The sequence below is a fragment of the Pongo pygmaeus genome, chromosome 7 (genome assembly GCF_028885625.2).
Source record: "Pongo pygmaeus isolate AG05252 chromosome 7, NHGRI_mPonPyg2-v2.0_pri, whole genome shotgun sequence".
Classification (NCBI taxonomy): Eukaryota; Metazoa; Chordata; class Mammalia; order Primates; family Hominidae; genus Pongo; species Pongo pygmaeus.
Window position 1 is genome coordinate 43191251 of NC_072380.2, and position 263311 is coordinate 43454561.

At 41.2% G+C, this 263311-nt stretch overlaps 4 protein-coding genes and 1 long non-coding RNA gene across 17 annotated transcripts; 3 read left to right on the forward strand and 2 right to left on the reverse strand.

Moving 5' to 3' along the window:
- Positions 1 to 11829: 11829 nt before the first annotated feature.
- On the reverse strand, positions 11830 to 18538 carry THAP1 (THAP domain containing 1). 2 transcript variants are annotated; one of them, XM_054499781.2, is made up of 3 exons: positions 18124 to 18538; positions 14352 to 14547; positions 11830 to 13497 (listed from the first exon to the last, which is right to left on the reverse strand). In XM_054499781.2, the coding sequence occupies exons 1-3, from the start codon at positions 18192 to 18194 to the stop codon at positions 13123 to 13125; spliced, it is 642 nt and encodes a 213-aa protein (XP_054355756.1). In that variant the 5' UTR covers positions 18195 to 18538; the 3' UTR covers positions 11830 to 13122. The 2 variants fall into 2 exon arrangements, with proteins under 2 accessions (XP_054355756.1, XP_054355757.1); XM_054499782.2 differs by lacking the exon at positions 14352 to 14547 and having other exon boundaries at positions 18124 to 18428.
- Positions 18421 to 51556, forward strand: LOC134740002 (uncharacterized). Its single transcript, XR_010127183.1, has 3 exons — positions 18421 to 18483; positions 18866 to 18967; positions 51431 to 51556. It is a non-coding gene; the product is annotated as an uncharacterized LOC134740002 (long non-coding RNA).
- RNF170 (ring finger protein 170) lies at positions 28320 to 73238 on the reverse strand. Of its 4 annotated transcripts, none has more exons than XM_063668730.1 (7): positions 73177 to 73238; positions 63682 to 63825; positions 48873 to 48948; positions 44946 to 45054; positions 40419 to 40492; positions 36734 to 36844; positions 28320 to 31448 (listed from the first exon to the last, which is right to left on the reverse strand). In XM_063668730.1, exons 2-7 carry the CDS (start codon positions 63816 to 63818, stop codon positions 31179 to 31181), a joined length of 777 nt encoding a protein of 258 aa, XP_063524800.1. In that variant the 5' UTR covers positions 63819 to 63825; positions 73177 to 73238; the 3' UTR covers positions 28320 to 31178. The 4 variants fall into 4 exon arrangements, with proteins under 4 accessions (XP_063524800.1, XP_054355770.2, XP_063524801.1 ...); XM_054499795.2 differs by lacking the exon at positions 73177 to 73238 and adding an exon at positions 72438 to 72795; XM_063668731.1 differs by lacking the exon at positions 73177 to 73238 and adding an exon at positions 71998 to 72129.
- On the forward strand, positions 72822 to 203531 carry HOOK3 (hook microtubule tethering protein 3). Of its 4 annotated transcripts, none has more exons than XM_054499783.2 (22): positions 72822 to 73125; positions 82062 to 82147; positions 99821 to 99893; positions 104386 to 104436; positions 115702 to 115834; positions 122811 to 122878; positions 129486 to 129548; positions 131639 to 131722; positions 136742 to 136905; positions 138916 to 139056; positions 140460 to 140661; positions 145752 to 145862; positions 146574 to 146661; positions 155059 to 155128; positions 159076 to 159216; positions 169924 to 170011; positions 174503 to 174537; positions 180251 to 180333; positions 182379 to 182479; positions 185119 to 185223; positions 185394 to 185465; positions 191368 to 203531. In XM_054499783.2, the coding sequence occupies exons 1-22, from the start codon at positions 73069 to 73071 to the stop codon at positions 191506 to 191508; spliced, it is 2157 nt and encodes a 718-aa protein (XP_054355758.1). In that variant the 5' UTR covers positions 72822 to 73068; the 3' UTR covers positions 191509 to 203531. The 4 variants fall into 4 exon arrangements, with proteins under 4 accessions (XP_054355758.1, XP_054355759.1, XP_054355761.1 ...); XM_063668729.1 differs by lacking the exon at positions 72822 to 73125 and adding an exon at positions 73263 to 74377; XM_054499784.2 differs by lacking the exons at positions 169924 to 170011; positions 174503 to 174537 and having other exon boundaries at positions 72826 to 73125.
- Positions 203532 to 226552: 23021 nt separating this feature from the next.
- On the forward strand, positions 226553 to 255983 carry FNTA (farnesyltransferase, CAAX box, alpha). Of its 6 annotated transcripts, XM_063668733.1 has the most exons (10): positions 226574 to 226816; positions 229359 to 229444; positions 234382 to 234496; positions 239849 to 239953; positions 242391 to 242517; positions 246604 to 246693; positions 247439 to 247584; positions 253317 to 253379; positions 254911 to 255082; positions 255354 to 255983. In XM_063668733.1, the coding sequence occupies exons 1-10, from the start codon at positions 226617 to 226619 to the stop codon at positions 255474 to 255476; spliced, it is 1227 nt and encodes a 408-aa protein (XP_063524803.1). In that variant the 5' UTR covers positions 226574 to 226616; the 3' UTR covers positions 255477 to 255983. The 6 variants fall into 6 exon arrangements, with proteins under 6 accessions (XP_054355762.1, XP_063524804.1, XP_063524805.1 ...); XM_054499787.2 differs by lacking the exon at positions 246604 to 246693 and having other exon boundaries at positions 226553 to 226816; XM_063668734.1 differs by lacking the exon at positions 239849 to 239953 and having other exon boundaries at positions 226571 to 226816.
- The last annotated feature ends 7328 nt before the right edge of the window (positions 255984 to 263311 follow it).

Genomic DNA, 263311 nt, shown 5'->3' on the forward strand with positions numbered 1-263311 from the left:
TGACCCAGTATGTGGTCTATCCTGGAGAATGCTCCATGTGACTTGAAAAATATATATATTCTCTATGGTTGGGTGCAATGTTCTGTAGAAGTTGGCTAGATCTATTTTGTTTATAGCACAGTTAAAGTTTTCTCTATCGTTATTGATCTCCTGCTTAGTTGTTATATCTAATATTGAAGGTGGAGTACTGATGTCTTCAACTGTTGTTCAATTTTTGTTGAATTCTCTCTTCATTTCTGTCAGCTTTTGCTTCATGTATTTCAGGGCTCTATTGTTAGTTGCATACGTGCTTATAATTCTTGTATCTTCCTGATAGATTGACTCTGGTAACATTACAAAATTCCCTTTATATCGAATAACATTTATTTATTTATTTTATTTGGTTTTGTTTTGAGGCGGAGTCTCAAAATTTAGAACTACCTGTATGAGAAAATGTGCTCTTCCACGTTTCTTGCTTGTTTACTTTTTTTTTTTTGGAGACAAAATCTTACTCTGTTGCCCAGGCTGGAGTGCAGTGGCATGATCTCGTCTCACTGCAACCTCTGCCTCCCTGGTTCAAGCATTTCTTCTGCCTCAGCCTCCCAAGTAGCTGGAACTACAGGCACGCACCATCATGCCCAGCTAATTTTTGTATTTTTAGTAGAGACAGGGTTTCACCATGTTGGCCAGGCTGGCCTTGAACTCCTGACCTCAAGTGATCCGCCCACCTTGGCCTCCTAAAGTGCTGGGATTACAGGCGTGAGCCACTGTGCTTGGCCTCTAATAACATTTTTAAAAGCCTATTTTGCCTGATATTGCCATACCCACTTCACATCTGTTTTAGTTGTTGTTTGCATAGTATCTCATTTCCATCCTTTAGCTTTCAACCTATTTTTATCATAAGGCTAAAGTGTGTCTCCTGCAGACAGCATATAATTGGAGCTTGTTTTTCATATCCAGTCTGACAATCTCTGCCCTTTGATTAGATCAGTTCACATTAGATGCTATTATTGGTATAGCTGGATTTACATCTGCCATTTTGCCTTTTAGTCTCATGTCTTATTTCTCTAGTCTTCCTTCACTGCTTTCTTTTACATTAAGTAAACATTTCTAGTTTAAGATTTTAATTATTTTAATGATTTTCTTCACTACACTTTGGACTTATTTTCTGAGTGGTTGCTATAGGGCTTACCATATATATCTTATTATAATTTACTTCAACTTACCAGTGAGCTATTTTGCTGTGTATAGTTCTATTACCTCTTCTCCCATTTTGTACTATTATTAATATACATGTTACAGCTACATGTTACAAACCAATAATGCATTTTTATAATTATTGTAATAATTTAATGTCTTCTGAGGAAGCTCAAAAAAGGGTGAGCAAGTATGTATGTATTTATTTCTTAATTTTTTTTTTTGAGACAGAGTCTAGTTCTGTCACCCAGGCTGGAGTGCAGTGACGCAATCTTGGCTCACTGCAACCTCCGCCTCCTGGGTTCAAGTGATTCCCCTGCCTCAGCCTCCAGATTAGCTGGGACTACAGGCGCCCACCACCACACTTGGCTGACTTTTTGTATTTTAGTAGAGACGGGGTTACACCATGTTGGCCAGGCTGGTCTCAAAACTCCTGACCTTGTGATCCACCCGCCTCAGCCTCCCAAAGTGCTGGGATTACAGGCGTGAGCCACCACACCTGGCCGCAAGTATGTATTTATAGTTTAATTAATTTTTGATTTATTATTTGTTTCTCCACATTTCTTCCTATAGATTTAAGTTCTCATCTGGTGTTATTTCTTTATTTCAGTACAGCTTGCTTCTCATCTGCTTCTTACTATCAAACATACTACATTTCTCTATGTTACAGGCCTAACACTAAAATTATATATATAGTTTTTGCAGTTGCTTTTAAATAAGAAAAAAGATGCAGCTATGTGTCTTTCATAATTATTTACATAATTATCTTTTTTTTTTTTTTTTTTGAGATAGAGTCTCGCTCTGTCACCCAGGCTGGAGTGCAGTGGTGCAATCTCTGCTCACTGCAAGCTCTGCCTCCCGGGTTCACGCCATTCTCCTGCCTCAGCCTCCCGAGTAGCTGGGACTATAGGCGCCCGCCACCACGCCCGGCTAATTTTTTGTATTTTTAGTAGAGACAGGGTTTCACCGTGTTAGCCAGGATGGTCTCGATCTCCTGACCTCATGATCTGCCCACCTCGGCCTCCCAAAGTGCTGGGATTACAGGCGTGAGCCACCGTGCCCGGCCTACATAATTATCTTTACTGGCAATCTTTGCTTTTTTGAATTACTGTTAGGTGTCACTTGCTTTCAGCCTGAAGAGCTTCCTCTAGTATTTATTTAAGGTGGGTTGGCTAACAACAGATTGTGTTTTTCTTTTTCTGAGAATGTTTCTACTTAATCTTCATTTTTATAGATCAGTCTGTTTCTCCTTTTAATTCTGCCAATTTTTGTATCATATACTTTGGTGGTCTGTTATTAGGTGCAAAAATGTTTACGATTGCTATGTCTTTTGGTGTATTAAACTTTTTAATTAATATATAATACCTGCTTTGTCTCTTGTAACTTTTTTATTTAAAGTCTATTTTTTCTTCTGTTAATACAGCCACCCCAGCTCATTTTGATTACTATTTGCGTGAAATATCTTTTTCCATCCTTTCACTTTTAACCTAATTGTGTCTTTGGACCTAACATGAGTCTCTTACAGGTAGCATGTAGTTGGGTCTTGGGTCTTGTTCTTTTTATTTTTGAGACGGAGTTTTGCTCTTGTTGCCCAGGCTGGAGTGCAATAGCACAATCTTGGCTCACTGCAACTGCCACCTCCCAGGTTCAAGCAATTCTCCTGCCTGAGCCTCCCTAGTAGCTGGGATTACAGGTGACTGCCGCCACGCCCGGCTAATTTTTGTATTTTTAGTAGAGATGGATTTTCACCATGTTGGCCAGGCTAGTCTGAAACTCCTGACCTCAGGTGATCTATCCGCCTCAGCCTCCCAAAGTGCTGGGATTACAGGCGTGAGCCACGGTGCCCAGCCGGTTCTTGTTCTTTTTTTTAAAAAGACCCATTCTTCTAATCTCTGTCTCTTGATTAGAAAGTTTAATCCAATATATTTAAAGTAATTATTGATGAGGAGGGACCTACTTCTGTCATTTTGCTATTTGTTTTATAAATGTCTTATAGCTTTTTTGTCCCTTATTTCCTGCATTAGAATCTTCTTTGGTGTTCAGTTGATTTTTTAATAGTGAAATATTTTAATTCCTTTCTCATTTTCTCTTGTGTATAATTCTATAACTATATTCTTTGTGGTTACCTTGCGGATTACACTTAACATTGTAAGGTTATAACACTCTAATTTGATTTATGTCATCTTTTATGTCAGCTTAACTTTAATACATACAAAAACTCCACTCTGTTACAGTTCCATCCTCACTCAGTTATTGATGTCTCAAAATTACATCTTCATACATTGTGTGTCTAAAAATAAAAACTAATAATTATTTTTAATGCATTAGTCTCATATAGAAAATATGTGAAGTTACAAACCAAAGTTACAATAATACTAGCCTTTAGACTAATAATCATCTTCTTTTAAATGTATTAGTCTCTTCAATAATGTACAAAACAAAAAGTGGCCTTACAAACTATTGTTACAACAATATCAGCTTTTACAACACCAGCTTCTGCCCATGTATTTACCTTTACTGAGATTTTTTTTCTTCATACAACTTCAAGTCAGTGCCTAGGGTACTTTCATTTCAACCTGCAGGGCTCTCTTCAGCATTTCCTGTATGGCAGGTCTAGTAGTAACAAACTCCCTCCTTCAGCTTTTGTTTATCTGGAAATGTCCTGATTTCTCTCTAGAGATTTTGGTTGGCAGTTTTTTCCTTTTATCACTTTGAATATATTGGCTCACTGCCTTCTGGCTTCCAAAGTTTTTGTTAAGAAATCTGCTGATCATTTTATTGAAGATCCTTTACATGTGATGAATTGTTTTTTTCTTGCTCTTTTAAGATGATTTCTTTTAAGATGATTTACAGTTTGATTGTAAAGTCTTAGTGGGGTCTCTTTGAGTTTATTTTACTTGACATTCATTGAGTCTCTTGAATGTTTCTATTCATGTTTTTCACCAAATTTGAGATGTTTTCAGCCATTATTTCTTCAAATAATTTCTCTGCCCCTTTCTCTCTCTCTTCTTCTGGGACTTCCATAAAGTGCACACTGATCCCTTTGGTGGTGTCCCACAGGTCCCTTAGGTTCTGTTCACTTTTCTTCAATCTTTTTTCTTTCTCTTACTCTGACTTGATAATTTCAATTGTCCCATCCTCAAGTTTACTGATTCTTTTGCCTGCCCAAATTGAAATTCTTCTAGTGAATTTTTATATTTTTCAGCACCAGAACTGTTTTGTTTTGTTAAGGTTTTCTATTTCTTCATTGACATTTCCATTTTGTTCATACATCATTTTCTTCACTTTCTTCATGTCTTCCATTAAAGATACTTGGGCACGGTGGCTCACGCCTGTAATCCCAGCACTTTGGGAGGCCGAAGCAGGTGGATCACAAGGTCAGGAGTTTTAAGACCAGCCTGGCCAACATGGTGAAACCCCAACTCTACAAAAAATACAAAAAAATTAGCTGGGCATGGTGGCACGCACCTGTAGTCCCAGCTACTCAGGAGGCTGAGGCAGAAGAATTGCTTGAACCCGGGAGGCAAGGTCATGCCACTGCACTTCAGCCTGGGGACAGAGCAAGAGTCTGTCTAAAAAATAAATAAGTAAATAAAGATGCTTCCTCTAAGTATCTTTAATACCATTATTTTAACATTTTTGTTTAATAGGTATGCCATATGGTCTTTCTAAGTGATAGTTGCTGTTGGTTTATTTTTTCCCTTTGAATGGGCCATACTTGCCTGTTTGTATGCCTTGTGATTTTTGTTGAAAACAGGACATTTGAATTTTATGATGTGGTAAACCATGGAAATCAGGTTCTCTCCCCTCTCCAAGGTTGGTTGCTTTTTATTTTTGTCTTGTTTTGGCTTTTATGGTTTTAAGCTGTCTCTGTGGCAAGCATTAGCCTGAGGTGTAAACTTAACATATTCTCAGGTCTCTTCTGAACCTGCACCCTTCTCTGACTATGCACAGTGACTTTCTAATTCCCCCTCATATGTGCAATTGTTTTTGAATGCCCTAGTCTTTAATGCCTGGCTCTCAAAAGGGTACAAAAAGAAAAACGAAGGGAGTGAGGGGAAGACACCAACCCTTTAACTTCCCTGGAAGTTGCTTTAGCTAAAGGGGAAGGGGCTTGCAACTGTCTGTGGGGTAGATGTAACAATGGCTGTTCACCTGTGTTTGCATGTCCATGATCTAAGCAGCAATCAGTGATCAGACATTAATACTGATATTTGAATTCTAGATATTCCCCACCTTGGCTTCCACAAGTCAAGTCACATGCAAGCCGTTCCTATAGCTTGTGCACTACTTGCCATGGGGCTGTGAATGGGAGATGGGTAATTGCCACCAAGCCAAGAGCTGAAATTGACCAAAATTAATCACAGTTGTAATCCAAGCCTTACCCCTACAAGTTGCAAGCCTTCAATAGACTCCAGAGTTCCAAAATAGTTACATCAAATTTTTCCAGTCCCATTGTAGTGTAGGTAGTGAGACAGATTTCTGGTGCTTCCTACTCTGTCATCTTCCCAGAGTCAGCCCCCTTTACCATCATGTTTGAAAGATAATTTTGCTACATATAAGATTCTGGATTGAGTTTTCCTTTCAGCACCTTGAATATGCCATCCACTGCCTTTTGGCCTCCATTTTTTCTAATGAGAAAGTCAGCTGTTAATGTTGTTGCCCTTGGAACTAGTCATTTTTCTCTTACTGCTTTCAAATTTTTGTCTTTGGTTTTCAGCATTTTTTACTATTATGTCTGGGAGTGGATCTCTTTGCATTTATTCTGCTTGATATTTATTGAGCTTCTTGAGTGTGTGCTTTTTCATCAAACTTGAGAAATTTCTAGTCATTTTTTCTTCAAATGTTTTTTCTGCTCTCCTCCTGCCCCTCTTCTTCTGGTACTCTCATTAAGCATATTTGGTGTGTTTAATGGAGTTCCATATTTCTCTGGGGCTCTGTTTATTTTTCTTTTTTTTTCTGTTTTTCAGATAGCATGATCTCCACCTCAGGTTTACTGATTTTTCTTCTGCCATCTCGAACTACTGTTGAGCTTCTTCTTTTTTTTTTTTTTTTTTTGTAGAGATGGAGTCTTGCTCTGTCGCCCAGGCTGCGGTGCAGTGGTGCGATCTTGGCTCACTGCAACCTCCGCCTCCCAGGTTCAAGCAATTCTCCTGCCTCAGCCTCCTGAGTAGCTGGGACTACAGGCGCACCCCACCACGTCTGGCTAATTTCTTTTGTATTTTAGAAGAGATGGAGTTTCCCTGCATCTGGTCTCAAACTCCTGAGCTCAGGCAATCTGCTCGCCTCTGCCTCCCAAAGTGCTAAGATAACAGGCGTGAGCCACCACACCTGGCTAATTTTTTTTTTTTTTTTTGTAGAGATAGGGTTTTACCATGTTGCCCAGGCTGGTATTAAACTTCTGAGTTAAAGCAATCTGCTCACCTTAGCCTCCCAAAGTGCTGGGATTTCAGGCATGTGTTACTGTGCCTGGCCCTGTCTGCTCCTTTATTTCATTACTTGGCTGCACTAATTAAGTTTATATCTTCTTCAGTGTGAAGTCTCTGATTTCATTCCTTACAAGGTGCAGGCTTAGGTATACACAGTCACCAGGGATAACAGTAGTTTCAGCAGGTCTGTCTTTGACTGCTTATTTTGCTAACTGCTTTTGTTGGTATCACACTCAGCTGTAAGCCTCCAATTTCCAGTTGATTTCTCTATTGTTTTTGACAATGCCCCAAGGCATGAATTGCTCCACAGTGTGATCCTATTAAATTTGGGCCCCTTTGCAGGGGTTATCTGATCTGACCCCAGGAGGGCCCTTCTTCTTTTTTTTTTTTTTTGAGATGAAGTTTTGCTCTTGTTGCCCAGGCTGGAGTGCAATGGTGCGATCTGGGCTCACTGCAACCTCCGCACCCTGGATACAAGCAATTCTCCTGCCTCAGCCTCCTGAGTAGCTGGCATTACAGGCATGCACCACCATGCCCGGCTAATTTTGTGTTCTTAGTAGAGACAGGGTTTCTCCATGTTTATCAGGCTGGTCTCGAACTCCCGACCTCAGGTGATCCGCCTTCCTCGGCTCCCCAAAGTGCTGGGATTACAGGTGTGAGCCACTGTGCTGGCCTCTGATCCCAGGAGGGCCCTTCTTAGCTGTCTCTTCCTCTGTTTCTGGTAAATTACTAGCCTACAATTTAGCTGTTGTTGTGGAGCTACTAACTTCCTCTTAATTGCTTACCACTAAATTCTCCATTGTTTTTGACAGCATCCTTAGGGTTGAACTTTCCCACAGTGTTCCAATTGTCAGTTTGGAAATACCTTTGGAAATAGCTTCAGAACTCTCTATTCTTTCTTTTTTTTAAGACAGAGTCTCGCTCTGTTGCCCAGGCTGGAGTGCAGTGGCACCATCTCGGCTCACTGCAAGCTCCGCCTCCCGGGTTCACACCATTCTCCTGCCTTAGCCTCCTGAGTAGCTGGGACTACAGGAACCTGCCACCATGACTGGCTCATTTTTTGTATTTTTAGTAGAGATGGGGTTTGACCGTGTTAGCCAGGATGGTCTTGATCTCCTGACCTCGTGATCCGCCCGCCTCGGCCTCCCAAAGTGCTGGGATTACAGGCGTGAGCCACCATGCCCGGCCAGAGCTCTCTGTTCTTATAACCTGCCTCTCCCTTGGGAAAATCTGAGTCATTGCTCTTGTTGTACCCAGGCGAGTTAGAGAAAACGCCACACTTTGAGACGAATTAAGAGTCCTTTATTAGCTGGCGACTGAGAGACCTCTAACGCTCAAAATTCTCTTGGCCCCGAGGAAGGGGCGTGATTACCTTTTATATCTTGGTTTAGGAAGGGGAGGGGGGGTCTAGTTAAAACAATTTTACAGAAGTAGTCAAAAAAGTTAAAAGGATAAATGGTTACAGGAAAGTAAACAGTTCCAGGTGCAGGGGCTTTAAGACTATTACAAGGTGATAGACGCGGGGCTTTGGGTGTTATCAATCAGGTGAATTCTTGGGGACTGCAGATATAGCTTGCCACAGTATCTTATCAGTTAATTGCATTCTTGGATGTGCTGGGAGTCAGCTTGCACAAGTTAAGTCCTTGAGGAAGGGGCTGCCAGTGAAAGAGCCAAGATGGAGTTTGTCTGGTTCTCTTAGCTAAGGGAGAAACAAGGCCAGGTGAATAAGGAAAAAACAAGGTTGGGCATTACACTCTGGAGCTAGGAGTGAGGAAAGTGGCCTGCCTCTCTGGGAGTTACATGCCTGCTTTATGGGCTCAGTTGAGACAATAGCCTCTGGTGTTCTTGGCTTACTTCTGGCATGGAAAATCCATCTTGAGTGAGGTATGGAGAGGGTGATCAAGGCCCTGTGTCTTGGCCTGCCATACCTATGGTAGAGCCTCCACCTGGAGTAGAAGTTGGGTGTAGGGAGTCCCTGACCTCTTGGCTGGACCCTCCTAGAATTTAGTCTCTGCAACACAAAGCTAGAGGGACGTGAGAATACTGGCAACCATCCCCTCCCTGAAAGATACCATAGCCCTTGATTGGGAGTTAAGGAGTACGATCTTGACCATATCCAAGAAGATTGAGTGGAGCTTCAGAGTAGAGCTTCTATAGCACTGAGTTGGGACAGGGGTTTGGGTAGGGAGAAATGGGTTGTAGCCTAAATGCCACAGACTCAATGTTCTTATGGAGATTTAGTAAACTTTCCTTATCATTTCTTCATTTGCTATATTCCCGTAGGGCAATTGGCAGAGACTTTAAATGGTTATTTAAAAAAAAAATTTTTCTTGCCAATACACTCTGGAAGTCATTTTTCTATTAAATTATTGTTTGTATTCTACAGTTTTACCAAAAACTAAAACAATGAAGTTTATTTGTATCCCTTAGGATATTTTAAAAATAAAATTTTTATAATCTCAAGACATAAAATGCTATGAATTTAAAGAGAATAAAAATTCAACAGCTTTTTAATTTAAAAAATATTTATCATTCAGAAAAATCTCAGTAGAATAAAGCTATATCCAAGTTTTAAAGACATAGAATTATAAGAGAACATTACCTTGAGCAAATTTTTCTATTACTTTTAAGTATAATAGTTTTGCTTATTTGCAAAGCACTGTTGTTGCTCTTCAATATTTTTCTTTCATGTGAGTGACTGTACTTTAAAACACAAGACTATATAAAATCATAATGCCAAGCAACACCAGTTACCATCAGCTGGAAAAGCTTTTTCTTTAAATACTATTCAGGGTGGACTATCTTTTTAAAATTCTGGAACACAAATGGATTTTAAAATATATTATGTTGTTTACTATCAACTTTCTAAAAGCTATAGTGTTGAATATGTGTACACATGTATACATTTTTTTTTTTTTTTTTTGAGATGGAGTCTCACTCTGTCGCCTAGCCTGTAATGCAGTGGTGTGATCTTGGCTCACTGCAACCTCCGCCTCCCAGGTTCAAGCGATTCTCCTGCCTCAGCCTCCTGAGCACAGCTGGGACTACAGGCGTGCGCCACCATGCCCGTCTAATTTTTGTATTTTTAGTAGAGACGGAGTTTCACAGTATTGGCTAGACTGGTCTCAAACTCCTGACCTCAGGTGATCTGCCCACCTCTGCCTGCCAGAGTGCTGGGATTACAGGTGTGAGCCACCATGCCTGGCCACACATGTATTTTTTTTTAAGCATTAAAAGATGATCAGGGAATATTAATGCAAGCTAAAAAGCCCGTATCATGTGAAACTTTCATTTGCTATCACCACTATTGTTATAATTCTACGAAAGGGATCACATAAATTATAGTTGAAAGAAAAAAAATCCCCTTATGTACTTGGATTTCCAAGTACAAAGTTTTGCAACATAATTATTTTTAGTACACTTGTATACAATTAGTAAACATTTAAATTAGTTTTTAAAAACTTAAAACTTCAATTGGAATGTGCTAATTCAAGCCAAGTAGCAATTTAAGTGACCTTTATATTTGCATTATAAGGCAGAATTAAAAGATTGAGGCCGGCTGGGCGCAGTGGCTCACGCCTGTATTCCCAACACTTTGGGAGGCCGAGGCAGGCGGGTCACCTGAGGTCGGGAGTTCAAGACCAGCCTGGCCAGCATGGAGAAACCCCGTTTCTACTAAAAATACAATATTAGCTGGGCGTGCTGGCGCATGCCTGTAATCGCAGCTACTCGGGAGGCTGAGGCAGAAGAATCCCCTGAATCCAGGAGGCAGACGTTGCAGTGAGCCCAGATCGCGCCATTGCACTCCAGCCTGGGCAACAAGAACAAGACTCCTTCTCCAAAAAAATAAATAAATAAAAATAATAATTGAGTCTTTGTCCCTGTTTATGTCAGACTGTTTACTATGCCTGAACAGAACCTATTCTTACCTAAATGACCTCCTTTTCTTGGCAATGTTATACCTCCTTTTCTTGGCAATGTTATAAACAATAGCCAATTCAGAAATAAGCACCTGCATCTCAAACTTCTGTTTACTATGATAAATTATTTAAATGAAAGCAGTTGGTATACATGCTGCTTGCTCAGTTCTCTCCAAATTGGGATTTATGTCTGTTATGGAAAAAATGTAGCTTGAGGTTAAATAATAATGCTAATATGCTAAGTAATTATGACTTCCATTTTTATAATCTAACCTGGATTCTTCATTCTGGGACACATACATAGAATTTGTCTTTTATGTAGAAGAATACTTAGATTGAAGACATATACTTTTCTTTTTTTTTTTTTTTTTTGAGATGGAGTTTCACTCTTGTTGCCCAGGCTGGAATACAATGGCGCCGCCCTCGCTCACTGCAACCTCTGCCTCCCAGGTACAAGCGACTCTCCTGCCTCCAGCCTCCCAAGTAGCTGGGTCACAGGCATGCGCCACCACACCTGACTAATTTTGTATTTTTAGTAGAGACAGGGTTTCTCCATGTTGGTCAGGCTGGTCTTGAACTCCTGACCTCAGGTGATCCACCCGCCTTGGCCTCCCAAAGTGCTGGGATTACAGGCATGAGCCACTGCGCCCGGCCGAAGGTATATACTTTTCAAAATATTTAGGAATAAATCTAAATATTCCTGAGTACTTCCAGGAATTGCTAGAAAGATGACATATAAAACCAAACTTCTTGAATACTTTATAGCTTCTTTATGAGTTCCATGAATAATCTGTAAAAGCCTTCTGATTGATCAGCATGAGTTCTAAATGATGTTATCAGACTATGTAACTTCAAGTAATCTTTTTTTTTTTTTTTTTTGAGATGGGGTCTCGCTTTATTGCCCAGGCTGGAGTGCAGTGGCGCAATCTCAGCTCACTGCAACCTCCACCTCCCGGGTTCAGGCAAGTCTCCTGCCTCAGCCTCCCAAGTAGCTGGGACTACAGGCACTCGCCACCATGCCCAGCTAGTTTTTGTATTTTTAGTAGAGACGGGGTTTCACCATATCGGCCAGGCTGGTCTTGAACTCCTGACCTTGTGATCCATCCGCCTCGGCCTCCCAAAGTGTTGGGATTACAGGCGTGAGCCATGGCGCCTGGCCCAACTTCAAGTAATCTTCTAATCATTATTTCTATTTTTGAGATACTAGTTCATAAAACATCAAATATCCATGAATCACAGTGCTATCCACTGGCAGCATGGCAGTGAACTACAATGAAAACCAGTTCTACAAAAGACACTTTGAATGCCATTGTTTCACACCTTTAATACTGTCTTAAAGGGTCTATTACTCTTCAACTATCTTAGTGTACTTTGAAATATAAAAGTAATAATTATCATTGGAACAGTTATTCTAAATCTAAAAAGATAACTCCCATAGCAATATTTGTTTACTCAGAACATATCTTCATTTCCAATATATGTAAAATTTCTCACAAAGTCAGAACAGAACTCACAGTTTGAACAGAAACCTCAGTATTTAAATCTCCACATTCAGTAAAATAAACACTACATAGTAGGTTGTCCTGAATATAAATCACGCATTTAAGTAGATGGGATATAATTTCTAACTTGTGTTAAAAGTGAAGAAATAATTTTTTATGTGAAGCCTTGTCCCAACTCAGTCAAGTGCAAGATTATCATACGATACAAATCAAACTCTACTAACACAGCACATTTGTCAGAGACTTGAAGGCAGATACATAACTACAGCTGGGGAACTGGATGTCCTTCAGCTAGGGTGTAATGAAAGAAAAAAGCATATCATAGATCAGGCCCCAGTTTTAATTACTTCATTGATGACAATGCCTTACTTTATTCATTGAAGAATGTTTCTTCCACTGAAAATACACTTTTAATTTTATAATGCTAGACAGTAGGGGAAAAAATAGGAGCCCATGTAAAAAAAAAAACAATCCACTCTTAGAATCTAAAGTTATTGATCAGATATGCAATGACTCTTTTCTGCTGTGAAGACAATCAAATCTTTTTTCTAAAGTACTGACTTGCCAATTTATCTTTGATAACTGATTCAGAAAGATAAATGAACCTTGTGACTTTACATATGAGAATATGTACATATATATATATATATTCTGAGAAGTTACGTCCCATGATCTGACCCATACTTCTGATTTAAAATATAACTAAATTCTCTCAATAAAACAGTACTAATTTTAAGTTTTAAACTGAAATCACCCTTTTACCACACTGTTCTCATTCTCTTTACTTTTTATTTTTACATTATTTCTATAAATACTAAAAAAAAACCCCAAAATCCCCAATCTTGAAACCAACTTACATTAGAGGTCTGAGGTTAGTTTATAACTTTTAAAATATCTTGTTAAAATGTAAAAAACCTGAAATTACAAACAAAAAAATTTATAATTTTACAGTATATATTGAATTTTTTTAAAAAAATATTCTGAACTGTTTTCATATAAGTAATCAAGTGTTATTTTTTTAAATGAAACTCCTTTATAGGCTAGAGGAGGATATGTGGTATTGCCCCATTAGAAATCAATACACACTTCATTTTTTTATGCTGGTACTTCAACTATTTCAAAGTAGTCATTTGGTAGAATCACATAACCTCTTTCTGATACGTCGTCTTTCTCTTTCTGGAAGTGAACAACCTCCTTTAATTTTTCAAGCTGCCGTTCTTGCCTTCTGCATCGCTGCTGTGCGGTCTTGAGCTTCTTTCTGAGTTTTTCAACTTGCTGTTCTAGCTGATGAATCCTTTTCCGCTGGTGCATTGTATCCTCCACAGTATAGTTGTGGTCACAGAAAACAGAGAGATTAACAGGGGTCTGAAGAGGCGGCATTAGTAATCCAATAGCAGCATCAACCTGGGAAACAGGAGGCGGTAAAGGAGGTGGGGGAAGCTGTTCCTGTGGCTCCAGAAGATCTTCTTTCTAAAACAAAAATACAAAGTATGTTTGAATTTAGTAACTAAAAACAGTTTAAAAGAATCTGTGGACTGACCGGGCGCAGTGGCTCATGCCTGTAATCCTAGTACTTTTGTGAGGAAGAGGTGGACGGATCACCTGAGGTCAGGAGTTTGAGACCAGCCTGGCCAACATGGTGAAACCCTGTCTCTACTAAAAATACAAAAATTAGCCGGGTGTGGTGGTGCACGCCTATAATCCCAGCTACTTGGGAGGCTGAGGCAAGAGAATCGCTTGAAACCGGGAGGCGGAGGTTGCAGTGAGCCAAGATCATGTCACTGCACTCCAGCCTGGGCAACAGAGAGAGACTTTGTCTCCAAAAAATAAATAAATAAATAAATAATAAAAGAATCTGTGGAATTTAAGAAATATTGACTTGTTTTGGGAATCAGTGGTATAGAAACATTGCAAAATGAGAAAATAGTTTCAGTTTGAATAAACTTTTCTACCTGATGTAGAGGGACGGTGGAGGAAAGAGACAAAATGAATAATCAGATCTAATTAAATATTAAGCACTGAGAAGAAAAAAAATGCTTTGAAACTAAACTGTCACTGATAAAGAAAACCCAAAACTTATCAATATATAACTGGCAGTACAGAGTGATTTTTAACTAAGTTACAAAGCTGGACTAAGTTTCTTAGTGTGAGGATATTTATCTTTAATAAACTGCATTTTGTGTTTTCAGAAATGTATCACTGTTAACCACAAGGTTCCAGGCACATTTATTCTCTTAACACTAACTCAATTTTCCACATTTTAATCAATGAACACATCAGTTTGATAAACAGAAAGCAACCCAATATTTTAAAACGCATATTACCTTGTCATGTGGCTCGGTACAAAGAAATATTGTGGGCACAGCGTTTTCTTTCAGTAACTTGTTGTTGCACTCTCTCTTAAAGCAGTCTGGAGTAAAGTGCTCTGAACAAATACTGCTATACTTGGTGGGTTTAAAGTTTTTTCTTCTGACAGCTGCCTCCCATTCTTTACAAAGACTGGGTCGAGTAAGAGGAAACCTAAGAAGAAGGCATAATTCAATTATCTGTCCTGATTTTTTTAAATAAAGGCACCTAAACTTTCCAGCTTAGGAAAGATCTTACATTGGTATTAAAGATGTTACAATTGTATTATCCTATTCGATTAAAGATTAGCTCTAGTTATCTATTTATCTCATTTATTAATTTTTTTTAAATTTTTTTGAGACGCCGCCTTGCTCTGTTGTTAGGCTGGAGTGCAGTGGCGCGATCTCGGCTCACTGTGCCTCCGCCTCCCGGGTTCAAGCAATTCTCCTGCCTCAGCCTCCCGAGTAGCTGGGACTCAGGCGTGCGCCACCACGCCCAGCTAAGTTTTGTACTTTTAGTAGAGAAGGGCTTTCACCACGTTGGCCAGGATGGATTCGATTTCTTGACCTCGTGATCCGCCCGCCTTGGCCTCCCAAAGTGCTCGAATTACAGGCGTGAGCCACTGTGCCTGGCCCTCATTCATTAACGTTTAACTTTTTTATACTGAGTTCACCAAAAGATTCAAGTAAAATACATACTATAGAGTAAATGTGCCTGTGGCTCATGCCTGTAATCCCAGCACTTGGGAGGCCACTGTCCGAGGGACTACTTAAGTCCAAGAGTTCGAGACTAGCCTGGGCAACACAGCAAAACCCTGTCTCTACAAAAAACACAAAAATTAGCTGGGCATGGTGGTATGTGCCCAGGTACTCGGGAGGCTGAGGCTGAGGTGGAAGGATTGCTCAAGCCTGGGAGGTCAAGGCTGCAGTGAGCTGAGATCGTTCCACTGCACTCCAGCCTGGGTGACAGATCCATACCCTGTCTCAAAAAGAAAAAAAAACCTGTATTCATATTTTTTACCAGTAATTTTCCGTGTGCTGCACAGAGAGACAAAGATTGCACATTTGTATATATGTACTGGGAAAAAGGGGCTTCTAGTTCTCTTAGCATCAGTCTGACAAATATGAATAGGCTAAATTTGAATTAAAGGCAGATAATAACAGAAGAAAAGTATTTATTTTTTAATCAACTGGGATGTCCATTAGGCCCAGGTAAACGGGGATAGTGAGAGTTTACATTTATTGTGGTAATTTTACTCTTCCAAGTAAGAATTTGGTAAACTGGGGGGATTGGAAAAAAAAACAAAGGGAAGGGAGTTTCGAATTTATGTTTCACAGTTTCTCTTCCATGTACGTATGCTAGAGCCTGACTCTGCTAGTAAGAGATCTTTATGACAGTCCCTTTTCTTTGTACGACATAGCACTCTCCGCTGCCGCTACGTAGAGAGTGGGAGAAGTGGTACTCCTAGAAAATCTAAGCTGGGGCTGGGCGTGGCCTGTAATAAGGCCTGTAATCCCAGGACTTTGGGAGGCTGAGGGCAGATCAGGAGGTCAAAGTATCGAGACCATCCTGGCCAACATGGTGAAACCCCGTCTCTACTAAAAATACAAAAATTAGCTGGGTGTGGTGGTGCACACCTGTAGTCCCAGCTACTCGGGAGGCTGAGGCAGGAGAATCGCTTGAACTCGGAAGGCAGAGGTTGCAGGGAGCTGAGATCGTGCCACTGCACTCTAGCCTGGTGACAGAGCAAAACTCCATCTCAAAAAAAAAAAAAAAAAAAAAAAAGAAGAAAATCTCAGCTGGAATGGCCTCTATAAGTATAAACTAGGGTAGCATTTGCTGGTAAAATTTAGTACCTAGGGCCTCCTGGCTCAAGGATGACAAATTTACAGCTGTTTGTGAGATTCTCTTAAGATCTTTCCCATCTACTCTCCCTAAACCTGCTATTTTAGATAAGGGATAAGATGCAGGTTAGCCCTTCTTTTGATTCAATCCATATCTGCTTAACATCTAGCAGAAACAGTTATATCTTTTTTTTTTTTTTTTTTTGAGATGGAGTCTCACTCTGTTACCCAAGCTGGAGTGCAGGGCAAGCTCTCAGCTCACTGCAACCTCCATATCCCAGGTTCAAGCGATTCCCCTACTTCAGCCTCCCAAGTAGCTAGGATTACAAGCGTACGCCTGTATTTTGTATTTTTAGTAGAGACGGGATTTTGCCATGTTGGCCAGGATGGTCTCGAACTCCTGACGTCAGGTGATCCGCCCACCTCGGCCTCCCCAGGTGCTGGGAATTACAGGCATGAGCCACCGTGCCTCGCCAAAAACAGTTATTTCTGACGTGTGAATACCCTCTTTAAACTAGTTTCCAGTGCCAATGAAACATTTTCCATAATTTTAGATTCCTTCTGCCAAGCCATCAGAAATGTGGGTGGGGAGCTGCGCATGTAATCCTGTTACCATCACCTGACCTTTCCCTACACTTAGAACATGTTTACAGAAATTCCAATTAAATCAAGAGATAATATTAGGATACCCTGAACTGAATTCTCTAAGTGTTCTATCCCCTTCTCCAAGGGGTAACATCATTACTCTGGAGACCTCTCTACGTTCTACACACTCTTATTTCTATAGGGTCCATCTCATATGATATCAAATATATTTAAAAAATGCATGGACACTCCCCTAGTAAACACAGATGGCCCCACAGCAAAAAAATAAATAATTAAAAAGATATTTAACATTTTGCTTTTGTAATTATTTACCTAATTATAAAAGATAATTAACTAATTACCTATGGCTAATCTGTATAGTTTACCCCTGGATCTTATTTCTTACCTATCATCTGCGTAGAGTCGTCAGGAATTCTTGCAAAGAAAACTTAACATAAATGTAATTAAAATTTGTAAACAAATTCAGCTGAATGAAAATGTTATGTCACATTTTACAAGCGTTTATCATAAGTAATTGCAACTCTGCACTTTTTTCCTATTTTCAAGAGAATATTTTTGATCCTATCACTCTTAACTGTGTTACCTACTGGATAAGACGGCTCTGAAAGCTGTGGGGCAGTTTCTTTCGAAACAGCTTCCTCTATGCACAGGTAATGCCATAATAAATAAAGATCCGTGTGAGTCATTTTATTATGATCCATGTTGTAACTGTCCATATTATCATTATTGTGTGCTGAAAAGATAACGATTTATCTTGGCAGTACCTGAAGCTTTCTCCAAAACTCAGGGTCCTTAAAGCTTAGTTCCTAGAGATTGGGGGCAAAAATTCTCCCTGATTTCCCAGCCAAAAAACCCTTAATTGCTACGATGCTGGCCTCCCATCCACGGCAAGGGCGAAAAGTAGTGATTTCTTCGTTTAAAGGCCTTTGTTTCTATTTTAAATTTACCCCTAAGACCATATTAAAACACCTGGCTGCTCTGTGACCCTGGTGGTGGCAAAACCCGCGCCACCCTAGGCATCGCTCGCGGGCTCCGAACGCGTCAACCGAGGCCGCGAGCGAAGCCTGCAACCAACGCCTGTTCCAGGAGCGCCAGAAACGGCTGCCGCGGCGACGCGCACCGAGAACGCGCGATCGGGCGGCCGTTCCCAGCGGGACGCGGTGGGAAACGCCCGGCGCGGCCGGCCCCAGACCCCACCCGCCCCTCGCGCGGACACGCGCCTGGCTCCGCCCCCGGCCCCGCCGGCCGCGCGCCCCCACCCCGGCTGAGACCGGCTCCGCGAGGCGCTCAGGGTCCTCACTTGTGGAAAGAAACGGGCTTGTCCTTGTCGTAGCGGTTCTTGCAGCCGTAGGCGGAGCAGGACTGCACCATCCTTCCGGTCCTCAGGCACTTCACTTCTGCCGCCGCAGAAGGCAGGGGAAGCTGTTCTCAGTGTCACTGCGCTCGGTTGGACACCCTCGCTTCTTTTGTAGCTTTGGCCAACAGTTACAGTGATGGTGGCTTCCCTCGGGGGTGACTAGTGTGCCCGTTTTGTTGTTTGCATTAGCAGAAGGACCACAGCCATCGCCCGTCTCCCATCTCCAAGATGGCGGAGGCAGCTTCAACCTCACCTCTCGCGAGGGGTGCGTCCCACTGTCTCTGATTAGCCCCGAGGTCAGAGGTAACGTTTCCTGGGAAGCTAACTATTGGCTGAGGCCAGGTGTTTCCGGCGGTGGCTTCAGAGTTGCGGAAGTGGGCGGAGCCCTGAGCTTCCGGCAGGCAGGAAGGAACTGCTTGTGGGGGAGGAGGCGCGGCGGGAGGCCGGATTCCTGGGGCATACTCCAGCCCCGGGCTTTTCTCTTGGGTTAATTGATGCGGAGGTTTTCTGGGGCGGCTTACAGTAGGGAACAACTAGGGCCTCTTGGAGAACAGGTGTAAAGCCGAGGTCGATGTCTGATTGCGCCCATTTCTTTAAAAGGGCGGACACAGATGGTGTATGATTAATAAAATTGTGAAACCTTTTCCCAGAATGCTGATCTTTATCCCATTACCTGTGTCTTCAGGTATCACGAGTCTCTGTGAGAGCCAACGTGACAGATTTTTAGCAATGAAAACAGACACACTCGTCAAATCATCTCAATTGCCAACGCAGAAGCATTATATATGTATGTATATATACGTGTGTGTATATATATATGTAATTTTTTTAATAAATAGAGGCGTTGTCTCCCCACGTTGCCCAGGTCAGTCTGGAACTCGAGCTCAAGGGATCCTCCCATCTCGACCTCCCAATGGGTTGGGATTACAGGAGTTGAGCCACCAGGCTCTCCCTCCCCAGAAGCTTTTCTGAAGGGCTCTCCATTGCTGTGATTTCCATGTGCTGTGTTGCAAATAGCGAGCTGCTGCAGCAGTTTTCACATCTGAGAGAGAATATGTCAGAGGGGTTCGAATTAGAGCGACTCTGTGTTGAGTGAGGGCTGGGAAAATGAGGCTGGGACTTGCTGGGCTGCATTCCCGGAAAGTTAGGTATTCCTAGCCTCTAGATGTATATACCATTAAAGCAACAGATTGATAATGTTTACTACACAGACCCAGACTTCGAAGTGTCCAGATATCCCGATATTTTGAGAACAGAAGCATTCCTAATTTTGCTTTAAAGATAATGGTATTGGGCTGGGCACAGTGCCTCACGCCTGTAATCCCAGCACTTTGGAAGGCCGAGGCGGGCGGATCACTTGAAGTCAGGAGTTCAAGACTAGCCTGGCCAACATGGTGAAACCCATCTCTACTAAAAATACAAAAATTAGCCGGGTGTGGTAGCACATGCCTCGAATTTTAGCTACTTTGGAGGCTAAGGCAGGATAATCGCTTGAATCCGGGAGGCGGAGTTTGCAGTGAGCCGTGCTTGCACCACTGCACTCCAGCCTGGGTGACAGAGTAAGACTCTGTCTTATAAATAAATAAAGATAATATTGATTCTTACATAATATAGTAATTAATCCTTTATCACAAACCCTTGTAGAAAAGCACATCTCCTCATGATCTTTTTTTATCCTATATATAAACTAAGTGTTGTACTTAGGGTGGACGCATTCCTCCTCTTACTTTCTGGAATGCCCTACTCTGTCTGTGGAGTAGCTGTACTTTCACTTTACGTTCTTAATAAACTTGCTTTTTACTGTGGACTCGCCCTGAATTCTGTGTTGCGTGAGATTCGAGAACCCTGTCTTGGGGTCTGGATTGGGACCCCTTTCCTGTAACAGTTTTACTTCATTCCCTGCTCCTTTTCTTTATATAGATCTGAGCCAGGCAGACCTGGAGAGCGGACTGTTGAGTAATCCCTTGGCCCTTATTCTTTACCTTTCCTGCCCCTTCAAATGTTGGTGTTTCCCCAGGGTTCCATCCTCTGCCCTCCTCTAATTCCTAAACACCCTGCTCCTTAAAGTGAACCAAATGCCATAATTGTGTCATCTTTTATTTCTTTTGTATATCCGTTCTGCCTTTGGGATTATCATCTGTGAATTATCATCTGTGAATTATCTGTTCAACAATTGTCTAAACCAGAAACCTTGGACTCATCTTGGATTTTTTTTGTCACCTATAAAACCCTTTGATGACCAGGTTAATTTTGTAGACTAAATAAATAAATGCCTCTTAAATCCATCCCTCTTCATGTCTCCTCACTGTTGTTGTTGTTGTTTTTTGTTTTTTGTTTTTTGTGTTTGAGAGGGAGTCTCACTCTGTCTCTCAGTCTGGAGTGCAGTGGCGCAATCTCAGTTCACTGCAACCTCCGCCCCCTGGGTTCAAGCGATTTGCCCACCTCAGCCTCCTGAGTAGCTGGGATTACAGGCATCTGCCACCATGCCCGGCTAATTTTTTGTATTTTTGTAGAGACGGGGTTTCACCATGTTGGCCAGGCTGGACTCGAACTCCTGACCTCAGGTGATACGCCTGCCTCGGCCTCCCAAAGTGTTGGGATCACAGGTGTGAGCCACCGCGCCCAACCCTCACTGTTCTTTAATTATTTTTATTATTATGTTTAATAGAGATGAGGTCTCACTGTGTTGCCCAGGCTGGTCTCAAACTCCTGGGTTTAAGCTGTCTGTCAGCCAGGGCCTCCCAAAGTCTTGGGACTACAGGCGTGAGCCACGGCACCTGGCCTCCTCACTGTTCTTGACCAAGCTCTCATGGTCTTAACCTTGCAGCAACCCCTTAACTATCCTAGTCTCCAGTTTTACCTCTCTCCATTCTATCTTCCATAGAAGGGTGGTGCATGCCTGCCACGCCCTTGCTCATATCCTTCCAAGGCTACCTGCTGTACTGAATAAAATCCAAACTTCTTATAGTGAGTTATAAAGCTCTTTAGGACCAGGTACTTCTGCTCTTCCACCATCATCTCCCTCCACTTGTCTTTACCTCTGTTCCAGCTTTATGTCTTAGAGGGCAGGCTCTTTTGTGGTTTCTTTAAATAGGCTGTTTTCCTTGGCTTGAAATGCCCATCCCTGACCTGTCCACCCTTAAGATGTGGCTTAATGGCCTGGTGCAGTGGCTCACGCCTGTAATCCCAGCACTTTGGGAGGCCGAGGTGGGTGGATCACATGAGCCCAGGTGTTCAAAACCAGCCTGGGCAACATAATGAAACCCTGTCTCTACAAACAAAAAAAAATACAAAAATTAGCCAGGCATGTTGGCACACACCTGTAGTCCCAGATACTTGGGAGGCTGAGTTGAGAGGATCCCTTGAACCCAGAAGGTTGAGGCTGCAGTGAGCTGTGGTCATGCCTTTGTACTCCAGCCTGAGCAACAGAATGAGACCCTGTCTCAAACAAGCAAACCAGCAGTTACCACAAGCTGGGTGTCAGGGTTCAGGAGGCTGAGGCAGGGACTCAAGGCAGCCTGGACAGCATAGTGAGACCCTGTTTCTAAAAAAATTGTTTTTAATTGGTCAGGTATGGTGGTGCATGCCTGTAATTCCAGCTACTTGGGAGGCTGAGGCAAGGAGGATCCCTTGAGTCCAGGAGTCTGAGGCTACAGTGAGCTATGATCATGACAGTGAGATCCCATCTCTAAATTCTATACACATACACACACAGATATGTATTGCTAAAAAAAAAAGCTAATGATCACCTGAGCCTTCAGCAAATGGTGATCTTTTTGCTGATGGAGAGTCTTGCCTTGATGTTGATGGCTGCTGACTGATCATGGTGGCGGTTGCTGAAGGTTGAGGTGGCTGTGGCAAGATCTTAAAATGAGACAACAATGAAGTTTGCTGCATCGATTGACTCTTCCTTTCATTAAATATTTCTCTGTAGCAAATAATGCTGTTTAATAGCATTTTGGTCACAGTAGAACTTCTTTAAGAATTGGAGTTAATCTTCTCAAACCCTGCTACTGCTTTATCAACTAGGTTTATTTAATATTCAAAATATTCTAAATCCCTTGTTGTCATTTCAACAATGTTCACAGCATCTTTACCAGAAGTAGATTCCATCTTCAGAAACTACTTTATTTGCTCATCTATAAGAAGCAACTCCTCATCTGTTCAAGTTTTATCATGAAATTGCAGCAACTCAGTCACATCTTCAGGATCCACTTTTAATTCTAGTTCTCTTGCTGTTTCTATCACACTTGCAGTGACTTCTTCCACCAAAGTCTTGAACAACTCAAAGCCATTCATGAGGGCTGGAATCAATTTCTTCCAAACTCCTGTTAATGTTGATATTTTTCCTCCCATGAATTATTGATGTTCTTCAGGGCATCTAGAATGATGTATCCTTTCCAGAAGGTTTTCTACTGACTTTGCCCAGATCCATCAGAGGAATCACTATCTATGGCAGCTACAGGCTTACAAAATTTATTTCTTAGGTAATAAAACTTGAAAGTCAAAATACTCCTTGATTTATGGGGCTGCAGAATGGATGTTGTGTTACAGGCATGAAAACAACATTCATCTTGTACATCTCCATTAGAGCTCTTGGGTGACCAGGTGCATTGTCAATGAGCAGTATTATTTTGAAAGGAATCTTTTTTCTGAGCAGTAGGTGTAACAGTGGACTTAAAATATTCAGTGAACCATGCTGTAAACAGATGTGCTGCCATCCAGGCTTTATTATTCCATATATTGAGCACAGGCAGAGTAGATTTACCATTGTTCTTAAGACCAATAGGGTTTTTGAAATGTAAGTGAGCATTGGCTTCAACTTAAAGTCATCAGTTGCATCAGCCCCTAACAAGGGAGTCAGCCAGTCCTGTGACACTTTGAAGCCAGGCATTGAATTCTCCTTCCTGACTACTAAAAGTCCTAGATGGCATCGTCTTCCAATGGAAGCCATTCTATCTACATTGAAAATCTGCTGTTAGTGTAGCCACCTTCATTAATTATCTGAGCTGGATCTTCTGGAGAACTGGCTGCAGCTTCTCCATCAGCACTTGCTGCTTCACTTTGCACTTTTATGTTATGGAGATGGCTTCTTGTCTTAAACTCCTGAACTGACCTCTGCTAGCTTCCAACTTTGTTCTGCAGTTTCCTCACCTCTCTCAGCCTTCACAAAATTGAACAGAGTTGGGGGGGATTTGGTTTAACGGAAGACCATTTTCACTTTTTTTTTTTTTTTTTTTTTTTGAGACTGAGTCTCGCTCTGTAGCCCAGGCTGGAGTGCAGTGGCGCAATCTCTGCTCACTGCAACCCCCACCTCCCAGGTTAAAGCGATTCTCCTACCTCAGCCACCCATGTAGCTGGGATTATAGGTGCGCACCACCACACCCAGCTAATTTTTATATTTTTAGTAGAGACTGGGTTTCACCATATTGGCCAGGCTGGTCTCGAACTCCTGACCTCAAGTGATCCTCCCACTTTGGCTTCCCAAAGTGCTGGGATTACAGGTGTGAGCCATGGCACCTGGCCCATTTAAACTTTCTCCATATCAGCATTAAGGCTGCTTAGCTTTTTTATTATTCGTGTGTTCACTGGAATAGCACTTCTAATTTCCCTCAAGAATTTTTCCTTTACGCCAGGCGCGTTTGCTCACACCTGTAATCCCAGCACTTTGGGAGGTTGAGGTGGGCGGATCACGAGGTCAGGAGATCGAGACCATCCTGGCTAACACAGTGAAACCCCATCTCTACTAAAAATACCAAAAAACCCCAAAAAATTAGCTAGGCATGGTGGTGGGCACCTGTAGTCCCAGCTACTCGGGAGGCTGAGGCAGGAGAATGGCATGAACCCGGGAGGCGGAGGTTGCAGTGAGCTGAGATAGCACCACTGCACTCCAGCCTGGGCGACAGAGCAAGACTCTGTCTCAAAAAAAAATTTTTTTTTCCTTTACATTCACAACTTGGCTGTTTGGCACAAGAGGCCTAGCTTTCAGCCTGTCATGCCTTCCAACATGCCTTCCTCACTACGCTTGATCATTTCTACCTTATGATTGAAAGTAAGAATCTTAGCAAGGACTTAGTGGGCATTGGTAGGGTTATTAATTGGCCTAATTTCAATGTTGTTGTGTCTCAGGCAATAGGGAGGCCCAAGGAGAGCGAGAGAGACTAGGGAATGGCCAGTCAGTGGTGAGTGAGAACACATACAACTTGTATCAATTAAGCTCACCATAAGTGGGTGCAGTTTGTAGCACTCCAAAACAAAGATCAGTAGTAACATCAAAGATCACTGATCACGGATCACCATAACAGCTATAATAATAATGAGAAAGTTTGCAATATTGTGAGAATTACCAAAATGTGACAAAGAGACATGACTTGAGTACGTGCTGCTGGAAAAATGGTGCCAATGGACTTGCTCGAAGCAGCGATGCCACAAACATTCAATTTGTGAAAAGTACAATATCTGCAAAAATCAATAAAGCAAATTACAATAAAATGAGCTCTGCCAGTACCAAAATACCAGAATAGTAGTTTATTAGCATTACCATGGATATTGAGACCGCTGGGAATATCTCTGAGGTCCTCTATGTCTGTGTCTGATAAATGTCAGAATGGATAACATTGTGAACTGAAAAAGTGTATTTCAACTTAGAGTTCCCTGAAATTGTTTTCTCATTCATTGATTCAACAAATAGTTACTGACTATGCTGCATGCATAGTTCTGGGGGCTTGGGATACGTTAGTGAAGGAGATTTCTGCCCTCAGGGAGCTAATGTTCTCATAGTCATTAGGGAGGCAGATAGCAAACATGTGACCACAGAGTATGTTAGCTGGTGAGAGGTGCTCTGTGGGCTGAGGGAGTTGCAAGTTTCCTTATGGTGGACAGGACAGACCTAACAGAGGAATTGGCTATTGTGCAAAGATCTGGAGTTGGTGAGAGTTGGCTGTGAGGATGCCCGGCGGAGGAGCCTAGTAGTCAGAGGGACTGGCCAGGGCAGAGCTCCTGAGGCTGGGCATCTTTGGCCTGCTCAAAGGACAGCAAGGAGGGCTGGATGGCTGGAGCAGAGTGAGCTGCGGGGACAAATATGAGATGAGGTTAGAGAGGAAATGAGTGATCAAGGTCACGTGGGGCCTTGCAGGCTGGCATGAGGACTTTACCTTTACTCTGTGGGAAAGGGAGAGCAGGCTTTCCAGCAGAGTCACACTTGAGATGATCATCGGGCTGTGTTGCATGTAGGTAGCCGGGCACTTGGGGCCTGGAAGGTCGCTGTGATCCTTTAGGTGAGAAGTGAGGGTGGCTTAGACCTGGGCGGCAGCCATGATGGAGTAAGAAGTGATCTTTCCTTGTCTTCTGCCCTTTCCTGTCTTTCCCTTGCTTTATTTATTAATCTTTATGTGTTGAGCACTACTGTGGTGGCAGGCGTGATGGTACATCTGTGAATATCTGGGTGGACAAAACTAACATTGTCTCTGTTTTCATAGAGCTTGTATTCTAGTGAGAAGCAGACAGACAATGGAAATGTCAATACGATGATGCTGTGCTGAGATGTCTGAATGCCTCAGAGTGCCCTGGGGTAAGGGGAGGGGAGGGTCACTGCCTACTTTTGCTGGAGTAGTTGGGTAGTCTGAGTGAGGAGGGAACATTTAACCTGAGAACCAAAGGATGGAAACACAGTCTAGTAATGTGAAGCATAAAAGTGGTGAGGCTGAAGGGAGCATTCAGTCATGGGGTATATGCTGAGGCCCTGACCTGCATCCGACTGTACAGGCAGGAGAGTTCTGTGCGTCCAGGCACGCAACAGCCTCTTAATGGGTCTGCTCACTTGCACGGCTGCTCTCCTCTGATGAACCTACACACGGTAGTCAGAATGACCTTTTAAAAATGTTTGTTAGATTATGTCTTCCCACTGCACTTAAATCCAAATCAACAGCCTTCCTGCTTCTTCAACCTCACTTCATGCCCTCCTCCCAGGTCCCTGGGCTCTACCACCACAGCCCCCATTGGGCTCCTGGACACACAGGACTCTTCTTGGACTGTGGTGGCGGCAGAGGGTATAGAGTGATAGGATTCGACATGTCAATGGTAGAAATGCCAAGGCTTGTTGATAGATGGTTATAAGAGTAAGAGAGGAGGCTGGGCGCAGTGGCTCACGCCTGTAATCTCAGCAATTTGGGAGGCCGGGACTGGTGGATTACCTGAGATCAGGAGTTCGAGACCAGCCTGGCCAGGGTTTAGTAGAAACGCTGTCTCTACTAAAAATACAAAAATTAGTTGGGTGTGGTGGTGGGCTCCTGTAGTCCCAGCTACTCGGGAGACTGAGGCAGGAGAATCACTTAAGCCCAGGAAGCGGAGGTTGCAGTGAGCCGAGATTGTGCCATTGCACTCCAGCCTGGGTGACGGAGTGAGACTCCGTCTCAAAAAAAAAAAAGAAAAAGAAAAAGAATAAGAGAGGGATTCAGATATTAACACAGAATTAAGCTTGCACTTCTGGCTTGAGCGTTTTGAGATGGGATCTCCTGTCACCCAGGCTGGACTGCAGTGGTGCAACCCACAAGGCTCACCGCAGCCTTCACTTCTGGGCCCAAGTGATCCTCCCACTTCAGCCTCTGAAGTGGCTAGGACCACAGGCATGCACCACCACGTCTGGCTAATTTTATCTGTAGAGACGGGAGTCTCACTATGTTGCCCAGGCTGGTCTCAAACTCCTGGACTCAAGTGATCCTCCTGCCTCGGCCTCCCAAAGTGCTGGGATGATAGGTGTGAGCCACCACACTGGCCTGGCTTGAGCATTTAAATGGATGGATGGTGGTTCCTTTTACTGAGAGTCAAACGGCCTTTAATAAAAAGAAGGGAGCTATTTCTGCCAGCAAAGTAAAGGCCTTGGCGGGGGAGAAGTGATTTAGGAAAACTAGGTTGTCACCTGGGAGGTGCAGGAATGTCAGAAGAGAATGAATGTTTAAGACAGTTCAGAGAAGCTGGGGGCACAAGCCACTCAAGCAGCACCCAAGGATCGCCTGCCAGCAGGGTGCCCTCTTGGTGTCTGTGATCATTAATCCATCTAGAATGAAACTGGTCAATGTGGTGTCTCTCAGCCAAGTTCTCTTCCTTGTTCCCTTTTCTTGTTTCCTGTCTTCCAGTGATCCATAACTTGGAAATGAAATATATACTTTTGTTACCTGTTGAATATAATCCTTATATTTCCTTATTTCAAAATGGTAAACTTATCATTGGTATGGTGAATTACATATAATTTATTTATTCTTTTTTTTTTAAAATTTTTGAGATGGAGTCTCACTCTGTCACTCAGGTTGGAGTGCAATGGCGTGATCTCAGCTCACTGCAACCTCTGCCTTCCAGGTTCAAGCGATTCTCCTGTCTCAGCCTCCCAAGTAGCTGGGACTACAGGCGCGTGCCACCACACCTGGCTAATTTTTGTATTTTAGTAGAGACAGGGTTTCACTATGTTGGCCAGGCTGGTCTCAAACTCCTGACCTTGTGATCTGCCCGCCCTGGCCTCCCAAAGTGCTGGGATTACAGGTGTGAGCCACTGCGCCCAGCCGAATTACACATAATTTAAAACAAAATTTGTTGCATTGAACTGAATGTTGAATTTTTCTTTGTAAAACATCTCCATCACTAAATTTTCACTGTGGTCTGCAAATTAATTTATTTGCTTAATAGAAAAATAATTTTCAGCGCTGGACATGGTGGTTCACACCTGTAATCCCAGCACTTTGGAAGGCTGAGCCTGGGAGTTTGAGACCAGCCTGGGCAACACAGCCAGACCATGTATCTACAAACTTTTTTTTTTTTTTTTTAATTAGCCAGGTGTGGTGGCACACACCTATAGTCCCAGCTACTTGGGGGACTGAGACAGGAGGATCACTTGAGCCCAGGAATTCGAGGCTGCAGTGAGCTATAATTGTAACACTGCACTCCAGCCTGGGCAACAGAGTGAGACCCTGTCTCTGACCAAAAAACAAACACACAAACAAAATAAAATACCTAATAAAATTAATTAGAAATGTGATGAGATATGGGATGTCCATTAGTGATAATGAAAGCCATTGCAACTGAATGCTCTTTCAGGAGTTCTGAAAGCAAACAAATGTTAAAGAAACAGAAAAATAACACCTTTAAAATGTTTTAGATATGTTGCTTTTATTCAAAAGAATAAAATGCTTGACAAACTCTTTAATCACAAGGTTTGAACCAAACCACCAGTCTTCTACAACAACTCTGTGAGGTAGGTATCTGCATAGCCACAACGGATCCACACAGTCCTTTCTTCCCTTGTACCTCTCAAACGCTGAGAATTGTAGTAGTTGAAACCACTGTTCTAGTGGACAGTTAGAACAGTTGTTTTCCCCATCTTGTTCCCCACAGAGCTGCCCAAGTTATTATCTGCTCCTGGGGTTGGACCATCTGTTTTATGACAGTTATGATATTGTTGTTTAAAAAAATCCAAATTGTTACTTTGATTTATATGATCTAACTCTGAATCACAGAAGTATTACTATGATGTTCAAAACTCTGATTGACTCTACTTGCTTTAAAAACTCTCAGATCCCTTTTGCATTTATCATCAGAGATCGGTAAAGATGACAATAAGCAGGTCGAAAGTTCTGAGATGTTAGCACATACCCTTTTCACAATTTAGGAAGCTTTAAGATCATTTAGTATTTTTTTTATGTTACAAAATTTGGTATAATATACTTCTTTCAGGAAAGTCTTAGTAGTAACTCCAAATATTATAATTATTGTAACCAGAATTGTGACACTTGGAGCAGAACGCATGCACACAAAATAAAATCCTGTCAGAAAATGACATCACCATTCCCCCACACCAAATGTATAATTGGTAGGAAATGCATTTCCAGTCTGGTACATGGCAGTGTGACAAACTCCTACTCACTCGCTTTTCAAGTTGGTGACTACAGCTGAAATCTTTTTCTGTGATGTATGCCACCCTTTTACCTATTTGATTTGGAAGTATAGAATTCGGATTCATGTCATTTCCACAGACCTTTCCTCTTAGGAGTGCCTAAGCTGTCTTACTCTGATGCAGGTATAATGTAGCACGAAACTTCCAAAGAACCAGTTTCTCTCTTGCCGTTCCTCTTAACAACTTTCACATGTATCTAAACATTCTATGCAGGAGTCCTACTAAGAGATTTTGGTTTAATGCCACTTTGATCAGTTATTTGTTGTATGACTTCATTCAAAAACACTTTCATCAATAGCATGGGGATTGTATCTATGAAAGGGAAGTTGGTGTCCTGCGTTCCTCACAAAATTATCCAAAGGATAAAATGAAAAGTATGTGAGAAACCTGCTTTAATTATAATGTGCTATGTTTAAGCATTATTGTCTTTCTCTATGACAAGCAACAGCTCTGTCCTAGGTCCAAATTAGAAAAACACATATTGATATTTCATTCAGAATCTCATTAATTGGTAGCTGATCTGATTAGCTAGAGAGAATGTGACAGATTTTCTCCTTATCTCCCAGTCTGCATATAGTGAAGCTCACTAATAAATTAATGGATGATATTAATAGCAGTGATCCCAGATGACAATGCTAACACTGACTCCTGGGCATCCCCTCTCATCCTGCCATCATACATTCACTAATGAGCAATGCCAGCCGAAGTGAGTAAGATCTCCCAATACCATGTGGTATTGAGTCTTCTCAGATACATTCACTTGTTTGGCTCAAGACATGAATCTGAGCTGTGTGCTGCCATCCTGAGACAGTATTATAAAAATTTCTGACAACAGAAAACTAACCAAATTTGTCCAATCTGTTGCTACAGCTAACCAGTAATTTCTTTTGTCAAATGTAAATACTGTTCCCAGCACCTTCCTATTGGCTTGATGCTCAAAGACACGAAGAGTCACCTTCCTCAGAAATGCATCAGGCTACTCTGTGTTTGCAGCATCGCCCAGTTTCCTAAAACAATCTTCCCTTTACAAATTACTTTTATATCTACTACGAAAGGATGAGCTCTTGTTTAAATGTCTAACTGTGAACATCGAGTGTGCTGACTGGAGATAAATGTTTTTCATCTTTTTTTTTTTTTTTTTTTTGAGAGGGAGTCTCGCTCTGTTGCCCAGGCTGGAGTGCAGTGGCGCGATCCACCTCCCGGGTTCACGCCATTCTTCTGCCTCAGCCTCCCTAGTAGCTGGGACTACAGGCGCCTGCCACCACGCCTGGCTAATTTTTTGTATTTTTAGTAGAGATGGGGTTTCACCATGTTAGCCAGAATGGTCCTGATCTCCTGACCTTGTGATCCACCCACCTCAGCCTCTCAAAGTGCTAGGATTACAGGCATGAGCCACCCCACCCCGCCATGTTTTTCATCTTAATTATTCTATTGATTAAAATGTGTTCTGTAAACTAGAATATGATATCGAAGTATGAAGTTCAAGTTTCTTCTTTCAGTTTCAGCTGATAACAAATAATTAATTATACCAGAATGAAAAAGCAGAACTGCTCCAAATGCACAAAACTTAGCTAGCACTAAAAGAAATACTGAATTTTCCCCAATAGTATATAATATTTTATTGTAACAAAAATATTTAGATGAGTTTCACAGCTATATATTATCATATAGGTACCTGCTGAGAAGGATAAGGTGGATAAACTGACATTTAACAATATTTTACTATACATCTAATTAATCTAAGTAATTCTGGGGGAAAGAAAAATATATAAAAGCATCCCTTTTTATATAATTCCATATTTTTTTCCAGACAACATAGAATCAAGATACAACTGTAGATCATTATAATTCTAAACTTAATATTAGAACTTGAAACGTGAAAATTCCAGTTATACCTAGGTATTTGTCAAATGATAATCAAATGTTTGTCTTATAGTGGTTTTATATTTGTGAGATAATACTCCATTGCTTCATTGCTTTATACTGCCATGGGTTCTTCTGTTTGATGTTCTACATTAGCTCAGATATCCTAGTAAACTCAGTTTTGTTTTCTTTTTCATCTGGTTAGCCTTTGGGTTATCACTTCTCGATACATAATAGAGATGTAGATAAGCAATAAAAAGATGACAAAGAAATCATCTAGAAAGCCTAGAATTCCAAACAAGGCTTCAGGTACAAAATCTAGAGGTGATATAAGATAGAAAAAAGCTCCCATTAAACAAAGTATTATCCTGATGCGAAACATCCAGAAAAGGCCCCCGACTGAAAACATTTCCCTGAATGCGTGCCTCAGTAAAGTAGGTAGATCCATAATTCTCTCCATAATCTGGTAGAGGGAAAAACAAGTATTATGATTTAGCACCTAATGTGTCAGATTTCAAAATAATATAATTTTCTTACTATATGTAAACATTGTTGAGTTAAGATGAATTAAGGAGTTACACATTGATTGAACATCATATTTTCTAATTATGCATTGTGTTTAAAAATAGCTCTTTGAATACTAGTTCTTACAGAATAGATCTTACTGCAGATAATTGAAAGGCAACTAAAGTGTCATCAAGCTTAAAATATGGGATATAGTAATGCAAAACTCAAGTAACATCTGATTTGAGTTAGTAAAATAAACCAAAGAACCTAGTGCACAGGATTAGAGTCTGAGACTTGAGCTTAAGTCTTAGCTTTAAAGTCAGACAGATCTGGGTTTAAATTCAAAATCAATCACTTACTAGCCAGGTGATCTTAGGAACAGTTGCTTAACCTACTAGAGATAATTCAACAACTAACTGTATTTATGTGCAAGGACTGTTAAGAACCAAAAGGTTCCCTGGCAAGTGGACTAAAAATTCAAAAGAAAAAAATAACTAAAAGAGATACTGTGTATGAAAGACCTTTGTAACTTGCCAGACAATATAGAAGTGATTATACATTAAAGACATAGGAACTTTGATGGCTTAGTTTAAGAATAGCAGTGAAACTGATTCCTTCTGGTGAAATCACTTCCTCTGGTCATTCCTCTGCTATGTTTAACAATCTGTATAACAGTCATACACCCAAACTCTAGATAGGCGTTTTATGTAACAAGTGCCAAATAAGTTGAGAGGGAGATGGAGACAAAAACGCAAAGAACCGAGCAAGTGAGGAGAAAATAGTTTTTGAAACCCCCAGACCAAGAGAAAATCATCTTGTGACTCCTTTTGGAACAATGGTCACCAAAGTACAAGAATGGTTGTTTCATAATCACTTCCTATGTTCTGTGGAAGAACTAGTATCTAAAGCAAAACAGCCTTACAGCTTTCACAAAGTTTATAGTAAATGACTTTAGATGCTCTAACAAACAGCCAGCATGTCTTTTGAATACCTTTCTGTCCTTTTTCAGAGCTATTTTGTTCACTTGTAATATAGTATCATCACTTATACAAAATCTTTAATAATTAGACAAGAAATAATGAAATGGTTTAGTAAGAAATGTTTCTGCATAAACTTACTCCAACTTCGAAGGAAGCAGAATATTAAAGAGCTAAATGCCTTCTTTATATTATAATTTCATCACATACCAGGCTTTCTTACTCATTAAATATCTGACACAAAAAATAATAATTGAGTAATAGTATGCTTCACATTTTAAAAATAATGAAGGAAAAATTCTAAAGGCCGGATGCAGTGGCTCACACTGGTAATCCCAGCACTTTGGGAGGCCAAGGTGAGCAGATCGCTTGAAGCCAAGAGTTTTGAGATCAGCCTGGTAAAAAGGGCGAAACCCCGTCTCTACTAAAAATACAAAAATTAGCTGGGCATGGTGGCACACACCTGTAATCCCAGCTAGTCAGGTGGCTGAAATATGAGAATTGTTTGAACCCAGGAGACAGAGGTTGCAGTGAGCCGAGATCGCGCCATTGCATTCTGGCCTGGGCAACAGAGCGAGACTCTGTCTCAAAAAGGAAAGAAATGAAAAGAAAAATGTTAAATGACTTTATTAAAGTTCAGTGGTAGCTCTTAAGTTTGAAACAGTTTGCATTTTTAAAGAACCATCCTATTGATGTCACTGGAGGATATGTTAAAAAAAAAATTGCTGGATCAAAATTGCAGAAGAGGCTCCCAAATAATTATGGAGGACAACATGATTGGATTAAGTTTTTTCCTGCTCAATGAAAAATGGGTAAATCTACCCATTATCATCCATAACAGTTGAAATCTATGCCCTGAAATGTACATGACCTCACAGAACAAGGAACAATGGAGCATGAGCACATGTCTGTTTAACACTGAAGCATCTGAATAGCTTAATATATTTGGCTGGGAGCAGCAGTATCAATTCTTATCTTAACAGTAATTCATTTATTAAATTTGGCAGTGGTAAATAAATAAAAATGGTCCTTACCCTTATGAAGCTTTTAGTTTACTGAGAGAAAGATAACGAACAAGAATTGAGTGCTGTCTATGATAAACGCCATGAAGGAAAGGTACAGAGGGCAGCCAGAGAGCAGGGAAAGCTTCTCCAAGGAGGGTCTACTTAAGAAAGTTGTCATCTAAAGACTGGGAAATCACCATGACAGCAGAAGGACAAGCATTCCATGCAGAGGAAGTGTCAGGTGACAGCCTTAAGGTGGAAGGAGTTTGTGTGTGTGCTGAGAGCATAGAGCAGGGTGGCTGCAGGGTGGTGATTGAGGCGGTTAACAGAAATTTGGAGAGGGAGGGAGGACCAGATCGTGTGGCACCTTGTAAGCCACAGTAAGGAGTTGGAACATTCAAAGACATTGGGCCACAAGTGGTGGCTCATGCCTGTAATCCCACCACTTTGGGAGGCCGAGGTGGGAGGACCACTTGAGCCCAGGAGTTTGAGACCAGCCTGGCCAACATGGCGAAACGCCATCTCTACAAAAAATATAAAAATTAGCCGGGCTGTGGTGGCATGCACCTGTAGTCCCATCTACTTGGGAGGCTGAGGTGGGAGGATGGCTTGAGCCCAGGAGGCAAACGTTGCAGCGAGCCAAGATTGCACCACCGCACTCAAGCCTGTCTCAAAACAAACAAAAACAAAATAGAAGTTTTCAAACACAAGAGCATCATGGTCTCATTTATGTCTGGAAAACATGTATCAGGCTGCTGTGGCAGGGAAAAAAGTAGAAGTGAGGAGGCCACTGTGGCTGCCATGAGCAGAGATGACAGGGCTGGACCAGCACAATGTCTACAGTGATTGAAAGAAGTGGACACAGGCTGGGCACGGTGGCTCACACCTGTAATCCCAGCACTTTGGGAGGCTGAGGGGGTGGATTGCTTGACCCCAGGAGTTCAAGGCCAGCCTGGGCAGCATGGCAAAACCCAGTCTCTACAAAAAATTAGCCAGGTGTGGTGATGCACCCCTGTGGTCCCAGCTACTTGGGAGGCTGAGGCGGCAGGATGGCCTGAGTCTGGAAGGTTGAGGCTGCAGTGAGCTGTGATCACACCACTGCACTCCAGCCTGGGAAAGAGTGAGAATCTGTCTCAAACAACAACAACAACAACAACACAGCCAAGACATTTTTGTTCTTTTTGAGACAGGGTCTCACTCAATCACCCAGGCTGGAGTGCAGTGACGTGATCCTGGCTCATTGCAACCTCTGCTTCCCGGGCTCAAGCAGTCCTCCCACCTCAGCCTCCCAAGTAGCTGAGACTACAGGTGCACACCACCATGCCTGACTAATTTTTGTATTTTTTGGTAGAGACAAGGTCTTGCTAAGTTGCCCAGGCTGGTCTCAAACTCCTGAGCTCAAGTGATCTGCCTGCCTCAGTCTCCCAAAGTGCTGGGATTACAGGCATGAGCCACTGTGCCCAGCCAGCAAGAATATGTTGATGCAGTAAAAATAATAGGACACCCCAAAAATAGAAAGAAAAGATAGGATTACTTATAGACCAGATGAGAGGAATGAAGAAGAGGAGGAAATCAAAACTGAGAAAAGAACAGACTATGTCAAGGAGGGAATCAGCTCAATACTCCACGTGTTAAGTTAGGGATGCCTGTGGAGCACCCACGCTGAAATGGAAGCGAAGCAGTTGGATCTACAGAGTCTGGAGCTCAGAGGAGAGGTCTGGGCTGTCCATATACATTTGCGTTTAGTACATTCTAGTTTTTGAAGTACTTATTCAGTTTTACATTTCTAAGAATGTGTTAGATTTTGATAAAAACAAGAATGAGTCAGTAAAATGTGCTAGTTTTTGATTTATCAAATACTTCTAGGGTAAGGGGAAGAAAGGTTATCTGTACAGTGTTCTGCTTTTAAATAGCTAAGATGACATATAAACATATCCCTCCAAACTTTTTTTTTTTTTTTGAGATGGAGTCTCACTCTGTTGCCCAGGCTGGAGTGCAGTGGCATGATCTCAGCTCACTGCAACCTCTGCCTCCTGGGTTCAAGTGATTCTCCTGCCTCAGCCTCCCAAGTAGCTGGGACTACAGGCACAAACCACCATACCCAGAGCTCATTTTTGTATTTTTAGTAGAGACGGGGTTTCACCATGTTGATCAGGCTGGTCTCAAACTCCTGACCTCAAATGATCTGCCCACCTCAGCCTCCCAAAGTGCTGGGATTACAGGTGTGAGCCACTGTGCCCAGCCTAAACCTGGAATTTTTTGGAGTTTCACTCTCGTCGCCCAGGCTGGAGTGTAGTGGCGTGATATCGGCTCACTGCAACCTCTGCCTGCCGGGTACAAGTGATTCTCCAGCCTCAACCTCCCAAGTAGCTAGGATTACAGGTGCCTTCCACCACACCCAGCTAATTTTTGTATTTTTAGTAGAGACAGGGTTTCACCATGTTGGCCAGGCTGGTCTCGAACTGCTGACCTCAGGTGATCCACCCGCCTCCCAAAAGTGCTGGGATTACAGGCGTGAGCCACCGCCCCCAGCCAACCTGGAATTTTTTAAGGGAACATTTCAAACGGGGCTAGGGCAAATAGAATAAATCACAACTGTGAAACTTAAAGTTTTCAGTTGTAACTTTTCTCAAAAGACAAACGGTGTTTTAGTATCACATAAAAGTAAATAATTTTCTATTTCCCTCTAATTTTTTCTATTGCTTTTCTGCTAGTTTCTCTTTCATAAAAACTTTTATAATGCTGTTTGTTTTTTAAGAAAGAAAATTGTAGTCCTTGGGAAAGCTGTAATGTAGTGATTGGCAGCAATGAAGGTAAAAACTTGACCCAACACATATAATGAGATTTTTTTTTTTCTTTTTCTTTTCTTGTTTTTTGAGGAAGGGTCTCACTGCCACCCAGGTGGGAGTGCAATAGTGCGATCATGGCTCACTATAGCCTCAACCTCCTGGGCTCAGGTGATCCTCCAATTTCAGCCTCCCAAGAAGCAGGGACTACAGGCATGTGCCAACACTCTTGGCCAATTTTTTGGTATTTTTTCTAGAGAGAGGGTTTCATCATGTTTCCCAGGCTGGTCTCAAACTCCTGGGCTCAAGTGATCCACCTGCCTTGGCCTCCCAAAGTGCTAGGATTACAGGCGTTAGCCACTGTGCCTGGCCAAGGTTTCTCATAGTCAAAGAATACTTGTTGGTAAACCTCACTTTACAAAAGAGAAGAAATGTGTCTTCCTCTAACTTTGAACATGCTTTAGCATTACTTACAGATCTGGGTTGCCCTGAGAATCTCCGGTTATAATCATTAATATCCTGATGCAATCTCACAACATCCTGAGACTGATCATCTTCACCAAATACCGTTAGGAGTAAGGTTACCTGTATATTACAGAAAAAAAAATTATTTCAACTTTCTGCATCATTATGTTTTTTGCATTTTGTGTTATTATTCAATAGAATGATAAAGGCTTCTATATGTATATTTCGTTCATTCTTAAATAAAGGCAACCTGGGGGAGGGGAGTAAGTAACTGCTTTGCAATAAAATCCAATGCAGCATAGAATCTGAACTCCTGTAAAATAGACACCATATCTAACTACTGGTCTAATATTTTCCTGTCCACACCAGGGATAAATTCAGTAGTTCTCTATTTGGGCTAACAGATATTTGAAGATAAAAGAAGGATGAGGAAACATTCAGGAGGAAAGTGACATAAAATATATAACTGTCACTTTAAGACAGAAAAATTATGGTTTTCTTTTTCAGTATTAAAATAATGATTGGTTATTCTTACTGGTATTTGAAAGATCTTTGAATGCTACCAACCATAATATAAAGATTATGTTATTGCAGGGACCAGCTCTCAAACACCAATTCCTACTATAATAAAAGAAAGAAATTTTTGATATTGTTATATAACATAATACATTTAACCCTGCTTCCTTCATGGTTGTGATAACAAGGATATACAAATGTCCCAGGACCATACTGGGGTAATCTGACGGTGACAGTACCTTGAAAAATAAATACACTTTAGGACATAGCACCCCTATAGAAAATGGTCACTAATGATTGTATGATGACATAAAAATGGGAAGGAGTGGTGGCCGATTTAGTTTTAAATCATTTAGTTGTTTTATCCTTCCTCAGTTCAGCTGTAAAACCAAGGCTTCCCACTGTTTAGATGCTTTCCAAACAGCTAAAAGAAGGCGTGACTAAGCACAGAAGGTGGTGAGAACAGCAGGTGCAGCCATCACTTCCTTCACAAATTTGTTAATAAAAATGCATTCTTTCAATACACATTAATGGAACACCTATGGTGGGCCAGGCACTCTGCTAAGTGCTAGGTATGCCAAAAAAAATGAAGTCAAAAGCTTGCTCCAGGGTGACTGCAACACCCACAATGAAAAGGGAGGAAGACCTGGCCGACAGCCTTACATGGCCCTGGGGCAGGTGCAAGAATGCTGCTGTGAGAGCGAGGATCTCTTCTGCTTGGGGTGGTCAGAAAGCCTGATACTGAGCCAAACCTGGAAATGGTGGTAGGACTGTGGCTGGTGTGCATGCATTCAAGGGGAGAAGTGGTGAATGTGTTCCAGTCAGAGGTGGCAGCCTGTGTATTGCTATTTCCATGACCATTTACTGAAGGGGCTACTGAAAACAGGAGGTAGAACAAGCATTTGCCATCTGTCTTGCCTCCAGGATGAATTACTCTTAGCTTAGGGAACCAACACCTATTATATTAAGACAACTTCATCCCGACCTTCTGAGCCTCTAGTCAATTTATGGATGGTACACAGGATACCACCGGCTACTGTACACATGCCCTATGAAAAGCCATGGGCAGAACCAAGAAGAGGGAGGGCCTGGAACTATTTTTTTAATGTAAGACCTACTCCCTGGTTTGGATGTTGCTGACTGAGAGCAAAAGATGCCAAGAGGTAGTACTGGCAAATAAGCTTCAATTTTTTTTTTTTTAATTTTTTTTTGAGACAGTCTCGCTCTGTCTGCAGGCTGGAATGCAGTGATACCACCTCGGCTCACTGCAACCTCCACCTCCCAGGTTCAAGTGATTTTTCTGCCTCAGCCTCCCAAGTAGCTGGGACTACAGGTGTGCGCCACCATGCGCAGCTAATTTTTGTATTTTTAGTAGAGACTGGGTTTCACCATGCTGGCCAAGATGGTCTTGATCTCTTGACCTTGTGATCTGCCTGCCTCAGACTCCCAAAGTGCTAGGATTACAGGCGTGAGCCACCATGCCCGGCCATAAGCTTCAATGTTGACTGCCTTGTGTCACGCATCAAATCAGCCAGAGAGGCATATAGAAACATTAGTTTTCCTCCTGACCATGTGGCCACAAGTAAAATATGAAAGAGGCAGAATTTGGGAATGTAGAAGCAAGAATGGTAAGAAAATGACTTGGACCTCCCTCTTTGCACCAAAATAAGAGGGCAGTTGAGGGGAAACAGACAGCTACAAGAAAGGCTGAAGGACAGAGAGAGAGAGAGAGAGTGTGTGTGTGTGTGTGTGTGTGAACATTCCACCCACGGGTAAGTGGAGGAATACTTTTTTGTGTGTGTGTGTGTGTGAACATTCCACCCATGGGTAAGTGGAGGAATACTTTTTTTTTAGTGCAGTCCCATGATCATAGCTCATTGCAGCCTCAACCTCCTGAGCTCAAGCAATCCCCCCACCTCAGCCTCCCAAGTAGCTGGGACTACAGGTATACACCACCACACCTGGCTAATTTCATTTTTTAAATGTTTTTGTAGAGATGGAATTTCATTTTGTTGCCCAAGCTGGTATCAAACTCCTGGCTTCAAGTGATCCTCCTGCCTTGGCCTCCCAAAGTGCTGGGATTATGGGCATAAGCTACTACGCCCACCCTGTATTTTGATTTTAAATGAAAAATAAATATAAAGGAAATTATGAAAAATAGTGTACAACTGACACAATGTCCTATTTTGTCATACTTAAAGACTGAGAATGTTGGTTTCTCAGAATTGTTCAGTATTTCACTTCTCCAGTTTATCAAAGAAATGGAGAGAATTTGGCATGTCTCATCTGCAGTGACATTTCAGTCTCATGTTCATGCTTACTTACTGCCTCCCTCCTCAGGTGGCTTCGATGCTAACTGTCATGGTCTAAGCTGTTCTGGACAATGCAATGTGGCCATGTCTCTAAAAGGAACGAAACATTTAAAAAAAAAATCATTATATACCATTTAAAGCTATCTGGGTCCTCACTGGAAAAAGACAGATTAAATATAAATTGAAAAGGAAAAAAAAATTTTTTTCAAAACAAGTATATGTAGAGGATATATGTTCAAGCCTGATTAAGTAGTTTGGTTATTCCTTTGCTTGTACTGCTACAAAGACTTTATTGGGATTTTTGGGAAGGATTCATTTACCAGTTGTCTTTCACTACAACTGTAGGATTTCAAATAGGATTCCCTTTTGTGGTGGTATCTCAGTTACAGTTTAAAAAAAATAATTGTGGGCCGGGTACAGTTAAAAAAAAAAAATCGTGGGCTGGGCGTGGTATCTCATGCCTGTAATCCCAGCACCTTTGGAGGCTGAAGCAGGAGGATTGCTTGCACTCAGGAGTTTGAGACCAGGCTGGGCAATGCAGGGAGACCTCATCTTTACTAAAAATAAAAAAATTAGCCAGGCATGGTGGTACATGCCTATAATCCCAGCTACTCAGGAAGCTAAGGTGGAAGGATTGCTTGGGCCCAGGAGGTCAAGGCTGCAGAAAGCTACAATCATGCCACTGCACTGCAAGACCTTTTTTCAAATAATAATAATAATAATAATAATACAGTAACATCAAAGAAGATTTGGATAAATGAAGTTCTGCTAAAACGGCAATAATAATTCCAAATGTAGATACAAAAACTATAAAAATGTACAAAATAAACTAGCATAAATGATACTTTCTGCACAGAAAACATTACCGTTTGTCTACAGATTGGACAACTGATTGCCCCAAGCCATGAACCATATCGCCAGTAAGCAATAATGCAGGCACCTAATAGACAAAACAAAACAAACAACCCATTAATATTGATGTTTTAAAGTCCACATATCCTCAGAAAGATTCAACTATTTGAAATATTTTAACAGTACCACCTTATTTAAAAATACTTCTTACTTCATCCAGCCAACCCTTCAGGCAAATTCAAATCTAGTAAGAACTCCTAGCCATTAAAAATTTTTTTACTTAAATTCCAAGTTAAGGCCGGGCACAGTGGCTCACGCCTGTTATCCCAGCACTTTGGGAAGCCAAGCTGGGTGGATCACTTGAGATCAGGCGTTTGAGACCAGGGTGGCCAACATGGTGAAACCCCGTCTCTACTAAAAAATATAAAAATTAGCCGGATGCAGTGGCACACGCCTGTAATCCCAGCTACTTGGGAGGCTGAGGCAGGAGAATCACTTGAACCCGGGAGATGGAGGTTGCAATGAGCTGAGATCATGTCACTGCACTCCAGCCTGGGCAACAAAGCAAGACTCTGTCTCAAAAAAAAAACCTCCAAGTTAAGCTACAGTTGTATACAATCAAAAGCAAGTATATATTAACTGACTTAATACTATGAAGCTTCATACAAAACATTATATTTCCTATGTAATATAAATAAAACAATAATTAAACATCATTGTAAATATAGCAACCAACAAATCAGAGCATAAATTTTCTGTTCTAAATTTGATATGTTACAAAACACAACTTTTAAAAGAGTTTAGAAAACCAAATTATCAATGTATTAACTAATAGTAATTAGGTATTAATAGTACGAGTGGCCAGGCGCGGTGGCTCACACCTGTAATCCCAGCACTATGGGTGGCTGAGGTGGGTGGATCACGAGGTCAGGAGTTCGAGACCAGCCTGGCCAACATAGTAAAACCCCATCTCTACAAAAATACAAAAAAATTAGCCGGGGGTGGTGGTGGGTGCCTGTAAATCCCAGCTACTTGGGAGGCTGAGGCAAGGAGAATCGCTTGAATCTGGGAGGCGGAGGTTGCAGTGAGCTGAGATTATGCCACTGCACTATAGCCGGGTGACAGTGCGAGACTCCGTCTCAGAAAAAAAAAAAATAGTACAAGCAAGGAATCAAAGGACACAAAAAGATTATATGCTCTGCCCTAATGAAGTTTAGAATCCAGTTCAAGAATTGAATCAACTCTTGCACTAGATGGATTGGATTTTTCTGCTTGAAGGTATTCATGAACAGCAAGCCAGCCGAAGATGGGCAACACAGCCTAAAGGAAGAGTCTGGCGACCTCAAGAAGGCACAGGTGTGCCAAGTGTATAAGCACCAAACTTCAGGCCAATAACAGGTGAAGGAATAGTTTTGAATACTGTCTGGGATTTAAGGGGCCAATCCACTTTCTTTTTTGTAGGACACCTGCATCTTCAACTATCCAGGTCCCACTGTGAATCTGAACTAAGTGCTAAGTGCTGAACTAGGTGTCCCTTCTCCCTCCAGGAACCTCTGTGTATTCTTGCTCTTGCCTCAGCAACCTGGCTTAGCCCTCATGTGTTCCTTATTCCTCCAGATCAAATAAGTGTTCAGAATTCAGAACAAGCAATGGCAATCCAATTGAGGAGACCAAGGTGACATACTCAAATCAATGTAGAAGGCAAATCTTCAACTGTGTAATATTAACTTGAAATACAAAAAAGGGCCAGGCACAGTGGCTCACGCCTGTAATCCCAGCACTTTGGGAGGCCGAGGCAGGCAGATCACCTGAGGTTGGGAGTTCAAGACCAGCCTGACCAACATGGAGAAACCCTGTCTCTACTAAAAATACAAAATTAGCCAGGCTTGGTGGTGCATGCCTGTAATCCCAGCTACTTGGGAGGTTGATGCAGGAGAATCGCTTGAACCTGGGAGGTGGAGGTTGCAGTGAGCCAAGATTGCGCCATTGCACTCCAGCCTGGCCAACAAGAGTGAAACTCTGTCTCAAAAAAAAAAAAAAGACCGGACGCGGTGGCTCACACCTGTAATCCCAGCACTTCAGGAGGCCGAGGTGGGTAGATCACGAGGTCAGGAGATCAAGACCATCCTGGCTAACATGGTGAAACCCCGTTTCTCCCAAAAAATTAGCCAGGTGCGGTGGCAGGCGCCTGTAGTCCCAGCTACTCAGGAGGCTGAGGCAGGAGAATGGTGTGAACCCGGGAGGCGGAGCTTGCAGTGAGCTGAGATCGTGCCACTGCACTCCAGCCTGGGCGACAGAGCAAGACTCCATCTCAAAAAAAAAAAAAAAAAAAGAAAAAGAAATACAAAAAAGGAGTGCAGAGAAGTATGCATTAGAAATTAACTTGTAGAGAAGAAAGGATTTGAGCTCAACTTCATAGGACAGATGAGATTTAGATAGGCAGAAAACAGGAGGGAGGACACTTCAGGTTTTAAGAACAGCAAGAGCAAATGTCGGAAAGGAGTGTCACGTGGATTAGGTTCAAGAGGAGAAACGTATCTGCCTTCTCTGATGCCCATTTAATTCTCCTTGCCTAATCTTTCATAACTTTCCTGGTGATGAGCATTTCCAATAGAAAATTAAAAGATAAAAACTGAAATAAGCGTTTTATACTTTGTTAGCTACTTAAGTGAAAACCTTAAAGAAGAGACTGGAATGAGTGGATGAAGCAATGATGAGATTGGATTACTGAAAGAGCACAAGGTACAGAAAACCCTGCCATTACATGGTATGGGTTCCAAATATGCCATCTCCAACTGCACAAATAGCACTGTATCTAATAATTCTATACTGTGAAGTTAGACAAAAGGGCAAACACAATTTATAGGATGATTATATGCTACATGTTAAATTAGTCCCTATATGAAAATTTCCTACATTTTGGGAGCAATAATACCCTATCTCGAACACAACTGTTTAAACAGAAAGAAACAATAAAAAACTAGGTCTAGTGATTGGACAAATCGAAGTGGCTTTGAGTGTTTACTATTGTATGAACCACTAATCATGCAGAACTGAGCACAGGGATTGAAGATAAACCTAGGTTTAAAAATTTGGCTCTGTCTGGGGCTGGGTGTGGTGGCTCACATCTGTAATCCCAGCACTTTGGGAGGCTAAGGCAGGTGGATCACGATGTCAGGAGTTTGAGACCAGTCTGGCTAACATGGTGAAACCCCGTCTCTACAAAAATACAAAAATTAGCTGGGCATGGTGGCAGGCGCCTGTAATCCCAGCTGCTTGGGAGGCTGAGACAGGAGAATTGTTTGAACCTGGGAGGCAGAGGTTGCAGTGAGCAGAGATCACACCATTGCACTCCAGTCGGGGCGACAAGGCGAGACTCCATTTCAAAAAAAAAAAAAAAAAAATTGGCTCTGTCACTTAACAGCTGGGCTACTCTATTTGTAAAATGTATTATTATTTTTTTTGAGACAGGATCTTGCTCTGTTGCCCATGCTGGAGTGCAGTAGCATGATCACAGTCCATTGCAGCCTCAAGCTCCTGGGCTCAAGCGATTCTCCTACCTCAGCCTCCCCCAGTAGCTGGGATTGCATATGTGAGCTATTGCACCTGGCTAATTTCTTATTTTTTTGTGGAGACAGGTTCTCCCTATGTTGCCCAGGCTGGCCTCCAACTCCTGGGCTCAAGCAGTCCTCCTGCCTTAGCCTCCCAAAGTGCTGAGATTACAGGCGTGAGCCCCAGCGCCTGGCCTCTGCAAAATTTCTTCACATCTCTAAAGCCTGTTTCCTCATAGGTGGGGTTAGATGAAGTACATTAATGTCCAATACATAGGCATGTAGTAACTGATACTTTTCCCCTCAATCTTCTATGGCATAAGAAGCCACAGAAGATTTTCCTGAATCTGCAGATTCAGGAAAAATGAGGAATGGTGGAAAGCACCCCTTCCTGATAAGTAAGTGTGAAATTATTCCCTTCTTACCCCAAGGTATGCTCTAGGATTCTCATTCTCCCTCATTAAACCTCAAGAGGTTGAGAGAGAGACAGAGACAGAGACAAACAGACTGAGACTAAGACCTTTAAGACTTTTAGTACAAACTCAGAGTCAAAAGAGGCAGGAGGACTAAGGCAGGGTCTTGGGCAGATTCTTGAGAGAAGAACCTTCCTGCCCTGGGAAGGATGAATAATAAATGAAACTCCCAAAAAGTGATGAACAAAGAGGGACTCAGTGAATCCCTCATGCTATGGATCTACTTGAACTACTGTCCAAAGAAACACATTTCTGTTTATGGGGAAGCTGAATAGTTTCTTTAACCTCTGAACCCATAGCTGCTACATGGACACACTAAATAGAAAATAAATAAGTAAGTATATTATTTAGATGCTAAGTATACTTGGTTGACAAGTAGAGCAGGATATCAGAGGTAATCTACCCTACTCACAAAATACAAAATGTGACAATGAGAAAATTGGGAATCCAGCCTTTGTACACATAGAGGTCTTGGTCTACACAGTCACTTTTCCCAAGTATAGTGTTGTTTGCTTACCACAAAAAAGATGTCCACAGTTGGTCTCCACCGGGAAGGAGGCTTGGTGCAGGCAGATTGGACAGTACATGTCAGTGTAGAACTGCTGTCGAGTGGCAGCAGGTGCATCCTAATAAGAACACAGGTGCACACATTGGAACACAACACATGTAGCCCTCAACAGTATCTCATGTTAAATTATATTTGAGAACAGAGTCAGCAGTGTGTAACCCTCATCAAATTGTAAACGTGCAATAGTTTAAGGTTATAATTTTAAGAATGTTATGAGACTATATTGTTTTTATTTAAGCTGCATGGTTTCCACTTTCCTTCCTAAACACAATTTAAAGACAAAAACTTAGATTAACTCAAGAGTTCATCTTTTACTCTACTGGAATAAGTAAATTATTCTGAGTAGCACAAGGCTGAGCTAGTGCATAAGCTAACAATAATAAATGTCGAGGTCGGGTGCGGTGACTCACGCCTGTAATCCCAGCACTTTGGGAGGCCGAGGCAAGTGGATCACTTGAGCCCAGGAGTTCCAGACGAGCCTGGGCAACATGGCAAAACCCCATCTCTACAAAAAATAGAAAAATTAGCCAGGAGTGGTGGTGGCATGCGCCTGTAGTCCCAGCTACTTGGGAGACTGAGGTGGGAGGTCACCTGAGCCTGGGAGGTTGAAGCTGCAGTGAGCTGTGACTGCACCACTGCACTCCAGCCTAAGTGACAGAGCGAGACCCTGTCTCAGAAAGAAAAAAATATCAAATGTCAAACTGTTTTCTAACTCTTCACTTTTTTTCATTTTCAACATATTTTTCATTTTAAAAGTGTTGCACATATGCAAGAAACATCTAGATATCAAAGACCTCACTAGGATGGATCATGAGGGCAAGGGATTTATCTGTAGGACTCATTATACCTCAGGACCTAGAAAAGTGTCTACATGGCCGGGCACGGTGGCTCACACCTGTAACCCCAGCACTTTGGGTGGCTGAGATGGGTGGATCACTTGAGGTCAGGAGTTCGAGACCAGCCTGGTCAACATGGTGAAACCCTGTCTCTACCACAAAATACAAAAATTAGCTGGGCATGGTGGCGCGCACCTGTAGTCCCAGCTACTCAGGAGAGTGAGGTGGGAGAATCACTTGAACTCAAGAGGTGGAGGCTGCAATGAGCCGAGATCACACCGCTATACTCCTGCCTGGGCAACAGAGACCCTGTCTCAAAAAAAAAGTGTCTACATAACATATATTTTATGTTATGGTATTGTAAAAATACTTATTTATCAAAACTTGTTTTAATGGAACCCAGCACAGATAAAGTTGCTAGCATGAAAAATATCTAATTACAGAAAAAAGTATTAAGTTTACTAAATAGGAACTGTTCTTAAGTGAGTCAGATTTTTGCCACTCAATATTAATAAACAAATTTAATAAATTTAAATAATAATAAATGTAACTAAAATTTCATACTTCCAAAACAGTCCTAAATCACTAAAATATTCTGTGATCCAAGGCTACACCTTGATGTTATAGTCACTTATGTCAGTTCAGTGCTACAAAAAGTGTACAGCACTTTATGTTCCCTTCTCTACTTTTTTTTTTTTTTTTTTGAGACAGAGTCTCGCTCTGTCACCCAGGCTGGAGTGCAGTGGCACAATCTCAGCTCACTGAAACCTGTGCCTCCTGGGTTCAAGTGATTCTCCTGCTTCAGCCTCTGGAGTAACTGGGATTACAAGCGCCCGGCTAAAGTTGTATTTTTAGTAGAGACGGGGTTTCGCCACGTTGCCCAGGGTGGTCTTGAACTCCTGACCTCAGGCGATCTGCCCGCCTCAGCCTCCCAAAGTGCTGGGATTACAGGCATGAGCCACCGCGCCCAGCCTTCTCCTTATTAATTTTTAAAGAAATTGACAAAAACCAATTAACAGTGCTGTCCAATAGAACTTTCTGCAATAATTGAAATCTTTATCAGTGCTACCCAATACAGTAGCCACAAGCCACATGTGGCCATTGTGTACTTGAAATGTGGCCAGTGTGACTAAAAGACTTAATTTCAGATTGTGTTTAATTTTAACTCACTTGAATAGCCACAGGTGGCTGGTAGCTGCCATTCTGGACAGCACAGAAGAGACTACATCGCCAGCCTTATTTTCACTCTGAGAGCTGTGTGCTGGGCCTCAGGAAGAGGTGAGGCAGATGAGTGGACACTGCTGCAAGGAGACCTGGAAGATTCTCCTCAATCTGGGGCCCCTCCATAGCTGAACCCAGTCATGAAATCGCTAGTGTGAGTGTTAGCAAATCTTAGCAGTCTCATATGTTAATGAGAATAATAATAGTTGCCTTACTTATGTCTAAAGATTAAATACAATTGTTGTTTGGGAAATCACTTTGTAAATTATAAAACACTATCTCAACATGAATTATGGGTAACAATTGTTACGGAACACAGTACTACTAATAGGCTTAAACTATTCTGTTTTTTTTAGATGGAGTCTCACTCTCTGTCACCAGGCTGGAGTGCAGTGGCGTAATCTCAGCTCACTACAACCTCCGCCTCCCGGGTTCAAGTGATTCTCCTGCCTCAGCCTCCCAAGTAGCTGGGACAACAGGTGTGTGCCACCACGCCCAGCCAATTTTTGTATTTTTAGTAGAGATGGGGTTTCACCATGTTGGCCAGGATGGTCTTGATCTCTTGACCTCGTGATCCGCTTGCCTTGGCCTCCCAAAGTGCTGGGATTACAGGTGTGAGCCACTGCACCTGGCCCTGCTTAAGTTATTCTTGTATCAATGAATATAAGTTCCATGAGGGTAGGAATTTTTGTCTGTTTAATTCACAATTGAATTCCCAATGCCTAGAAAATGTATGGCATGTGGTAGATGTTCAAAAAATATCTGGTGAATGGATAAATTATAAAACCCTTATTGGGGCCAGGCGTGGTGGGCTCACACTTATAATCCCAGCACTTTGGTTTTAGTGAAGCAAGCACAGCTCACTGTAGCCTCAACCTCCCAGGCTCGAGAGATCCTCCCACCTCAGCCTCCTGAATAGCTGGGACTATAGCTGTGCACCACCATACCCAGCTAGCTTTTGTATTTTTAGTAGAGACAGAGTTTTGTCATGTTGCCCAAACTGGTCTCGAACTCCTAAGCTCAAGTGATTCTCCCGCCTCGGCCTCCCAAAGTGCTGGGATTACAGGTGTGAGCCACCATGCCCAGACTAATCCCAGCATTTTGGGAGGCCGAGGTGAGAGGACTGCTTGAGCTCAAAAGTTGGACAGCAGCTGGGGCAACATAGTGAGACCCTGTCTCTTTTTTATTAAAAAAAAACAAAACGCTTATTGGAACTGAAGTTTGATCAGTAGGAAAGGAATTTTTAATTTTGTTTCTTGATGTTAGATATCTCAGCCTGAAGGTGTACAATATCCTATTTATTCCAGGCTTCATAAAGTATATCTCCAATTCTTAGAGATTCCATCTGGTAAAAAGCAAAGAACAAACAGGAGAAAAGTTAGTTTTTCTCTTTGCCTCACTAGTTTTGTTGTTATAACTTTGACAACTGAAGAAAAAAGGAGAAAAAAAAAACCAAAACAGCCACCTCTTCTAGTTATTTCTTTGTAGATATTAAGGAGTATATGTCAGAAAAAATGGTTTTTCTACTACATTTCATTAACGTCAATTAGACAGCAATTATTTCTACGCTAATAAATAATAGGAAAACTGCTATCTTTTAAAGCAAATTAATAATAAACAAACATGAAGACATCTGAATAGATTAAGGCTAGGCAATTTGCCCATTCTTGCAAATATACAATCTATAAAATAATATAAGGTACTTTGAAGCCGGAAAGAAGCCCATGTTTCCAAAAAGTAATTTACTAATGTTTTATCACAATTTCACATGCAAAGGGAGCTATCACATCTACTCCTCAAATAAATACATATACAATACCTGTTCTGTTTGAAGCTGTTCTCGAAGTACCCTTACTAGCTCCTGGTTTTCTGGGTGAATGTTTTGATGTACATTTCTGTTGAATAGAATATAATAAATTTTGAATAGAAAATATTATCATATGAATCCATTTTCTTCATGGGTCTACTTTCTGACTTATAACTACTGGTAATTAATGTAATTGATGGCATACAAGCACTTCACTTCCAGGAGTGTACGTTTCAGGCTGTCCTGTGGTGAGTTCTTCTGAGATCACTGATCATTAGCCAATTTCAGGTTTAAGCAGCAAATGGTAAAATCCAGAGGCCTAGTACCTTGGAAATCTATTGTAAATGGAAGCTTACAAGTAATGTAAAGAACATTTGTTTCTTTGGTGAAATTTCTTCAAAATAAGCAGCTATCTAATTTTACCTACTATTATGCATTTGAACGCTTTTCCACATCTAATTAGATCCTTCTCCTAATTTTCAGGTATTAGGGGAGGGGAACAGAGCAGAAACTAAATTTAATGTAGAAAAGCCAAAACTTGGCCAGGTGTGGTGGCTCACGCCTGTAATCCCAGCACTTTCGGAGGCCAAGGCGGGTGGATCACCTGAGGTCAGGAGTTTGAGACCAGCCTGGCCAACATGGTGAAACCCTGCCTTTACTAAAAATACAAAAATTAGCCGGGCTTGGTGGCGGGCACCTGTAATCTCAGCTACTCAGGAGGCTGAGGCAGGAGAATTGCTGGAACCCGGGAAGCAGAGGTTGCAGTGAGCTGAGATCGCGCCATTGCACTCCAGCCTGGGCCGACAACAGTGAGACTCCATCTCAAAAAAAAAAAGGAAGAAAAGCCAAAACTTAACATGTCACTAATAGCTTGACATTAACAATTAAAATGGTAAATCAAAGGCAAGCGGTTAGTGGCTAATATAAATGGATGGGATAAAACATTCCATATTGAAAGTCAGATGTTGGCTGGGCATGGTGGCTCATGCCTGTAATCCCAGCACTTTGGGAGGCCGAGGCCGGTGGATCACTTGAGGTTGGGAGTTCGAGACCAGCCGGACCAACATGGAGAAACCCTGTCTCTATTAAAAATATAAAATTAGCCGGGCTTAGTGGCGAATGCCTGTAATCCCAGCTACTCAGAAGTGCTGAGGCAGAAGAATCGCTTGAACCCGGGAGGTGGAGGTTGCGGTGAGCCAAGATCACGCCATTGCACTCCAGCCTGGGTAACAAGAGCAAAACTCCATCTTAAAAAAAAGAAAGATGTGTTGGTCAGGCTGGTAGGTAGGGTGGGGGCGAAGCGTTACATGTTATCACAGCTTAATTTCATTTGACTATTGATGTATCCTCTAAACGTAAATGTCTTGAACAAGAATATTTTAAGTCTACACAGTCCCATGGTTACTCTACAGAGAGCCTTTACTCTCTGGGTAAGCCAATATCCAACAGAGATAAGGACCCTCATATCCGAATGTGATAGGGAAAAGTATAGAAATCCATCCTGTGATTATTCAATTGTTAGCAAAAAAACACAAATTTTAGAAAAATAAGTCAACTAAATATAACTGTTAGTTTAGAGAAGACATAAAAGCAATTTAAAGTCAAATATCTAAACAATGAAACAATTTGAACTCTGTTTAAGCCTGTTAAATCTTATTTTGTTGTTGTTGAGACGGAGTCTCACTCTGTCACCCAGGCTGGAGTGCAGTGGCACAATCTCAACTCACTGTAACCTCTGCCTCCCAGGTTCAAGCAATTCTCTTGCCTCAGCCTCCTGAGTAGCTGGGATTATGGGCATGTGCCACCATGCCTGGCTAATTTTTGTATTTTTAGTAGAGATGGGGTTTCACCATGTTGGCCAGGCTGGTCTCGATCCGGACTTCAGGTGATCTGCCCACCAGAGCCTCCCAAAGTGTGGGGATTACAGGTGTGAGCCACTGCGCCCGGCCTAAACCTGTTAAAGCTTGATGCATTCTTCATTTTAAAATAAGGCACATTCTTATGATTGAACAGATGATCTGTGAAAGAAAGCACTCACTATATGAAAGCACCCTGTCAAGGAGCAATCTAACTAGTAGAGGAAACATTTCATTTAAATACCAGTGAATACCTAGCTAAATGGCATTTCTCCATTCTTTGAGAGTAGAAAACCATTCCCTTTTCATTGGAAAAAAAATCGTGATGACGTTTCAGAGTACAGACATGAACCACGTGACTGGAAAGCCTCTCCTCTGGCTTCTTTCTATAAGAAAGAAGATGTAGGAATTCTTAAATCTGGTGGTAGAGTATTTAATATATATTTTAAAAATATATTTAAATGGAATATATTTTAAAAAATATTCTACCACCAGATTTAAGAATTCCTACATCTTGTTGTGAAGCCAAACAACAAGAACAAATAGCCCAAGCTGCTGAATACTGCCTGTAACTCCCATGATAATGGTATTTGGAGACAAAACCTTTGGGAGGTAATTAGGTCATGAGGGTGGTGCCCTTGTGATAGGATTAGTGCCCTTATAAAAAGAGACATGAGATAACCTGCTCCTTGCTCTACTCTCTTCCATGTAAAGACACAACAAGAAAACCACCATCTACAAACCATGAAGCCGAGTCTCGCTAGACACCAGATCTGACAACACCTTGATCTTAAGACCTCCCAGCCTCTCGAACTGTGAGAAATAAATGTTTATTGTTTAAGCCACCCAGTCTATGGTTATTTGTTTTTTTGTGGGGGTTTTTTTTTTTGTTTTTTTTTGAGACGGAGTCTTGCTCTGTCGCCAAAGCTAGAGTGCCATGGTACAATCTCAGCTCAATGCAACCTCTGCCTCCTGGGTTCTAGTGATTCTCCTGCCTCAGCCTCCCAAGTAGCTGGGACTATAGCTGCACGCCACCACACTCTAATTTTTGTATTTTTACTAGAGATGGGGTTTTACTGTGTTAGCCAGGATGGTCTCGATCTCCTGACCTCGTGATCTGCCTGCCTCGGACTCCCAAAGTGCTGGGATTACAGGCGTGAGCCACTGTGCCCGGACTTTTTTTTTTTTTTTTTAAGACAGAGTCTTGCTCTGTCGCCCAGGCTGGGGTGCAGCGGCGCCATGTCAGCTCACTGTAAGTTCTGTCTCCCGGGTTCATGCCATTCTCCTGCCTCAGCCTCCCGAGTAGCCTGGCTAATTTTCTGTATTTTTAGTAGAGACGGGGTTTCACTGTGTTAGCTAGGATTGTCTCGATCTCCTAACCTCGTGATCCGCCTGCCTCGGCCTCCCAAAGTGCTGGGATTACAGGCGTGAGCCACTGCACCTGGCCTGTTTTTGTTTTTGAGACAGATCTTGCTCTGTTGCCAGGCTGGGGTGCAGTGGCACAATCTTGGCTCTGTGCAACTTCACTCCCGGGTTCAAGTGATTTCCAGCTAATTTTTACATTTTTAGTAGAGTTGGGGTTTCACCATGTTGGCCCATGTTGGCCAGGCTGGTCTTGAACTCCTGACCTCAAGTGATCTGCCTGCCTCGGGCTCCCAAAGTGCTAGGATTACAGGTGTGAGCCACCGCACCCAGCCTATGGTTATTTGCTATAACAAGCCAAACTGATTGAGACAATGGTCAAATACTTTTTGACAAGGGTGCCAAGACCATACTTATTTGTTGAAAGTACCCTCTTTCAACAAATAAGTGCCAGAAAACTGAATATCCATATTAAAAATATAAAAACTCAAAATGCATCAAAGGGCCAAACTTAAGAGTTAAAACTATACAAATTTTAGGAAAAAGCAAGAAAATATTCATGCCATTGGATTCTGGCAATGATTCCTTATATATAAGACAAAAGCACAGGCCAAAAAAAGGAAAAAAACACAAAGATGACTTCTCAAAATCAGAAACTATGTATATCAAAGGGCACCTAAGAGAGTAAGAAGAATATCCACAGAAAGGGACAAAATATTGGCAAATCATATACAGGAAATCCTGATTTTATTTTGTTTCACTTTATTGCACTTAGCAGATATTGCGTTTTTTACAAACTGAAGGTTGTGACAACTTTGTGTTGAGCAAGACTATTGGCATCATTTTTCCAACAGCATGCACTTGCTTCATGTTTCTGTGTCATATTTTGGTTATATTTGCAGTCAATCAATCAATCAACGTTGTGTATGCTGTGACTGCTCTATTGACCAGCCATTCCCCAGTCTCTCTCCCTCTCCTCAGACCTTCCTATTCCCTGAGGCATTGACAATATTGAAATTAGGCCAACTAATAAATAACTCTATAGTGGCCTCTAGGTGTTCAACTGAAAGGAAGACTTGCATGTCTCTCACTTCACATAAAACCTAGAAATGATTAAGCTTTGTGAAAAAGACATGTAAAAAGTCGAGCTAGGGCAAAAGTTGTGCTAGTTGGCCAAGTTGTGAATTAAAAGGAAAAATTCCTGAGGGACATTAAAAGTATTACTCAAGTGAACACATAAATGATAAAAAAGCAAAACAGCTTTATTGCTGACATGGAGAACGTTTGAGTACTCTGGATAGAAGATCAACCCAGCCACAACATTTCCTTAAGCCAAAGCCTAATCCAGAGCAAGTCCCTCCCTCTCTTCAATTCTGTGAAGCTGAGGGAGGAGGGAAGCTACAGAAGAAAAGTTGAAAGCTAGCAGAGGTTGGTTCATGACATTTAAGGAAAGACGAAGTGCAAACTTTTATTTTATGGAATAGCAAGTGCTGATGGAGAAGCTGCAGCAAGTTATCCAGATCTAGCTAAGATAATTGATGAAGGCGGCTACGCTCAACAACACATTTTTATGTAGAAGAAACAGTTTTCCCTTGCAAGAAGATGGCATGTAGGACTTTCACAGCTAGAGAGGAGAAGTCAATGCCTGTCTTCAAAGCTTCAAAGGCCAGGCTGACTCTCTTGTTAGGGGCTAATGCAACTGGTGACTTTAAGTTGCAGCCAATGCTCATTGACCATTCTGAAAATCCTAGGGCCCTTGAAAATTATGCTCATCTACTCTGCCTGTGCTCTATAAATGCAACACCAATGCCGGGATCACAGCACATCAGACTATTTAAACCCACTGTTGAGAGACCTACTGCTCAGAAAAAAGACTTTCTTTGAAAATATTACTGCATACATCTGTGTAGTGTATTAACAAAAAAATTTGTTAAAAAGAAAATATCACTGCTCATTGATAATACACCTAGTCACCCACGAGCTCTAATGGAGATGTACAAGGAGATGAATGTCTTTTTCATGTCTCCTAACACAGCATCCATTCCACAGCCCCATAAATCAAGGATTATTTTGACTTTCAAGTTTTATTACTTAAGAAATACACTTTATGTAGCTGCCATAGATAGTGATTCCTCTGATAGATCTGGGGAATCAATTGAAACCTTCTGGAAAGGATCCCCCATTCTAGATGCCATTAGAACATTCTTTTTTTTGGCCAGGTGTGGTGGCTCATGCCTGTAATCCCAACACTTTGGGAGGCCGAGATGGGCGGATCATGAGGTCAGGAGTTTGAGACCAGCCTGGCTAACACAGTGAAACCCCATCTCTACTAAAAATACAAAAATTAGCCGAGCACGGTGGCACGTGCCTGTAGTCCCAGTTACTTGGGAGGCTGAGGCAGGAAAACAGCATGAACCCGGGAGGCGGTGGTTGCAGTGAGCCAAGATCATGCCATGCTACTGCACTCCAGCCTGGGCAACACAGTGAGACTCCATCTCAAAAACAATAAAGAAAGAATAAAATAACTTTTTTTTTTTTTTTTTTTTTTTTTTTGAGACAGAGTCTCGCCCTGTTGCCCAGGCTGGGAGTACAGTGGTACACTCTTGACTTGCCGAAACCTCTGTCTCCCAGGTTCAAGCAATTCTCGTGCCTCAGCCTCCCAAGTTGCTGGGATTACAGGTTTGTGCCACCGTGCCTGGCTAATGTTTGTATTTTTAGTAGAGACAAGGTTTTGCCATGTTGGCCAGGCTGGTCTCAAACTCCTGGCCTCAAGTGATCTGCCTGCCTTGCCCTCCCAAAGTGCTGGAATTACAGGCATAAGCCACCATGCCCTGCCAAGAACATTAATTCATGGGAGGAGATCAAAATATCAACATTAACAGGAGTTTGGAAGAAGTTGACTCCAGCCCTCATGGATGACTTTGAGAGGTTCAAGACTTCAGAGGAAGAAGTCACTGCAGATATGGTGGAAACAGCAAGGAAACTAGAATTAGAAGTGGAGCCCAAAGATGTAACCAAACTGCTGCATCATGACAATACTTGATCAGATGAGGAGTTGCTTCCTATGGATGAGCAAAAGAAGTGGTTTCTCAAGATGGAATCTAATCCTGGTAATGACATTGTGAGCATTGTTGAGATGACAACAACGGATTTAAAATATTACATAAATGAAGTTGATAGAGCAGAAGCAGGCAGGGTTTGAGAGGACTGACTCCAGTTTTGAAAAGAAAGTCTGTGGATAATATGCAATCAAACTGTATCACATGCTACATACAGAGAAATCTTTTGTGAAAGGAAAAGTCAGTCAATGTGTCAACTTTATTTGTTGTCTCATTTTAAGAAATTGCCAGCCAGGCGCGGTGGCTCATGCCTGTAATCCCAGCACTTTGGGAGGCCGAGGCGGGCGGATCATGAGGTCAGGAGTTCAAGACAAGCCTGACCAACATGGTGAAACCCCATCTCTATTAAAAATACAAAAATTAGCTGGGCATGGTGGTGCACACCTGTAATCCCAGCTACTCAGTAGGCTGAGGGAGGAGAATTGCTTGAACCTGGGAGGTGAAGGTTGCAGTGAGCTGAGATCACGCCACTGCACTCCAGCCTGGGCGACAGAACGATACTCTGTCTCAAAAAAAAAAAAGAAATTGCCACAGCCACCTCAACTGTCGGCAACTACCACCCTGATCAGTCAGCAGCCGTTAACATGGAGTCAAGACCCTCCACCAGCAAAAACATTTCGATTTGCTGAAGGTTCAGATAGATAACTGTTAGCATTTTTTAGCAATAAAGTATTTTATAATTAAAGTATGTACATTGTTTATTAGACATAATGCTGTTGTACACATAGACTATGATATAATGTGAACATAACTTTTATATGCACTAGGGAACCAAAAAATTCATATGACTCACTTTATTCGCTTTATTGTGGTGGTCTGAAACAAAACCTGAAATATCTATGGGGTATGACTGTATCTGATAATAATATCAGAATATATATAGAACCCTTATAACTCAAAAACAAAAAAGTAAACAACCCGATTCAAAAATGGGCAATGGTCTTGAATAGTCAATTCTCCATAGAAGACAGACAAACTGCCAGGTGTGGTGGTGCGCACCTGTAGTCCCAGTTACTCGGGAGGCTGAGGCAGGAGAATTGTTTGAGCCCAGGAGTTCTAAGCTGTAATGCAATATGCCACTTGGGTGTCTGCACTAACTTTGGCATCAATATGATGACGTCCCAGGAGCAGGGGCCCATCAAGTTGCCTAAGGAGGAGTGAATTGGCCCAGGATGAAAACAGAGCAGGTCAAAACTCTGGTGTTGCTATTTACAGGAGCAAAGACATGGAATCAACCTACATGCCCATCAATGGTAGACTAGATAAAGAAAATGTGGTGCATATACACCATAGAATACTATGCACCCATAAAAAGGAAAGAATGCAGCAACATGGATGCAGCTGCAAGTCATTTTCCTAAGTGAATTAATATAGAAACAGAAAACCAAATACCAGGGCCAGAAGCAGTGGCTCATGCCTATAACTTCCGCAGTTTGGGAGGCTGAGGTGGGCAGATCACTTGAGCCCTGGAATTTGAGACCAGCCTGGGCAATATGGCGAAACACCGTTTCTACAAAAAATACAAAAATTAGTTGGGCATGGTGGTGCACACCTATAGTCCCAACTACCCGGGAGGCTGAGGTAGGAGGATCACTTGAGCCTGGGAGATTGAGGCTGCAGTGAACCATAATCACGCCACTGTACTCTAGCCTGGGCAACAGAGTAAGACCCTATCTCAAAAAGAAACCTCAAAAACCAGATAGATGAATGGCCACTAACCATGTGAAGTGATGCTGAACAACATTACTCAGTAGTGAAATACAAATCAAAACCACAGTGAGTTACTACTTCATACCTATAAGGATAGTTATTATTAAAAAAAAACCACACACATAGGGAATAACAGTATTGGCAAGGAAGTAGAGAAATTGCCATGGTGCCTTGCTGGTGGGAATATAAAGCAGGGCAGCTGCTGTGGGAAACAGTCTGGAGGTTCCTTAAAATGTTAAACATAGAAATTACTTTATGACCCAGAAATTCACTTGAAAACACAGACTCAAACAGATACTTGTACACCAGTGTTCCTAGCAGCATTATTCACAACAGCCAAAAAGTGGGAGTAACCCAAATGACCATTGACAGATGAATGGAGAAACTAAATATGGTTTCTCATGTACATACAATGAGAAATTTTAAATTTTAATATTTCTTAGAAACAAGATCTTGCTCTGTTGTCCAGGCTAGTCTCAAACTCCCAGGCCCAAGCAATCTTCCCACCTCAGCCTCCCAAAGTGCTAGGATTACAGGTGTGAGCACCATACCCAATGAAATACTATTTAGTGATAAAAAGGAAGGAAATTATAATACATGTTACAACATAAATGAAATTTGAAAATATTATGCTAAGTGAAACAAGTTAAACACAAAAGAACAAATACTGTATGATTCGACTTTATGAGGTGCATAAAATCGGCTCATTAATGGAGACACAAAGTAGAACACAGGTTACCCAGAGCTGAACCATGGGAGTTGCTACTTAGATGGGCATAAAGTTTCTGTTAGGGAAGATTAAACACCACATGATCAGGCCGGGCACAGTGGCTCACACCTGTAATCCCAGAAATTTGGGAGGATGAGGTAGGCGGATTGCTTGAGCCCAGGAGTTCAAGACCAGCCCGGGCAACATGGCGAAACCTTGTCTCTACCAAAAATACAAAAAAATAGCTGGCCATAGTGGTGTGTGCCTGTGGTCTCAGCTACATGGGAGGCTGAGGTGAGAGGATCATTTGAGCCTGGGGGGCGAAGGTTGCAGTGAGACAAGATGGTGCCACTGCACTCCAGCCTGGGTGCCAAAGAGAGAAACTGTCTCAAGAAAAAAAAAAAGAAAAATCACATGTTCTGACTTATAAGTGGGAGCTAAACATAAAGATGGAAATAATAGACATCAGGAACTTCAGTGGGGAGACTGAAAGGGGGCAAGGGTTGAAATACTACCTATTGAGTACAGCGTTCACTATTTGGGTGATGGGTTCACTAGAAGCCACCATTATTACACAACATACCCATGTAAAAGATCTGCACACACACCCCCAACATCTAAAATTTAAAAATAAAAAAAGTTTGGGACGATGAGGAAGTTCTAGAAGTAGATGGTGATGATGGTTACACAACAATGTGAATGTACTTAATGCCACGGAATTACACACTTTAAAATGGTCTGAATTAGCCAGGCATGGCGGCGCGTGCCTGTAGTCCCAGCTACTCAGGAGGCTGAGGCAGAAGAATCGCTTGAACCCGGGAGGCGGAGCTTGCAGTGAGCCGAGATTGCGCCACTGCACTCCAGCCTGGGTGACAGAGTGAGACTCTGTCTCAAAAAAAAAAAAAAAGATCTGGGAATGATGGTTCACACCTATAATCCCAGCACTTTGGGAGGCCAAGGCAGGAGAATCACTTGAGACCAGGAGTTCAAGACCAGCCTGACCAACATAGTGAGAACCTGTCTCTACTAAAAAATAAAATAAAATATTTTTTAAAAAGTTTAACATGATAAATTTTGTTATGTATATTTTACCACAAAACCAAAACAGAATTAATTATAATGACTAAAAATCATCAAATAAATTACAAAAAAGAGACTTGTCTGAATTTTAAACTACAAATGCCACCCCTTCCCCAACACATCATGATTACCTCAGTAATCACGATTACTTCACTGATGACCTCAGACAATGTCCAAGTAACCGGGAGCACATTATGTAACTTGAAAAGATGTCACTGTAGACTGAGTGAAAATTTAATCATTTATCTCCACCCACTGTCCCAGTGGCCCCAGTTCTGCCCACTGCGCCTGGCAGAATAAATTTAATTCTTTTTTTTTTTTTTTGAGATGGAGTTTCGCTCTTGTCCCCCAGGCTGGAGTACAGTGGCGTGATCTCGGCTCACAGCAACCTCCGCCTCCCAGGTTCAGGAGATTCTTCTGACTCAGCCTCCGAGTAGCTGGGGTTATAGGGGCCCACAACCACACCCAGCTAATTTTTATATTTTTAGTAGAGATGGGGTTTCACAATGTTGGTCAGGCTGGTCTCGAACTCCTTACCTCCAGTGATCCATCCACCTCAGCCTCCCAAAGTGCTGGGATTACAGGCATGAGCCACTGAGCCTGGCTCTAATTCTTTTTTTTTCTATTGCTGCTGCACAAATTAAAATTTTAATTCTTTAACAAGACCAAGCCCTCATCACAAAGACAGTTTTACTGTCCAAGAGTCCCTTCCCTAAACTAGACATCCCTCCTTCCTTCAAGCATTTTATATGATTTGTTTCCACAGCTTTCCCTATTTTGAGTCTCCCCTGAATGTTTTCCAGCTTAAAATGCTAGTCCCAAACTGAACATAATGCAGATTTGACCTTTAGCTATTAATTTTATAAAAGTAGCCTATACAGTTTTCAGCATCTACAATATACAATTGCCTTATTAAATGAATTCTTTTTTTTTTTTTTTTTTTTTTAGATGGAGTTTTGCTTGTTGCCCGGGCTGGAGTGCAGTGGTATGATCTCAGCTCACTGCAACTTCTGCCTCCCGGGTTCAAGCGATTCTCCTGCCTCAGCCTCCTGGGTAGGTGGGATTACAGGCACCCACGACCACACCTGGCTAATTTTTGTATTTTGAGTAGAGACGGAGTTTCATCATGTTGGCCAGGCTGGTCTTGAACTCCTGACCTCAGGGGATCCACCTGCCTCAGCCTCCCAAAGTGTTGGGATTACAGGCGTGAGCCACTGCACCCGGCAATAATGGAAACTTTTTAGTTTGGACTTCACATCATTCTAGTCTGGAGATGTGGAGAAAAAACTTTTATTATACAAATAATAAATATTCATAGTAGAGAAATCAGAAAATAATAGAAAAATATTTAAAATAAAAATAGCCGGGTGCGGTGGCTCAAGCCTGTAATCCCAGCACTTTGGGAGGCCGAGGTGGGCGGATCACGAGGTCAGGAGATCAAGACCATCCTGGCTAACACGGTGAAACCCCCCTCTCTACTAAAAATACAAAAAATTAGCCGGGCGCAATGGCGGGCACCTATAGTCCCAGCTACTTGGGAGGCTGAGGCAGGAGAATGGCGTGAACCCAGGAGGCGGAGCTTGCAGTGAGCCGAGATAGCGCCACTGCAGTCCAGCCTGGGAGAGAGAGACTCCGTCTCAAAAAAAAAAAAAAAAAAAAAAATAGTCTTCGCCGGGCGCGGTGGCTCACGCCTGTAATCCCAACACTTTGGGAGGCTAGGGCAGGTGGATCCCCTGAGGTCAGGCGAAAGAGCGAGACTCCGTCTCAAAAAAAAAAAAAAAAAAAAAAAAAAGAAAAGATGGAGTTTTGTTCTTGTCGCCCAGGCTGGAGTGCAATGGTAAGATCTCGGCTCACGGCAACCTCCACCTGCTGGGTTCAAGCAATTCTCCAGCCTCAGCCTCCCGAGTAGCGGCACTACAGGCATATGCCACCACACCTGGCTAATTTTCATATTTTTAGTAGAGACAGGGTCACCATGTTGGCCAGGCTGGTCTTGAACTCCTGACCTCAGGTTATCCGCCTGCCTCAGCCTCCCAAAGTGCTGGAATTACAGGCACGAGCCACCACACCCTGCCTCTCTTTTTAAAAATGCATCTGTGTAACTGAAACTTTGCGCTGTTTGACTAACATCTTTCCATCGCCTGAGAGCCACCATTCCGCTCTCTGCTTCTGTGAATTCACATATTTTATATTTTACAGTTAAGTGGGATTGTGCAGTATTTGTCTTTCTGTGCCTTATTTCAGTTAATATCATGTCCTCCAGGTGCATCCATGTTGTTGAAAATGGCAGAATTTCCTTCCTTCTTAGGGGCTGAAAAGTATTCCATTGTGTATACAGAGATCTACATACTCACACCACATTTTCTTCATTCATTCACTAGTGAACACCTAACTTGATTCCATATTTCAGCTACTGTAAATACTGCTGCAATGAACATGGGAGCACAGATATCTTTTCAACATACTGATGTAATTTCCTTTTGATATATACTACCCTGAAGTGTGATTGCTGGATCATATGGTAGTCCATTTTTAACTTTTTGAGGAACCTTCATACTGTTTTCCACAGCAACTGTGCCATTTTATACTCCCCAAAAAAGTGCACCACAGTTCCCTTTGCTCCACACCCTCGCCAATGCTTCTTTCACCTTTATTGTTTTCATCTTTTTGATAACAGCCATCCTAAAAGATAAAAGGTTTTTTCTCATTGTGGTTTTAATTTCCATTTCCCTGGTGATTAGTAATGTTGAGCATTTTTTCATAAACCTTTTGGCCATTTGCATGTCTTCTTTTGAAAAATGTCTACATAGGTCCTTTGTGTATTTTTATTTTTTTGTTTTGCTTTTTTTCTGAGACAGGGTCTTATTCTGTTGCCCAGGCTGAAATGCAGTGGTATGATCATAGCTCACTGCAGACTTGACTTCCCAGGCTTAAGTGATCTTGCCATCTCAGCCTAGCAAGTAGCTGAGACTGCAGGATGCACCACCACGCCTGCCTAATTTTAAAATTTTTGGTAGGCCGGGCACAGTGGTTCACACCTGTAACCCCCCCGATTTTGGGAGGCCGAGGTGGGCAAATCAACTGAGGTCAGGAGTTCGAGACCATCCTGGCTAACACGGTGAAACCCCGTCTCTACTAAAAATACAAAAAATTAGCCGGGCGTGGTGGTGGGCACCTGTAGTCCCAGCTACTTGGGAGGCTGAGGCAGGAGAATGGCATGAACCCGGGAAATGGAGCTTGCAGTGAGCCAAGATCGCACCACTGCACTCCAGCCTGGGCGACAGAGTGAGACTCGGTCTCAAAAAAAAAAAAAAAAATAATAATAATAGAAAAGGCCCAAGGACAGAGCCCTGCAGCAATATACGATGTCCTTCTATTTGGTGTATATTAAAACATTAGTCAGGAATCCTAAGAACAACCTGCTTAGTGGAGTTCACTTAACTCTGCTATCATCTAGTCAATATTTCCCCCATGATATCCACAGTGTATCACCAGTATTGATCACTCTGGATTATCACTCTATAAAATACCCTATTGAAATCAAGATAATGTTACCCTAATAAGAGACTACATTGGATCACTGCAACCTCTGCCTCCCAAGTTCAAGTGATTCTCACGCCTCAGCCGCCCAAGTAGCTGGGATTATAGGCACCTGCCACCATGCCCAGCTAATTTTTGTATTTTTAGTAGAGACGAGGGTTTCACCATGTTGGCCAGGCTAGTCTTGAACTCCCAACCTCAGGTGATCTGCCTGACTCAGCCTCCCAAAGTGCTGGGATTACAGGCGTGAACCACCACATCCAGCCTAAATTAATTTTAGAATCAGGTGCAGTGGTGCATACCTGTAGTCCCAGCAACCTGGGAAGCTGGGATGGGAGGACTGCTTGAGTCCAGGAGTTCAAGTCCAACTGGGGCAATGTAGCGAGACCCTGTCTCTAAAATAAATAAATAGGCTGGGCGTAGTGGCTCATGAGTGTAATCCGAGCACTTTGGGAGGCTGAGTCTGGTGGATCACTTGAGATCAGGAGTTTGAGACCAGCCTGGCCAACCTTGTGAAACCCTGTCTCTACAAAAAATACAAAAAATTAGGGCCAGGTGCAGTGGCTCAAGCTTGTAATCCCAGCACTTTGGGAGGCTGAGGCAGGTGGATCACCTCAGGTCAGCAGTTTGAGACCAGCCTGATCAACATGGAGAAACCCCATCTCTACTAAAAATATAAAATAAGCCGGGCATGGTGGCGCATGCCTGTAATCCCAGCTACTCAGGAGGCTGAGGCAGGAGAATCGCTTGAACCCCAGAGGCAGAGGTTGCGGTGAGCTGAGATAGTGCCATTGCACTCTAGCCTGGGCAACAAGAGCGAAACTTTCTCTCTCAAACAAAAAAAAAAATACAAAAAATTAGCCATGTGTGGTGGCATATGCCTATAATCCCAGCTATTTGGGAGGCTGAGGCAGGAGAACCGCTTGAACTCAGGAGGTGGAGGTTGCAGTGAGCTGAGATAGTGCCATGGCACTCCAGCCTGGGTGACACACTGAGACTCTGTCTCAAAAAATAAATAAATAAAAAAGTAAAAAAATTAAATTAATTCTAATATTAGTTCCCTTTTTACTATACAAGTCTTTTTTTGCCTAAATTTTTCCATTTAAAACTGAAAGTATTTTGCACTTATTATCTATATCACCTACAAGTTGATGGATTTAATTATGAAAATTAAAGTTTTTTAAATTGTCATACGCCAATAGAAAATACGAATATTTTATTCAAAATGTGGATGATGAATTTAATTATTATTTGGTAAGACAGCTGATGACAGGAAATATATGTGTTAGCATTCAAAGCCCCATGGAAAATAAAATACCTTAGTAAACATCTACAATCACTGAGATCTGTTACTTGCTTTTCATATTAAATATTATACATTATTAGGGGTCAAAAAGTCAGCAGCCCTTGCAAATGTACTCAATTCTTTTGTCCTTAAATCTCACCTGAAAAGTGCATATACCAGGGTAGCAATCAAAGCGAAACTGACCACAACTGCCACAAGTACTTGGTCGCTTACTCCTTCTATAACTGAATCATCATCCAGTTTCAAACTTTGAACTTCACCTTGATATTTGGCCATTCCAGATCTAAAATAAGAAGAAACAAGATGAGAGTTACAAATGACACAGTAAAAATGAAATATACTAATAAAAGCAATGTAAATATAACTGACTTCTAATATATTTAGTTTCTGATAGGTTGCAATTAAGTACAACTCCAGTGGGGATTCCCCATCATGGAGTTCTTTAAAATTTGCCAGATACATTATTTTGTGGAGAACAAAATTCTATTTCTTTTTTTTTGGATGTAGTCTTGCTCTGTTGCCAGGCTGGAGTGCAGTGGTGCGGATCTCAGCTCACTGCAACGTCCGCCTCCCGGGTTCAAGCAATTCCCCTGCCTCAGCCTCCCAAGTAGCTGGGACTACAGGCACGCACCACTATGCCCGGCTAATTTTTTGTATTTTAGTAGAGACAGGGTTTCACCGTGTTAGCCAGGATGGTCTCGATCTCCTGACCTCGTGATCCGCCTGCCTCGGCCTCCCAAAGTGCTGGGATTACAGGCATGAGCCACTGCACCCAGCCAAATTCTATTTCTTTTAAGGAAAACAATTACTATAATTTATCATTTATTTATGAATTTTTTTAAAATGTTTTTTCCTCTTCAAGCTTAACCCCTTTAAAAAAAAAAGCCATTCTTGGGCTGGATGAGGCTCACGCCTGTAATCTCAGCATTATGGGAGGCTGAGGCAGGCGGATCACCTGAGGTCAGAAGTTCGAGACCACCCTGGCCAACATGGTGAAACCCCGTCTCTACTAAAAATACAAAATGTAGCCGGGTGACGTGTGCCTGTAATGTCAGCTACTCTGGAGGCTAAGGCAGGAGAATTGCTTGAACCTGGGAGGCGGAGGTTGTAGTGAGGCCCAGATAGCACCACTGTACTCCAGCCTGGGAGACAGAGCAAGACCCTGTCCCCCACCCCCCAACCTCCCCACCCCCCACCAAAAACAATAAATAAATAGAAGCCACTCTTATCCAACTGCTCTCTTCTTATTCCTGAATACCAAATAAATTCTCTAAATAGATCAGATCCCTCTTCCCCCTCACAGCATGTGTATATCTTGTGGCATTTCCCATGTATTGATAGGAAAGGAAATATATTATAGTTTTCTGTAAGCATTCTCATATTCTCTAGCATATGCCCTGTATACAATAGGACCTAATAGATATTTGTTTAAATAAAAGTGACTTACCATACTTACAGTGTTAGTAATTTGAAAAGTAAAAGACATTTAGGCTATAGAACATTTATAGCTATACTAAAACTACTTGAAATAATGAAAATTCTGGTGCTTGAAAAACTATTTGCCCACTTGAAACTAAGTTCAGCTTATGGTTCAGAATTCTTTGAACTGCTTGGAATATAGAATCACTCTGATGCTGCATTTCCTTATGAATAGAAAAGGGAGGATAAGAAACTTCCCTTCGTACACTCTAACTAGAGAAAAATGGTAGTACCCAATTCTATAGGTATGAGGGGAGATAGCCCAACCACACTGGAGTCCAAATATCACAGGTAATTCACATTTTTTTCAGACAAAACAGGAAGTGTCAAAGTCTTATAAGACACCTAAAGAGAAATTAAGGAAATATTCAATTAAATATGTATGAATAATTAAAATAAAGTTCTGCATTTATGTAACTTACTGAGCTGAAAAAAGTTTTATTCAATATCACCACTAATCAGGTATTTTGAGTATAGACGTCTTAATACCTTTGAAAATAATCTGAACTGGCTGCAAGAAAATTATCACTCATGGAAGAAACCTGCGCAAACAGATGAACGGCAGCTTTCACCAGCTTTACACGGACTAATCGCCTGACATATGGAACTTTTAATGACTGGTTTCAAATAACCATTACGAAGGTGCACACCAGGAAACTCACAGAAACAGCTCTAATTGCAGTATTTTCATTCAAAAGAACAGTTAAATGAGCTGCCAACTGAACTGAAGAGCCTCAAATAAGCTAGGGGTGGGCCATGGAGTCAATTTAGGTTTTTATTTCATCAGTTTCCTCTCTTAAAATTAGAGATGCTGTAGCTGTTTCAAAAGTCCTGAGGGTACTGAGAACTACTTGCATCTGCTCAAAGATAACCCGAATGTTATCCCCTGCGTCAAGATTTCCAACCTCTAATTACCTCATGGAGCTGTGAAGGTTAAAACAAATTAACAGAGGTGAAAGTGCTTTGTAAGTTAAGTCTATCAACAAACGCATTGTAATTATTCCTACTCACATTTTCCCCTATGCTATACATTTAGGCAGTTTATTATTTTGTACTTAAAAAAATGCATTACATTTGCTTCTATGTCCTTCAAGGTGCAATCAATGGTAATGCGAATAAATTATACTGTACAACATATATATATAATATATATTATATATAAATATTTGACTACTATGCGATTATATTCTTTTTTTTTTTTTGAGACTTTTTTTTTGAGACGGAGTCTCGCTCTGTCGCCCAGGCTGGAGTGCAGTAACAAGATCTTGGCTCACTGCAAGCTCTGCCTCCCGGGTTCTCGTCATTCTCCTGCCTCAGCCTCCCGAGTAGCTGGGACTACAGGCGCCCCCCACCACACCTGGCTAATTTTTCCTGTTTTTAGTAGAGATGGGGTTTCACCGTGTTAGCCAGGACGGTCTCGAGCTCCTGACCTCATGATCCACCCACCTCAGACTCCCAAAGTGCTGGGATTACGGGTGTGAATCACCGCACCTGGCCTGCGATTATACTCTTAAGATATTGCTTCATGTACATTTCCAAGAGCTCAGAGATCCAGGATATTTAAGTATTGCATGGCCATATTATTTTATTTGCATCATTTGACAGCAGATATTCCCAGCGGTGCTGAGAGGAAAAGAGAAGGGCACTGCATTTTCTTGTCCCATGGAAATCCCAACAAAAGCCAGGCTGTCAAATGGAGATCTACTAATGCCATTTGACCTGCTTGTTGGGGGCTTCGATAGCACAACTTCTGCCATAGTTTCTCATAAAATTGGAGTAAAAAAGCAACTGCAGGTGCTAGTGGCTCAAAAATGAGGTATTGTACCATCACTTCAGTTTGGAAAGAGGCTGGTCTGATTTATAACTCCAGAAGATAAACAGGAAACAAAATTTCCTACTTGGGGACTTGACATAATATCTCAGTCCTGAAAATGAATTCCAAAATCAAGGACTTCTGTTCTCCAACTTTTGTTGTTCACAGTCAGTGATTATCCAGACCTAAACAGTGCTGCTGATTCTGTCCAACCATACAGGCTCTAAACTGAAGCCCAAGCAGTTGTTGCTTGGACATGAGGAGCCCTGAATTTTTGTTCCAATTCTGTTACAACAACTGTGTAAAAGTAAATAAAATTTAAACGTTTTTAGAACCTCCAAAACACCTTAAGCCTTGAAAGAGATGTGACTATGATCTGGGTCACGTAACACGTTTACAATTCTGTTTCTTAGATTTTTAGCTTAACTCTTCCTTATTGTTCTTGTTCTATAAACAACTAAAAAAAGACTAAGTCTTTTTTTTAAAAGAGACCAGATCTCCTCCTTCTAATTGCTGATTTTTATTACAGATTAACTGCCTCCTTTATTGTCCTGTACCTAACTCAGACCAGATGGTGCCCCGAACAGGGATCTCATGACAGTTACATTCTTTCTTCCCTAAAAAAGACACCTTGACTAATCAGATCATTGTAACTGTACATGAAGCCTTACATTAAGATATTAAAATTCTGTCAAATGTCCCTAAATTTTGTCTATATAAACAATCCCAAATGTCTATACTTAAGAGCAGTGACTTCCATGCTTTTAAATCTGTCCTTTCCCAGGTGGCCTGTCCTCAACCTTTACACTTAAACTCTCTTTAAACTCGATTTTGACCTTTTAAATTATTTTAGGTTAACAACTGTGACTTTATTTCTTCACTTCCTTCTACTGCTAAATTTCTCTGATTCAGAGTTTCGGAATAGAGAAAAGGCCACATCAAAGCTAACATTAGAGTGGTTATCAGTGAGGAGATGGACTGGCAAAGCCAGACCATCACCCTCCCTAGGACAGTTTCACAGTTTCAATTCTTTCAAGTATGAATTACTTTAACAAGAAAAATAAAACCAATACTTGCCTCCTCTCTTGATATGCAAATTGAGCTTCAATGCCCGGTCAATGCCCATTCTCATCTACCACTCAGTTGCTCAGTTTCCTGACGGTGCCTACTCCGGAGGCACCTACACTGACCTAAGTGGCATGACTGGCATGTCAACTGCTAAACACTCTCACTATACCACGAATTTCCTTCTTGAAAAACAGATATTGCTCAAATTAATGTTTATAAATTAATTTTTAAAATTTATTTTTTGAGACAGGGTCTTGTTCTGTCACCCAGGCTGGAGTGCAGTGGTGCACCCTTGGCTCACTGCAGCCTTGACCTCCCAGGCTCAATCAATCTTCCTGCTGTGACTACAGGCGTGCGCCACTAAGCTCAGCGAAATTTTTTATTTTTTGTAGAGATGGGTTTCACCATCTTGCCCAAGCTGGTCTCGAACTCCTGGGGTCAAGGAATTTACCCACCTAGGCCTCCCAAAGTGCTAGGATTACAGGCGTGAGGTAGCACACCCAGCCAAAAATTAACGTTTATTGGTGCCAAGTATTTACAGAATCCACAAGTGACTACGGTTCAGTTTTAGAATATGTAGATACTGTGCTCAATTGCTTCACCCTCAAAATTTATTATTATTAATCACAGAATGTTAAGCACTTAGTTCCAAGCATATAAAGTAATATCTTACTGGATTTATTTTTTCACGTTACAGGCTCTGTTGCAGGGTTTTTTTTTTAAACCCTAGATTCAGGCCAGTGCTGTGGCTCACACCTGTAATCACAACATTTTGGGATGCCAAGGTGGGTGGATCACTTGAAGCCAGGAGTTTGGGACCAGCCTGGCCAACATGGTGAAACGCCATCTTTACTAAAAATACAAAAATTAGCCAGACGTGGTGCCACACGCCTGTGATCCCAGCTACTCGGGAGGCTGAGGCATGAGAATTGCTTGAACCTGAGGGGCAGAGGTTGCAGTGAGCCAAGATTGCACCACTGCACTCCAGCCCGGGTGACAGAACAAGATTTTGTCTCAAAAAACTGCCCAGATTTGATCATTGCACATTGTACATATTTGTATAAAAATATCACAGGTACCCCATAAATATGTACAACTATTATACATCTATAAAAATTAAAAATACATTTTTAAAGAATGAATTCCTTTCAGTCAGGAATCGTATCTTATTACTGTTAGTAGCATGCAGGGTCTTATATGTTGTAGTGTCCACTAAATGTTGTTTACATTAAACCCCAAAACAAGGTTATTAAATGTATAGAACATGGGATGTAATCTATTTCATGGTATCCTGTAAAATATGAAAAGAAGAATTACTAATACTCGGTTTCGAACTGTTTAAGATTCACAAAAACTGAACCCCATCCATCTTGGAAACTGTGCAGTGTAACTGATAGAAGTTTGCAAAGAAACTGGCTTTGCTATTGCTCAGCTGGCTACATCTTATTGAGCAGTATCTTCAGACAGCAAAGAAGCACAAGTTCCAGAGTCAGACAGCCCTGGACTTACGTAAAGTCTCAGTCTCAGCTTCCTCATATGTAAAAGGCATTAGGTTGAACCATATCAAACTGCCACTCTTTTTTGGGGTGGGCATGGCAGGGGAAGTGCCTTGCCTTGTGAAGTTTATAATGAGACAATGAAGGTAAGGCATTTAGCATACTGCTTGGCACATCCTATAGACTCTCAGTAAATGGAAGCTACAGTGTTTTGGTTAATATTATTAACAACTGCCAAGGAATCAGCAGAACTATGATAAAAACTAGCCATGCCTGCCCCAGAGCTGCTCCACATAGCATCTCAAACTCTCTTTAATCACAGCTCTAAGTATGTGTTCCCTGGAAAGACAGGATGCAATCTGGAGCACTGTCACACAGGACATGCCCTCTTTAATCTGATAAGCAGCTGTGGGTGAGAATTAGCCTCCAACCAACCGGAGTAACCAGACAGCTAAGACAAGTTCAACTCACCTCTCCTCAGGCATTTCCAAAGCATTCAGGGAAGGAAAAACAATAAAACACACAGAGAAAATAAGAGAAAAATAGGAAATTCCAGGACTTCCTGGAACAAAGGAGAGAATCTCAGTGTCTTTTTACCCCAAGGCTCACGTAGAAACTTGGCAGCCACATGGCTTCTGCAATTACTCACATCCAAAAAGTTTTTACTAATTTCTTTCATAAAAGGTAACTGGAATTACAAAATGAAACCTCCAGAACAACGCAACATCATGCACAAAAGCACTGTAGATATGCGGCCAAGACTGAAAAAGGAGACTTTAGGTCCATTGTGTCAAAGCCTTGAAAACTGGGGCCACTGGAGGAAGAGTGCTCAGGACGGCACAACCACAGTCGCTCCAGTAGGGCCAGCATCTTGTCTGCCCATCTAAAGACAAGCTGCATGTGAGTCAGGCGTAAGTCAATGTGACATATACTCACTGACTTCATTCACTTGCCTACAAGATTATAGGTCACTTAAAAGTGCTAGAGATTCGACAAAAATAACCTGATAAGGAATGCAGGAACTCTAGTTTGACAAATATCCAGAGGCACCAACACAGGAACCAAAGACAGGCGAGATACATATGTGTAATTTTTTTTTCTTTTGAGACAGATTCTCATTCTGTCGTCAGGATGGAGTGCAGTGGCGCGATCTCGGCTCACTGCAACCTCAAGCCTCCCGCGTTCAAGCGATTCTCCTGCCTCAGCCTCCCGAGTAGCTGGGACTACAAGAGCCCGCCACCACGCCCGGCTAATTTTTGTATTTTTAGTAGAGATGGGGTTTCACCATGTTGGCCAGGATCTCTTGACCTCGTGATCCGCTCGCCTTGGCCTCCCAAAGTGCTGGGATTACAGGCCCGAGACACCGCGCCCGGCCACATATGTGTAATTTCTAAAGGTTTCTCTGCCCTTGGTGTAGGGAAGAATGTTTGAAAAAAAGACCATTGAGAATACTTCAGGTAATTTTTTTTTTTTTTTTTTTTTTTTTACACTTACAAAATGCTAAATGATCAGGGGTCAACTATCAAGTGGTACTCTGTAAGGCATCCTTAAAAACTCAACGCTGGCCCAGGCTCGGTGGCTCACATTTGTGATCCCAGCACTTTTGGGAGGCCAAGGCGGGCGGATCACTTGACCCAGGAGTTTGAGACCAGCCTGGGCAACATAGCGAGACCCCCCTCTCTACAAAAAATAAGAAAATTAGCTGAGCATCGTGGCCTGCACCTGTGGTCCCAGCTACTTAGGAGGCTGAGGTAGGAGGATCACTTAAGCCCAGGAGGCAGAGGTTGCAGTGAACCAAGACTGCCCCACTGCACTCCAGAACGAGATCCTTTCTCAACAACCAACAACAACCAAAAAACCCCCACTCAGTGCTGTCTTGGCAGTTTTCAGTGCTCAATGAGAAAACCCACTCTTAATGGAAAAAAAGTGGGGGAAAGGGGTTCCAGGAACTACAAAGCAAAGTGAAAGTGTCTCCTGGGAAGTTAGCTTTGTTGCACTCCAAATAAAAATTTGGCATTGGCTGGTAGTTATGCATACTCTACGCATCGACAATTCTCTAAGGACTCCAAGGTGCATGTCCTGGAAATTCCAACACATTTGCACTACGTTCCAGGTACACTAGAATGTTTATAGCCATGTTCTGAGTGGCCTCAGTCTGAACAAAACGCCCATCCAGAGTAGAATGGATTCACTGTTCTATTCACACTGGAATACTAGGCAACAATGAAAATTACCTATACATACACAGTACACCAATTTAATACTAGTAGATTGAAAACCACAAAACAACACACTGTGATCCACCCGCAAAAGTTCAAAAACAGGCAAAGGAAAACGACATCGCATGCACACATAGATGGTAAAGCTGTAAGGAAATGATCACACTAGTAAGGCTAGGAGAGAGTCAGGCTAGGAGAGAATCAGGCTTCGAAAGGAGCACAGGGCATGGGTGAGAAACTCCTGGGGTGCCGGCAATGCCCGTTTCGTTTTTATCTGGGTGTTTTATTAATTCTTCTTTAAACGTGTATGTCGTATGCACTTTTCTGCGTATGCTATATCTGTTTAAAATTCATCGGCAGCCCTGCAGACAGATTCGTGCCTCTAAAGAGGTGGAAGCTCCAGAACGATCCGCCTCGCCATTAAGCGAAGCCAACTCCGAACGCTGGGAAACTCAGGCCCGGGGTCTGCCGGGGTCCTTACAGATTGGCGAACGGGCGCACACCCCTCCTGCATTAAGGAGAGTTCTCAGGGTCACGCTCCGAGCGACCCTAGAGGGAGCGGCGGTGTCCTCGCCGCCGGCCAAGCCCACCTAAACCCGCTCTCCGCGTCGGCCCCTCCACCGTCGCCGGCGACTCCGGACAGCCGCGGGGCGATTCTGGGGCTTCCAGACGAGAGAGGGGCCCGGGGGGAACGAGGCGGCGATTCCCGCAGCCCCGCAGAGCCTCGGCGGCCAGAGCTACCCCAAGAAGGCCAGGCCCCGCGGTCCGCGGCTCCGCGGGCCCCGATAGGGTGGGCGTGGCCGCCGCGCGCCGGACGTACCTCTCCACCGCGAAGGAACTACCTCGCCAGTTCCCGGTGACAGAGGACAGATTATTTCCGGCACCGCTCCCGCCACCCCCCCCGGGCAACCCACTAGACGTCCCCTTTCTAATTCGGAGTGCGGGTGCGGGCGCACGCGCACTGCCGAGCTTCCGCGAGGGCGCGACCGGACGGCGGAGGAGGACCCGCCGCCGCAGCCTCCAGGGCGGAGCGCGTGCTCGTGCGCGTGCGCGCCTCGACACGCAGCGAGCTGGTGGCGGGGGCGCGCGCGGCGGCGGCGGCGGCGCGGGTCGCCCGGGGCGCGAGAGTGCGCAGTGGTTCCTCGGCCGCGGCTCCAGCCAGGGCGGCGGCGCTGGGGAGGAGCGGTGTGGGCGGCCGGGGGCGGGGACGCGGGGCGGCGGGCGTGGCCGGAGTCGCGCGCGGCTGGCGCGCGGTCCCGAGTGAAAGGAGAAGGAGGGGCGCTGGGGGTGACGGTGCGGAGCCGCTGCCAGCGCTGGGCGAGAATCGGCGGCCAGATCCGAGGAGCAGGCGGGCCTGAGGCCGAGTCAGCTGCGCGGGCCCCCGGTTCCCCCGACCGAGCGGCGGCGGTGTCTGGCCAGGCGGTAGGCGCTGCCTGACCGCGGCGGGGAAGATGTTCAGCGTAGAGTCGCTGGAGCGGGCGGAGCTGTGCGAGAGCCTCCTCACTTGGGTACGTGGGGGCCGCGGCCCGGCGGGAAGACCCCCTCCCCCCGCCACCTACCGGGACCCTCCACGCGCCGCCCGGGGGGCGAGCGCTGCGGGCGACGGTGCCGTCACATCCGGGGCCCGGGGCGGGCGGGGCGAGGAGGCTCGGCCCAGGGTCCGAGAGAGACTTGCCGGGCCTGAGGCGTCGCTGCTCCGGGCGGACCCCGGCCCGGGCTGGGCTGGGGAGGCGGCGGGCGACTCCGGGATCCGCGCGGCTGCTCGCAGCTGGGGCTGCGCTGCGCTCCGGGGGTGGCCGAGCCTGACTGCCCCGCGTCCGGGACCCGCCGCGGCTCCTCGCCTTTGTTGCCGCGTTCGCGGAGGACGGGCCCGGCTCCGGCCCGGGAACTGAAAGGACCTGTGAGGGAGCGTGGGGAGAATGCGGGAGGCGCCCGGGGACCCCGTTTCGGATGCTGGCGGTGGGAGTGCGCGAGGGGCGGACGCCTGTCAGAGGAGTCGGGCAGATGTTTAAAGGAGTCTGGAGGTGTCTGGGCGTCAACAATGGAACTCGAAGGCCTTGGGGGACAGAGTCGTGGGATTCTCATTTTGAATTCTTAAACGGTTTTAGATTCCTCACACTTTGAAGTAAATACGTGTTCGCCTCTCACGTCAGCTGCCGCGCCTTCCTGAAGCCGGGTCTTCAGGACGCGGCAGGGGAACCGACGCCCGGGTTCCAGTCGTTCTCGCCGCGGCGCGGCCGGGGAGGGGGAGGGATGCGCAGAGCCCGGGCGGACCCCGCGCTGCCTTCGGGAGCCTCCGTTTCACTCATTGCTGAGAATGTTAATTAAATGTTTACGGATGTGTTTATGGAGGCGACTACAGCATTTGTATTACTTTTAAAGGTAAAACACGAATGTGAGATAAATTCTGTTTAGCGGTGTCTTGGGTTACGAGTCAGGATCCCTGGAGTGTAGACGTCACGATCCTGTGCAAGGCACTTTGCTGGAAAGGCTGGAAAAGTATTGCCTTACGTTGGTTGTTAAAAAATTAATAAAAATAGTCTGAGGTTTTTATAATTTGGCTACGTCACGAATCAATTTCTGTCCTCTGAAACATAGACTTGGTAGAGCTTGAGTAGCCAGTTGCATATCGGACCATTTAGGGGATTTCAGATCGTTAGCAGTAATATGTAGTTAGCGTGCAGCTTACACTTCTGATGAGTTCTGCCTCCAGGCAAGGAGATGGCTTTCACTGCTGTATTTCAGAAGACAGGAAGACTGGTAAGTTGTATAATGTGGCCGAGGTTTGACTAGGCAGGGGAGAAAGAGAGGAAAGAATTACTAAATTCTTTGATATTGTGGAAGCAATAGATTTGGCAGAATCTGTACATCTGTAAACAGAATGCTGAGGAACTTAAGATTTAAGTTTTTGAGACTGTGCAAGTAGCGCTTCCCTTTATGCTAGAAGCAGCAGCAAGAAGGCAAAGATGAAGCTAATTGAATCTAAGTAGGGCTACATTGTTTAAAATCTAGGGAGAGAAAAGACATGGAAATAAAGAGGTATACAGAGGCTCTTTAACTTGCGATGGGGTTACATCCCGGTAAACCCATCATAAGTTGAAAATACCGTAAGTTGAAAATGCATTTCATACGCCTAACCGTCCAAACGGTAGCTTAGCTTGGTCTACCTTAAACGTGCTCAGAACACTTACCTTAGCCTACAGTTGGGCAAAATCATCTACCACAAAACATTTTATAATAAAGTGTTGAATATCTATGTAATTTATTGAACACTGTACTGAAAATGAAAAATATAATGGTTGTATGGGCACTCAGAGTATGGTTTCTACTGAATGCGTATCTTTTGCATCATTGTAAAGTTGAAAAGTCTTAAGTTAAACCGTCCAAAGTTGGGGACCGTCTGTATTTGAAGGGCATCCACAAAATATGGTAGGTAGTAATTGCATTTGTTTAAGTGAGAAATGCTGATGAAAATATAGAGGAGAAATCTTAGAAGTTTGAAGGCCTACTGATAGAACCTGACAACATGAGAGAATCGATTTAGAATCTCCTAAAATGTCAAGAAAACGAGTAATCCACATTATCAGCTGTAGAGAGGTCAGGGAGTATAGTATTGTAGAATAGGCTTTTTGAAATGTCACTGGAAACTCATCAATGAAAATTTCTGGATAAGATTAGAGATTATCAGTGACAAAATTGGAGGGCAGCGTTCATGAAGATGTACAGTTCTAAGATTTGGAAACACTTTAAAAGACATGTTTCAAAATAGAGTTTAAATGCTGGGTTTGTTCTCTTTTAGCTGTCATTATAAAAAGCAGAATAAATGTTTCAATGAGCAATGTTTGATGACATTTAAATGTATAATATCACCCCTCCTATCTGTAAGCCAGATTAATGCTAAGCGCAATTCTAAAACCAAATGCAAGCAAAAATGTACACATACACTCCAAAGAAAAGACTCATTTAGATTAATTTTCTTGATTTTATGTCAGCTTCTAGTCAATTTGGTTGTGTGGGGGGTTTTGCTCTCACAGTAAGCTGGAAGGTGACTGACACTCAGCAAAATGCAGACAACTGTCTGTGACAGATAAGATCTAAGAGCTGAATAATTCCGTCTTTGGGATGACAGCCTTATGTACTTCTAGAGCCTCCATGTTCAAGTTTTGAAGATCATAATTATACTCCTGAGTATCAGATAGAAGTTTGTTTTCACTACATAGCATTTAGTTTGAGATTGGAGAGATGTATATAGTGCATTTTAGAAATTATTCCACTAGAAATGGCTAAAGTAATAAAAGTTCAAGTACTTAAAGGGATGATTCTGTCACCTATACAGAACTCAATGGAACGTCTCATTGCCTCACATGCTGGATAAATTGCCATTTTATCAGACAGCCTACTAGCCCAAGAACCATATGTTCCAAGTTTTTTCGAAAGAGAGAGTTACAAAAAGAGTTAAGTATCATCTTACCAAGGGGAAACATCTTAAGCTTAAATTCCAAATCAATGTTTATGCAAGCAAGTTCAGCAGGACATGCTTGAAAATTTCCACTGTGCCTCCTCTCTCCACCCTCTGAGTCAAAATTTGCCCTGCCTATTACACCTGTCAAGCCTAATTTCTTGAACTGTGTGTGAATCTCGATGAAAAGATAGCACTTTTCCAGGTTTTAGAGACTGAAAAACGAAGTCTACAATCCTACCAAGTTATGACAAAAAAAGTCATCACATAGGCTCAGTACACTTTGGGGTAACCTAGCAACATTAATATATCCTTATTGTTTTCATATTACTTATTTGGCAGCCTATAAAATGCATACTAGTATATAGAATTGGGGGTGGTATAGTTATTATGGTGGTATCTCCCCCATTCCATTCTCCTCTGCCTAACTCGATTCTGCCAACAATTTTTGTCCTCTAATGGAAGAATAAGTCACTGATGTACAAAAGTTAAAGTACTTAAAAAGATAGTATAGCATAAGAGTACATACAGGTTCTGACATTAGGCAGCCTGGGTTCAAATCCTAGTTTTGTTCTATACTAACTGTACGTGACTTTGTAACTTCACCTCTGTGTTTTGATTGCATTGATATTTAACTTTATGTTTGCTAACTTCACCAGAGATTCTCATGCTTTAGTGTTGATCTGCATCATCTGGAGAGCTTGCTAAAACACAGATGCCCAGAGTTGCTAGTTCTGTAGGTCTGGGCTGGGCCTGAGATTTTGTATTTCTAATAGGTTCCCAGGTGATGCCATTGTTGGTGACATAGGGACCAGATTTTGAGAACCATGGCTCTAGAAAATTATTTGACATTTTGCGCTGGACAGTTCTTTGCTGTGGGCACTGCACTATGCGTTATGTTTAATAGTAGCATCCCATTGCCTCAACCAGCTAGATGACAGTAGCACCCAACTCACAGCCAAAAATGTCTCCTCGGGAGCAAAATTATCCATTGCTCTAGAGATAGTAATTCCAGGTGATCTCATGCTTTACTCTTCTCATGCTTTTGTTGGGGAGGGGGAGGTAGAGGTTGCGTTGGGTGGTGGTAATAGAGCTTCTTTGAATTAAAAGAAAGATTATAACCCTTCAGGTAGAGTTTCATGCCTTAATGCAGTTAGGTGCAATTGTCTTTCAGTTTTACTGTACTGCTATCCTGAAACAGATGTTAGCTCAGAGAACTGGTATGTGACAGATTTTTAAAAATTAAGGTACAGTTTGTATACCATAAAATTCATCCTTTTAAAGTGTATAATTTTTTGGTTTTTAGTATGATCACAAGATTGTGCAGTCATCATGACTATCTAGTTCCAAGAACATTTTCATCACCCCAAAAATAAACTAGGGGATAAATTTTCTTTAGGATCTGTTTCACTTTGGTCTTGCAGCAGAGGTGGACATCTCTGACCCTTGTGAGCAACTATGTACCTCAAGGGCTAATACAGAGAAAATAATGGAATAAAGCCATGTTTTAACAACAAAAATGAAAATTTAGCTTCCCTAAATCCCAAGAGAAAAAACAAATCAAGTCGTCTTTTTTTGGAGGTGGAGTCTTGCTCTGTTGCCCAGGCTGGAGTGCAGTGGCACAATCTCGGCTCACTACAACCTCCACCTCCTGGGTTCAAGCAATTCTCCTGCCTCAGCCTCCCTAGTAGCTAGGATTACAGGCACGCACCACCACGCCCGGCTAATTTTTGTATTTTTTAGTTGGTCAGGCTGGTCTTGAACTCCTGACCTCAGAAGACTTCCCAAAGTTCTGGGATTACAGGCGTGAGCCACGGTGCCAGGCCCAGATCAAGTCTTAACAACTAAGTTACTTGCTTTTTTGAATTACCTGCTTTGTTGAGTTGCTTCTTCTGATTGGCCAGAGGCTGTTTTCCAATCTTGCATCCCTTCCCTGTCGTAGTGCTTTAGATCATAGGATTCCAAATGCCAAACCAGTGCCCAGCTGTGTAAGAATTATTTGATGAACTTGTTAAAAATAGATCCCCAGCTTCCTACACACAGATTCTGGTTCAGTAGGGGGAGCCAAGAAATGTGTATTCTCTTTTTTTTTTTTTTTTTTTTTTAAGACAGGGTCTCACTCTATTGCCCAGGCTGGAGTGCAGTGGTGCAGTCACAGCTCACTGCAGTCCCCACCCCCCAGGCTCAAGTGATCCTCCCACCTCAGCCTCCTGAATAGCTGGGACTACAGGCGTGAGCCACCACACCCAGCTAATTTTTGTATTTTTTGTAGAGACAGAATTTTGCCATGTTTTTCAGCATGGTCTCGAATTCCTGGGCTCAAGTGATCCTCCAGCTTTGACCTCCTATAGTGCTGAGGTTACAGGTATAAGCCACCACACCCTGCCAAAATGTGTATTTTCAAACCTCCCAGATGATTCCCCTACACACCAGGTTTGGGACCATTGCTTTAGACTTTGCAAAATACCTCATGGGCATTTATTTTCTCATTCATTTTGAAGCAACACACCCTTCTATAAGCTATTTTTCCCCAATCTTTCTTTATATGGAAAAACTGATATTGAGAGAGATGAAACATCCTGTCCAAATTTACAGGGCAAAACTAGGGATTAGAATTAGCTCCTTTCATTCAAAGTGGTGTTCACTGAGGGCTTGTTCGTATCAGGCATTGTGCTGAGGTCAGTGATAAAGAGAAGAATGAGACATAGTCCTCACTGCTGCCTCTATTTTTCCTTCTAAACAAACCTACAAGATAGATTGGGTTTTCTTTTTTGAAAATGGGCCATTGACTTAGCAACTGTAGAATGAAAGCAAGTGCTTATTTCTTTTAAGTGCTTATTTCTTTTACTAATGAGCAGGCAGCTGGAGATAGTATGGAGTAAAATTCAAAATCAGTTCCCGCAGATGGTGTTTATTTGTTTCATTTATTCATTTATTAATCATTTATTGCACCTCTACCAGGTATTAGGTTTGTGTCAGGGTAGCTTGGAAGGATTCTCTTATCACCTTTCCCAAATAGACACTTAAGTAAAAACTTGCTATGAGTGAGTATCTTTAAGATAATTCCCTGGGCCTCTACCACCATAACTGTCTCTACCTGCAAGACTCTCCTGTATTATATATGAAGAAGCTACTGACTGTACTGTTAATTGTTGTCTTTTTTTTTTTTTTTGAGACGGAGTCTCGCTCTGTCGCCCAGGTTGGAGTGCAGTGGCGCGATCTCGGCTCACTGCAAGCTCCGCCTCCCGGGTTCCCGCCATTCTCCTGCTTCAGCCTCCGGAGTAGCTGGGACTACTGGTGCCCGCGACGGCGCCCGACTAATTTTTTGTATTTTTAGTAGAGACGGGGTTTCACCGTGTTGGCCAGGATGGTCTCATCTCCTGACCTCATGATCCACCCTCTTCGGCCTCCCAAAGTGCTAGGATTACAGACATGAGCCACCGTACCCGGCCAATAGTTGTCTTTTAAAGATTTTGATAAATGAGGTCGGGCGTGGTGGCTCACGCCTGTAATCCCAGCACTTTGGGAGGCCGAGGCGGGCGGATCACGAGGTCAGGAGGTGAGACCATCCCGGCCAACACGGTGAAACCCCGTCTCTACTTAAAATACAAAAAAGTTAGCCGGGCGTGGTAGCGGGCGCCTGTAGTCCCAGCTACTCGGGAAGCTGAGGCAGGAGAATGGCGTGAACCCGGGAGGCGGAGCTTGCAGTGAGCCGATATCGAGCCACTGCACTCCAGCCTGGGCGACAGAGCGAGACTCCGTCTGAAAAATAAAACAAAAAAAAGATTTGATAAATGATACGGTGCGGAGAAGTGGCCACTCACCCACCGTTAGTAAGAGAATAAATTGCTACAGTATGTGTTTAGGGCAGTTTGACAGTTTTATCAAAAACCGTAAAATGTTCATACACTTTCTGACCTAGCAGTTTTACTTCTTTTCTAACCCAATAAATAAAAATATGTGTGAAGACATATGGTCACCTGAGTGTTATTCCCAATATTCTCATTGTCAGTACTGAGTTTAGCTTCATCCGTGTTAGTGTATAAACCTATTCAAATGGGTCTTCCTGTCTCTTTCCCTCCATTCCTTCCTTCATACTGCAGCCGGTATGATCTTTTTTGTTGTTGTTGTTGAGACGGAGTCTCGCGCTGTCGCCCAGGCTGGAGTGCAGTGGCGTGATCTTGGCTCACTGCAACCTCCCCCTCCCGTGTTCAAGCGATTCTCCTGCATCAGCCTCCAGTGTAGCTTGGACTACAGGTGTGTGCCATCACGCCTGGTTAATTTTTTGTATTTTTAGTGAAGAGACAGGATTTCACTGTGTTAGCCAGGATGGTCTTGATCTCCTGACCTCGTGATCCACCCGACTCGGCCTGCCAAAGTGCTGGGATTACAGGCATGAGCCACCGCCCCCGGCCACATCTTATATTAATACAATGCAAACCTCATGGCTCACTCTCCTGGTTCAAATCCTTTGCTTACTTTATTCATAGAATAAGGTCCTAATGTGGCTTCTAAGGTTTTACATGTTAATTCATCAGTTTTTTGCCCTGTCTTTCACCGTTTTAATTGTCCCCTGTTTTGTTTCTTCCTCCAATTCTTACCCCTACCCGATCTGTACCAAGCTGCTCTTCATACCTAGATTGCATCCCACTCTCACTTCTCATCTTTATGCCTGCTGTTGACACTTCTATCATACTGTTTCATTTTTCCTAGTTGTAAGTTCTGTGAGAGGATGGCCTGTGTCTGTCTGTTCTCAGGGATTGATTTCCTTCTAAATCCTGAGTACACTACTGGGTATAATCATTGCTGGCTCAGCTACATTTTCTTACTTTGAGAGATAATTTATGCTGTTAGGGAAAGCACATTTCTTGGCTACATCATGTTGATTAGTACAAAGTTTCAGAATATATTTGAAATCAAAATGAAGTGAATAACTAACCTATCTAAGTGTGACTTCTACATCTGTATAAAGATATTTGGCCTCTGAGTAACAGAAACTGCAGCCTCACCAGATGTAAACAATAAATGAATTCATCTCACATACCGGGAGGCATCAAGATTTTTAAATTCAGTAGTTCAGTTTTTACCTTAAAGACATAGTTCTTTTTTTTTTTTTTTTCCTGTTTTTTTTTTTGGGGGGGGGGGTGCCATGGTGGAGGGGATATAGTTCTTTCTAGCTCTTCTCTCTGCCTTTCACTGCGTTGGCCTAATCTTCAGATGATTGCCTTTGTAGTCATGAGATGACTGCTCACAGTAATGGAGGCAGCATACTTAAATCAACAGGAGATTGGCTTTTTTTTCCCAGAAGCATCTCCTTATCTCTCTTTAGTCCAAATTGTCTTTTCCCTGTGTGTCCCTGAGTCAGTCACTGGTAGAGGGGATGAAGGTGCCGTGATTTTCATAGACTGATCTTGTGTGAGTAGAATGGATGCTGGGAAGCCACTCAGTATCCACCACGATTTCTCTTTTACCAGTGGGGAAAAATTACAGTAATACTTGGCAGGACATTTCCCTTAAAGGCAAAAGTTTCCAATTAGACTTCTTTTTAAAATTTATTCCAATCCCTAAGATGAGATAATCACCAAAAAAAAAAAAAAAGCCTAAGAAATTTTCAGCCAGGTGCAGTGGCTCACAACTGTAATCCCAGCACTTTGGGAGGCCGAGGTGGGCACATCACCTGAGGTCAGGAGTACAAGACCAGCCTGGCCAACATAGTGAAACCCTGTATCTACTAAAGATACAGAAAATTAGCAGAGCATGGTGGTGCGTTCCTGTAATCCCAGCTACTTGGGAGGCTGAGGCAGGAGAATCCCTTGAACCTGGGAGGTGGAGGTTGCAGTGAGCCGAGATGGGGCCATTGCACTCCAGCCTGGGTGACAGGGCTAGACTCCGTCTCAAAAAAAAAAAAAAAAAAAAAAAAAAGCCTAAGAAATTTTCTACATAGGTAACCACAGAATCTCTTTCCCCCCCTTTTTTTCCTTTCAGATCCAGACATTTAATGTGGATGCACCATGCCAGACCGTGGAAGATTTAACGAATGGGGTTGTGATGGCCCAGGTTCTTCAAAAGATGTAAGAATAAATTGCTTATCTTTATGTGTATTCTTATATATGGATATTTGTTAGGTTGAAAACATGGATTAAAAAAGTACTTACGTGAAACGTGTGTAGAGTAAGAGTTGTAGGTGGCAGCAGCACTAGTTTTGATGGAATGTACTTATTAGGTATAGATTGGGTTGCAAGTTTAATAAGGGCTGTGATTGTGTTAGTACTCTAATGGTTTTAGCAGAATTATTTGTTCTTGTATTTTTTGGCATATGCTTGGCAGAAATTTTCTTGTTAGTGCCCAGATTTTTCTGTTACAGGGGTATCTAAGACGCTTACTCCATTTTTCTTTAGGATTTTGCTGAAATACCATCTCATCAGTGGCACCTGCCCTGAGTACCCATATAAAATAGCAACGACAATTCCATTATACTTTCTATCCCCGTTAAGCTTTTGTGTTCTTCTTTCAAGTTTGTAACACCATCTGATATACCATATATTTGGTTGTTCATTCATCTGCCCCAACATCCCCAAACAGATATACACAGAATGTAAACTCCACGTGGAGCCAGGGATTTGTTTTCACTGTTGTATCCAAGCAACAGGCGAATGCCTGGTTTTGTGTTGAACCATATGAAATTGCTCTTCTTTATAGGTCAAAATGATCAAAATCAGCAGTTCCTCCTAGTTTAATACGCATTGTGGGTGTTTATGTTTGTTGAGTGACTAAAGGAAGGAGTATTTGTTTGGGATATATAAAACATACCCAATTCTTCTAAGTACTTTGAAAACATAATAGTTATGAAATTGATATTGTATGACTATCAACTTTTGACCTAGGAATTTTTTAAAATAAAGGATTCTGTGTGAATTTAAGAAGTCATTGGGTTTGTTGTAATTTGCAGATACTTTTATATTTTGAAGCGCTGAACACTTGTCAGCCTGATGATTTTAAAAGATTTACATGTCACTAGCTGGGTTGCCCTGCATTTCTGTTGAAAATCAGTGTCATTATTAAATGAATTATTGGTTTTCTTTGCAATTAGCTACATAGAGTTGCCATAGAGCTCAGATGCCAACATTTCAGATTATCTGTCTCTTTGCCTTTAGAACTGGGGACTTGTGTTTGAACACTACAGCTTGTTTTTACTTTCTTCTATAACTTAAAATGCATGGTACATTTTTCCAGATATATAGGCACACAGGTTTTTTAATGAAGCTCAAGAAGGCTCGTTGGAAACCTGGCCTGCCCTGATTTGAGCACTCTGAGAAGAGTCATCTTGTCATTTTCATGGTACCCTCTGAGTGGTGCCCTAATTTTAGCTTTCCCATTGTCTAGAGAGTTTCACTCTAGAAGTTCTTAATAAAAATTATTTGGGAGTGTGGGCCTAGCTAAGTGAACTTTACAGGTATAGTTCAATACATGATTTTTTTGCTTAAGCTAGTTTGAGTAGGATCTTTATCACTTAGAGAAACCAGAAGAAAGAAAGTATATATACATATAGTTTCATCAAAACAAGATTTCAGGAACCAGACAAGGATGTTGACTCTGCCACTTCTGTTCAACAGTCTTTACCAGAGCCATGAGGCAAAAAAAAAAAAAAAAAGTAAAAGGTGTCTAAATAGGAAAGGAAGATGTGAAATTATCACTGTTTCCTGATAATGTGACGTTACATACAAAAAGCCATAAAAACTCCAGAAAAAAATGATTAGACCTGGTAAATGAATGTAGTAAAGTTGCAGGATACAAAATCAATCTACAAAAATCAGTAGTGTTTCTACGTACTAACAACAAACTATCTGAAAAAGAAATCAAGAAAACAATCTCATTTGTAATAGCTACCAAGTAAAATAAAATACATAGGAATACATTTAACCAACAAGGTGAAAGATCCGTACATTGAAAACTGTAAAACATTGATGAAAGAAGTTGAAGTCTCCAATAAAGGAAAGATACTCTGTGTTCATAGATTAGAAGAATTATTGTTAAAATGTCCATACTACCGAAAGTGATTTGCAGATTCAATGCATTCCCTATAAAAACTCCAATAACCTTTTTCACAGAAATAAGAAACAAACCTAAAATTCATATGAAATGACATAAGACCCCAAATAGCCAAAGCAATCATGAGCAAAAAGAACAAAGCTGGAGAAATCTCACTACCTGATTTTAAACTCTATTGCAAAGCTGTGGTAATTAAAACACAGTGCTGGCATAAAAATAGACACATTGACCATTGGAACAGTATAGAAATTCCCGAAACGAAGCCATACATCTATAGTCAGTTGATTTTCCACAAAGGTGCCACAAACACCCAATGAGAAAAGGACAAGTCTCTTCAGTAAAGGGTGTTGGGAAAAGTGGATATCCACATGCAGAAGAATAAAGTTAGACCCTTGTCTCACCCCACATGCAAAAATCAATTCAGAATGGATTAAAGACTTAAACATACCTCCTGAATTTGAAAAACTACTGGAAGGAAACATAGGGGGAGAACTTCTTGATATTGGTCTGGGGGATGATTTTTTGAATTTGACCCCAAAACAGGCAACAAAAGCAAAAACAGACAAATGGGATTACATCAAACTAAAAACTTTTGCATGACAAAGGAAACAAGCAACAGAGTAAAGAGACAAACTACAGATTGGGAGAAAATATTTGCAAGCTATACATCTAATAAGAGGTTACTATCCAGTGTGTGTAAGAAACTTAAGCACCTGAATATCAAGAGAACAGATAACTGAATTTAAAAAAGCATGAAGGACCTGAATAAACATTTTCAAAAGAAGATATACAGATGGTTAACAGGCATATGAAAAAATGCTCATCACTGATCACCAGGGAAATATAAATTAAAACCACAATGAGGTGTCACCTCACACCTATCAGAATGGCTGTTATCAAAAAGATGAAAGATAAGTGTTGGTGAGGATGTGGAGCAGAGGGAACCCTTGTACACTGTTTTTGGGAATGTAAATTAGTACAGCCATTATGGAAAACTGTACAAAAAGCTAAAAATAGAATTACCATATGATCCAGCAATCCCACTTTTGTGTATATAGCCAAAGGATTTGAAACTGGTATGTTGAAGAGATACCTGCACTTCCACATTTCTTGCAGCATTATTCAAGGTACCCAGTTTGTGGAAGCAGCATAAGTGCCTATTAGCGAATGGATGGATGAGAAAGATGTGGTGTATATGTACACAATGAAATACTGTTCAGCCTTTATTAATTGATTGATCGAGACAGGGTCTCAGTCTGTCACTTAGGCTGGAGTGCAGTGGATTGACCAGGGCTCACTGCAGCCTCAAACTCCCAGGCTCAGACGATCCTCCCACCATAGTCTCCCTAGTAGCTTCTGGGAGCACAGGCACACACACACCCAGCCTTTTTTTTTTTGTAGAGATGGGGTCTCACTGTGTGGCCCAGGCTGGTCTTGAACTCCTGGGCTCAAGCAATCCTCCTGCCTTGGCCTGTCACAGTGCTGAGATTAAAGGCATAAAACAACGTGCTCATGTCCCCAAAGAAGGAAATTCTGTCATTTTCAACAACGTGGACAAACCTGAAGGACATTGTGCTAAGTAAATAAGCCAGGCACAGAAGGACAAATACCATCTCACTTATGTGGAATCTAAAACAATTGAACTCATAGAAGCAGAGAGTAGAATGGTGTTTACCAGAGGCGGGGGGCTGAGGGGAATGGGGAGATGATAGTCAGAGGGCATGAAGTTTCTGTTAGGAGGAATACATTTTTTTGAGATTTATTTCAAAGCATGGTGACCATAGTTAATGTGTATTTTGCAATTCTGAGGGAGCAGATTTCAAATATTCTCACCATAAAACATAAAAATTTGAGGCAATGGATACTAATTAGCTTGATTTAATGTGTCCACATTGTATACATATATCATAACATCAGTTTTGTACCCATAAATACAGTATGTCAATGTAAATTTTGAAAAATTTTTTTCATGAATTGAAGTAAACAAGATCATAATATACATTGTGTTCTGCAAAGTGGTCTTTTCATTTACCAAAGTCTTATGGGCATATTTTTTATCGATACTTAGTTTTCAATCTTTCTTTCTTCCTAGAATGCCTTCCTTTTTTTCCCTTTTGTTGAGATATGTCACACACACAAGAGCATTCTACAAAGAGTGATAATTTTGCATGTATGTTTTGCGTATCTTCTGTAACCTCCACTCAGATTGAGATACAGAACATTTCCAGCTCCTGGCTACTCAATACCGCTATGCCAAAGATAGCCATGATTCTGACTTCAGTGCCATTAATTAGTTTTGCCTGTTCTTGAATGTTTTGTAAGTAGAATCATACAGTATGTACTCTTGTGTTTGTCTTAAATTCAACATAATGTCTGTGAGATTTATCCATATTGTTACACAGTATCTATTTTAAATAGTTGTATGATGTATACAACCTCACCAACATTGATTCTTTCTTTGTCAATTTGGTATTTATTGGATGGCTACTTTGTGTCCAGCATGGCTGATAAAACTACCAGCCACATAGACATGGTGTCCACCCTCAGGAGGTTCGTAAGTGGGGAAAACATTTTAATTAAGAGAACAAAACTGCTGTTGTAACAAGTGGTACAGAGAAGTACACAATGTTATGAAAGTTTACACAAGGTATATTTTTAACTCAGTTTAGGAGGTCATGAACATTTTACCCGACGAAGTAAAGGTAATTTAAATCTAAAAGTCACAGATTTCTTCACGGAGAGAAGAGCTTAATCAAAGGCCCTGCAGGATGGTGGAATATGGTGAGCACTGCTATGGAAAGGAAAGGTGCGAGTGGTTACTGCACAGAGGGTGGGCGTGGTACAGATCAGGATGAAAAGGTAGATGGATCCAGACAATGCAGAGCCGTGTCTTTATTCTAAGAGCTGTAAGAGGCCGGGTGTGGTGGCTCACGCCTGTAATCCCAGCGCTCTGGGAGGCCGAGGCGGGCGGATCACCTGAGGTCAGGAGTTCAAGACCAGCCTGACCAACATGGTGAAACTCCGTCTTTACAAAAGTACAAAAATTAGCCGGGCACGGTGGCGCACGCCTGTAATCCCAGCTACTAGGGAGGCTGAGGCGGGAGAATTGCTTGAACCGGGAAAGTGGAGGTTGCAGTGAGCCGAGATTGTGCCATTGCACTCCAGCCTGGGCGACAGAGCGAGATTCCATCTCAAAAAAAAAGACATAATCTAAGGGCTATAAGAAGCAGTTGAAGGCTTTGGCGGGGGGTGGGGGGATTAACAAATTGGATTTACATTTTGAAAAATATTCTGGCTGCAGGTATAAAATGAATTGGAAGAGGCCAGGGTGATGAGGGATAGTTAGTTAGAAAGAAATTTGTAGTAATTCAGAAGGAAGATAATGGTACTTTAGACTAGGAGGTGCTGAAGAATATGAAGACAAGTGGGTGGACTCAAAATGGTATATAAAATCGGCATATTTTGATGGTTGGTATGTGGGGGAGTTGACTTTTAGGTTTTTAACTTAAGCAAATACACTGAAGAGGGTATAAACCACTGATATTGGAACACTGAAAGAAGATCTGCTGTGGAAGGAAGCTGGATGTGTCATGAGTGTAGTTTGGGGGACATCAAATCCGAGTGGTATTGAAAAATCAAGAGGAAATGTGAAGTTGACAGTCTAGAGTTCAGAAGAGGAGTCTAAACTGGAGATATCTATTTGAATATCTCTTAATTAAAGCTGTAAGTGTGGATTAAATCACTTTAGGGGAGAATATTGGGCAAGAAGGAAAAAATGTGTACCCTGAGCCTTGAAGTTTGGCCTTTAATTGTTGGGTAGAGGAGCAACTGGCAGAGCGGCCAGAGGGGTAGCAGGAAAGCCAGGTGAGTGTGGGTGCCAGAAAGAGGATTTTACTGGAAACATCAGCCCTTTTCATTTTGTCTGAGCTGACAAGTGAGAAGCTACATCATTTTGTAGTTTTAGGAGAAATTTGAAATGTGAATGGATCTAAGTATGCTTTTTGTTAGTATAAGTTTTTTTTATCTGTTTGGTCTTTTAAGTTGTTTTGTTTGTTTTATCTGCTTTACAGCTTTCAAAATTTTATTGCTGTTGACATCTCTCTTATTCTTTTTGTCTATGTAGATTCATGTGCCCTACTTAGGTTTTTAAAAATTGATAGACTTTTTAAGAGCTGTTTTACCTTCAGAGCGAAATTGAGTGGAAAAGAGTTTCAGTATGGGATGGTGAAAAAGTTCTGGAGATGGGTGGTGGTGATGGTTGTGCAACAATGTGAATGTATTTGATACCACTGAACTGTGCGCTTAAAAATGCTTTAAAATGGTAAATTTTGTGTTGTGTACATTTTACAATTTTTAAAAAGTTTTTAAAATATCAGCAAGAAAATACAGTGAGTTTCCACGTCCTCCTTGCTCACCACACACTGCCTTCCCCCACCACAATGGTATATTTGTTACAATAGATAAACCACCACTGGCACATCAATACTGCTCAAAGGCCATCGTTAACATTAGTGTTCACTCTTGGTGTTGTACATCCTATGGGTTTTGACAAATGCATTTTATGTATCTACCATTGTAGTATAACAGAATAGTTTCTCTGCCGTAAGTATCCTCTGTGTTCCGCCTATTTATCCCTCTCTCCAAACCTGGGAAACCCTAATCTTTTTACTTACTATCTGCATAGTTTTGCCTTTTCTGGAATGTCATATAGTTGGAACCATACACCATGTAACCTTTTCAGATTGACTTCTTCAACTTACAGTATGCATTTTAGGTTCCTCCGTGTCTTTTTGTGACTTGATGGCTCATTTCTTTTTAAAGCTTCCCACTCTTTTTTTTCAGCTTTATTGAGATGAAAGTGACATATAATAAATGCACATTTTAAAAAGGATACAATTTGATAAATTTTGACCTGTGTGTATGCCTGTGAAGCTATCCCCACAATCAAGGCAATGAATGCATCCATCACTTCTAAAAGTGTCCTCCTGTCCCTTTGTAACCCCTTCTTTCCTGCTACCCTCTTTCCCATCCCCAAGCAAACAGTGCTCTGCTTTCTGTCATTATAGATTAATTTGCATTTTCTAAATTTTATATAAATGGACTCAGTATGTTTTGAGGGAAGAAATGTGACTCTTCTTTCATGTAGTATAATTTTGTGATTCATTCATGTTGTTATCTGTATACCACGATTTACATATCCATTCATTTGTTGATGAACATGTGGGCTATTTCCAGTGGGGCTGTTACAGATAAAGGTGCTGTGAACATTAGTGTACAATTCTTTGTATGAACATAGGCTTCAATTTCCCTTGGGTGTATTCTGTTCCACCTAGGAGAGGAGTGGCTGGATCATATGGTAGGTCTATGCTTAATATTCAAGAAACTGCCAAACTGTTTCCAAAGCCAGTGTGACATTTACATTTACATCAACAGTGTATGAGGATTCCTGTTGCTTCACAGTCTCACCAACACTTGCTAAGGTCAGTCTTTTCATTTTAGCCATTCTAGTGGCTGTCTAGTGGTTTTAATTTTCATTTCAATAATGAATAATGATGTTTCCTTTGCCAGTCATTAAAAAAAAAAAGAATTTAAATTCATTGTTGATGCTGTAGAACTTGTAGTTAGTTCTTGGTGAACCTACACAGTACATATGCCAGAAAAACAGTAAATGCTTTGCACTGATTCAACTTTGGTTCCCTTTACCTTGATCTGAAAGAAATCTGGTTCTCTCCTAACAGCACTGCTTTGTTAGGCTTCTCAAGTGGTGGCTGTTGTTTCACCCACAGGCTTCATATACCAGGAAACTCATGGTGGTGCTCCTCCATACTGTTTCTAGCCACACCTTCAGTTTTCCTAAAGCCCTATAATTTTGAATCTTGTGACAACATTCTCTGCCCTTCATTGTTACTGTAATTCTCCCTTATTTCCCAACAATTTGAATGGATATAGTACTCTTGTCTAAACTCTTAGTGATTTAAGTATGCATCTAGATGATTTTTCACATTGTTGCCTCTCAGTTTCTTGAGCTCTTCTCCATTCATCTCGTCTTGCACCCAACTTCATCTTCACCTACTCATTCCCATGATTACGCCCTATACCTTATAATTATGAATAATATATAATCCATCCACAATCTGTTTTCTATTTACCACTATTTAATCACTACTTCCTGTCATTCCCTGTAACTCGCTCTGATACCAAGATGCCAAGAATTCTTCAGTTCCCTAGCATTGATGGTACTTCAACATGGCCCTTCACCTGCATGCTGTTCTGTCTCTTTCCACTTAGTCAGCTGAGATTCCATGGCCAATCATATTCACTCCTTGTACACATTTTTAGTTCCTTGGCCCTTCTCATATTTCTTTGTATTTGTTTGACAATACCACAACTCTGGTTAAATCTACTCAAGGTCATCACTTTACCAGTTCTCCCCTCTTTCCTGCATCATCATTTGCCCCTCCTCTACTGGATCATATCCTTAGGCATAGAAGCAAACTGTTATTTCTTTTATCTTTAAAAATATTTCTCCACCGGGCACTGTGGCTCATGCCTGTAATCCCAGCACTTTGGGAGGTGGCGATGGGCGGATCACTTGAGGTCAGGAGTTCAAGATCAGCCTGGCTAACATGGGAACTTGAAACCCCATCACTTGAGTTTCAGTATGGCATTCCAGAGATGTATAGAAATTACTTATAAAAGTTGAAAGAGGCCAAGAGCCAGATGCCGACTTTAGATACTAGGGAAGTTTAATTCCTTCTAATTTTCCCCAGATAAGGAGTTTTGCCTCCTGGTGGCCTATTTGTTAGTCACCGGGTAGACTTTGCTCTCTTCTAAATTCCTTAGATAAGGAGTTTTTGTCTCCAGGAACTGTCCAGTGGTCACCAGGTGATTTTCACTTTCCTCAGTCTCTACAAAAATATAATTAGTTGGGCATGGTGGCGCATACTTGTAGTCCTAACCTCCCATGCCTGGGAGGCTGAGGCAGGAGGATCACTGAGTCTAGAAGTCGGATTGTGTTACTGCACTCCAGGCTGGGCAACAGAGCTGGACTCTGTCTCAAAACAAAACAAGACCCAAAAAACCTGCACTTGTCAGGGCTACTGTGATGTAGATATTGCTTTTTTTTTTATTATTATTATTTTTTAAGACAGAGTCTTGCTCTTGTTGCCCAGGCCGGAGAGCAATAGCACGATTTCGGCTCACTGCAACCTCTGCTTTCTGGGTTCAAGCGATTCTCCTGCCTCAGCCTCCCGGTTAGCTGGGATTACAGGTGCCCACCACCATGCCCAGCTAATTTTTGTATCTTTAGTAGAGACGGGGTTTCACCATGTTGGCCAGGCTGGTCTCGAACTCCTGACCTCAGGAGGTCCGCCTGTCTCGGCTTCTCAAAGTCCTGGGATTACAGGCGTGAGCCACCATGCCTGGCCATATAGTGTTAATTTTAATGGTCCATTCTCAGTTCTTCTCCTAACCTGTCAGCGTCATTTGATAACACTTACCATGTTTATCTCCTTGTAACACTTTTAAAATTTGGCTTCCAGGATACTGAAGTGGTTCTTTAGTAAATCAGATTTGCTCCTGAGAACCCTGCATTTAGTGTCCCATTTCACTCAGGCTAAGAATCAAAGTACTTACAGTAGTACATGAGATCCTAAGTGATGTGGGCCACTTGTCACCACTCTGGCCTCATTCACCCAGCGTTCTTTCCCACGGCGGCTTCGTGGCTCATCCCAGGCCCACCAAATATCTCCTGCCTAAATGCTTTGGCGTGGCAGATCCTCTGTGTCTCCATCAGATGTTCCCTTCCCACTCTCCTCATCACCTTCCAGTGCCCCTGACATTGGTCAGTTTTTCAGTGGAGCCTGCCCTGCCCACCCTTTTTAATATTGCCGCCTCCTCTTATCTTGCTGTATTGTAGGTGTCCAGAAAATATTTGTTGAATAAATGAATATGGAATTACACAATTTAACTGTAAAATTAAAAGGAAGCTAATTTATCTTTTTTTTGGCTTTTTGTTTTCAAGAAGGGTTTACCACTGTTGTTTTCCATCAACATTTTTTCTGACACCAATTAGGTGCCCTGTAATTCCATTGGATTCTGATGCTAACTACCTGAGTTAGCTCAGACCTCACAAGTTAAGGGCATAGTCCTTCAATTCTGACAGGAACTACCCAGAATTACTATTGAGAAAAGAACTTTTATCTGAGGAATGAGTCCTTTTAAATTATAAGACCCAGAGAGACATTAAGATGCGTCAGCAGTCACATCCTGCTCCCACTTTGCGCTGTGTTCACCTCTTGAAAGTGCTTGCTGTTGGCACAAGTAGCTGTACATTAACCTAATAAAGCTGCACCAGACAGTATAATCCACACCTGTAGCTTAAAAGTGTCTGGCCGGTCACTAATCAATGCTATTTCTGTAAATCAGTGAGAATTTCTAACAACTTTGTATCAACCTACTCTCTGTCTCCCCACCCCGCTTTTTTGAAACCTTTAAATACAAACCTTCACATAACAAAGGCCAAGTGGAGCTCATATCCAAGGTTACTTGGGTCTAAGTCTTTTCGGCAGCTATCTTTGCTTTGGCTCAGGTAAACTCTTTAAATCATATTTTGTGCTTCATCCTCTTCCTTTTGGGTTGACAGTACAGACCCCACAAATTAAAGTTAAGGTCCCAGTGCCAAAAGACAGCTAGTTGGAAATAGTCCTCAGTGTACCTGTACTTCTACCCAGCCAACCACAGATTCAAGCGTTTCCATTACCCTGTGCTCCCTTAAGTTGGATAATTTGTTATAATGACTCACAGCACTCCAGAAAGCACTATAATTACAGTCAGTTTTATTATAAAGGATACAGCTTGGTAACAGCCAGTGGAAAAGAAGCATATGGCAAAAAACAAAACTAGGGCCAGTGCAGAGCTTCCCTTCCCTTTCTGGGCATGCCTCTCACCCAGCACGTTGAGGTGATCATCAACCTGGGAGCTCGCCAAACCCTGTTGTTAATGGTTTTTATTTGGGATCTCATTATATAGGCATGATTGAAGTCATTGGTCATGTGATTGAGCTCAGTCTCCAGTACCTCTCCCTTTCCCTTTGGGGCTGAATGTTCCAACCTCTAATAAGTCGGTTGGTTCCTCTGTGATGAGCCCCCATCCTGAAGCAATAAAGGGGCCCACAATGAATACCCTCGTTAGTATAAACTCTGGCATGGTTTAAAGGAGCTCCTTATGAATTACGAAAGACACTCCACTCAGGAAATTCCAAGAATTTAGGAGATCAGTGCCAGGAAATAAGGGACAGAGACCAAATATATTTTTATTATAACACAACCACATGCTGATTGAAAGAGTAAGGTCAGAAGTGCCAAGTTGTGCCTCCAAGTGCCATTGGTTTTTGTTTTCAAAGTTCAAGAAGGGGAAAAAGAAAATAGGATGAAGGTCAAGCTGTGGACCCTGCTGGAATGTCTCATAAATGGATATTTTTTATAGTACACTAAGTTGTCTGTTGGAATCTATCCATTTGTACCTGTATTGTTTATTTTGACTTAGGGGCTTAGTGTAAATTGCCAAATTTTTGTTGTCATTATGGATGTGAAATTTTATTATAGTCAACTCTAACACACATTTAATGGCAGAGGACCAAGATTATTTTAGGTCATTAAAAGATTATTAGGAAATATGCCTAAGAATCAATATATCTGTAAAAAACACTAAAATTTGCTAGTAAAGATGCCATGTTAAGAAATGAAACCAAATACATTTGTTTTGGATCCCATCTTAATTTGCTTTCATTAAGAAAATTACATTGGGCCGAGGCAGGCGAATTACTTGAGGTCAGGAGTTCGAGACCAGCCTGGCCAACATGGTGAAACCCTGTCTCTACTGAAAATACAAAAATTAGCCCGGCCTGGTGGTGGATGCCTGTAGTCCCAGCTACCAGGGAGTCTGAGGTGGGAGGATCACTTGAACCCAGGAGGCAGAGGTTGCAGTGAGCTGAGATCGCACCATTGCACTCCAGCCTGGGCAACAAAGCAAGACATTCTCTCTCTCAAAAAAAAAAAAAATTACATTCCTTAAATAATTCTAGCAGTAGAAATAAAATTTAGGGTTTTTTTTTATTTCTGTGAAGGCATTTGACATAAGACAATATACTTCTGGAATTATTCTAGGAATTAAAATTAGTGGGCTTTTCCTTTAGCTTAAGCTGTGACTGGTACAAAAGTTATAAACAAGTAAATGTGTTACTGGCAAATTAAGGAAATGATTTTGTATATTTTCTCTTAGCAGGAGTTAGGACATAGCGAGCAGCTAATAATAGCTTCTTACTCATGAAGAGCTTCCCCAGTAAGATTACCACTTGTTATTTACATATGTATGCAGAACTGTCATCTCTTACGAGTTTTGAGAAAGTTACCTTTATATTGTTTTATTCTAGCCTGCAACCATTAATTAAGGGGTCTTTAGAAAACATTACTGAAATTGTAAAGTACTTATGGCAATGGAAGCTATGGTTAAATGCTTGCGTATATGGCTTCAAAGTTTACTAGGGAAAGTGATACTGAATATGAGAAGTCTAAAGACTACTATTCTTGGTATTTTGCCTAAGTAGTAGATTGGAAACTTATTAAGTGCTGTCCCTTTAAGCAAATTTACTGAGAAGCTGCTATGTACCAGCCACAGAGGATTGGGAAGGATAGCAGTGAATAAGAGGAAATGCCTGCCCTTCATGAACAAGAAGGTCATGAATGACGCTTGTGACCTAGTTTACAGAGCATGAAGGGGATAATTAGCCACAGGACCTTAGTGTTTTGGTAGAACTGGTTATGTGTTGAACTCTCCTGATCTGTTTTAACAAAAATGATTGTACTGTCAACTCTGACAGTTAACTGTCTGGTTGAGCTTGGGAAAATTACTTAATTTCTGAGTCTGATGTTCCTTAACTATAACATAAGGATAATAATACCTACCTTCCCTGCAGTGCTTTTGTGAATGTGCAGTGCCTGGTTCAATGCCTGGGATGTTGCTGATATAATACAGATGTTACTGGTGTCATACATGGTGTACATGATAGTAGCAGCTGATTTTGTTGTCTTCCCTTCTGAGCTCAGACATGATCCTTAGGTTTTGATTTGGTAATCTTTTAAGGAATAAGCAGGCTGTATCATGATGCCTGATGTGAAACATTGTATTTGAACTTCTCTGAGTTCTTTTATTCATAAGATGTATTACTCTAAATTGCACATGAAGTATTTTATAACCTTGGAGATCTTGGAGTATATAATTTCTTGGACATTTTAAAGATTTTTTTTTTTTTAAAGTAAGGGACTTTCTGGTGAGAGAAACACTAAATCTTTCAGCTGAGTGAACCTGACTTGCCACTTGGGTGGTAGGTTCTGGTAGGTTCATGCCTTTCTTTGGCTTTGGATAGTCATCAGCTGCAGGGCACCAGATTCATGTGTGAGTCTTTTGTAGTTGGAAAGCAATACTTGATTGCTAATGATTGTGCTTTTTAAGTGATAGCTTTTTAGGTTAAGGATCAAAAATAATATTGAATATTTTTTGACTTCTGAATTGATTTTTATAACTCTTTAATGTTTTAGTAGAAATCACTTCAGTTGTTTTTCTTTTGATTATCTATTTTTCTAAGTTTTAAGCAAAGAGAACACTTTTGGGGGGTGTCTGTTTCTTTGAGAAGTCAGCGAACCTGAGAACTCAGTTCTTTCCTGACCAGCGTGGTCCCTAAAGTTCTGTGTGTCCTCCTTGCAGCCCCCATCCTTTTGGCTACCTATAATTGGACCAGGAATGAAAAAGAGACTCTCTGGATCATTGAGGTTTTCCTGGGGATTTAGAATTGGGACCAAATGACAGCTGGTCTTTAAACAAATTGCTTGGACTGAAGTGATACAGGCTTGGAACATACCTGCAGCCATTTTTAGTGTTGTTTATGGAGGAATAGGAAAAGGCTGGTGTATGGAGAGAAAATGGTGTAGATGGATAGAAAGAAACAAAGATGAAAGTCAGAGAGTATTGTCCAGTACTTGGTGAGGCCCAGCTATCTTTAGTACCGTAACATCAGTGATCTTACAGTAAGTTGCCTTTTTTGCAGAAGTTTGCTCAAATTGGTTTCTCTTAATAACACGAAAGAACCTCAACTAAAGTAGCTTAAAACAAAAATAGGTAAGTATGATTATCCACGTGCTAAACAATGAAGTTAGCTCCCTTTCTTACACCATGCAAAAATGGATTATAGACCTAAATGTAAGAGCTAAGTTATATAAAACTTTTAAAAGAAAATATACCAATAAATCTTCATGACTCTTGATTAGGCAGGAGCTTCTTAGATATGACACAGAAAGTTCAAGATAGATAAATTGAACCTCATCAAAATTTAAAACCTTTGACCTGGTATAGTGGCTCATGCCTGTAATCTCAGCACTTTGGGAGGCCAAGGCAGGAGAATCACTTGAGGCCAGGAGTTTGAGACCAGCCTGAGCAACATGGTGAGACTCCATCTCTACCAAAAAAAAAAAAAAGAAAGAAAAAAATTTTATCCAGGCACTGTGATGTGTCTTAGCACTAGCTACTCTGGAGGCTGAGGTGGGAAGATGGCTTGAGCCCAGGAATACAGGTGCAAGGTTATAGTGAACTGTGATCATGCCACTTCACTCCAGCCTGGGCAACAGAGTGGGAACCTGTCTCTTAAAAAAAAAATTAAAAACTTTGTTGCAAAATATGCCATCAAGAAAGTGGAAAAACATGGCTGGGCACAGTGGCTCAAGCCTCTAATCCCAGCACTTTGGGAGGCTGAGGTGGGCGGATCACTTGAGGTCAGGAGTTCAAGACCAGCCTGGCCAACATGGTGAAACCCTGTCTCTACTAAAAAATACAAAAATTAGCTGGGCATGGTGGTGCACGCCTGTAAGCCCAGCTACTTGGGAGGCTGAGGCAGGAGAATTGGTTGCAGTGAGCTGAGACTGTGTCACTGCACTCCAGCCTGGACATCAGAGTGAGACTGTCTCAAAAAAAGAAAGTGGAAAACCAGCCTACAAAATGGGAGAAAATATTCACACATCATATGTCTGTTAAGAGGCTGGTATCCTGAATATTAAAACAAACAAAATACCAAAACTCTTACAATTCAATAAAAAAGACAACACAGTTTTTCAATGTGCAAATAATTTGAATAGGCTTTTTTCCCAGAGAGGATATACAATGGCCAATAAATAAGCACATGTGAAGATGCTCAGCATCATTAGCCATTAGGGAAATGCAGATAAAAACCATGGTGAGACACCACTTCACATCCACTAGGAGGGCTATAACTAAAAAGACAGATAATAACGAGTGTTGGCAAGGCTGTAGAGAACATACATTGCTGGTGAGGATGCAAAATATAGCTGCTTTGGAAGAGTTTGGCCTTGCCTCACATTTTAAACATGGGAACCATCAGTTTCACCCCTAGGCATATACCCAAATGAAACAAATGTCCACACAGAAACTAGTACAGCAGTGTTCAAGGCATCATTATTCATAATGGCCCCAAAGTGGAAGTAGCCCAAGTTACATCGGCTAATAAATGAATAAACAAAATGTGATATATCTATAGATGGAATATTATTTAGCCACAAAAAGGAATGAAGTACTGATACATGCTGCAGTATGGATAAACCTTAAAAAACATGCTAATTGAAAGAAGCCAGACACAAAAGACCACATAGTGTATGATTTTATTTCTATGAAATGTCCAGGATAGACAAATTCATAGAGACAGAAAGTAGATTACTGGTTTTCAGGGGCTGGAGAGAAGAGGAAACAGGAGTGATGGCTAATGGAGATAGGGTTTCTTTTTGGAAAGATGGAAGTGCTCTAAGACTAGATTGTGGTAATAGTTGTACTACTCTGGCTATACTAAAATGCATTGTGTACTGTAAATGGGTAAATTGTGTCATGTGAGTTATTTCGCAATAAAGCTGTTTTTAAAAGTAAATAGATAATGAAGTTAATATGTTATCCAATGATATGATACAGGCTTCAAAAATAATCATAACAGATTTCTATAGAGGTAACTTAGTTGTAACTTTAAAAAAATATACTAATTACCTAAATAAATACATTTTTCTTTTTTCATAATAGGTAAAAATTCTGAATATCATGTTGCTTCATTTTAAGCTAATTTGAGTAAAATTTAATACTGATTGTGTATTTATCAGTATGAGTTACAGTAAAAGTTGAAACATACATTTTTTTCTTAACCTTTCAGTCTCATTGTCATTCTGTTTTTTTTTGAGGTGAATAGAGACAGTTGTGGTGTTATGGAAGGATTTTTGGACTTAGCAATTGCTCAAGCGGGACAAACTTAGGTGTTCTGTGTGTGGCCTTAGATATGTAATTTAATTTTTAGAGGATCAATTTCAAAACCTGTAAAATGAGGCTCATGCTGGGTTTGAAAAGTTTTGTCCTCCCTCCCTTCCTTCCTCCCTTCCTTCCTTCCTTCCTAGTGTTTATTAGAAATATAGGAAATTTTCCCATAGAAAATTTTTCCAGGAAAATATCAAGGATATTCAGATTCTATCCTCATTTCAATATGTTTGTCCACACCAGTGTTTTATCTTAAATTTTAAGTCTTTTGCAAACAGCAGTGGTGTTCAGATGTGTCCAAAGCCTAGTACTACATCTGAGAAAATAGATTCCTGGTATATATTATTTGAAGAAATAAGAATTTAGTGATGTTATTGGTTACCTTTGAAGTATTAGGTGATGGAGTTCATTGAAATATTAACTGAAAAAGTTATTTTAACTTTATATATTTATCAGTTTAAAGACTGTGTCACTGGCCAGGGGTGATGGCTCATGCCTGTAATCCCAGCACTTTGGGAGGCCGAGGTGGACGAATCACCTGAGGTCAGGAGTTCAAGACCAGCCTGGCCAACATGGTGAAACCTCGTCTCTACTAAAAATTCAAAAATTAGCCGGGTGTGGTGGTGTGGGCCTATAATCCTAGCTACTTGGGAGGCTGAGGCGGGAGAATCGCTTAAACCTGGGAGGTAGAGGTTGCAGTGAGCGGAGATCGCACCATTGCACTCCAGCCTGCCTGAGTGACGGAGCGAGACTCTGTCTCAAAAAAAAAAAAAAACAACCCAAAAACTGTGTTATTGATTATGTGTTAACAGTCAAGTTGACTTTTAGAAAATCTGCAATTATGGTAGATTCTTGACTGGTTTTTTGTTGTTGTTGTTAGGTTTTTTTTTTTTTTTTTGAGACAGGGTCTCACTCTGTTGCCCAGGCTGGAGTGCAGTGCTGTAATCTCGGCTCACTGCAACCTCTGCCTCCCGGGTTCAAGGGATTCTCCCACCTCAGCCTCCTCAGTAGCTGGGATTACAGGCATGTCCCACCACACCCGGCTAATTTTTGTATTTCTAGTGGAGACAAGGTTTCACCATGTTGGCCAGGTGTGGTCTTGAACTCCTGACCTCAAGTGATCTGCCCACCTCAGCCTCCCAAAGTGCTGGGATTACAGGGTGAGCCACCATACCTGGCCAACTTGACTGTTACTAACATGTAAAGTTATTTCATGGCTGATATATGTCAAATACATTTTTATGTTGCAGTTAAGTGATGATATGGGATGAGATTCAATTTTCTTTGTTTAGCTTGATAGCTACATGATCTTAATATGTAAGCTTTTTCTTATTTTGCAGAGATCCTGCATATTTTGATGAAAACTGGCTAAACAGAATCAAAACTGAAGTAGGAGATAATTGGAGGCTAAAGGTATTTTATTTTTCCATCTGTTAAATCTTTAAATATTTGTATGTGTATAATATCTGTTGATTTTTTTTGTCTGATGTGTCCAGTGAGCTTTAGAAGCTTAGGTAGCCTGTAATGAAATAATGTAGAATTGAAGATTGAACTCACCTGGAGTTGTGCACCTAGGCATAACATAATATGAGTCAGTAACGCATAGCAACCAAGGGCATGGAGCCAGTGTGTCTGTGTCCACATCATAGCTCTGCCATTTACTGTCTATGGAGAAGTGTTGTGACCTTCCTTTGCCTTGGTTTCCCCATTTGTAAAATGAGGATTAATATAGCTTCTACCTCACAGAAATGAGTTAATATTATGCCAAGTACTTAGAATAGTGCACGTGGTAGTTATAATGAGATAACATTGATCATTATTAACTGTATCGTAAACACTCAGAGAATGAAACATTTTCATTTCCTTCCTAGTAACCTTTAAGTATTTTACAAGTTTAACCAAAACTAAAAATAAGAAAAAAAGTTTACGTTGCAAGTAATTTCCCACCTAAATGTGTGTGTGTATATAGCTGAACAGGTTTTTACCCTTACATTAGGCAGTGATGTTTGCATTTTATTTTTAAAAATGTTTGTGTAATCCACTAAATTATGTTTTTAACTTTATATTTTGTTTTTTGTTTTTTGAGATGGAGTCTTCTCTGTCCCCCAGGCTGGAAAGCAGTGGTGCAATCTTCGCTCACTGCAACCTTTGCCTCCCTGGTTCAAGTGATTCTCCTGCCTCAGCCTCCCAAGGAGCTTAGGATTACAGACATCCGCCACCACACCCAGCTAATTTTTGCATTTTTGTAGAGACGGGGTTTCACCCTGTTGACCAGGCTGGTCTCAAACTCCTGATCTCAGGTGATCTGCCCGCCTTGGCCTCCCAAAGTGCTGGAATTACAAGCATCAGCCACCAAGCCCGGCCTATATTTTGAAATAATTATAGATTCACAAGGAGTTGCAAAAAATGTGTACTAAGAGGTTATGTGTACCTTTTACCTAGTTTCTCCAGTGGTAACATCTTGCGTAACTATAATACAATATCAAAACTAGGGAACTTGCATTGGTACAGTCCATATTTTATTCAGATTTCACCAAGGTTACTTGCACTCTGTGTTAGTGTGTGCAGTTCTGTGTAGCTCTGTCTCATGTGTAGCTTTGTGTAACTACCACCACAGTGAAAGACCCAGAACTATTCCGTCACCACACAGCTTCCTGTGCTGCTTCTATAACCACATCCACACCACCCCTAATCCTGTGCAACCCCTAATTTGTTCTCCATCTCTGTGATTTTGTTAACATTAAATTGATTGTTATGACCCAGTAGTTGTCATTTCTGGCAGTGTGGAGAAACCTGCGACTATTTCTTTTTGATACAGACTGGTGAAGACTCAGACATACAAATGATTTAAGCATGCAAGGCCCCTGAACTTAACACATGTTCAGTTTGAGTTGTCTTTGTATTTTCCCCAAGAAACATGTTTGATAAGAAAAGTATTTATTTGTTGCTTAAGTATGGGGTTTGCCAAAATCTAATTCCTTCTTTTTACTAAGCTAGTGAATGAAAACTGTTTAATGGCACTGTTTTTTTTTTGTTTGTTTTTTTTTTTTTGAGACAGAGTCTCACCTTGTTACCCAGGCTGTAGTGCAGTGGTGCAATCTCGGCTCGCTGCAACCTCCGCCTCCTGAGTTCAAAAGATTCTCCTGCCTCAGTCTCCCGAGTGGCTGGGACTACAGGCGCACACCATGATGCCCGGCTAATTTTTGTATTTTTTAGTAGAGATGGTTTCATCATGTTGGCTAGGCTGGTCTTGAACTCCTAACCTCAGGTGATCTGCCCGCCTTGGCCTCCCAAAGTGCTGGGTTTACAGGCGTGAGCCACTGTGCCCGACCGGTCCTGTTTTAATTTCTAAACAGTCTTTCAAGGACAGGCAATTTATTTAATTTTATTTACTTTCTTTTGAGACAGAGTCTCACTCTGTCACCCAGGATAGAGTATAGTGGCACAGTCTCAGCTCACTGCAACTCCACCTCCTGAGCTCAACCAATCCCCCTACCTCAGCCTTTCAAATAGCTGGGACTACAGGCGCATGCCAACACACCAGGCTAATGTTTTAAATTTTTGTAGGGATGAGGTCATGCTGTATGTTCAGTCCGATCTCGAACTCCTGGGCTCAAGCCATCCTCCTGCCTCAACCTGGCAGGCCAGGCGCGGTGGCTCACGCCTGTAATCCCAGCACTTCGGGAGGTCAAGGCGGGTGGATCACCTGCGGTCAGGAGATCGAGACCAGCCTGGCCAACATGGTGAATCCCCGTTTCTAGTAAAAATACAAAAATTAGGCCCAGCATGGTGGGTCATGCCTGTAATCCCAGCACTTTGGGAGGGCGAGGTGGGTGGATCACAGGTCAAGAGATCGAGACCATCCTGGCCAACATGGTGAAACCCTATTGTACTAAAAATACAAAAATTAGCTGGATATGGTGTTGTGCGCGTATAGTCCCAGCTACTCGGGAGGCTGAGGCAAGAGAATCACTTGAACCTGGGAGGCAGAGGTTGCAGTGAGCCGAGATGGCGCCACTGCACTCCAGCCTGGCGACAGAGCGAGACTCTGTCTCAGAAAAAAAAAAAGAAAAAAAAATTAGTCAGGTGTGGTGGCGGGCGCCTATAATTCCAGCTACCTGTGAGGCTGAGGCATGAGAATTGCTTGAACCCAGGAGGCGGAGGTTGCAGTGAGCCGAGATTGCACCACTGTACTCCAGCCTGGGCGACAGAGCAAGACTCAGTCTCAAAAAAAAAAGATTATTTTTTAATGTTACAGCATGTTTAAAACAATTTATGATGTTTAAAATAATGCTACTAATCATTTTGTGTCTGCTTACTGGCTTGATCAGAGGGAGTTGTATATCTCCTCCCAGCAGGCACACAGATAGATACACATACCCACATATACTGTCTCCAGTGCCGTGAGTAGGGCAGTGGTAGTATATGGAGACGGATAGAAAAGTTTGTCATAGTCTTAATGTTCAGGACTGAACTTCTTATTCTCTATACTTTATTTTATGCTGTACTTCAGTTTTATGATGCCATTGATTAAAGACAAGATATACGACCGGGCACAGTGGCTCATGCCTGTAATCTCAACACTTTGGGAGGCCAAGGTGGGCGAATCACCTGAGGTCAGAAGTTCGAGACCAGCCTGGCCAACATGGTGAAACCCTGTCTCTACTAAAAATACAAAAATTAGCTGGGTGTGGTGGCAGGCGCCTGTAATCCCAGCTACTCAGAAGGCTGAGGCACGAGAATTGCTTGAACCTGGGAGGCAGAGGTTGCAGTGAGCCAAGATCGTGCCATTGCACTCCAGCCTGCCTGGGCAACAGAGGGAGACTCTGTCTCAAAAAAATAAATACATAAATAAAGATAAGATGTAGCTTTTTGTGATGTGATTTAAAAAACTACCATTTTAAATGAATGGTAGTTGATTTTCAAGGCATTCTAATTTCAAATATTAAAAATATGGGAAAATGAACATCCTAGAATGAAATGAAGCATATTATATGCATTTTCCATATCTACAAATTTTTGTAGACGTTTAAGCATGTTAATTTTATGAGACCTGTAAAGATAAATAAGCAAGTTTTCAGTTTATTTTCTTCCTTACAAATAAATATGCCTTTAATTAAGTACTGGATCACATTGCTGTGATTCAGGCTTTTGAAAGCCTCAGTCCCTACTAGCTTCTTTTCTAGGATGTCTCAACTACAGATACCACCCAGGGACAGCTAGATCAATAAAATAATCAATAGAACTATATCACATACCCATTTAACCTAACAAAACTGTATGAGTTGGGTCAAACAAAAAGAAAAAAATTATAGTTTACAATAAATAGGGCAGGTGATTCTGCCCATTCTTCACCTAACATTATGGCTCATAAATACTTACTTTGATGTTCAACTGAAGAAACAATAGTTTTTTTTTCTGGTAGGGGAAGAATTTAAAGACATTATACTTTATGGGTTATTTTAAAGAGATTTTACTATAATTTTTGCTTAATACTCTCTTTAGAACTTAATTTCTGTGTAGATGCAGTTTGACTTTTCTAGGGAGAATAGCTCTGAACTCAAGTCTTCATTAAGGGTGGCATATTTTTACTTTACCCACAGAAAACCTAAATAATTTAATCTTATTGTTAAGTTTCATTCAGTTACCCTCCAGTTGTTTTCAGTGTGGTCATAACATTGAAAATTCTACATAATTGGAGACATAATTTGTTTTATAAATCTCTTGGATTATATAATAGTACTTTTTGATGAAGATGATAATTCAAATATACTTTTGAATTTTATTTGTGAATATTTACTTTATGATTAACTGCAGTGATTGGTTGGCTCAGAAATTTTTTATGTTAAATTATGTTTTGATCTGTCTTGCCTTTTACCCACTTGTTTTCTCTCTCTTTAAACAGATAAGCAATTTAAAGAAAATTTTAAAAGGAATCTTGGATTATAATCATGAGGTAAAGACTTTTTTCTCATTCTGCTTAGAAGTGTTACTATAGGATAGTTTAATTTTATAATAGTTTCAAGTTAAGGAAAAATTGCTTTCAAAATTAATAATCAGTTTGTCCTTCATTTTATAGTTTCTATAATAAGATGATGGTTCAACCAACCATCTGGCAGTCAGTTAATAGATGGATGATCCTTTTCACTGTATTATGGGTAGTTTGCAGATGATTAATTAATGTCAAATTTTACTTTATGTCATCTATTAATTCTGTCTTTTCTTCCTTTACTTGTGAAGATAGTTTTAGAGTTCATGCACCATTGCCTACTTTCATTTTATTCCTTGGCAAACCCCCCACCCCTAGATGAACTCAGTTTGTCCTCTGAGTCTGCATCAGAACAGTCAGACATTGCTGGGGAAGAAATCAGGCAGTGGAAATAACTAGTTTTAGTTTAAATTTTATGATCAAAGATGCAAATGGACACAACACCGTACCCTAGTTATTTCCCTACTGTGTTTTCCTACAAGCTTACCTGCATTTAGTACCCATGTTTATACCCGTAGCACTGATCTTCCCCATCTCAGTAAGTGACCCTACCATTCACCCTATTACTCAAGCCCAGAACCTAGAAAGCCTCCTACAGTCCTTCTTTCTTCTAATATCATCTGTAAGACCCATTAGTCAAACCTTCAAAATAGAGCTTTCTCCATCTGTGCGGCCACCAGCTATGCCAAGCTATCATTCACTCTTACTTAGATTACTAAAGTAGTCTCGCTGGTGACCCTGATTTCACTGTTGCATTATTTTTAAAAATTTAAAGGTGATCACATCAGTCTCCTCCTTAAAGTCCTCTGTGGTTTCCCCTTGCATTGAGAATCACATCCACATTCTTACGATGAACGACTTCCTAACTACTTTTCCCGCACCTAAGGCACTGGAGCCACATCCTCTGCTTCTGTGCCTGAAATCTGCCAAGTCCTTTTCTTCCTTAGCCTTTGCCCACTGCTGTTGCTGTATGCAGCTCCTGGCATTTCTTGCTCTTGCTTATTTGAACGTTCTGTTACCTCCTTACAGAGACTTTCTCTGAGCATGTGCTGTCTCAGCCAGGGCCACATTCACCCCTCAGCCCCATTATTCAGTCACATCACCCTGTTTATTCCCTTTAATCCTGGCCATATCAGCAGTCTCCTTATTTGTTGGTTTATTTGATTGTCTCACCCCATTATATTCTTCTCTTCTCTTTTTTTTTTTTTTTTTTTGAGACGGAGTCTTGCTCTGTCACCCAGTCTGGAGTGCAGTGGTGCAATCTCAGCTCACTGCAAGCTCTGCCTCCTGGGTTCATGCCATTCTCCTGCCTCAGCCTCCCGAGTAGCTGGGACTACAGGTGCCCACCACCACGCCCGGGTAATTTTTTTGTATTTTTAGTAGAGATGGGGTTTCACTGTGTTAGCCAGGATGGTCTCGATCTCCTGACCTCGTGATCCGCCCGCCTCGGCCTCCCAGAGTGCTGGGATTACAGGTGTGAGCCACCGCGCCTTCCCTTTCCTTCCCTCTTCCCTCTTCCCTCTTCACTCTTCCCATCCCGTCCTTTCCTTTTTGACAGATTCTCGCTGTGTCGCCCAGGGTAGAGTGCAGTAGCGTGATCTCGGCTCACTGCAACCTCTGCCTCCTGGGTTCACGCGATTCTCCTGTCTCAGCTTCCCGAGAAGCTGGGACTACAGGCGCGTACCACCACGTCCAGCTAATTTTTGTATTTTTGGTAGAGACAGGGTTTCACCATATTGGCCAGGCTGGTCTCAAACTCCTGACCTTGTGATCCACCAACCTCAGCCTCCCAAAGTGCCTGAGCCACTGTGCCTGGCCACCCCATTATATTCTTAGAGCCATGAAATGAGGTTGGAGCCAGACCTCATGTAGTCATTGGTACATCCCAGCCCTCAGGACAGTGTTATTACACTGCAGGCACTCAGAGTTTCCTAATCATGTCAAATAAATATTAATTTCCAAGAAAAACATGATATTTAAGATACATATAAGTGCGAACATAGGGTTGGTATTAGACACATTGACAAAAAGTGTTTTTTTTTCCTTCGACCAGAAGTACTTATATTTACTAGATCTTTTGGGCTTAGAAGAGGTGATTGGTTTTGTTCTAAGCATCATGCCTATTACATTAAAAAAAAAGGTAGTTGTTAATAAAGTATTACAATAAAAAAGAATAGAAAATGTATGGCATTGAAGATAGTGATGCTGTTTCAAAAGTGTCATCCTGAGCCAGGTCTCTCACTCAGTGGAAGCCACCCAGAGGAAATCTGAGCCATTATCCTCGTCTCATACATGAGAAGCCGAGGCTCATATGCACCTCTTTCTCTTCCCCTCTTGTAATTTTTCTTTTTTTTCTCCCCCTCACCCAGCCCCCTGACATTTTTGGGTCCTAAACCTACTGGTGTTACCTGTAGCCCCACATAGCATCCCCTAGCCTGAGCATGCCTGAGAGGAAGAAGAAATCCAGTCTCTGAAAATGGTGTGGTGTCTTTGGAACTTAAGCCCTTTTAGAAACCTAATTATATTCATTACTACATGATTAGGAGAAAGAGTTGGAGCATGAGTAAAACTAAAATCAGTACATGTAGTTGGAGTTTGCTTAATTTGAGCCTACACTGCCATTTAGTGAGCCCATACCTATATGATTCAGTATCAGTTTCCCCATTTATTCTCATAGCCCAAGGTTCTTTTCCTTCTTACTGCCTACTGTGGTTTATATTATATATTTCTTTGTGCATTTAGTAATTCATTTTATGTGTTCTACTTCATAAACTAGATGAAGGTACTTGCCTATGTATTTAAACGTTTTGCAAATGCATACCTCTTTGACACCATAGTTCTATTTCTAGAAATTGGTCTTTAAGAACTACATTAGGCTATCCACCTCATCATTATTTCATAGTAGGCAAAAATTGAATATAACCCAATGTCTAACAATAGAAAATTATGAAACATGTTGTAGGACAAATGCCATTCAGCCATGAAAATACATATTTATAAATATTCTTTAATAATATAAAAGTGTGAGATTGTATATGCCATATGATACCAGTTTTACATGAATATACATACATAAATGTGTTTATAAAAATGTGTATGTAGGTCCACAATTTCAAATCCCAGTCCTTTAGGCCAGATTCATTTTGGAATTCAGAGTTTTTCAGATTTTAAAAAGGTAACATGATGCATACACTACGTATTGTGTAAATACCCCAGTGGGGCCTGGGGTTACACCATTATTCTATTATATTAACATTTCTGTAGCAAAACGTAAGGTTATTCACTCTAGGATAAACAAGAAGACTAAATTCATGGTTTTGTCATTACCTTTCACCCTCCTTCTGGGAATTCCTTTGTCTTTCTCCTATCTTATTTTGTTTGCTGAATTCTGTGTATTTCTCTTTCTTGGTTTACTTTCGTGTTTTGGTAGAGCCCATTTTCCAGTGGCATCTTCAGAAAAATACATGATAGATACTTATTTTAAGCCCCACAAATCTGAAAATAATCTTAGTTCTCCTTACCCTGTGGTTGAGTTGAATATGGAATTCCAGGTTGGAAGTCATTCCTCTGTATTTTGAAATCATTGCTCCATGCCCTGTGGCTTCCATTGCTGCTGCTGACATCTCTCATGTGGACTCCCACTCCCTGTTGGTAACTTGTTCACTTTCTGGAAGCTTTTAGGTCCTTTTTATCTCCATGTTCATGCTGCTGTGCTTTGGTATGAGAAGGAATTTTTTTGTCGTTGTTTTCTTTTGTTTTATTGCGCTTGGCACTTAGCACACTCTTAAAATCTGAATGCCTACTAGCTGTAGTTTTAGGAAATTTTCTTCTTCTTCTTATTTATTTTATCTCATTTATTTATTTATTTATTTTATTACTTTATTTTTCTTTACTTTATCCTCTTTCTGAACTATTTAGCTATTGAACCCCCTGGGTTAATCCTTTAATTATCTAACCCTTTCTCTCGTTTTTTTCTCTCGTGTTTTTGCTCTACTTACTGAGACGATTATACACCTTCTTCTAGCTTGCCTGTTGAATTTTTCATTTCTGCTATCACATTTTTAATTTGCAAGAGCGCTTTATGTTTTCTGAATGTAACTTTTATATCCTGTTCTTGCTTATGAATATAATAGTTTCTCTTATCTCTATGAGAATATTAATCATAGATTTTTTTTTACTTTCTTTTTTTTTAATTATTACACTTCAAGTTCTGAGATATGTGCAGAACGTGCAGGTGTGTTACATAGCTATACACGTGCCATGGTGGTTTGTTGCACCCATCAACCCATCATCTATATTAGGTATTTCTCCTAATGCTATCCCTCCCCTAGCCCCCCACCCCCACAACAGGCCCTAGTGGGTGATGTTCCCTCCCTGTGTCCGTGTGCTCTCACTGTTCAATTTCCACCCATGAGTGAGAACATGCGGTGTTTGGTTTTCTGTCCTTGTGATAGTTTGCGCAGAATGATGGTTTCTGAGCTTCATCCATGTCCCTGCAAAGGACATGAACTCATCCTTTTTTATGGCTGCATGGTATTCCATGGTGTATGTGTGCCACATTTTCTTTATCCAGTCTATCATTGATGGGCATTTGGATTGGTTCCAAGTCTCTGCTATTGTGAATAGTGCTGCAATAAACATGTGTGCGTGTGTCTTTATAGTAGATTGATTTATAATCCTTTGGGTATGTACCCAGTAATGGGATTGCTGGGTCAAATGGTATTTCTAGTTCTAGATCCTTGAGGAATCGCCACACTGTCTTCCACAATGGTTGAACTAATTTACACTCCGACCAACAGTGTAAAAGCATTCCTATTTCTCCATATCCTCTCCAGCATCTATTGTTTCCTTACTTTTTAATGATTGCCATTCTAACTGGTGTGAGATGGTATCTCATTGTGGTTTTGATTTGCATTTCTCTAATGACCAATGATGGTGAGCTTTTTTTCATGTTTATTGGCCATATAAATGTCTTCTTTTGAGAAGTGTCTGTTCATACCCTTTGCCCACTTTTTGATGGGGTTGTTTGTTTTTTTCTTGTACATTTGTTTAAGTTCCTTGTAGATTCTGGATATTAGCCCTTTGTCAGATGGATAGATTGCAAAACTTTTCTCCCATTCTGTAGGTTGCCTTTTCACTCTGATGATAGTTTCTTTTGCTGTGCAGAGGCTCTTTAGTTTACTTAGATCCCATTTGTCAATTTTGGCTTTTGTTGCAGTTGCTTTTGGTGTTTTAGTCATGAAGTCTTTGCCCATGCCTATGTCCTGAATGGTATTGCCTAGGTTTTCTTCTAGGGTTTTTATGGTTTTAGGTCTTACATTTAAGTCTTTAATCCATCTTGAGTTAATTTTTGTATAAGGTGTAAGGAAGGGGTCCAGTTTCAGTTTTCTGCATATGGCTAGCCAGTTTTCCCTGCACCATTTATTAAATAGGGAATCCTTTTCCCATTGCTTGTTTTTGTCAGGTTTGTCAAAGATCAGATGGTTGTAGATGTGTGGCATTATTTCTGAGGCCTCTGTTCTGTTCCATTGGTCTGTATATCTGCTTTGGTACCAGTACCATGCTGTTTTGGTTACTGTAGCCTTGTAGTATAGTTTGAAGTCAGGTATTGTGATGCCTCCAACTTTGTTCTTTTTGCTTAGGATTGTCTTGGCTATACTGGCTCTTTTTTGGTTCCATATGAAATTTAAAGTAGTTTTTCCTAATTCTTTGAAGAAAGTCAATGGTAGCTGTATGGGGATACCATTGAATCTATAAATTGCTTTGGGCAGGATGGCCATTTTCACGATACTGATTCTTCCTATCCATAAGTATGGAACATTTGTTCATTTGTTTGTGTCCTCTCTTATTTCCTTGAGCAGTGGTTTGTAGTTCTCCTTGAAGAGGTCCTTCACATCCCTTGTAAGTTGTGTATTCCTAGGTATTTTATTCTCTTAGTAGCAATTGCGAATGGGAGTTGACTTATGATTTGGTTATTTGTCTGTTATTGGTGTATAGGAATGCTTGTGATTTTTACACATTGATTTTGTATCTGAGACTTTGCTGAAGTTGCTTGTCAGCTTAAGGAGATTTTGTTCTGAGATGATGGGGTTTTCTAAATATACAATCATGTCATCTGCAAACAGAGACAATTTGGCTTCCTCTCTTTCTATTTGAATATCCTTTATTTCTTTTTCTTGCCTGATTGCCCTGGCCAGAACTTCTAATACTATGTTGAATAGGAGTGGTGAGAGAGGACATCCTTGTCTTGTGCCGGTTTTCAAAGGGAATGCTTCCAGCTTTTGCCCATTCAGTATGATATTGGCTGTGGGTTAGTCATAAATAGTTGTCACTATTTTCAGATACATCCCATCAATACCTAGTTTATTGAGAGTTTTTAGCATGAAGGGGTGTTGAATTTTATCAAAGGCCTTTTCTGCATCTATTGAGATAATTGTACGGTTTTTGTCATTGGTTCTGTTTATGTGATGTATTATGTTTACTGATTTGAGTATGTTGAACCAGCCTTACATCCCAGGGATGAAGCCAACTCGATGGTGGTGGATAAGCTTTTTGATGTGCTTCTGGGTTCGGTTTGTCAGTATTTTATTGAGGATTTTTTCATCGATGTTCATCAGAGATATTGGCCTGAAATTTTCTTTTTTTGTTGTGTCTCTATCAGGTTTTGGTGTCAGGATGATGCTGGCCTCATAAAATGAGTTAGGGAGGAGTACCTCTTTTTCTGTTGTTTGGAATAGTTTCAGAAGGAATGGTACCAGCTCGTCTTTGTACCTCTGGTAGAATTCAGCTGTTAATCCATCTGGTCCTGGGCTTTTTTTGGTTGGTAAGGTATTACTGCCTTAATTTCAGAACTTGTTATTGGTGTATTCAGGGATTTGACTTCTTTCCTGGTTTAGTCTTGGGAGGATGTATGTGTCTAGGAATTTATCCATTTCTTCTAGATTTTCTAGTTTATTTGCATAGAGGTGTTTACAGTATTCTCTGATGGTAGTTTGTATTTCTGTGGGATCAGTGGTGATATCCTGTTTATCATTTTTTATTGTGACTATTTGATTCTTCTCTCTTTTCTTCTTTATTAGTCTGGCTAGTGGTCTATTTTGTTAATCTTTTAAAAAAAAGCAGCTCCTGGATTCATTGATTTTTTTTTTTTTTGAAGGGTTTTTCGTGTCTCTGTCTCCTTCAGTTCTGCTCTGATCTTAGTTATTTCTTGTCTTCTGCTAGCTTTTGAATTTGTTTGCTCTTGCTTCTCTAGTTCTTTTAATTGCGATGTTAGGGTGTCGATTTCAGATCTTTCCTGCTTTCTCCTATGGGCATTTAGTGCTATAAATTTCCCTCTAAACACTGCTTTAGCTGTGTCCCAGAGATTCTGGTACATTGTGTCTTTGTTCTCATTGGTTTCAAAGAACTTACTTATTTCTGCCTTCATTTCGTTATGTACCCAGTAGTCATTCAGGAGCAGGTTGTTCAGTTTCCATGTAGTTGTGCAGTTTTGAATGAGTTTCTTAATCCTCAGTTCTAATCTGATTACACTGTGGTCTGAGAAACTGTTTGTTATGATTTCTGTTCTTTTGCATTTACTGAGGAGTGTTTTACTTCCAATTATGTGGTCAATTTTAGAATAAGTGCAATGTGGTGCTGAGAAGAATGTATATTCTGTTGATATGGAGTGGAGAGTTCTGTAGATGTCTATTAGGTCTGCTTGGTCCAGAGCTGAGTTTTCCTTGTTAATTTTCTGTCTCGTTGGTCTGTCTAATATTGACAGTGGGGTGTTAAAGTCTCCCACTATTGTTGTGTGGGAGTCTAAGTCTCTTTGTAGGTCTCTAAGAACTTGCTTTATGAATCTGGGTGCTCCTGTATTGGGTGCATATATATTTAGGATAGCTAGCTCTTCTTGTTGAATTGATCCCTTTACCATTATGTAATGGCCTTCTTTGTCTCTTTTGATCTTTGTTGGTTTAAAGTCTATCAGAGACACTAGCATTGCAACCCCTGCTTTTTTTTTTTTTTTTTTTTTGCTTTCCCTTTGCTTGGTAAATCTTCCTGCATCCCTTTATTTTGAGCCTATGTGTGTCTTTGCATGTGAGATGAGTTTCCTGAATACAGCACACTGATGGATCTTGACTCTTCATCCAATTTGCTAGTCTGTGCCTTTAAATTGGGGCATTTAGCCCATTTACATTTAAGGTTAATATTATGTGTGAATTTGATCCTGTCATTATGGTGCTAGTGGTTATTTTGCCTATTAGTTGATGCAGTTTCTTCATAGTGTTGATGGTCTTTACAATTTGGTATGTTTTTGCAGTGACTGGTACCAGTTTTTCCTTGCCGTATTTAGTGCTTCCTTCAGGAGCTCTTGTAAGGCAGGCCTGGTGGTGACAAAATCTCTCAACATTTGCTTATCTGTAAAGGATTTTATTTCTCCTTCGCTTATGAAGCTTAGTTTGGCTGGGTATGAAATTCTGGGTTGAAAATGCTTTTCTTTAGAAATGTTGAATATTAGCTCCCACTCTCTTCTGGCTTGTTGGGTTTCTGCAGAGAGATCCACTGTTAGTCTGATGGGCTTCCCTTTGTGGGCAACTTGACTTTTCTCTCTGGATGCCCTTAACATTTTTTTCGTCATTTCAACCTTGGTGAATCTGACGATTATGTGTCTTGGGGTTGCTCTTCTTGAGGAATATCTTTGTGGTGTTCTCTGTATTTCCGGAATTTGAACGTTGGCCTGTCTTGCTAGGTTGGGGAAGTTTTCCTAGATAATATCCTGAAGAGTGTTTTCCAACTTGGTTCCAGTCTCCCTGTCAGTTTCAGGTACACCAATCAAACATAGGTTTGGTCTTTTCATTTTATTTTAATTATTTATTTATTTACTTACTTATTTTTGAGACGGAGTCTCACTCTGTCACCCAGGCCAGAGTGAGTGCAGTGGCATGATCTCGGCTCACTGGCAACCTCTGCCTCCCAGGTTCAAGCAATTCTCCTGTCTTAGCCTCCCAAGTAGCTGGGACCGCAGTCGCCTGCCACCACACCCAGCTAATTTTTGTATTTTTAGTAGAGACGGGATTTTACCATATTGGTCAGGCTGGTCTCGAACTCCTGACCTCAGGTGATCCACCCGCCTCGGCCTCCCGAAGTGCTGGGATTAAAGGCGTGAGCCGGCTGGGCGCAGTGGCTCACACCTGTAATCCCAGCACTTTGGGAGGCCGAGGTGGGCAGATCACGAGGTCAGGAGATCTGGACCATCCTGGCTAACACGGTGAAACCCCGTCTCTACTAAAAATACCAAAAAAAAATTAGGTGGATGTGGTGGTGGGTGCTTGTAGTCCCAGCTACTCGGGAGGCTGAGGCACGAGAATGGTGTGAACGCAGGAGGCAGAGGTTGCAGTGAGCCAAGATCGTGCCACTGCACTCCAGCCTGGGTGACAGAGTGAGACTGTCTCAACAACAACAACAACAAAAAAAGGCATGAGCCACTGTGTCTGGCCAGTATTTTCTTTTATGTCCTTCTAGGAATTGATTTTCCTATTCAAGGAGAAAAATTTAATTTAATCTGGTTGGTGGTATATTTCTATTCATTTAATTCAATTTGTTTTCCTTATTATTTAGAATAAAACTCACATCCTTGACATAACTTATGAGGACCTAAGTGACATGCCTCCCCCATCCTGACCCCTGGACCTTGTCTTCCACTCCATCCCCAGCCACACTGACCCTACTGTTTTTGGAGTTTATCAAGTACACTCCTACCTCATGACTTTGCCCATGGTAACTTCTGTGTTGTATCCCCCCACCTATAACTGTATGGTCTGCCTCTTCATTCCAGGATTCTGCTCAGTTTTTAACTTAGCATAGATGGCTTCTTTGACCATCTATCTAAAATACCAATCTTGGCCAGGTACGGTGGCTCACGCCTGTAATCTCAGCACTTTTGGAGGCCAGGCAGGTGGATTACTTGAAGTCAGGAGTTTGAGACCAGCCTGACCAACATGGTGAAATCCCGTCTCTACTAAAAATACAAAATTAGCTGGGTGTGGTGACACACGCCTGTAATCCCAGCTACTTGGGAGGCTGAGGCAGGAGAATCGCTTGAACTTGGGAGGTTGCAGTGAGCCGAGATCATGCCATTGCACTCCAGCCTGGGCAACAAGAGCGAAACTCCATCTCAAAAAAATAAAGAAATAAAAAGTAAAATACCAGTCCCGCTCCTCCAAAACCCCTATTACTTTTTCATTGTAGGATAAACGTGCATTCAGAAAAGCATACCATATGTATATGTACATTTTAAAGGTAATTGTGAAGTGAACAGCCATGTAACATAGGTCGGTTGAATGTCACCAGCACCTACCAGGGCTTGTGTTTACCTTCTTACAACCTCTTTCCTCACCTCCTGTCCAGGGAAGACCATGATTCCCAGGTTTTTAAATAATTATTTTCTTGTTTGTGTTGATAGTTTTACCACCTGTATGTACATCTAGTTATAGGATGTTTAAAATTTTATTTTCTTTCATTTGCTTCATTATTTGCTTTTTTCTGAGTTTGCTTTCATTGTTTTTGCCTATTTTTAATGTTGGAGACTTCTCAAATGTTTTAATGGTCCTTGGTTGGTTGTTGACATTTAAAAGTAAACCACTATCAAAAGCTGATTGGAATCTGAGTTGGGAGTGCTTTTTGAGTGGTACATTTCACTGTAGGATTGTCAGGCAGAGACCTGCCCATTTGTCTGCATATGAATCATTTCATGTGGGAACAGTCAATTTCTGTATAAAGAAATTCTTCATGCTCCTTGCTGACATAGGTATTTTGCTGCCAGTGTTTTGGGAATCAAATGGAGTGAAGGTGGCTAGTGAGAATCTTACTGTTGGGGACATGAATTTATATTTAATCTCAGCCCTTTCTGGTACCCCCTAGTTCGTAACCATTTTAGTTCTACTTCTTCAAAGAGTATACACCCGTTTCTTCTTGGAGTACTTAGGGCTTTTTTTGTTTTTTTTTTTTTTTTTTTTGCTCGATGTACATGCCACATACCAGAGTAGGGACTAAGTTGCTGTGACTCAAGATAGTTATAATTTAGGTATGGGAGGTAAAAATAGAAATTGGTAGTGAAATGGAACATAATCACTCTGTCTTTGGCAATGAGTTTCCGGTAATAACAAACTAACCTCAATCAAGTTTTTTTGTTTTTTTTTTTTTTGGTCATATAAATGTAAATGCAATTATAATCCTTTTATCTCCATTCAGATTTTAGGACAGCAAATTAATGACTTTACCCTTCCTGATGTGAACCTTATTGGGGAGCATTCTGATGCAGCAGAGCTTGGAAGGATGCTTCAGCTCATCTTAGGCTGTGCTGTGAACTGTGAACAGAAGCAAGGTAATTTGTTTCAAATTAGTGTTTGCATTTAAAATAATGAAGGAAAGTAATGTATATTTTATATTTTATATAAATCACCAGTACCAACAGTAACATCTGTTTAAGGCCACCCCTAAAGAATGCCATTTTCTACAGTTTTACTAGTAATTTGTTTTTAAGCTTAAATGAATTTTGCACGTTAAAATAAATTTGATTGGGGTGATATTTTTTCTTTTGTGCAATACCACATAATTCCTTGAGTAGATAACTACACTGAATGCAGTGAAATTTGCTGTTAATTTGACAACATCTACCTAATCTGGAAAAAATGAGCAGAGACATACAGCAGTTTAATAGATATTCAGGTCTGCCTTCCCAACATATATCTATAACAGATGCCTTCAGCTTTTCCTTTTTCTTTTTTTAGGCATATTGTATTTGGAAAACATTTGCAAGTTTGCCTCCACTGTGGGGAAAAAGAGAGGGAAGAGTATCATTATATGCAATGTTCAAATAATAAAAAGAAATTTTGAATTGGGTTTCCTACCCCAAAATCTGGCAGATACTTTTCCTTAAGAAATCACTCCCTGACTTAAATTTTAGATGGTGCCTTGACTATCTTTTAAAGGAAGGAATAGTATTACATATATCAAAATTGTTTCATTTATTTTTAAATAATTGTAAAACTCTTAGAAATACCACAGGAGGCCAGGTACAGTGGCTCGTGCCTGCAATCCCAGCACTTTGGGAGGCCACGGTGGGCGGATCACTTGAGGCCAGGAGTTGGAGACCAGCCTGACCAATATGATGAAACCCCATCTCTACTAGAAAAAAAAAAAAAATTAGCTGAGTGTGGAGGCACACTCCTGTAATCCCAGCTACTCAGGTGTCTGAGGCATGAGAATCACTTGAACCTGGGAGGCGGAGGTTGCAATGAGTCAAGATCGCATCACTGCACTCCAGCCTGGGCGACAGAGCAAGACCCTGTCTCAGAAAAAGAGAAAAATGCCACAGGATATTTTGTAGTAACATACTCTGGCAAGAAAACATTGAAAAACCTGGAAAACCTTGGGATTAATTTTCACATCGATAAACAGGCTTGTAAAGTTAATGGGGCCAGGCGCAGTGGCTCACGCCTGTAATCCCAGCACTTTGGGAGGCTGAGGCAGGTGGATCACGAAGTCAGGAGTTTGAGACCAGCCTGGCCAAGATGGTGAAACCCCATCTCTACTAAAAATACAAAAATTAGCCGGGTGCGGTGGTGGGCGCCTGTAATCCCAGCTACTTGCGAGGCTGAGGCAGGAGAATCATTTGAACCTGGGAGGCGGAGGTTGCATTGAGCCAAGATTGCGCCACTGCACTTTAGCCTGGGCGATAGATCAAGACTTTTTCTCAGAAAAAAATAATAATAAAATAAATTAATGGTGTCTATCACTGCTAGAAAAATTTCTCGCTAAGCATGTAAATCTGAAAACTGTCTTTTATTTTTTCCCATGTCCTTTGTATTGCAATCTAAAATACCCCATTTTAAGCTCCCAGAGCTGAAATGACCCAGTATATTATATAATTATTATTACATTGAAATATGAGATTAAGAGCATGAGCTGCAGTGTGCATCAACCCGTGAATTTCAACTCGTTTCCACCTCTCGCAGACAATCTCAAGGACATGGGAATAGATCACTTAACCTCTGTATTTTAGTTTTTTAGTAAAATAGAGATTCATTATAGTACCTACCTCCTAAGGTTATTGTGGGAACTAAATGAGATCATGTATATAGAACAGTACAGTGTCTTGCACATAGTAGTGGTTCACAAAACATTAGTTATTACTAGGAAACGTGAAAACATTATAAGTTTTACATATAGTATTTTATTTTATTTTATTCTATTTTATTTTATTTTTTCGAGATGGAGTCTTGCTGTGTTGCCCAGGCTGGAGTGCAGTGGCATGATCTCAGCTCACTGCAGCCTCCACCTCCTGGGTTCAAGTGATTCTCCTGCCTCAGCCTCTTGAGTAGCTGGGATTACAGATGTGCACCACCACGCCTGGCTAATGCTTTGTGTTTTTAGTAGAGACAGGGTTTCATCATGTTGGTCAGGCTGGTCTCAAACTCCTGACCTCAAGTGATCCACCTGCCTCGGCTTCCCAAAGTGTTGGGATTACAGGCATGAGCCACCACCCCAGCCTATATATAGTATTTTAAAACATTTTCGTTCAGTTATTTTATTGTGTGCTTTTGTGAACTTTAAGGTAGCCACAATTTTTTAAATGTCATTAGGTGGTGTTCAATGATTATATTTATTTTATCAATAAATGGAATATAAATTAGTAAAACCACTAACATAGAATTAGAGAAGGCTATTCTCAGTAAGTTAACTTTTAATTTACAGCTTTTGTTAGTTAAGTGTACTTTTATGTGTACAGCAAGTCCAAGTTGACAGATTTGAACTTTGTTGAAGTTACTTGAAGACCAGCTTTGATATATAGATAATAATATAATTAATATCTTTTTTTATAGTTCTTCCAAAGTGCTTATCTAATCTTAAATAGCTTTTTTTCTGTATTGACAACTACTGATTTGCATAGAAATCACTTGTTTTCTAAAAGCTGCAGTTCAAATTTATCACGCAATAAAGCAGATAAATTTTACCTTAAATTCATTTTCTCTTGTATATTCAATTTATTTCGTAAATATTGAACTTATACATTACATTAGGGGCTAGGAACACAGTGTTAGAACAGACAAGTACCTGCCCTCAAGGAACTTGAGTGGAAGGACATTAAATAATGCCACAGATACCTGTATGATGAACGCAGAGGTGAGTGTTCCACAGCTACAGCTTTGAGGGGGACAGCCTGGGTTTGGGGTCAGGGAAGTTATTTAAGCAAAGCTATGGAAGACAGTGGGTTAAGAGTAATGTAAATAGTAGAAGCTGAATGTAGGAAAGACCTAGGTTATCTCTGAGGAATTAAAAAACCCACCACACTATAATTGGAGTATAGTGAGAAAAGGATGAAGGAAAATACAGCAGGAGATAGGGGCTATTATAAGTGATGACAGCACAGTATGTTACTATTACTTATGTTGAAGACGACGGAGTTTTTTTTAAGCCCAAAGGTTTTTTTCTTGTTTCCCCACCGTTTACCCCTTATAGTGCAAAACAGATTTCTATTAATTTGTTGTTTGTACTTTTTTGGTGTTCCATGGTAAGTTTAATAATAGACAGCATTATTTTCTTGAAGTTATGACTAATTTTATTGGTCTCCAATTCAGTATTTTTTAAAACAATATATTTCTTTCTCTCTAGCCCCATTCCTATTTTGTCATACCATTTTCTCTCTTTCTTTTTCTTTTCTTTTTTTTTTTTTTGGGACACATTCTCGCTCTGTCACCCAGGCTGGAGTGCAGTGGTGTGATCTCAGCTCATTGCAACCTCTGCCTCCCAGGTTCAAGCAATTCTCCTGCCTCAGCCTCCTGAGTAGCTGGGATTACAGGTGCACATGCCACCATGCCCGGCTAATTTTTGTATTTTTAGTAGAGACGGGGTTTCACCATGTTGGTCAGGCTGGTCTCGAACTTCTGATCTCATGATCCACCTGCCTCAGCCTCCCAAAGCGCTGGGATTACAGGCATGAGCCACTGCGCCCGGCCACCATTTTCTTATAGGTAAATTTTAGTTTGCTTATTCAGTTTAGCTCAAGAATTAAATATGGAATTTTCTGCCGTTGTGATCTGTGTATATTCCTGGAGTGTCTAACAAGTGTTCTGTCAAAGATTAGGAGATTGGTATACCTAAGATTTGAGACATTAAATCTCTAAGTAGATGCTTTGATTTTAAGGTGGAAAATAGAAATTATTTAATTGAAGTTGATTGATATCAGATAATAACTTCTTATGTATCCTTTTAGGAAATTCATTGACTTCTGGAATTCTCCTTAATATGTAGGGGTCTTTGGAAGTGCATAACTGCTGAGAGTCAGCTAATTGTATTTACTACAGAATAGGACTAGGAAAAGACAAAGATGTTACGTATATGCATATTCCTATGGGAAAGAAGATAGTCAATTATAATATTTATTGAAGTTCGCACTCAGACCGAATGTTCTGTAGAAACACCTAGATTTTCTCCCCAAAATTGTATAAATGATGGAAACTTATTGAACAAAATTTTAACATCTCATTTGTCTAGATTTAGGACATCCTCTGCTCTCAGGAACATAGCAGAAACATAGTAGAGTGCTAAGAATCAAGTACATGAGTGTCTGAGTGGTTAAATATTAGTGGTTAAATATTAGCTGTCACTGCATATTTATGGTATATAACGTAAAACTCACTAAAGCAGTTCTGCTGTTTACTACCTGACTCACTTGGGATGAGATACTTAGCTTGTGTCGTCTGCAAAATAAGGATGTAAAAGCTGGTTGTCATGAGGAGTGAATGAAATTGTGTGTGTGTGTGTGTGTGTGTGTGTGCTTTGTACTCCATAAAGCACTGTACAGATTAAAAGGGGCTTATGTTTAAATGTGTTTCCTAATTAGAAGAAGTGAGGAGCATCTGCTACGGATGTTGACTCAGTGCGCATTTGTCTTGGCTATCTTACTTCTCAAATTGGGGCAAATAAAATGGTGGTAAATTTGAAAAAACAAATTAGTAGTAGAAGACACACTAATAATAATTATTTATTATTTCCCTTCTCTCTGATACCAAAAAATGCTTTTTACAGACTAGGAAGCTGGGACTTGTAAGTGTTATGTGACTTGCCCAATACTTCCTACCTGTGAGAGGCTAGACAAGGACAAAAACTCATGTTTCTTCCACATTTAAACTTAATACTCCCTGTGATAAACTATGCTGTGAATTTTAGACAGTGAAGGCTTCAGGATAAGCTACCTCACATAGCAAACCTCATTCTCCAGCATTGCCTCATAGACACACACCCGGTAATAGCATATCATTTGTATTTTGGACTTTTAAAGATTCATAAATTTTTTTATTTAAAAACTGTACAGTAATTTAGTTCTCATCATCATTTTATCATTTAGCATTTTACGGTGTTCGCGGGGAAGGGCCTTGACGTGGCAACACCGCTTCTTAACTAACGCTTCCCCTCTCACACCTACTAACCCCTCACCCCTCGAGTCCACTGTTATTTCCTTCACTTTCAATAGGCTGTCATTAAATTCTCCTTCCCCATTATCAGTGCCACTGCTTCTTCTCTTCCATGTTCACAGTCTTACTTTTAGAGCTGTTTAGTCATCCTACCTATGCTGGTTTCTCCATAGCCTTTGAATTCTATGTTTGATACTTTTGAACAGAACATCTAAAAGCTCCCTTTCTGTATTCCAACACTCATAGGGTGATTCTCATGAAGAAAACAAAACCAAAAATTGAGCTCAGACTAAAGGAATTCTTTTTTGACTAAATAGTGATTAAGTTATGATATTCCTATTGACCTAAGAACAATGCCTATGATTTAGTTGTGTTATGTATATTTGTACTTATAACCAAACAATTGATTGGGTACAAGTAGCCTTAGGACAATACTTCCTTAAAAACATGTTTCTGATAAACTAAAGCTTTAGCAGTAACCAGAAGTCATAATTTAATAGTATTGTAAAAATACCTCATGTATTTTAAATCCTCTGTTGGGTAGAGGATTACAATTGTCATTTCAAATACATGAATCTCTTGTCAAAAGAGTACTTTGACAGTTTCATGGTAAGACCCCTTCATAGTATATGAATACTACCTCAAGGAGTGAGATTTTTATTGTGCATGTTGTTTGGATGTATGGGGTTGGACAGGTAGGTTGAGCCTAAAATTTCCTAATTACTTTACTCTTTTACATGTTTCTTATTGCAGAGGCAAGAAATTGTTTTCAAGTTTGTCATTACTAATAACAAAGAGATCCTTTTATTTTTTGGCAGTGGTGAGGATGAGATTGATGGAGTTGCTGCTTTAGCTTATTGGAGGTGTGAATCATTTTATTTTTTGTGTTTGACCGGTCAAGTGACTTAGTGAGTAGGGGGAAGTAGTAGAACAAGGAGTTCCATCTCTAACTGTGAACAGTCAATTGTGATAACTCACTACCCTTAGGCCAGTCAGTAATTATTTTAAAGCCTGGGATTATACAATATTTGTTTAACTATGGTATCAATTTGTATCTTAAATTCATCTCAATTCTTTGTCCTAAGCGGCTCTCAGTTTCATTTTTTTTGTTTGCTGTAGAAGAAAATATTAAGCCAGGCTGGGCGTGGTGGCTCACGCCTGTAATCCCAGCACTTTGGGAGGCCGAGGCAGGTGGATCACGAGGTCAAGAGATCGAGACCATCCTGACCAACATGGTGAAACCCGGTCTCTACTAAAATACAAAAATTAGTTGGGCGTGGTGGCGCACACCTATAGCCCCAGCTACTCGGGAGGCTGAGGCAGGAGAATCGTGTGAACCCGGGAGGCGGAGGTTGCAGTGAGCTGAGATGGCGCCACTGCACTCCAGCCTGGCGACAGAGTGAGACTCTGTCTAAAAAAAAAAAAGGATATATTAAGGCAGAATAATGCAGCACGTTGATGTCACATAAAAATAAAGCACAGAGTTCAAAGTTTTTTTTTTTTTAACTGTGTAGCAAAGAGTAATGTGAAATATAATTTTTAGATTTTAGAAAAAAGTAATACAGAGATTTTTCCCTCCTGGTTTCAGGCTTTACCATTTCATCGTTTTACATTGGCACATACTCATGCCAATATTCCATTCTCATGACCTGTAGCTGTAGCCTCAACTTTAGAAGGAATGTTGAAAAGGAAAGAAAAGATCTTAAGGAAAGATAAATAGTGTGATTTTCGGACTTTACCAATACATTTAATGGTGTATGTGGGATTCTTAGGAGGAATCAAAACACAGGGAAACGACTTATAAGAATTTATGAAGTATGAGCCTTGATTCCCTTGACCATCTTTAACTTGAACAGTGACATTCCAGATTGTTCTTGTTTTCAGAGTACATCCAAGCCATTATGATGATGGAGGAATCTGTTCAACATGTTGTCATGACAGCCATTCAAGAGGTATGTTGGAGCTTCATGCTTATAGTTTATGAAAAATTAAAGGAGTAAACATGAGTATGAATAATACAGGTGGAAAATTTTAAAAGAGATTCTCCTGCTCATTTTTAAAGAGTTTTTACTTTGCATTTATGATATATCTTTTCTTGTTTTTATTCTAAAAAATCATACGCATTTAAATTTTCCAATTTTATTTAAATCTTAAACATTTATTTTGCAGGTATAGATATAACTATTCCTAAATTTTTTTTTTTTTTTTGAGATGGAGTCTCACTCTGTCACCCAGGCTAGAGTGCCGTGGTGCGATCTGGGCTCACTGCAACTTCCGCCTCCTGGGTTCAAGTGATTCTCCTGCCTCAGCCTCCTGAGTAGCTGGGACTACAGGTGTGTGCCACCACGCCCAGCTAATTTTTTGTATTTTTAGTAAAGATGAAGTTTCACTTTGTTAGCCAGAATGGTCTCGATCTCCTGACCTCATGATCTGCCCGCCTTGGCCTCCCAAAGTGCTGGGATTACAGGCGTGAGCCACCACACCCGGCCAACTATTCCTAATTTTTTAAAGTGCCCTTAATGAAATGGTAATAGCAGACTAATTCCTAAAGCTAATAATTTATTTATTTGTTTGACCGAGTCTCAGTCTGTCGTCCAGGCTAGAGTGCAATGGTGTGATCTTGGCTCACTGCAACCTCCGCCACCCAGGTTCAAGCAATTCTCCTGTCTCAGCCTCCTGAGTAGCTGGGACTACAAGCACATGCCACCACGCCTGGCTGGTTTTTGTATTTTTAATAGAGATGGGGTTTCACCGTATTGGTCAGGCTGGTCTCGAACTCCTGAACCTCAGGTGATCCGCCCTCCCCAGCCTCCCAAAGTGCTAGGATTACAGGCGTGAGCCACGGCGCCCAGCCAAATAATACCTATCTTAAACCAGCAGTCTTCCTCACACTTAACTGGTGGTTTCCTGTTTGGCAGAAAACGTATCTTCACCTCCAGCCATTCCTAAAGCAATTTCTAGATGAATATTTATGTTTTAAATGTAAAACATAAAACTGTAAAAGTAAAAATAAAACAGAGACTAATAGCTGGTCAAGTTCAGGATGTGAGAATGTTTTTAATCATAAAAGCAGTGGAAGAAACCCTTAAGAGAAATAGAAAAGTGTATGCAGGACATGAATATGCACCTAACATAGAAAAATACAGAAGACAGGCTGGGTGCGGTGGCCTCACACCTGTAATCCCAGCAGTTTGGGAGGCCAAGGTGGGCGGATCAGAAGGTCAAGAGATTGAGACCATCCTGGCCAACATGGTGAAACTTCGTCTGTACTAAAAATACAAAAATTATCTGGGCGTGGTGGCACATGCCTGTAGTCCCAGCTTCTCGGGAGGCTGAGGCAGGAAAATCGCTTGAACCTAGGAGGCAGAGGTTGGAGTGAGCTGAGATCGCACCACTGTACTCCAGCGTGGCGACAACGAGACTGTCTCAAAAAAAAAAAAGAAAAAAAAGAAAGAAAAATACCAAAGAAAAACATGAAAAATATTCAGTTAAATGCAAATTAAGATGAAATTGTGCTTAAAAACTTGCAATGACTTCTGACACCAACTACCCAAAGTTGGGCCAAACTTCACAGATTTAAAGGCATCACTCTCCACAGACTGCCCACAGTTCAGACACCAGCTCCAGGCTCAGGGCCTGTCATCTGACCAACTGCCTACAAATTCAAGGATTCCCACTATCCCTGCACATTCTGTAATTTACTAGAACAACTCACAGAAGTCAGGAATGATAACAGCTTTATTACAGCAAATGGATACAAATAAAATTAAATGCGTTTCTGGATTGTTAAGTTTCTGTTAAACCAAAAAATGCATAGAGTGAGGTCAGGTAAGGTCCCAAATGCAGTTTGTTTTGTCCCCACCCCATGGTAGCAATATGCAGAGTATTGCCAACCAGAGAAGCTTACCTGAGCCTTTATATCCAGATTCTTTGTTGGGGTTTCATTACATGGGTATGTTTGATTGAATCAGTGACCATGATGTCCAAATCAATTTTCAGCCTCCTTTGTTTCCCAGAGGTCAGGCTGATAACAAAGCCCCAACCTTCTAATCACATGATTGGTCTTTCTGGAGTGGCCAGCTGCCATCTGGAGTCATCTCCTTAGCTTAAACTATCTAAGGGCCCACTGTGAATAGCAAAGACAACTCCTATTTCTAGGGAAATTCTTTATTACCCAGCAAAGCTTTTAAAGAGTTGATTGGTTTAGCAGTCAGCACTGATGGCAGGAATGCAAACTGGTGTATCTTTTAAAAGTGTTATCCCCTTTTATATCATATAAGATTAGATTGATCATGTTAAAATACCAAAACTACAGTTACCCAAGCAAGACATGAGTTTAATTTGCTCTCAAGTGGTCCTGGGTTGGTGTGGAGGCTCTATAGTCATCAGGAACCCAGCTTTCTTCCATCTTGCTGCTGTGCCGTTCTTAATACATGATTCCCAGCTAGTGGTTCAGTGCTGTCTTTCACGTTTATATTTCTAGCCAGCAGAAAGGATTGAGGAAAGAGTTATCCACCTCCTGCAAGTAAATTTGCAGGAATTCTCACTCCTGTTAGCCAGATATTACCCACCTAGCCACATGGGGGAGTCTGGGAAATGGGGTCCTTATTCTAGATAGTCATGGACCCAGCCAAAATTCCAGGCTTCTGTTACTAAGCAAGAGCAGGGAAAAGAATAAGAGGACCGCCAACCATTCTGCCTTAGTGTAGTTGATCCTGTAATTCCACTTTTAGGAGTTTATCCTAAAAAAAAAAAAAAAATGTAAAATACGGCCAGGCGCGGTGGCTCACGCCTGTAATCCCAGCACGTTGGGAGGTTAAGGTGGGTAGATCACGAGGTCAGGAGTTCAAGACCAGCCTGACCAACACAGTGAAACCCTGTCTCTGCTCAAAATATAAATATTAGCCAGGCTTGGTGGCACATACCTGTAATCCCAGCTACTTGGGTGGCTGAGTCAGGAGAATGGCTTGAACCTGGGAGGCGGAGGTTGTAGTGAGCCGAGACTGTGCCACTGCACTCCAGCCTGGGTGATAGTGCCAGACTCCATCTCAGAAAAAAAAAAAAAGTAAAATACAAAGATACATAATAGTAGTCATAACAAGCATTTATCTGGCATCTACTATATACTAGATTGGGCTGTGACTAAGCAATTTCCATTTGTTAGCAAATTCCATTTAAATTTCTGTACACTCACAATTAATGCCTCCGAATTTATACTTAAAGTGGTTAAAATGGCAATTTTTGTTACGTATATTTGTCACAGTATAAAGGAAAATTCACTACAATCCTGTGAGGTGTATATTATTGTCTTCATTTTATAAAAAGAAACAGAGAGTTTGAGTAACTTGCTCAGGTTCACTTAGGAAGTAGTGACCGAGATAGCACTCAGGTCTAAGCAGTGCAGAGCCCATACCTACAACCATTGTGCTGTATCCCTTCAATATAGTGTGCTTCAGTATTATTTCCTAGTACTGAAGCATTAGAAATAACTACCCAGCGATGGGTAAATAAATTATGGTATACCAGTATACTGGCATATTACATAGGCATTGAAGCATATCTTTGAAAAATATTTAATGACGTAAGGGAAAGCTCATATTAGGTTTAAAAAGGTAGATAGAAAGCAGATGAACAATATGATCCGATTTCTGTTAAATATAAAAATTAAGATGAGGGAAAACAAGTAAACTTACTTAATGTTAACTCTGCAAATAGCTGAATTTCCTTTACCCTTTTCTATATTTTTAAATTTTTCTATAATAACAGTTGGTATATCTATAACCAGGAATGTTTTTTAAATTAAATCTGTGACCAAGTGACTTTCTATGAACCTATCCCAGGGAATTATTTAAAAACTCAGACCAAGACTGGACACAACAATGTTTATCAGACTATTTTATATTAACAGAAATGTGAAAACAATGTATATCCATTAGTAAGCTAGTGTTTAAATTGTGGTACGTCCATATGATGGAGTATTACATAGTTAATAAAAATGTGTAAAAGGGTATCTTAGGACAGAAGGAAAAAATTTTAAATGTCAAATGACCAGAACAAGATATAAAGTTGTATGTAAAAGAGAATCCAAATTAGATTTTTAATATGTCTGTTATTTGCATATTCATTTAGCAAATACTTATTGAGTACCCAGTATGTACCAAACACTGTAGTCAGCACTAGGGATACAACCATGAAAAAGATAGACATGGTCTCTTGCCTCACAAAGCATAAGTCTCATAGGAGATGCTGGAAGAGATGGAGTTGAAAGCACAGTTGGGGATTAGCCTTGGGTGAGAAGAAGAGCTGTTGCATTGTAACAGAAATGAAGAAAGGAAGGGGTGGGCATGCCTGTCACTAAGTTTGTAAATTAGGGTATGGGAAATTCTTATCTGAAGACAAGATAGTCTGATGATGAGTGTGGGTGAGTTGGTGAGGTTCGAGAAGCAGCAACAGTGTGGAATAATCTCTGATGAAAATGAGGCTGCTGGCTGGGGAAAACAGCTGTGCTTTTTGAGTAGCACTGAAGGCCCAGTTGAGATTGGAAACTTTATTAATAGTGATACCAGTTTTGTGGTTTTTAAATTTCTTTTACCTTCTCGATACAGTTGACCCTTAGACAACACAGGTCTACTTTTATGCAGGTTTGGATTGCACAGGTCTACTTTTGTGCAGTTTTGTTTTTTTGTTTTGTTTTGTTTTTTTTTTTGTACAACCAAACAGATGGAATATACAGTCTTTGCAGGATGTGAAACTCACATGTACAGAGACCAACTTTTCACATAGGGAGGTTCTGCAGGGCCGCCTGTGGGACTTGAGTGTGTGTGCATGTTGGTATATGCCTGAGTCCTAGAACTAGTTCCCCATCTATACCGTGGGATGACTTTAGCAGTCAGGGTATAGGTAGCATATAGGCAGTTGTAGCTGGATTAATCTTGGATTGAGATTTTTGCCAGTAAGAAAAAATGAGGTAAGAGGAGAGTAGAGAATATTGACAAAAGTCATAGACATGAAATCTAGAGAAAATAATTGATTAGACAAATGAACCTAGGAATCGAAAGTAGGGAGGGGACAATGGTAGACAATGTTAGCAGAAGAAACAGGAGTAAACTTTAGGCAGGCAAAATCAACTGCGTTCACTATCAAGTCTGAGCTGAGTGAGGAAGAAAGTGAAATGATGGGCTAAGACTGAAAGACAAGGAGAAAGTACAGAGGGATGGGGCCCAGAAGTCTTCCTGATGTTGAGGAACAGATAAAATTTAATGAGAGGCCTACGATGAGAGATGGTTGTGCTCAGAGTAGGACACCTAGATTTTTATTAAGAGCTGTTGACGGAATCACAAGGTCTCAACAGTACGTCCTTATGCCTCTTTTTCTTTTAAGAGATGTGGTCTTGTTACATCACCCAGGCTAGAGTGCAGTGGGTATTCACAGGTGTGATCACAGTATTCTCCAACTCCTGGGCTCAAGCATTCCATCCACCCCAGCCTCCCGAGTAGCTGGAACTAAAGGACGCGTACCACCACACCCAGTTATACATCCCCACATTTCTGATTGTCACTCTCCCTTTTGTCTTTAAAACAGAATATAAGAAGGAAACAATAGAAGACTGGGGCCATTTGAGTCTCTCCCTGACAGTTGTCATAACCAGAATTCTGTTCCCTTCAGAAGATCTCTGGATCTTCTCTCTTTGCAACATAAGGGTTAGGGTGTCAGTGTGTGTGTGTGTGTGTTATCATTAAACATTAGCCAGTAATTTTCCCTAATACTGATATTATCCACATTTATTCTTTAGAAATAAATAGTATTGCTATTTTTAGTGAGAAGCCGCTATTTTTAAGTATGTAGCCACATTTTAATTTTAATGGTTTGTCATTTTTGTGATAAGAGTAAGTAATACTAGATTCTTATTACTAGGCTTGCGGTGAAAATGAGCATCAGAATTTAGACCTCTAATTCAATTTATTATTTTATTTACTTTTTTTTCTCTTGCCCTGTCTTATGGTGCTGATAGCCCTCTAATTTTATTTATTTATTTATTTGTTTATTTTAATTTAATTTTTTTTTTTTTTGAGAGGAATCTCGCCCTGTCGCCCAGGCTGGGGTGCAATGGCACCATCTTGGCTCACTGCAACCTCCGCCTCCCAGGTTCAAGCGATTCTACTGCCTCAGCCTCCTGAGTAGCTAGGATTACAGGCGGGTGCCACCACGCCCAGCTAATTTTTGTATTTTTAGTAGAGACGGGTTTCTCCATGTTGGTCAGGCTGGTGTTGAACTCCTGACCTCATGATCCGCCCACCTCGGCCTCCCAAAGTGCAGGGATTACAGGCGTGAGATACCACGCCCAGCCAGCCCTCTAATTTTAAATGAAGGCATTATTCTGGAGTGGGGACAAAAAAAGTTCCAGACTCAGAAGCTTTAATGTAAAGTGTTTTACATGCTTGTTTTCATTTTAATTTTTATATTTCTATAGTGGCTGGGTATTCATTTTCTTATGTTAAGTATTTTATGTAGAATGTCTTTTTTGCCTCATAGTTATAATGATTTAAATCTTGATTTCAGCTGATGAGTAAAGAATCTCCTGTCTCTGCTGGAAATGATGCCTATGTTGACCTTGATCGTCAGGTATATAATTTTACATTGTTTTTATTCATGAAAAGGTTGAAAAGGGTACGCTTCAGATGTTAATGAGAAGAATGGGTTAAAATTGCTTTTTATTATACTGGTTTAATTCTTTATATTTTACCTAAAATTTTAAGAACATAAGCTATTTTACTAATGGAATTTACACGTTTATAATTAAGTTTATAATTTGTAATAAAATGCATTTGCAATTAAAATGCTGTTGCATAATCTACTTTGAAATAGGTTAATTTTTTTAGTTTATTGTGACTCCTGTTTTCTAGTCATGAATTTTTATTTTTCTGTTAGTGATATCAGTGTGCCACATTTAACACAATAGATGTTACAGCTTATGATTATATGAATCATAAGAATAAGTTCATGTCATTTTCTTGTAAAATGAAATATACAGTTGTCATTTTCTTGGAAAATGACATGTCAAATTCCTGGAAAATGACATGAATTTATTTTTATGGTTTATATATAATGCAAAAGATACTTACCTTTTATTTCCTTTTGTCAGTTGAAGATGTCTTCTCGATCCCACCTCTCATATCTGTGAAGTAGTGAATAATTAAATGCTCTAAGAACTACTGTATTTTTAAAGGAATCCTGCAATGTATTTTTGTGATTTTAACAGAAAAGTTACTTTGTACTTTTAAATATCGCTTCCTTTTTTTTGTTTTGTTTTGTTTTGTTTTGTTTTTGTTTGTTTGAGACCGAGTCTTGGTCTATCACCCAGGCTGGAGTGCAGTGGCACAATCTTGGCTCACTGCAAGCTTCACCTCCCGGGTTCTCACCATTCTCCTGCCTCAGCCTCCCGAGTAGCTGGGACTACAGTCAACTGCCACTATGCCCAGCTAATTTTTTTTTGTATTTTTAGTAGAGACGGGGTTTCACCATGTTAGCCAGGATGGTCTCGATCTCCTGACCTTGTGATCTGCCAGCCTCGGCCTCCCAAAGTGCTGGAGTTACAGGCTTGAGCCACCGCGCCCGGCCTAAATATTGCTTCTTAAGGAAGTGTTAATTACAATGTCAGGTTCTGTGTTCAAGCTATTTTGTACATCTCATGCAATACATGAATAGAAATCTTTGTATTCTTTGTCTTCTTTCACTTCCTCCCTGTAGTTTCTAAATGTTTTGCAGGAAAATCTTTGGACATGTTGCAATTTTAACCCAAGCTTTAATTTTTTTTTAAATCTACCACACAGAGGTTTGGTCACATGAAATGAAGAGATGATAAAATTTTTTTGATCAATTTTTTTTTTCATACTTTGCTAATTTAGAGTTTATATAGTAAAGAGATACAACTCAGGAATGTTTGGTTTATGTTGAGAGTAAACAAATTTTTTAATGGTGCTATACAAATTAACATAAGGTTTTTTCCTTCAGTAATATTTTTGTTTTCTTAATCTCAGGAGATGCAAAATTTTCATCATATTCTAACTTTTCACAACAGTTTCTGATAGTTTTTTTTTTTTTTTTTTTAAGTTCTGAGATACCTGTGCAGAATGTGCAGGTTTGCTACATAGGTATACATGTGCCATGGTGGTTTGCTGTACCTATCAACCCATCATCTAGGTTTTAAGGCCCGCACTTATTAGATATTTGTCCTAATGCTATCCCTCCCCTTGCCTTACCATAAGGTTTTAATATGACTCTCCTTCCCCCACCTCCCAGCATAAGGTTTTAATATAACTAAAACACTTGTGTTGAAATATTCTAGCTGCATATTTTAACAATTAAAATCCCTATTCCTCTAGCACATACATATTTTATGAAGGTAAAATTTCTCAGTTATTAAAGAATTATCTTTACCAAGAACCAGATAGTCTAGATCAAAAAATATGCATAAGAAAACTTGATATGCGGAATGAGCCAAATTCAAAGGACGGAAAAAATAAGACAGAGTAAAAGAAATTAATTTAAAGTTAAAAGTGCTGTGTTTATACTCTTCCACGGGATTCTTGATTTCCTCTTGCACCCTTCCCTCTTCAGGAAAGACAGGGGAGAAATGTTTTAATTCTGTGTTGAACATATGAATTATTGTTACCACTTCATATTAAAATGTTTATCTCTTTGTTTCTAACCAGCTGAAGAAAACTACAGAGGAACTAAATGAAGCTTTGTCAGCAAAGGAAGAAATTGCTCAAAGATGCCATGAATTGGATATGCAGGTAAGAGATTTGTTCTGTGCACCACCTCTTTGAAACATACCACTGTAAGTACCACCAAATGTGCTGTGTACTGCCATACAGTACATCTTAACTATAACACAACCCTTTTTTAGGGAAAAAATGGCTGGGCGCAGTGGCTCACACCTGTAATCCCAGCACTTCGGGAGGCTGAGGGGAGCTCAAGGGTCTCACTTGAGCTCAAGAATTCGAGACCAGCCTGGCCAACATGGTGAAACCCCATCTCTACTAAAATACAAAAAATTAGCCAGGTGTGATGGCGGACGCCTGTAATCCCAGCTACTTGGGAGGCTGAGGCAGGAGAATTGCTTGAACCTGGGAGGCAGAGGTTGCAGTGAGCCGAGATTGCGCCACTGCACTCCAGTCTGGATGACAGAGCAAGACTACATCTCAAAAAAAAAAAAAAATTCAAGAGCACAATTAAAGGTAAAGTTGAGAATACCTTTCACAAATAACAGACAAAAATAAGATTATTTGTCTGGAATTTACTTTGACTAAAGAGGGGGACATACATGGGAGACATAGTTGGCCATGTTTTGATACTTGTTAAAACTGGGTTATGCATATGTAGAGTTCATAATACTTTGTAATAGAAGAGGCATTTTGCTTTGAAAGGCATATGAGTTGGTCATTGCATTGGATGCATATTGAAGAAAGTAATCACATCACACTTGTTGGGTTATCTAGGAAATAATATTTACAAAGTCGTAATGTAAGTGCTGTTAATTGCATTTCAGATTTTAGAATTTATATACAAATGCTAAGAGTTATACTAATAAGATTTCATTATTTTTATAAGCAGAATATAAGTATCTTTAGTAATATAAAATTAAATTTATATACTGGGATTGGCAAACTGTGGCTTGCTTTCTGTTTTTACAAATACAATTTTATCATGGCTCGTTTATGTATTGTCTGTGGCTGCTTTCAGGCTTCAATGACAGAGTGGAGTACTTGCCTAAAACATTTACAATATGGTCCTTTACACCAGAACAGTTTGCCAATCCCAGGTATGGACAGATTGCAAAATGAATGATAGTGTTGCAGAGAGGTTATGAGAAGAGAAGAGGAGGTAGCCCTACAGCATGTTTTGCTGTGGAGAAAACAGCAACACAGTCATAATGTAATCATAATGTAATGTAATATGTAATGTAAACCTTATTGGTTTTCAACATTTAGAATTGTCCTATGGAGAAACATTATTGTAAAAGTTAAGATGCCAATGATAGAGTTTGAGAAGTAAAACAGGAGTGATGAACGAAAGGGAGAGCCAGAAATGATGGCTTTCATCTTAACTAAGTAGGGCATCTAGAACCACTTCTACAGGGAGACAATCATTGCATGGCTGGCTGCTCCTTGTCATCCAACCTTAGCTCAAAAATCACCTGATTTATTTGTCACAAAATGTCAGGCACTGGAATGCATCAGGCACTGAAGTAAGTCTAAAGTAGGTCTCTTCAGGAAGGCCTTCCATGGTCGAGTAATCCTAAATAATCACCCAGTCTTTCTTGTTGTTCTTATTTTAACCCTCTGTGTACTAGGCTGTTTTTGTATTGTTATAAAGAAATACCCAAAGCTGGGTAATTTATAGAGAAAAAAGATGTTTAATTGGCTCATGGTTCTGCAGGCTTTCCAGCATGGCTCCAGCATCTGCTTCTGGTGAGGGCCTCAGGAAGCTTCCAATCATGGCAGAAGGCAAAGTGGAAGCAGCTGTGTCACATGGCAAGAGTAGGAGCAAGGGGTGGAAAGGTGCCATACACTTTTAAACAACCAGGTCTTGCAAGAATTCCCTCACTTATGAGGACACTACCAAGCCGTTCATGAGTGATCCAATGCTGTGATCCAAACACCTCCCACCAGGCCCCACCTCCAACATTTGGGACTACATTTCAACATGAGATTTGGAGGGGATAAATATCCAAACCATATCACTCTGCATAGCACTTTATATTCTGGTTTTTACATGTATATATTAATTTACTTTCTTGTGCAATGATTTGTTTTTACTTATAATTTGTTTTGAATATATAACACATGAGTAAGAACTTCCCTTTTTTCATCACTGTATCCCTTGCACTTAGAAAACTGCAACCATACCTAGCACATAGTAGGTGAGTGAGTGAATGAGTGGGTGGGTGACTGAGTGAAATGAATCAATAAGTAGTTTAAAGTTGCAGAGGTGATCAGTGAAAGAAGTGAGAACAGTGATTAACTATATTTATGGTAGGCAGGAATGGCACAAGTTGCTGTAATCAAACATGTCAGAGGAGAGAGTCACTAGATAATGTCTAAGGTTGATAAGTCACGAAATAATTGTGTAACATTATTTAGATATGTAAAGTGACAACCAAAAGCAATAAAATTAGGAACCGTCAAAACTATTCTCTGGAGAGTGGGAAAACTCCATAGGAAACTAGCTTTTCGTTATAAGCCCCTTTGCTTTGTTATTTTCTTAAATAATCATGTTTATGTTTTGTTTTGTTTTTTGAGACAGGGTCTCACTTTGTCACCCAGGCTGGAGTGCAGTGATGCAATCTTGGCTCACTGCAACCTCCGCCTCCTGGGCTCAAGCAATCCTCCCACCTCAGCCTCCCAAGTAGCAGGGACTGCAAGCGCATGCCACCACGCCCAGCTAATTTTTTTATGTTTTGTAGAGTTGGGGTTTCGCCATATTGCCCAGGCTGGTCTTAAACTCCTGAGCTCCAGTGATCTGCCCACCTCCGTCTCCCAAAGTGCTGGGATTACAGGTGTGAGCCACCTCATCTGGCTCATCGTTTTGTTTTTTGAGACAGGATTATGCTATGTCATTTAGGCTGAAGTGCAGTGGCATGATCACAGCTTGCTGCAGTCAACTTCCTGGGCTTAAGTGATCCTCCCACCTCAGCCTTCCAAATACCTGGGGCCACAGGCGCCTACCACTAGGCTTGGCTAAAATTTTTTTTTTTTTTTTTTTTTGGTAGAAATGGGGTCTTATTATGCTATCCAGGCTGGTCTCAAACTCCTGGCCCCAAGCAGTCCTACCAACTTGGCCTCCCAAAGTGCTTGGATTAAAGGCGTGACCCACTGCACCTGGCCTGTGTTTTTCTTTTTTTTGAAACAGAGTCTTGCTTTGTCGTCCAGGATGGAGCACAGTGGTGTGATCGTGGCTCACTGTAGCCTCGACCTCTTGGACTCGAGCGATCCTCCTGCCTCAGCCTCCCAAGTAGTGAGGACCACAGGCATTCACTACCACACCAGCTAATTTTTTATTTTTTGTGGAGACAGGGTCTCACTGTGTTGCCCAGGCTGTTCTCCAACTGCTAGCTCAAGTAATCCTCCTCCCTCAGTCTCCCAGAGTGCTAGGATTACAGGCAGGAGCTACCATGCCAGCCATGTTTATGTTTTGAAAATTAGATTCTTTTTGTCTGTGTGTAAAAAGGAGTTCTGCCATATATATTGACTTTTTTTGGTCTAACTTCTTTTTTTTTTTTTTTGAGACGAAGTCTCACTCTTGTCCCCCAGGCTGCAGTGCAATGGCACGATCTTAGCTCACTGCAACCTCTGCCTCCCAGGTTCAAGCGATTCTCTTGCCTCAGCCTCCTGAGTAGCTGGGATTACAGGCGTTTGCCACCACGCCTGGCTAATTTTTGTATTTTTAGTAGAGATGGGGTTTCACCATGTTGGCCAGGCTGGTCTCGAACTCCTGACCTCAGGTGATCCACCCACCTCGGCCTCCCAAAGTGCTGGGATTACAGGCATGAGCTACTGCGCCCGGCCTTTTGTCTGACTTCTTACATTATTTTGAGATTCATCTATGTTGTAACTGTAAATTGTTAATTCTTTCTTATTGCTGAGTAGTATTCTTTTATACAGGTTGAGTATTCCATATCTGAAATTCAGGATATTTTTGGATTTGGGGATATTCGCATTATTGCATTATATACTTAGTGGTTGAGCATCCTAAATCCAAAAATCCAAAAGCTGAAATGGCTCCAGTGAGCATTTCTTTTGAGTGTCATGTAGGTGCTCAGAAACGTTCAGATTTTGAAGCATTTCTGAGTTTGGATTTTTGGATTTGGGATGTTCAACCTATATGATATACTGCAAATCATTTATCCATTTGCTTGCTGGCAAACGTTTGGATTGTTTCCAGTTTTCTTCTATTACAAATGAAGCTGCTATAAACATTGTTCCTAAGTTTTCGTGTGGGCATATGCTTTTATTTCTCTGAGTAAATACCTAGGAGTAGGATGGCTAAATCAGTCATGTGGTAGTTGCATGTTTAATTCTTTAAGAAACTGCTAAACTATTTTCCAAAATGTTTGAAACATTTTACATTCTCACCACAAGTTTCTTTGCCAACATTTGGTACAGTCAGTCTTTTTAATTTTATTTATTCTAGTGGGAGTGTAGTTACATAATATTGTGATTTTAATTTGCATTTCCTTGATAACTAATGATTATTTATTAGTGTGCTTATTTGCCATCTCTATATCTTGTCTGGTGAGGTGTTTCTTCAAATATGAAATAAGAATGAATTGTTACTCTTACATCTTGTTCTGCACGTGCAGTATTCCAAAATGATGTAAATGTTTTAAGTGGAGATTGATTGTACTTCTTTAAAAATAGGCTTTAATGGCCAGGCGCGGTGGCTCACGCCTGTAATCCCAGCACTTCGGGAGGCCGAGGCAGGCGGATCTTGAGGTCAGGAGATCAAGACCATTCTGGCTAACATGGTGAAACCACATCTCTACTAAAAATGCAAAAAATTAGCCAGGCGTGGTGGCGGGCACCTGTAATCCCAGCTACTCGGGAGGCTGAGGCAAGAGAATGGTGTGAACCCAGGAGGCGGAGCTTGCAGTGAGCCCAGATTGCGCCACTGCACTCCAGCCTGGGCGACAGTGAGACTCCGCCTCAAAAAATATATATATAGGCTTTAATTTGTAATGGTAATTCACAAGTGATTGAGCTGATGCCAGTGTAATTGGAAGAAATAACTGCCGTCGTCCTATACTCCAACAGGTTGCAGCATTGCAGGAAGAGAAAAGCAGTTTGTTGGCAGAGAATCAGGTATTAATGGAAAGACTCAATCAATCTGATTCTATAGAAGACCCTAACAGTCCAGCAGGAAGAAGGCATTTGCAGCTCCAGACTCAATTAGAACAGCTCCAAGAAGAAACATTCAGGTAAAAGACAACTCATTAAAATCTGATTTTTAAAAATTTGTTAGCTGTCATTTAAAGTTAAGAGTATATTGGCCAGGCACGTTGGCCCATGCCTGGAATCCCAGCACTTTGGGAGGCTGAGGCGGGCTGATAATTTGAGGTCGGGGATTCAAAATCAGCCTGGCTAACATGACGAAACCCCATCTCTACTAAAAATACAAAAATTAGCCAGGCATGATGGTGGGTGCCTGTAATCCTAGCTACTTGGGAGGCTGAGAAACGAGAATCGTGTGAACGGGGGGTGTGGAGATTTCAGTGAGCCGAGATCATGCCATTGCACCCCAGCCTGGGCAACAGAACGAGACTTTGTCTCAAAAAAGAAAAAAAAGAAAAGAAAAAAAGAATATAATGTTAGGACTTCTGGGAAACTGCAGTCCATTGAGGATCCAAATAAACAGCTTCTCAGAATCTCCTCACACAACATGAAACTACTTCACATCTAGGAAATGTTCTATCAGAGTGCCACCCTCCTTATTATTTGAAGGCAGAATGCCGCAACTACAGGATACCTGAGTGAGAGGGAGTACCCCACACCTGCCCCTCTGTGGGAAACAAAGGCGACTGAGGAAACTTTCAAGAAAGACCAAGGAAGAACATTTGTGAAGGGGCCTGAAAGCGAGTTGACATGATCACGAGAAAGATTAAATTTCACTGAAAATCTGAAATGACTTTTGTTTGGAAAAGTAATGGTCAGAGCAGACCATAAACCACAGATTAGGGATTTCAAAATAAGCACATCTTCGGGAAGGGCCAGATGACATGAAAAGTTGCAGGCAGGGATTTTTAAAAGACAGATGCATTTATAGACTTACAGAAATCTATATACGTGTGTGTGTGTGTATGTGTGTGTTTATAGAGATAGGCTTATTTAAAGGGGTGAGCTGATTTAAAAGGACAGGTGAGATTTAAAGGAACAATCTTCCAGACATCTTCTGTGGGAAGAAAAGTCCAAAAGGAAGGAAGAAGGGCCCTTTGACCTTTGGGTGGTCAAAAGAAGAAAAAGGAAAATGTGTCCTGCAAGATAAGACGGAAGCACAAAATCGAAAGACTTAAGAGTATGATGAAAATATTTTGTTACGGTTTACTAAAAAGTGCGTCATGACTTGTTTCTTCCCTAGCCATAGATTTCTAGTGTTAAAACAGAAATTAAACATCAATTAGATTTTTACTTTACTGAGTAACTGAGTATGGTAACATAACTATTCTTGTTATTCCTCAGTGAAATGTTTCTGGATTTTTTTTTTTTTCTTTTACCTTAACAGGAAAAAGTAATAAACTTTTCTTAGGCTCCTTAGAAACCTTAGAAACAATCCATTCCCTTTGGTCCACGTCAGCAGTTCAAAGAATGGTCGAGGCTCCTGGAGGTCCTCTGATACCATTTTGGAGAATCTGCAAGACTCTCTCTTTCCCAACTATGTGTCTGCAAGGCTGGATTTTCTTCATATGCTTCAGCCAAAAAACAGCATGTCACCAACAGATGAATGTAGAAACGAATATGAGAACCCAGCTGTCTTCTATTAAAACAGATAATAGAATCACAAAAATGTAAAACAGTGCCACTCTTCTCACTTTTTTTGTTTTAGAAAATAGTTATTTTTCATAAAGAGTATGTTGTTTTTATTAACATAATGGGTTTATTACTGTAAGCCACTGTGCCGGACCATATGTGTTAATTTTATAATAAAAAAAGCCCTTAAATAAATTGTATCTGCAGTATTTCGGAAAAATGTTGCATGATGTCTTGCTTTCTGGTAGGGAAATAGTAACCAGTTGTCACCGTTCCCAAGACTTGGGACAGTGGAGTTCATTTTTATGACAGTTAGTGCTTGAGAATGTAGCTTGTGGCCACTAACATGGGAGACATATTCAAGAAGGCTTTATTCTCATGCTTTGTATTTTTCTTTTACTGTTCTAAGGAGAATGAGGAGGCAGTAAATAGTGCTTTCGTGGTCTATTTTATATCGGTTACAGACTAGAAGCAGCCAAAGATGATTATCGAATACGTTGTGAAGAGTTAGAAAAGGAGATCTCTGAACTTCGGCAACAGAATGATGAACTGACCACTTTGGCAGATGAAGCTCAGTCTCTGAAAGATGAGATCGACGTGCTGAGGTAAAAACCTCACCTTCACCGCCCAGCACAGTTTGGCTCTGGTGTTAGAAACTCTAGGGTTTCTGAGGATCTAAGCAAGCTTAAGAGCCAGGCTACCTGGGCTGGGATCCCGGGTCTACTGCTTATGCAACCTCTGTATGGCTGTTTTCTCATCTGCAAAAATGGAAACAATACACATGCCTACCTCAGGTTTATATGAGGAGTTGAGTGAATTTATATTTGTAAACACTTGCAACAGTGTCTGGCAATTAAGCGATACACAAGTGTTTGTAAAATAGAAATTCTGACCATCACTTCTTACTTGTACAGCTCTGGAGCTCTTCTTCCGCCACGCCTGCAAGGCCTCATTTTCTTGCTGGGTCTTGTTATTATCCCTTGAGTTCTCTTCATGAGGTGCCTCACTCCCTGCCACCTCATTTTTTCACCCCTCTACTTGTACAGTCTCCTATCCTCTGTTGATTATCTCAACCATCTACATTTTCCACTTTTGCTCTTTGAATACTGAGAACAGGGGAAATGCATAATTGATAGTTTTGTGCTGCTGCCAATTGGTGGCTTCCTTCTGAGCTGGGTTCTTCCCAATGGCCCGCCCTCCCCCTGCTCATTGTCTCACTCACAGCCATTCTGATTCCTCAGGATTCTACTCCCCTGGCTGCCCTCCCCACACACCTCCCATGCCTTCGTCTCAATAGATGACCTTGTCTCCTATAGCAGGGAAGAAAGAGGCCATGAACTGCTGAACTCTCCATGTCTTTTGTCTCCTAAACCTCTAAACTTCCCTGGGTTCCCACCCACCCTTTCTTTAGAGAGTGTAGACCTGTTATTCTTCCTCCTGTTCAGGGCTAATTCCTTCTTCAGTGTTCTGGACCTCTACCTTTCTGGCCTACACAGGGACTGTGTTACACCAATCCTCATTTCTTTTGCCTTTTGAATCTCTCTCCTTCATACACATGCACACGCACATTTAGGTCTCTTTAATCTTAGAAAGAGAGGGAGTTATTACCCTCTCCTTCCCACCAGAACCAAACTTAGATTACATAAGGTAAAATTCACGTTCTCTCCTCAACCCCACTATCTGCCCACACTGCCCCACTGAAGCTGCTATTCCGGTGGTCACTGATAATTGCCAAATTATTTGGACACTGTTAAACTTACTTTTCTTTTGTGCCACATGTGACTCTGCTGGCTGCCCTCTCCTGCTTGGTTTCCTTAAATTATTATTCTCCATTAAACATTTAGTTGTAACTTAGGTCATATTTGTTAACCTGTGCAGAAAATTAACCTGGAATCACTTTTGTCTTATTTCATTAGATGTGTGTTTCCTGGCAATCCTTCTTAACACTGAAACAACTTTACAAGTGTGGATGTGTTTCTGATTTTTTTAATTTCCCATCTAATTCTAGACATTCTTCTGATAAAGTATCTAAACTAGAAGGTCAAGTAGAATCTTATAAAAAGAAGCTAGAAGACCTTGGTGATTTAAGGCGTCAGGTTAAACTCTTAGAAGAGAAGAATACCATGTATATGCAGAACACTGTCAGTCTAGAGGAAGAGTTAAGAAAGGCCAACGCAGCGCGAAGTCAACTTGAAACCTACAAGAGACAGGTAAAAGAAACACAGCATCTTGGTGATGGTTTCAGGCAAGCTCTCAGTTATGACATGTAGCTTACCAACATTACTGACTTGTTTTCATGGTATTCTGTTTTTTACCTTTTCTTTATTGTATTTATTTATTTAGGAGACTGAGTCTAACTCTGTCACCCAGCCTGGAGTGCAGTGGCATGATCTCAGCTCACTGCAACCTCCACCTCCCAGGTTCAAACTATTCTTCTGCCTCAGCCTCCTGAGTAGCTGGGACTACAGATGCATGCTGCCACACCTGGCTAATTTTTTGTATTTTGGTAAAGACAGGGTTTCACTGTGTTGCCCAGGCTGGTCTTGAACTCCTGAGCTCAAGTGATCCACCAGCCTCAGCCTTCCAAAGTGCTAGGATTACAAGCGTGAGCCACTGTGAGCCACCATGCCTGGCCTATTGTATTTATTTATATTTATCTAATATTTAAAGAGCTTTAAACTCTCCATAGCAGGTACTTTTATTTTATTTACTTATTTTTATTTATTTATTATGTAATACTTAAGAAATATACAAATGTAAAAGCATAGTTCAGTAAATATTCATGCTTGAATAAAACATGCTCTCCCCCTCCTCGTTACAGGCAGCCTCCATGCTGCGGCTTTCATTCCCATTCGTCTCTCTATATTTTGCTGCATATATATATTTATCCCTAAAAATTTATAGCACTTTGACATGTTCCAGAACTTTATATAAATGATACAGTGAGAGCACTCTTCGTAATTTTTTTTTCTTTTGCTCAGTGAGATTTGTTTATCATGATAGGTATAGCTTTATAACATTCATTTCTGCTGCTGTATAGTATCTCAGTTAGTCTCTGTACCAAAATTTATCCATTTTCCTGTTAAGAGACCTACAGGATGTTTCAGCTTTTTTTTCTGTGTTAAAAGAAGTGCCATATAAATAGTATTGTACAGGTCCTCTACTATATATGTGTGAAGGTTTTACAACTTGATGGAATTTCTGTCTAAGGGTATCTTCAATGTAGTTAGATATTAGCAGATTGTTCCTTAAAGTGATTGTGTTACCAACAAGCAGTTTATATTCCTGTTGCATCACATCATCACCAACACACAGTATTGGCAAACTAAATTTTGCTGGCCTGACACAGTGTCTCACGCCTGTAATCTCAACACTTTGGGAGGCTGAGGCAGGAGAGTCGCTTGAGCCCAGGAGTTCCAGACCAACCTGGGAAACATAGCAAGACCCCATCTCTAAAAATAACTTTAAGTTAGCTGGGCATGGTGGCATGAACCTGTGGTCCCAGCTATTTGGGAGGCTGAGGTTGAAGGATCGCTTGAGCCCGGGCCTCAGAGGCTACAGTGAGCTACGATTGCACCACTGCGCTCCAGCTTTGCTTTTGTGCCGCATATGACTCTGCTGGCAACATGAGACATGTAAGACCTTGTCTTGAGAAAAGAAAAAATAAGTAAAATTTGCCAATTAGATGGGTATGAAATAGTGTCTCCTTTTAATTCATACTTCGTGTTACCCTGATTACAAATATATTTACTGACCATATTTCTTTTGTAAATTTCCTATTTTTATCTTTTACCCACTTAAGAAATTGAATCATTTCTTTTACTGATTTCTAAAGGTTGTTTATATGTTCTAGATATTCTTTATCACTTGCACGTATTTTTACTTAATCTCCTATGGATCTATGACTTGTCCTTTTACTTTTTTGAGGTTGATAATTTCAGCGTGATGAACTTCAAGTACTTTTATGATTTGTACTTTTTATATTTTAAGAAATTATTTCCTATATAAGGATATAGTCTAATCTTCTCTATTTTCTTTACAAAGATTTAAAGTTTGTTTTGCACATTTAGGTATTTAATCCACTTGGAATTAATTTTTGTGTAGGGTGTGAAGTAGGGATCCCTTTGAGACTCTTTTTGTCTGTGTGGATAACCAGTCAGCCTACTACCATTTATTTAATAGTCCTTTCTTCCACAGTGACCTGCAATTCTACCTTGTGTATCTAAAATATCCATGTTGTGTATGGGTTTATTTCTGGACACTTTCTTCTTTTCCCTTGGTATATTTATCTCTTCCTACACCAGTATCACACTCATGTTTTACAAATTTTTAGCAATTTTGATAGGTGGTAGTGCAGACTCTTATACTTTGTCGTTTTTCAAAAGTGTCTGTTCTCAGCCCTTTGCTTTCCCTTTAAACTCCAAACTCTTGGGAATTGGAATTACATTGACTCTGTCGATCAATTTGGGGAGAGTTGTTCCTGTCTGAACATAATACCTTTCCGTGGTCTTCCATGTCTTTGGGTTAAGTTTATTAATGTTCTTCTAAAGATTTTGTGCATATTTCATTGTAGTTACTGTTGGGTACTTTGTGTTTTGGGTTGCTTTTTAAATGCAGTTAGATAAAGATACCATTTTCACTTTATTGCTAATTTATATGAATGAAATTGACTTTTATATGTTGATTCTGCAACCTTGCCAAATTCTCATATTACTTCTGATAGTGTCTGTAGATTCTCTTGTCAGAAGGGATATAGTAAAGAAATAAAAGGAATTTGTGTCTTTTTTTTTTTTTTTTTTCTTTTCTGAGACAGGGTTTCACTGTCACACAGGCTAGAGTGCAGTGGCGCAGTCATGGCTCACTGCAGCCTCGACCTCCCCAGGCTCAGGTGATCCTTCCATCTCAGCCTCCGAAGTAGCTAGGACCACAAGTGTGTGCCACCACACTCAGCTAATTTTGTAATTTTTGTAGAGATAGGGTTTCTCCATGTTTCCCAGGCCGGTCTCAAATACCTGGGCTCAAGACATCCTCCTGCCTCGGCCTCCCAAAGTGCTGGGATTATAGGCGTGAGCCACTGCACCCATCCCAATTTCTCCGTTTCTATTCCATATTCTTTTTTTTCTTCTTAATCAGCATACCTGGACTTCAATACAACTTGGAGTAAAAATAATGGTGGGAAAGCATTGCTTGTTGATTACGCACAGAATGTTTTATTTTGCCAGTATATTACAAAGATTGCTATATGTTTTTTTTTTGTTTTGTTTTGTTTTTTTTTTTGAGACAGAGTCAGAGTCTCGCTCTGTCGCTCAGGCTGGAGTGCAGTGGTGCGATCTCGGCTTATTGCAACCTCCACTTCCCAGGTTCAAGCGATTGTCCTGCCTCAGCCTCCCGAGTAGCTGGGATTACAGGTGCCTGCCACCATGCCTGGCTAATTTTTGTGTATTTTTAGTAGAGATGGGGTGTCACTATGTTGGCCAGGCTGGTCTCGAACTTCTGACTTCAGGTGATCCACCTGCCTTGGCCTCCCAAAGTACTGGGATTACAGGCATGAGCCACTGTGCCTGGCCACTTTATTTTTTAAATGATAATATTTCATCTACAAGCCCTCTTTGTGTGCTTTTTCAAATCTCCCTTGTTACTTTTGATGGTCTCTTACTCCTTTTTGTTTTTCATTTTATTTATTTATTTATTTATTTATTTATTTTTGAGGCAGAGTCTGGCTCTGTGGCCCAGGTTGGAGTGCAGTGGCACAATCTCGGCTCACTGCAACCTCCACCTCCTGGGTTCAAGCAATTCTCCTGCCACAGTCTCCCGAGTAGCTGGGGTTACAGGAGTGCACCACCAAGCCCGACTAAATTTTTGTATTTTAGTAGATACGGGGTTTCACCATGTTGCCCCCAGGGTGATCTGGAACTCCTGAGCTCAGGCAATCTGCCCACCTCAGCCGCCCAAAGTGCTAGGCTTACAGGTGTGAGCCGCCGTACCTGGCCTCTTAACTCCTTTTAAAATTTAGATTTCCTCTTTATTTTTTTAAGTATGTGTATTTTGTATCTGATAATTCCAATCTGAAATCCTTGGAGATCTTATTCTATTATTTTTTTGGTTGTTATTGCTGTTAATGTTTTCCACAGAGTCTTGTTCATTGTGGCATTTTCTTTATGGCCTTTATAATTTTGGATTTTGCTCTTTCATTAGCTCATCTTTACGTTGGGGAATCCTGAGGCTCGTGGGTTGAGGTTTTGTTTCTGTGGTCAATATGTGTGTTTGTTTATGGCAGATTTTCCACAGCATTACCAACTAATACCCCTCTAATTGCTTGGCTTAGGTTTTCCCAGACAATACAAGTAGTAAAAATTCAAACACAAGTCCATGTATTATTAACAGGCTGTGGTTACAAACTTCCAATTACCCTTTTTTTCTTTCATTCTTTCTTTTTTTTTAAAGACAGGATCTCACTTTGTTTCCTAGGCTGGAGTGCAATGGTATGATCATAGCTCACTGCAATCTTGAACTCCTGGGCTCAAGTGATCTTCCCACCTCAGCCTCCTGAGGAACTACGACATGTGCCACCACACCCAGCTAATTTTTAAATTATAGAGACTGGGTCTCACTATGTTAACTTGTCTGGTCTCAAATTTTGGGTTCAAGCCATCCTCCCACCTCAGCTTCCCAAAGTACTGGGATTACAGGCATGAGCCACTGCACTTAGCCCCCAAGTTATGCTTTTTTAATCCCAAAGCACTCAGTTTATTTTTCCAGCTGATGAAATTTTTTTTCCTAATCCACCTATTTGCTGATTTGCTACCTTTTAGAGCCCAGGGTGGTTTAACAACCACTCATTTCCTTTTAAAGTTCTAGGTTCCTGTTATCGGCAATTGACACCTCATGGTACCCAGAGCATCTGCATGAACTTCTCATTCTGGTTTTAATCTCTGAGGATTTCCCTTATTTTCTTGTAAGCTTAGCTATGCAATTGGAATCACCCTGCCCTACCCCAGCATTTATTTTGTTTTATACAAAAAGAATTTCAGACTACCCGGTTATCTCTATTGCTGGAAATGAAAATCCTATAGATTCTTGTATGATTTTGAACATTGTTACACTGGATGATTCTGGTTGGGACCCAATAGTAACTGGGCAGGTTTTTATTCCTAGTTCTCTCCGCTGTGTTAGACTGCTGGATCATATGCATTTGAGTACTGGTGGGAGAGGGTTTGGTTTTCTTAAACCTGTAGAAGAAAATAAGGATAATTTCTAATGTTTCAGATTATGTATAAGTAATGGTATCTTTCTGTATCAGGTAGTAGAACTACAAAATAGATTATCCGAAGAATCAAAGAAAGCAGATAAACTAGATTTTGAATATAAGCGGCTAAAAGAAAAAGTTGACAGTCTTCAAAAAGAAAAGGACGTGAGTATATATATTTGGCATTTTGGTTTTCAGCACTGCTAAAGTTAAGGCGATTATGTTTAATTCATGTTTGGCCACATTAATTCATTTTAGTTATGAATTTAAAAATTAGAAATCCTATTTATTTTTAAGCTATAGGAGAATTCCATTTGTGTTTCAGAAATAAGGCAAAAAAGTGGAAAGAATATTTTTATAATACTTCCATTCAGATTTCTTTTTTATATAGTTATCTTTTCTACCACTGTTGCCTCCTTTACATTGTTCTGCTCATGACTTTCTATAAGTTTGTGTAGCTTTCTTGTTTTCTGTCTGATTAATAGAGGACTTTTTGTTGTTCAGCATATTTCAAATCTTTTAAAAATATTTCTATTTTTTCATGATTTATGAATATTTATTGTCTTTGTTCTCCAATGTTTTATGTCTAGTGAAAAGAATGTTAAGAAATTAGTTACTAATTGTTAAAGATGGAGTAGACAGTTTTGTTTAACTGTGGATAGCATATTGCCCTGCACATAGTAGATATTCAGTATTGTTAAATGGGAAAAATTGTTTTAATCTTTTCCTCCTTCTATGATCTTTCCATAGAAAAGCAAAAGGTAAAACAGGTTCATGTTCACTATTGTTTATCATTCTATTAGGTAAGGCAGAGGCCTCTGATGAATAAATTCTTAAAACGTGAAGCTAACCCTCTGTGTTTTTGTGTCTCTCCAGAGGCTGAGAACAGAAAGGGATTCTCTGAAGGAAACCATTGAAGAGCTTCGTTGTGTACAAGCTCAAGAAGGGCAGCTCACAACTCAAGGTAAAAACGTTTTGCGAGTACAAACCAGATGATTTCTTTTTTTTTTGAGACGGAGTTTCACTCTTATTGCCCAGGCTGGAGTGCAATGGCACTGTCTCGACTTACTGCAACCTCTGCCTCCCGGATTCAAGCGATTCTCCTGCCTCAGCCTCCCAAGTAGTTGGGATTACAGCCACACACCACGCCCAGCTAATTTTTGTATTTTTAGTAGAGACAGGGTTTCACCATGTTGGCCAGGCTGGTCTGGAACTCCTGACCTCAGGTGATCCACCCGCCTTGGCTCCCAAAGTGCTGGGATTACTGGCGTGCGCCACCACGCCCAGCCAGATGATTTATTTCTAATAGTATAAATAAAACTATTTGGTTCACTTGAACATGATTGTGCTAATAGATAAAAATGAAACATTGGGCCCACGTGCGCTCCTCCTCACAAAGCCCAGGCTCCAGCGATTGCCTTTTCTTATTGGTCCAAATGGTGGTCCGAACCGTTAGTCACTGAGCCAATTTCCAAATCAGTCACACCCGCCTTTTTCAGACGAACGCGCAAAAGGTGGAGAGGAATCTGAAAAGCAGTTGGTTCGTCTTAGAAAATGGCCAAACCCAGACAGTCTTTGCAGCTCCTTTCCATTCTGAGAGGACTGTGTCCCCTTATTTTTGACCTCTAAGCCTTGCATAAAACAAGCACCCTAAGGAATCGCCTGGCAGTCCAGCTGTCTGTGTGGATGCCGAGTCCCTCCCGAATTGCAGGGCCTGGCTACTGATTGGCCAAGAAAGGCCTCCTAGGCCCTCACTAGAGGATATGAACGCCCCTCCTTGGCGTAGCGATGGGAAGGGGTGGCTCTGGGGTGGACAAGCAGCGGGCTGGGAAGAGGCGGCTACGGGTGGGGCGCACCCAGGAGCGGGAACCTGGGCTCTTGAGGGGTTGCGGGGAGGAGAGAGCCCGCCTGTTTCCTAACAACGAAAACACCACCAAGCCCTCAGTGCCGCCGGGCTGGGACACCTGCCTGACCTGTGTTTCCTTAAGGAGGATTCTGTGCTGTTAGGGATTATTTTTATTCCAGCCCTTGACATTTCCGTACTTCATTTCTCAGTCAGCATTGATTTTTAAAACTCCCGGCCTAGTCTCTTGCCATGGCCTCATTCATCCTGCAGTTACTGAGCGCCTGCTGTTTGCCAGGCACTGTATCTATTAGTAGAGCTGGAGATACAAAAATAAATTAGGCAATTGTGGTACAAGATGATAGGTGCTATAATTGAAACGTGTGCAAGGGCTGGTAGTGACATAAAGGATCTTCCCTGTGGATAGGTTTACCCAGAAAGGCTTCCCAAAGACACAGGATGAGTCAAGAATGAATGATAGGGCTTTCTCAAGCCCATGAAAAAAGTGGACGTGACTTCTCCAGCTATCGAATTAGACGACGCTGCTGTGCTAATTTCTCCAAAGGAGAAACAAAAGTAGTGTAATAGAGGTATTCTAATACTTACCTTAAGATAGATACATATGTTGAGACGGAGTCTCGCTCTGTCGCCCAGGCTGGAGTGCAGTGGCGAGATCTTGGCTGACTGCAACCTCCGCCTCCCAGGTTCAAGCGATTCTCCTGCCACAACCTCCCTAGTAGCTGGGACTACAGGGGTGTGCCACCACGCCCGGCTAATTTTTTGTATTTTTCGTAGAGACAGGGTTTCACCGTGTTAGCCAGGATGGTCTCAATCTCCTGACCATGTGATCTGCCCACCTCGGCCTCCCATAGTGCTGAGATTACAGGCATGAGCCACCGCGCCCAGCCAAGATGTAGATGTAGATGTGTATATATATATATGTGTGTATGTGTACATATATGTATTTTTTAATCCAAGTGCCGTAAGAGATGATTTAAGTCTAATTCCTACTTTGCTGTAAATTGCTTTGGGCAGACAATTTAAGCCTAGACCCAACAGTGCTGTTCAGGTTAGGGGCTGTCAGTGTTTTGTAGAAAAGGGCAAATTTAGGCCAGGCATGGTGGTCATGCCTGTAATCCGACCCTTGGGGAGGCTGAGGTGGACAGAGGGCTTGAGCTCACAGGTTCAAGAGCAGCCTGGGCAACACAGCAAGACACCCCCCAACAAAAAATATTTAAAAATTAGCTGGGCATGGTGGTGTGTGCCTGTGGGCCCAACTACTCAGGAGACTAAGGCAGGAGGATCACTTGAGCCTGGGAGGCAGAGGCTCCAGTGAGCTGAGGTCGTGCCACTGCATTCCAGCCTGGACAACAAAAAGGAAAAGAAAAGGGCCAATTTAGTAATAGGACAATTTGGTAAGGATGACAGAAAGAAAGACTTAATTGCAATTTGAGTTTTTTAAACCTCATCAGGTTTGTATAAGAATGGTGTTTCTTGGCCAGGCACAGTGGCTCATGCCTGTAATCCCAGCACTTTGGGAGGCCGAGGCAGGCGGATCACAAGGTCAGGAGATCGAGACCATCCTGGCTAACACGGTGAAACCCCGTCTCTACTAAAAATACAAAAAATTAGCCAGGCACGGTGGCGGGTGCCTATAGTCCCAGCTACTCGGGAGGCTGAGGCACGAGAATGGCGTGAACCCGGGAGGCGGAGCTTGCAGTGAGCTGAGATTGTGCCACTGCACTCCAGCCTAGGGGACAGAGCAAGACTCTGTCTCAAAAACAAAACAAAGAAAGAATGGTGTTTCTTACTGCATGGTGAATAGTGTTAGAATCACCTGGGGTGCAGATTCCCAGGTCCACTCATGCCTACAAATCAGGGACTCTGGGGACAAGGCTCAGAAAGGTGAATTTTAAAATAGTGCACCAGATGTTTTTTGTGTACATCAATGTTTTAGGCCCTCTGGCATAGGATAATGGAGGCAGATGTAAAGTAAAATTCATTTCCTCACTTTGCATGTTGGGATAACATTTATATCTCACCTTTCTGTCATCCCCTTTATTATCAGTGTGAGATCATACAGTCCTCAAGAAGTATTAATGAAATGACTTACAGAAAAAAATTTCTTAAATAACACTCTTGCCTGACACCCTTTATATAAGCAGAAAGGAGTCTGGGACCTCAGCTTCTAAAATGGGAACCATGCTAAGGACCAAAAAGTGAAGACACTTGGGGACCCCCTGTCTTGAAAATACAACCAACCACAGAAGGGCGTGAGAGTAGTTTCTTGGCTTGCTTGACTTCCTTCTCTCTTTCCCTTGGTTGATCCCAAAAGACCCCAAGCTCAATCATTTAGGTGGGCTGATGATTCCATATAATTCAAACTTTCAATCACTAAGAGAAAAAAAAAAGATGTATGGAGATACCCCAAAACATATTTAGGTTAACTTTATCGTATGCTTTATTTGATTAAAACACTTAACCATTAGGCTGGGCACAGTGGCTCATGCCTGTGATCCCAGCATTTTGGGAGGCCAAGGCAGGCAGATCACTTGAGGCCAGGAGTTGGAGACCAGCCTGGCCAACATGGCAAAACTCCGCCTCTACTGAAAACAGAAAAATTAGCCAGGCATGGTGGTGCGTGCCTGTAATCCTAGCTACTCGAGAGGCTAAGGCACAAGAATTGCTTGAACCCGGGAGGTGGATGCCACAGTGAGCTGAAATAGCACCACTGCACTGCAGCCTGGGCAACAGAGCGAGACTCTGTCTCCAAAAAAAGAAAAAAAAACACAAAAAAACAAAACACTTAACCATTAAAGAAGTCCCAAAAAGATTCACAACTTTAAAAAGAAAACTGGTATGTACTATCATAAACATAAGGTGTCATAAACATTGAATACCATCATAATGGGCTCTGCTGCTAACTAGCTGTGTGGCTTGAGCTAGTAACTAAACTCTCCAAGACTTGGTTTGTTCTGCGAAATGAGAATCATAACTTATTTCTCCAGAGCCAGATGAAGAGTTGTAGATGCTCTTAGTAATGCAAAGCACTCCCCAATATGTAATTTTAAATGAAAACAGTATTAAATGTAATATAGAAAAAGTTGTGCTTTTTCCTGTGTTGGCTGTAATACTCTGATATTCTTTCTTAAGAAGATATCAGATAACCATTTTCTTTTTTTGAGACGGAGTCTTGCTCTTGTCACCCAGGCTGGAGTGCAATGGCGTGATCTTGGCCTCGCTGCAACCTCTGCCTACCGGGTTCAAGTGATTCTCTTGCCTCAGCGTCCTGAGTAGCTGGGATTACAGGTGCCTACCACCACGCCCTGCTAATTTTTTTTTTTTTTTTTAGATGAAGTCTCACTCTTGTTCCCCAGGCTGGAGTGCAGTGGCACTATCTAAGCTCAGTGTAACCTCCGCCTCTCAGTTTCAAGCGATTCTTCTGCCTTAGCCTCCTGAGTACCTGGGATTACAGGTGCCTGCCACCACACCTGGCTAATTTTTGTATTTTTAGTAGAGACGGGGTTTCACCATGTTGGCCAGGCTGGTTTCAAACTCCTGACCTCAGGTGATCCACCCGCCTCGGCCTCCCAAAGTGCTGGGATTACAGCTATGAGCCACCACACCCAGTCACTTTTTGTATTTTTGATAGAGAAGGGGTTTCATCATGTTGGCCAGGCTGATCTTGAACTCCTGGCCTCAGGTGATCTGCCTGCCATGGCCTCCCAAAGTGCTGGGATTACAGGCATGTGCTACCGCGCCCAGCCAGATAACCATTTTCTCTTGACAGATTAGAGTGACCTAGTTTTCCTGGTGATCTAAGCTCATACCTAGTGGCAGGTAATTTAGTATTGCACACTTAACACAATTATTTCAAAGATTAAATAAGATATGGGCCAGGCATGGTGGCTCTTGCCTGTAATCCTAGCACTTTGGGAGGCCAAGGAAGGAAGATTTCTTGAGTCCAGGAGCTTGAGTTTAGCCTGGCCAACACGTTGAGACTCCATCTGTCTCTAAATATATATTATAAAAATAAAAATAATGGCTGGGTGCAGTGGTTCATGCCTGTAGTCCCAGCTACTTGGAAGGCTCAGATGGGAGGATCATTTGAGCCCAGGAGTTTGAGGTTACAGTGAGCCGCTTCACTCCAGCATGGGTGACCGAGCGAGACCCTGTCTCTAAAAGAAAATGATACTTTTCTTTTAAGTACATCAGACTTCCTAAAGCAGTGAATTTTTTTCAACTGAGAAAAGTTGAGTTGGTGTCAATCCATTAAGGAACTTAGATCCTAAGGAGAAAACTGCTCTTTCTCCTAGGAAAAGAACCACACTTCGCTCAAGGTTTACCCCTCCCACTCCTTTGTCATCAGCTGGGGATGGTGGAGGCTGATGGATTGCTTGTTTGGCTTCACAGTTCACTCCCAGACTAGTAACCAGCCTGTGGCTTTTCAGTTACCTGAAACTGGAATTTTTCTTTTCCTCTGACTACGACATTCTTTTTTCCCTGCTCCTCTCCTTCATTTCACCTCCTAGCCCTCTCTCTGTTGTCTTATTAATCAGCTCTCTTCTTGCTTCATTTTCTAGTTTACCCAGCTGCACAGAAACCATTTTCACTTTGTTCTCACCACCACTCTCCTTCTTTATTCTCTTTACCGTTTCTAGACCAAGCTTGTCAAACCCTAATTGAAATATCCTAATTTTTTTCCCTATTCCAGATTACCAAGGACAACTGAAGGAAATTATTATATATATTTCTTGTTTTCATCAAAAATATATGGTTTGTGATTATAACAGCATCCTCATTGCTGCCTCGCAGTTCTTTCACATATCTCTAATCATCTCTACATGAGTTTTGTTTTTTCTTTTTCTTTTTTTTTTTTTTTTTTTGAGGTGGAGTTTTGCTCTTTTTGCCCAAGTTGGAGCGCAATGGTGCGATCTCTGCTCACTGCAACCTCCGCCTCCTGGGTTCAAGTGATCTTCTGCCTCAGCCTCCAGAGTAGCTGGAATTACAGGCACCCGCCACCATGCCCGGCTAATTTTTTGTATTTTTAGTAGAGACCATGTTGGCCAGGCTGGTCTTGAACTCCTGACCTCAGGTGATCTGCCTGCCTCCGCCTCCCAAAGTGCTGGGATTACAGTTGTGAGCCACTGCACCTGACCTGTACATGAGTTTTTATACAATTTTAAGAATCTAACCTGAAATTTAACCCTTTTTCTCTCAGCTCTGATATCAAGAAACCATAAGGCCTTTCATGTAAACTATCACATTTGTTTCTTTGCACCTGTAAACCTATAGGTTTTAACCTTGCTGCTATAGTTTGAATGTCCCCTCTGAAACTCATGTTGAAAGTTAATACCCAATGTGGTAGTTTTGAGAGGTGAGGCCTTCAAGAGGTGATTAAAGCATGAGGACTCTGCCCTCAGGGATGGATTAATCCATCCATGGATTAATATGTTAATGGAGTAATGGTCATCATGGGAGTGAGACTTTTATAAGAAAAAGAGAGCCTGGTGCAGTGGCTCACACCTGTAATCCCAGCACTTTGAAAGGCCCGAGGCGGGTGGATCACCTGAGGTCAGGAGACCAGCCTGGCTGACATGGCGAAAACCCGTCTCTACTAAAATTACAAGAATTAGCTGGGTGTGGAGATGGGCGCCTGTAATCCCAGCTACTGGGGAGGCTGAGGCAGGAGAATCACTTGAACCTGAGAGGCAGAGGTTGCAGTGAGCCAAGATCGCACCACTGCACTCCAGCCTGGGTGACAAGAGTGAAACTCCTCAATAAAAAGAAAAAGAGACCTGAGTGAACAAGTGAGCATGCTCAACCCCTTCACCATGTGATGCCCTGTGTTGCCTCGGGACTCTGCAGAGAGTCCCCACCAGCAGGCAGGCTCTTACCAGATGTGCCCCTTCAGTCTTGGACTTCTCAGCCTCTAGAATGTAAATAATAATTTTTTTTTTTTTTTTTTTTTTTTTTTGAGATGAGGTCTCACTCCTTTACCCAGGCTGGAGTGCAGTGGCACGATCTCAGCTCACTGTAGCCTCTGCCTCCTGGGCTCAAGTGATCCTCCCACCTCAGCCTCCCAAGTAGCTGGGAATACAGGCATGCATCACCATGCCCAGCTAATTTTTTGTATTTTTGGTGGAGATGGGGTTTCACCATGTTGCTCAGGCTGGTCTCGAGCTCCTGAGCTCAATCGATCCGCCCACCTCGGCCTCCCAAGGTGCTGGAGTTACAGGCATGAGCCACCACACCCAGCCAAAAATAATGTTTCTTATAAATTACTGAGTTTCAGTTATTCTGTTATAAGCAACAGAAAAAGGACTAGGACACCCTTTTTGTGTATGTATCCTTTGACCTAGCACTTTTGCTCTAGGAATTAAATTTACCCTAATGAATTAAAGCATTGTTTCTAATAGTGAGATTTTGAAACAGCCTGAAAGTTCAGCAATACAGGAATAGTATTCTTATTCAACTGTATACAGTAGAGCCATTTAAAAGAATAAGGTGGCCGGGTGTGGTGGCTCACGCCTTTAATCCCAGCACTTTGGGAGGCTGAGGCGGGCAGATTGCCTTAGGTCAGGAGTTCGAGACCAGCCTGGCCAACATGGTGAAACCCCATCTCTACTAAAAATGCAAAAATTAGCTGGGTGTGGTGGTGGGCACCTGTAATCCCAGCTACTCGGCAGGCTGAGGTAGGAGAATTGCTTGAACCCAGGAGACAGAGGTTGCAGTGAGCCAAGATCATGCCACTACACTCCAGCCTGGGTGACAGAGTGAGACTCTGTCTCAAAAAAAAAAAAAAGAATAAGGAATATTTTCTATAAACCTGACAGAGAGAAATATGTATGTTACATCATTACATTTAAAAAGTAAGGCTGGGCACAGTGGCTCACGCCTGTAATCCCAGCACTTTGGGAGGCTGAGGTGGGAGGATCACCTGAAGTCAGGAGTTCAAGACCAGCCTGGCCAACGTGGTGAAACCCCATCTCTTCTAAAAATACAAAAAATTAGCTGGGCGTGGTGGCGGGCGCCTGTAATCCCAGCTACTTGGGAGGCTGAGACAAAAGAATTGTCTGATCCGAGGAGGCAGAGGTTGCAGTGAGCCAAGATCGTGCCATTGCATTCCAGCCTGGGCAACAGAGCGAGACTCCGTCTCAAAAAAAAAAAAAAAAAAAAGTAGAATAGAATAGAGGTTACCAGGGGATAGGGGAGGGAGGGATAGGGAATTATCGCTTAATGGTTACAGAGTTTGTGATTTGGAGGATGAAAAAGTTTTGAAAATAGGTAGTAGTGATGGTTACACAACATTGTGAATATACTGAATGCCATTCTATTGTACACTTAAAAATGCTTAAAATGGTAAAATAATAATAATATTTTAAGACCACTGTGACATGGTCCTTTACTTGAAAATGATTTTTGCTGTTAAAATTAATGCTCAAAGTAGGGTTTCATATCGAAAGTTGTATAACTGTGTTTTCCATTAGCCTTATATTTATGTTTGTATATTTACAGGGTTAATGCCTCTTGGAAGCCAGGAGTCTTCAGACAGTCTAGCTGCAGAGATTGTTACACCAGAAATCAGGTAAGGAGATTGTGGTGTTCATACTTACACTGCACAGTATTCCTGGAGAAAACGTACTTCTCTACAATATGAAGAAGATCATTTCCTTATTCTTTCTCATCGACACTTTCAACATGAACTCAGTGTTAAATTTTTATGTTTTCAACATGTTAAAAGCTTTCCTCTACTGGCCTATGGAAAATTGATTTGCTCACTTCAATAAGACAATCTTTCACACATATAAAGCCAATTGTTATGTCCAAAGCTTGAGTATCCTCAGCAGACATTAAGCAATGAAGACATTTGGCCTGTAGACAATAGTTATGCTTAGCTATAAGCATGCAAAATTATTAGTTATTAAGATTTATCTGCTAACCAGCCGGGCTTGGTGGCTCACACCTGTAATCCCGGCACTTTGGGAGGCTGAGGCGGGCGGATCACAAGGTCAGGAGATTGAGACCATCCTAGCTAACACGGTGAAACCCTGTCTCTACAAAACATACAAAAAATTAGCTGTGTGTGGTGGCGGGTGCCTGTAGTCCCAGCTACTCGGGAGGCTGAGGCAGGAGAATAGCGTGAACTCAGGAGGCGGAGCTTGCAGTGAGCTGAGGTTGCGCCACTGCACTCCAGCCTGGGGGACAGCGCGAGACTCCGTCTCAAAAAAAAAAAAAAAGATTTATCTGCTAACCACATGGAAAGGTCTGGGAAAGATAATAATGCTATAGACAGGAGGAAATGACTCCCCATCTTAACTATTCTTCCCTCAATCATACCTTATATTTTTAATCATAGCATTTTAAAAATTCCATTTATTTATTTATTTAGAGGCAAAGTCTTGCTCTCACCCAGGCTGGAATGCAGTGGCACAGTCATGGCTCACTGCAGCCTTGACCTTCTGGGCTCAAGCAGTCCTCCTACCTCAGCCTGCTTAGTAGTTGGGATCTCAGGCACTTGCCACCACGCCTGGCTATTTTTTGTAGAGACCGGGTTTTGCCGTGTTTCCCAGGCTGGTCTTGAACTCCTTGAGCTGAAGTGATCTGCCTGCCTTGCCCTCCCAAAGTGCTGGGATTACAGGTGTAAGCCACCGCACCCAGCCAGTTTCATTTATTTTTATGCATAACTAGCTTTATGTATAAAAATGAAAAATAAGTGGGGGAGACACCAAGTGTCCATTAAAAGGAGACTGATTAATTCTGAATATTGCTTTTTACCTTTTTGGGGCCTATTTGCCCCTTTTCAAAATGGACACTGGCCTTGCTTCTTCATAAACTCCTTGGTGGATATTAAATAACAATTGTGTAAGGGTTTCATACACTGTAAAAGTTGAAATAAGCATTCAAATATTTTTTGAATAAATGGAAACAATTTGTAGTTGTTGGTTAGCATTTGTTTAAGGACAAATGGGCTGGGCGCGGTGGCTCACTCCTGTAATCCTAGCACTTTGGGAGGCCAAGGTGGTTGGATCACCTGAGGTCAGGAGTTCAAGACCAGCCCGACCAACATGGCAAAACCCTGTCTCTACTAAAAAATACAAAATTAGCTGGGCTTGGTGGTGCATGCCTGTAATCCCAGCTACTCAGGAGGGTGAGGTAGGAGAATCACTTGAACCCAGGAGGCAGAGGTTACAGTGAGCCGAGATCGCACTATTGCACTCCAGTCTGGGCAACAAGAGCGAAACTCCATCTCAAAAAAAAAAATAAGAAGCACAAACAAAAGGTGTGTTAAGGCAGCACCAAATCCGGAAGTATCTTGTGTACCTTCTTCTTTTCTGCCATCTGATATTCTACTTTATAATTGAACCAATAAGATTTGTTGAATAAATGAACACGTATTTATGAACATTTATAAATAAGTGGTTATGTCCAAAACAACTCACAATTTTTAAGGAAACTTATTGGTAATACAGTTAGTTTTTTAAACTAAGAACAATGATAGGCCAGGCACGGTGGCTCATATCCAAAATGCCAGCGCTTTGGGAGGCCAAGGCAGGCGGATCACTTGAGGCCAGGAGTTCGAGACCATCCTGGCCAACATGGCAAAACCCCGTCACTACTAAAAATACAAAAAAATTAGCTGGGCGTGCTAGCACACACCTGTAATCCCAGCTACTCAGGAAGCTGGGCACGAGAATCATTTGAACCTAGGAGGCAGGGTTGCAGTGAGCCTAGATTGCGCCACAGTACTCCAGCCTGGGCAACAGCTAGATTCTGTCTGAAAAAAAAGAACAATGATGATAAAGATTCAGCAAATATGGCTTTTCTGAGTATGACTAGATACAGATTAAAATATGCTCTGTGTCCAGAAGAGAGCTATCAAGGAAAAATGATAAACTGGGATGAAAATTTTGCAACATGTTTTAGACAGTGGATTAATATTTGATACTTTTCATTGATGTTAAGAGTGTGGACAAATTGGAGATCTCATAAACTGAAGGGAAAAGATTAAAGTGGTACAACCTTTCTTTTGGGGAGATTGGCAGGATGTGTCTGTTGTCTAAAAATGCACCTATCTTTTGATCCAAAAATTAGTTTTCTGGGAGTTAATCCTAAGGAAAACCAAGGATATACAGAAAAGTGTATTTATAAAGCTAATCTTATTAACTTGTTAAAGCTCAAAATTGGCAGCAATCTAAATGCCCAGTAATTGGGCATTTATTAAATAAGTAACGATTTTAATGCCATGTCATTTAAAATATTCAAGTATATTTAATGATATAAAAAGATTGCGAAATTTTAGGTGTAAATAGCAGGTACCAATGTAACATGTACTGTGTGATCCCATTTGAAAAATGTTTGCATGTGAATATACGTGCATAGAATTAGAAGGCTATATTTCGGCAGTAGTCATTTTGCGCTATAGTTATGGAGGGTTTATATTTTCTTTTCATTTGTCTTCTTTTTCTTACAATGTATGTGTTTACTTTGTAACTGAAAAATATACAGTCCGTGTTGCCCATACTGAGGCAGAAGAATTGCTTGAACCCAGGAGGCAGAGGTGGCAGTGAGCTGAGATCGTACCACTGCACTTCAGCCTGGGTGACAGAGAGAGACCCCGTCTCAAAAAAAAAAAAAAGTCCATGTTGCCCATAATAAAATACATCAAATTCTAAATAATTGCTTGAAATAGATCACAGATTTGGTTCATCTTTTCAGTAGCAAAAGTAAAAGATTTATTGTGTTTACAAAATAAGAGCCATGCGTGTGTGTGTATGTTTCTTTCTTTCTTTGATTTTTCTTTATCCACAAGAAGCTTTTCCACAGCTTTTTATAGTATCTGGTATCTGTTCATACTATCTTCATGGGGCCCTCTAAAGATGACCCTGTGTAAAGAAAAGAATGAATTATATCTTCAACAAGTATGTCTTCATATGAACTAACATTTAATTATATTGTCCCTGCAGTAAATATGGTGGCAAGTTCTGTATGGATACTGTTTTTAATATCCCTTAATGTAAGCTTTTGGCATATACAGAGTCCAAAACAGTGAAGTCCAGTAACCTGATTGTAATGATCTGGCTTGTTTCAAGAATTTAATTTTACATATTTCAGGAATGGGTAGACTGAATGTCTTGAAGTGATTCTTGTCAAATATAGTATCTTGCCTCCAAATGATTGATAATTTAAGATCATAGCATTAGAGATTGTATTCTCTGATAAGAATCAAATAACAAATAAATGCATTCATAGTTTAAATATTTAAATCAGGGAAGAAATAGGATTTTGAAATCATATTTATTACAAATCATGATATTTAGAAACTGTATTATTTCTATAAAGAAAATATTTAAAACCTGAAATGTAATGTTTTTGCCAGCTATAATAGCTGAATTTGTTGCAGGTTCTTTATTTTTCATTTCTGTTTTGGTATTAAATTTGTAAGAGTGCTTAGCTGGATTTGATACCTGTGTTGTGTATTAATGCACCAAATGACTGTGTATATAATATTTAGTTTTTATTTTGTTCATTCAGGGAGAAACTTATTCGTCTTCAGCATGAGAATAAGATGTTAAAGCTAAACCAAGAAGGTTCGGACAATGAAAAAATAGCCTTATTGCAGAGCCTTCTAGATGATGCAAATCTACGCAAGAATGAACTGGAGACAGAGAATAGGTAGAGTATTATAGGTGGCCACATCAGGGTATAAGTTTTCCCTATTTGTCTTGATTCTGAATCCCTTAAACAAAGAACTGGCAGGGCATGGTGGCTCACGCCTGTAATCCCAGCACTTTGGGAGGCCGAGGAGGGCAGATCGCTTGAGCTCAGGAGTTCGAGACCAGCCTGGGCAACATGGTGAATGAAACTCCATCTCTACAAAAAAATGCAAAAATTAGCCAGGCATGGTGGTGCATGCCTGTGGTCCCAGCTACTCAGGAGGCGGAGGTAGAAGCATCATTTGAGCCCAGGAGGTGGAGGTTGCAGTGAGCCAAGGCTACACCACTGCACTCCAGCTTGGACAGTAGAGCAAAACTCTGTCTCAAAACAAACAAACAAACAAAAAAACCAACAACAAAGATCTGAATTGTAGTTTGAAAAATGGCCATGTGCTGTTCTCTTTCCCTTTTAGAGAACTTGAATCCATTTCTCCACTTTTGGGCAGACTTGCCAAAAAACATTGGGCCTTTTTAGAATGGTGTCCTCTTTACTTCTTCATGCAAAATGATACCAGAGCTCTACCATTTACCCTTTCTAATCACTAATTAAAACTAGAGGATTTTTAAAAACCTGATAATTCAGTCTTTCACAAGAATTTCAATTCACAGTTGTTGTCAGGCTAATAGAGTTTACCATTTCCACAGGCCAGTGTGTTGGAGCTCTGTTGGTGTGGGGAGAGCAGTAGCTCCCTCGTAATTGGATTGACAAAGCATTTTTCTTCTAATCTGTTATTTATTGTGACCCTAAAAGGAAATGATTCATCTTAGGAACAACTGACTTATTTTGAGAATTTAGAATCTGCAAAATTAACAAGAAAATCACTTTTCTGCTTGTAAGTTTTCAGCAACTTGGTGCTATTCACTCAGTTACTTTAAAATCAGTGATTTACTCTGACAAAGGTTACATTTATATTTTGTTGTGACTGTCTTTTTGTTCTTTTCCTTTTTGGAAATGTTTCTTAGATCCCAAACATACAGTTTTTTTTTTCTTTATTTGTTTTGTTTTGCGTTGTTTTTGTTTTACTGCAGTGATACTCTGTCATTTTTTAAGGATTTGACGTTTTTATTAATAGCTTCATAGCTCACCTGACATTACAGATTCTTTGTTTATTTTGAGTGATTGATTTGGCTTCTCCCGGATGGAAGTCAGTCTTAGGAGTCACAATTGCTGTGACAGTTGTACACATCCTACCTACCCTTCTTCCTGTAGCTTTACATTTTAAAGCTACTGAGATAGAATCAACAAACAGTGTAAATCAGTATAAATGCTAGAGTGATTATAAGAGCACCATCAAGCATAAACAGAAGGAGAAAATTTTACATCAACTCTTAAGAGTCTAGAGAATGAGGGATTTTTTAAAGTACTCAGAAAAAGTGGGAAAATGGAGACAGTGGAGCGGAGGAGATTGTGGGAGCAGCTGGCGGGCGGGCAGTCCCTCTGGTGCAAGTGTCTTGATGTTTGCCTCATTCATCCTTTGCCTCTGGGCTGTATTTTAGCTATTTTAGTCAGAAAAGTCTCTCCTTACCCTAGTATTTTTTTGGTGAGAAAACACCCACAACTTTCTTCATACTGCTTTGCATTGTTTCTCACAGGCTTTATAATTGTTGCTCTTTTTCCCAGAGACAGGACAGCCAATTGTCATTTATACAGTGTCCATGTCTGTGGATGACTAATCACCACCCAAGTTCCTGTGTGACTTACTGCTGGTACAACTTAGTGTTGTGATTGTTTCTTAAATTACAACACTGATGATGAATAACTTAGATTATGGCTGCCTATGATCTATAACGATAATAACAGGTAATATTTACTAAGCACCTGTTTGTCTCAGGCATTGTGCTGGGTGTCTTAAATATGCTTTCTTACTTTATGAAAGTTTTACAGATGAGGGAACTCAGACTCAGACCCTGGCTGCCTGACTCCAAAGCCTCCATACCTCGTCCATACCCTTTTTCTTGCCAATTTATCTTCTACTATGTTTGCACAATATTTATTTCTTTTCCTGTCTTCCTCTCACAGGATGTTTTTTCTCCTAAGTGACTTACCCTAAGTTTGTTCTTACTGAGTTTAATGAGTATTTATATTACCTTGACTCTAGCTTAATATCCTACTAGTTTACAACATTGGGTCCCACTGAGTCTGTTACAGTTTGCTCACTGCCCATGTATATCACCTGTCAGAAAGCAAAGTCTGTCGTAGACCTCTAAAGTCCTTTCCAATTAGTTTTCCCAAGAGTGAGCACTTTAGTGTATCTGTAATACCTGCCAATCCTCAAACAATATTAGAAGAGGGTGGAGGGTTGAGAGGGAAGCCACATCAGGATTCCCCAGGAATTCTGTCAAAGTAGACCTGATCTTGTTTCTCTACCTCTCAGACTGTGCTATAATCTCAAGCTCACCCTGTCCCTGCATCCCACAGCTGTATATATTCAGCAGTTAGACTTTGATTAAAATCTTAACTATCTCAATCCTTGAAGTGGGAGAAAGAAGGTAGAGGCAATTCACATTGATAGAATACCAGCAATGTGCAGGGACTCTGCTAGGCACACTTTAGTCTTTTAAACAACCCCATGAGGTAGGCATTATAATCCTCATTTATTTTGTAGATGAACTTTTTATTTTTTTTATTTTTGTGGGTACATAGTAGGTATATATATTTATGAGTTACATGAGATAGTTTGATACAGGCATGCAGTGCGTAATAATCATATTGGGGTAAATGGGGTATCCATCCTCTCAAGCATTTATCATTTATGTTACAAACAATCCGATTATACTCTTTAGTTATTTTTAAATGTACAATTACATTATTTTTTACTATAGTCACTTGTTGTGCTAGCAAATACTAGGTCTTACTCATTCTTTCTATTTTTATGCACCCATTAACCTCTCCCCACTACCCTTCCCAGCCTCTGGTTACCATCCATCTACTCTCAAGCTCCATGAGTTTAATTTTTTTAATTTTTAGCTCCCACAAATAAGTGAGAGCATGTGAAGTTTGTCTTCCTGTGCCTATTATTTCACTTAACATAATGACCTTCAGTTTCATGCATGTTTTTGCAAATGACAGAATTTCATTCTTTTTTATGGCTAAATAGTGCTACATTGTCTACATCTACATATACCACATTTTCTGTGCCTGTTAATTTTTTTATTTTATTTTATTTTTTTGAGACAGGATCTCACTCTGTCGCCCAGGCTGGAGTGCAGTGGTATGATCACAGCTCACTTAGGCTCAACCTCCCAGGCTCAAACTATCCTTCCATGTCAGCCTCTGAGTAGCTGGGACTATAGGTACACACCACCATGCCTGGCTGATTTTTAATTTTTCGGAGAGACAGGGTCTCCCTGTGTTGCCCAGGCTGGTTTCAAACTCCTGGACTCAAGCGATCCTCCCACCTCAGCTTCCCAAAGTGCTGGGATTATAGGCATGAACCACCATGTCCAGCCTCTTTTGAGAAATAAATATCTGTTTAGATCTTTTGTCTTTTTTTTTTTTTTTTTTTGAGGATCTCACTCCTTCACCCAGGCTGGAATGCAGTGGCACAATCACAGCTCACTGCAGCCTTGATAGCCCGGGCTCAAGCGATCCTCCCACCTCATCTTCCAAGTAGCTGAGATTACAGGCATGTCCACCACGGCTAGCTAATTTTTTCTATTTTTTTGTAGAGTTGGGGTTTTGCCATGTTGCCCAGGCTAGTCTTAAACTCCTGGGCTCAAGCAATCCACCCACCTCAGCCTCCCAAAGTGCTGGGATTACAGGGATGAGACACCATGCCCAGGTCTCCTTGTGCCTATTTTCAAAATCGGATTATTAAGAGTTTTTCCTGTAGAGTTGTTTGAGCTCCTTATGTATTCTGGTTAGTCATCCCTTGTGAGATGGGGAGTTTGCACGTATTTTCACCCGTTCTGTCGGTTGTCTCTCACTTTGTTGATTGTTTCCTTTGCTATGCAGAAGCTTTTTCACTTGATGTGATCCCATTTGTTCCTTTTTGCTTTGTTTCCCTGGGCTTATGGGTAATTACTCAAGAAATTTTTGCCCACACCAATGTCCGGTGAGCGTTTCTCCAGTTTTGTTTTATTATTTTCAGGTCTTAGATTTAAATCTTTGATCCATTTTGATTGGATTTTTGTATATGGCAAGACATAGGGGGTCTAGTTTCATTATTTTGCATAATGATATCCAGTACCATTTATCGAAGAGACTGCCCTTTCCCCAGAGTATGTTCTTGGCATCTTTGTCAAAATAAGTTCACTGTAGATGTATAGATTTATCTCTGACTTCTCTATTCTGTTCCACTGGTCTGTGTATCTGTTTTTATGTAAGTGCCATGCTGTTTTGGTTACTATAGCTCTGTAGTATAATTTGAAGTCAGGTAACGTGATTCCTCTAGTTTTGTTCTTTTTGCTTAGAATAGCTTTGGTTATTCTGGGTATTCTGTGGTTCCGTATAAATTTTAGGATTGTTTTTTCTATTTCTGTGAAGAATATCATTGTTATTTTGATAGGGATTGTTTTGAATCTGTAGATAGCTTTGGATAGTATGGACTTTTTTTTTTTTTTTTTTTTTCGGAGCTGGAGTCTGTCTCTGTCGCCCAGGCTGGAGTGCACTGGCATTATCTCAGCTCATTACAACCTCCACCTCCCAGGTTCAAGCGATTCTCTTGCCTCAGCCTCCCGAGTAGCTGGGACTACAGGCATGAGCCACCATGCCCAGTTAATTTTTGTATTTTAGTAGAGACAGGGTTTTGCCCTGTTGGCCGGGCTGGTCTCGAACTCCTGACCTCAGGTGATCTGCCCACCTTGGCCTCCCAAAGTGCTGGGATTACAGGTGTGAGCCACTGCTTCTGACCAACAATATGCCAACATATGGTACTTGGACATACTGAGTACTTTGTTTTTGTTTTTTTTCCTTTTAGTGGAGAACTGGGTCTCACTAAATTGCCCAGGCAGGTCTCACACTCCTGGGCTCAGGCTATCCTCCTGCCTTTGCCTCCCTAACAGCTAGGATTACAGATGTGAGCCACCGCACCCAGCATGGACATTTTAACAATACTGATTCTTCTAATTCATGAACATAGAATATCTTTCCTTTTTTTGTGTCTTCAATTTCTTGCATCAGTGTTTTATAGTTTTAGTTGTAGAGCTCATTCACTTCTTTGCTTAATTCCTAGGTATTTTATTTTATCTGTAGTGATCATAAATGGGATGCTTGATTTCTTTTTCAGATTGTTTGCTGTTGGCCTATAAAATGTTACTGATTTTTGGCTGGGCCCGGTGTTTCATGCCTGTAATCCCAGCACTTTGGGAGGCTGAGGCGGGTGGATCACAAGGTCAGGAGATTGAGACTATCCTGGCAAACACAGTGAAACCCCGTCTCTACTAAAAATACAAAAAATTAGCCAGGCGTGGTGGTGAGTGCCTGTAGTCCCAGCTACTCAGGAGGCTGAGGCAGGAGAATTGCATGAACCTGGGAGGTGCAGCTTGCAGTGAGCTGAGATCATGCCACTGCACTCCAGCCTGGGCGACAGAGTGAGACTCTGTCTCAAAAAAAAAAAAAAAAAAGTTACTGATTTTTGGCCAGGTGCGGTGGCTCTTACCTGTAATCCCAACACTTTGAGAGGCTGAGGCGGGCAGATCACAAGGTCAGGAGATTGAGACCATCCTGACCAACATGGTGAAACCCCGTCTTTGCTAAACATACAAAAATTAGCTGGGTGTGGTGGTGCACGCCTGTAGTCCCAGCTACTCAGAGGGCTGAGGCAGGAGAATTGCTTGAATGCAGGAGGTGGAGGTTGTAGTGAGCCAAGATCACGCCACTGCCCTGCAGCCTGGTAACAGAGACTCCATCTCAAAAAAAAAAAAGAAATGTTACCGATTTTTGTATGTTGATTTGTAATTTGACTTCTTCCTTTCTGATTTAGATGCCCTTTATTTCTTTCTCTTGTCTGATTGCTCTAGCTAGGACTTCTAGTACTGTGTTGAATAACAGGGTGAAAGTGAGCATCCTTGTCCTGTTCCTGATCTTAGAGGAAAGACTTTCAGTTTTTCCCCATTCAGTATGATACTAGCTATGGGTCTCTCGTATGTGACTTTTATTATGTTGAGGTATGTTCCTTTTATACCTAGTTTTTTGAGAGTTTTTATCATGAATTGTCATTGAATTTTATCAAATGCTTTTTCAACATCAATTGAAATGATGATATGGTCTTTGTCCTTTATTCTATTGATATAATGTGTCACATTAGTTGGTATGAGGATGTTGAACCATCCTTGCATACCTGGGATCAATCCCATTTGGTCATAATAAATAATCTTTTTAATGTGTTGTTGACTTTTGTTTGCAGTATTTTATTGAGGATTTTTGCATCAATATTCATTAGTTATATTGGCCTATACTTATATATATATTTTTAAGACAGGGTCTTACTCTGTCGCCCAAGCTGGAGTGCAGTAGCTTAGTAGAGCCAGGTTTTCACCGTGTTGGCCAGGCTGGTCTCGAATTCTTGACATTAGGTGATCCACCTGCCTTGGCCTCCCAAAGTGTTGGGATTACAGGCGTGAGCCACTGTGCCTGGCCTATAGTTTTTTTTTTTTTTTCTTTTGATGTGTCTTTGTCTTGTTTTGGTATCAGGGTAATACTTGCCACATAGAATGAGTTTGGAGGTATTCCTTCTTCCTCTATTTTTCAGAATAGTTTAAGTAGGATTGGTATAAGTTCGTCTTTAAATGTTTTGTAGAATTTGCCAGTGAAGTCATTGGATCTGGGGCCTTTATTGGGAGACTTTTTATTATAGCTTCAATCTCATTACTTGCTATTGGTCTGTTCAGGTTTTGGATTTCTTCATGATTCAATCTTGGTAGATTATATGTGTCTAGGAATTTATCCATTTCTTCTAGATTTTTCAATTTTTTGGCATATAGTTGCTCATAATAACCAGTAATCCTTTGAATTTCTCCGGTATCAGTTGTAATGTCTCGTTTTTTGTCTCTGATTTTATTTATTTGGGTCTTCTCTCTTTTTTTCTTAGTCTGGCTAAAGGTTTGTCAATTTATCTTTTCAAAAAACTGGGTTTTTTTTTGTTGCTCTTTTGTATTGTTTTCTTCATTTCAAATTCATTTATTTCTGCTCTGATCCTTATTTTTTATCTATTTATTTATTTAGAGACAGAGTCTCACTCTGTCGCCCAGGCTGGAGTGTAGTGGCGCGATCTTGGCTCATGCAACCTCCATCTCCTGGGTTCAAGTGATTCTCCTGCCTCAGCCTCCAGAGTAGCTGGGACTATAGGCGTGCACCACCACCCCTGGCTAGTTTTTGTATTTTTAGTAGAGATGGGGTTTCACCACGTTGGCCAGGCTTATCTCAAACTCCTAACCTCAAGTGATCCGCCCACGTTGGCCTCCCAAAGTGCTGGGGTTACGGGTGTGAGCCACCACGCCCAGCCTGCTCTTATCTTTATTATTTCTTCTACTAATTTTGGGTTTGGTTTGCTCTTCCTTTTCTAGTTCGTTAAGTGGCATTGTTAGGTTGTTTATTTGAAGGTTTTCTCTTTTTTGATGTAGGTACTTGTGCCCATAAATTTTCCTCTTACTACAGCTTTTGCTGTATCCCATAGATTTTGGTATGTTGTGTTTCCATTATCATTTGTTTCAATAAATTTTTCAGTTTCCTTGTTGATTTCTTCGTTGACCCACTGGTCATTCAGGAACATATTGTTGAATTTCCATGTGTTTGTATAGTTTCCAAAATTTCTTTTGTTACTGATTTCTAGTTTTATTGTGTTCAGAGAAGATGCTTGATATTATTTCAATTTTTTATTTTATAGATGTACTTTTTTCATAAATATTTTCTTATATTTATGTTGCTTACATATTTCATACTTTAACAGTTACATTACTATTTCTGCTCACCTATTCCCCATTGAGAGAATTTAGCTGATTTTAAACCATTCCAAAGAACATCTTGGTACATACTGGATTGTGTTTTATGATGTTTACAATGGCTTCCACCTAGTTGGCTTACAGTATCGTCTGATGAAATAATCTCAAAAATGACTAAGATGGATAGTTGAAATAATCTTGTAGTTGAATACATATTTCCATTTTGCTTTCTGAAAAGACTGAACAGTATTATGGTATTACTAGTAGTGTGTTTATGGACCTGTGTCCCCATATTGAATGTGGATTTTTCAGGTAATTTATTCTTTTGTTACTCAAAACCACTCAGATTTTTTTACCTTGATGTAAAAAAGTTATTATAGCTTTAATTAAATTTTTACTGTGATCCTTTCTAAATTATAAACCTATAATTTCTTGTAATTTAAGTAAAAGCATTTCTTATTAAACTGGCTGTTTGGATTCTAAACACTCTCTGTCTTGTTTTCTCCTTAATTTGGAGCAGTCTGGCTTCTGCTACTACCATTTCACGAAAGTATTTCTTACTGAGATAACTGGTCATCTCTTAAATGGCCAATCCCATAGCAGCACTCAAGACTTTATCTTTCCTCATCTTTCTACTATATTCAGTGTTGTTATTCAGTTCCCCCTTCTTCAAATTTTTTATTTCAATAATACCCATCTCTTACATTCTCTCTCATTCTCTGATATTCTTCAGGGTGAGGTTCTTCTTTCTACCCCTTGGTTGATCCGCCATGGGCCTTCTTTGTTAGTCTTTTACACTGTTTTTCACATTCTTTCTAGACAATATCATTTTTGCTCATGGCCTCAGTTAACTCCAAATGGCTCCCAAATCTGTATGTTCAACTCAGGCTTCTCTGTGCTTTAGATTGAGGTATCTAGCTGTTTGACAAATTTCTAGGCATTTCATTTTCGATAAATGTAAAATCAGATCCCTATATTTCTTTCTTATCCTGTTCCTTTTGTCTTCCCTTCTCAGTGAATACCAAAATCCTTATATTCTTTTGCCTTTTCTCAAGATAGTTCCTCTGTCCCTTTCTATTTCCTCCTCTGTCCCTTTCTATTTCAGGCATATTTAGTAATAGTAATAATAATAGCCTTCTCTCATCTTCATGCCTGCTCTTGAACCTTTTTGATAATATCTTCCATTTTAAAACCAAAGTGATCTGTCTGACATACTACCTGTATGATCTGTCTGACCATGTTTTCCCTTCTTGCAATCCTTCAGTATCACCCAAGACCTTGGGAGGTAAGCTGGTCTCCTGAATGTTACATCATGACCTAGAGAATTTATGAAAGTCAAGCCATGGGCCGGGCGCAGTGGCTCATGCCTGTAATCCCAGCACTTTGGGAGGCCGAGGTGGATCACCTGAGGTCAGGAGTTCGAGACCACCATCACCAACATAGTGAAACCCTGTCTCTACTAAAAATACAAAAATTAGCCAGGCATGGTGGTGCGCATCTGTAATCCCAACTACTCAGGAGGCTGAGGCATGAGGATTGCTTGAGCCTGGGAGGCGGAGGTTGCAGTGAGCTGAGATTGCACCATTGCACTCCAGCCTGGGCGACAGAGGGAGACTTCGTCTCAAAAAAAAAAAGAAAAGAAAAAAGAAAGAAAGAAAAAGAAAAAAGAAAGTCAAGCCGTGGAATCAGCGTTATTTAAGGTTATCTGAGTTATTCCAGTTTCAGCCTGAATTGAGGCTTGCTGATTACCGGATAATCCCAGCAGACACTTTGTATTCCATACAGGGTTGTGCTGATCTCCTTTTCCCCCAGTTTCTCTTCGGCCATTCTTCCTCTCATAACATACTCATCATCCATACCATTCCTGAATTCACTGCGTCCTCTTATTTTTCTGCATACTTTGGACATACTGACCTCTGTCTTGAATCTCCTTTCCACCCTTAACCCATAGAAGTTTTATTTATTGTTCTAGTCTCATTTCAAGTCCAGAGTATTTTAACTCCTCCAGAGTTATTGCTTCTTTGACCATCATTTTTATATGCATCTATGTACTACTTTGAAGTTTTTATCTGATTGTATTTTATTTGTTTACACTTTTTCTTCCCCACTAGACTTTAATTCCGTGAGGGCAGGGATCTTTTTTTTTTTTTTTTTTTTTGTGAGGCAGGGTCTCACTCTGTTGCCCAGACTGGAGTGCAGTGGCACGAACACAGCTCACTTCAGCCTCGACCTCCTGGGCTCAAGTGATCCTCCTACCTCATCTCCACGAGTAGCTGGGACTTACAGGTGCTCACCACCATGCCTGGCTAATTTTTCTATTTTTGGTAGAGATGGGGTTTCACCATGCTGGCCAGGCTGGCCTCAAACTCCTGAGCTCATGCAGTCCATCCACCTTGGCCTCCCAAAGTACTGGCATGGGCCACCACGCCCTGCCTGAGTGCAGAGATCTTTTAATACTAGTGCTGAGCACAGTCCTTGAGACATAGTCTTCATAAACATGTATTGAAGTGAATTTCAGAGAAATTAATATGCATAAGTACATTGGTTCTAAAATATGTGCCCACCCAAACACTGTGTTAGAAGTCATCATTCGAAATTTCAAGCAATACCAAAAATAATCAGAAAAGTCAGCTGCCACTCATGACATTAGGCCACTACTATACTACTACTGCTATAACATGAGACTTGATTTTGCTAATTATACTTTCTAACTAATATGACAACCTAAGGAAAAAAGGCATACATAAGTCACCACTTGGAAAATTAATGTACATTTCATTTCTAGGCTGGTGAATCAAAGACTTCTGGAAGTACAGTCACAAGTTGAAGAATTACAAAAATCTTTACAGGATCAAGGCTCAAAAGCAGAAGATGTAAGTTTTAATATGTACCAACCATGGTCCATCAGTTTCACAATGTTGAGAAATAACTTTTATTTTTTATTTGATGTTTTTTGTCAAAATAATTTAGTATTATATTGGTTATAGAAAAGAAATAGTGTTTTCCTTTTTACTAACATTCCTTATAAAAAGGACCAGATAGTACTTTTTATACTATATAAATATACTTTTTATATTGTCTCTTCAGATTCACTCTGCTGGGAATTAGAAGTTCATTTCTAGTTACCAACTGAGGAATTAATTGAGGCTTTATGTTTTAAATGTGCTCAACTCAGTATTCAAAGATAAAGTGTAGGGTTTTTCCCCTTTGGCCAAAAAAAAATTGCTAGTGGGAATTTGGAATGTTCAAGTAGAAATTTTTAATGTAAACGTGACTTTAAGAAAATACTGCCGTCCCTAGTATTGCATTTTCTCTAAATCTCTGAATCCCTCTTACTCCTTCTGTTCCCCGACACTGGCCCTTTTTGCGCATCCCCCAGCACTCTGCGTCTCTGTCACAGCTCTGCACACTTGCACTAGAATAGAGTAAATGTATTAGCCAAGGACTGCCTTTCTTCACACCTGCGTGTTAATCTTCTATCACAGTACTCAGGTAGCACATAGTGGTCTATCTGTGGCACAAGTGTAAGTAAGTCAAATTTTGCAAATCCTTTATGTTTAATGAACAGTAAACAACAGAGCTAAGACTTAGAGTGTTCAAAAATAGTGTAAAGAGGAGAAAAAACAAAATTTTGGTGATCAGTCTTTGCTTCAACCAGATGTTTTGTTTTTTTCCTGTTACCAATGTAATTTGCTGTAAACTCTGGCATTTGAGCTTAAATGTTTGTTTCCATTGATAGAGTCATTTTGGAGGATTAACTTCAAAACTATAGTTGTAGCCAATTCCATTTGGCCTTATTAACATAAGAGGATATAAAAACGAAATGAACCAAAGAAAGGGAGTTAAGTGTGTTACTTAAAACTTGTGAATACTAGATACAAAAAGCTCATCCATGGCCTAGCTTAATGAGTTTCTCCAGACATCATCTCGTGTGTATTGGCAACATGTCCTTCATTCTAACATGGGTGATGTTAGCTCATCCCTTAATCAATGTGTTGGCAGTCCTTGTTAGATTCCCAGATTGATTTCTGGTTCCTAAAACTGTCACCAACATTTAAACTTCCTTATGCCCTTATTAAAATTTAAAACATGTTTTTATTCAAAATGCTAAATCACAGAGGTGAAACAAAACCACCATTAGTGTATTAAAATATTATTAAGCCTAATTAAGTATCTTAGAGGTGAACTGAATGGTGGGGCAACATTTCTTAATTCAGTGAAATCGCTAGGTCCTTTAAACTGAGATAAATGTAAAATCCATTCTGGTCTCTAAAAGTCTGAGGAGACTTTTATTGATTCGTTATGGGAGTGAGGGAAGGGCATGTGGTACATAGAAAGTAAAAATGGTGAAATATCAGAATCAGCTTAAACTTCAGTGTTATAATGATGGCCATTGTGCATGGTTCTCTTACATTAAAACATAAATAAAAGCATTTATTCTTCAAAAGATAGTTTGGCATAGCTTGATTAGGTATCACTATGGTAATCAAATCTAATTAAATATGCTGTGGGCCATTACTTTAACAGAATGTATTTCAGAAGTGAGATGCTAGCCCTGTCAAGTACTATTTACATAAACTAGTCCATTTATTTGACTGTCTAGATACCAATGTCTTGCTGTAAACTAAGCAGAACTTTGCTCTGAGCTCTTTTCTATATGTAGAAAAGATTCAGATAGCTGAAACTGTGCCTCCAAATGGCTTAGAGAAATAAATAGTGCAATACAGGATATATGGTTCTTGCCCAGCAAATATTTTTATGTTTTTGTCTTACTTTTCTCTTTCTCTAACTTAGAGTGTTGCATCTCGGGAATGTGCAACACATAAAGCAACCTGCCAAAGGAAGTGGTCCCCTCTGGAGAAGAACAACATAATTTCTGCCAGCTTCTGTTATCAAAAGCACAGTCCTTTCATGTGATCTTAAGTCAGAGTAGAAGGGGATGCACATTTTTATTATTATTTTTATATAATTTGTTTTTAGCATGGAAGCAGAAAAACATTGTTATATCCAGCCATATGGATAATTTGAGCTAGCCACAATATATAAAACTTCAGAGAACAAGACAGGATGAGGAGACGGTAGAAAAAAGAAAAATGTACATTTCTTTTAAAAAATGCATATCCTGGGCTGGGCACAGTGGCTCACACCTGTAATCCCAGCACTTTGGGAGGCCGAGGCGGGTGGATCACGAGGTCAGGAGATCGAGATCATCCTGACTAATATGGTAAAACCCTGTCTCTACTAAAAATACAAAAAAAATTAGCCGGGCGTGGTGGCGGGTGCCTGTAGTCCCAGCTACTCGGGAAGCTGAGGCAGAAGAATGGCATGAACCCCAGTGGCGGAGCTTGCAGTGAGCAGAGATTGCGCCACTGCACTCCAGGCTGGGCAACAGAGCGAGACTTTGTCTGAAAAAAAAAAAAGTACTTATCTTTTACTTCTGTTCATGAATTACTAAATCGTTGCTTCTCTTGGCTGCTGTGTTTGCTTCATACTAATTTGTCCTCTCTGTCTCTTGGCATGGTTTCTGCTCAAGGCTATTGTAAGTATGGCTTCCTTTTCATTTTTGTATAGTGAGCAGTTTTTGGATTTAGAGTGCCATCATAGTTGATGGTGTGGAAAATTTTATTAAGGTAGTTTTGCGCAAAATAAATATCTGGATTACTTGCCTTATAGGTTTAGGACCTTTACAATTAAGATACTCAAAGGATATCAAACTCTTAAAGAGTCAGCCAACAAGAAGTCTGCTCTTGGTTTTTTTCCCCATTCCACTCCTGTTCCATCCCATTATTATAATTAATTCATTTATATAAATTATCTTGATACAGTCTACCCTCCTCCTGCCCCATGCTTTGGTAGGAACAGTCTTCAGTTTGGAGAGGTACTGCAGCATAGGAAGCATGGAGGTGAAGGCCATGCATGGACTCTGGGGTCTGGCAGACCTGGGTTTTGGATCTGCCACTTAAAAGCTACTAAATGTTCTCCAGCCTGCCCTTCCTCAACTGTAAGATGGGGCTATTGTTACACAGGCTGTGAGGTTTACATGTGACAGTGTCTATGACATGATTTAGAGCATTGTTTGGCATATTAACCACCCATTTAACTGTGTTATTACATATCTGCTCAGAGTTAAAGTTTTGCTAGAGTCTAATCAAAACATAAGCACAGAATTAAAGTTTCTAAAAAGTATTTACATTTTACCCCGTGCTAAAGAAGGAATGAGCAATAATCGCAGGTTAATAGAGTTGGCCGGGCACAGTGGCTCACACCTGTAATCCCAGCACTTTGGGAGGCTGAGGTGGGAGGAGGATCACTGAGGCCCACAAGTTTGAGACCAGCCTGGGCAACAAAGTGAGATCCTGTCTCTATTTTTTTTTTTAAATTTTTTATAAAACAAAGTTAACAGGGTTATCTTTTTATATATTTGGGAAGTGGTGATAGAGGACATGTGGATCTACTGAGGTAACTATAGTTAACATATTGAGGAAAGAAGTGAAATTTGAAGTATTATAGAGCTGTGTTAGAATGGAAATGAATAAAAAATTATGGTAATTATTATCAAAAGAACTTAGTGTGAGGGTTCCTTTTCCCTCATCACTGGCGTTGATTGGACAATTTGTTTTATAAGCCTAATTAATTGGGTTTTGACTGAATTAATTATATAACCATTTATCTCAAAATGAAATGTTTCATAAAATTTATTAATAGTATGTACTGTATAAGTGTTAAATTATGAAATTTAGTGGTCTTATAGAGAATGTCTTTATTGTTTATTTTTAGGTTAATTTTGATCTCCTGCTTTTCAGGAGACTTTTTTTTTTTACCCAGTGAAAGCTACATTCTCCAACATATTAAAGGCTGTGCATATGCCATCCTTCACATTCCCATACCACTGCATAAATTATTTGTAACCTGTGCTTTTTCATAAGTCACTGATTAAGTCAGATGTATTTATAGAAGCTGACCCAATACTTTATCATGACTCAAGGAAAATAGTATAGCAGATAAGTGTCTTAAAGGAAGTCTGTTATTACTAGGGTCCTGTCTGCCTACCAAATCCAGGAATATTAGGTCTATAATTAAGTGACTTTTTCATTCCTATTTTATTCATCTGCCTGACTATAAATAGAGAATTCACGTATATCCAGGTTGTGGGGATTTCATACTGATTGTCATCCCTTAGGGGCTGCGCTCTCCCTTTATTAAAGAGATTTAAACTGGGGTACATTGTGTGTTTTCAGCTTTTTGACCAAACAAGTTACTGAGAGCTCACTCAAAATTAATGACTATTGTACTTTTAACTTAAAAGAAAATACTATTTTAGTTAAAATGTGAGGTAATAAACTAATTTTGTTTTTCATTTTTAGTCAGTCCTTCTAAAAAAGAAGCTTGAAGAACATCTGTAAGTATAAAAGCTGTTGAGGCTGATTCTTCTATAGTGGAACACATGTGCTTTGTGTTAGGTAGTTATGGTGTGTCTAGGCGTTGGCACAGGTGGCCCTTGAAGAAATAGAAAATTATAATACATATTCAGAGAGTCTGAAGGGTCACTTTTCCCCCAGGTTCTCAGGTCAGAATAATGACTGCTTTAGAACTGCCTTCTCAAATGAGACTTCAGGGTTTTCTGTCTTTGTGATAATCGTAGTTAGGAGTTTAAGACACTCTAGATCATGGGTCAGACACCTCTTTCTATAAAGGGTCAGATAGTAATTGCTTTTTAGGAGTTGAAAGCTGGTCTCTGTCACAGCCACTCAGCTCTGCAGTTGTAGCTTGAAAACAGCCATAGACAATACATCAATTAATGGTTGTGACCATGTTGCAGTAAAACTTTATAGATACGAACAGGCAGCAGTCTGGTTTTGGCCCATGGGCTATAGCTTGCCAGCTCTAAAGTATTGCCAGCTTAATCTATTTTTTTAAAAATAAAAGTTAAGAGACAAGGTCTTTTAAAAAAGAGACCCTGTCTTTAAGAGACTTTAAGGTCTTCAAGAGACAGGGTCACTGTGTTTCCCAGGCTGGACTTGAACTCCTGGTCTCAAGTGATCCTCCTGCTGCAGCCTTCTGAGTAGCTGGGATTACAAGTACATGCCACCACACCTAGTCTAATCTTCTTTCTTAAGTAAATTTTTTAAAGTCTATAAAAGCTTGTCAGTAGATTTTCAAATATTTCCTGGAATTACAAACAAGGACTTTTTGGTATAAAAGATGAAATAAATTTTAAAATATTCACATATGTTTTTTCATGAAGAAGAAATCTTCTCTCTTTAACTGAGGTTGACCATATTAGAGATGTTTCATAATTTATCTTGCACCCAGTAATAACCTTAATCCTTCTCATCCTTTTCTAGCAAAACTCCTGGCAAGCATTGAATTAGTGACTATGAATTGATAGCCTGTTAAAGTGTTACAACTTTACACTGTGCTAAACCAGACATCCTCAGTACCACAAAGATAATTTGGATTTATTCTACTAGGATGCGAAAGAAATTCTCTTCTGGCAATTTGCTTCATGCTATCCAGTTTGTGTGTTTGTGTTTTAAATGGTAAATGTGGGAGACACAAGCTACTCCTGGTGAAAGATTTGCTAGCAATTCAAGCAGTGAGCAGATTCTTAATGTACTAGAATAGAAAATATTACTTTTGCCTTTTGTGAGATTACCTGCAATGAGAATTCAGTACTGAATTCTGTCCTTTAAAAAAAAAATTCTCATTCCTTTATGGCAAAAAATACAATACCTGTCATGTCATAAAACTACCAACTGACCATTATTCTGTGCGCAGACATTTACATGGTGAAAAATCTTCATCAGAAAGGATTTATTAGTGAAGATGGAGCCTGTATTAGTTCTTATAGCTACCATGTCAAATTACCATACACTAGATGGTTTATGGCAACATAAATTTATTCTCTCATAGTTCTGGAGGCTAGAAGAACGAAGGTGGCAGCAGGCTGGTTCCTTCTAGAGGTTTGGAGGGACAGTCTGCTCTGTGATCCTTCTTGTGGCTGGTAACCACCAGCAGTCCTGATGTTTTTGGTTGTAGACAGATCACTCCAGCCTCTTTCTCCATCTTCACATGTCATTCTTTTCTCTGTATGTCTGTGTCTCATGACCTTCTTACAAGGATGCCAATCATTGGATTTAGGGTCTTCCCTGATCCAGTGTGCCCTCATCTTAGCTACTTACACCTATAAACACCCAATTTCCAAATATTGTCACATTCATATATCCTAGGAATTAAAACTTCGACTTTTCATTTTAGGAGACACAATTCAGCCCACCACAGGAGCCACAGATATCTCCAAATATGGCCAGCCTCATGCATATTTAAAATGACAGTGGGCCAGGTGTGGTGGCTCACGCCTGTAATCCCAGCACTTTGGGAGGCCAAGGCAGGTCAATCACTTGAGGTCAGGAGTTTGAGACCAGCCTGGCCAACATGGTGAAATTCTGTCTCTACTAAAAATACAAAAATTAGTGGGGCATGGTGGCATGCACCTGTAATCCTAGCTACTCAGGAGGCTGAGGCAGTAGAATCGCTTGAACCCAGAAACCAGAGGTTGCAGTGAGCCGAGATCACACCACTGCATTCCTGCCTGAGCAACAGAGCAAGACTCTGTCTCAAAAAAAAAAGAAAGAAAAGAAAAAAAAGAAAGTCGGGTGCGGTGACTCACGCCTGTAATCCCAGCACTTTGGGAGGCCAAGGCAGGTGGATCACTCAAGGTCAGGAGTTCGAGACCAGCCTGGACAACATGGTGAAGCCTCATCTCTACTAAAAATAGAAAAATTAGCCAGGCGTGGTGGCGCATGCCTGTAATCCCAGCTACTTGCAAGGCTGAGGGCAGGATAACTGCTTGAACCCGGGAAGCAGAGGTTGCAGTGAGCAGAGGTCATGGCACTGTACTGCAGCCTGGGTGGCAGAGCAAGACTCCATCTAAAAAAAAAAAAAAAAAAACTACGATGGAGACCATTTTACACATCAAACTGTTAACATGTAAAAAATCCAACATATTGAGTATTGCTAAAGATGTTGAGCAATGGCAATTCTCATCCACTGCTGGTAGGCGTATACATCAGTCTGCTTAGTAAACCTGGACATGCCACATATTCTGTGACCTCTCATTTCTACTATATATATCCTAGATTCCTAGAAATATTGTCCGTGCATACCAGGAGGCCTGTAGAAGAAAGTATGGAAGAACATTGTAATCACAGAAAAGCAAAAATAATATGCAAATGTTCACCAATTGGAAAATGATTGAATGAGGTATATTCAAACAATAGAATACCAAACAATAGGGGAAATGTGAAATAAACCATGGCTAATACATCAACACAGATGAACCTCAAGAACATAGTGTTTAGTGAAAGATGCAAGTCAGAATAATACATGATGATTAATGTATAAAATTTAAATTGCACAAAATTAAGCGCTCTCTCTCTCTCTCTCTCTCTATATATATATATATATTTTTTTTTTTTTTTTTTTTTTGAGACGGAGTCTCGCTCTGTCCCCCAGGCTGGAGTGCAGTGGCGCCATCTCAGCTCATTGCAAGCTCCGCCTCCTGGGTTCACGCCATTCTCCTGCCTCAGCCTCCCGAGTAGCTAGGACCACAGCCACCTGCCACCACGCCTGGCTCATTTTTTGTGTGTTTTTAGTGGAGACGGGGTTTCACCGTCTTAGCCAAGATGGTCTTGATCTCCTGACCTCGTGATCCGCCCGCCTCGGCCTCCCAAAGTGCTGGGATTACAGATGTGAGCCACCACGCCTGGCCTAAGCAATATATTTTTTAGGAATAGCACAAAGACAATAAAACCATCATGAAAATCATGAGAATGATTCAAATTCTGACTTTGGTTACCTCTGGGAAGAGTATAGAGACATGCATGACTACTAAGTTTTGGGGATGATTTGTATTTATTTTTATTTTTATGTTTTTAAACATTTATTTATTTATTTATTTATTGAGATGGAGTTTCACTCTGTCACCCAGGCTGGACTGCAGTGGCATGATCTCGGCTCACTGCAACCTCCGCCTCCCAGGTTCAAGCAGGTCTCTGCCTCGGCCTCCCAAGTAGCTGGGATTACAGGCCCCCACCACCACACCCGGCTCATTTTTGTATTTTTAGTAGAGACGGGGTTTCACCATGTTGGACAGGCTGGTCTTGAACTCCTGACCTTGTGATCCACCCGCCTTGGCCTCTGAAAGTGCTGGTATAACAGGTGTGAGCCACCGCACCTGGTCTATTTATTTATTTATTTATTTATTTATTTATTTATTTATTTTTATTTATTTTGAGATGGAGTCTCGCTCTGTCACCCAGGCTGGAGTGCAGTGGTGTGATCTCAGCTCACTGCAAGCTCTGCCTCCTGGGTTCACGCCATTCTCCTGCCTCAGCCTCCCGAGTAGCTGGGACTACAGGCACCCACCACCACACCCGGCTAATTTTTTGTATTTTTAGTAGAGACGGGGTTTCACTGTGTTAGCCAGGATGGTCTTGATCTCCTGACCTCGTGATCTGCCTGCCTCAGCCTCCCGAAGTGCTGGGATTACAGGTGTGAGCCACTATGCCTAGCCTATTTATTTTTTTGAGACGGTGTCTCACTCTGTTGCCCAGGCTGGAGTGCAGTGGCACAATCTCGGCTCACTGCAACCTCCGCCTCCCAGGTTCAAGCAATTCTCCCCCCTTAGCCTCCCGAGTATCTGGGACTACAGGCACACACCACCATGCCCGGCTAATTTTTTGTATTTTAGTAGAGGTGGGGTTTCACCATGTTGTCCAGGCTGGTCTCGAATTCCTGAGCTCAGGCAGTCTACCCACCTCGGCCTCCCAAAGTGCTAGGATTACAGGCATGAACCACTGTGCCCAGCCAATTTCTATTTTTTAACATGGTAATGATTCATTGGGCTTAGTTTTATTATTCTTTCAACTGTTATATTGTATATGTTCTTTGTCATAGGTCATAAATGCATACAAGTCACATCCTCAAAAAATTTATTGAGAAAGAAAAAGGTTTATTAAAGCATTGTGCATAGAAAAGATCAGAAAGACATAAAGTGCTATTTTTTTAATTAGTGATTTTCTATATCTTCCCATTTTTGCAGCCTTTTTACCTAGTTATGTTACATAGTGCCATATTAAATATGATAAAGGGAAAATTACACATATTATCAAATACCAGGGGAAAATATCTCACTTTCAATTAATTATTTAAATACCTTTATATTGGAATATAACATATAAAGTACATGTCTTAAGTTCCTAGATTTTTTTTTTTTTGAGATGGAGTCTCACTCTGTCATCCAGGCTGGAGTACAGTGGCACCATCTTGGCTCACTGCAACCTCCGTCTCCCAGGTTCAAGCGATTCTCCCTCCTGTGTAGCTGGGATTACAGGCACCCACCACCACACCCAGCTAATTTTTGTATTTTTAGCAGAAAGTGGGTTTTGCCATGTTGGCCAGGCTGGTTTTGAACTCCTGACGTCAAGTGATCCACCTGCCAAGGCCTCCCAAACCTAGGTGACCCGGATAAACATATGGAATATATGCAATAACCCACCAGGATTCTTCATTCTTCCTCCCAGTAGATTGACCGCAAAACTAGCCACACAGCTGATCTGTATCACCTTCCACTCATTTTAACATCAGTGTAGGTAACAGAATCGTACATTGTTACCCCTTTGACTTCCTTTGTTCAACATTCTGTGAGATCTATTCATGTGGTTGAGTATATCATTAGTTCATTTTTTTTATTGATATGTAGTGTTCTATTTGTTAATTCTTATTTTTAGAACTTCATTTTTTTGCAACAAGATTTTGCATGGTAAAACCTTTGCAAAGTTATTTAAATATTCCTAGAAAAAGTCTATACCCTCTCTTTATGCAGGTCTATCTAAACTAAATGACTACTTTTTCAAACAGAGGAATTTTTTTGTCTTTATTTTTTACTTATTTTTTAAATATATTAAATTTGTGTTTTGTCTTTTCATATATGTTTCATATCACTTGCATTGCATGCAAGTGTAATCCAAATATAAAGAACTTAGATCTTTAATTTGAACTGGAAAAAATTACAGAAGCAGTAGTAGGTGATGTTTACCTGTTTGTTACAGAGAGAAGCTGCATGAGGCCAATAATGAACTACAGAAGAAGAGAGCCATTATTGAAGATCTCGAGCCAAGATTTAACAACAGCTGTGAGTTTTCTTAATTAGGATAGTTTTTAAGTGGGCTTGCTGTATACTGCCATAGTGATAGTGAGTTTACATAATTTTTATTTATTTATTTTTATTTTTATTTTTTTTGAGATGGAGTCTCACTCTGTCACCCAGGCTGGAGTGCAGTGGCGCGATCTTGGCTCACTGCAAGCTTCGCCTTTTGGGTTCTTGCCATTCTCCTGCCTCAGCCTCCCGAGTAGCTGGGACTACAGGTGCCCGCCACCACGCCTGGCTAATTTTTTGTATTTTTAGTAGAGACAGGGTTTCACCGTGTTAGCCAGGATGGTTTTGATCTCCTGACCTCGTGATCCGCCCACCTCGGCCTCCCAAACTGCTGAGATACAGGTGTGAGTCACTGCGCCCAGCCTGTTTATTTATTTTTGAGATAGGGTCTGGCTGTGTTGCCCAGACTGGAGTAAATGGCATGATCACAGCTCACTGCAGTCTTGACCTCCCATGCTCAAGCTATCTTTCTACCTAACCATCCCCCAGTAGCTGGGATACAGGCATGAGCCACCCTGCCCGGCTAATTTTTATAATTTTTTGTAGAGCTGGGATTTTGCCATGTTGCCCAGGCTAGTTTTGAATTTCTGAGCTCGTCACTTGCCCACCTCAGTCTCCCAAAGTACTGGGATTACAGATGTGAGCAACCGCATCTGGCCTATATTAAATTTTTATTTAAGAAATAGGCTCTATTGGCTGGGTATGGTGGCTCATGCCTGTAATCCTAGCAATTTGGCAGGTCAAGGTAGGAGGATTGCTTGAGCCCAGGAGTTCAAGACCAGCCTGGGGAACACAGCAAGACCCTGTCTCACAAAAAAGAAAGAAGGCCAGCAGCGGTGGCTCACCCCTGTAATCCTAGCACTTTTTTGGGAGGCCGAGGTGGGTGGATTGCCTGAGCTCACGAGTTTGAGACCAGCCTGGGCAACATGGTAAAAGCCCGTCTCTACTAAAAATACAAAAAATTAGCCGGGGGTGGTGGCACACACCTGTAGTCCCAGCTGCTCGGGAGGCTGAGGCAGGAGAATCGCTTGAGCCCAGGAGGCAGAGGTTGGAGTGAGCCGAGATCTCACCACCGCACTCCAGCGAGACTGTCTCCAAAAAAAAAAAAAGAAAGAAAGAAATAGGCTCTATTTACATATAGGGAGTATATAATCATCTTTATAATGTCTTTCTAATTGTACTTTGAATTTTTCCTTAACTCTGTATTCTAATGAATATTATATGATGTTAAGATATTTTCATAATGTAGTTCCATGTAAGTCATCCAGACTTGTGCTTCCCAAATATTTACTCCTGTAGGTAGCTTGATTTTGTTAATTCTTTTGTATTAATAAAGAGATAAGAGGTGAAAGAACAGACTTATTTTTATTGTGGTTAAAATATTACAAAACACACCCATTTTAAACCATTTTTAGTGTGTAGTCCAGTGACATTAAGGACATTCACATAGCACAACTATCACTTTTACCCATCTACAAAACTGTATCATCTCAAACCGAAGTTCTCTATCTATTAAACATTAACTCTCCCTTCCTCCCTCTCCCCAGCCGCTGGTAACTGCTATTCCATTTTCTGTCTCTGAATTTGACTATTCTAGGTCACTCATATAAGTAGAATCATATAATATTTGTCCTTTTGTATCTGGTTTATTTCACTTAACATAATGTCTCCATATCATAGCATGTGTCATAACTAAGGCTGAATAATATTATATCTATGTACTACATTTTGTTTATCCATTCATCCCTCATGGATTCTTTATTTATGTACTTCCATACTGGAGTTTTTATTTATTTATAAGAAAATCTTTTTGTAAAAAAAAAAAAAAAAAAAAAATTCTGAATTTTTTTAAAAATAAAATTATGTGTAAAAATAGACCAGTCTCTAAAAGCTGTTAACTATTTGTTATTAGTCAATTAAAATATTTTGTAAATTGTGGTAATCTAAAATAAATTTATTTATATTATAACAATTTATATATATTATCTAAATATATATATTTTACTATGTGTCATCTGCAGCCTTAAAAATTGAAGAATTACAAGAAGCTTTACGAAAGAAAGAGGAAGAAATGAAGCAAATGGAAGAACGATACAAAAAATACTTAGAGAAAGCCAAAAGTGTAAGTAAGAATTTTGTAGGCATCTCAGTCTACCTTCTGATCACATTTCAGTGAAGTCTCAAATATAATGGATGGACACTACAGCAACATGCAGAAAACTCTCAGGAGAAGAACAAATCTTATAACAAATAAAAAGAACCTGAGCAACAAGCAGTGGTCAAAATACGTCATTCCATGGATTACTTACTAATTACCAAGAGGAAAATGTACTTTGTGTGGGAAATGAGTGGCACTTGCCACCTTATTAGTCATCAAAATTAACAACACTAATTAATGATAGGACAGCTGATATCCTGTGCCTCTTGATGGAGTATCGTTGTAAATAATAGTTACCTGAATTTAAGCAACCTTCTATTTCCAGTTCACAGGCAAAATAAGGTTTATTGGAACAAGCTAAATAACACGTTCAGGAAACCATCAGGTAAATCCAAAATTTGGAATAGAAGTCACTGTCATGAAAACAAGAACAGGCTGTGGATTGTGGGAGAGCACAGGACCCATTCTCATTGAAAAGAGCCCCCTGCTAACTGCCAAATCAAGGCATTCATCTCTGAGTCCTGGATTGGGGGTTAAGGGGGTCAATTTTCTTTTTTTTTTTTTTGAGACGGAGTCTCGCTCTGTCGCCCAGGCTGGAGTGCAGTGGCGCGATCTTAGCTCACTGCAAGCTCCGCCTCCCGGGTTCATGCCATTCTCCTGCCTCAGCCTCCCGAGTAGCTAGGACTACAGGCGCCCGCCACCACGCCTGGCTAATTTTTTGTATTTTTTAGTAGAGACAGGGTTTCACAATGTTAGCCAGGATGGGCTCGATTTCCTGACCTCGTGATCCGCCCGCCTCGGCCTCCCAAAGTGCTGGGATTACAGGCGTGAGCCACCGCGCCTGGCCAAGGGGGTCAGTTTTCTTACAGATGATAATGCTTTGTGATTATATAGGTTAATATCCTTAATCTAAGGAGATCTGTGCTCAAGTATTTAAAGGTTATGCGTTATGAGGCCTGAATAACTTATTTGGGAGACTTTAAAATAGCCTCCCAAATAAGTAACAGCGTGTGTGGGTGTGTGTGTGTGTGTGTGTGTGGAGAGAAATCAAATATGGCAGTGAAGCAATTAGTGAGTCTAAGTTAAAGGTACCTTTCAAGTTTTCTATGGGCTTGAACATTTTGATAGTAAAAGTATTAGGGGAGCTGGGCACAGTGGCTCACGCCTGTAATCCTGTCGCTGTAGGAGGTCAAGGCTGGAGGATTGCTTTAGCCCAGGAGTTTGAGGTCTGTCTGGGCAACATATCCAGACTCCATCTCTACAAAAAAAAGTTTTAAAAAATTAGCTTGTCATGGTGGCATGCACCTGTAATCCTAGCTGTTCAGGAGGCTGGGGCAGGAAAATCACTTGAGCCCAGTGGTTCAAGGCTGCAGTGGGCTATGATCACATCACTGCACTCCAGCCTGGGTGACAGAGCAAGGCCCTGTCTTTAAAAATAAAATAAAACTAAATAAAAATATTGGGTGGAGAAGTAAAAACACCTTTCCCAGTAGTCCTCTAGTTGGCCAGCCAGAATCACATCCAATGTCCATGCCCAAACAGGATTGCCGGCAGAGGAAGAAATGGGGCCACAGTGATAGGCTTACACCAGTCAGGACCCTCTCCCCAAAGTACATATCTGATCAGAGACAGAAAGCTAGCAGACCAGATCAGAGGAAAGGAAAAGAGTAGACCACTGTCAGTAGTGTCTGCTGTACAGACACATGTCATTTAATAACAGGGACACGTTCTGAGAAATGCATCCTTAGGTGATTTTGTCATTGTGCAAACATTGTAGAGTGTACTTATGCAAAACAGTATGCTATAGCTTAGTACACAACTAGGCTATATGGTATGGAGTATTGCTTCTAGCTACAAACCTGTACAGCACATTACTGTACTGAATAGTATAAGGAAATAGTTACACAATGGTAAGTTATTTTTGTGATAGGACTTTTTCAGCTCCTTTATAATCGACCACCATCATATATGTGGTTCATCGTTGACTGAAACATCATTATGTGGTACATGACTGCATTTATTAATTCTAAGTCAGAATTACTTTTTATAATTGGTTCTTTATATAAGTAAAAAGTTTTATGTTTGTACAAATATTATGTACCCATAAAAAATTTTTACTTGAAGTTACAACAATTAATACTATTTCATACATTTACTTTTAATTTTTTTTAGACAGATTCTTGCTCTGTTGCTCAGGCTGGAGCGCAGTGACATGATCTCAGCTCACTGCAGCCTCAACCTCCCAGGCTCAAGTGATCCTCCTGCCTCAGCCTCCTGAGTAGCTGGGACTATAGGGGTGCACCACCACACCCAGCTAATTTTTTAAACACTTTTTGTAGAGACGGTTCTCACTATGTTGCCCAGGCTGGTCTCAAACTCCTGAGCTAAAGTGATCCACCTGCCTCAGCCTCCCAAAGTGCTGTGATTATAGGCATGAGCCACCACTCCAGGCCGCATTTACTTTTTAAAATACGCTTGTAAGATAACCTTTGATTTTTCCTAAGTTTATCCTTTTATTTTAAAAAAAATAGTCATTCTTTTCTTAAACGTTACATTCTTTAAGTTTGAGACTTTTTAAATTTTTCTTTTATTATTTTTTGCAGGTCATCCGTACTTTAGATCCTAAACAGAATCAAGGAGCAGCACCAGAAATACAAGCTCTTAAAAATCAGCTCCAGGAACGAGACCGACTGTTCCATTCATTAGAGGTAGTTTACTATACTGTACAATAAAATAATTGTGTTTTGATTTTAATGTTCTGGGAGCCTTGTTATATTTTACAGTTGTGTTCATGGGTTTTAACAATTAATTGTAAGTATTTTATTTATATTGAGTTATTTCATATCTTTACATATTTACATGTGCTTTTTTTTTTTAGAAAGAATATGAGAAAACAAAGAGTCAGAGAGAGATGGAAGAGAAATATATTGTTAGTGCCTGGTACAATATGGTAAGAAAATAGTACTTTGGAGCATAATGAAAACTTCAATGAATATGTAATACTTATTATATTCCCTTTACTGTAGAAGTCACTCTACCAAATGAATCTGAAAGTAATTGCCACCCTAACATACACTAACAGAATCTTAATGCTATTTCTGAACTGAAAAGCAACTATGAGAACCACTGTAAACAGGGTTAGAGCATTTTGAAAACATTATTTCTAGAGGATAGAAAGATAAATGTCAGTCTAATTTCTGTCCCTCAGAGACTTTATTGTAAGAGAAAGGACATTAATACCATCTAAACACAGATGCAATAGTTTTTGTTTTGTGAGATTATTTCAGTGTCTTTGCAGGATGGTATTTGATTGAAGATAGTTTATCTCTTGGGGTTTGGAAAATGTTCACAGTGTCAGACCCTGAACCACTGCAGGTTTTGAAATTGAATATCCCAACACAAAAAGTAATGCTCATCAGCATCCTGGTTGGGATGTGAATAGTTACAAATTTTAAAGAGTGCTGCAGTTCTGAAGTATTTTTTCAAGACTTTCTGTCTTCCTTTTGTTTTTTGTTCTTCCCAATAAGACCACTTCTGCCTTTAAAAAATGTTAGTTGGCCAGGCGTGATGGCTCACTTCTGTAATCCCAGCATTTTGGGAGGCCAGGCAGGTGGATCACGAGGTCAGAAGTTTGAGACCAGCCTGGACAACGTGGTGAAACCCTGTCTCTACTAAAAATACAAAAATTAGCTGGGCATGGTGGCACATGCTTGTAATCCCAGCTACTTGGGAGGCTGAGGCAGGAGAATCGCTTGAATTTGGGAAGCAGAGGTTGCAATGAGCCGAGATTGTGCCATTGCACTCTAGCCTGGGTGACACAGCAAGACTGTGTCTCAAAAAAAAAAAAAAAAAAAAAGTTGTCCGAGACAAGAAATGGGACCAGATTCCATTTATTTATTTATTTATTTACTTATTTATTTTTGAGATAGAGTCTCGCTCTGTATCCTAGGCTGGAGTGCAGTGGTGTGATCTCAGCTCACTGCAACCTCCACTTCCTGGGTTCAAGCGATTCTTCTGCCTCAGCCTCCCGAGTAGCTGGGACTACAGATGCCTGCCACCATGCCCAAATAATTTTTGTATTTTTAGTAGGGACAGGTTTTCACCATATTGGCCAGGCTGGTCTCGAACTCCTGACCTTGTGATCCACCCGCCTCGGCCTCCCAAATGCTGGGATTACAGGCGTGAGCCACTGCGCCCAGCCCCAGATTCCTTTTAACATCCTGCTGTGACCCTGTAGCTCTGTTACTGGCACAGTACCATTGTTTTTGTTTTACAGTTATAATTGATACTGCCTCTTAAAGGTTAGCGTCCCTGGCCTCTGAACACTGTGATTTGATCTTTGTCAAAAATTCATAAATTTCATTATATCTTATTTTCACATCTGTATTTGCCTTGGTCAAAACTGCATATCTATGGCTGGGTGCGGTGGCTAATGCCTGAATCCTGGCACTTTGGGAGTCTGAGGCAGGCAGATCACCTGAGGTCAGGAATTTGAGACCAGCCTGGCCACAACATGGTGAAACCCCGTCTCTACTAAAAATACAAAAATTAGCCAGGCATGGTGGCACGTGCCTCTAGTCCTAGCTACTCAGGAGGCTGAGGCATGAGAATCGCTTAAACCCAGGAGGGGGAAGTTGGGATTGCACCACTTTACTCCAGCGTGGGTGACAGAGTGGGACTCTGTCTCAAAAAGAACAAAAAACAAAAACTGCACATCTAAGATTTTATTGCAATTTAAAAACCAAAGAGGAAATCGTATCAGAGGTAGAATACTATTACTGACAAATATAGGCTGTGCACGGTGGCTCACACCTGTAATCCCAGCACTTTGGGAGGCCAAGGTGGGCGGGTCACCTGAGGTCAGGAGTTGGAGACCCGCCTGGCCAACATGGTGAAACCCCATCTCTACTAAAAGTACAGAAATTAGCAGGATGTGGTGGCGGGTGCCTGTAATCCCAGCTACTCCGGAGGCTGAGGCAGGAGAATCGCCTGAACCCGGGAGGCGGAGGTTGCAGTGAGCCGAGATCACACCACTGTCCTCCAGCCTTGACGACAGAGCGAGACTCCGTCTCAGAAGACGAACAAACACAGATTTCTTGAAAATTAAAATTCAAAAAATAGAAAAAATAAAACTATATATTTAAAGAAATTCTCTGGGAATTAGTCCTAATTTTAAACTATTCTGTCTCTTCCCTGTCCTCCTGGAAGCTTAGTGTTAGCAATCTAGGAGCTCTGCATTTCAGGCCTTATTAATAATTTCATATTATTATTATTATGTTTTGAGACAGAGTCTCACTTTGTCACCCAGGCTGGAGTGCAGTGGTGCAATCTTGGCTCACTGCAACCTCCGCCTCCTGGGTTCAAGCAAGTCTCTGCCTTAGCCTCCCGAGTAACTGGGATTACAGGCGCCTGCCACCACGCCTGGCTAATTTTTGTATTTTTAGTAGAGACAGGGTTTCACCATCTTGGCCAGGCTGTTCTTGAATTCCTGACCTCGTGATTCACCCGCCTCAGCCTCCCAAAGTGCTGGATGACAGGCATGAGCCACCCCGCCGAGCCCAATAATCTCATATTCTGGATTGATTTTTATGACTTCACATATTGTGTTTCTTATGGAGCCAGATTGATTTATTCTGTGAAGCGGTACTAAAGAATAGTCCTAATTTTTTTTTTTTTTTTAAACAGAGTCTTGCTCTGTTGCCCAGGCTGGAATGCAGTGGCACGATCTCGGCTCACTGTAAGCTCCGACTCCTGGGTTCACGCCATCCTCTTGCCTCAGCCTCCCGAGTAGCTGGGACTACAGGCGCCCGCCACCACACCTGGCTAATTTTTTGTATTTTGTTTAGTAGAAACGGGGTTTCACCGTTTTAGCCAGGATGGTCTCGATCTCCTGACTTCATGATCCACCCTCCTCAGCCTCCCAAAGTGCTGGGATTACAGGCGTGAGCCACCGCGCCTGGCCAGAATAGTCCTAATTTTTAACTCTTCAGAGAGTGACGGAATAATTCCAAATAGACTCCCAGAAGTTATGTTCAGATAAGTAAACCATCATGCTTACATTCAGAAAGTTCTGCTTCTCAGGTAACTTAAATGGAAATGGAAATGATGAGTGCTGAGAAGAGGTATTAAGTAGCTCAGAGAATGCCCTTGCAATAGACTGAGGTCTTTAACCTATGTGAAGAATTTGAATAAATTGCTTGAAATGTGAAGGTGGAAAAATGAGAATATTTAAATAAAATACAAATTTTTAATATGTGTAGCCAAATGTATAAGTTAAAGATTACTAATAAATATTTGTCAGTTTTATTCAAAACTTTAAATTCTCTGGTTTCAAGTTGAGTTTAAAACCATGTTTTAGATTTTTCTTATTTGGAAAATATTATGTATTTGGGTTGATAGGATAGACTGAAATTGTATTAAAAATGCAAAGCTGAGGTTGGGCGCCTGGGCTCACGCCTGTAATTCCAGTACTTTGAGTGGCCAAGGTGGGAGGATCTCTTGAACCCAGGAGTTCGAGACCAGCCTGGGCAACATGGCAAGACTCCATCTAAAGAAAAAAATGAAAAAAGATAAAACAATGCAAAGCCATGACCTGTTTTCCCTAGAAACTAGCTAGTGATGTATCTTCCAGTCTTCTGTCTTCTGCACATCCTTCATTGCATCCCGTAGTTTGGCTTTTCCACCTGGCTCTTCTTTTGCCTCTTGATTGCTTTTTTCTTCCTTGCTGCCAGTTTCTACTTATGCCCAGCAGTTTACTTGCATTCAGTCATTGGTGAAATTAAACAACAGCTCTCAGTTCTTTCATTTTTGTTGTTGTTATCATTTTTGAGCCAAGTTCTCGCACTGTTCCCATGCTACAGTGTGGTGGTGTAATCACGGCTCACTGCAGCCTCAACCTCCTGGGCTCGAGCGAGCCTCCCACCTCAGCCTTCCAAGTAGCTGGGACTATAGGCATGCCATCAATCATGCCCGGCTAATTTTTTTATTATTTTAGAGAGGGGGTTTGTCGTTATTTTGCTAAGGCTGATCTTGAGCTTCTAGCCTCAAGTGATCTTCCCACCTTAGCCTCCCAAAGTGCTGAGGTTACAGGCATGAGCCACTAACATGTTCTTAATGTTTCTCTGGCTAGGATTCTTCATTGTCTTATTAAATGAGTACCAAAACACTGCTTTTTTCCTGATCTACTCATAGACTTCTGCCTTTAGTAAGTAGTGTCATTATCATATTCTTGTCATTCCTCCGCAGTCAGGGAGTGCCCTGGAGGTTTCCTCCCTTCTGTTAAGGTGCTCTGGGTCCAGCAGTTGCCTCCTCTCCCTTCTAAGTTAGTAGGCGATCCTTCTCCTCTCTTCAAGAAAGATCCCCGTCTCTCGTTTGGGCCCTCTGTTATGGACTCTCAGGAAGTTTTCTTTTTTTTTTTTTTATTTATTTATTATTATTATTATTATTATTATTATTATACTTTACGTTTTATGGTACATGTGCGCAATGTGCAGGTAAGTTACATATGTATACATGTGCCATGCTGGTGCGCTGCACCCACTAACTCGTCATCTAGCATTAGGTATATCTCCCAATGCTATCCCTCCCCCCTTCCCCCACCCCACAACAGTCCCCGAAGTGTGATGTTCCCCTTCCTATGTCCATGTGTTCTCATTGTTCAGTTCCCACCTATGAGTGAGAATATGTGGTGTTTGGTTTTTTGTTCTTGCGATAGTTTACTGAGAATGATGATTTCCAGTTTCATCCATGTCCCTACAAAGGACATGAACTCATCATTTTTTATGGCTGCATAGTATTCCATGGTGTATATGTGCCACATTTTCTTAATCCAGTCTATCATTGTTGGACATTTGGGTTGGTTCCAAGTCTTTGCTATTGTGAATAGTGCCGCAATAAACATACGTGTGCATGTGTCTTTATAGCAGCATGATTTATAGTCCTTTGGGTATATACCCAGTAATGGGATGGCTGGGTCAAATGGAATTTCTAGTTCTAGATCCCTGAGGAATCGCCACACTGACTTCCACAAGGGTTGAACTAGTTTACAGTCCCACCAACAGTGTAAAAGTGTTCCTATTTCTCCACATCCTCTCCAGCACCTGTTGTTTCCTGACTTTTTAATGATTGCCATTCTAACTGGTGTGAGATGGTATCTCATTATGGTTTTGATTTGCATTTCTCTGATGGCCAGTGATGGTGAGCATTTTTTCATGTGTTTTTTGGCTGCATAAATGTCTTCTTTTGAGAAGTGTCTGTTCATGTCCTTCGCCCACTTTTTGATGGGGTTGTTTGTTTTCTTCTTGTAAATTTGTTGGAGTTCATTGTAGATTCTGGATATTAGCCCTTTGTCAGATGAGTATTTGTTTGAGAATACAAATCTGCCTTGAAGTGAAGAAAAACAGCATGGTGGTATGTACAGTACCTAGTGTGGCTTTCCACCTTAAGAAACAACACAAGCATTTGTGTTTTTCATTCTAAGTAAACCCTGTGATTTCTACCACCTGAGTGAATCATCTGCTACCAATCATGCTCTTTTCCTTAGAAAAAAATCACTTTCTACATTTAATTTGAAAGAAATTATGATTGAGTATGGGTAATGTCTGTCTCTATCATCTGCTGTATTGTTTATTGTAAAATCAGACAATTAAGCCTGAATTTTTCCAAAAGAAAATTTGTGCCTAATTGTGGGTACTAAAATGCCTCTATGGGATTTTAATCTATAGCGAGTAGTATTAACATTCCTAATTGTGCTTTATGATACTATGTAACAAATTCTGCATGATGAAATTTTCTTTTGTGAAGTATGTTCCACTATTTTTTCATTGATTCCTTTTTTTGTTTTAATGTTGCAGGGAATGACCCTGCATAAAAAGGCAGCTGAAGATAGACTGGCAAGCACAGGCTCAGGGCAGTCGTTTCTGGCGAGGCAGAGGCAAGCGACCAGCAGCAGAAGATCATACCCAGGCCACGTGCAGCCGGCCACAGCAAGGTAGAGAAGTCGTGCCACTCAAACACAGACACCTGCACCCACAGCATACTTCTGTTACACACAACAACATTTCAGGAAACTCAGCCAGCTTATTTTTTGTTTCTCTTCTATGTCAATACTTAGTGTTTCTCATTTTGAGGACTTTTTCTCTCTCCCGTATCTTTGTTTTAGTTTCTTTGGTTTTTATTTTGTAGTCCTTTCAGTTCTTTTTAATGTGCCAAAAATTTGTACATGTTCAATTAAAAATGTTGTATAATAGTGTAATACTTTTCTTTATATGAAAATGTCCTCTTCCTCAAAGGTGTAGGCTTTGTAATGAATTAGATTTTCTGCCAATAATTGATATACAATTTATATTCTTTATTGTGCCTGTGTGTTACCATGCTTTATAAGAATGTCTTTGTTTAAAGGGAATTAATCTTTTTATGATGTATTAATCTGTGTTTTCAATTGTTTTCCAAGTACAGTTCAAATAACTTGCATATTTACTATACAAAATGGTTGACAAGTGTTCTTTTTGCAAAGACGTGAATACATTGGCAGAGGTGCTAATCACATCTTCCCTAAGGCACCTGGTAGAATTATTTGAGGAAAAAATGAGTTTTCACATTGTTTTATAGGAAATTAAATTTGTCCAAAGATTTGGAGACTATTTTTAAAACATAAATACATAAAATTTCATTATTTCCTGCTATCTTGTTTGCTGGCAGAAGTGAATGTTTGGTGAGGTTATTTTGGGATAAATTACAAAAGAAAAAAAATCAGGCACTGCATTAATTTCTTGTTCTTTTGGAATATCTTAGTAACTGAGGATCATTTTCTAACAATGTGGTAATGTGGTTGACATACCTTCAGTTGCTTTCCACATCTAAAAGAGTTATCTTTCATATATGTACAAGTTATCGGTAGTCTTATTTTTGGGCTGTTTGTTGACTTATGCTCCATTTGTTTTACTTGTTCTTTAATATAAACCCTTCCATTTTTTAACAATTCCTAACACTTGACATCTTAGTATCAGTCACTAACATTAGTAACTTCTTGTATGTTATATTATGGCAGATCTCTTTACGTTTCTTCTCACATCTATCTGCTAGTCCAGGAATTTGTTACTAAATAGATTTTCTTGGGTATTTGGTTGCCTCAAACTGCTTACATTTGTTAACAGATTGTAAACCACATTTATTTACATTGATGAATGGGCTGTCGAGTAATCATTGTAAAGCACTTTGTATATATAAGGTGCTATATAAGTGCGAAATATCATTCATTTAAAAATGAAATGCCTTCTAACTTTCCATATTGACTTATGTATTTGGTCCCAAATTATATTTAAGTCTTTTTTCTTGCAACATAGCCCATTTTTTGAAAGCAAAACATTTCTGAAATTAGGTCATGGTTTTTTTTGTTTATTTTTAGGTTAGGTCACTTAATATAGGAGGATGTTTTCTCATGTACTTGCTATTTGCAAGTTCAGGTTTCATTTAGTTCTTTATGTTTATGTTAAATACGAATAAGTAACCTCAAATCAAGCTAAATGTAATTAAGAATTTTCAGAAACTATATTCAAGTGTTTGATTTTTAAATTCTTTCTTACTTTTTAATAAGAAAGATGACCTAAAAATCAGTAGTATTTGTTTGTCCTCAGAAGCCGTAGTTGAAGAAAGTTATTAGAGTATACACAGAACTGGAGCCATACATTGTGCTAATTTTTTACGTTAAGTACAGAAGTCTGAGCACAGCATGAATGCTTCTGCCTGACAAGACCACAAAGCAGCAAAATTTAGGGATAAATGGAGATAGCCATGAGTAGAACTGCTGTAGAGCTTCAGGAGGCTACGCAGACCTGATCAACTGGAAAGTTTCCAAAGTAAAAGATTAAAAACTTTCAGACGGTTCTTACCTCTATCCAACTATTTTTAAAGCAAATTGGGGCCAGACGTCGTGCCTCACACCTGTAATCCCACCATTTGGGAGACCTAGGCGGGGATGGATCACTTGAGGTCAGGAGTTTGAGACCAGCCTGGCCAACATAGTGAAACCCCATCTCTACTAAATTACAAAAATTAGCTGGGCATGGTGGCATGTGGCTGTAATCCCAGCTACTTGGGAGGCTGAGGCAGGAGAGTCACTTGAACGCAGGAGCCAGAGACTTCAGTGAGCTGAGATCGCACCACTGCATTCCAGCCTGGGCGACAGAGTGAGACTCTGTCTCAGTCAATCAATCAATCAATCAATCAATCAATCAATCAAATTGGGATATGAGCACTAACCTTGGTAAGTTAAAATTTTGGGAAAATTGTACCTGCAGAATATGATGGATGAAAACAAGAGCCAAGCGCAGTGGCTCATGCCTGTAATCCCAGCACTTTGGGAGGCCAAGACAGGCGCATCACCTGAGGTCAGGACTTCCAGACCAGCCTGTCCAACATGGTGAAACTCTGTCTCTACTAAAAATACAAACAATTAGCCAGGCATGGTGTTGTGTGCCTGTAGTCCCAGCTACTTGGGAGGGTGAGGCAGGAGAATTGCTTGAACCTTGGAGACAGAGGTTGCAGTAAGCTGAGATGGCGCCATTGCACCCCAGCCTGGCGACAAGAGCGAAACTCCGTTTCAAAAAAAAAAAAAAAAAAAAAGTCTGTGAACTACTCACTGAATTAATTTTGTTCTGTGAGATGAGAGGTTTTCATTTTCATTTTCTATTTACAGCCCCAGTCCTAATCTCCTACCCATCCATCTACCCAGATATTTTTTCTCTATCTGGGTTGGAAAGGTGCCAGGCTTTTAGAGGGGAGTTTTACTTCTGACTTTTTATTTCCCCCCGAGACGGAGCCTTGTTCGTCACCCAGGTCGTAGTGCCGTGGCACGATCTCAGCTCACTGCAGCCTCTGCCTCCCAGGTTCAAGCAATTCTCCTGCCTCAGCCTCCGGAGTAGCTGGGGTTACAGGTGCCCACCACCATGCCTGGCTAATTTTTTTAATTTAGTAGAGATGGTGTTTCACCATGTTGGCCAGGCTGGTCTCAAACTCCTGACCTCATGATCTACTCACTTCAGCCTCCCAAAGTGCTGAGATTACAGGCACGAGCCACCGCGCCCAGTCGTACTTCTGACTTTTCTTCAGCATCTGTTGTATGCTATTATTTTGATGTTTACATTTATAATTTTCTTTTTTTTTTTTTTTGAGACGATGTCTCGCTCTGTCGCCCAGGCTGGAGTACAGTGGCACGATCTTGGCTCACTGCAAGCTCCGCCTCCCGGGTTCATGCCATTCTCCTGCCTCAGCCTCCTGAGTAGCGGGGACTACAGGTGCCTGCCACTACGCCCAGCTAATTTTTTGTATTTTTTAGTAGAGACGGGGTTTCACCATGTTAGCCAGGATGGTCTCGATCTCCTGACCTCGTGATCCACCCGCCTCAGCCTCCCAGAGTGCTGGGATTACGGGCGTGAGCCACCAAGCCCAGCCTACATTTATAATTTTCATTCTCCTTTACTGTACCTATAAAATTTAGTATATTAGTTTCATTACATAGGAGAAATTATATTTCTAAACATTTTATGATGTTTAAAAACAAAACAGGCTGTTGTAAAAAAAAAAAAAAAAGCTTCTGAATATACTTTAGGTATCAGAAAGCCAAGAATAAAATTTAGCTCTAACGGTGGCAACTCCATGTCCGGTGTCCAGCTTTGGACAGGGTTTATGACGTTTCTGTTTCTCTAGTAATGATTAATGATTCCTCAGGAGATTTGTGATGTTGTATGGTCTATCTGGAAATTTAAAGACACTAGGAGCTTTGCCTCATCATGAGTGATGCTGTGCTGTATTTTTACAAACTCCCACATACAGCACCTTCCCGGGGCCATGTTGGCTTGTGCAGTGGAGCTTGTCCAGGCACCAGCATGGAGCAAGTACAGGGTTGCTGTGTTGGGTTGGAGCACGCTGTCACCACAGTGTCTGAAGTCTTATAAACAGGAAGATCATTTTTCGTTTTCCTTCTAACCAGGGTGAGAAAATACAAAGTAAAGAACTAAAGAATATTAAAACCTAGCATTTATGTTCCACAGTGTGTATTTCAGAAGTTTGTAATCCAGAAAATATAGTAGTATATAATGTCTGAAAAGAGAATCAAGTATACAATTGTACATATTTTTAAAGAACTTTGAAAAACTCTGTCATATCTTTTACCATTTGTCTATTTGATAGTAATGCAGAAAAAGAAGTCCCTAAAGACCCCGTGTTCCAAAATTTACCAAGATTGACTTTTCTATTAGACATCCTTAACCTAAGTGTTTTAATTAGATTATTAGACTATAATAAGGATGAAATTGCTGTCTGTAATTTTGTTGAGGTTTTATTGTTAATATAATAACAGCTCAACTGTACAAAATTAAGCTAAATGTTATCCAGTCAGAAACATCAGCCTGTGGCCAGGTGCGGTGGCTCATGCCTGTAATCCCAGCACTTTGGGAGGCCAAGGCGGGCGGATCACCTGAGGTCAGGAGTTCAAGACCAGCCTGGCTAATATGGTGAAACCCCATCTCTACTAAAAATACAGTATTAGCCAGGCATGGTGGCAGGCGCCTGTGATCCCAGCTACTTGGGAGGCTGAGGCAGGAGAATCACGTGAACCCAGGAGGTGGAGGTTGCAGTAAGCCGAGATTGTGCCACTGCACTCCAGCCTGGGCCACAGAGTGAGACTCCATCTCAAAAAAAAAAAAAAAAAAAAGAAACATCAGCCTGTATATTCCAGTAGTTCTCACAGAAGAATGAAAATCCATGCTGTGCAAATAGATCAGTAGTGAGTGATTGTTAAGTGAAAGATGAGCTAGGTTGAAGAAAATATACATTTTATTGATGAGCCACTTTGCTATCTCTCCTTCCTTCCTTCCTTCCTTCCCTTCTTTTCTTTTCTCCTTCTTTTCTTCCTTCCCTTCCCTCCCCTCCCCTCTCTTCCCTTCCCCTCCCCTCTCCCAGGCTGGAGTGCAGAGGCACGATCCTGGCTGACTGCAAACTCTGCCTACCAGGTTCAAGCGATTCTCCTGCCTCATCCTCCCTAGTAGCTGGGATTACAGGCATCTGCCACCACGCCCAGCTAATTTTTGTATTTTTACAAAATACAAAGAGACAGGGTTTCACCATGTTGGCCAGGCTGGTCTCCAACTCCTGACCTCAGGTGATCCGCCCACCTTGGCCTCCCAAAGTGCTGGAATTACAGGCGTGCGATACTGCGCCAGCCTCCTGTCTCCTTTTCGAAAGTAGCAGTTTGGTTTATTCTTGTTTGCTAAGTAATCATTTGAAATATTTTTCAGCCTCTCCTGCTCCCTCACAAAAATTCACCTGGTGTTTTAATGATAACAGCATGTTAAAAACTTGGAAGTCTTTATCCCAATATAAGAATTATCTTGAAACAAAAATCTAAATTACTTTTAAAAATTCTCTTAACTCTGCATTTAGTCTCCTATTATCTAGATCTGTGACTCCAGCATAACTCCAGTTATCCCCAGTTGGATCGTGTGTGATTTATCTGAAAAAGCATCCACAACCCACAGCTAGTGGAAACTGAGCTAGTTTACAGCCACGTGGATAAGAACATCTTTGTTTCTAAAGTGAGAGGAAAGTGCTTGGTATCTTGCTTTTTGCTGAGGGCAGAATAACAACATGAAGACAAAGTGCTTTTTGTTGTCTGTTCATGAAACTGTAGAAGAATATTTTGAGTTTTTATTCTTATATTATGAAGGGATTCTTTGCCTAGCATTGGCCATCAAACTAATGTAGCATTGTACTTCTTAACAGTGAAGCCTGTGTGATACCATACAGTAGGATGAAAGACTATTCTGAGCAAAATAAAATGGGATGTCAGAATCTTTGAAAATTATTTTATCATTTTTTCTATTTTTTCATTTTTATAAATTAGAAGGATTTTCCATTTAATAAGGATAATCTCTCTTCCTATAATTCTGTCAAAATGGCAGTTTCTTTTGGTAATTATCCAACCTAGTTTCATTACATTTAGAAGGAGGTTTCAGAGCTTATTCTTGATAACTATAATAATGATTTGAATGTTTTATATCACGAAGTTTTTTCTATGAGGAAGGCTATTCTCAATGTATCTGTCTAATTTTTTATTTTCTATCTATAAAGAATATTTAAATAATAATTGGTGTATGTTCCTTTTGTTGAAAATGTTTTATTGTCCAGTTTTAGCACAGAAGTGGTCTAAAGTTTTGCAGCAAATGCTGTTCAGTTCCCAGAAGCCTAAAAAACATAACATAATATGCTAACAGAGCTAATTTCCACCCAATCCCTCAAATTACCGAAGTATTAATATTTAGCTTCCTTTCTAGCAAACAAGGGGCAGCACACATGGGGTGGCATCCATCTCTTTTAAATCACTGATGATTTTCTGGGGAAGTATGTAGAGATGATTTTATTTTTTAAATAGCCTTTTATCAAACCAATTCACATGTATTATCTCTATGACTGTAGAAACTTACAAAACATAATTAATGTTGACTTAAAACATGAGCATCCTTGGATTCTCCACATTGCACTGAAATGATAGAGAAAGGGACATTCGTTTGAGAAACAAGAGACCTGAACCTAATTATGGCAAGTATATGAGTTTTGGTGATTGTGGGGGGTTATAAATGTTTTCCTATGATAGATAAATATATAGATACAGATCAGGAATTACGTGATATCTCTTCAGAAGTTTTCTGTTTTCTTATAATTTCCAGTAATACTCTGTAAGACTTGGTTTGCATGCTGTGTGTGTTTGCATGAGTATAGAAACCTAAGAACGTAATGGAAGGCTATTAAGGCAAATTCATTCCTAGAAAATGGAGTGGATCCCTGGGATAAGAAATAGCCTAATTATAAACAAATATGCAGGCAGAGGGAAGTCCTAATACAATGAAAACTTGCATTATCTAAACAGATGTTCCCAAAGCAATAGTTTGCCTAAAATCCTCTGTATTACATGATTATTCAGTAAAAGAGTAAACAAATATCTAATTTATTTTCTAATTGTCCTTCCCTTCATTGAGTATTAACTAGGTGCATAATGTAGTTGTATATGTTTATTAGTAAAGGGAAAAACACTTATTTTCATTTTGAGACTGTTTGGCTATTACTGAAGCTGAGAAAGTGATTTTAGGTCGCCAAGGATACTATGATTTGATGAGATGAGAAGAAATCTGCGGTGGCTGAAGATCGTGACCAACTTGGTGTTATCTAGATCTGCCTTATCTAGTTTCCAAGCCATAGGCTCAGTTTTATGTCCTTCTTATTTACACACAGTAGCCCCACACAGTTTTGTTTTAAATGAAGGCAAAAATAGACATTTTTAAAGTATATTCAACATTGCGCCATTATGTACCTGATAAAGGTGAAATCAGAGGTGTCCACGGCCTCAAAGTTTGGACCCATGGGGCTATCAAATCCGAATTATATATCTACTTAGAGCTTAGAGGAGGAATTAGGTATCATGAGAAAAGCAATTCCTACTTGAGAGAAAGAAGACTACCAAAGCATGTTGAGGCTTTAACATGGGAGACTTCCAGGTAGGCGTTATCACTTGAGTGGTAACTAACTTGATGAAGGAAAATAATTACTTTAGCAGTTATGTTGTAAAATTAATAAAAAGGACTTGTGTTTATTCATGGTTGTGACAAATACACAACCATGGGTTGTGTATTTGTCAACCCATGGGTGGTGATTACTCCATGTACATTCTATAGTGTGTGTATTTTATTTAGTGTCTTAATATATAGTCTTTATATAGTATCTTAATATTATTTACTGTTACTTCTAGTCATTTATGTAGTATATTTTACTGCAAAATTTGTAGCACTTTACTAATATTAGATCATTATTTTCCCTCTTCCCCTCTACCTTTCTGGCATTTTCTGTTATCTTAGAGTCAGGAATCTAAAGGTCTAAGTCTAGAAATCTGTTGGAAGCTGGGTTGGAGCTACTGGGTATGAGTTACTTTTTACATGTCTCCTTAAGAAGACTCTTTTATAATGTAATACTTAGAAGCCAAATCCTTTCAAACGCAAACACCCTTGAAACTTGATGCTTTCTGAAGTTGTATTCATAAAAATTTTCCCATCTTACAGTTAATCAGAAGATGTTCTTACCTTTGGTTTGCCTGCCTCCTGAAACACAAACCTGCAGATTGCCCCTAACTTCAGCAGTGCCTCCGTCACTGCATGTACCTAAAAGACAGGAAAGCCAAGTTTCAGGAGCTGTCAAGTTGGAGGATCAGGAAAATGGTGGGGAAGAGGTGACTGGAAAGGCAGGCACTGAAGATGGCAGGCTGCAAAAGCATTCTGAGTTCCCCTGTAACAGATAGGTTTTATGAACTTGGCTGTTCTCTTTTTTTTTTTTTCTTTTGAGATGGAGTCTCACTCTGTTGCCCAGGCTGGAGTGCAGTGGCACAATCTCGGCTCACTGCAGCCTCCACCTCCCGGTTTCAAGTGATTCTCCCACCTCAGTCTCCCGAGTAGCTAGGATTATAGGTGCCCGCCACCACGCCCAACTAATTTTTGTATTTTTAGTAAAGACAGGGTTTCGCCATATTGGCTAGGCTGGTTTTGAACTCCTGACCTCAGGTAATCCACCCGCCTCGGCCTCCCAAAGTGCTGGGATTATAGGCGTGAGCCACCATGCGCAGTGAACTTGGCCGTTTTCTGACATTCGTATATAGCAAAGTTTTCAACTTGTCTACCAAGAGACTTTCTTTAGGAGCCAGGACTTCTACATTTGTAACTTGAGTATATTAATATTCAAATCATAGTTCAAAAATACTGAAATACTTGTTTATTATGTTACGTAAATATGGACACAATTACTGCCAAAGAATAGAGAGATTTGCTTATGAGAACATTCTGTCATTTGTTTTGTTCTGTTTGTAGATGAGAGACGTGCTTTTAAAGTACAAAACGTTTCTCTTCTACCTTACCCCCTGTTCTGCTGACATGCTTTGCATAAGAAGCTCATCTAGAAGAGAGCAACGCTGGAATAGAGAAGTCTAGACCCTGGCCTTTGAGGGAAAGGACTGCTTTTTTTCTCCCCCAAATTAAAAAATTAAAAGTGAGACATAACACATAAGGACGAAATACAGTGTTCTGAATATCTTCCGCTAATTAATTGTTGAATGATTAAGTCTCTAAGTATCTTAACTTCCATTGTCTTCTTGTTAACCTAGACAAGAGTAGATTATTCAGTAGCCACATGTGACGTTAAAATTAAGTAAAATTAAAACTATAGTTTCTCAGTGGCCTAGCCACATTTCAAGTGTTCCACAGTCACATGTGGATAGTGGTTACCTATCAGACAATACAGGTATAGAACATTTCCAGTATTGCCAAAAATGCTATTCAACAGCACTTTTATTGCCCAGCGAGAAAATAAGGACAAAATAAAGGCAGTGAAGTAACTTATGACAACTCTGAGATTTTACCACCATATTTAGAGAAAGTTTTTCTCTTATAAAAATTAATACTAATTCTTTTTAAAGACCTTGGAAAAAATCAAAACCCCTTTCCTTTAAGCTAGTCTTCAGTATATATTTTTCTAAGAACAGATTCTCAATACTTTATTTTTCAAGTGATAAAATCATTTTATAAATCATTTCTTAATATCTTCAGTGTTTTTTCCCTTTTTATGTACTCTTTTTAAATTGATATTAGCTGGGCATGGTAGCTTATGCCTGTAGTCCCAGCTACTCCAGAGGTCGAGGCAGGAGGATCGCTTAAGCCCAGGAGGTTCAGGCTGCACTAAGGTCTGATCACACCTGACTGCACTCCAGCCTGGGTGGCAAAGCAAGACTGCCGTCTCTAAAAAAAATATAATATAAACTGATGTTATATAGTTAACATTTATCAGGCAAATTGATATGAATGCTTATTTCAAATAAAGATTGATACATTTCATGATATCCTTCCTTTTAAATTTATATAGATCTAATGAACATTGCCAACAGTTTTTTTTTTGTTTCTGTCCCTTAAACATTTCCCCTGAAAGTCCACCTCAAAGGTACATCAAGATGCAAACAATTTTTTTGTTTATCTTCATAGCTTCCTGCTCTCATTAACTTGTATTATGAATCAAATTAAGTTTTATGTATGAGGGATTTACTATTCCAGTGACTTAGCTAATGAAAACATTTAAAAATATGTATTAATTTACTTGGCCTGTTACTAAAGCGCTTAACATAACTAAATGGATCTATAGTAACATGTCTAAATTTTTTAATGGAATTAAGGGACTAACCATAATCCTTTTGAGTCAGCTTGTTGCTTAGAATTATTTTGTTAAGAAGTCTTGATGCTTTCTTCTTTCTCTTTAAATTTTTGTAATCAAGCAACAGACTTGATCCAGCAGTGTTGAATTGCAAGCAAGTTATGATGAAATTCTTATTGTAGTTCAAGTACAGATGAGTAAGTGGTGTGACTTCGGTTTATTATCTTCTTGGTGACCTACTTTAGTATGTGTTCTGTAGCGACTCATATTAGTTAAGGGACGTTTTCAATATGCTTGAAATAAGAAATAGCATTTTACTCTAAATACAAGAAATGACTGTACACAAATGCCAATCAGTGATTTGGGGCCTTTTAATATCTTTAACAGCAATCTTTTATTTATTTATTTATTTTTTTTGAGACGGAGTCTTGCTCTGTCACCAGGCTGGAGCAGTGGCACGATCTCGCCTCACTGCAACCTCCGCCTCCCGGGTTCAAGCTATTCTCCTGCCTCAGCCTCCCAAGTAACTGGGACTACAGGCACACGCCACCACATCCAGCTAATTTTTGTATTTTTAGTAGAGACAGGGTTTCACCTTGTTGGCCAGGATGATCTCGATATCTTGATCTCATGATCTGCCCGCGTTGGCCTCCCAAAGTGCTGGAATTACAGGCATGAGCCACTGCGCCCGGCCCAAATCTTTTGTTTTTTAACAGCCTTAGTTATTTATAATTCAAATGTACTAAAATATCATCGCTGTCATGAACTTTGCTGTTTACAGGTTCTGTGTAATTCAGAATGCTTTGTACTTAGAAAATAATTTCTAGGTTTATCTTGTTTTGCAGTTTTCATGTTTTGACAATTGCCCACCATTTACAACACTCAATTTTTGATTATGAAATGAATAGTAAAATTCAAACATATCTATAATACTTTGCCTTAGTTTGATTAATAAATTATATCAAAAAACTTGGGGATAGAAAGAGGCTTTTTTTTCCCTGTAGTATTTTTAAAACTTTTTAGATGAGCTGGGTGAAACCTTAGTACATTGGAGCTGGAGTTGTATTGAGTACAGCCCCACCTCTGAAGCCTTATATTCATGTCTTAAGTACTATTGATTGTTCTGTGAATTGTTGTTAGTTTCATATTTGACATTGTAGTAATCCACCGTGCATTTTAGTCTTTGCAAAAAGGATATTGCGAGGTATATTCTTATTTCTGATTGAGTATTGAATTTATATTTTTCACAATTTCATTCTTTGTCATTATAATCCAAAAACGATGTCCACATCGGACTTGGAACTTCTCACTTCAAAAATGAAATACAGATTTAGCAGTGTTGTACATAATGATGTCCAAGCATTTTTCCACCTGTTTACTGAGTTTTCCATCCATTTACTGTGTGTTGAGATTGGTGGGTTTTCTTGCTGTTTTTCTGAGGTGAATGACTTGTTAAAGAGCCTCAGTAAGAAATTTCAACTAAAATCACAAAAACATAAAGTCCAGGAAACCACCAGAAGATGGATTTTTCGTGTTTTTGAAATCTTGTATTTCCTTTTGATATCACTTACTCATTTTAATTTTACGACTGCCAACTTATTATGGTATTAATTATATGTATGTGTTTATATGTATGCATATAATATATGTATATGTATATGAAGAATAAAGTTAAGATTTGGTCAAACTATATTTTCCCATTCAAGTACAAAAATGTTTTCAAGGCTGCAAAAAGTGTACAGTTGTTAAACAAGTTGTAAATAAAGACTTGTATAAAAATTCAGCCTAGATTTCTTTTTTCTGCTCTTAAACTCTGACAAATGTACTTCATAATTGGTGATATTCTTCTACTCACCTTTGAGACTTGCCATTATGTCCTATCAATTTAAAGATTATGTCACTGGCTGGGAGCGGTGGCACATGCCTGTAATCCCAGCACTTTGGGAAGCCAAGACAGGCAGATCACCTGAGGTCAGGCGTTCAAGACCAGCCTGGCCAACACGGTGAAACCCCATCTCTACTAAAAATACAATTGGCCGGGTGCGGTGGTTCATGCCTGTAATCCCAACACTTTGGGAGGCCGAGGCTGGCAGATTACCTGAGGTCAGGAGTTCAAGACCAGCCTGGCCAATGTGGTGAAACCCTGTCCCTGCTAAAAAAGCAAAAATTAGCCGGGCTTGGTAGCACGCATCTGTAATCCCAGCTACTCGGGAGGCTGAGGTTGGAGAATTACTTAAACCCAGGAGACGGAGGTTGCAGTGAGCCGAGACTGCACCACTGCACTCCAGCCTGGGTGACAGAGCGAGACTCCATCTCAATAAATAAATAAATAAATAAGCAAGTAAGTAAATAAATCCAAAAATTAGCTGGGCATGGTGGCATGCACATGTAGTCCCAACTACTTGGGAGGCTGAGGCAGGAGAATTGCTGAACCCGGGAGGCGGAGGTTGCAGTGAGCGTTAAGTCAGGAGTATTATTTGGGTTTTTTCCAGTACTGGTGGTAGATTTCATGTTGATTTAGGCTGGTATTACATGTTTGTAAGCTGATTAGCCTTTGAGGATAAAAATGAAACATGGCTGCTTCTCTCTAGAGCTAGCACGTTGCCGTGATTGATTTTGCCACAGAGAGTATAGTATTCTTTGTGGTAACTTACCCTATTTAGGCAATACATGCACTTTTCCTGCCTTCTTAGATCCTTACAATTTATCCTTTTCCCCCAGCTCTCCCCTAGTCATTGAAATCTGGCATCTTTGGTGTTATTTAAAATGGTAGTAGCAGAATGGAAGTTGATTATATTTACATTAAATATCAACTTGTTCCAAAGTGAAGTCAGCAGCAAAATAAAACTAGTATATATTTAGCCAAAATAGTACCCATGTTAATGTCAGAAAAATAAATACAAGTTTTCTTTACTCATTTGCTTGGAGATACCCATATTAATTAAGCATTAAAGTTCACAATGGAAGTTATGGTGATGCACAAATGTAGTCCCAGCTACTCAGCAGGAGGATCACTTGAGCCCAGGAGGTCGAGGCTGCAAGTGAGCCAAGATCGTGCCATTGCACTCCAGCTTGGGCAACCGAGCAAAACTCTGTAAAAAGAAGTGTTCCCCAGCCAAAGATCTGCCAGGTTTGCCTTAAATACATTTTTGCTACTGTTCTGATTATTGCTGTATCACAAACTAATCCAAAACCTAGGGTCTTCAAACAACCTATTATTATCCCTCCTGAGTCTGGAGACAGGCTCAGGCTCTGCTGTTCTCAGATGGGATCTCCCATTTGGGTGTGGTTAGGTTAGATGACATGTGAGGCCAGAGTCATCTGAAGACTTGCTCTTCCACATGGCTGGCACCCAGGCTGATATGGATGGCACCTCCAAGGTGCATTGGACATTTCCATACAGCATCATGCCAGGACTTGTTTGGATTTTCTCACAAAATGACTAGGTGAGTTATTCCACGCAGCCAGCTTTCCCTAGAGCAAGAGTCCTAAGAGACCCAGGTGAATGCTTCCCAGCCTCTTATACCCAGCTTTGGAAACCACATGGCATGACATCTCTTATTTGTCAAAACTGTCGTGGACAAGACCAGGTCCATGGGGTGACAGAATACACTGCAATTCTCAGTGGTAGGATGACCAGCTTACACAGCTGCCACTCTGGACTCGAAGGAAAATGTCTGCTATGAGGACCATACTTCTGAGGTAAAATCTTTCCCCATTTTCTGATTTCTATGCCAAGCATGTTCACTGTGCACAACAGTCAGGTACATGACTTCAGTGTGAACAAAACCTGAGGTAGAAACTACACAGAAATCTGGTAGGTTCGAAGCCACAAGTAACACTCATACTTCTTTGGTAGGTATCTAATTGCATGTAACATAAGCTATAAAAAAGTTATATATAAAATGTCGGCCAGGCACGGTGGCTCACACCTGTAATCCTAGCACTTTGAGAGGCCGAGGCAGGTGGATCACAAGGTCAGGAGTTCGAGACCAGCCTGGCCAACATAGTGAAACCCCGTCTCTACTACAAATACAAAAATTAGCCGGGTGTGGTGGCACGCGCCTGTAGTCCCAGCTACTTGGGAGGCTGAGGTAGGAGAATCGCTTGAAACCAGGAGGCGGAGGTTGCAGTGAGCCGAGACCACGCCATTGAATCCCAGCTTGGGCAAGAGTGAGACTCAGTCTCAAAAAAAAAAAAGGTTACATATAAAATGTTAAGTACCCTGGTGCCTAATTTGGGGGACTTTATTTATTCATAAGACAGGGTCTCATTCTGTCACCCAAGCTGAGTGCAGTGGCACAAACACTGCTCACTGCAACTTCAAAATCTTGGGCTCAAGCAATCCTCTTGCCTTAGCCTCCTGAGTAGTTAGGACTATAGGTGTGCACCACCACATCTGGCTTATTTATTTATTTATTTTTTCCGAGATGGAGTCTTGCTCTGTTGACCAGGCTGGAGTGCAGTGGTGTGATCTCAGCTCACTGCAAGCTCTGCCTCCTGGGTTCACACCATTCTCCTGCCTCAGCCTCCGGAGTAGCTGGGAGTACTGGCACCCGCCACCATGCCTGACTAATTTTTTTTGTATTTTTAGGAGAGACGGGGTTTCACCGGGGTAGCCAGGATGGTCTCCATCTCCTGACCTCATGATCCGCCCACCTCGGCCTTCCAAAGTGCTGTGCTGGGATTACAGGCTTGAGCCACTGCGCCTGGCCCACCCCCCTCCCTTTTTTTTTTTTTTTTTTTTTGAGACAGAGTCTTACTCTGTTGCCCAGGCTGGAGTCCAGTGGCATGATCTCGGCTTACTGCAACCTCCACCTCCCAGGTTCAAGAGATTCTCCTGCCTCAGCCTCCTGAATAGCTGGGATTACAGGCATGTGCCACCACTCCTGGCTAATTGTTGTATTTTTGGTAGAGATGGGGTCTCCACATGTTGCCCAGGCTGGTCTCAAAACTCTTAAACTCAAGGGATCTGCCTGCCTCAACCTCCCAAAGTCCTGGGATTACAAGTGAGCCACCGCGCCCAGCTTGGGGGACTATATTTTAAGGATATCGTCCAAAATATGAATACACGTGTGTGTGGTGATGAACTGTTCATACTCCCAGTTAAGGTTTGCTCAGGCCCCTTTGTCATTCCTCTAGTCCCTCCAAGCTCCCATGTACTCACCCCCATTTCCAGGCAATGATTTATCTGCTTTCTGTCACTAGATTATTTGGCATAGTCTATAATTTTATGTAAATGGAATCATATAGTATGTACTCATTTTGTCTGGCTTCTTTTACTCAACATAGTTATTTTGAAATTCATCCATGCAAGCCAGGCGCGGTGGCTCATGCCTGTAATCCCAGCACTTTGGGAGGCCGAGGAGGGCGGATCACGAGGTCAGGAGATCGAGACCATCCTGGCTAACACGGTGAAACCCCGTCTCTACTAAAAATACAAAAAATTAGCCAGGTGTGGTGGCGGGCACCTGTAGTCCCAGCTACTCGGGAGGATGAGGCAGGAGAACGGTGTGAACCCGGGAGGCGGAGCTTGCAGTGAGCCGAGATCACGCCACTGCACTCCAGCCTGGGTGACAGAGCAAGACTACGTCTCAAAAAAAAAAAAAAAAAAAAAGGGAAATTTATCCATGCCGTATACACCCATAGTTCATTTCTTTTAACTGCTGAGTAGGATCCATTGCATGGGTACTACTATGAATGCACAATCTATGCATTTGCCTGTGGTAGACGTTTGAGTTGTTTCCAGTTTTGGGGCTGTTACAAATAAAGTTGTTTTAAATGTTTGTTTACAAGCATTCCTATGAACATGTGCTTTCATTTCTCTTGGGTAAACACCTAGGAGTGGAATGGCTAGGTCATATGCTTAATTTTTTTTTTTAATTATTTTTTTTGAGATGGAGTCTTGCTCTGTTGCCAGGCTGGAGTGCAGTGGCGCGATCTCGGCTCATTGCAACCTCTGCCTGCTGGGTTCAAGTGATTCTCCTGCCTCGGCCTCCCGAATAGCTGGGATTACAGGCATGTGCCACCACGCCCAGCTAATTTTTGTATTTGCAGTAGAGAAGGGGTTTCACCATGTTGGCAGGATGGTCTCAATCTCCTGACCTTGTGATACACCCGCCTCAGCCTCCCAAAATTGTGGGATTACAGGCCTCAGCCACTGTGCCCAGCCTATGCTTAACTATGTCACCCAGGCTGGAGTGCAATGGTGAGATCTTGGCTCACTGCAACCTCCTTTTCCCGGATTCAAGCGATTCTCCTGCCTCAGCCTCCTGAATAGCTGGGATAACAGGAGGCCGTCACTGCACTCGGCTAATTTTTGTATTTTTTTAGTAGAGACAGAGTCTTACTATGTTGGCCAGGCTGGTCTCAAACTCCTGACTTCAGGTAATCCATACACCTTGGCCTCCTGAAGTGCTGGGATTACAGGCATGAGCCACCACACCAGCCATGTTTTACAAACTGCCAAACTATATTATGATCTGGTTGTATATTTTACATTCCCCACAGCAGTGTAGGAGACTTTCAGCTCCTTCACATCCTTGCCAATACTTGGGTCCATCTGTTTTATTCTAGTCATTCCAGCAGGTGTGAACTGGTATTACTGTGGTTTTGATTCGGTCAGTCTGTTTCACTTTAGCCACTCTAATGGTATATAATGATATCTTGTGGTATTAATGTTCATCCCTCTTGATGAACATCTCATGTTCTTACTTGCCATACATATATCTTTTGATGAAATTATTGTTCAAATTGTTTCCCATTTTTATTGGGTTTATTTTTCTATTATTGATTTTGAAAGTTCTGTATGTATTCTAGATGAAAGTTCTTTAAGGCTGCATGCAGTGGCTCATGCCTATAATCCCAGCACTTTTGGTGGCTGAAGTGGGTGGATCACGAGGTCAGGAGTTAGCGACCAGCCTGCCCAACATGGTGAAACCCCATCTCTACTAAAAATACAAAATTAGCCAGGCGTGGTGGCACATGCCTGTAATCCCAGCTACTCAAGAGACTGAGGCAGGAGAATTGCTTGAACCCGGGAGGTGGACATTACAGTGAGCCGAGATCACGGCATTGCACTCCAGCTCTGGGCGACAGCAACATTCCATCTCGGGGAAAAAAAAAATTCTTTATTAGATAATTGATGTGCAATATATTTTCTCCCAGTCTGTTGCTTGGCTTTCTATTTTCTTAGTAGTGTGTCTTTCAAAGTGCAGAATTTCTTAATTTTCATCTTGGATCTAAGAAATCTTTTTCTAACCTAAGGTCACAAAGATTTCCTTTTTTTTTTTTTTAGAAGTTTCATAATGTTATATATTACATTTAGGTTTATTACCCATTTCGGCTTAATTTTAGTATATAGTGTAAAATATGGATTGAAGTTTCTTTTCTTTCTTTTTATTTTGTGTGTGGGTATATAAACTGTTCCAGCACCATTTGTTGAAAAGTGGAAATTTGTTCCACTGAACTGCATTGTACATGTTTGTTGGAAACCAATTGAGTATAATGTGTAAGCCTATTTATTTCTGGATTCCTTTTTGGTTCCATTGATCTGTATTTCTATCTTGACACCAGTAACACCCTACCTTGATTGTGGTCGCTTTACAAGAAATGTTGAAGTCACATGGTGTGAGTCCTCCAGTTTCTTTTCCTTTTCAAAATTGTTTTGTTATTTGGGTTCTTTGCCATATGAATTTTTTAATCAGCTCATCAACTTCTATTTTTAAAAAGTTGGAATTTTGGGCCGGGCGCGGTGGCTCACTCCTGTAATCCCAGCACTTTGGGAGGCCATGGCGGGCAGATCACGAGGTCAAGAGATCGAGACCATCCTGGCCAACATGGTGAAACCCTGTCTCTTCTAAAAACACAAAAATTAGCTGGGTGTGATGGTGGGCGCCTGTAATCTCAGCTACTCAGGAGGCTGAGGCAGGAGAATCACCTGAAACCAGGAGGTGGAATTTTCAGTGAGCCGAGATCGTGCCACTGCACTCCAATCTGGGCTACAGAGTGAGACTGTCTCAAAACAAAAACAAAACAAAAAAAAAACCCTCTCAGTACTACCTTACCTAAATCTTGCATATTTTTATATACTACGTTTTTCTTTTTATTCAGTTCAGAATATTTTCTTTTCTTTTTTCTTTTTTTTTCAGACAGAGTTTTGCTCTGTCACCCAGGCTGGAGTTCAGTGGCACAATCTTAGCTCACTGCAACCTCCACCTCCCGGGTTCAAGCAATTCTCCTGCCTCAGCCTCCCGAGTAACTGGGATTACAGGTGCCCACTACCATGTCTGGCTTATTTTTGTATTTTTAGTAGAGACAGGGTTTCACCATGTTGACCAGGCTGGTCTCGAACTGCTGGCCTCAGGTGATCTGCCTGCCAAGGCCTCCCAAAGTGCTGGGATTACAGGGGTGAGCCACTGCACCTGGCCCCATGCTACCCACTTTTAAGTTATCATATCTCACAAGAACTCACTATCTACCTGGAGGGCAGTACCAAGGGGCATGGTGCTAAACCATTAATGAGAAATTCACCCCCACGAGCCAATCACTTCCTTCTAGGCCCCACTTGTGACACTGGGGATTACAATTCAATACGAGATTTGGTCAAAGACACAGATCCAAATCATATCCGTGTGTTAGGCCATTTACATTTAATGCAATTGTTTGTATGGCTAGTTTAAATCTGCCGTCTTGCTGTTTGTTTTCTATTTGTTCTATCTGTTCATTGTTCCTTTTTTCTTTTTTTGCCTTCTTTTGGAATAATTGAGTACTTTTTAGTATTCCATTTTATCTCCTTTGTTGACATATTTGTGATAACTCTTTGTTGTGTTGTTTTAGTGGTTGCTTTACGGTTTATAGTTTACATGTTTAACTTACCACAGTTTGCTTTCAAGTGATATTGTACCTCTTCAAGTGTAGCGTAAGAGCCTCCAACAGTATATCTTCATTCTTCCTGCCCATGCTTTATGCTACTATATTTTGAATCTACAACTGTTATTTAAACCCATAATACACTTGTTTTGCTTTAAGCAATCACTTATCTTTTAAAGAGGACTGCATAAGAATAAAAATATTATATTTTACAATACAGTTACAATTTCTGGTGCCCTTCTTTTGTGTAGATCCAGATTTCTGTTTCATATCATTTTCCTTCCGCTTGAAGGATGTCCCTTAACGTATTTCGTACTGAAAGTCTACTGGTGATGAATTCCTTCAGCTTTTCTATAACTTGAAAAGTACTTTGCCACCATTTTTGAAACATATTTTCACTGGGGGTTTTCTTTCACTTGTTTAAAGAGGTTGCTCTACTTTCCTCGGCCTTGCATTTTTTCTGTATTTCCTCCCTTCCTTCCTCCCTCCCTCCCTCCCTCCCTCCCTTCCTTCCTTCCCTTTCTTTTCAGACGGAGTCTCAGTCTGTCGCCCAGGCTGGACTGCAGTGGCGTGATCTTAGCTCACTGCAACCTCCACCTCCTGGGTTCAAGTGATTTTCCTGCCTCAGCCTCCCGAGTAGCTTAGATTACAGGCATGCGCCACCATGCCCGGCTAATTTTGTATTTTTAGTAGAGACAGAGTTTTGCCATGTTGGCCAGTCTGGTCTCAAACCCCTGACCTCAGGTGGTCCACCTGCCTCGGCCTCTCAAAATGCCGGGATTATAGGCGTGAGCCACCGCTCCTGGCCTTCTGTATTTCTTTTTTTTTTTTTTGAGACGGAGTCTAGCTCTGTCGCCCAGGCTGGAGTGCAGTGGCGTGATCTCGGCTCACTGCAAGCTCCGCCTCCCGGGTTCACGCCATTCTCCTGCCTCAGCCTCCCGAGTAGCTGGGACTACAGGCGCCCGCCACTACGCCCGGCTAATTTTTTGTATTTTTAGTAGAGACGGGGTTTCACCATGTTAGCCGTGATGGTCTTGATCTACTGACCTCGTGGTCCGCCCGCCTCAGCCTCCCAAAGTGCTGGGATTACAGGCGTGAGCCACCGTGCCCGGCCCCTAGCCTTCTGTATTTATCTATTGCTATGAAAGAAATTGCGGCCGGGCGCAGTGGCACACACCTGTAATCCCAGCACTTTGGGAGGCCGAGGCGGGTGGATCACGTGGTCAGGAGCCCTAGACCATCCTGGCCAACATGGTGAAACCCCGTCTCTACTAAAAATACAAAAAATTAGCCGGGCGTGGTGGCTGGCGCCTGTAGTCCCAGCTACTCGGGAGGCTGAGGCAGGAGAATTGCTTGAATCCGGGAGGCGGAGCTTGCAGTGAGCTGAGATCATGCTGCTGCACTCTAGCCTGGGCGACAGAGTGAGACTCCGTCTCAAAAAACAACAACCAAAAAGAAATTAATCCCCAAGTTGGCCACATAAAAGAACACACATTTATTGGCTCACAGTTTCTGTGGCTCGGGAATGCAGACGCTGCTCAGCTGGTCCCTCCGGCTCAAACTTTCTCACAGAGCTGCAATCCAGGTGCCTGTCCTGGCTGTAGTCATCTCAAAACTGGACTAGGATCTTACTTTCTCCGGTGGATTCCTAGAAGGGACTCTCTTCCCATCGCTTCCCCCTAGCAACTAGCATGGGGCTAGGGACAGATAATACTTGCCAGCTGCCACCCACTCCCAGACCCCTAACCTCCCCCATGAGTCATAGGCCTTGGGGATCAGAATTCCCAACTCCTCAATGCGATCATTGCTGCTGAACCTCCATCTCCTTTCAACTGAGGATGATCCATTAAAAATTGGAGCAGGAGGCCGGGCGCGGTGGCTCACGCCAGTAATCCCAGCACTTTGAGAGGTCGAGGCGGGCGGATCATGAGGTCAGGAGATCAAGACCATCCTGGCTAACACGGTGAAACCTCGTCTCTACTAAAAATACAAAAAATTAGCCGGGCGTAGTGGCGGGCGCCTGTAGTCCCAGCTACTCGGGAGGCTGAGGCAGGAGAATGGCGTGAACCCGGGAGGCGGAGCTTGCAGTGAGCCGAGATTGAGCCACTGCCCTCCAGTCTGGGCGACAGAGCCAGACTCCGTGTCAAAAAAAAAAAAAAAAAAAAAAATTGGAGCAGGAAGCTGAAAACACATATCCCCCATGACCCAGCCACTTCACTCCTACATATATGCCCAACAGAAAAGCATGCGTGTATTCACTAAAGCTCATATACTAGCATGTTCACAGTAGCACTGTATATAAGAGTCAAAACTGGAGACCACTCATATATCCATTAAAGTAAAATTGACAAAGAGGTTGTGGCACATCCATAAAATAGAACACTACTCAGCAGTGACAGCAAATGAACTGCTATTACATACAACACAGTTGACTCTGGTAGATACAGTATTGAACAAAAGCCAGACACAAAAATGGATACAGCATGGTCTACACATATAAAGTTCAAAAAAGGGCAAAACATAATTACCCTTGGGGGAGTGCCTGGGAGGGGACACAAGGACAGCTTGGTCGGTGGGAATATTCTGTAATTTGGTGCAGACGTTGGTGTCATGAGAGTGTCTTGTTTATGATCATTGGTGTAGCTATTGACTAACAATTTGTATTTTTCTATATATGTGTTATACTGTCATTAAAATATCACATAAGAATGAGGGAAGACCAGCTGGGCATGGTGGCTCATGCCTGTAATCCCAGCAGTTTTGGGAGGTCGAGGCAGTCAGATCACCTGAAGTCAGGACTTCAAGACCAACCTGGCCAACATGGTGAAACCCCATCACTACTAAAAATACAAAAAATTAGCCAGGCGTGGTGACAGATGCCTGTAATCTCAGCTACTTGGGTGGCTGAGGCAGGAAGAATTTCTTGAACCCCAGAGGCGGAGGTTGCAGTGAGCAGAGATCACACCATTGTACTCCAGCCTGGGCGACAAGGGAGATTTGGTCTCAAAAAAAAAAAAAAAAAAACAGAATGAGGGAAGACCTTAAATAGAGTACAAGATGAATTAAGCAAATTACCTTCACTCACACTCCTCTACTCCTGCAAGGGTGTCTACAACTTTGGTACCAGGCATGTTCAACACAACTGCCACTCTGGTGCCTTGGTACAACCTCTTTGAAAAAGTAACTTGGCAATATGTGTCAAAGCCTTAAAAAAAATTCAGTAGCCCAAAGAAGTAATCCTACCTGCAGAAAAATCTTGTATGGATAAAGGGGCATGTCATATTATATAGAGAAAAATAAAAAAAATCTCCATGTCCAGCAATAAATAGTTAAATAAAATTTAGTATGTCCCTCCTGATGGGATGTTATATTTACAATAAATAACATGGGGATATGTCAAGGGACAAGTAGGATGCAAAATTGTATATAAAACCTGATTATCACCATGTAAAAATTTGTGTTAAAAAACCTCTTAGGAGGAAATATACAAAAATATTACTGACTTTTGATAATGAGAAAAAAACAAAAACAAAAAAACAGCCAGGTAGAATGGCTCACTCCTCTAATCCCAGCACTGTATTTATTTTTTTGAGACGGAGTTTCGTCCTTGTTGCCCAGGCTGGAGTGCAGTGGCACCATCTCGGCTCACTGCAACCTCCGCCTCCTGGGTCCAAGCGATTCTCCTGCTGCAGCCTCCCAAGTAGCTGGGATTACAGGCACCCAACTCCATGTCCAGCTAATTTTGTATTTTTATTTAGGTGGGGTTTCACCACGTTGGTCTGGCTGGTCTCGAACTCCTGACCTCAGGTGATTCGCCCACTTTGGCCTCCCAACGTGCTGGGATTACATGTGTGAGCCACTGTGCCAGGCCAATCCCAGCACTTTAGGAGGCCAAGGTGGGAGGATCTCTTGAGCCCAGAAGTTTCAGACCAGCCTGGCCAACATAGCGAAAACCCCATCTCTATAAAAAATTTAAAAACCAGGCATGATGGTGCATGCCTATAGTCTCAGCTACTGGGGAGGCTAAGGCAGGAGGATCACCTGAACCCGAGAGGGAGAGGCAGCAGTGAGCTGAGATCGCACCAGTGCACTCCAGCCTGAGCGACAGAGGGAGACCCGCAAAAAAAAACAAAAAAAACAAAAAAAAACAAAAAAAAACAGCTGGGCGAAGGGAAGATCTGCTTCCAAGTTCACTGACATCACTGTTGGCACACTTCAGGTCCTTACCAACTACTGGCCAGATATGTCAGTTTCCTGCCACATTGGCCTCTCCATAGTGCAGTTCGCAACATGGCCATTTGCTTCCCTCAAAATGAGGGCTCCTAGAGATGTAAGGGCAGGAGCAGGGGGGCAAACATGGTGGAGGTCACAGTCTTGTAATCTCAGGGTGGCATGCTATCACTTTTGCCTTTTTTTTTTTCTTTTTTGAGACAGAGTCTCACTCCATCACCCAGACTGGAGTTCAGGGCATGATCATAACTCCCTGCAGCCTCGAACTCCTGGGCTAAAGTGATCCTCCCACATCAGCCTCCCAAGTAGTAGGGACTACAGGTCTGGCCACTTTTGCCATATTCTATTCATTAGAAGCTGGTCATGAGGTCAGCCCACACTCGAGTGGAGGGGACTTTACAAGGGTATGAATTCCAAGAGGTGGGCTCCTTAGGGACCATCTGCAAGACTGCCTACTGCAGCTTCCAGTAAGAATCTGCTGTTATCTGTAGGTTTTTGTTTTGTTTTGTTTTTGTTTTTGTTTTGTGATAGAGTCTTACTCTGTCACTCAGGCTGGAGTGCAGTGGCGCGATCTCGGCTCACTGCAACCTCCACCTTCCGGATTCAAGCGATTCTCCTGCCTCAGTCTCCTGAGTAGCTGGAATTACAGGCGCCCACCACTATGCCTGGCTAATTTTTTTTTTCTTTCTGAGATGGAGTTTCACTCTTGTTGTCCAAGCTGGAGTGCAATGTGCGATCTTGGCTCACCGCATCCTCCACCTCCTGGGTTCAAGCGATTCTCCCGCCTCAGCCTCCCAAATAGCTGGGATTATAGGCATATGCCACCACACATGGCTAATTTTTGTATTTTTTTTTTAATTTGAGAGAGAAAGTTTCGCTCTTGTTGCCCAGGCTGGAGTGCAATGGCACTATCTCAGCTCACCACAACCTCTGCCTCTGGGGTTCAAGCGATTCTCCTGCCTCAGCCTCCTGAGTAGCTGGGATTACAGGCATGCGCCACCACACCTGGCTAATTTTCTTTTTTTGTATTTTTAGTAGAGATGGGGTTTCTCCATGTTGGTCAGGCTGGTCTTGAACTCCCGACGTCAGGTGATCCACCCGCCTCAGCCTCCCAAAGTGCTGGGATTACAGGCGTGAGCCACTGCGCTCGGCCTAATTTTTGTATTTTTAGTAGAGACAGAGTTTCACCATAATGGCCAGGCTGGTCTCAAACTCCTGACCTCAGGTGATCCACCCGCCTCGGCCTCCCAAAGTGCTGGGATTACAGGCGTGAGCCATCTTGCCCAGCCAGATTTGTTCTTCCATATCTAATGTGTCTTCTTCTTTGGTGGGTTTTAAGATTTTCTCTTTTTCACTGCTTTTGAGCAATTTGATTTTGATTTGTCATGTATTTTTTTGAACATTTCTTGTGCTTGGGCTTCTTTGAACTTTCTTTGTAGGTTTATAATTTTTCTCCAATTTGGAAAAACTGCAGCCATTATGTCTCCAAATATTTTTTTCTATCCTTCTGCTCCTCTCTGAGAACTCTAGTTACACAGATATTAGTGAGCTAAGGGTGTCTGACAGCTCACGGATGCTCTGTGGATCTCTTTCCAGTCTTTTCTCTCAGTTTCATTTTGGATAATTTCTATTAGTGTCTTCAGATTCACGAGTCTTTTTCTCTAGAATGTCTAATCTGCTGCTAATGCCATCCAGTGTATTTTTGAATCTCTAGAGGTTAAATTTTTTTTTTTATTGACATCTTCCATGTCTCTGCTTAACATGTGGAATATTTCTGCTAGCTTCTTGATCATAAGAACACAGTTACAACTCTTAGTGCCCATGTCTGTTGATTGTAATGTTTGTGTCAGTTCCGGGTTGGTTTTGATAGATATAATTTTTTCCTCCTCATAATGAGTCAAATTTTCCCACTTCTTTATGTGCCTGGAAACTTTAAATCGGATGCCAGAAATTGTGAACTTTATTTTATTGGGTGATGAATATCTTTCTATTCCCAAAATAATTCTTGAACTTTTTAATAGGGTACAGTTAGGTTAATTGAAAGCAGACTGATCCCTTTGGGTCTTGCCCAACCATGTCTACATTTGGGATAATTTCACCCCACAACTAAGGGAAGACCCTGTTGAGTACTCTACCTGATACTCTGTGAATTTTAAGATTTCTCACTGTAGGTGGTTAAAACGGGCAGTATTTCTTTTCTCGTTTTTATTGTTGTTGTTGTTGTTGTTTTAAAGACAGAGTCTTGCTCTGTCACCCAGGCTGGAGTGCCATGGCATGATCATAGCTGACTGCAGCCTCAAACTCCTGGGCCCAAGCAATCCATCTGAGCAGGCAGTATTTGTGACCGTGTGTGAGCTTCAGGAATTCTCGCATCTAATCCTTTGTGTGATCCTTTCTCCATCCTTAGTTATTCCTCCAATACATACACTGATAGTTACGCAACTGAATACTTGAGGGCGACCCTCAGCAGGTCTTCAGAATTTTCTCTCTGTATCTGTCTCCTTCAGGTATCCTCCCCTGTAAAAAGTAGCGACACTGGCTTCCTCAATTGTCCAGCACTGCCTCTTCAATTGTGGAGGGGCCATTGTGCTCTGCCCTCTACATCATGGCCTGCACATTTTTTTTTTTTTTTAGACAGAGTCTCGCTCTATTGCCCAGGCTGGAGTGCAGTGGTGCGATCTCAGCTTACTGCAACATCTGCCTCCTGGGTTCAAGTGATTCTCCTGCCTCAGCCTCCTGAGTAGCTGGAACTACAGGCACGCACCACCACATCTGGGTGATTTTTGTATTTTTGTATTTTTTGAAACTCTGTAGAGACAGGGGCTACACCCAGCCCCTAGAATTTTTTTCATAAGCTATAAGCTAAGGCAATTGCAGGATTCTTTTTTTCTTTTTTTTTTTTGAGACAGAGTTTTGCTCTGTCGCCCAGGCTGGAGTGCAGTGGCGCGATCTTGGCTCACTGCAACCTCTGCCTCCCGGGTTCAAGCAATTTTCCTGCCTCAGCCTCCTGAGTAGCTGGGACTACAGGTGCATGCCACGACACCTGGCTAATTTTTGTATTTTTAGTAGAGACGGGGTTTCACCATGTTGGCCAGGATGATCTCAACCTCCTGACCTTGTGATCCACCTACCTCAGCCTCCCAAAGTGCTGGGATTATAGATGTGAGCCACCGTGCCTGGCCAGGATTCATCTTTTTTGTTTCACATGCTTAGAGTTTATGGTTCTTATTTTCCTGATGTCCTGATGAGAACTGTTGTCTCATTTTTTTGGTCCTGCTGTCTTAGTTGTTTCAGGTGGGAGATCCCTGTTACTCCATCTTGGCAGTAGCAGAAAACTTCTTTTTCTTTTTTTTTGAGACAGAGTCTTGCTCTGCTGCCCAGGCTAGAGTGCAGTGGCACCATCTCTGCTCACTGCAACCTCCGCCTCCTGGGTTCAAGCGATTCTCCTGCCTCAGCCTCCTGAGTTGCTGGGATTACAGGTGCGTGCCACCATGCCCAGCTAATTTTTGTATTTTTAGTAGAGACGGGTTTCACCATGTTGGTCAGGCTGGTCTTGAACTCCTGACTTCAGGTGACCTGCGTGCCTCAGCCCCGCAAAGTGCTAGGATTACAGGCATGAGCCACCATGCCCAGCCACAGAAATCTTTATTGTCAATTTTGTAGGCAGGATAATGATAGTTATATTTTTTATATTATAATGATGTTATATGATATCTTGAATTTGCTTCAAAATATTTCTGTAGGGTGAGAGATTAAGAGAAGAGTATTGGGGCTGAGCGCAGTGGCTCACGCCTGTAATCCCAGGACTTTGGGAGGCCGAGACAGGTGGATCACTTGAGGTTAGCCATTTGAGACCAGCCTGGCCAATATAGTGAAACCCTGTCTCTACTAAAAATACAAAAATTAGCCGGGTCTGGTGGCTCATGCCTGTAATCCCAGCTACTTGGGAGGCTGAGGCAGGAGAATCACTTGAACCCAGGAGGCAGAGGTTGCAGTGAGCCGAGATCGCATCACTGCACTCCAGCCAGGACGACAGAGTGAGACTCTGTCTCAAAAAAAAAAAAAAAAGAAAAAAAAAAGAGAGAAAAGTATTGAAATCAATATCCTTGAGTTGATGATTGTTTTGGTACTTGGCTGAGAGGATTTGAGGGTTTATTGAATTATTTCCCCTATGTTTGTGTAGATTGAAATTTTCCATTATAAAAAGTAAATATAAAGGGCTTATACTTGTTGATTTCAAAATTTATGTCAGGCCAGGCACAATGGCTCATGCCTGTAATCCCAGCACTTTGGGAGGCCAAGTCAGGAGGACTGCTTGAGCCCAGCCTGGGCAACATAGCAAGATTCTGTCTTTACGAACATTGAAACCAGCCTGGGAAACATAGCAAGATACTCTCTTTACAAAAATTAAAAAAAAAAAATCAGCCAGGCATGATGCCAGACACCTGTAGTTCCACCTACTTGGGAGGCTGAAGTGGGAAGATTGCTTGAGCCCAGGAGTTCAAGGCTGCAGTGAGCTATGATTGCACCACTACACTCCAGCCTGGGTGGCAGTAAGACCCTGTGATGTGCTCCACCTCCATCTCTGAACTCACTTCCTCCCACCCTCCCATCTGGTCACTCCATTCCAGCCACACTGGCCGCCTAGATCCACAGATGCACCAGACTCTCCCTGCTCAGTATCTTTGGACTTCTGCCAGGAATGGTCTAGAAGATCTCCACGTGGGCTTGCTCTTTCATATTCCTCAAATCTTTATTTGACTGTCACCTCCTTAATGAGGACTTCCCCCTAGTGATGAGCTATCACTTATAATCCATCCCTACACTTCCCTGCTTTTCCTCCCTAGCACTTATCACTAGATAATATTCAACAACTATTACACGTTTATCTTCTTTATCTCCTTCACTAGAATAAAAATACCGTAAGAGCAGAGTTGTTTTGTTGTTGTTATAAATTTTGTTTTCACTGCTATATCACCACTGTTGAGAATAGTAGTCCACAATGGTCACAAAATGAATGTTTATTAGATACATTTATTAATATGAAGATATTCATGAATGAAACATTCCAAGTGAGAAATTCGAAACAATGTTAAACATTCAACAATAGATTATTTTTCATTATTAACATTATTATTATTATTTTTGAGATGGAGTCTCATCTTGTCGCCCAGGCTGGAGTGCAATGACACGATCTCGGCTCACTGCAACCTCTGCCTCCCGGGTTCAAACGATTCTCCTGCCTCAGCCTCCCGATTAGCTGGGATTACAGGTGCGTGCCACCACTTCCTGCTAATTTTTGTATTTTTAGTAGAGGTGGGTTTTCACCACCTTGGCCAGGCTGGTCTCAAACTCCTAACCTCGTGATCCACCTACCCCGGCCTCCCAAAGAGCTGGGATTACAGGTGTGAGCAATTGTGCCCAGCCAACATTATTATTTTTTAGATCCAGGGTCTCCCTCTGTTGCCCAGGCTGGAGTGCAGTGGCACAATCATGGCTTACTGAAGCCTCAACTTCCTCGGCTCAAGTGATCGTCCTGCCTCAACCTCCTGAGTAGCTGGGACCAGAAGCACGTGACACCATGCCCAGCTAATTTTTTTTTGTAGCAATGGGGTTGCACAGGCTGGTCTCAAACTTGTGAGCCTGTAACTGCTATATAACTATTAACTACTATATAAAGCACAATATCTAAAAGAAATATCATGCAGTCATTAAAAACTATCTGTTTCTGTGGAGGAGACCAAGGTACACATTGTGTTTGGCCAATATATTTCAACATTTGTCTCCAGAGTGTTTAGACAGAAAGAAGCAAGCTGCCTTCATAAAGCTAAAGTCACATTTCTTCCCTTACAGAATTTCAAACAGCCTTTATGAAAAGTGAGTTATAGATTTTTTTTTTAGTAACAGACAATTTTTTTTAGTGAAGTACAGCTTTTATGCAATTTTCTAGAAAAGTGATCACTTTCAAATTAACCTAACATAAAACCTTTACCTGGAATGCATTCAACATACATGAAACTTGGGAACGCAGAATTCCACGTTTCTCCCTGTGTTACTGATCTAGTGAACACCAGTGTCACTGTGATCAAGGCAGAAAATCAAACATTGCAAGCACCCTGGGATCCCTACACATGTCCCTTCTTAACCATAACCTCCTCTCCTCCCCTAGAGGTACCTACTAGTCTGAGTTCTATGGTAACGATTTTCTTTATTTGTTTAGTTTTATCTTTAAGTAAAAACAATAGGCTGTAATTTTGCCTGTTACTAAACTCTATGTACATAGAATTATATACTGTGATTTCTTTTGCTCAGCACTTTGTTTATACAACTGTGGTTTTGTGATATAATAAATATGTACTTTGGTCTTTATCTCCAGCTCCTGGCCAGAGAGCCTACCTATAATTCTTTTAATTCCTAAGTGATAAAGATGAAGGGTGAAACGAAGGTCTTTTTTTTTTTTTTTTTTTTGAGATGGAGTCTCCCTCTGTTCTCAGGCTGGAGTGCAGTGGCACGATCTTGGCTCACTGCAACTTCCACCTCCCAGGTTCACGCGATTCTCCTGTCTCAGCCTCCCGAGTAGCTGGAATTACAGGCATGCACCACCACGCTCAGCTAATTTTTGTACTTTTAGTAGAGACCGGGTTTCACCATGTTGGCCAGGCTGGTCTTGAACTCCTGACCACAGATGATCCACCCGCCTTGGCCTACCAAAGTGTTAGGATTACAGGTGTGAGCCACCATGTCTGTCCATGTCTTTTGTTATTCATGACAAACCCTTTCAACCAAACCTGAGTTTATGCTAATGAACTGACTCTTGGAGGGCGGGGGCTGGTTGCCATGTGCTATGGTTTGAATATCTGACCCTCCAAATCTTATGTTGAAATGTAATTCTCAGTGTTGGAGGTGGGGCCTATGGGAGGTGTTTGGGTGATGGGGTGGATTTTTCTTATGAATGGCTTGGTGCCATCCTCTCAGTAATGAGTGACTTCTCATTCTATTGATTTCCACAAGAGCTGATTGTTAGGAAGGGATGGGCCCCTCCCGGCCTCCTGCTTCCTCTCTCGCCCTGTGATCTCTGAGCAATGACTCCCCTTCAGCTTCTGCCATTACTGGAAGCAGCCTGAGGCCCTCACCAGAAGTAGATGCTGGTACAATGCTTCTTGCACAGCCTGCAGAACCATGAGCCAAGTCAACCTGTTTTCCTTATAAATTAGCCAGCTTCAGCTTTTCCTTTATCACAGCATTAAATGGACTAAGACACCAGGGAAGCCAAGCATGTGATTAGAGGATTGGAACTTTCAGCCATCCCCACCTCTGGGAATGGGAGAGGGGCTAGAGGTTGAGTCAACCACCAGTGACCAATGATTTAATCAACTGGGCCTGTGCAATGAAGCATCTATAAAAGCCCTAACTGAAGAGGCTCAGAGAGCTTCAGGGTTGCTGAGAAAGGATGCATCCACATGCAAGAGGGTAGCAGACTCCAAACTCCATGGGAACAGCAGCTCCCATGCTCAGAACCCTTCCAGACCTCACCCTATGTACCTCCTCACATTACCTCATTTGTAATATCCTTTATAATAAACCAGTAAACATAAGTAATGTGGTTCCCTGCGTTCTATGAGCCATTATAGCAAATTGTCAAATGTGGGGTTGCGGGAACCCCTGATTTATAGCCAGTTTGTCAGAAGTTCAGGTGATAACCTGGGACTTGTGACTGGCATCTGAAGTGGGGGAACAGTCTTGTGGGACCGAGCCCTTAACCTATGGGGTCTCCACTAGCTCAGGGTAGTTAGTGTCATAACCAAATTGTAGTTTACCCATCTGGTGTCAGTAGGGTTGGAGGATTGCTTAACGTGAAGGAAAACCTCACACATTTGGTGTCAGAAGTGTTGTGAGTAGAGGAAACAAGTGTTTTTCTTTTTTTTTTTTTTGAGACGGAGTCTCGCTCTGTTGCCCAGGTTGGAGTGCAGTGGCGTGATCTCGGCTCACTGCAACCTCCTCCGTCTCCTGGCTTCAAGCAGTTCTCGTACCTCAGCCTCCCAAAAAGCTGGGATTACAGGCGCCCGCCACCATGCCCAGCTAATTTTTGCATTTTTAGTAGACACGGGGTTTCACCATGTTGGCCAGGCTGGTCTCAAACTCCTGACCTCAGGTGATCCGCCTGCCTTGGCTTCCCAAAGTGCTGGGATTACAGGTGTGAGCCACTGCACCTGGCTGTCTTTTTCTTTTTTTATATTTTTTTGAGACAGGCTCTCACTCTGTTGCCCAGGCTGGAGTGCAGTGGTGTGATCATGGCTCATTGTAGCCTTGACTTCCTGAGCTCAAGTGATCCTCCCACCTCAGCTTCCTGAGTACCTGGGATTACAGGCACATGTCACCACGTCCAACTAATTTTTGTATTTTTTTAGAGTAGGGGTCTGGCTATGTTGCCCAGGCTAGTCTCAAACTCCTGGCCTTATGTGATCCTCCTGCTTTGTCCTCCTAAAGTGCTGTGATTACAGATGTGAGCCACTGTGCCCAGCCATGATTTTCTTTTAACCACACTTATTAGTGTATGAGCTTTAGTTCATATGTTTCATTTTTGCATAGTATTCCATTATATGACTATACCACATTGTACTCTTGATGAGCATGTTGGTTGTTTCTGGTCTGTGGCTATTACAATGTGTTGCCAGTACTGTTGTTCTGTGTTCTGATGCATGTGAGTGCACCATTTAAAAAAAAAAAAAAATATATATATATATATATATATATATATATATATATATATCTGGCCAGGCACGGTCACTCACGCCTGTAATCCCAGCACTTTGGGAGGCCAAGGCGGCTGGATCATGAGGTCAGGAGTTCGAGACCAGTCCGACCAACATAGTGAAACCCCATCTTTACTAAAAATACAAAAAATTAGCCAGGTGTGGTGGTATGCGCCTGTAATCCCAGCTACTCAGGAGGCTGAGGGCTGAGGCAGAAGAATCGCGTGAACCTGGGAAGCAGAGGTTGCGGTGAGCCAAGACCATGCCATTGCACTCCAGCCCAGGGAACAGTGCGAGACTCTGTCTCAAAAAAAAAAAAAAAAAATATATATATATATATACACACATATATATATATGAATATATGTATGTATCTTAGCATTACTGGGTGTCTTAGTCGTTTTGTGTTACCATAATAGAATACCTGAGGCTGGTAATTTATAAAGAAAAGAAGTTTATTTGACTCATGATTCTGGAGGCCAAAAGGTTCAAGACTGGGTAGCTTTATCTAGTGAGGGCCTCAGGCTGCTTCAACTCATGGGGGAAAGTGGAAGGGGAGTAGTATGTGCAAGGAGATCTCATAGCAAGAGGGAAAGCAAGAGAGAGAAACCAAGGAAGACAGCTAATCTCTTCTGCAAGAGTAAGAACCCACTTATCCTTGAGGTAGGGCATTCATCTATTCATGAGGAATCTGCCCCCATGACCCAAACAGCTCCCACTAGGCCCTGCCTCTCAACCCTGAATGAGTTTTGGTAGGGACAAAACACATCCAAACTATAGCACTGGGTGATAACAATGTGTATCTTCAGCTTTCCTACATAATGCCAACCTATTTTCCAAAGCTACTTGGAATTGTTAAGCTTTTCCATTTTTGCCAATGTAGTGGATGTGTATGGTATATAAAGATATTTCTAATTTGCATTTTCTTGATTACTAATGAGATTGATCATCTCTTCATGCATTTATTTGCCATTTTGGGTTTTCTGTTTTGTGCAGAATCTTAAGCTTTTATGTTTTGCCTTTCACATTGAAGTCTATGTAGTATAACGTAGGGATGCAATTTCTTTTCCTCTGTGGGTGCCCAATTGACCCAGCATCATTATTCAGAACACCGTCCTTTTCTCAATCTTCTGCAATGAAGGCTTTGTCTAGTCTCAAGCATCCACATATGCATGGATCTGTTTGTGAGTTCTCTACTGTGTCCCATTATTTGATTTAGCTATTTCTGCCCTAATACTATACCCTCTTTGAACAAAAAGAGGATGATTTAATGCTAATATATGGAGTAGAGAAATTCAACAAGGCCTGTCTGTTCAGGTTTTCCTTGGCCTCACTGTTCCTCCCTGCAACACCCAGTGGGAGAGGAGCCCTCTGGAACTAGGGTTTAGTTTCTTTACAGCCAGCTGTCACATAGAAAGGCAGGGCTGGAGGAAGGTTAGAGTAGTATTTTCAGGTGCCATGGCTGGCTTTGGGGGGAAAGGGTTCTGGTTTCTATGACCTGTGAGGGGGAAGAGCGATTCTAGTTGCTGTGGCTTGCTTCAGGAAAGGATGAGTGGCCAGAGAGAGGAGGGCAGAAGGTCAGAGAGAGACTGTGCTTCTGAAGCTGATGCTTAGACCTTCATTTGGGATATTCTTTTCTGAGCCCCAACAACATATATTCATATGACCCATTGTTAATGAAAAGAGTCAAACTCTGGAAAATATTTGAAGAGATTTATTCTGAGCCAAATATGAGTGATTAATGGCCTGTGACACAGCCCTTAAGACATCCTGAGAACATGTGCCCAGGGTGGTTGGGGCACAGCGGGGTTTTATACATTTTCGGGAGGCATAAGACATCAATCAAATACTTGTAAGATACACATTGGTTCCTTTGGAAGGACAAGACAACTCAAAGTGCAGGGAGAGGGGTGCTTCCAGGTCCTAGGTAGATTTAAATATGTTCTGATTAGCAATTGGTTAAGTTGTTATCAATAGAATGTCCAGGTTGTGATAAGGGGTTGTGGAGACCAAAGTTTTATTATGCAGATGAAGCCTCCAAGTAACAGGCTTCAGAAAGAATAGATTGTAAATGTTTCTCATCTGACTTAAGGTCGGCCTTGATGTTAATGGCCCACCCCCACCCCTTTCCATCATGGCCTGAACAAGTTTTTCGGGTTAACTTTGGAATGCCCTTGGCAGAGAGGAAGGGTCTATTCAGATGGTTTGGTGTTGGGTTCAGAATTTTATTTTTTGGTTTACACCATTATATCCGAACATATATAAATACAAACAAAAACTTCACCAAAAATTACTTTCTTTTTCTAATGGTGTGTGTGTTTTGGGACAGGATCTCTGTCCCTCATACTGGAGTGCAGTGGTGATTTCTGCTCACTGCAGCCTCGAACTCCCAGCTCAAGCGATCCTCCCACTTCAGCCTTCCGAGTAGCTGGAACCACAGGCACCCACATGATGCCCAGCTAATTTTTGTATTTTTGGTAGAGATGGGGTCGCATTAGATTGCCCAGGCTGGTCTCGACCTCCCTGGCTCACATGATCCTCCCGCCGCGGCCTCCGAGCGGCTGGGATCAAGCGATCAGGCGTGAATCACCGCGCCCAGGCTTTATATTTCGTTTTGAAAATGCTGAGATAGACGCAAAGGGCTGAGAGCTCAGTGTCCGCCAGCCACCCTCAGTTGCAGCTTCTGTCCAAAGAAGGAATCGCCCTCTCCCTGCTGGGGCCACTAACAGCACTAACACGGTCCAAATGGCATCTGCAAAGCTCGGGAACGGCGACAGATGGGAAAACGCGTGGGAGCCTGGGGGCTCTCGGAAGAGCCGCGCAACCTCGCGGCGGACGCAGCCAGCTCCCGCACCCTCCCACCCAGACCCAGGCAGCCAGCCAAGACTCTCTGGCCCGCACCTCTATGGTAGGAAACCCAGAAAACAGGAAGTGGCCTAGAGAGGGGGAAGAGAGGGGCGGGGCCTCCTGGGGGCGGGGCCTCCGCTGCCACCTCCGCTGCGGACCGAGGCGAGATGGCGGCCACCGAGGGGGTTGGGGAGGCTGCGCAAGGCGGCGAGCCCGGGCAGCCGGAGCAGCCCCCGCCCCAGCCGCACCCACCGCCGCCCCAGCAGCAGCACAAGGAAGAGATGGCGGCCGAGGCTGGGGAAGCCGTGGCGTCCCCCATGGACGACGGGTTTGTGAGCCTGGACTCGCCCTCCTACGTCCTGTACAGGTAACGCCCCCGCGGCGGCCGCTGCTCGGGACACTCCCTGGAGGCCCAGCTGCCCCAAGACCCGCGGCGCGCGCTTTCGGCCTCGGCGCGCCAGGCCGAAGTTCCCGCGGCGCCGTGTGGGCCGGTGCATGGCGCTGGGCCCGGGCGGCTGCCGGGAGGTCGCCGCTTCCCAGGGCGGCGCCGGCGCGAGACCGCGGGGACGCGAAGCAGCGAGGTCTCGGCTTCCCGCCTGCTTTAAAGCCACGCGGAAACTGCTGCACCCTAGACTGCACTCGTTCAGCTGTTCAGGCGTCGCGATTCGTAAATATAAGAAATTTCCCGCTCTCTTCCACGGCTTCCCAGGACGCTGTGCCGCTAACAACCAGTGAATACCCAAGGGCTAGGGTGCAGTTCTGGTAGTCGGGCAGGAAACCAGGACCAGATTTGCTCACCCTAAAAACGAGGTGTGAGGGCTTCCAGTGGCTGGCTCTGCTTGGCGCCCTGAGACATTTTCATCCAATCCGTATTTTAGCGCCTCGTATCAGCCAGGCTAAAGGCTGAAAAGAGATTTGCTACTGAACCTCTCTTAAGCCTCCCTGCATCGCCTCGTACATAATACAAGTGAGGTGTACTGGGGACTGCGGTAACTTTCTTGCCTCTGTCACCCCGTCTTTGCTGACACCCAGTTCCATCAGTTCTTTGCTTTCAGATGGTAATGTTGATTCCTAATTCCCTGTGAACCTGCAGAGATAATCGCCTTAGGTCTTACTTCTGTAGTTGTAGGTAAATCCATTCGATGGCTTGTTTACCTTGATTTTGTGAATGAGTAGAAGTCACTACCCATATATATTTTTTTTGATTGGAGATAGTGTTTTACTGATTTAAATTGGTAGCCCCATAATCCTCAAGTCTGCTCTCTGGATTGTGAAATACTCAGGTTCTCACATGACTGTGTGTGATTTCCTGGTGACTAAATACAGCATTACCTTTCCCAGGCCACTCCCCCAGGCTCTAGGTGTCACGTCTTAGGTCATGATTTCTCTTGTATTTCTCCTTGTATAATGGACACAGTTTCTAGCATTGCGCATTGGATGCCACAGAATCTCTGCTGTCTATAGCTGATCATCATAGAGAAATAAAAAGTGAAAGGAAGGGCGGGCGCGGTGGCTCACGCCTGTAATCCCAGCACTTTGGGAGGCCGAGGCGGGCGGATCACCTGAGGTCAGGAGTTCCAGACTAACCTGGCCAACATGGTGAAACCCTGTCTCTACTAAAAATACAAAAATTAGCCGGGCGTGGTGGCGGGCACCTGTAATTCCAGCTACTCGGGAGGCTGAGGCAGGAGAATCGCTTTAACCCAGGAGGCAGAGGTTGCAGTGAGCCGAGATTGCGCCATTGCACCCCAGCCTGGACAAGAGCGTGACTCCGTCTCAAATTAAAAAAAAAAAGGTGAAAGGAAAAGAATATAAGTGAAAGTGTTTAAGAGAAATTTGGTCACACTGGGTAGGTAGTTCACAGAAATTTCTGTAAGCACTCACTGTTGTCACTATACAGTTATTTTAGCATTGCTTATTAGGTAGTCATTGAATGCCGCCTGTGTGCTGTGGATGTTTTAAGTGCTTAGCGTCTATTATCTCATTTATTCCTCCAAATACCCTTCTAAGGTTGGTAGGTAATAATATTGCCCTGATTTTATAAATGGTGAAACTGAGGCCCCAATAAGTAACTTTCTGAAGGTCACACAGCTAGTAAGTGCTCCAGCCAATGTTACGACTTAGGTAGTTGTCCGATTCCAGAGCCTGCTTTCTTATTAATGATCACCTGCGCCACCTCTTGAGTAAATTAATAATACTTATTTTTATCTTAAAATGTCAATTCCTAGTATTTTGTTATTCATACGTTTTAAAAATGCTGACTGACTCAAAGAATCTTACTAGACCAATGAGTTAGATTGATTTCTAAGTTAAAAATACTGTGAGGCCGGGAGCGGTGGCTCACACCTGTAATCCCAGCACTTTGGGAGGCCCAGGTGGGCGGATCACCAGGTCAAGAGATTGAGACCATCCTGGCCAACATGGTGAAACCCCATCTCTACTAAAAAATACAAAAATTAGCTGGGCGTGGTGGCGTGCGCCTGTAGTCCCAGCTACTCGGGAGGCTGAGGCAGAAGAATCGGTTGAACCCAAGAGGCGGAGGTTGTAGTGAGCCGAGATCACACCACTGCACTCCAGCCTGGGCAACAGAGTGAGATTCCGTCTCAAAAAAAAAAGTACTGTCTACTTGCTGCAAAAACTTGTTTTTCTACTTATAAAACTTTAAATTTGAAAACTGTTGATTAACTTTTCAGCGTCTGAGGGTTATTTGTTTTAATTTTACTTTAATAGTTTAATACGTAAAATATATTGGCAAAACCTGGTCATGAAGAATCCAACCATGATTACATTATGAGCCCTGTAAGTTACCAATATCAATGTAAGTGTAATTATTGTCATTTTAAAAACACTAGAGTCCCTTTTCTTCTGTATTTGAATGTAACCACTGGTTGGGGAATGTCTATTTTCAGGGACAGAGCAGAATGGGCTGATATAGATCCAGTGCCGCAGAATGATGGCCCCAATCCCGTGGTCCAGATCATTTATAGTGACAAATGTAAGTTTGTTTATATTAGGAAAAGGTCTGTAAGTTAAATATAGTAGCAGAATTGGAATTCACAACTATGTAGCAAGATAGATGACAAATTTCTGTCTAATAAAAATCTGAATGACTTAAGATGAGTTAATTTTGTGTTTTTTTTTGTGTGTGTGTGATTTAGCTTTATGATTAAAAGTTTTATTTTGCCCAAAGACTGGACATATTCTAAATAATAAACGTTACAGTATAATAGATAATAGCTACTATGTGATTGTGGTTTTCTTTTCTTTGCTGGAGACTCCACCGCCAGGGAGATTATGCATGTACCACACAATATAAATGAGTTACTGTTTTTAGAATAAACTGGTTGCTGAAACATCAGGATTTAAACATATATTTTGGCAGTGAAGTGTTCGGCTCACTTGGAATACATTTATTGATATTAAAATGAGTGGATTTTTTCTTTGACAAAATATTCTTTTATAATGAATGTGAAAATGTAAATTGAAGGTCATGGAAATGTTAGTTCTTCTAGGAAAGGGAGAATGAATAAAATGGAATGATAGTTTTGTAATTTTATGTATATACATTCCTTTCAGTTAAGGCTTTTCTAAGATCATTCTTTTACAAAAGTATTTTTTTCTGATAATAAAATGACAATAAATGTTTAAAAAAGAATAATGATAGGTTTGCCTTATTAAGTGTGCAGATATATTACTAAACCTAATGATTAAGCGGAAGTAGCAGAGAAATAGATTTGTAAAGACTCTAGAAATAGATCCTCACTCTATGAAAGCTTAATATGTGATAAGAAAGACATTTTATACCTTTATGAAAAGGGTGGATTAATCAAATAATGGTTGGAACAGTTGGCTGTGCACTTAGATAAAAGCAGAATTGTATCCCTATCATTCTTAGGACGGAGAAGGTATTATTAGGCAAAATGTAAGCCTCAGAATCGATTAAGGAGAAGGTCAGAATATATAACTGCACGGAAATGCAAAACTCTCATACTTTGAGAGATAGTATGTGTGAAGAGACAATTCACAAAATAGCAATATCTATGAAAAGATATTAACCTTACTAGTGATCAGAGAAATATAAACCATAACTTATTCAGATTCATAAGTACTTAAAACAGAGATGTTGGGGGAAACTAATATAATATGTTTCCACTGAGGATAAATTAACCTTTGTGCAAGGTATAAAATTAACATTTTGGGCCAGATGTGGTGGCTCACGCCTGTAATCCCAGTACTTTGGGAGGCTGAGGCGGGCAGATCACCTAAGGTTAGGAGTTTGAGACTAGCCTGGCCAACATGGCGAAACCCTGTCTCTACTAAAAATACAAAAATTAGCTGGGCGTGGTGGTGGGCGCCTGTAATCCCAGCTACTCGGGAGGCTGAGGCAGGAGAATCGCTTGAACCTGAGAGGTGGAGGTTGCAATGAGCCAAGATCGCGCCATTGCACTCTAGTCTGGGCGACAAGAGCAAAACTCTGTCTCAAAAAAAAAAAATAATAACGTTGTGAATTCTTACATACACCATGGTTAGAAATCCTAAAGGAAAAGATAAGTTTGACCTGTCGACCGTTTATAGACAAATATATAAATTTAAAACTTACACAGCAGAAGAAACCATGAACAAGTTAAAAAGCAAGCAGCAGTGTGGAAGAAGATATGTCATTTAAACAGGATCCATATTAAAACTGAGACGTTTCTACAACAGGATAAGGAGACAGAGTTTAATCAAAAAATGGACAAAGGGTATGAACTGGCAATTCACAGAAAAGAAAATGCCATTGGCCAATAAAATAGGAAGAATTGTTTATCATTAGGAATGACAGGTTAAAATGAGAATTCCATTTTCCACCCATGATTTAAGTGGCAGAAATGAAAACTGTCTTGATATTATATTAGGTATTAAGATACATGAAGAGCTCCATACATTTCATATGGGAGTTTTCAAATGTTTAGCCATTTTGGAAAGCAGTTTGGTATATCTGTTAAAACTGGAAAATGCACTTATCTTGCAACCTAGCAGTGTTGCTTCTAATTTAATATTCTGGGTTCATTCTGGCACATGGCATGAGAAGATATGCACAGGAGGTTAAAAGCACAGACTTTGGAGCCAGACCATCTGGTTCAAATTCTAACTTCACATTTTACTGACTATGTAATCTTGGACAAGTTATTTAACTCCTATGTGCCTCTGTTTCCACCTGTGTAAAATGAGGATTTTGGTAGTAACTATAGATGTAGTAAATTATTTACATAAAATAGTAGAATACTGTCTGGCTCATAGTAAGCACTGTATATGTTAGCTACTATAATTTGCAGCATTTTTTGAAACAGCAAGATATTGGAAGCTATATGTCTATCTTTTGGAGAAATGGATAAAATAAAATGTATCATTGTCATACAGTTGAATACTATATAACCATTAAGAGGATTTAGATCTATTATAACATGAACAGATCTCAGAAACAATGTTGAGTTAAAAAAGTCAAAGTTTTAGAAACTTCGAGCATGACAATATGTTGTTTATAATTTTTTTTTTTTGAGATGGAGTTTCGCTCTTGTTGCCCAGGCTGGAGTGCAATGGTGTGATCTCAGCTCACCGCAACCTCCGCCTCCCAGCTTCAAGCGATTCTCCTGCCTCAGCCGCCCGAGTAGCTGGGATTACAGGCTTGCGACACCACGCCTGGCTAATTTTGCATTTTTAGTAGAGATGGGGTTTCTCCATGTTGGTTAGGCTGGTCTCGAACTCCCGACCTCAGGTGATCCGCCCACCTCGGCCTCCCAGAGTGCTGGGATTACAGGCGTGAGCTACCGCACCTGGTCTGTTGTTTATAATTTTTGAATTAAAAGAATAATGTTGTTTCATTTTACCTTTTACATTGAACCAGATTTTGGTTGTTTACATAAGAACTTGCGGCTTTGGAGCTATCCCAGCCTGATAGCGTCCCAGTTTATTTTATCAATGTGCATATGTGTGTGTTTTATGTGTGTCTGTGTGCGTATGTAAAATAATGTATTATATATATACATTTGTATACATAGTTAACATGTTATCATTTTATTTGAAATTTGGAAGCTTGATTCTTTCTTTTTTTTTTTTGAGACAGGCTTTCGCTCTTGTTGCACAGAGGCTGGAGTACAATGGCGTGATCTCGGCTCACTGCAACCTGTCTCCCAGGTTCAAGCGATTCTCGTGCCTCAGCCTCCCGAGTAGCTGGGATTACAGGCACGGGTCACCATGCCCAGCTAATTTTTGTATTTTTAGTAGAGATGGGGTTTCACCATGTTGGTCAGGCTGGTCTTGTGCTTCCGACCTCAAGTGATCCGCCCACCTCGGCCTCCCAAGGTGCTGAGATTACAGGCCTGAGTCACTGCTCAAATTCAACTTTTTAAAGATAGTGTTTAGAACTAGGTAACCTTTGTATACCTCAGAATTTTGTGAAGAGGAGTAATTGTTCATACTCGTGTCTGATACTTTCACTTTCAGTATTACAGGCTAAAAGAAAAAAACTGTTTCTCTATAGTCAAAATACTTCGACACCAAATGTTTGGATTTTTCACACCAAGCAATTTTCTGTAGACACCAACTAGTTGCCCTACAATTTAATTCAGTTCTGACATTACCCAGAGTTAGCACAGACCCCACAGGCCAAGGGATCAGTGCTGCAACATCCATCCCACTTCAGATGCCATTGCAAGTAGTGGGTCCCCACATTACCCACATCTAATATTCTACTTGGCTGTAAATGACCCCTTTCTGTTTTTTTCTTTTCAGAGACAGGCTCTCACTGTGTTACCCAGCCTGGTCTCAAACTCTTGGGCTCAAGCAGTCCTTCTGCCTCAGCCTCCCGAGTAGCTGGAAGTACAGGTGCAAACCACCATACTTGGCAGTTCTTTTTTTTTTTTTTTTTTTTTTTTTGAGACAGTGTTGCGCTGTCACCCAGGCTGGGTGCTTGCGATCATGGCTCACTGCAACCTTGACCTCCCGGGCTCAAGTGACCCTCCTACCTCTGCCTCCTGAGTAGCTGTGACTGCAGGCCTGGATCACTACGCCCGATTAATTTCTATATTTTTTGTAGAGGCGGAGTTTCCCTATGTTGCCCAGGCTGATTTCAAACTGCTGGGTTCAAGTGATCTGCCTGCCTCAGTCTTTTGTTTGTTTTTTTTGTAATCCAATGCTCCCAATAAATATCCTTGAATACTTGCACACATATGGGAGTATATATTTGTGAGAGAACTTTCTAGAGCTGGAATTATTGGGTCAAAGAGTATGTAAATTTTAATGATTTGTTGTAGAAGTATTTGTACTAGTTTACACTATCTTTAATAATGTATGAGTGAAAAATGCAAAGCTCAGAGTGTGATGGGATCTCATTTGCATAAAAATGAAGGATGGAATTAGGCTATTCTTGTAGATGCATAGAATATATTTGGAAGGATACACTAGAATGATTTAATAATGGTTGCTTCTGGGGAGGAGGCTTGGGAATTTAGTGGAATGGAAATCTAGTGTGAACCTTTTTGTACTGTTGAGTTTTCTGCCATTGGGCATATTTTTCAGTTAAAAATCTGATCAAAATAAAATGTCAGAAAAACAGCTATATGAATATATTTGGATATATGCACCCCTAATTTTTCTTTTATACATAAGAAAATTTTCCTTTTATACATAAGGGAGATTTGGAATCTGGCATGAACTCATATGCACACACGTAAGCAGTAAGCATACGGTTCTACATAAATAGTCCATGCTTTTTGTGGCTGAGACACTAGGGCATTTTCAGGGTGGCGGCCACAGCCATTTGACTTTATTTTGCTTGTTGGTATAAATGATACACAGGTCAATAAAATATCTTTATAGGTATAGTGACATTATACATTATAGTGCTAATTTTAAGTAAGATGGTCCTAATGTAGTTGTGTGCTCTATCTCTAGTTAGAGATGTTTATGATTACTTCCGAGCTGTCCTGCAGCGTGATGAAAGAAGTGAACGAGCTTTTAAGCTAACCCGGGATGCTATTGAGTTAAATGCAGCCAATTATACAGTGTGGTAAGTAAAACACATCATCAGTATTCCCTGCTTAAATGTGTTACTTCAAGTAGCTTTTCTTTTTTTAAACTGTACTTTAATTTTTTTAAACTGTACTTTATTTTTTTTGGAGGCGGGTGGAGTTTCGCTCTTGTGCCCAGGCTGGAGTATAATTGGTGCAGTCTCGGCTCACTGCAACCTCTGCCTCCTGTGTTCAAGTGATTCTCCTGCCTCAGCCTTCTGAGTAGCTGGGATTACGGGCACCCACCACCACGCCCGGCTAATTTTTTTGTATTTTTAGTAGAAACAGGGTTTCACCATGTTGGGCAAGCTGGTCTTGAAATCCTGACCTCAGGTGATCCACTCCCCGCGGCCTCCTAAAGTGTTTGGATTACAGGAGTGAGCCACTGCGCCTGGCCTTTAATTTTTATCAAAATAGCAATTTGCGTATGGGTTTAAAAGTCAGAAGCTGCATGAAAAGTAGCAATCTCCAGCCCATTCCCTCCCACTGCCAGTCCCACTCCGCAGAGGTGGTAACTCTTAGCGATTTTTTTCTTGAATTAACCTCCATATTCTAGATAATTTGCTTAACTGATATTATTTTTTCATTTCATTTTATATTATGTTATTTTGTACTTTTATTTTTATTTTTTTGAGATGGAGTCTTGCTTTGTCACCCAGTCTGGAGTGCAGTTGCATGATCTCGGCTCACTGCAACCTCCACCTCCAGGGTTCAACCGATTTTCCTGCCTCAGCCTCCCCAGTAGCTGAGATTACAGGTGCCCGCCACCATGCCTGGCTAATTTTTTATTTTTAGTAGAGATGGGGTTTCACCATGTTGGTCAGGCTGGCCTCGATCTCCTGACCTCGTGATCCGCCCACCTCGGCCTTCCAAAGTGCTGGGATTACAGGCGTGAACTACCGTGCTTGGCTTATTTTTTTCATTTAAAACATTATTCCTTCTGTGAAAGATAGTTCATTCTCCACTACCCTCCCTCCATCACAAATGAGCACTCAATTTATGTTCATGCTGACACACTTTTTTTTTTTTTTGAGACAGTTTCGCTCTTGTTGCCCAGGTTGGAGTGCGATGGTGCAATCTCGGCTCACTGCAGCCTCCGCCTGCCAGATTCAAGTGATTCTCCTGCTTCAGCCTCCCAGGTAGCTGGGATTACAGGTGTGTACCACCACACCCAGCTAATTTTGTATTTTTAGTAGAGACGGGGTTTCATCATGTTGCTCAGGCTGGTCTCGACCTCCTGACCCCGGGTGATCTACCCGTCTCGGCCTCCCAAAGTACTGGGATTATAGGCATGAGCCACTGTGCCCGGCTGCTGACCCACATTTAATAGTATAATTACATTCCCTCTAACAGTGTCATTTTTGTTTTCTTTGTACCAATAGGTAATTTGTCTTCCAGATGCTCTGATATATGTGAAGTATCATTTTTCTATTGAAGACAGGTCATCCTTCAGTTTCATTTTTCACTTCACCAATTGGATGCTGCATACCTGGTTTTCAGCTCATTCATTGTGTTAGATCCCCTGTGTCCTAGATCCCATACCTTTCTCTTTCTTGATTTACTTTCTCATTTTATAGAGCACATCATTGAGTAGAAAGATGGAAAATAATTTTTGAGATTTATACAATTAAAAATCATTAGTCTCCCTTCAACTTCAGTAATAAAATTCTAGATTGGAAATTATTTTCCCTCAGAATTTTAAAACTCTTTTTCTGTTTCTCTTAGCTTCTTTTCAGGTTGAGAAGATTTCCATTCCTTTGTTTAAAACTTTTCTTTTTCTCTTTATGTTCTGGGGATTTTTCTGTGTTCTTCTGATAATTTCTTCTCTTTCCTCTGTTTTCTTCTTCTGGAATGCCTTTTAGTTGTATGTTGTATCGCCTCAATTTTTCTTATTTTCATTTGTTTATTTTTTTGTTTACTTTTGAGATAATTTCATCAATTTTATTTTCTGACTCTTGTATGGATTTTTAAAGATTTCTGCATTCATTTTTAATTTGGGGGAGCTGTTTTTTGTTCTCTGAATATGCTTTTTTTTTTTTTTTTGAGACAGAGTCTTGCTCAGTTGCCCCGGCTGAAGTGCAGTGGCTCGATCTCTGCTCACTGCAAGCTCCGCCTCCTGGGTTCACGCCATTCTCCTGCCCCAGCCTCCCGAGTAGCTGGGACTACAGGCACCCGCCACCACTCCCGGCTAATTTTTTTGTATTTTTTTAGTAGAGACGGGGTTTCACCGTGTTAGCCAGGATGGTCTCGATCTCCTGACCTCGTGATCCACCCGCCTCGGCCTCCCAAAGTGCTGGAATTACAGGCATGAGCCACTGCGCCCGGCCTGAATATTCTTTTTTAAATAGCATCGTGTGTGTGTGTTTGTGTGTGTGTATGTGTGTGTGTGTGTGTTTAATTTCATGGATGTGAGATCTTTTCATCTCTTTTGTTCTCTTTCATATAAATATTTTTCTCAAATGGTTGGTAATTCTTGACTTTCTCTTTATGTGTATAAGAGAGACAGGAAAAATCCTGATTGGAAGCCCTGTATGTGGCAGGATTTATCAGCTGGAGGGCTTCACTGTGAAGTTACTGAGTGGGGATGTGGCTGTGTTGTAGTGAAATCTCAGTTGTCAGTATTTAAGTCTTTTTTCTTGGACAGTGTGTCTCTCGGAGAGGATTAAGTAGTTTATTGCCTAAGGAGTGTACATTTAACTGCCACAGTTCTGGGGTGTTAGGCAGGGGAAGATGGTAGGAGAGTCTCACTGTTTAGGATATCAACTTTTTGCTTTTTGCAGATCTTATCCTGTTGTAATTTGAAATAGAAACGTTTTTTTTCTAAGTTTGTATATCAACATTTTAAATGTCCTGTTTCCACCCTTTAACTCACCCTGTCTTCCAGTGTGCCTTGTAACCCATTCTGCTTCAGATTTTTCCAGAGAATAAAGCCACTTGTCTCCTGCCCAAGACAGGATGTCACTTCTGCTCAGGGTAGTGGGAACGGTCTTGGCCGCCAAGGACTCTTTCTATAGACTTTCCACTGCTTTTAGTCCCACCTTTGACCCCCAGTTTTGGAAATATGTCATACGTCTGATTTCTGGAATTTTCTTAAAGTCTTATTCTGTGTTTTAGTTAAATCTTGTCTATCTGCTCACACTTCCCATAATGTTGTTGACCTCTTCCAGTTGCCGTGGTATCTTTGCCCCTGATTCTCGTTCTTGTGGGTTTATTCCTTTGTTGTCATTTTAGTGGGGTTTTATTAGGGAGTGAGAATAAACTTGTTTACTTAATCTCCCCTGTTTAACTGGAATTCTCAGTGTGTTTCATCATTTTTGGAACTTACAATACACTTAAAGATTTCCTGTGAGTTTATTGCTGTTTTGAAAGAAGCAGTATACCTGGAATCCTTACCCATAAAAGCCAAGGGCTTATATTTACATGCTCTGGGAAGTCTACTTTTTTTTTTTTTTGGAATAATGAGAGAAATACTGTTGTCTCTCCTATTTAGCATTTTATTTTATTCTATTTTATTTTTATTAATTTTTTTGAGATGGAGTCTCACGCTGTCGCCCAGGCGGAGTACAGTGACGTGATCTTGGCTCACTGCAACCTCTGTCACCGGGGTTCAAGTGATTCTCATGCTGCAGTGTTGCGAATAGCTGGAATTACAGGTGTCTGCCACCACACCCAGCTAATTTTTGTATTTTTGTTTGTTTGTTTTTTGAGACGGAGTCTTGCTCTGTCGCCCAGACTGGAGTACAGTGGCGCAGTCATGGCTCACTACAACTTCTGACTTCCGGGTTCAAGCGAGTCTCTTGCCTCAGTCTCCCGAGTAGCTGGGACTACAGGCGCATGCCACCATGCCCAGCTATTTTTATTTTTAGTAGAGATGGTGTTTCACCATGTTAGCCAGGTCTCAAACTCCTGACCTCGTGATCCGCCCACCTCGGCCTCCCAAAGTGCTGGGATTACAGGCTAATTTTTGTATTTTTAGTAGAGATGGGGTTTTGCCATGTTGGCCAGGCTGGTCTCAAACTCCTGACCTCAAGTGATCTGCCTGCCTCGGCCTCCCAAAGTTAGCAGTTCATTTTAAAAGCTAATAAAATTAGGTCCTGGAACGTCCCTTACTATATATCGAGTTGGAAATTTTTGAAATTTTGAAGTAAAACTAAACCAGAACTAACGACGTCTTTAGGAAAATTTTTTCTGGTGGTGGTGGTTAAACTCCACCTATGGGGAAATCAAAGACAAACTTGTTTCATTTACAAGTAGCATTTTTGTGGTTGTTCTAAAAGTAAATATTTTGTTAATGTTTATAATAGAATTAATTTATTATATGGATAATGTATCTACACGAACAACGTGTACTGTATAGGGAAAGAGATGTCTTTGATTCTCATATTATAGAACATCGGTGACCAGAGTAGTACCTGAAAATAGTTTTAGTTGGTTGGCTGTCATTACTTAAGAATCAGAAATTTACTTTTCTTCTATCTCATACTTGTTACCTTTCACTATTTTTTTCTTTTTGAGACGGGAGTTTTGCTCTTGTTGCCCAGTCTGGAGTGCAATGGCGTGATCTTGGCTCGCTGCAGCCTCTGCCTCCTCGGTTCAAGTGATTCTCCTGCCTCAGCCTCCCAGGTAGCTGGGATTACAGGCATGCGCCACCTCGCCCAGCTAATTTTGCATTTTTAGTAGAGATGGGGTTTCTCCATGTTGATTAGGCTGGTCTCAAACTCCTGACCTCAGGTGACCCACCTGCCTCAGCCTCTCAAAGTGCTGGGGTTACAGGCGTGAGCCACTGTGCCCGGCCACCTTTCGCTGTTTTTACTAAAAGTGCTTCATTTCTTCCAGTCACCAGATAGTCGTATGAATTTGGATGCTCACGAGCACTTAAATTGTTAAATTATGCAGAGTACCTATGTATAATTTTTTTTTTGGGTGGGGGTGGATGGAGTCTCCCTCTGTTGCCCAGGCTAGTGTGCAGTGGCACGATCTTGGCTCGTTGCAACCTCTGCCTCCTGGGTTCAAGCGATTCTTCTGCCTCAGCCTCCCCGAGCAGCTGGGGCTACAGGTGTGCACCACCATGCCCAACTAATTTTTTTTGTATTTTTAGTAGAGACGAGGTTTCACCACGTTGGCAAGGCTGCTCTCAAACTCTTGACCTCATGTGACTCGCACACCTCGGCTTCCCAAAGTGCTGGGATTACAGGCATGAGCCACCGTGCTTGGCCTATAATTGTTAAATTATACAGATTACCTGCCAAAAATTTGTCTAACTGTATTGCTGACTTGTAGCTGTATTTGATATTGTTATTAGGGAACTTCTGTGGAATAATGCGACTTTGGATGTTTTATGTTTGCCCTAGGCATTTCCGGAGAGTTCTTTTAAAGTCACTTCAGAAGGATCTACATGAGGAAATGAACTACATCACTGCAATAATTGAGGAGCAGCCCAAAAACTATCAAGTTTGGTAAGTTTGGAGTCTAGCTCCGTCTCCCAGGCTGGAGTGCAGTGGCGTGATCTTGGCTCACTGCAGCCTCTGCCTCCCGGGTTCAAGCAATTCTCCAGCTTCAGCCTCCTGGGTAGCTGGGATTACAGGCGCACGCCACCACACCTGGCTAATTTTGTATTTTTAGTAGAGACGGGGTTTTGCCATGTTGGCCAGGCTGGTCTCGAACTTCTGACCTCAGGTGATCCGCCCTCCTCAGCCTCCCAAAGTGCTGGGATTACAGGTGTGAGCCATTGCGCCTGGCCTAGAATTTTATTTAAAAACTACCACTGTAGCCAGGTGCAGTGGCTTCTGCTTGTAATCCCAGCAGTTTGGGATGCTGAGGCGAGCAGATCACTTGAGTTCAGGAGTTTGAGACCAGCCTGGCCAACAGTGGTGAATCCCCGTCTCTACTAAAAATATGGAAATTAGCCGGATGTGGTGGCATGCCTGTAATCCCAGCTACTCAGGAGGCTGTCAGGATAATCACTTGAACCTGGGAGGTGGAGGTTTCAGTGAGCTGAGATTGCACCACTGCACTCCAGCCTGGAGACCGAGTGAGACTCTGTCTCAAAAAAAATTAAAAAAAAAAAAAATTAAAAAACTAAAAACTTTACCATTGTAGCCTGTTGATTACAAGATTGTTGTATTTCTAAGAAATTACATTATAAAATAATTGGTTTAATGAGAAAAGAGATTAAATGGAGAGTTGCAGACCCTCACTAAAGTTATTTACCCTGTGGAATTAAGGTGCTTTTATGTAAAAATCTGTAGCTATAAAATTCTGACATCACAGGCATTAGTATTTGATTACATCGAGTTTTTGCTAAAGAGAAATTGCTTTTCTTTTCTGGATACTGCAGACACTGTCATTAGTACTTCATCACCCACTGTTAAGTAAAACACAAAACCACTCAAAGTAGCTGCTGTGGAAAGCCCAGCAGTTTTTAAATTGTTGTACATTTCTAATTGTCCACTCTGTTCGTTTTATAACCAATGTAGTACAGGCGATGCAAATTCGTTATCCCAGGTAACCTAATCACTTTTATTAACTTCTAACTGAAAACTTATGCTGTAACATAAAGCCGTGTAACTCCTTAAATTGGAGAACATCAGCATGAACTTCTTCTTCCTCAGTTTGATATCCTGGACGATTTGATTCTTAGCTTTTCTAAATTACTGAACTCACCAGCAACCTGGAAAAATAAAATGCAGCTAGTGTTCACTGACTTGGAAGATTTCTAAAATAAATTTGGAAACCTTCTGTCTAGGCTTTTGTTTTTGTTAGTATCTTGTCTTGATCTGTAAGACGAATTTTTTAATTTTCCAGGCATGTAGAATAGGTCATTCATTAAGCATTAAATCCTTCCTTTTTTCCTATTGTTCTGCTCACTTTTAGTTGAATGTTATACTCTAATAGATTTTTTAAAGGTCCGTTTTATTGAGATATAGTTCACTTACCATACAATTCCCCCATTCAAAGTATATAATTCAGTGTTTTTTAGTATGTATACAGATCTGTACAACCATATCACCATAGTGAATTTTAGAACATTTTGACTAATAGATTTCTATAAATACTTCAGCCAAAGAAAATTATAAAATGGAACCCAATATAAAATCCTTAAGTATTTTCCTAGCGCAGGAACTCCTGGCCGGGCGCGGTGGCTCACGTCTGTAATCCCAGCACTTTAGGAGGTTGAGGCGGGCAGATCACCTGAGGGCAGGAGTTTGAGACCCGCCTGGCAAACATGGTGAAACCCTGTCTCTACTTAAAATCCAAAAAATTAGCCGGGCGTGGTGGCAGGCGCCTGTAATTCCAGCTACTCGGGAGGCTGAGGCACAAGAATTGCCTGAACCTGGGAGGCGGAGGTTGCAGTGAGCTGAGATTGCGCCATTGCACTCCAGCCTGGGGGACAAGAGCGAGACTTCGTCTCAAAAAAAAAAAAAAAGAAAATTCCTCTGTTGACAACTTGCAGCTTGTCATAGCTACTTGCCAGTGTAGCAGTAAATTCAGTTCTGCCTACTAATTTGTAGAATGAGAAGCTGCTTGTTTGGTGACACTTTGCACTTAGGGAAAATTGACAGGCGTGTGTTAAGTAGAGGAACTTACATATTTGATAAAATAATAGCACATTTTCTCTTGTCTCTCATTATACAATCTAGTAATGTTTCTTAATTTTTTGACACAGTTTCATGGTTGTTGAAAGATACTACCAGATGTAGTTTGAGATAAACTATCTGAATTTTTTTTCTATTTTTTTTTGTGTTACCTTTTCTCTACAGTAGAGTGTTGAGAATTAGAGATGAGTTTTTGTTTGTTGTGTGTCCTTTCATGTCACCTTTATAACATGTGCAACTGATATTTTAGTTCATGGGTAAATTAACAAAAAACTTCTCTCCCTTCTTTGGGCTTTAGGCATCATAGGCGAGTATTAGTGGAATGGCTAAGAGATCCATCTCAGGAGCTTGAATTTATTGCTGATATTCTTAATCAGGATGCAAAGAATTATCATGCCTGGCAGCATCGACAATGGGTTATTCAGGTATTGCCTTTTTTGTAGTGTTTTTCAGATTTTTTTTTAACTGAACTAAATAAAATTACTCTCAAAGTCTGTTTCTAAACCAAAACGCACACATATGTAGATCATTGCACACAATGTATAACTAAAAATTATTGGCCATGTGTGGTAGCTCATGTCTGTGATCCCAGTACTTTGGGAGGCCAAGGCAGGAGGATTGAGTGAGGCCAGGAGTTTGAGATCAGCCTGGGCAACAAAGTGAGACCCCGTCTCTCCAAAAAATACAAAAATTAGCCATGCATGGTGGCGTACACCTGTAGTCCCAGTTGCTTGGGAGGCTGAGGCAGGAGGATTGCTTGAGCCCGAGAATTTGAGGTTGCAGTGAGCTATGATTACACCAGTGCACTCTACCCTGGGCAACAGAGTGAGACCCCATCTATTTAAAAAAAAAAAAAAAAGAAAGAATTATTAACATACTTAAAACCGGACATCCTTCATGTTAGCTAACCTTTATAATATCTTTGGATGTAGTAAATTTTTAGTATTTTTTAGATTGAATTTGTATTATATTTGCTAGCAAACTGAGTATAAAAAGTAGCATATTTTTACTACAGATGTATTATTTTAACTAACAAAGGCATATTATACATTTTTTTTTCATATATAAACTTTGGAATAGGATTTTACAGTAACTTAAGTTTTTTATTTCTACCTATGTTTCAAAGTTTTATGCTAAATTCTGAATAGCATAGTTGTAACTCCCACTCTGGGTATTTTATTTATTTTAAACAGTTCTAGTATTGTTTCCTGTGAATTTTTTCCAGGGATTGCTACTTTCTGCACTATTCATTAGGCCAAGGGCATTTCACCAAATATTTAAAACTTAAAAATTTTTAAACTTTTCCAAATTTGATTAAAAGGATAACATATTCTAAAGGTATTCAATATTTTTACTTATCTCTGAAAAACGTAATCACATAAAAGCATACATTTTACACATACAGCTCTCTCCATCTACCACAATAGATTAAGACATAGAACATAACCAGTATTTTTGAAAAGCCCCCTTAACTGGCGTGCTTCTTACTGAAATTATCATAAAAGGTTCCTATGAGAAAGGATTCCAGAATATCCCTTGATTGTGTTGTAGCTTATGCATTTCTATTTATTTTATACATTATTTAGTTCATGTGAGTTACTTACCTGGCAGGGAAGATATGATCACCAAGGTGCCTTTCACATTCATTGCACTCCAGATGTGCTGACCCCTGCAATTTCCCCAAATGGGGGAAGCTCAGCTGCATAATTTGTGATGGGGGACTGTGTGGCACTTTCCTCTGGTCTTCATGGTTTAAGAACAGGCTTTCTCTTTATTTTTATTAAAAAAAAAAAATTTTATGTGAGTCAGTGGTTCTCAAGCAGCAGTCATTGTGTCCCCTAGGGGACATTTTTGGTTGTCAGAACTTGGGGCATGTTGCTATTGCCATCTGTTGGGTAGAGGGCCAGGATGCTGCTAAACATCCCAAAATGCACAGGACGTCCCCCACAACAAAGAATTATCTAGCCCATACTTTCAGTAGTGTCAAAGCCAAGGAACTGTGGTCTGTTTCTATATGGAAAGCTATTTTATTAATATTTCAGTTATTTTCAATGAGGATTTAATGAATTCAGCATACTCTTTGATGACCTAAAATGGGACTATGAGATCTCTAAAAAATATTTCGTGACATATATATTAAAAACGTGGTAAAATTTTAGTTTTAAACATGAATTATAAACATTCATGGCCTGTATGTCATTGGCATTGACTGTAGTAGAGCTTCTTAAATGAAGGAGTGGAGGACCCTTCTTTGTCCCCAACCAATCACAGATTGGATGTATTTTACTGTATTTCATGTATATCTCATTTATGTAAAATACACTAAAAATCAATTACTTTAAAAATGAGGCTGGGTACAGTGGCTCACGCCTGTAATCCCAACACTTTGGGAGGCCCAGGCAAGTGGATCCCGTGAGGCCAGGAGTTCAAGACTAGCCTGGCAACATGGCAAAACCCCGTCTCTACAAAAAATACAAAAAAATTAGATGAGCCTAGTGGCGCATGCTTGTGTTCGCAGCTACTCAGGAGGCTGAGGCAGGAGAATCACTTGAGCCCAAGAGGTGGAGGCTATGTTGAGCTATGCTCACACCACTACACTCCAGCCTGGGCAACAAAATGAGACTCTGTCTCAATTAAAAGAAAAAAAATTAAAAGTGAAATACAGACACACACACACACACTACTACTCACCAGTCAAAAGAAATGAATGATCCATACCGGCAACAAGTTGGATGGATCTCAAGGGTATGATCCTTAGTGGAAGGGGAAGTCTCAGGTTTCATACTGTATGGCTCCATTGAGATAATATCCTTGAAACAGCAAAATTACAGATGTAGAGAACAGATCAGAGGTTGCCAGGGTGAGGGAAAAGGGGGTACAGCTATAAAGGGGTAGCATGAGGTAGTTTCTGTGTGCTGAGGGAATAGTTCTCCATCTTGATTGTGGTAGTTATACTATACATGGGATAAAATTGTGTAGAATTATATTCTACCCCCACTTCTCCACCTGTACCACATACGCACAAGTGAGTACATGTAAGATCTGAATAAGGTGAGCGGTTCCATTAACAATAATGTACAGATGTCATTTTCTGGTTTTGGGATTGCACCTTGGTAAGATGTTTACCATTTGGGGAATCTAAGTGAAGGGTACACAGGGCACTGTGTTATTTTTATAACTTCCATGAGTCTGAAAACAAACAGAAACATATGTATAGAAAACACTACTCCTTGTTTTTCATTATTAGACTCAGCAGACATTAAATTGTTACATTGATACAAAAGGTTGTAGGTGTTTACTGTCTTTCTATCCTTAGCATGCTGGAGACTGAGAACAGTGGGAGGACACCAATCAGTGCCCACATTAGGCACTAGTTCCTGAACTCCACTAGGAACTTTCACAAAAATGTTACTTTCCTAATGCGTTTATTTTTATGATCATCTATAAAATCGGGGACTATCATAGGAGATTCTTACTTTTTTGCTGTTACCAAATAAGAAAACTCCATTATCTTTTTTATAATGTCCCCTACTTTCAAAGTATTTATAAGTTTTTTATCATTCTCCTCTTTTAAATTATCTTTATTGGTTCTCTTCCTCCATGATTTTTTTTTATTTAGAGAGCTTTATAATATAAAAAATTTATATTGGCTGGGTGTGGTGGCTCATGCCTGTAATCCCAGCACTTTGGGAGGCTGAGGTGGGCAGATTACGTGAGTTCAGGAGTTCAAGACCAGCCTGGCCAACATGGTAAAACCCAGTCTCTACAAAAACTGTAAAAATTAGCCGGTTATGTTGGCGCACACCTGTAGTCCCAGCTACTTGAGGGGCTGAGGGAAGAATATCGCTTGAGCCCAGGAGATGGAGGTTACAGCGAGCTGAGACTATGCCACTGCACTGCAGCCTGGGCGACCAAGTGAGACGCTGTCTCAATAAAAATAATATAAATTTATATCTTTGTCCATTGTGTATATTTCTTTTCTTTTTGTTTTTCTTTTTTTTTTTTTTTTTTTTTTGAGACAGGGTCTGTTTCTGTCGCCCAGAGTGCAGTGGTGCAATCATAGCTCACTGCAGCCTTAAACTCCTGGGCTCAAGTGATCCTCTTCAGCCTCCTGAGTAGCTGGGATTCTAGGCATGTGCCACCATGCCCGACTAATTTTTTTATTTTTATTGTTTTTATTTTTTGGAGACAGAGCCTTGCTGTGTCCCCCAGGCTGGAGTCAATGGCACGATCTCAGCTCACTGCAACCTCCACCTCCCGGGTTCAAGCGATTCTCTTGCCCCAGCCTCCCAAGTAGCCGGGATTACAGGCGCCTGTCACCACGCCCGGCTAATTTTTGTATTTTTAGTAGAGACGGGGTTTAGCCATGTTGGCCAGGTTGGTCTCGAACTCCTGGCCTCAGGTGATCCACCCACCTTAACCTCTCGAAGTGCTGGGATTACAAACTTGAGCCACCGCGCCCGGACTGTCTTTATTATTTTTCCAGACAAGATCTTGTTATGTTGCCTCAGCTGGTCTCGAACTCCTGGCCTCAAGTGACCTTTCTGCCTCAGCCTCCTGAAGCAGTGGGATTGCCCATGAGAACCACCACTCCTGACCATGTATGCTTCTCTCCATGTATTTTAATGTAATTTTATCATATATGTGCACTTCTGAATGCTATCCTTTTACTTAATTTTCATTTTTGAATGCTGCCCTTTTACTTTGATATATTAATATCGGCCGGGTGTGGTGGCTTACGCCTGTAATCCCAGCACTTTAGAAGGCCGAGGTGGGCGGATCACCTGAGGTTGGGAGTTCAAGACCAGCCTGACCAACATGGAGAAACCCCATCTCTACTAAAAATACAAAATTAGCCAGGTGTGGTGGTGCATGCTTGTAATCCCAGCTACTTGGGAGGCTGAGGCAGGAGAATTGCTTGAACCCAGGAAGTGGAGGTTGCAGTGAGCCGAGATCATGCCATTGCACTCCAGCCTGGGCAACAAGAGTGAAACTCCGCCTCAAAAAAAAAAAAAAAAAAAAGATATATTCATATCAAGTCACATCAAATTTATATCTATACTGTGGTCACTCATTCTCTTACTAGTGAGTTTGGGGGTTTTTTCCCTCAAAATTCTCTTGGATGTCTTTTTTCTGCTTTCTGTATGTGTCTTTGCAGGCTCTATCATCAATTTCATACTTGTATCCCCCCTCTATTTCCTTTACTTGCAGCTATCACTACCTTCTGAATTTGTGATAAATCCTGTGTCCTCAGTTCTACCTTCTTTGTTGTAGTTTTATTTATTTTTTTTGTTCATAAATAATGGGACATTTCTAATGGATGATTTTTCTAAATTTTTCCTTTAGGAATTTAAACTTTGGGACAATGAGCTGCAGTATGTGGACCAACTTCTCAAAGAGGATGTGAGAAATAACTCTGTCTGGAACCAAAGATACTTCGTCATTTCTAACACCACTGGCTACAATGATCGTGCTGTGGAGAGAGAAGTCCAGTTAGTAATCTCCTTCACTTGCTCATTCATTACAAACATGTTTGCATGCCTACCATGTCTCAGGCACTGGGGATACAGCAGATCAAGATCCTACCCCATGGAACTAAAAGAGGACAGAGTACTGAGTGGAACATATGATGTTAGATTTACAAATAATGTAGCATACTTCTACTTCATTGTATTTTAAGTTTCTTGAAATATTGCTACTAGAGATTGGAAAGAAATCTTAATGTTATAGGGTATTGTCTAAGAAGCTTTATTTTAAAACCATCTCATTAAATTCTGTTGCATTTTAGATAATCGTCCCCAGATGCCATGTTACCCTAGTGCAGGGTTTGGGGCTGGATAAGTTTTTGTTGTAGGGGGCTATCCTGTGTTTTGTAGGGTATTTAGCAGCATCCTGGCCTTAAAATAAAAATGTTTTCAGACATTGCCAAATGTCCCCCGAGCAGTAAAGTCACCCCCAAGTTGAGAACCGCTCTATACAAAGAGCTGTTATTAGAGCTAGAAATTTCTGAATTGGCATCAATTTCTATATTGTATCCATAAACATTAGTAGCCACGATTTTTGTGACCTTATTTGTCCATTGTGTCTGAGTGTCTGTGTCACAATTTGAACAGGCTTGTTTTCAGAGCCTGGTGAGATGGGAGTCATAATTTTAGTGTAAACGTGTTTGAACAACTGTTGAGTGGAGCTGATTTGTATGGTGCATCTCCTTTCTTCCAAGCTCTTGATTTTGCCTGGATCGAGGCAGCTTGCTCTTCTTTTGTCTGCTCTATACAGAATTCTGGTGACTTGAAATTTATAAAAGGCTTTAATCCATGTCTCACCTTAACACTCTGCTCTGGGCTTTTGTCTGGAGCGTGCACTACCCCTCAAGCACACTTTATGCTTTTTTTCTAGTGCTCTCCTATATAAAGCTGTACAGGCATACCTGGTTTTTTGAGCCTTGTAGATATTATGTGTTTTTTTTTGTTTTTTGTTTTTTAACAAGTTGAAGGTTTGTGGCAATCTTGAGTTGAGCATGTCTTCAGGGCCATTCTTTCTAACAGCATGTGCTCACTTGTGTCTCCGTGTCACATTTTGGTACTCCTCAGTATTTCACATTTTTTCATAATCATTATATCTGTTCCAGTGATTTGTGATCAGTCATCTTTGATCAGTCATCTATTGTAATTGTTTGGGGGTGCCACTAACTGCACCCATATAAAACAGAGAATATCACTGTTGCATGTGTTCCACCATCTCTCTCCCTCACCTCAGGCCTCACTATTCCCTGAGACACAACAATATTGACATAAGCCAATTAAACCTACAGTGTCCTCTGAGTGTTCAAGTGAAAGGAAGAGTCACAGCCTCTCACTTTAAATCAAAAGCCAGAAGTGATTAAGCTTAGTGAGGAACGCATGTCAAAAGCTGAGATAGGTCCAAAGCTAGGCCTCTTGCACCAAACACCAAACTCATAAGAAAGAGTTCTTGAAGGAAATTAAAAGTGCTGCTCCAGTGAACACCTGGACAAAACAGCATTATTGCTGATATGGAGAAAGTTTGAGTGGCCTGGATAAAAGATAAGACCAGCCACAACATTCCCTTAAGCCAAAGCCTAATCCAGAGGAAGCCCTAATTCTCTTTAATTTGATGAAGGCTGAGAGAAGTGAGGAAGCTGCAGAAGAAAACTTGGATGCTAGCAGAGGTTGGTTCATGAGGTATAAGAAAGAAGCTATCTCCATAGCATGGAAGTGCAAGGTGAAGCAGCAAGTGCTGCTGGAGAAGCTGCAGTGAGTTTTCCAGAAGATCCAGCTCAGATCACTGATGAAGGTGGCTGCATGTAAACAGGAGATTTTCAGTATAGATGAAACAGCCTTCTATTGGAAGAAGATGCCATCTAGGACTTTTCATAGCCAGAGAGAAGGCACTGCTTCAAAGCTTGACACAGCTAGCTGAATCTTGTTAGGGCCTAATGCAGCTGGTGACTTGAAGTTGAAACCAGTGTTCAATGATGATTCTGGAAATCTTAGGGCCCTTAAGAATTATGCTGAATCTCCTCTGCCTGTGCTCTATAAATGGAACAACAAAGCCTGGATGACAGCACGTCTGTTTACAGCATGGTTTACTGAATATTTTAAGCCCTCTTTGAGGTCTGTTGTTCAGAAAAATTTCTTTGAAAATATGATTGTTCATGGACAATGGACCTGGTCACCCAAGAGCTCTAATGGAGATGTGCAAGGAGATGCTATTTTCATGCCTGCGAACACAGCATCCATTCTGCAGCCCATGGATAAAGGAGTCATTTTGATTTTAAAGTGTTACTATTTAAGAAATAAATTTTGTAAAGCTATGAGCTGCCATAGTGATTCCTCCAGTGAATCTGCAGAGTCGATTGAAAACCTTCTGGGAAGAATTTACCATTCTAGATGCTATTAGGAATATTCGTGATTCATAGGAGGAGGTCAAAATGCCAACATTAACAGGAGTTTGGAAGAAATTGATTCCAGCCCTCATGAATGACTTTGAGGGGTTCAAGACTTTAGAGGAAGAAGGAACTGCTACTGTGGTGGAAACAGCAAGGAAACTAGAATTAGAAGTGGAGCCTGAAGATGTGACCGAACTGCTGCATCAAGACAATACTTGATCAGATGAGGAGTCGCTTCTTATGGATGAGCAAAAGAAGTGGTTTCTCAAGATGGAATCTAATCCTGGTAACGACGTTGTGAAATGACATTGTTGAAATGACAACAAAGGATTTTAAATATCGTAAATATTACCTAAACTTAGTTGATAAAGCAGCAGGATATATGAGAGGATTGACTCCAGTTTTGAAAAGTTTTACTGCGAGTAAAATGCTATCAGACAGCATCACATGCTACAGAGAAATCTTTTATTGTTGTCTTATTTTAAGAAATTGCCACAGCCATCTCATCCTTCAGCACCCAGCACCCTACCCTGATCAGTCAGCAGCCATCAACATGGAGGCCAGACCCTCCACCAGCAGAAAGATTACGACTTGCTGAAGGCTCAGATGATCATTAGCATTTTTTAGCAATAAAGTATTTTTTAATTGAGGTATGTACATTGTTTTTTTAGATATGATGCTATTGCATACTGGACTACAATATAGTGTAAACATAATTTATATGTGCTGGGAAATAGAAAAGTCGTGTGACTTGCTTAATTGTGATAAAATTGCTTTATTGAACCTTCGGTATCTGCAAGGTATTCCTGTACTGTTCAATATGGTAGCTACTAGCCACATAACGGCTATTTAAGTTTCAATCAGTATGATTATAAAAAATTAAAAATACAATTCTTTCATTGCATATGTCCTATTTCGGGCATTCAGTACCCACATGTGGCTAGTGACTACCATATTGGACAGCACATACAAAACATTTCCATCATCACTGGCAGTTTTATTGAACATTATTGGTCTAAAGATTAACAGTAGTTAGCGGTAACAAAGTATTTTAAAAATTGAATATGAAGAGTTTTCAAAATGCAAACGTTTAGCCTTTTCAGAGGCAGATCACTGGCTTCCTGTTGCCAAATAGAAACAGAAATAATTACCCAAGAATCTAAAAGAGCTTCCTATACTTAGGATTTATTTTCCTTTTAAGATGGGTAAAAGAAGTATTTAAAATGTGAAGAGTAGCTGTAGGTATCTAGAATTTACAGTTTGTTAAATTTTTTTTTTAACTCTAAGCATACACAGATAGATGTACATAATTATTTTTGTCATCTTTTTCCTTTTGTTATAAAAGTAATGCAGTGTAGTTATGGGGGGAAATTGCACTAAATTCTATAAAGTAAAAAGTCAACATCTTTTACTGTTCTTCATCCCACATCCCATTTTCCAGAGTGAGCTATAATTGGGTGAATTTTTCCAAACTTTATAAATACACTTGCAAACATTTATACACAGCAACCTCGATATAATGTTAAAGGCATTGCCTTTTCAGTTAATGTGTCATGGCCCTTTTTCTAGACTATGAGTGCATAGTCTTCTAGTACTACCAATAACAGCATTTATCAGGCATTTACTATATGCCACTAATTCTAACAGCTCTCTGAGACACTTCATGAAGAACTCGAGGTTCCAGGTAATTCTGTAATTTGCCCAAGAGCACATAATTTATGGGACCAGGATTTGAAGCGAGGCAGCCTGACCTCAAAGTTCATTGGTCTTTTTGTTTGTTTGTTTTCCTGAGAGACAGGGTTTCACTCTGTCATGCAGGCTGGAGTGCAGTGACATTGCTGCCTTGAGCTCCTGGGCTCAAGGAATCCTCCCACCTCAGCCTCTGAGTAGCTGGGACTACAGGCATGTGTCACCGCACCCAGCTAATTGTTAAAATTTTTTGTAGAGATGAGGTCTCACTATGTTGCCCAGACTGGTCTTGATCTCCTGGCCTCAAGCAGTTTTCCTGCTTTGATCTCTGAAAGCGCTGGGATTACAGATGTGAGCCACCATGCCCAGCTAAAGTTCATGTTTTAATCATAAAACTAGGTAATTCTTTAGTACACATGTATGTAAATAAAAATTTAGATATTGCCAAAATGAAATTAAGAATCTTAAACAAGGACCAGCTAAGACCTGCAGGGACATGGTTTCGCAAATAATTAGAAACATTAAGTCATGTAAAAGTAGTTGGAAAAATATTTTTATAATGTTGAATGAGTTTATTATTACTCTGTGAAAAAAACAAAAATTATAGTAACAGCACTGCAGCAGAACCAAGACTACCAGGCTTTAGTCAGTGACTTACTCATCTGAGCAATTATGTGGTAAAGCAAGTTCTGTGGCTTCCTTGGGATTTGTGATAATTGAGTCTGAATTATATTTAATCTGTTTAAGGGGAAGATAAAGGTATAGAGCACCCATTTTGACAGGGAATCACATCACAGTTTACTAGTCATCTTGTTTTGAAATATAAGAAATACATTCTTGTGTTGATTTTTCATTTTTATTATTTGCTTATATAATTTCCATGCCATTTTTTAATGATAGCTAAAGATTATGTAAATTCTCCTATTTCAGTGACTAAGGATTTGTTGGGACGTAAGTAGAGCTTAGACTGTTTTCCCAAGGTTGCTATACCAATAAATGGAAAGTCTCCTTCTTTTAGCTGATGTTTCCTTCAAAAGGAAAATCTTGCATATTATTTAAAGGAAATATTTTATGTTACTTTTTTTCCTATTGTGAATTGAAGCTTTTAGATTAGTTTTGTGTCCTTCCCTAGAACTGAATTGACAGCTGCAGCCTTAAGGGATTCTCTGATTTAAATATGACCTAGAGAGGTGCCACAGTGCACTAAGATACGCTGACACAAGTGAAAGTGTGTTTCCAAAGCTGTGCCACAATCTTAGTAAAACTGTGTTTCGGCCAGGCGCGGTGGCTCACGCCTGTAATCCCAGCACTTTGGGAGGCTGAGGCAGGCGGATCACAAGGTCAGGAGTTCAAAACCAGTCTGGCCAATATGGTGAAACCCCGTCTGTACTAAAAATACAAAAATTAGCTGGGTGTGGTGGTGGGCACCTGTAGTCCCAGCTACTCGGGAGGCTGAGGCAGGAGTATGACTTGAAACTGGGAGGCAGAGGTTGCAGTGAGCTGAGATTGTGCCACTGCATTCCAGCCTGGGTGACACAGCAAGACTCCGTTTAAAAAAAAAAAAAAAAAAAACTGTGTCTCATCATTGCACTGTTCTTTTAAAATTGTATATATATTTTTTTCTTGCAGATACACTCTGGAAATGATCAAACTAGTACCACATAATGAAAGTGCATGGAACTATTTGAAAGGGTAAGAGGTTGTTTTTGCTTTTTTTATATAAAAAAATGAAGTGGCTATATGATGCATCATGGAGTGTAGTCCATAATCAGATTCCAAAAGGATAGTAAATAATTTTTCATTTTTCTGAACCTAAGAGCAGAAGTATAACAGCATTATGGAAACTCTGGAAAAGTGCCCTTTGCCCTTTTCTGCAACTCTCAAGTACCTACCAACACCGTTTTTAGAATAATCCACCAGTAAATAATGCCATTTTAATTGTATTTATGAATCCTGTAGTCTTTATATCAAAGAATGGAACACACACACCCCCAGGCTCTGGTTGGCTCAGGAACACAGTAAAGCTGGGTAGTTTACAGGTAGATTTTGCCAGTGGGCAGCCAACCTTTCTGTTTTCATTTCTAGAGATCTCCACCTTCAGGTTAACCTACTCCTCAACTAGAAAAGGTTTCACTTGCCTGGCCACTGACGTAACTAAGCTCCTTGTTGAACATAAGAGGTCTTCAAGGAAACTAGGCTCAAAGAGCACAAAGTATGGAACCAGTTACCCTTGGAGATGTGTCAGGGGAGGTGCCTGTAGTATCTGGAGAGCTCGAGGGATGAGAAGCCATCTCAAGAGAAGACGAGGGCTGGGCATGTTAGCTCACGCCTGCAATCCTAGCACTTTGGGAGGCCAAGGTGGGCGGATCACTTGAGGCTAGGAGGTTGAGACCAGCCTGGCCAACATGGCAAAACCCTGTCTCTACTAAAAATACCCAAACTAGCTGAGCATGTTGGTGCACACCTGTAATCCCAGCTACTTGGGAGGCTGAAGCACGAGAGTTGCTTGAACCCGGAGGCAGAGGTCAGAGTGAGCCGAGATCACACCACTGTGCCCCAGCCTGGGTGACAGAGTGAGACCCTGTCTCAAAGAAAAAAAAAAAAGAAACAAGAACATCTCTCCTGGTTTTGTCCTTCACTTTTTAAGATGATTTATTTTGTGTGTTGTACAGTTTAAGTTATAAATGAACACTTTTAAACTTCATTTTTAAAAACTTTTTCTACTTAGCTTTTAATTATCCTTTTTTTTTGGAGACAGGATCTCACTCTGTTGCCTAGGCTGGAGGGCAGTGGCATGATCGTGGCCCACTGCAGTCTCGATCTCCTAGGCTCTAGTGATTCTCCCACCTCAGCCTCCCAAGTAGCTGAGACTGTAGGTGCCACCACTAGGCATGGCTGATTTTTAAAAAAATTTTAGTAGAGATGAGATCTTGCTATTTTACCTAGGCTGGTCTTGAACTCCTGGGTTCAAGTGTTCCTCCTGCCTCTGTTTCCCAGAGTGTTTCCCAGGCATGAGCCACTGCATCTGGCCAGCTCTTGATTAACTAATGATCTATGATAAGACTCATGTAATTTAAAAGTTTCATTATAGTTTCAGCCTCATTCATTCAAAATAACTCTCCTTTTCTTGTTTGTGTTTCAGGGTTTATTTTCTCTTGATCTTTCTACTGCTTTTGTTCTTCCTTCACAAAATCAAGTATTTGTTTTTTGTTGTTGTTGACAGGATTTTGCAGGATCGTGGTCTTTCCAAATATCCTAATCTGTTAAATCAATTACTTGATTTACAACCAAGTCATAGTTCCCCCTACCTGATTGCCTTTCTTGTGGATATCTATGAAGACATGCTAGAAAACCAGTGTGACAATAAGGAAGACATTCTTAATAAAGCATTAGAGGTAAGCTGTTGGGCCTGTCATTTTTGGTATCTCAGAATTGATCTGCCCAATACCACTAATATCCATGTCCCCTTTCAACATCGTTACTCAGAATTCAGTGCAGGGCTATTTCTGGTTAGGCGCAGCATTGACATCACTTGGCAACACAGCCTGTGACTCTTAATAGTGTGTCTTCATTTGAATGTGATCTGAGTTAAACTGTATTGGCTCAAAGGCATTTGCGCTTGAAATTGAATTACATATTACTTTAATTTTTATTTTTCATTTTCAGTTATGTGAAATCCTAGCTAAAGAAAAGGACACTATAAGAAAGGAATATTGGAGATATATTGGAAGATCCCTTCAAAGCAAACACAGCACAGAAAATGACTCACCAACAAATGTACAGCAATAATACCATCCAGAAGAACTTGATGGAATGCTTTTATTTTTTATTAAGGGACCCTGCAGGAGTTTAAAACGAGAGTGGTCCTTCCCTTTGCCTGTGGTGTAAAAGTGCATCACACAGGTATTGCTTTTTAACAAGAACTGATAGCTCCTTGGGTGCTGCTGCTACTCAGACTAGCTCTAAGTAATGTGATTCTTCTAAAGCAAAGTCATTGGATGGGAGGAGGAAGAAAAAGTCCCATAAAGGAACTTTTGTAGTCTTATCAACATATAATCTAATCCCTTAGCATCAGCTCCTCCCTCAGTGGTACCTGCGTCAAGATTTGTAGCAGTAATAACTGCAGGTCACTTGTATGTAATGGATGTGAGGTAGCCGAAGTTTGGTTCAGTAAGCAGGGAATACAGTGGTTCCATCAGAGCTGGTCTGCACACTCACATTATCTTGCTATCACTGTAACCAACTAATGCCAAAAGAACGGTTTTGTAATAAAATTATAGCTGTATCTAAAAACAATGCCATAGTAGTTTGATTTTTTAATAGCATTTAACTATATATTATACAAGACACGTGTCAGCTTAGAAAAGCAATTGAGAAATAAAATATTGCTATAAAACTATAAACTAGAAACATGATGTGTTGGAGGAGATGTTAAAATGTAAATTGGTCAGTTCTTGACTGAAAGTGACAAAATCCACTCAAGGTAGTTTAAACCCAAAGGGTTTATTCCCATATATAAATATCTCACAGAAGAATTGCCTGATCTTTTAGAAGGACATTCCCAAACCATGCTACACAACTGGACCGTCCCGTTGCTGCTGCATGTGCCAGAATCAGGAAACTGCTGGATGAGGAATGAGGAAGCCACAATCCTGGCTGCCAGCTCCAGGACTGTGCTGTCTCTGGCACGTTCCACGCAAAGCACATCTGCTGCTTTTCCCATGTAGTGTGGTTCCAAATTAAAGGCTCACTGCAGTGCATCTGATTGGAAGGAACCAACAGGATGTCTTAAAATCTTAACTGCAGACGAATCTGGGAAGTGTAGTTTGTAGCTTTCTAGCCTCTGATGCAGGACACCATGCCAGGAAGGAGTTGGGAGTGGTTAGCAAGCTAGCTTGCTGTACTTGCACTTAATCTCACTTTATTTATTTTTATATATTGATTTTTTTTTTTTTTTACATGGAGTCCCACTTTGTCACCCAGGCTGGAGTGCAGTGGCATGATCGCAGCTTACTGCAACCTCCACCGCCCAGGCTCAAGCAATTCTCCTGCCCCACCATCCCGAGTGGCTCGAATTATAGACGCCCGCCACCATGCCTGGCTAATTTTTGTATTTTTAGTAGAGACGGGGTTTTACCATGTTGGCCAGGCTGGTCATGAATTCCTGACCTCAAGTAATCTGCCTGCCTTGGCCTCCCAAAGTGTTGGGATTACAGGCATGAGACACCAGGCCCGGCCTCAATCTAACTTTATCCGTAATTTTTGTTCAATGTCAAAGCACCAAAGTACAACTAAGGAAATCATACAGCGTTACATAGTCATCCTTTCTCAAGATAAATTTAGGAAATAATATTTTAATACTTTTTGAAGAAAATATATGTAGTGTTATTTCTAACATTTTACATGTTTTTGTTATTTTTAGAATCCAAAAATTTCCAATTTTATTTTTGAAGCTGCCATAAAGTGTCATTTCCATGTAGACCATTTCAAAGGTGTCATAAGGCTCAAAAGCTACATAGAAAAGTTCTCATAAGATAGCAATTACTCTCTGCCGGGCACGATGGCTCATGCCTGTAATCCCAGCATTTGGGAGGCTGAGGCGGGCAGATCATTTGAGGTCAGGAGTTCGAGACCAGCCTGGCCAACATGGTGAAACCCCCATCTCTACTAAAAATTCAAAAGTTAGACAGGCATGGTGGCAGGCACCTGTAATCCCAGCTACTTGGGAGGCTGAGGCAGGAAAATTGCTTGAACCCAGGAGGTGGAGGTTGCAGTGAGCTAAGATTGTGCCATTACACTCCAGCCTGGGCAATAGAGCGAGACTCAGTCTGAAAAAAAAAAAAAAAAAAAAAAAAGCAATTACTCTCAAACTATAATCAGTGACCCAAAACTGAATGGATTTGGGACTTTGGACTCAACAGAGCTCAGAGACAGCTTAATAAAAAGCCTGGTAAGGCCAGGTGGAGTGGCTCATGCCTACAGTACCAGCACTTTGGGAGGCCGAGGTGGGAGGACTGCTTGAGCCCTGGAATTCAAGACCAGCCTGGGCAACATAGCAAGATCTCATCTCTACAAAAATATTTTTTAAAGTTATTAGCGAAGAGTGGTGGTGTGCGCCTGTAGTCCCAGCAACCCAGGAGGCTGGGGTGGGAGGATCACTTGAGCCAGGGTGGTCCAGGCTGCAGTGAGCCATGGTCGTGCCACTGCACTCCAGCCTGGGTGACGGGAGTGAGACCCTATCTCAAAAACAAATGGCAGTTTATTAATTTACACTCAGGTACATCACTATGAAGCAGACCGAACAGTTATATCAGCCTAGCTACTTGGCATTTTTTGCCTGACGTTTAACTGTGTAGCAATTCGTTAACCAAAAGGTTGCTTAGTGAGCATTGAATCAGGTGAGGAGGCTCTGTGATTTAAAGGCAGAATGACTTTAGGCTCTAGTCAACCTGAGAGCAATCTCCTAATGGGCAACTGGACACAGAACTTGTAGTGCAGTAATTTCATTAGACCAAAGTGAGGTCTATGGAGAGGCCTGCTAACTCAAAACTATCTGCCTAATAACTTATATTTGCGTTGGTGCAGAAACAATGGTGGGTAAAACTGCTGGTGCCACAGCATAAACTAAGGCAGTGGTACTCAGAACGACGAGTGGCACTCACTCTTCCCTGCTGTGCATATACTTAAGAATGTCCTTGATTCGTCAGTCATATGTATTTTTTTATTCACAACACCCAACCGTCTTTTCAGTATTTTAATGTGACTGAATGAAAGTATGCATAATGCATATCCATATGATTGTCTTGAGGAAAAATATTTGTGCAGCTGTGTAAGCTGTGGGCTGAACAGGACGCATTTTCATGGAACACCATTTACTTAACGAATACACTGGTTATTCATACTTGGATGGCTGGTATATAGTCTCTCAAAAACGAATGAAATGAGGCTGGGCGCGGTGGCTTATGCCTGTAATCTCAGCACTTTGGGAGGCCAAGGCAGGTAGATCACTTGAGATCAGGAGTTCAAGATCAGCCTGGGCAACATGGTGAAACCCCTTCTTTACTAAAAGTATAAAAATTAGCCGGGTGTGATAGCTATTCGGGAGGCTGAGGCACAAGAATCGCTTGAACCTGGGAGGCAGAGGTTGCAGTGATCCGAGATCACACCATTGCACTCCAGCCTGGGTGACAGAGTGAGACAATGTCTCAAAAACTGTTTCAAAAAAAAAAAATGAGTTTGTCATTTCAAGGAAAACAACTGAATGTTGCCAAGGGGTTTGAGACCAGCCTGGCCAACGTAGTGAAACCCCATTTCTACTAAATATACAAAAACTAGCTGGGTGTGGTGGCACGCACCTATAATCCCAGCTACTTGGGGGGCTAAGGCAGGGGAATCACTTGAACCCAGGAGGCGGAGATTGCAGTGAGCCGAGATTGCACCACTGTACTCCAGCCTGGGCAACAAAGTGAAATTTCATTTCAAAAAAAAAAAAAAAGTGTATTAATTCCCAGGGGTTTGGAGAATTTCCTGTTATCTTCTGTTATTTCTAGTTGGTTTTATTTTGTTTTAGTGGTACTCCAGGGGTTACAAAATATTCAACTTTTCACAGCCTATTTAGAATATTTTGTCACTTCAGTTGGCATATGGAAACATTACCACCATATGTCTCCTTACCGTTCACCATTTCTTACATTGAAAACCCCATCAGAGGCCGGGCACCGTGGCTCACGCCTGTAATCCCAGCACTTTGGGAGACCGAGGCGGGTGGATCACGAGGTCAGGAGATTGAGACCGTCCTGGATAACATGGTGAAACCCCGTCTCTACTAAAAATACAAAAAATTAGCCGGGCGTGGTGGCGGGCGCCTGTAGTTCCAGCTACTCGGGAGGCTGAGCCAGGAGAATGGCATGAACCTGGGAGGCAGAGCTTGCAGTGAGCCAAGATCGCACCACTGCACTCCAGCCTGGGCGACAGAGTGAGACTCTGTCTCAAAAAAAAACAAAAAAAAGAAAACCCCATCAGATAATCTTATAATACTTTTTGTATTAAACCACCAAACATATTTTAAAGAACTCAAGAAAAGGAGAGTGTATTGTATTTACGCAGTTATTTATATTCTCTGTTATTCTTTCATTTCTGTTATTCTGTCCAAAGAACTTTCTCTTTTTTTTGAGACGGAGTCTCACTCTGTCGCTCAGGCTGGAGTGCAGTGGCGTGATCTCGGATCACTGCAACCTTTGCCTCCCAGGTTCAAGCAATTCTTGTGCCTCAGCCTTGAGAGTAGCTGGGACTACAGACACGTGCCACCACGCCCAGCTAATTTTTGTATTTTTAGTAGAGATGGGATTTCACCATATTGGCCAGGCTGGTCTCAAACTCCTGACCTCAGGTGATCTGCCCACCTCAGCCTCTCAAAGTGCTGGGATTACAGGCTTGAGCCACCAAAGAACTCTTTTAGCAGTTCTGTTAGAGTAGGTCTGCAGGCTACAAATTCTCTTAGTTTTCCTTCATCTGAGTTTATTTCAAGGTTATTCCTGAAGGATGTTTTCACTGCATATGGAATTCTGGGCTTGTAATTCTTTTCTTTCAGCACTTGAAAAACGTTGTGCCACTTTGGTCTTCGTGATCTCAGAGGATAAATTCACTGTCATTAGGATTGTGGGTCACCTAGAGCTCGTGGCATTTCTCTTTGGCTGCTTTCAATTATTTTTCCTTGTCTTTATTTTTCAGCAGTTTGATTTTGATGTGTCTGGGCATGGATGTCTTTGGATTTATTGCGTTTGGGGTTTGCTCAGTTTTTTGAATCTGTAGGTTGGTGTTTCTTTCCCAAACTTGGGAAGTTTTCAGCCATTATTTCTTCAAAAACTTTTTAGTGCTTTCTTTCTCATCTGCTCTGGGATTCTGATGGCATAAATGTTAGACCTTTTGTTATGTCCCACAGGTGCCTGAAGTTTTATTAATTTTTTCCTCCTCTCTGTTGGTCAGTTTGGGTAATTTCTATTAATCTGTCTTCATGTTCACTGACTCCTCTGTCATTTCCATTCTGCCATTGAATCCAGTGAGTTTTAAAATTTGATTATTGTACTTTTCTATTTCAAATGTTTATTTGGTTCCTCTTACTTTCTCCAAGTTTTTTACTCATACTTTCTTTTTTAAAATTATTATTTTTTATTTGTTTGAGACAAGAGTCTCGCTCAGTCACCCAGGCTGGAGTGTAACGGCACGATCTCGGCTCACTGCAACCTCCACCTCCCAGGTACAAGCGATTCTCCTGCCTCAGCCTCCTGAGTGCACCTGCCACCATGTTCGGCTAATTTTTGTATTTTTAATAGAGACAGGGTTTCACCATGTTAGCCAGGCTGGTCTCAAACTCCTGATCTCAAGTGATTCGCCTGCCTCAGCCTCTCAAAGTCTTGGGATTACAGGCGCGAGCCACTGTGCCCAGCCCCATACTTTCTATTTTAACTTTTGTTTCAAGAATGTTTATAATTTTTTAAACATTTCCATAATAACTAATGTCTTTTTCAGATAATCCTAACAGTCATTATATAGTTGGTGACTCTTGATATCTTTTCCCACGCAAGTTGAGATTTTTGTGATGGTTCATATGCCTAGCAATTTTGTATCCTGAGCATTCTGAATATTATGAGGCTCTAATTCTTGTTTAAATCCTACGGAGAATGTTAGCATTTTAATTTTTTTTTTTTTTTTTTTTTTTTTGAGAAGGAGTCTTGCTCTGTCACTCAGGCTGACGTGCAGTGGTGTGATCTTGGCTCACTGAAACCTCTGCCTCCTGAGTTCAAGTGATTCTTGGGCCTCAACCTCCTGGGTAGTTCGGATTACAGGCATCCACCACCATGCCCGGCTATTTTTTTTTTTTTTTAAGTAGAGACCGGGTTCCACTATGTTTACCAGGCTGGTCTCAAACTCCTAACCTCAGGTGATCTGCCCTCCCTAAGTGCTGGGATTACAGGTGTGAGCTACCGCGCCTGGCCAACATTTTAACTTAAGCAAGCACATGAACTAGTTAGGGACAGCCTGCAGGTTCCAATCTTCTTCTGGGGTCCATGTTCCAAAGTGAGTTCTGTGTTCATACCCTCTGTGGGGCTATTTGGATCTGTCTCCTGGCTGCATCCTCCCGTAGTTTGGTACCTGAACAAAAATCTGTTCATGAGCACAGTTCTCTGAGTGTGTGCTCGTTAAGTCTATGATACACAGGTCAGCGATGAGCCCAAGAGTTCAAAAACAACTCTCTGAGGTTGCTTGCCAGATGCTCTCACCTTCCGCTGTCTTCTCAGTGTTTTTAGGTTCCCTCAGGTTTCAGTGCGCTGGCCTGAAACTTCCCACTTTCAGTTTCGCTTGGGGGAGCTGCCCACTTCCACAATTGTGCCACAGCAGTGGGAAACAATTAAAAACAACAAAACACTGAGTTTGTGTCTGTCCTCTTGGAGCTGCAGTGCTACTGAATGGAAAGGACTATCTCCCTCAGGCTTTTGGCTGCTGAAGCTTTTTGCTCTGGCCTTGGGCTTGACTGGGGGCTGGAGTGCAAAGAAAAGAAGAAAATAGAAAGAACAGGGAATTTTCTTCACTCCCTCTGAGGGTTTGGAGTTTCCTTTTCTGCTCCACGATCCAGAATCAGAGGGTTTCTCCCTAGTCTCTGTGTGTGCCCCCGACACTCAGTTCCAGGCTTTGGGCTATCTTCAGCTTGAAGAAGGGTGACACAACCAGTTTGATGGTGCGTCAAATTCTGCTGTTCTTTTTAATTTTTTGTTTGAATTTAATTCCTCTAATTTTTCATCAGTGTTAAAATTTCACCTTTTCCCAGCACCCCCAAAAAGCCTGTAGGCACAAAATGGTGGCCACGTGGCAAAGAACTCAGCAAAGAGAGCTGCTGGTTGGTTTCTATCTTTGTTTGTTTGAGACGGAGCTTTGCTCTTTTGCCCCAGGTAGAGTGAAGTTGTTGGGGAAACCAGCCCCACACCACCCGGCGGGTACCCCGAGTCCAGCGGAGACAAAGGAATTAGAAAGAGAATAAGAGTTTAAAAGGCGGGTCCGGGGGACCGGAGCGTCGGAGGCTTGCTCACGGCCCCGAGCTCTTGGCCTCCACCCAATTTATTGGTGTATATTCACACTGTTGTGCAACCATCACCCCCATCTATTTCCGGGACTTTACCATCTTCTCACACTGAAACTGTGCACCCGTTAGACAGCATTTTTCATGGCTATGTGGATGTAATATAATTTCTTTCAGAAACCCCTATTGTTATACATTCAGGTTTCTTTTCTCTAGTATAAATATCTTTTATCAGCAATGCTTCAGCAAGATCTCTTGTGCCTACATCTTGCAGACATATTATTTCTTTTTCTTTTTTTTTTTTTTGAGATGGAGTCTCGCTCTGTCGCCCAGGCTGGAGTACAGTGGCGCGATCTCGGCTCACTGCAAGCTCCGCCTCCCGGGTTCACGCCATTCTCACGCCCGCCACCATGCCCGGCTAATTTTTTGTATTTTTAGTAGAGACGGGGTTTCACCGTGTTATCCAGGATGGTCTCGGTCTCCTGACCTCGTGATCCGCCCACCTCGGCCTCCCAAAGTCCTGGGATTACAGGCATGAGCCACGGCGCCC

Bases quoted from the DNA above. Each gene is read 5' to 3' on its own strand.
- FNTA (XM_063668733.1), top strand. From the start codon at position 226,617: ATGGCGGCCACCGAGGGGGTTGGGGAGGCTGCGCAAGGCGGCGAGCCC. The intron at 226,817-229,358 runs GTAACGCCCCCG...GTCTATTTTCAG, and splicing joins CCCTCCTACGTCCTGTACAG to GGACAGAGCAGAATGGGCTG. The intron at 242,518-246,603 runs GTATTGCCTTTT...ATGTTGCCTCAG, and splicing joins ATCGACAATGGGTTATTCAG to CTGGTCTCGAACTCCTGGCC.
- THAP1 (XM_054499781.2), bottom strand. From the start codon at position 18,194: ATGGTGCAGTCCTGCTCCGCCTACGGCTGCAAGAACCGCTACGACAAG. The intron at 14,548-18,123 runs GTGAGGACCCTG...CCTTCTTCTTAG, and splicing joins AAGCCCGTTTCTTTCCACAA to GTTTCCTCTTACTCGACCCA. The intron at 13,498-14,351 runs GTAATATGCGTT...TTTTTGTTTTAG, and splicing joins GTACCGAGCCACATGACAAG to AAAGAAGATCTTCTGGAGCC.
- HOOK3 (XM_054499783.2), top strand. From the start codon at position 73,069: ATGTTCAGCGTAGAGTCGCTGGAGCGGGCGGAGCTGTGCGAGAGCCTC. The intron at 140,662-145,751 runs GTAAAAGAAACA...TTTCTGTATCAG, and splicing joins TTGAAACCTACAAGAGACAG to GTAGTAGAACTACAAAATAG. The intron at 170,012-174,502 runs GTAAGTTTTAAT...TTTCATTTTTAG, and splicing joins AAGGCTCAAAAGCAGAAGAT to TCAGTCCTTCTAAAAAAGAA.
- RNF170 (XM_063668730.1), bottom strand. From the start codon at position 63,818: ATGGCCAAATATCAAGGTGAAGTTCAAAGTTTGAAACTGGATGATGAT. The intron at 45,055-48,872 runs GTATTGTATATG...TGTTCTTATTAG, and splicing joins AACAGCTTCAAACAGAACAG to GATGCACCTGCTGCCACTCG. The intron at 31,449-36,733 runs GTAAGTAATGCT...TCCCTCTACCAG, and splicing joins TCTCAGGGCAACCCAGATCT to ATTATGGAGAGAATTATGGA.